This window comes from Lacerta agilis, chromosome 9 (assembly GCF_009819535.1).
Source record: "Lacerta agilis isolate rLacAgi1 chromosome 9, rLacAgi1.pri, whole genome shotgun sequence".
Taxonomy (NCBI): Eukaryota; Metazoa; Chordata; class Lepidosauria; order Squamata; family Lacertidae; genus Lacerta; species Lacerta agilis.
Window position 1 is genome coordinate 12027252 of NC_046320.1, and position 288358 is coordinate 12315609.

The window sequence follows — 288358 nt, forward strand, 5'->3', positions numbered from 1 at the left end:
ACTTACTAACTTACGCAAACTTACTAACTTACGCAAACATACTAACTTACTTACTAACTTACGCTAACTTACTAACTTACGCAAACTTACTAACTTACGCAAACTTACTAACTTACGCAAGCATACTAACTTACGCAAACTTACTAACTTACTCAAACTTACTAACTTACGCAAACTTACTAACTTACGCAAACATACTAACTTACTTACTAACTTACGCTAACTTACTAACTTACTCTAACTTACTAACTTACGCAAACTTACTAACTTACACAAACTTACTAACTTACTCTAACTTACTAACTTACGCAAACTTACTAACTTACGCAAACATACTAACTTACGCAAACTTACTAATTTACGCAAACATACTAACTTACGCAAACTTACTAACTTGCGCAAACTTATTAACTTACGCAAACTTACTAACTTGCGCAAACTTACTAACTTACGCAAACATACTAACTTACTCAAACTTACGCAAACTTACTAACTTACACAAACTTACTAACTTACTCAAACTTACTAACTTACGCAAACTTACTAACTTACTCAAACTTACTAACTTACGCAAACATACTAACTTACGCTAACTTACTAACTTACTCAAACTTACTCAAACTTACTTACGCAAACATACTAACTTACGCAAACTTACTAACTTGCGCAAACTTACTAACTTGTGCAAACTTACTAACTTACTAACTTACGCAAACTTACTAACTTACACAAACATACTAAGTTACGCAAACTTACTAACTTACGCAAACATACTAACTTACGCAAACTTACTAACTTACGCAAACATACTAACTTACGCAAACTTACTAACTTACTCAAACTTACTCAAACTTACTAACTTTCTAAAACTTACCAGTATAAGGGTCTGGTGACTTCTGTTTCTGAGTATCTGAAGAAGTGTGTATGCACACAAAAGCTCATAGCAAGAACAAACTTAGTTGGTCTCTAAGGTGCTACTGGAAGGAATTTTTTATTATTTTTTATTTTGTTTTGACTATGGCAGAGCAACACGGCTACCTAACTGTATCTGCAATCCTATGTGTGGGCTAAGTTCTATTGAATCTAAGTTCTATTGAATCTGTGGTATTTTAATGTATTTTAATATTTGTTGGAAGCTGCCCAACAAATGTATTTTAATATTTGTTGGAGAGTCCCACGGACTGCAAAAAGATCAAACCTATCCATCCTTAATCAGCCCTGAGTGCTCACTGGAAGGGCAGATCCTGAAGTTGAGGCTCCAGTACTTTGGCCACCTCATGAGAAGAGAAGAATCCCTAGAAAAGACCCTGATGTTGGGAAAGATGGAGGGCACAAGGAGAAGGGGACGACAGAGGATGAGATGGTTGGACAGTGTTCTTGAAGCTACTAACATGAGTTTGGCCAAACTGCGAGAGGCAGTGAAGGATAGGCGTGCCTGGCGTGCTCTGGTCCATGGGGTCACGAAGAGTCGGACATGACTGAACGACTGAAAAACAACAACAATGGAAGCCACCCAGAGTGGCTTGGGGGACCAACCAGATGGGCGGGGTACAAATATAACAACAACAACAACAACAACAACAACAACAACAACAACAACAACAACATTAATAATACATAAATATATAAACCGCATGTCTGAAACAGTACAGGGAAAAAGTCCTGAAACCATTTTGTCTCTCCCAAATTGACCTCAAATGTGTCTCTGCAAGGAGAATTGAGGAAAAACCTCCCCATTGTCTCTGCTCACAAATCCTGCCTTAAGGGTACATTTAAGATATGAATAGGGTGAGCCTGTGACCTGGACTCAGGAATTAAGTATTTATAATCACAAAAGAATAGCCAGGCTGCCCAAGTAAGCAATCATTGGCCATTGTCAGGTATCCCTGCAGACAGGATTTCTGCTGTAGACTGTCTCCTTCTGTGATGTATGTATGATGTTTTTGGGGGTGGTCTTGGGCTACAGGCTGGGCAATTCCACAAGTCTATATAAGGGGGTTTGCACACTATTGTTCAGGGTTCCTTCTCCCTCCTGTGTTGGGGGTGGGGGGTTTGAGCACCCTGTTGCAACAATTTAATAAAGATCATGCTTACTAGCTGCTTTGCTTCTCAATATTCTCTGGTTGGCCTCTGTTATTTTCTCCTACCGATAGAGTACCTGCATAAGGACTCTATATGGGTTCTTGGGTAAGGGAAAAGGAGCAGTTTTTCAGTGCTGTCAAGTATCCTGTTTTCCCTGGGATTCTCCCTTATTTTAAGCAGTTTCCCGCTGCTCTCCCTTATTTTTTATTTCCCTTAAATTTCCCGTTTTTAATGGAAGCAGCTCCTCCCCTGCTGGCCAGGGACTGGGTGGGAAGACCTCGCCTACTTGGAGAGAAAAGCCTCAGCCCTCAAAGCAAGTGGGAGCCGTTTCTCGTGCTTACAGGGGGGGTATATTCCTCCCCCTGCAACAGCCCCTATCCGTTGCTGCCGAGCCCCTCAGCTGGACAATAGGGTTAGCTGGCGGTGGAGCCTGGCTGCCTTTGAGCAGCTGCTGCTTCCTGTCCTGTTTTGATGGGATCAGACAAGAAGACGATGGGGCTCCATTGCGCGGAGCACATGGCTGCCCTCCTCTTTGCTGGCTGCCCTCCTCTTTGCTCCGCTCCAAGCCTGAGCCCGCTTGGAGTTTACATTGCTGCTCCGCCCACTTTTGCTTCTGGCTCTGCCCACCACTGACATGTGACTGTCCCGGGATAGGTGAGACTGCTGATCCCTTATTTTCAAATCCGAAACTTGACAGCTATGTTTTTTTTTTCCTTATAACAATATGTAGCCTGCATATACTGAGAGCCAATGCAGTAAGAACTAATTTTATCATTACCAGATCTTGGTCCCCTTCCGTTACAGCGATATGGTGGTATTTTATGGTCCCATGATGTAACATTTGGCAGAAGCTGATACAAGTGCCCTTTATTAACATCCAGCTTCTTAAGCAAGCATGACTTGCCCTCCTTGAGTTAAGAGTTCACTCTGTCCTATAGTGCTATTGTCCAATCATGCCTGTCAGAAATGATTTATCTATGTTACTTACACTTCTTTTTAAATTATAGTCACAGGGCTGGAACAGCTACAAAGGTCAATTTCTGTAGATGATCCTTGACAAAGTTTTTTTAAAAGGGCCTACCAAGAAAATTTATTTATGACATTTACGCGTAGAGTTTTTGACTTACCCGAAGTGCCTCGTGTGAGGGATCCTATTCCCTCCCCTTCAATACTTCCCCAACAGAGACACTCCCTAGGTTTCACTGACAACTAGGATGAATCCTTCATATGGGAGTTGTCTCTGGGGGTACCTCAGGGCTCTACGTTTGAATACCTCTTGCCACCTATGGGATCTCCCTACCAGGGTTCCCAACTACTGCAGTTTGCCTCACCTTTTTGGCAACTGCGTGGCACCTTTGGCTTCACTGTCCAGCCCTCTGAATGACAGGAGAATAAGCAAACAGTTTCCTCTTCCCCAGGAAAGCTTTGTTCTCTCCTCTTAGTCACACCTCTTAAGGTACTGATACACTGCCAGATTCAACAAACGTTTAAGCACATTTAACTTTATTAGGTAACTTGAAAACATGGATGTCTCGGGTTATTACTGGTACAAATCTTCTTCTCATGTAATTCAGCTTTGTTACAATATTTCCTGCATCCCTTTAGCAATGGTAATGACCTTTCCTCCCATTCCCCAAAGCCTAACCTCGCATTTTCTCTCTCTAATCCTCCACCCCCAACTGCCAAACCCCCAACTGCCTTTTAACAGTTGTTCCCCCTCCTTTTAGAAGGCCAACTAGCTTCGCCTCCCAGGGAACACCTACCTAACATGGGAGTGATAGGTTAACCCATGATGAACCTGAATCATCAGCAGGCATTATTCCGCCACACCTCGATGCAACATATAAGAAAGGGTGGTGTTGTTTTTTAAAGCAGTAAACAGCCCACACAAATAAAAACAGCTGAACAGTGAAATATAAGTCACCAGCCCCCAGCAAAAAAAACAAAACATCTTGGAGACAAAATATGTTTTCAGTTGGAAATTTAACAAGACCTATCAGACCTTCCTTGGCAGGAAGTTGCAAAGTGGGGAGCCTATAGCTGAAAAGGGCTCATTGCGCCCCTTTTGAATTCTTATCACCATTAAATAATAAAAAAGGAACACAGACAAAGGTCTCCCCAGCTCAGGGCCGTCTTAAGCCCCCCGTTTCCCTTGACTTTTTTCAAGGGGGTTGACCCCAAAGTTGTTGACCTTTTTTTTAGGAAAGGCCGCTCCTGCCCTCGCTCTGCTGCACCGTGCTACTCGCGCGTGGCCGGACATTGGCTCCCACAGCAGGATAATGGTGTGGGGCTGGGCAGCCAGGCGCCATGGGGGGTGGCACGGGAGGCAGGGACAGGGACAGGCGAAAAGAGCTGGGCCGTCCGCGTTGTCCTTGCTTGGGGAGGAAGGGGGGGGAGAAGAGAGTGTGACTGGGAGGGGATCGGGCAGGGGAAGGAAATGTGGTTCGTGTGAAGGAGTGCAGAGGTGGTGGGGGCAGCGGGAGGAAGCAGGCTCCATGCAAGGCGGTGGAGAAGCAGGGGAAGGAGGGAGGGGCACTGGGAGCAGCGGTTGCAGCGTGTAGCCTCAAGCGCGGGGATCTTTCGAGGTAGAGTGGACGGGGGGAGTTGTGGTAGAGCCATGTTTATTATGCGCAGAGCTTGGGATGCAAGCACACGCCACGCAGCCAAGGAGGTGGTGTGTCGCGGAGCCAGCGGAGAGGGTTCTGGACTGTGGGAAAGCATCCGGAACCTTCCTGCCTCAGATGGGCGCCGGAGGCGCGCAGGCACCAAGCCCCTGCTCCTTCTCTATTACCTCCCTGCTTTCCTCTCCCCGGACTCTCCGCCTGGCGCCCTCCACTGCTTGGCGCCCTGGCTCACCGCGCCACTACGCCCAATGGTAAAGACGTCCCTGCCCCAGCTGATCTAAAGAAATAGATCCCTATGACAGAAGATGCTCTCTAGGCAGGTGTGGCTAAGAAATTTTGTGGGGTGATGTGGGAGAGAGTGCTTGGGTTTTGCTGAAGCCGGAGAAAGATCGTTGAACTGGAGACTTGGATGGGCAATGGATTTTGGGCACAATATTGAGTATGATGCATGGACAAAATTATGGAATGAGAGTTTGAAATTTACTGCATGTGTAACTTTGAAAGAAAATGTTTATAAGATGATGTATAGATGGTACTTGACTCCAGTGAAATTGTCGAAAATGTATAGAATACATGATAAAGTGTGTTGGAAATGCAGACAAGAGGAAGGGGACTTCTATCACATGTGGTGGACTTGCAATAAGGTTAAGGCGTTTTGGGAATCAATTTACAATGAACTTAAGAATATGTTTAAATATACTTTCCCAAAAAAACCTGAAGCCTTTTTGTTGGGGTTGATGGGAGTAGAAATAGCTAAGAAGTACAAAAGATTGTTCATGCATGCGACAACTGCAGCAAGAATACTGCTTGCCCAAAAGTGGAAATTACAGGAATTACCAACGATTGACGAGTGGCAGATGAAGATGGTGGAATATGCAGAACTTGCAAAACTGACCGGCAGGGTCAGAAACCAGGATGACTCGAGGTTTCGAAGAGATTGGAGTAAATTTGTGGAATACTTAAGATTGAACCGTGGAAGTTTAAAAACACTAGTAGGACTGGAATAAACCTTTGACATAGTTTAATATGAAGTGGTAAAAACTGCGTGATGAGAATGGACTAGAAAACCTGCTGATGAGAGGGAGGGGAGTCATACCTCGGCAGAGCAATGGTTAATGTATTTTGTGTTAGATGTTGAATTGGCTGTAATTTGATGTATTTGGAAAAACAATAAAAATTTATTGGAAAAAAAATGAACTGGAGACTTGGAACTGGTCTAAGAGAGATCGTGCTACCACAGATCACATATATGATGAAAAATGGGTCGTATATTCCATTGCCCATTTGGTCTAAATGCAGGTCTCAGTCTGAAAAGAATCGAGGCTGGGTAGTAGCAACACAATCTACTATGTGCCTGGTGCCAAGGCACCAATGAGTTGCAACACAAAGAATGAAACACCTCCTGCTGCATTGATTTATAATCTGTGGTATACGGGGCTTCAACTTCTGCCTGAGTATCCAAGGATGTAAATTTACCCTAATACAAAACTCCAAAGTTGACTGACAGTGGTTATATAGACAAAGTTCTGTGGAGGGGGTGCACTGCACAATATTTTGTACAATAGTATTATTAATATTTTCATTACTGGAAATTACCCTGAATAGGCTGTGCACACACTATTTCTTTAAATCACCTTTCAATTTGCTCCCCTCAAAACACTCGGGACACTGTGGTTTATTAAAGACTGTGGGGAATTATAGTTCTGTGAGGGGTAAACTACGGTGTCCAGAATTCTTTGAGGAGGCCCATATCTTGTTTAATTGCCCTTTATACACTGTTCCCTGATCAAGGATTCTGAGTTCAATCATTCTGGAAATTGTTGCTAAACCACCTGAATTGCATCTAGCTTATCTACTCCAGGATATAGACTCTTATAGAACATTACAGGTTGCCAGATTCCTGATTTCAGTTCTTTCATATAAAAGACTTCATGGAATGCTGCATGACTATTAAAAATCTAGTAAACGCTATGCGCCATCTTTATCCTTAAGGCCATAATACGGTACATCTAGAGATTGTAAGTAATGTGAAGGAGATTATGCGTTGAAATATTTTAGTTGATATTTTACAATGTAAAATGCTGTTTTATTCATTGATTTGTTTTTACCTTGTGGGGTTATAGCCGAATAAAGTATTATCTTCTTCTTTGAGGAGGAAAGTGCTTGAAAATGTATTTTAGGGGCTCATCCAGACTCTCTTTATTTTCCGTATCAGAGCATTTATTTATGTTTTGGTCCCGGCACTTTCCTCCAGAAAACCAGTGTTTTACTGCAGAATCGGAACAAACAGCAATGCAGGGATTGTTCCGATTCAGCGGTAAACCATGGGTTTCCCCAGGGGAAAGCGGCAGGGAAAACAGAGATATGCATGCTACAAACTGCATGTGTCTGTCCGTCACAAGTGCAGAAGAGTTTGGATTTGATATCCCGCTTTTCACTACCCGAAGGAGTCTCAAAGCGGCTAACATTCTCCTTTCCCTTCCTCCCCCACAACAAACACTCTGTGAGGTGAGTGGGGCTGAGAGACTTCAGAGAAGTGTGACTAGCCCAAGGTCACCCAGCAGCTGCATGCGGAGGCGTGGGGAAGCGAACCCGGTTCCCCAGATAACGAGTCTACCGCTCTTAACCACTACACCACACTGGCTCTGTATTTGTGCAGGCGATGTATTTGTAAATGGTATACAAGCACACTTATTTTCCCCCTGTGACTGAAAACCTGGAGATGCATTGACCAAACACATGGCAGAGATGGTGAGAACAGGGGGATAGTGAACAGATATTCAGCCTGGCTGGTTTCCAGGGCCGGATTTAGGTTTGATGAGGCCCTAAGCTACTGAAGGTAATGAGGCCCCTTATATGTCCAGCTGTCCTTTGTCAACAACAAATTGCCACTGTTTTTTGTGTTTAATATATGCTATATGGTAATTTATGGATCTAATAAGTATCTAAAGCCATTTGCACATGTTTGCTGTGCAACCATTCCATGCAGAATGTAGGCACCCTATATATAGAAAGGAGCAAACCAGTGATATTTTAGGGAGCAGGTTAGCAGGTGGGGCCCATTACTGACACTATAGGAGCCTACACAACACAAAACACTGTTGCTGTATGTAGGTTTTATTTTAATTGTTTTTTATCCTATATTTTGGAAATATACATCCAGGTGTTTTTTTCTTTAATTTTTTTGGGGCCCCCCAAGAGAGTGGGGCCCTAAGCTATAGCTTGTTTAGCTCATACGTAAATCCGGCACTGCTTGTTTCCAAGACAGTAAGAGACAACACCATGAATTGGCTCGACCTTGTCAATAACTGGATGTACCCAGTCTCTCTCATTTAAGCTAGGAGGGGGGAAAAACCAGCTTCTGACAGTGTAAAACAAACAAGAACAGTTTGCTAGTTTGCTTCTCCTGTCTGTTTACCAGACATTTTCCACCTTGACAGAAATGTGCAGATATATTTGCAAGGATAGTTAATTGTCTGTGCTTAGTTGCTTTCAAAGTCAACCCTCTCTCATGCGAGAACGTTCCTTTTTCCGTCACATGTTCAGTCTGAAACAAACCCAAAAGGTAAGTTGTGAAATGTATAACAATCATCAACGGGGGGTGGGGGTGGGGGTGGGGCACACATAATGGAGAATTGTGCTGATAAAATTATTGCAAGTAGCAGCAGGAATAAAGCAAAGTTACGGCTCTCTGAGCCATTTCACAATAGTTATTTCAAATAACCGGCGTGAAACAGAATTTCTGTGCTTCTGTAAAGGTTTCCAATGCTTTCTGCAAGCCAATGCCCAGTTATTGTTCTGTTATTTTATTTTGCTTTAGCACTTTGCTTGAGAATTAATATTTCTCCTATTATTAGTCAGGATGTAAATATTTTAAATCAAATAAAACAAATATGCAGGTTGAAATCAGTGGGTATCATTCACTATATGTTGGATTAGCCTGAACATCTGCTGCCATCTTGTGTATACAAATGTGTACTGCAGCTCTGTGGACGGTTTCTTACCTACAGGTGAAACTCGAAAAATTAGAATATCGTGGAAAAGTTCATTTATGTAAGCAATTGTTTTCATTAGCCACTGGAGTTTAATATATGAGAAAGACTCATGGCGTGCAGAGCGAGATATGTCAAGCCTTTGTTTGTTATAATTGTGATGATTATGGCGCACAGCTGATGAAAACCCCAAAGTTGAGATTGTTAATTTGGGGTTCTCATCAGCTGTACGCCACAATCATCACAATTATAACAAATAAAGGCTTGACATATCTCACTTTGCATGTCACGAGTCTATCTCATATATTAGTTTCACCTTTTAAGTTGAATTACTGAAAGAAATGAACCTTTCCACGATGTTCTAATTTTTCGAGTTTCACCTGTATCATCTATCTATCTATCTATCTATCTATCTATCATCTATCTATCTATAACAAATTTTATAAAAAGCTACACCGAGAATCTCTCTTAATCGGTTACTCAATTAATCTATTTATACTAGAAATAGAAAAGACATTTTATTTTTCTTTGGCATTTTTTAAAAAGAAAGAAACATTGCTGATTTAATACCAGAGCTAAAGATATTGGCTCAAGTTCTACACACCTGGGAAATGTCTTGTGCCAAACCTCACTCTGCCTGCTGCTGCCAATAAAGATCTGACCTCAATTTATCCCATTACCCTTATACAGTCTGCTTATTTTGCTGTTCTCCAGACCCTCCATGTGTCCCTATTTTCCAGGACGTCCCTGATTTAGAGCAGCCGTCCTGGTTTCTGAACGTCCTGCTTTTCCTTAGGACATCCCTGTTTTCACTGGAGAAATGTTAGAGGGTATGCAGTTATCTGACTCCCGAACCAACTGAAGGAAATCCTGCATAGGGAAGGGTTTTTTTTTAATGTTTAATGTTTTATTAAGTATTTGTAATACTTATTAAGTATTTGTAAAATCTCTCACAAATGGAGGCAGTGAGAGATTTTACTTTCTTGGGCTCCATGATCACTGCAGATGGTGACAGCAGTCACGAAATTAGAAGACGCCTGCTTCTTGGAAGAAAAGCAATGACAAACCTAGACAGCATCTTAAAAAGCAGAGACATCACCGTGCCGACAAAGGTCCGTATAGTTAAAGCTATGGTTTTCCCAGTAGTAATGTACGGAAGTGAGAGCTGGACCATAAAGAAGGCTGATCGCCGAAGAATTGATGCTTTTGAATTATGGTGCTGGAGGAGACTCTTGAGAGTCCCATGGACTGCAAAAAGATCAAACTTATCCATCCTTAAAGAAATCAGCCCTGAGTGCTCACTGGAAGGACAGATCGTGAAGCTGAGGCTCCAGTACTTTGGCCACCTCATGAGAAGAGAAGACTCCCTAGAAAAGACCCTGATGTTGGGAAAGATGGAGGGCACAAGGAGAAGGGGACAACAGAGGATGAAGTGGTTGGACAGTGTTCTCGAAGCTACTAACATGAGTTTGGCCAAACTGCAGGAGGCAGTGGAGGATAGGGGTGCCTGGCGTGCTCTGGTCCATGGGGTCATGAAGAGTCGGACACGACTGAACAACTGAACAACAACAACAACAAAGTATTTGTATATGTGGAAGCCTCTCAGAGTGGCTGGGGCAACCCAGTAAGATGTGTGGGGTATAAATAGTAATAATAATAATATAATAATAATTTATTATTTATACCCCGCCCATCTGGCTGGGTCTCCCCGGCCACTCTGGGCGGCCTCCAACAAATACTAAAATACAATATAGTAAAATTATCATTATGGAATGGGACGTCCCTATTTTCATTTGAGAAATGTGGGAGGGAATGTGCTCTCCCGGGTCACATAATGCGCCTGCGTGGGCAAAGGATGTTGTGCAATGTCAGCTTGTCAAAGTTGTCTGTGGCGAAGGCAAAAGGGCCCAGCCTCCCACCCTGATTGAGAAATACAATATGTATCAAACAGTAGCCTTTAGCACAGGGGTCACTAACTCTTTCCCCCCACCACATTTGGAAATAGGATAAACTTGTGGGTGCCACCACAAAATAGCTGAGTACAAGGCTGGGGCCATCTTTGAGGCCCTAATACCAAATCATAGGAACAGAGCTAGAAAACCTCGGAAAAAACTGGAAAGGAATTTGCATATATAACCAATACTTAAGGGTGCAACTAAAAACCAACAGTCTAACTTAAACATGCAGTTTACAATAAGCCTAGTTGCAAATGAAACAGCTTTAAATTAAAATATTTTAGGATTTCTTACTTAGCATAAGAATTAAAATTGCCGGAAAAAATATCAACAACCTCAGATATGCTGATGATACTACCTTGATGGCAGAAAGTGAGGAGGAATTAAAAAACCTTTTAATGAGGGTGAAAGAGGAGAGCGCAAAATATGGTCTGAAGCTCAACTTCAAAAAAACTAGGATCATGGCCACTGGTCCCATCACCTCCTGGCAAATAGAAGGGGAATAAATGGAGGCAGTGAGAGATTTCACTTTCTTGGGTTCCATGATCACTGCAGATGGTGACAGCAGTCACGAAATTAGAAGACACCTGCTTCTTGGGAGAAAAGCAATGACAAACCTAGACAGCATTTTAAAAAGCAAAGACATCACCTTGCCGACAAAGGTCTGTATAGTTAAAGCTATGGTTTTCCCAGTAGTAATGTACGGAAGTGAGAGCTGGACCATAAAGAAGGCTGATCGCCGAAGAATTGATGCTTTTGAATTATGGTGCTGGAGGAGACTCTTGAGAGTCCCATGGACTGCAAAAAGATCAAACCTATCCATTCTCAAAGAAATCAGCCCTGAGTGCTCACTAGAAGGACAGATCCTGAAGTTGAGGCTCCAGTACTTTGGCCACCTCATGAGAAGAGAAGACTCCCTGGAAAAGACCCTGATGTTGGGAAAGATGGAGGGCACAAGGAGAAGGGGACGACAGAGGATGAGATGGTTGGACAGTGTTCTCGAAGCTACTAACATGAGTTTGGCCAAACTGCGAGAGGCAGTGGAGGATAGGCGTGCCTGGCGTGCTCTGGTCCATGGGGTCACGAAGAGTCAGACACGACTGAACGACTGAACAACAACAACGACTTAGCATATGTGAAAACTTGACACACTGTTTAAAGGTAAAGGTAAAGGGACCCCTGACCGTTAAGTCCAGTTGCGGACAACTCTGGGGTTGCGCGCTCACCTCGCTCTATAAGTCGAGGGAGCCGGCATTTGTCCAAAGATAGCTTCCGGGTCATGTGGCCAGCATGACTAAGCCACTTCTGGCGAAACCAGAGCAGCGCATGGAAACGCCGTTTACCTTTCCACTGGAGCGGTACCTATTTATCTACTTGCACTTTGACGTGCTTTCGAACTGCTAGGTTGGCAGGAGCAGGGACGGAGCAATGGGAGCTCACCCCGTCACGGGGATTCGAACCACCGACCTTCCGATCGGCAAGAATAGAATAGAATAGAATAGAATAGATCTTCATTGTCATTGTCCCCTTGCGGGAACCAATGAAATTCCTCGGTTGCTAGGCTCTGTGGTTTAGACCGATAAAAAGCAAGATAATATGCCCAAATAAGCATAATTCCTGTTCATTGCAACCATCTGTATGAACCACTCACCCCACTCTGCATAGAAAGATAGAGTTGTAGAGCTAGATTGGAGCACAGGGGTCATCTAGTCCAACCTCCTGCAATGGAGGAAAATTTGGCCCACATGGGGCTCAAACCTGAGATCCAAAGTCTCATGCTCTGCTGACTGAGCTATCCCAGTTGTACGTTCTTCCTTTTTGGTTTTATTTAAAAAAATAAAAAATAAAAGCAACTTACATAACCAACAAGCATTAAACACCCCAGCGAAAGAAGCAGAGAGCCAGCAGAGGATGCAACAAGCCTCACCCACAAGGGCTTCTGGTTTATTTTAATATGCTCATGTCCTAAATGGCATTGAGACCAAACCGGAAGCCAAGGGAGCCTCCCAAAGTAGGGAGCCACGGCTTGGTCAGCTATGCATCTCCAGACCCCTGACATGGGCCGACCTTATTATTTTCTTTATCTCTCCTATATCCACCCAGCAAAGGTGTCTCACTGAACAGGTACTGCAGCCGTCAATGCGCAGCATAAGCCAGCAAATGAAACTTGCACACCAGTCTCCCACAAGGTGGCACTGTGGGCCCAGGCCCTCAGGAAGGCTGCTTGGATACACAGCATAATATATTGTGCCAGGCAGGCAGAGGTGGGCGGTCGGGCGGGCGGTTTCGTGTTCATTCGCTCGTTCACTTTTTTTTATTTTTAAAAAGTATCCTTGTCTAATACAAAGCAGCTTTATCTCATATCGAATTTATGGCGCGCAGAGCTCATGTTCGAAACGTTGCCATTCATTTTATTGATTTAGATGTGTTTTGATTATCGTTGTTGAAATAGCATGGCGATCGAGTGCAGGGTCCATGAGAAAACAGCCATTTGGTTTTCATTTGGAATACAGAATGTTGCCCAAACCTTGGACGTGAGCTCTTGTTTACAGAGACTATGGGTATTTACTGCTGGCATTTATGGCTCCTGTGAGAGTTAGAAAAAGGTCGAGAGGAGAGAGAAAGAGAGGGGGGGGTTGCAAAGCCATAATTTTGACCACTACCACCAACTAAAAGCATATGTTGGAGTCAGGGGTTGCATTCAGACGTACTCATGTGCACAGTAGACCCATTGGAATCACCATTTATTTCATCGAGTCTGCTTTGTGCAGTAAAATATTCAGCCTATAAACAAATAATCTACTGGCTGGAGAACTGGTGTTGATGCACACTTCCTACATTATAAGTTATGTTATAATCCTGGAGATATAAAGAGTACAACCTACAACACTACAAACAGTGTTGAGGCACTTCCTAGCAAAAAAATATACTATTGGAAGCCGAAAGTACACAATAGCATTCAGGGCTAAGGGTCGATGATGCCATCTATCAGATCAGGAACAATTCCAGCAAGGGGTCGTCTCTTTTTTCTGTAAGTTAATTTGAGCGAACGGCTCAAACATCAGTGAGAAAAGCCCAAGATTTGACTGGCCCAGGTCTCAATTTTTACACCGCCCATTCATCAACATGCTTCTCGAAAGCAGGAATTGGGTGGCCATCGGCTTTCATCAACTTGTATTTCCAGATGTAAGAACGTTCCAGACTCCCTTTGCAGTGTTTCAGAAGCTTTCTGTTTTAAAAATTGCATTGGCTTAATCTACATAACAAAGAAGCTCATGGCACACATTTCAGATGCAATAGCTGAAGGGCCAATGCACTATCTGGAGTGTGCAAGTTAGGGTTTGTCGTGTGTACAGGGTATATTAGTCTTCTTACTTTTCATTCTGACACTTTTGGTTTCTCTCAGTTTTTCATTTTCCAATCGGAAGTTCAGTTCTCATCATTTCCACACGAGTTTGTGGTTTGTTTCGTTTTCCAAATCCTCTCGAAAATTCAGCAGCATTTTAATACAAATTCACATTTTTGCAAAGCATTCCCCCCCCCTAACCCTAACATTATAATGCCTTTTTGTATGTTATTTCCTCTAATACACACATTCCTGCACACACGCATTCCTGCACACGCATTCCTGCACCCAGGCATATGCATATATATTTTTGTACACATTACACAGCTGGAGAAATGCATTGCAACATTCAGGGAAGGAAGGCTGGTGTTTTTGTTCATGAATTGCTTCAGAAAGTGTGAATTAGGGAGGCTGAACTGTGAGCTGAATCAAGTCTCTTCCCCCTCCCTGCCTGGGAGGCAGGCGAGTAAGTGTGCAATATTTACTGCTTCAAATTTTACAAACGATGCAGACAGGACACTAGTGTGTGTGATAAAGGAGCCTTAAAAAGGTAAATGGACCCCTGACCATTAGGTCCAGTCGTGTCCGACTCTGGGGTTGCAGCACTCATCTCACGTTACTGGTTGAGGGAGCCGGCGTACAGCTTCCGGGTCATGTGGCCAGCATGACTAAGCCGCTTCTGGCGAACCAGAGCAGCGCACGGAAAAGCCGTTTACTTTCCCGCCGGAGCGGTACCTATTTATCTACTTTTATCTTCTATTTATCATAGAAGAGTTGGAAGAGACCACAAGGGCCATCCAGTCCAACCCCCTGCCAAGCAGGAAACACCATCAAAGCATTCCTGACAGGTGGCTGTCAAGCCTCCGCTTAAAGACCTCCAAAGAAGGAGACTCCACCACACTCCTTGGCAGCAAATTCCACTGTCGGACAGCTCTTACTGTCAGGAAGTTCTTCCTAATGTTTAGGTGGAATCTTCTTTCTTGTAGTTTGAATCCACTGCCCCGTGTCCGTTTCTCTGGAGCAGCAGAAAACAACCTTTCACCCTCCTCTATATGACATCCTTTTATATATTTGAACATGTCTATCATATCACCCCTTAACCTTCTCTTCTCCAGGCTAAACATACCCAGCTCCCTAAGCCGTTCCTCATAAGGCATCGTTTCCAGGCCTTTGACCATTTTGGTTGCCCTCTTCTGGACACGTTCCAGCTTGTCAGTATCCTTCTTGAACTGTGGTGCCCAGAACTGGACACAGTATTCCAGGTGAGGTCTGACCAGAGCGGAATACAGTGGTACTATTACTTCCCTTGATCTAGATGCTATACTCCTATTGATGCAGCCCAGAATTGCATTGGCTTTTTTAGCTGCTGCATCACACTGTTGACTCATGTCAAGTTTATGGTCTACCAAGACTCCTAGATCCTTTTCACATGTACTGCTCTCAATTGCGCCAATAGGTACCAGGGATTCTTTTACCCACTGCGAATGATGACAATGGTGATAATCTGATGCAATAAGCTTTTCAAAGTGAAGAAAACTTTATTCTACTTATCCCACCCACGTATTCTGTCGGATTCGTAATTCTAGAAGAGCCTTTGTACTGCTATTACATTTACAATGTAAACATTTTCTTTTCAAGGTCAACGTTTCAAAGCACTCGACAGCCGGTGAAACTGCAGGGGTGGTACCTAAGCAATTCCTCTGCTTTTCTTCCAAAAAGAGAGAGGAAAAAATGAGTTTTCTCTTAAAACTGCAGGATACATTTGGAAAGAAAGTACCTCCACATCCCCCCCCCTTTTCATTGCCACTTGAATCCTCTTCTGGAAAAAGCTGTTGGTACTGCGAAAAAGAAAGAACGAAAGAAATCTGCTTAGAATCAACGCTCTTGGATTCCTGCGATTTTTCTCAGTTTAACAGTGCTGGTGGTCAGCCATTATTTTCATGAGAGTTGATTCTCAAGTACATTAGCACGCAGTCTGAAAAACCCAAAGGGACAGAATGCTAAAAATAAGCCCACAGCATTGAGAATGCCAACTTGGTTAAATTCTGCCATGCTTCAGGGCTACTATCTCAATGTCATAGTTGAAAGCTGAATTGCTATAATTTTTATGCATGAATTGAATGGACGCAATGTAAACATGGGCCTCAGCTATACAGCTGCAAATATAATGTTTTAAGTGCGTTTTAAGTGCATTATACAAATGTTTCACTAGGTGGTGATGGTGAGTTAATGGCAAAGTCAATAGATATTTAAAAACATTTTTAAGCATTTTCACAGTTTTTATATGTGTGTGTGTGTGTGTGTGTGTGTGTGTGTATGTCTAGATTCAGCCATGTTCTCCCATCATTTATTATAACTTGGGGAGAAGACAAGTATGTCTGAATCTGTTTCAGGAGGGTTTTGTTTGAGGATGGGGGAAGGTCATCCATGCAGATCATTTATTAGTGTTAAAAGTACTTGTTCTTGTATAGAACCCCACTTCTCTACATTATGAGGACTGCCTTCTTATTCCTATTATCTCTTTCTGGTTCTTTAAGCATTTATTAATGCACAAAATGATAAATTTCTAACTGCAACTATGCTGTACAGATTATAATCCCTTAAAGGACTATACAAATTATAGTCCCATAACATTTAGACCATGGGTAGGCAAACTAAGACCCAATTGGCTTCTCAATCCGGCCAGCAGATGGTCCGGGAATCAATGTGTTTTTACATGAGTAGAATGTGCCCTTTTTTTTAAAAAAAAAGTGCATCTCTGGGTTATTTGGGGGGCCTACCTGGTGTTTTTACATGAGTAGAATCTGTGCTTTTATTTAAAATGCATCTCTGGGTTATTTGTGGAGCCTGCCTGGTGTTTTTACATGAGTAGAATCTGTGCTTTTCTTTAAAATGCATCTCTGGGTTATTTGGGGGGCCTACCTGGTGTTTTTACATGAGTAGAATCTGTGCTTTTATTTAAAATGCATCTCTGGGTTATATGTGGGGCATAGGAATCCGTTCATTATTTTTTTTCAAAATATAGTCTGCCCCCCCCCCCACAAGGTCTGAGGGACAGTGGACAGGCCCCCTGCTGAAAAGGTTTGCTGACCCCTGATTTAGACTCAAGACTAGTATGGATGGATGCCTGACCCCCCCCCCCCATATCAACAGCTCCAAATCACATTTGGACAATTTTTTAAAAGTAAAATTTCATATTTGGAACTGCTTTTAGACTCAGGTTTTGAATTCATGTAATAAAATTTGTAAGGGCGCTGTGAGTTATAGGGATTTTTTTTTAAAAAAAAATTAAATAAAAGGCTCAGGATCGTCTAAAAAAATCTCAAATGTTACAATAAAACTATGAAGAGGAAGAAATGCCAAAGAATATATTAGGTGACAGGACTGTCTTATAGGAACTCCAGATAAATTACGCATCAAACCTATAATTCTCTACAATTCAAGATTATTGTTGTACACCCACAATCTTGAAAATGAATCAAAAGTATTTTCTGTGATCCGCCTCCACCGGCCAATGGGGCTTTTGTATGTATATACAGTGGACCCTCGGGTTATGTTACCTTCGGGTAACGTACGTTTCGGGTTGTGAACGTGGCAAACCCGGAAGTGTGTCCTTCCGGGTTCTCCACATGCGCAGAAGCGCTCTATTGCGCCGCGCGTTTGCACAGGAACAGCGCCTCCAGATGCGGACTTTTCGGGGTATGTACGGACCCCCAGAATGAATTAAGTTCGTATCTGGAGGGTCCACTGTATTAGAAAGTTCTACAAGATTTCACACACACACACACACACACACACACACGTTCCCAGTGGTGTCATGTGATTTTAGTAATATATTGATGCCTGTAAAATTTTGAGGCTCATAAAAAGGAATCGTATCCATTGCCTTTGGTTAAAATAAGGCATACTGGTGTTAGCTTGCCTTCAATAGAGACAATTTATGCTACCCGAGTTAGGAAGAGAGCAGAGAGAATTGTAGCAGATCCTTTACATCCCGGTCATCATCTGCTTGATTTACTTCCATCTGGACGTCGCTACAGGACTTCATATACAAAATCAGCCAGGCACAAGAATAGTTTTTTCCCTTGTGCCATTAAATTGTTAAATTCGTAGTTGTATAGCTTAAGGGGAGGTAAAATATGGGTGGGGTTTCTTTGCTTCTTTGTATTGTGAGAGGAACAGTGTCTGTATGTTTACATTGCAATGTAGCTGAAACAAATTCCAAGTATGTTGGAAAATGTACTTGGCCAATAATAAATTATTCCTATTCCTATTCCTATTAGTCCCAGGAGCATTTTGTGGTATCCATGCTCAGTAGGCCATGGAAAACCCAGATGATTTCTCAAAGCATACATGCCAGTAAGAGTCCCTGCAGCATCCCTGGGAGCTCTGTCCATGTGAACGCTTTAATGATTGCAGTGAAACCCATTAAACTCAATAATGCCCCAAGAACATGAAAGAAAAGAGTTCCTACAGGAAGCTAGTAGTAAATCTTTCAACTTAATGGATCAGGTTTCTTAAGCACTGTAAGGAAACTTTATTAAGTACTATATAAACAGAAGAGATCCTTAGAGATCATAAGCAGGGTTGCGAGCAGATGAAGCACATCAAGTTTAGGGTGTTATCAGAAACAACAGGATTGTCTGAGAAAAGCCTGGCTTTGCTTTCCGTTCTCTCCTCCATAACGTGCGATTCCATTTGCCGCCTATTTGCACAGAGCGTTTCTCTGTCTTTGCCCTGCTACATTGGCTTTCCTTGAAACGGTGTGGTCATTTGAACTGTACAAAATGAAGTCATATAAGAGGTAAGCCGGGGAGGGCAAATTGTATGAAAGGCTACTATACGTGGTTGGCAATGTAAAGTTGTCAAAAAGGCCTGGGAAATCTACATATATATAAATGTAAAAGGTGGATGTTTGTGACCAATCACTTTTCTCCGTAACCGCTTGACCGATTCCGTTGAAATTTGGACACAACGTTCCATGGCCACATGGGAGTGTTTGTGCGTACTTACATTGTACAGATAGCACACCTTTCACCGGTAAAAACGTGATTTTATGCAAAACAATATAGCGCCCTCCAGTGGACAACTTCAAAACGTCAACTTCTCTTTCCTTTCTTTTCAATTTCACACACTAAGCCACAGCAACGCTTGGCCAGGTACAGCTAGTGACATATAAAGACTTGAAGACAATGTGGAAAATGATTTTTGTTAACATAGCGGAAGAAGAAGAAGAAGAGTTTGGATTTGATATCCCGCTTTATCACTACCCGAAGGAGTCTCAAAGCGGCTAACAATCTCCTTTCCCTTCCTCCCCCACAACAAACACTCTGTGAGGTGAGTGGGGCTGAGAGGCTTCAAAGAAGTTTGACTAGCCCAAGGTCACCCAGCAGCTGCATGTGGAGGAGCGGAGACTCGAACACGGTTCCCCAGATTACAAGTATCGCTCTTAACCACTACACCACACTGGCTCTCATGATATTGAAGCCATGATATTGAAAGGTACAGGTCTTGCAGAGCGAGAGACTTTGTTCCTGCATCTGAGAGTGGACGCTAGGCCAAGATCAGCCCATCCCTATAGAACGAAGAAAGGTAACGGTAAAGGGACCCCTGGAGTTGCTGCGCTCATCTCGCTTTATTGGCCAAGGGAGCTGGTGTACAGCTTCCGGGTCATGTGGCCAGCATGACAAAGCCGCTTCTGGCGAACCAGAGCAGCGCATGGAAACGCTGTTTACCTTCCCGCCAGAGCGGTACCTATTTATATACTTGCACCCTGACGTGCTTTCAAACTGCTAGGTTGGCAGGAGCAAGGACCGAGCAACGGGAGCTCACCCCTCGTGGGGATTCAAACCGCCGACCTTCTGATCGACAAGCTCTAGGCTCTGTGGTTTAGACCACAGCACCACCTTCACCCCAATAAAAGGAAGAAGCCACCGCCAAAAGAAGAGAAAGAAGATTGGAAAAACAAATTTGTAAACTATGCAGGACATGTTACAGGTAGGTAGCCGTGTTGGTCTGCCATAGTCAAAACAAAATATAAAATCAAAAAAATCAAAAAATCCTTCCAGTAGCACCTTAGAGACCAACTAAGTTTGTTCTTGGTATGAGCTTTCGTGTGCATGCACACTGGCTGATGGTCGCCAGTTCAACATCAAATTAAAAGAAAAAAGTTCTGAAAATGAAGGAAGAAAAATGAGGGCCCACTCTGCAGCTGCCCACCACCACCATTTGAAGCTGGGGAAAGCCCAGAGGGTGCCCTCAAAGCTGGCATACCTACGTTCGATTCCCTTATGCTTTATCCTCCCCAAACTCCTGCAAGTGACTGCAGGTTTAAGATTATTACCAACCTAGAATCTTACGCAGTTCCTTTTCTAAGCAATCCATTTTCTCAGCTCCTTTGCGTTCGACTCTACATGATAATCTCTACCTGGGTTTGTGGAAAGTGAGGCGTGGGCAGATAGGGAGGGAGGGTCAACAGTGAAACTCTGAGTGGCATTTTTAGTGCTAAAACATCTTTTATTTACCTCTCTATGAATCAAGAAAACCTCTTATTCTTACCACTTTTGAAAAATTGCCAAGCTGTCGCTAAATTGTACACTGCCTGTTGCTGACAGCTCATTCTCACCTTTGTGTCAGCCGTGGTAGAACTCATTGCTGTAATCAATGTAAATGCCTTGTTTGCTTACATTTCCTTCCGAGGATTTTCCAGCCCTTCACGTCAAGGTTCCTGTCCTCTGAGATGAAAAGAAAAATAGATAAGGGAGATCAGCTCTTTTCTTCAGTGTTTCAAAAATGGATTGTGGAAGATGTGTGTAATCACCTGAGTGTTATACATGAGGAAAACATCCTCTTGGTTATTTAATTTATTTACAGCTAGACATGGTGTACTTTACCAAAGAGCTATGTAAGAACAGATCTACAGAAGAAAATAATAATAATTTCAGGCCAGGCAGAGAACATCTGAGTAGCGATCCTTTCATACAATGGCCTACGGGACGCTCTCCAGGCATTGCACATCTCCAAATCTTGCCTTATGACTGTTTCATCAGAGGATCGGGGCACACGAGAAGTTGCATGAAAGGGCAGGCCTGGAAATCCCACCCCACTTGCATCTCCAAAGTAGACTGCTGTAATCCTCATTGGCTCAGGCACCAGCGCTGGATTTGGGACGCTGCAGGTGGTTCCCCCGCTCAGGGTGCTGAGCCAAAGGGATGCAAAATTGAGAAGATCAGTAACTGAGAGGATACGTTTGGGCTTGCACAGGGCACCATGTTACTAAAATCTGCCCCTGACTTGCTACGCACTTGCCTCTGTGCTGATCTGATGGGGTGGATGTTGCTCCTCAGACATGGACCACTTATAAACGCCATCTCCAATTCCTCAAAAGATTCCACCAATGGTGTTTCTGAAAATTTTTACACATCACTCGGGAAGACAGGCGAACTAATGCCAGTGTACTGGAAGAAGCAAAGATCACCAGTGTTGAAGCGATGATTCTTCAACATCAACTTTGTTGGACTGGTCATGTTGGGCGGATGACTGAATATCGTCTTCCAAAGCAACTACTCTTTTCTGAACTCTAAAATGGAAAGCGTAATGCTGGTGGTCAACAAAAGAGGTTCAAAGACTCTCAAGGCAAATCTAAAAAATGTAGTATAAACACCGACAGCTGGGAAACACTGGCCTGTGAGCTCTCCAATTGGAGAACAGCCTTTACCAAAGGTGTCGTGGGCTTTGAAGATGCTCAAATTTAGGATGAAAGGGAGAAAGGTGCTAAGAGGAAGGTACGCTTGGCAAACCCTCATTGTGATCAACTCCTGCCCAGAAACCTATGTCCCCACTGTGGAAGGACGCATGGATCCAGAACTGGCCTCCACAGTCACTTATGGACTCACTGTTAAGACTGTGTTCATGGAAGACAATCCATCACATCTAGTTTGACTCTCAGAGTCTCCTCAGAATGAAACCTAACAATCCTATTTATTACAGGCCCAGGTCTATAGAATCTCCACCTGTACCTTAAAAAGCAGCCATTTTGCCATTGCTTGTATGTATGCATGTATTATTTACTTCACTGTGCTTTAAAAAGGGAACTTATTTCAATTAGCCTTCATGTGGACCACAAAAGCACATAGCTAAATATTTTATGTTCTATTCTAGATTAATCACTAAAGCAGAGTGTACAATTTCAGTGAATAATTTATTTGAGGAATATTATTGTCCTCCATTTTCCTGGAAGCATTTCTGAAGTTTCTTCAGTTCCTTTATTTGAAATTATACTCTAATTGATGCTTGTTCTCTAGACGTTTAACACTCCCATGACCTAATACTGTGTGCCTACATATGACAAGATTTAGAGAGACAGACACTTGTCTACAGGTTGAGTCTTATTTCCAAACGGCCAGCTAATATAATATCTGTTTTATCTATCTCATCCTATTTGAGAGGCTCGGGGAAGCTTACAGTCTGAAAACAAAAGCCAGGAGACAGTTACAACACTTCCAGAGGTTTACATTTGTATCAAGGCCAACATTCCTCACAGAACTGTGCAGCTCTAACAGTCATCTTTCCAAAATGAATGTTATTTATCTCAGTTTGATGCCAACAGGCAACACAGAGCTCACCCATACACCCAGTGACGGAGCTTCATGCTCCGGCACCGGGGGGCGGGAAGCAGGCGGGGGCGGGGGCTGGCGCATGTTCTGGGGGCGTGGCACACATTCTGGGGGAGGGATGCGCTGCCCGCAGGGGCGTGGCACATGTTCTGGGGGCATGGCATGCCGCTCGCAGGGGCATAGTGCGCGTTCTGGGGGCGTGGCGTGCTGCCTGCAGGGGCGTGGTGCGTGTTCTGGGGGCGGGGTGCGCTGCCTGCAGGGGCGTGGCACACATTCTGGGGGCGTGGTGCGCATTCTGGGGGTGTGGTGTGACGAGATGGAACCCTATCAGGATCCCGCTGCCCGCCCCTTACGCCACGCCCTTCCTACGCCAGTGCACACACCCAACCGCTTGTCCAATCTTTCTAGCTTCAGTTAAGACTTTCCACACCAACCTTACTTTGGAGAGCATCCTGAGATATGCTTGTTGCAGAGCATCCTGAGATATGCTGCAGGGCACTCTTTTCTTCATGCAGGGTGTTGGCTAAGCCTGCTGTGCCTCACCAGTGTGCCATGGGAACTGAGAGTGCCAGCAGAACACACAAAACTATTATTATTATTATTATTATTATTATTATTATTATTATTATTATTATTATAGCAGCTCTTAATCACAGGGTTGTGTGTTTGAAGTCCATGTTGGGCAAAGGGATTCCTGCATTGGACTAGATGACCCTCGTGGTCCCTTCCAACTCAACAGGTCTGTGATTCCATGATCCTATTTATTAAATGTGAATGCTGCCCATCCGTAGACCTCAGGGCGATTGTGCATTGTGGGGGGAGGTTGGCCGAGGTGAGCCAGAACAAGGGGCACCAGCATCTGTTCAGGGCCAGTGACTTACTGCAACAACTTCTTGGTGAGTTGCAACACCTATTTTTCTTGGGGGGAAAGCACGGCTCACAGCCCCTCTCGTTAGGGGCATGACTTCAGAGTCGTACAACCTGCATGCAGCTCCTTAGCTCTCATTGGAGGCAGACTATAAACTGAAACGAAATGAGCTCCAATGAAACAGTTAACTGAGACTGGATTTTTGAGATTCTTTGCAGAGGAACTGGCTGGCTGGAGGTGGTGTTCTGATCTCTTCAGACATTTAGACATTTAATAGAAGAAGAAGAAGAAGAAGAAGAAGGAGGAGGAGGAGGAGGAGGAGGAGGAGAAGAAGAAGAAGAAGAAGAAGAAGAAGAAGAAGAAGAAGAAGAAGAAGAAGAAGAAGAAGAAGAAGAAAGCAACAAAACTTACCCCTTTCAACTTTGCCTGGAGAGCAACTTTCTCCAGGATTTCTCTTTCACACTCAGTTCCAAAAACAGATGGGGATAAGGGGAAGGAGGATCATTTTCCAGGTTTTCCTGCTGCCCCCTGCAAATCAGCAGCTCGTATTTTATCAAAGTAATTATTGAACTTATCTTATATTTTGGTCTCTAAGGTGCTGCTACTGAACATTTTTATTATATATATATATATATATATATATATATATATATATATATATATATATATATATAGTGTGTGTGTGTGTGTGCCTGGCATGCTCTGGTCCATGGGGTCACGAAGAGTCGGACATGACTGAACGACTGAACAACAAATATATATATATATATATATATATATATATATATATATATATATATAGTCGTCATCATCATCAATACTTGTCTAGATGGACCAATAGTCTGACTCAATATGTCGGTGTACTGCTCCTCTGTTCTTTCTTTTCTTTTCTTTTTTAATTTGCATTATCTGCCACAACCAGGCCAGTTGAATAGTGTGAGAGAGACTTGGGAGACAGAGGGTGTGCTCTCCAGCTGAGGCTACCCAACACCAGTGGCAGGAGCTGGAAACGTCAGTCAGAAATGCATTAAGAATATAGGGCGTGGGTAGGCAACCTAAGGCCCGGGGGCCGGATGAGGCCCAATCGCCTTCTCAATCCGGCCCGCAGACGGTCCAGGAATCAGCGTGTTTTTACATGAGTAGAATGTGTGCTTTTATTTAAAATGCATCTCTGGGTTATTTGTGGGGCATAGGAATTCGTTCATCCCCCCCAAAAAAAATATAGTCCGGCCCCCCACAAGGTCTGAGGGACAGTGGACCGGCCCCCTGCTGAAAAAGTTTGCTGACCCCTGATATAGGGCTTGGCCTGGCCAATCCAGGCAATTCACACTGCCTGCCAATTGCAAGGTTCAGCGTTGAATACCCCGGCCTGCTTCCATTTCTGGGGTTGCTCCAAATCTTGAGCACACCAGTAACTTGCCAGGCTAGGTTCCAGCCTGAGGCTGCCAGTTCCAGATCTGAGGACTGCGTAAGCATAAATATGAACGGCAGTGGACTGTGATTTTTTCTGGGAAAGGTGCTTGGCATTTACACGACGACTTTAGTTTATTGTTTTGCATGTTCCATGGCTGAGACCAGATATTGAAAACAGATTTTGGGGCTCCCAAGTTAACTCGAGGGCTCACTAAAGGTAACTTCTGATTTATGTTGGTATAAATAAGTAAAGTGCTGTGTGAGGGTCTTCACAATCAATTGCAGATGGTGAACAGCTTCCCTTAAGTAGATCCCCTTCCCATTGATTAAATTCAGAGTTATATATGTTGAAGGGGGACAGGATCATAATAATTTAAAATTATACTTTGTTAACCAGCACAGGGGAGAGAGGAACCGAACAGGAGGAGGTCAGTCCAATTCAACACACCTTGTGAGTGATGTCTATGGAAGTTTGGGGGCTAACACAACTTCCAGCATTAAAGCCTAAATCTTTTTTTTTTTTTTTTGGAACCTAGGAAAGTTGGCGCCCTTCCTAGTAACAGGATCATTATATCTTGTACTACAGATTCATGCATCTCAGCGAAAACATTCCCCGGGAGCTCCCTTGATCAGTTAAAGATGTGTTTCCTGAAGCTCCTTCGAATCAAAGTGAGGCTCCAGCATTTCCTGTCTTTTACTGCCTGTGCTTTCCAAACAATTAATGGCAAATATGTGATTACTATTTTTATTTGGTCTGTTACATATATAAAAAATTCCTCCTGATGAAAATAAATGAGAAATCGGTGCCATTTATTCACTTTTCATGAGTTTCAATACAACCCCGTCTGGAAAGTTGTGCACAGGCAATATTGCCAGGAGAACTAGGACTAGAATCAGGGTGCCCCACAATGCTTTGCTGCCCTTTAAGGTTGCTAAATAAGGCTGAAACACTCTGTACATCTCCCAGAATAGCTCCAGCAGTACAGGCAGCAGTCCATTGTGATTCCCTGCTTTGCCTTGCACTGACCTGGCTAGAAGAGCTTCTGCAGAAGGTCTGGATTTGTCGGTGTGCCTAACCATGCAATGCGTTTTGCAGGCTGTGTTGCAGATATTAGTATTGTGCAGTTTGAAGTGACTAGATGCATGCAAACTGACTCCTTTTAGAAACGAAGCATTATCCAGACCCATGAAAATATTGCTCAAATTTTACCAGCGGAACTCTTAAAAATAAAACTGAATACATCAAACGATACATCCAGAATATCAACACAATGGATATCCAGCGCAATGGACTGTCCAGCGCAGTCTCAGCATCTTATAAATAAAAAATAACACCCAAAGTCCAAACTGTGCCTCTCTCCCATTCTAGACTGCTTTAGCTTGCCCCAGGCAACTGAAGCTCTTGGAGAGCCATTTCTGTACATTGTTCTCCCTGTGGTGTTCAGAGAGACTGAAACAGCCAACTCCCTTCAAAATGGAGATTTGCAACTCAATACTTTCATCACATGATCTAAGGTTACAACACTCACCAGAGCAACACCAATCAGTTGATCATTAACTAAGCAAGAGCTCAAAGCGCTTAGAAAAGCAATGTTTGCCTGATGTCATGACTGCCAGCCACTCCACAGCCAGAGAACAGTATGGAAAAGGAACCATGTCGTCCAGTTGTCCATGAGATTTTGGAGATGCATTGTAGCCATTCTTAGTCCAGGATATATAGACCTATCAACACAACACTCTGTTTGTCATAACAATGGACATTTGGCTAACACAATATTCGTGATTACCAGTGCCAATTTTTTCTTTTCTTTTTTCTTTTTCTTTAGAAAAAAAAAGATGCCAGTATTCACCATGAAGTTGTTACAGTAAGTGCCACACTTTTAACATTTGGGGATGGGGGAGGGTGCCAGTACTGCATGTTGTTCAGTCGTTCAGTCGTGTCCGACTCTTCGTGACCCCATGGACCAGAGCACGCCAGGCACCCCTATCCTCCACTGCCTCCCGCAGTTTGGCCAAACTCATGCCAGTCGCCTCGAGAACACTGTCCAACCATCTCATCCTCTGTCATCCCCTTCTCCTTGTGCCCTCCATCTTCCCCAACATCAGGGTCTTTTCCAGGGAGTCTTCTCTTCTCATGAGGTGGCCAAAGTACTGGAGCCTCAGCTTCAGGATCTGCCCTTCCAGTGAGCACTCAGGCTGATTTCTTTAAGGATGGATAAGTTTGATCTTTTTGCAGTCCATGGGACTCCCAAGAGTCTCCTCCAGCACCATAATTCAGTACTGCATACACTTGAGTATTCCCCCAGAAAAAAGCACGGGTGAATACCTTATTGTTATTACCTGCGGCCTCGCAGGACATCTTTGGGAGGAGAAAAGGCTAAGGAGTAGACCATACACAAATCCAGAGTGAAGTCCCTAACATGGTTGAATACAGCCTTGTATGACTGCTTCTGGCAACTCCTGCAGCCAAGCTGGTGCCAAACGTATTGCTCTGCTTTCCTTTGGACCACATCAGCAAGGCCTTGTTGTCTGGGCAGTCTAGGACCTCCAGACACACTGCCGAGGCTGGAGAGGTCACTTTGGTGCTGCTGACACATCAAAAACAATGTGGGAAGCAGCAGCTACAAGTTACCGGTCTCTGCAGCCACTTTGGTTCTCCAGCAGTTTGACGTCACCCCTAGAGGTGCACTCCATTGTTTCTCTGTGGCAACAACAACAATCTTGTTGCATTTCTCTAGCGAAGTTCAACTTGTAACAAGGAAAGGGCAAATAGATAATGCCTTTTCTAGGGGGTTCCCATATAGACCAAAGCTTAGCTGCATACAGAACCATTTCACATGTTGCCATGATACAGCCTGGAAATTGCTATGCTGAAATCTAGTTACTGGCAACAGAGGCAGCCACTCTGCAGTACTAGGCAATGTTTTAAAGAGGAAAATTTTAAGTATGTGAGCCAAGCAAAGCGCCAGGGGAGGTGTAAACAGTCAGAATTTAATTATCCATCTTGGAATTTAGCCTGGACAGCAGAGCAGGGCTCACACACACTTTCTCAAATGCCATCAGAGCTTTAGTATTAAAAGTGGACATGGATTCTGTATCTGTACCAAAACAACAAAACTCTCCCTGCTGGTACAGTATAGCCCATGGGTCGGAAAACTAAGGCCCATGGGCCGGATCAGGCCCAATTGCCTTCTAAATCCGGCCCACAGATTGTTCGGGAGTCGCCGCATGGATCACCAGCGTGTGGATCGCCAGTACACACGTTCTTTCCCTCTCCCTCCTGTCTCCCTCACACGGCACTGGCGCTTCCTCCCTCCCTCCTCCTGGCTTCTCCCCGCCCTGCCTAGAGGAGGAAGGGGGCTGGGCTTTGTTGCTGCCAGCCCCTCTCTGGAGCCCTTTCGCATGCCGCTCAAAGTCCCGCCGCCAGCCCCTGCCACTCACAAGACACAGGAGCCACGGTTGGCTGAGTGCCCCTCTTGAGTGACCGCTATTTAAAGCAGCCCTTTCACGTGCCGCTCATCGTCCCTCCGCCACTGTTCATTCCCCCCCCTTCAAAATATAGCCTGGCCCCTCCAAGGTCTGAGGGACAGTGGACCAGCCCCCTGCTGAAAAAGTTTGAGGACCCCTGGTATAGTCTGTAGAACTGGCAAAAATGGAAATTCTTTCATCGGAGCAAATGGTTGGCTGGCAAAGGGTCTTGACTCCAGCAGCAAAGTGACAAGGCAACTAGCAACTTAGGTACCAGTGTGAGTTATGGAGAAAGGTGAGAAACTGGAAACTGGCCAAGGAGGTGTTTGAATCTTTGACGGACAAAGGAATCAAGTGTGCTATAAAAGGAGAAAAGTCCATTGGAGAAGGTGAATTAACTCTTTGCATCTGTCTTCATATCAGAAGATATAGTGCAGATCCTTGTGCCCAAAGTAAGTGGAGACTATTCTGTGAAGCTGAATGTTAGAAGATTCAAGGCAGACAAAAGACAGGACTTCTTCACTGTGGGCTTCACTCCTAGGAAATGTACTAATGCCCACCAGCTTGAGGGGCTTTAGAAAGTTTTGTGGAGAATGGAGCTCTCAATGGCTACCAGCCATGAGGTTTTCATTGTACCGCCAGCGTTCACCCCTTCCAAAAGCACAGGGTAACCTGGATGTAAAAGTTGGCAGATTAGTTACCTCCCCTACTAGTGGTAGGCAGGTGTGCAAACTCCAGGGGGCTGAGGTGTCTTTGGCCCCCTTGAAATCTCTGGGTAAGGGGCTGGGTCCCCTCAAAGTTGAGGGGGCAGAGGAGGCTCCTGATGGGCCTTCCAACTGTTGAGCTCCTCCAGTTTTTGGTGTGACATTCATCATGACACTCCGCCGAAGATCCAGCACTCTAGCGTGACTCTCGGACAACCCCAGAGAACCGGTGCCCTGTGTGCATGATGGCACGCGTGTGCAACGTCACGCACCCCCCCTCCAACGTTGGGCGCGACTCGGTGTTAGGCTAGTTTCTTTCCACACCATTCTCTGTGTCCCATCCAGACAAGCAAGAGGCACAGCCAGAGTTCAAAGTCACACCCCACCCAGGCCAAAATACTCTGGCTGCAAAGAAGGGCCACTGGGTGGGTGTTGCCTTGGGAGATTTCCAAGGGGCGGCTAGAGAGGCTGAAGTCCCCCACCCCACCTCAGGCCTACAGCCTCTGCTTTTCCGCTTTCGCAAAACGAAACAGCACCCTAAAGTTGCTATTTGGCAAGCACAGAACATCGGCGACCAAAGAAAAATTGTGGATTAGATGCATGCTACTAGCAATTTATTAGGTGATCTTCCAGGCTGGTGAAATATAAGCTAACCGAGGAATGTGGTTGCCTGATTACTCCTTGATGGTGATTACTACTTGATGCATAATCAAGATATTTAATATGGCGACGAGGAGAAATTCAGGACCACTGAGGTGAAGAGAACATCAGAAGAAACCCCCCCACCTATTTGTAATCAAAATGTTTAATGCTAAACTATTATTTAATTATGCGTGTGTTGGAGGGACTTGGTAGATTCTTCCGCTCACTGCTGTCAGCCGGACAGTCTTTGATCGTCGGAGTTGGTTAAATGGCTGCCTTTGATCACCTAGAGAACAGCTCATAAAAGAAACAGTGCTTTTGTTCGGCTTTCCCCTAACTTCATGGGTAAATAAGAAGATGGTTCTGAACAGAGAAGGGAGTGGGCGGTTTTTAATAAACACTTTCTCTCTTTGAAGTAGACATAGTCAAATTAGCATAGAGATGAGGGGAGTTGCTGTGTCAAGGCTTGGAGACAGGGACGAAGGAGGAGAATCTGCCAAAGAACTTAGTTAAGAGTACAGGTGAAACTCGAAAAATTAGAATATCGTGGAAAAGTCCATTTATGTAAGCAATTGTTTTCATTAGCTACTGGAGTTTAATATATGAGATAGACCCATGACATGCAAAGCGAGATATGTCAAGCCTTTGTTTGTTATAATTGTGATGATTATGGCGTACAGCTGATGAAAACCCCAAAGTTGAAATTGTTAATTTGGGGTTCTTATCAGTCCTTTGCAAATCCATTGTGTGGCTTCAATTCATGATCCGGTATTATACTGTAGGTTATGCTACCAGTTTGCATTTCTTTTGATCTGATGTGTAGAGATCTTTCCTATTCTACTTAATTCAAGAGGGTTCTGGAAGCTTCTCTGTGTGGAAGAAACAAGCAGAAGGTTCAGGATGTTTGGGTTATGCCTTCTGGGAAGCCGAGTACAGCTGGCTTAAACTGGTTCGCTTATCTCTTTTGCAAAGGTCTTGCTGACTATAAAAGTAAGGCCAGAAGGAGCCTTCGTTTCACTTTCTCTTTCTCTTCGGGTGTGGTGTTCTGTACGTAGTATGCTTAGTGTTAAGGTTTAGACTTATTATAAGTTATTGTAAGTTTAAGATAAGTCTGCTGCAAATGGATTTCTTATGGACAGTGCCAATCCTTAATATATTGGATTTGTGACCATGATGCTCATTTGCCTTAAGTAGCAGTAAAGCTCTGCTGGATGAAATACAATGGCCTCTGGCCTATTGTTTGGGAATCCTGCAATGTGTTTAAGTTTTTACTCTGCTAACTATACATTGGAATCTGCTCTGGATCAATAATGGGTAGAATTCAAATGACAAATGCACGACGAGTTCTCATCTGAACTCTCCTCTGCAGCATCCTACTTTTGTAATACTGTTATAAATTCCCATTTTAATGGTTGATTCTCTTCCGTAAGTTCATCAAAGTCATTAGAAGAAACATGCGCTATACAAAAACGAAAATAGGTGGCTCAAATATTATATCCTGGTAAATAACGCATGTATATTCTGTTGATAAAGAAGCACACAAAGCGCTTCTGTTAACACAATTTATTGGCACACGTATTGGCAAAGCATACATAAATACAGTTGTATCGTATAACACACTGACTCGCTGTATTTTTTTTTACATGATGAATTGAACATATTAATATGTAAATGAAAAAAAATTAGTTTATTTTATAAAGTTTCACATAAATATACTGGAATCAAAAATTAGTTTGGAGGGCTTTACAAAAGTATTATACAAGAAATATCGCATGAAAGAACAACAGAATAAACTTAAGATATAGTAAAAACCACAAAAAATAGTCTTTGTTGAAACTGCTCACAAAATTAATGGATTACATGGCTTTCAAAATTCAGTTCCACAGCAATTTTTACAAAGCATAAACTCTCATATAGAATGGGTGTCTTTCCTCCACACAATTCCCCCCCCCGCCCGCCCCCGTCTTTGATGAAACAAACTACATTTTTAGCTGTCTTGGTGCTTTTGTAATCAGTTGCAAATGTAAAGCAGTGGGCTTTTAAAATCGCTAGAATAAAAAATGGAGGGCAGCACCAACAAGGGCAAGAAACAAGGGCAGAGAGAGAGCCTCAATTTGTGCCAGGAAACATTTAAGAAGTTAATTCTTCAGGGACCACTAAAGCAGCACAGGCCCCAATCTGGGTAAGAGCAATACTCCATTATATCCCTAGCTGCCTCCACTTCACCATCCAGCAGCCAGATTTTCATGCACGTAGCCCATGACAGAAATCTGAAATCTCACCCGTTACCTTTGTCTAAAGGATGCTGTTTGCCGAACAGCTCCTCCCTGGGATCTCATTTTCTTGGATCAGAACCAATTCTGGATCAGATTTCAATTTTCTTTCGATCAGTCAGCATTGCTGGCCTTGTAATTTTTAATTTCACGAATTGTACTTTGTAGCAAGCAATGTGTGGGCGAATGGATTTGTACACCTGATACTCCAGGAAGCTCATATTTGTACATTTTATGGGACGTAGTTTTAAGAGGCAGAATCACTGGTCTCATGGATGTTATTGCAGCTTCCCCTGACAAAAAGTCTGAAACACAAAACCGATTAGGGCGCAGCTTTTCTTCATAACGAAATTCCATCCTATCTTACTTCCTCTCCTTAGAATGGCTAACCTGGGAGGGAAACACACACACACACACACACACACACACACTCGTACCTTGGTTCTCGAACAGAATGCTTTCCGGGAGTAGGTTCGACTCCCAGAACCATTCGATAACCAAGGCACAGTTTCTGATTGGCTGCAGGAGCGTCCTGCAGCCAATCGGAAGCCGCAGGAACCTGCGCTGGACGTTTGGCTTCCAAAAATCGTTCGAAAACCGGAACACTCACTTCCGGGTTTCGATCGTTTGGGAGCCGATTTGTTCGTGAGCCAAGGCATTTGAGACTGTGTGAGCGCACTCACACACCTCCTCAGGAGCAAGTTGGAAAAGATGTATTTTGTTCACCATGTTTTTAAAACGGCCAATAGATCCTGAGCACTAATGGTCTTCTGTTAGATATGGCCTTTAAAGGATAAAGGGGTTCATAGTAGGGAGGAATCTTCCACTGAAATGTGAGTATTGATCAATGTTCATGAGGTGCTACTTACATATTCAGTTCTTTCCACTGAGGTCAGTGTCAGTATCATGCCATGTGCAAGAGCTTCCGAGATACCTACCTGGAAGCTTATAAATTATTTTCCTAACTTAAAAAAAGAGAGAGCTGTACACATTTAGAAATAGGTTCTATGTCTGTTGAAAACTGGGAGTTATTGTCATCATAAAGGATGCTGCGATATGGTAATTGTGACTTGCTTCAGGCAACTTATTGGGAAGTCTGAGGTGTTGGGTTTTCAGGCTTGGTCTCTTGGTTTGCAGGAGGTTTACTGCTCCAACGGGCTGTTGTTCCCCAACGCAGGCGAATTGTTGAAGTCTTCGTCATCGTCCATAGCCATTTGCTGCATCATACTGCGTGTTCTCTACGCTTGTGATGAGTCGCTCGTCTTCGTCCCCAATTCTCCCCCCATTAGCGTTGGCTCTCCGACTACCATCACATCCTGTGAAAAGCATCCACGACTTGTTATATAAGATGCCTGGGAAAATAGACCACACTTAACATAGTCATTAGTCTACCCGTGACCCATTTCGTAGGAGAAGTATCCCTGAAGGCAAGCCCCATTGATATAGTGCACTGATACGGTGCCCTTCATAATAGCCAGGCTCAAAATGGAACTAAGTGAAATAAAGGATTAAGATCAGAACTGTTGGAATTGGGTTAATCTAGATTATGGAAGCAGAAAGAATTAAGAACTTTGTACCCTGAACCCAGCACACAGGAAGTCACCCAAAATTACTTAATTTGGTTGGGATATTGGCTCTTTCGATTGTATTTTGATTTGGTATTGTGTTAATGTGGCTACTATTGGATTATTGTAATTAAAATGAATGAAATTATTATACAAAAAAATTGGAACAAAGTGTTCTTCCTAAAAAAAAAAAAAATGGAACAAAGTGTTGGCAGGGGTTGGACTGGATGGCCCTTGTGGTCTCCTCCAACTCTATGATTCTATGATTCTATGCATGTAGAACTTGTGCTAGAATTTTACTCTGTTGTTAACGCTCAGATGTCTTGTCTGTTGTCAACTCTCAGGTTCAAAATACAGACAGTAACAGTGGGGAAAACGTGCATTAAAAAAAATCTTCACTGAAAGGATTGAAACAGTTGCTTAAAATGATTTCAGTGACCCTTTTCAGATTCAGTAAATTATTTCTATTTCAGGTGTTGTGGTTTTCAAGCAACAAAGGAGTGAAGTGTCAACGCTTATACCACTGAGGCATGTTCAAATTAAAGGCACACTTTATCTGTAAGTTTCCCCCAAACAAAACACCCTTGAAATGAAGAGGAGCCGCTGCTGTCCTCATGTATAACTCCCATTCATTTCAAGGGGGCTTGTGGAGGAGACTTCCAGGTGGATTACGCAGAGGGTCCTCTGCTTTATTTCTCTAGCCATTGACTACAGCAGTTAAAATGAAGTTCACAGAATGCTACGTTCAATGCAGCAGCCAATTGGAACACAGAACTCAGCACCTCTTATCTCTAACCAACTCACTTTGACATCTCACCACTTAATTATGGTAATTAATTTAGGTAGAGCTTTTAAAAAATATAAAAAATAAAAACAATGTTCACACTGATTTGACATTTGGCATTACTAATTAAGTAATTAGCAGAAAGAAAAAAAAGAAACCTTGATTGCCACAAGCCCTGGATCTGCCATCTGCTATTTTGTGGTGCTTGTCGCCTCTCTGTGTGTAGGCAGTGATGCTGCCAATCTGTGCGGTAAGAGGACCAATCTGTCCAGCTGGTACCACGAAAAGGAAGACAGAACGCTAATTATAATTACAACCGACGATGCTACCAGTGTCAAAAGCTGGAAGGGGCGAGAAGAAAAGGAACTGTCCCCTGCTGCTGTGAGTGCAAAAAGTCCTTTCACAGCACCACAAGTACAACTGCCACGTTGCTGGTTTTCCTGCTGATCCTTGGATAGCACGGAGTACTAAGACAGAGTGCAGACAGGAACCAGAGGGATTTCTGGAGCTCACTGCTTAAAGGAGATCCCCTAACCACGACATTCGTGGAAAGGACTTATCCATGGGGCACATCTTTTGGCGCAATGTCTCTGGCAAGGCTTCTTGTGAAGTTCAGATTTGTACACAGACATTTTAACAAGCCCTGCAAGGGACTGAATGGTGAAAACAATTCAGTTTGTAAATGCTGTGTTAAAAGCAAGGAAAGGTGTATAGAGTCTGGACCTCCCCTCCAATTCTCTCGGCCCCAAGTGCCTCAGAACATCCTAGTATTATAACAACTCTACCTATTGTCCCCGCTTGCCCTTTTATGTCCTGAACTCCCTCTCAGTCAGTACATCTTTGAGGTGCCACCTCTATGCCTAAAACCCCACAGATATCTCCAGCTGAAAACCAGTCTAAGAAAGTTTCTCTCCGCTTGGAGATATTCCTTCTGCTTCCCTCTCCTCTCTTTGCCACCCACCCCTTGACATTTAGACTGTGGGTGTCTTGGACAGAGGCAGAAAGCCCTACCGGAGGTGAGTGGGTATTTTCTTTTGTATGTTATAAAATGTGTTCAAGGTATATAGTATGTGTATGTATGTGTAGTATTTATAATATGTGTGTGTGTGTGTGTGTGTGTGTTATATATATATATATATATATATGCACTACTATTTTCAACAACAAAATCCAAACAACTAATTAACAGGGTGCTGTGGTTAATTAAATGTACAGTCTTTAAGTACACTCTCCAACAGTTTGCAACAGTATGTGGAGAGATTCAATGCAGAGAGAAGAGAAAATTCTGTGCTAGGACCAAACCAGCATCACAAAGGAGTGATTCTGAGTTGCTTTCATGGTCTTCTTTCTCTGGAAACTATGCAAGGTGGCTTGCTTCTAAAATTCAGGATATCTATAATTAATTATAATATTTGTACAAGTGATTTCAAGATTTAAGGTTCTTAAATAGTTTTACAAAATCAAAAACTGAGAGTGGAAACATTTTTTTTGTGGGGTGGGGGTAGGAAATCAGAGGGAAGCACGAAAAACTAAATAACAAACCTAGAAGGACCGATAGATGGAGCAAAAGTTTAAAAACACATGGTTTGTTGCATTAAAATGATGATTTATTTTTTAGCTGGCTCTTCACCAGAAGGACCTGGGGGGGGGATATAGTATATAAAAATACAGTGAAAAGGAATGTGCGGGATGTCAGGGAAAGAGGGACTACTCGGAGGAGCAGGGAGAGAAGAGGGAGCAAGCTAGAGCTGGGAGAGAGATAGCGATTCCTCCAGGGAAGGGGGGGTCGCTGGGTTATAGAGAACAGCCCACCCATAATCTCTACAGATTCATCCTCCTCCTCCAGCCCCCGTCAGGAAATGTCTCCGGACAGGAAGATGAGACTTCATAAGAGCCTTGCTGGAGTCCAGTATCCTGTTTCAAACAGTAGCTGTCCTCTCAAACAAACTTTGAAGGCAATTGCCTTCTCCTGCTTTTGCCCTGGAAACTGGAATTCAGTGGCGCCCTGCCTGAGAACAGAAGAGAGGCTCCATTTTGATCTTGTGGTTCACAGCTCTGTGGCTCCTTCAATTTGCCTAATCCCCACAGTGCCATTCTAAGGTTGGAGCTGAATTATTTAGTGGAGCACTGAATTGGCCTTGTATGCAAGTGTAATAACGCATTGAGGTTTTTCTTATGCCGAGAATTTTTATCGTTTTCTGAAGTTTGCATTGAATGAGGTTCTTATACATATGTTATATACTGTACTGTAATTTAGAATTCCTTTTCGGGCCAACCAGAAGATTCACAAAACAGAGATCGAAATCTGAGTATCTCGTTCTCAGAGTTCTATTGGGATCGCACCAGCACAAGTATCCACATAGAGAGTTGTTCTCATGGACTTATTTCAGGAATATTTTGACTATTTGTCTTTGAGATACTGAGTTGCGCATGTTGTTATTATTTGGCCATTGTCCATATTATTAAGATTTCATGTATTAGAAGGTATTGAAATGCCGTACATTTGCCGTACATAAGACGCACCTAGTTTTTAGTGGAGGAAAGGGGGAAAGCCCTGGTTTTTTGAGGATCAGCTCAAATTTGTGCAGCTTTTTTTTTTTTTTGCAAAGGGGGGAAAACAAAGCCTTTTTGCAAAGGGGGAAAAGCAAAGCTTTTTTGCTAAGGGGGGGGGAGCAAAGCTTTTGCAAAGGGGAAAAACAAGAGGAAAAGCCCCATTTTTATGGGGTTCAACTCACATTTCTGCAGATTCTTAAGGAACCCTTTCTACAGTTTGCAGAAAGATAATCTAATCAGCCAGTTACATGTGGCTGGGGAAACAAACAGCCTCCCTCTGCAGGCACATTCAACAATGGAGGCCTGGGCAAGGGGGCGGGGCCCAGAGGGAGCCAGGGATTCTTACTCTCTCCCAATCTCTTGCTGATCAGCTGCTGAAAGGGGTCCTTTCAACACCCCCTTCTCTCTCTTGCTTTTTAAAAAAGCAGGATCTGCTTTTGGCCCCTGGGCAATTCGGCCCCAGGGACCACAATTCGCTCCATAAGACGCACAGACATTTCCCCTTACTTTTTGGGAGGAAAAAGTGTGTCTTATGGAGCGAAAAATATGGTATCTCTCTGATTCCTTGGGCATGGTATTAATCCTCATTTGAAGGCACCTAGGCCTGTGAGCATCACCACCAATTTAGTCTGTACAGAATACCCAGTGGAAAGAAGGGCACACAACTGCTCACTTATCAAGCAGAAATGGTCGCCACTCAGGGTCTCATTTGTGGGTTTCTGGGGGGGGGTTGTGGGTACTGAGGCTTGGAGAGCAGCTGGAGCTATGTGCATGAGTCAGCCCCTTTCAAGAACTTGTATCCCACAGTGATACATGAAGGCGGTGGTTTCAAACTTTCAAACTCTTCCGGGTATCCCTTCTTGCCTTGACTAGACTGCCAGGAAGTTTTGAAGCACACACAGTTCATGTGCAGCCCTGGCAGTCTAACTAGGCCCCTCGCAAGCAACTGTGAGTGTGCCAGAGAGGGTCACACCAACCCTCCTCCTGTGGTTACACATTGCAGGGGAAGATGGATGGGCAAGCTCTTTCAGAGATGCAACGTCTGTCATTACTGCTCTTCTGGAGAACACAGCTCAAAAACCACAGCGTTTATGCACTGCAAAGGTCCATAATCGAACACAGAGAGCGGGTGGTGCTGTGGTCTAAACCACTAAGCCTCATGGGCTTGCTGATCAGAAGGTCGGCAGTTCGAGTCCACGTGACGGATTGAGCTCCTGTTGCTCTGTCCTAGCTTCTGCCAACCTAGCAGTCCAAAAGCATGCCAGTGCAAGTAGATAAATAGGTACCGCTGTGGTGGGAAGGTAAACAGCGTTTCCGTGCGCCCTGAAACTTGTCACGGTCTCTGTGCACCAGTGGCGGTTTAGTCATGCTGGCTCCATGACCTGGAAAAGCTGTCTGCGGACAAACGCCAGCTCCCTCGACTTGAAGGCAGATATGAGAGCCACATGCCACAATCAAATTCGACTGGACTTAACCATCCAGGGGTCCCTTTACCGTTTACCTTACAATCAAAAGTTTTGAGGAATGCTTGAATGGTAACGTACCACTAAATGAATAGATATTTCATAATGTGTCAACTGCCGGTGATTATCAGAAAGATTTCTTTTAATCATTTGTATTACTAACTTCCACAATCAATGGCAGCAGGTTATTTGCATTAGCTAGAATATATTGTCTACCTTGGAGCTATGGCACAGCTTTATTTGCATTTGGCATCTGATATTAGAAAGATAGCAAAGCTTTCACTATAAGGTGCAAATGCCCTGCATTATTCCATGTACCAATCAAGAGAGAGAAAGAGAAAATCAAACACATGGTGGTCTTGATGCAGAGAAACCAGTTGTGTCAAGTCCTCCTGAAATCAACTGGACGCAGGTTACTTGCAACTAATGTTCCAGTTGATTTCAGTGCAGCTTCGGCTATTTCTTTGGATTAGATGCATTGCTTCTGCCCCACAGTGGGACCCTCTGCTCCTTGGAAAGCAACGCCAAAGACACCCGCCAATTAATTCCACACCAAGTCATCATCTCAACTCCCTAGTGCAATAGCCACCAACCTCTGAAGAGGACTGGAAGTGACTCCTTTTACAGCCCTCAATGCTTCTCCTTAAATTGGCCAGTAGGGGTTACTGTTGTCGAATGACACAAGGCTCCATCCCTCCCAGGGTTAAGGCTCCAGCTCTGGAATGCTCCTAGCTCCTGCTCATGGATTGAGAAGCAGAATCCAAGAATTAAACCCTAGGGCTTTCTTTTGCAGGGGACACACACAGCTAAGGGCTAGTCACAGCAGCTTGCAAGATTCGGCTACATCCGCTCAATTTCATGGTTACAAACAGCAAAAGTCAGTGTACGAACAGGTGGGTCTATGTCTGCAAAATTTGGAGCGCAGCAAGACCCCAACAGCCCACAATAGTTGACTTGAAGGCTGTGCTTGGCTTAGTGTGGCCAAAGGCAGCTGTACTGCTGGAGCTCTCTACGTTACCACACTTGTGGAAAAACTCCTTTCTTTCTACCCTTAAACAACCCCATGGCAGCTTGTTGAGTTATAAAAAAACAGAATGTGCAAATCCATCGTAAATATGGCACACAACCACCTTGTAAGGTGAGTTGATTCTTCATGAATATTATCATGTTTCCATTCTGTTCTACTTTTAAAACTGCTATCTGTGTACGGATGATGAACTTGAAAATGCCCTGTTCCAAGTAACGTTTAGTGTTACCCCCCCCACCCAAAACAAACTGATTCAAAGAGCAGGCCCATAATTCCTGGAGCATGAAAAATATACATATGGGGAAAATAGTTGCCAGCTTTTGATTGCAAAACAGCTGAGGATGTGGAGTTGATTGGAACTGGGGCACCTGCTCAGACCAGTAATGGGGTTTGCCAAAGGGTTTACACCAGGGGATCAAGGAACAAATGAAGGACAAACCAACTAAATGGGACAACAGGCAACAGTTCAAAATAGCATCAGTTTCTAAATGCACTATAATTTTTTTTAAAAGCTTCTTCATAAACAGCAACACATTTCATGGAGTTGATAAACCACTGTGTGATGCGAAACTGACAAGAGTTTCCACAATATACTCATTATAGATGGTAAAATAAACTAAATCTTAGGAGAGGCTTGGATCGTTTCAAAGAACTAAAGCTTCATTTCCGGAAGCTCCTAGATGGGGGTTGGGAAGTCATTTTCTCCCGTGATCAGATTATTTCTAGATGTCTGAAGTGTCCTCTTTGTCCAAGAGGCTCCTCATGGGGATACCTGAAGGAGCTTCTCCACCCCCATCGTTCAGCCCAGACACTGAGGGCCAGCTCTGAGGGCCTTCTGGCGGTTCCCTCACTGCGAGAAGTGAGGTTACAGGGAACCAGGCAGAGGGCCTTCTCGGTAGTGGCACCCGCCCTGTGGAACACCCTCCATCAGATGTCAAGGAAATAAACAACTATCTGAATTTTAGAAGACACCTGAAGGCAGCCCTGCTTAGGGAAGTTTTATGTTTGATGTTTATTGTGTTTTTAATATTCTGGTGGGAGCCACCAGAGTAGCTGGGGAGGTCTGGCCAGATGGGCGGGGTATAAATTAATTAATTAATTAATTAATTAATTATAATAATCATTCCTTCTTGTGTGCTCCATGTGAAAGGCAAATGCTATGAGGCATTGGTAAATGCCTAACCTCACCATTCTCCAGAACTGGATTTGCTCTAAACGCCACAGATGAGATAAGAATATGTTTGTAACAGCTCTACAACAATCACTATTATTATTATTATTATTATTATTATTATTTTGGGAGCTACCCAGAGTGACTGGGGAAAACCCAGCCAGGTGGGCAGGGTATAATTTATTATTATTATTATTATTATTATTATTATTATTATTATTATTATTATTATTATTTACATACCTTTGCAGCTATCACTGGCAAGAAGGAGACTCTCTTCTCATAATTTGTCATGGGGGCATTGACTAATTGGAAGGAGAAGGAGGGCTGATCAGTGATGCCAGGAGTGCAGATGTGTCTCAGTTCCAGGCAAGTGCAGGACATAGCTCTTTCTTGTTTTTAAGTGAATTTTTAGTGATTATGGTTCCAAAGCTATGCTTAAAACAACTTCTGGGTAACGCCTGGGGAAATTTCACAGACACCAGAGGCTGTTGCTGAATGTTCACAGGAACGCCTGCATATGACGCATGCAAGGAACAGAATTCTCACAATACTCAGCACTGTCTAGGGTCAGGAGCCGACTTAGCCACTTTTCTAGCAAAGAGCGGTCACCTGCAGCCTAGGAATTGCCTTTTCATTTATCAGCTTCACTTTCCTCATTTACAGAGAAGTGAATGGAGGCATTTCTGGGCTGAATACAGAAATGCCATTTAGAGAGGGGGACTAAAAAGTCCAGTACACACGCAGAAACCACTTTATGGTTGCCTGGCTCTTTGGCCTATGTGAATTTGTTTTTGTGTGTGTGTGTGTACTTGTGGTTGTCATCTTATATGGAGGCCTAACAGGAAGGTGAGACTTACAGGTACCTGACTTGAAAGACTCAGGTTTGCAGCCGCCGCCGCCTTTTTCTTGCTGTTGGTGGTGTTGGCATTGTTCCCGGCACTGCTATTAGAAGTGCTGCTTGTCGAGTTCTTCCTTTTCCTCCGTTTGGTCGCTGGCTGCCTTGTAGGCTCTGCTACAGTAGACACACAGGAGAGAAAATGAGTGACAGCTCTCAGCGTGTGCAGGGAAATGAGAGTGGCAAGCGACGGTAATCTCCTCCCCTGGTTTAAAATTCCCGCGTGCTTACTGAGCTGAACAAATCTGCTAACACTGGACACGTTAGCCTAGAACTGAAAGCAAATCTAAATTAAAGGGCATGGTACCTATATAGAATTCTAACCATTCATAGATCTCAAACCCAAATAGTTCCCTGAGGTGGTGTGAATAGAGATGTGTAGGCCCGGAAGAAAACGGAAAAATTCGGGGGGGAAACGGTCCCCCCCTGTTTTTCCCCTGAAGCCTTTTTTGTCCCCCCCCAAAAAATTTTGGAAAAATGAAAAAATAAAAAATAGATTATGGAATGTTTTATTTTAACATGATGAATAAAATATTTTAAGATAAGGGGTTCAAATATTTATAAATCATTTCTAAAAAATATGTATGGTATCAGATTATTCTAATTTCTGTGAGGACAAGCAAGTCCTAGGTTACAACTGAACTCTCCAATGAATAATTGTTACTTCTGGATTTTTAAAAATTGTGTTTTGTGTTGTTGTTTTTTTTGTTCCACATAAACTAGTAAACAGTTCAGGAGATTGTTGCTCCATTTGTTACAAATACAAATAAATATCATTTTAAAAGTAAATTATGTTTGTAATAATTGTTTGGATACACTACAGTTTTAATATGCTGGTTGTGATAATTTTATGCCCATGAAAATTGTCCATAGTTATATTTTATGTTTCTAAAGTAACAGAATGACTTTCAATCTGGAAAAGAAAAAAGAAGTGCTAATGTAGCATTTTTTTCCCCAATTTTTCCAAAAATTCCTGTTTTTTTCCCAAGCTTCAAAATTTCCGGGAATTTTACATCTCTAGGTGTGAAGTGGAGTTGTTTAGCTCATAGCTCCTCCTCAGAGCAGATTCTCGTCACAGACACCCATCAGTCACCCTCCATCTTCCACTGGGACGATGGCTGCTGCTGATTCTGCTGCCAAGGGGACCTGATCCTGACACCTTAAGCCAATTAATTACTACATTTCTGTGGCGAGAACTCTCATGGGAAATGTACAGCTGATGGCTCAGTCAGGCCCTGAGGAAAGACTACCTTAGCACCCTTTGAAACGGGATTCATACCTGGAGGTGCCACCATCCTCTGCCATTTCTGAAACAAGCATGTTTTCAGGCAATCTCGAGGACTTAAATTATAGGTTTTATGCCTTGACATCAATTCTTGCATTGGCTCCAATATTACACACAACTGCAAAAAAGAAAGGAGGCAGGAAAGCAAATTTAAAATGAATTGCATTTGCTGGAAAACATACTTCTAGTCTGAATTGAAACGCAGCTTATCGCCCTAGTCTCTGGCTCCTGTGCTTTCTGCTAAACAGAGAGTTATGTGATATGCATTTCAAGCAGCAACACTGTGGAATCTCACATTTCTGGGCTCAGGGATCTAGAATGCAGGTTTGCTGCAAATATGAGGGGGCAGGACAACTCAATTTCTTCTCTGGCTTGAGTTGTATTCTGAGCAGATGAGGTTGGGGTAACCGCCAGCGCTTCTGCTTTCAAAAACAGGCAGTGGTCATTGCTTTTTTGTCCCAGAATTCTAGCTGTGTAACCTGATATATGCAGCACATGGAGACTTCTATAGTCTGCAGTTTTCATCTTGGAACTGAGTCTAAAAACTGACACTATTGCCATAACATTTTTTGTTTTTAACCTCCCCCCCCCCTTCCAGCTTTGTGCAACATCTTAACAGATTAAGAGTTGTTGGAAACTCAAATGTTTGCTCCCTACTTTGTGACATTTGGTAGGTTCTAATCAATTGCACAACTGAGGATTTGGGAGGTGTTTTTTTCCTTATGGACATCCATGGCAAACTTTCCTTTTTGTATCTCCTGGAGAATACTGTAACCTGTGTTAATTTGTTGTACAGGTGTATAAAGAATGGAAGGAAACATACAGAATATAACATTTTCATATCTCAAAGCTAACTTATTTCTCTTTGCCTACGATTTTCATTTTACTTTTTGCTATACACTGGCTTATGCATCTCTCCAGCCGGATGGGCAGGGTACAAATAAATAATAATAATAATAATAATAATAATAATAATAATAATAATTTGCAACCTGTGCTTTCAGAAACCCTGCATTCCTCAGTCTGTCCCCTTAGTCTTAGTCCTCTGTAATCTGCCCATTCATTCTGCTATGCAACTCCCTTCTCTGACCCTGAATAATAATAATAATAATAATAATAATAATAATAATAATAATAACAACAATAATAATAATTTATTTGTACCCTTCCCATCTGGCCGGGTTTCCCCAGCCACTCTGGGTGGCTTCCAACAGAATGTTAAAATACAATAATCTATTAAACATTAAAAGCTTCCCTAAACAGGGCTGCCTTCAAATGTCTCCTAAAAGTCTGGTAGTTGGTTTTCTCTTTGACATCTGGTGGGAGGGTGCCACTACTGAGAAGGCCCTCTGTCTGGTTCCCTGTAACTTGGCTTCTTGCAGCGAGGGAACTGCCAGAAGGCCCTCAGCACTGGACCTCAGTGTCTGGGCAGAACAATGGGGGTGGAGACGCTCCTTCAGGTATACTGGGCCGAGGCCATTTAGAGCTTTAAAGTTCAGCACCAACACTTTGAATTGTGCTCTTCCTTTTCCCATTCCTATCCATTCCTATTTCTATAACTAGCTGCCATCATCTTTTTACACCTTGCCTCTGTCTTCCCAGTTCTCTTTCTTTCCATTTCTCTGATTGTTCCCTTTTTACCGTCCTTCCCACTCTAACTTCACGGATGTCAGAAGGGTGAGCACACCAGAAGTGGGGTGAAGTGAGGAGGTGCTGGCCTGCTCAGGGCTCACACATACAAGGAGCATGGGGGTTCTAGGGAGACAAAATTCGCGACTGGATTCTTGGCTAGGGATGCTGCCCTCGATCAAGAACTATCTAACGCGGCCAGACTCTCCATGTGTTTCCCCCGTGTGAAGGTAGTTAGATCTCTGGCCCACTATTTGAGTGATCTGATCAATCCTACGCTAAGAAGGGCCTTTACACTAGCTCGATTTCATGCCATTCCCACAGCATTCTTACAGGGTGTATTTTCCAATATTCCTCTGGATCTTCAACTCTGCCCATGCAACAAGGGAAAGATAGAGGACTTTATTCACTTCTTCCTCTACTGCCCACTATATGCCTCAATAAGATCTAGGCTTCTCCCTCTAATCCCGCCGACTATCGCCAGGGACGATGACCGCATGAAATACCTACTGGCGGATGCCAACCCCTTGGTTTCACGTGGAGTGGCCATCTACATATTACAGGCCCTGAAACTCAGTACCACCTTTTTGGCCAACTTCCCTTAGCCTTAGTCTTATGTATATTCCTAACATGGACACTGTCGTCACGCCCGCTAGTGCTTTTTATTTTATTTGTTTTATCCAGTACGGTTTTACTTCCAATTGTTTTAACTGTATCTGTTGTATTCTTTGCATAATCGTGTCAGGCTACTGCCTGGTCTTTTACTATGTGCTATGGCCATATGGCTAATGTAATAAATAAATTGATTGATTGAACAATACTTTGGAAGTCCCGAGCCCCGAGGAGATTGGCCTCAACCGGGGCCAGGGCCTTTTCAGCTCTGGCCCCGGCCTGGTGGAATGCTCTGTCACAAGAGAGTAGGGCCCTGTGGGATTTGACATCTTTCCACAGGGCCTGCAAGACGGAGCTGTTCCACCTGGCCTTTGGGCTGGACTCAGTCTAACCCCCCCCATCTCATTTTTTTTAAATGGAACCCCTTATATGGGATTTTGTATATAAATTTTCCCTCGGCTCTTTTTGCTGGCCCATGTAGGACCAGCATGGATAGTTGGCCCCGGAGAATATTTGAGGTTTTCTCCCCTTATGGCTTTGATCTATAGGCTACCACTAAAACGAGGCTGCATTTTAAACTGTATTCTTACTTATATTTTAATCAACTGTTTGTTTGTTTGTTTTTAATGTTTTTACTGTATTTATATTCGGTGTTAGCCGCCCTGAGCCTGGTCTTGGCTGGGGTATAACTAAAATAATAATAATAATAATAATAATAATAATAATAATAATAATAATGCCATTCCAGCTATTCCTCACCAGCCTCAGATTTTAACTCACCCATTATGAGGAGGATTTCAGTCTAATAGAGTATCCCTGGAAGTTCATGAGGGGGCAGGTACTTTGAACCTTTCTGAAACATCTAGAAATTTTCTTTTCTTTACTTAATAACAAAAGGTGGTTTCCCACCTGCAGCCATGGAATGATTGTGCCATCTCCGCTACCACTTCAGGATTTGACACCCTCATTCTACAGCATTTGTTTTGCCCTTAAGTCCTAATGGCTTGGGATTCGAAAGATGGTCTTCTCTGGCAGAAAGCTGCCCATTCAACAGGTGTGAGTGCCTCCATATTCTGAGATGAGGTAGGTGGTGACTACCTTAGGCCTTCTGAACTGAGGAAGCCTATTTCTGGAATGGGCTGCCCAGAAAAATTAATTTAGTAAAGGTAAAGGAACCCCTGACCATTAGATCCAGTCGCGGACGACTCTGGGGTTGTGGCGCTCATCTCGCTTTATTGGCTGAGGGAGCCGGTGTACAGCTTCTGGGTCATGTGGCCAGCATGACAAAGCCACTTCTGGCGAACCAGAGCAGCACACGGAAACGCCATTTACCTTCCCGCCAGAGTGGTACCTATTTATCTACTTGCACTTTTGACGTGCTTTTGAATTGCTAGGTTGGCAGGAGCAGGGACCGAGCAACGGGAGCTCACCCCGTCGCGGGGATTCGAACTGCCGACCTTCTGATCAGCAAGCCCTAGGCTCTGTGTTTTCAGATGGCTAATATACATTCTCCTTTGGAGCATGCACTTGAGAGATGCTGCCTAGTATTTGCTGCAGACTTTTCTCTTTAAATTTAGATTGTATGGTTGTAGTGCTGGATCTGCAGCTTTGTATTTTTATAGCAATTGTGTGTGTTTTTGCCCTGCCTGTTGCCAAACATATTTTTTTTAATGCTACATTTATGATTAGCAAACATATCACACGAGCGAAACTCAGATAATAAGGTTGTCCTAAAATAACCCAGACCTCCAAATTCATGTACTAACTGTTATTTACAGATATATAGAAACATTTTGCCACTATAATAAAAATGTCCAGCTCTGGAGTTATAATTAATAAAAAGATCAATCTTGCAATGTATTACGTCTGCTAGTTTTTCTGTAGTCAGTTGGGATTTCATATAAGAATAGATCAGTTTTTGGAGTACACAACTAATATTTAAATTCAATGTTGGTTATATTCACTCATATTTTGGTTGTCTTCAACCATTCCTATATTACCACCAGACACATTTTTTTAGTAGCAAGACTGCTAAAGAAAGAGCTACTGTAATTCTACCACTTCTGGACACCAGGTGGCAGAACTAACTCAGCTAAGGAACCTAAACCCTCACTTGGGTTGTTATGGTGGAAGAGAAATGCAAATTACTTTCAAGTGAGCTAATTCATTTTGGTTGGGCTTTGCATTTTAAGCAAGGAATACAGTGTGTGTGTGTGTGTGTGTGTGTGTGTGTGTGTGTGTTTAAAGTAATATGCATGCCATATGGCAAGTATATTCAGCGTATTTCTTGAAAGATTTCCCCCCCTTAAAATCCTGAAAGTTGATAAATTGAAAAGCTAGAATGGAAACAGTCCTTAAATCCCAAAAAAGCATCAAAACCAAAAAGACATAATTATGTGTATTGCTTAAACTAGATGCAGTCTACTGGCACTGCATGAGCAGGGTCATACCAACAGAGTGTATGGATTTTGTATCTATGAAGCTTTTCATAATAAGGGATGCAAACTACATTACATCAAGATTGCCCCCAAAGGAGTATTTTTCAGGCAGATATATTTTTTATTGTCTTTGCAGAATCTGGAATAAAGATGGAGATCTTCATATCTGCGTTGGACTGGAATTGGTTCTACGCTGTGGTGTTTACAATTGGTTATATATATAAAAAAATAGTTGTTAAATTGTTTTTATATGTGCAACTGTTTTAACTGTTTTTTACTGTATATATGTAACCGTTTTATAAATGTTTCTTATTGTATTGTAAATCACTCTGGGATGTTTCATGGGAAAATTCATAAATAAAAGAAAAGAAATACATGCGAAACAGATGGTTGAAGCCTCTAAACCAGAGTTCAGAGAAATATGTAAGAGCACCTTCTCAGACAAAACCACTCTTTTTCACCATATGACTGGGAGACAGCCACTGCCATGAAGCATTTGCTCCGGCCAGGTTCAACAAACTGAAACTTAACTGACATATGCAGGCCTCAAGCCATCAAATTAGTGTAGCACACATTATGTGCAACTACCTTGGGAAATTGTTCAGAAACTTCAGTTAGGACAGAATGCAGCAGTGAAAATTCTGACTGAATCGGTTTTCTACATTTTTGTTGCAACAATGCTGGTTTCCAATTCCAGGCCCAATTCAAAGTGTTGGCTACCATCTTTTAATTTGTGTGAGGCTGAGATCTGAATACTTAAGTGCCATCTTCCCTACTACGAACCCAGTCGATCCATCCATATATTTCACCAGCAGAGACCCTTTCTTTGCATTTCGCTGCCTTTTGAGGCTCAGTTTTAATGATAGCACACGAGCACTGGGGGAGGAAGAGGGGGGGCGGGGGGAGCGTACCGACCCAGGCACCACGATCCCGCTGGGGTGCCATTGTGGCTGGCCCACATGCTGGGAGCCACGCCCCCAGGATGCACGCCACACCCCTGTGGGCGGTGTGCCACCCTCCAGATGCACGCCACGCCCCCAGGATGTGCGTCACGCCCCTGCGGGCAGTGCACCACCCTCCAGATGTGTGCCACACCCCCAGGATGCACACCACGCCCCTGCGGGAGGCGTGCCAAGCCCCCAGGATGCATGCCAGCCATGCCCCTGCCTGTTCTCTGCCCCTGGTAACGGAGCATGAAGCTCTGCCACTGCACACGAGGAGGTATTCTCCTTAGCAGAGTCTATAGTTTGAAACTCCTCATCCAGGAGGTTTTTTGGTTCTCATCCTGACCATCACTGAACACCACTTGAAAGCTTTTCAATTTGACAAGACCCAAGGCCTGGTTTGTTTTTATCTTTTCCTTTTTTTCTCTCTCCTTCTCTGTGTGTGCTGAAATGCTTGTTTGGCTATTGGAAAAGCAAATGTGTATGGTGATATTTTAGTATTTTAGTTGTAAGCTGCATTGGATGGCTTGTGGGGGTTGGAAAAGTGAGGTAAGAAAGCCTAAAATATGTAAAATATAAAGAATCAAGACCATAGCCAGCTACCCACTCTTTCATCCCTGTTCTGCATTTGCAGTTTGGGTATATAAATACTGACCTACCTTACACAGTAGTTAATATCACAACCAGATTAGATATGTATAATTGTATTACATGATATTATAGAGTTCTGGATTTTGCTGCATGGAACTAATGATTGGAAATGATTTCTCTCTCTCTCTCTCTCTCTCTCTCACACACACACACACCTGCCTTGAGTGCTTTAAGTAGAAAGATAGGGTATAAATTGAAATAGATTGGGAGACAGATTAGACAGACAGACAGACAGACAGACAGTGTTTTGGAGCATGGGAGTAACGTATCATAAAGTCCTCTTCCCATTATGTACTTTGATGATGTACACATAAGATTTTTAAGTGTACATGTACATGATCTGGAAATTTAAAGTGTGAACATGACACACAAGTGTCCCTTAGGCTGTGCATCACTTACAGCTCAATAGGCCCATGTCTTAGCTCTGCTGCCTGACTGACTTCCTTTTAACTAGAGATATCTGGAGCTGAACCTCAGATCACTTGCATAGACTATAGGGACTCTTCCGTGGAACTAAACCCTAAATCTGAAACCTACTGTTGACTTGGCTGATACAAGCAATGAGAGTCTGACCAGAATGCAAAATTCAGAAACTTATTTATTGTAAGTGGTCCCCAGATAATATTTGCCTTTGGTCCTGTAAATTTGCTACTTCATGTACAACCAGCGCTTTCCTTTCTTATATGAAGCTGGTTTAAAGCAGCAGCATTCAGCGATGGCATCCTGATTACCTTTACAGATTAAAAAGCTTTAGTCTACGCCCTTTTGGAAATGTTTTGTGACCTATCAGAGATTCCCGTGCAAACGGTATCTAAAGGAAACAGCACGGGGAAAAAGGCTGGTCTCCCTGCATGCTGTTTCCTGTCACATGGTGTCCGTGTGTGACATTTCCTTCCTCTCAACTTCCCCAAAAGGCAAACAATCCGCTATTCAGCAGTTCTGACTCAAATCCCAACACCTGATGCTTCTGATATGCAAACTGCCAGCTTTTCCTATTTGTGCAACAATTAGACCTTTATCTGTTTGCAGCTTTCCACTTTGACTATAAAAAAAAACGCTCCCACTGTCACTTTTGACGTTTGTCCTTGGCAGCCTGCTGGAGTGCGGAAGGACTCCAGAAAGCTGCTCGCCTTATTCAGGTCATCGCCAACCCAAAGCAAACGACAGTCATAAAAAAATAAAAATTAAAAAAATTCAAGCACACTTCAAAGCGTCCAGGCAAAGTGAAATTTGGTAAATTTAAAACATTTCAATGAAACACGCTTGCTCTACAGGCACATGAGAGACAGGGGGTGCAACAGGTGTGCCCCAGTTGTGACCTCCCCCTCAAGCCAAATGCAGCCCACAAAGCTGTGGATTTGATCTGAAGGATTATTGGAGGTCCAAATTACTCTCTTCAGGCGAGCATCTGTAGCACGGAGGCAGGACCTGCACACACGGCCATAGTTTATAGGTGGAATGCACTCATTCTGCACTTCTCTTACTACTTAAGACAGGGGTAGGCAAACGAAGGCCCGGGGACCAGATCCGGCCCAATCGCCTTCTAAATCCGGCCTGCGAAAGGTTTGGGAATCAGCGTATTTTTACATGAGTAGAATGTGTCCTTCTATTTAAAATGCATCTCTGGGTTGTTTGTGGGGCCTGCCTGGTGTTTTGACATGAGTAGAATGTGTGCTTTTATTTAAAATGCATCTCTGGGTTATTTGTGGGGGAAAGGAATTAGTTCATCCCACCCCCCCAAAAATATAGTCCCTCCCCCGGTCTGAGGGACAATGGACCGGCCCCCTGCTGAAAATGTTTGCTGACCCCTGACTTAAGACATTCATACTCAATGAATCTTTTGATAGAACTGGTTTGCTGTTCTGATCTATGTATGTTTACATTTTAATACTGCTCAATTCAATCTATGATGTTTATATACTGTATATTCTGGCGTATAAGACTACTTTTTAATCCAGGAAAATCTTCTCAAAAGTCGGGGGTCATCTTATATGCCGGGTGGAGAATCTGCAGTCGAGTATATCTTAAACTCTATATTTTAACTGGAAAAGTTGGGGGTCGTCTTATACGCCCAGTCGTCTTATACGCCGGAAAATATGGTAATAGGATTTTTATTGTATTTTATTGTTTTGTTGCTGACATTTCATTGTTTATTTTTTATTCTTTAATTTTGTTGTAGGACTTATGGAAGCTGCTTTCTGATTTTTTTTTAAAAGAAAAGTGATATATAAATACTTAAATAAGAAAATAAATACATAAATGAAATCATGTAAATATTATACATATGAAATGTAAGGTAACTTTAAAAGAACTACCATCCAGTAGGAATAAGTCACATCTATCTTGAATATTTTCCTTTTCATCTCACATTAACAGTAATGCACCGAAACAAAACAGTCTTTAAACATTTATCATGAATGTGTCCTTAATTGATAGCCCTCTGGTGAAATTATGTGCTCAATGGATGAAACTGGCCTCGTCAGTTAATCAACTGAAGTTGATTCATCCATCAGTTAAACTGATTAAAGCTTGCAACTTAAAGTATAATCTACATGCCTGCAATCATGTAAAAAAAGGAAGAAGTAACCATGTAAGGTGAAGCTCAACAAACTGCTTCTGTAACAAATCTTCTTCTAGGTCCATACGAAATAATCTCATTTCTTCACTTCGGCTCAGGCACAAATGTCATGTAATTCACATAACCGGTTCTATTTTTAGACTGAATTGTAGGAAACCTGCTGCATTAATAAATGGCAGAAAAGCACAGGACTACACTGGCTAGTAATGTGGTAGTGAAATGTATCCCTGGCCTTTAACCAATAAAGTACTGTTTGCTGTCAAAGCCCTGCAAGTAAAAACAGATTTTCTAAAGGAATGATTAATAAGCTGCCAAACCCTTGATAAATGTGGGTGTTTTTGTGTTTGGTTTTTTTTTAGTGATTTGGATTTTTTCAGCTTCACCAAATCTGTTTACAATGTAAACAGGGGTCAGCAAACTTTTTCAGCAGGGGGCCAGTCCACTGTCTCTCAGACCTTGTGGAGGGCCGGACTATATTTTGGAAAAAAAGTATGAACAAATTCCTATGCCTCACAAATAACCCAGAGATGCATTCTAAATAAAAACACGACCTGTCCATTTTATGTAGACCTTAGACAAAAACTGATAGCTCCACTCTTAGGCCACCTTAGCCTGGTAGATGGAGAATGTCAGGTTTCGTTTTTGGTGAATAATTTTACTGGTACCACAACCTTCTTTTTTTGGCCCTTAAACGACATAAGGTTAAAATCGATAGTATCGATATGGGTCTTTATGTATAATCTACTTTTAGTGTATGTTTTAGTGTAAACCCCTCTGAGTTGTCTCAGGTTTTAAAATTTGTATGGATGATTGTGTTCTGCCTGACGGTTGAATAAATTGTTATTGATCGATTGATTGAATAAAAACACACATTCTACTAATATAAAACACACTGATTACCGGACCGTCCGCAGGCAGGATTGAGAAGGCAATTGGGCCGCATCCGGTACCCAGGCCTTAGGTTGCCTACCCATGGTTTACATTAAAGAAGTCCTCACTCAAATAGAAAGCAGCACGAGAATGACATACGTCTCATAAAACAAAATATGTTTTATAATAAAAGAAAGAAAAGAAAGAAAGAAAGACACGAATCTTTAAAACCATGAATGCACCAACACCGAGAGTAACAAAATGGCTAACGCAAGGTGTTCCAAGGACAGGGCTGAGCTTGCCTGGGATCCACTGGATCCCGAGTCAGACTCACTGCCATCACCCAACGGCAAAAGGCCTGGAGGACATGGGTTCAAATCTTATCTCTGCCATGAGCTTTCTCTCTCTCACTTTCCTGGAATTTGGCTTGGCTCTATAGTTATAAGGAAACACAAAAGCTCTTTGGTTTTTGTTTTTTTTAAAAAGGACGCAAGTTCAGAGTTTCTTAATCTCCTCTACTTCATTACAAACCTCTAGATTCATGCCCTGTGGCCAGATGGATGTTTACATAAACACAGTTACACTGCAACAGAAGTCCATTTCGAGGTTACATAAAATAAAAGAGCAATTACTGGAAAATGGAACTTTTTAATTAAATGTATTTGAAAGAAGTGGGGATTAATGATTTTAAAGCAGGAGAGTATTTAATGCTTACAGCCATGAATCACCCCCACCAAAGCTGCAATCCTACTGTTTGTCAGTAGTGCTTTCCATACTGATATTCCTTGTACTGCATGACGCCTTAAACTCCAGGTCATAGTGAAAAACTCCTTTTAGTGGATGGCCACTTCATGGTGGGTAGCAGGTGTGGGATACACCTCAACTACCCCCCCCCATGACCTGTTGGCCTGCCCCATGGCTCAGATGCTTGTCCTATGCAAGAACCATCTTTGCAAGCTGGCAGCCAAGAGGACCCTTCTGGTGGTAACACCATTTGCTGATCCCTATTGTCTAAACCACTGAGCCAAGGGCTTGCCGATCGGAAGGTCAGCAGTTCGAATCCCTGTGATGGGGTGAGCTCCCGTTGCTCGGTCCCAGATCCTGCCCACCTAGCAGTTCGAAAGCACGTCAAAGTGCAAGTAGATAAATAGGTACCGCTCTGGCGGGAAGGTAAACGGTGTTTCCGTTCGCTGCTCTGGTTTCGCCAGAAGTGGCTTAGTCATGCTGGCCACATGACCCAGAAAAACTGTCTGTGGAAAACGTTGGCTCCCTCAGCCAGTAAAGCAAGATGAGTGCCGCAACCCCAGAGTCGTTCACGACTGGACTTCACCATCAGGGGTCCTTTACCTTTACCTTTATCCTATATTATTCCCTTCATGGATCACTGCCTTGTCGTGGCGAAGCGGCTTGAATAACTCCAAGAAGCTGTGAGCTATGCCATGCAGGGCCACTCAAGATGGACAGGTCATAGCCGAGAGTTTAGACTAAATGTGATCCACCTGGAGAAGGAACTGGCAAACCACTCCAGTATTTTGCCAAGAAAACTCCATGGACATGAAAAAGGAGAAGCTTTGAGAAGAAAGTGAGAGTTTCCAAGGCACGCTCTGGTTCATGGGGTCACAGAGAGTCGAACACGACTAAACATCAATGCTTACAGCAATAATATCATCAACACAGTTCTTCAACCCAAAACTAAAAACCTAGTGGAAAAAAATATTATTTGCATGCACATGACAATGAATGCAGTATGTGGGTTTCCCCAAGCATCAGATTTTTTATTTTATATTTCAGACTACTTTTAAGAAATTAATGTGTGATTTGTAGGTGCACACTTCTCTGCAAAAAAAACAAACAAAACTGCCCTATGAAAACTGAGAGCTGTACATCTTAACGACCTGATATGACCTCATAACAAAGCCAGGGGATATTTCATTTTATGCTTGTCTTGCACAATGTCAGTCTAATAGGCCGGGTTCCGCACACTTCTAAAAGACACTCCAATCCAGAAGAAGAAAAAATATTGATTTATAGCCTGGAAGAGGGCATTTTAACATGCAGGCCTTTCCTTAATCCACATTGCAGAAGGAAACTCAGCTACAGACATCCAAACAGAATGGACATTTATTTTTCTGTTTAGAATTTCAGGCAGAGACTGAAGCTGCTATTGAATACTTTATTGGTCCACATATTCCTGTACAGCAGTCTAGATGAACTCTGCACCATCCCGTCATTGCTAAATCCAGGGGGAAGTGGCAGGCAAAAGAATTAGCTGGACAGAAAGCGGAGGATTCCAAGTGACCGTGGCGCTCTCTCTCTCTCTCTCTCTCTCTCTCTCTCTCTCTCTCTCCCTCCTGCTACCTTTCTCTTTCACTGAATCATATCAGATATATGAGTACAGACTGCAGCTTGCCCCCGATACAATACCTGCATATCTCCATGCCTACCCAAAACCTTCCCAAGAAGAAGAAGAACGATTTAGTGCAGGGGATCGGGTGGGAAGCCTAAGTAAAAATGTAGTACAAGGGTTATTTATTAAAGATTTCCTCTGACTCACTTTCGGTTATCGTAACAGGATGAAATTGCACATGTATAATGATACATCTCTCCATAGGTAACAAGGTTAATTTGTAGCTCTGCACTCCTAACAGTTTCTCTGTTACTGGTGCTAACGTGGAGTAATGTCTGATAATGGAACCAGTTGAATGCAGAGCGGTCATCAGCTTCCTGTACTTGAAAGGGCGCACACCACAGGAGACGTTCAATGAGATGAAAGGGGCTTATGGGGAGGATGCCCCATTGTATGACATAGTCAAGCACTGGCATCGTCAGTTCAAATGAAGAAGAAGAAGAAGAAGAAGAAGAGGAGGAGGAGGAGGAGTTTGGATTTGATATCCCGCTTTATTATTACCCAAAGGAGTCTCAAAGCGGCTAACATTCTCCTTTCCCTTCCTCCCCCACAAAAAAACTCTGTGAGGTGAGGGGCTGAGAGAATTCAAAGAAGTGTGACTAGCCCAAGGTCACCCAGCAGCTGCATGTGGAGGAGCGGGGACGTGAACCCAGTTCACCAGATTACGAGCCTACAGCTCTTAACCACTACACCACACTGGCTCTCAGTAGTCAGACTTCGGCGGAACAGCTCACATTCCTGGGAGACCACAGTCTGCCATTGATGAAGAAACTATCCAGCAAGTGGAGACCGCCATTTTGGAGGATCACCGCATAACCGTTCGCCAACTAGCTGCAGATGTTAAGATCAGGGTGGGCTCTGTAGAAAAAAAATCATCCATGACCATTTGCACACGGGAAAGGTGTCCGCACCGTGGGTTCCCCAGCTGCTGACGCCTTTCCAGAAGCAGGAACGAGTCACATGCTCACGGGCTCTTTTGGCCATGTGCCATGAGAACCATGATGACTTCTTCGCCAGACTAATTACTCAGGAGGAAACATGGGTCTATCATTATGACCCAGAGACTAAATCCCAGTCCAAACAATGGAAACACTCTGCCTCACCACCTCCAAAGAAGACACACGTCCAACTGGCAGTGGGCAAGGTCATGCTCAGGATCTTTTGGGACCAGCACGGAGTAGTGATGATGGATTTCCTGGCAAAGGGTAACACAATTACTGGGACATCCTACGCTTCACTGCTGCAGAAATTGCGGAAGACCATCAAAATTGAGAGGCGTGGTATGCTGACCAAAGGTTCCCGCCTCCTGCACTGCCTCCTGCAGGATAATTCCCCGGTTCACAACTCGCATGTTGCTCAGACGAAAGCGCGGACCTGTGGATATGAAATCCTTCCTCGCCCCCCTTATTCTCATGACCATCAGACTTCCACCTCTTTCCAACCATGAAGTTATTTTTGAAGGGCAAGCTTTTCCCAGACGATGAAATGCTGATTTCTGAGGTCAAGTTGTGGCTGCTGACTCAACCTGCCGACTTCTGCAGACGAGGTCTCCACAGCTGCATAAAGCGATGGGAGAAGTGTTTGACTCTTTCTGGTAGCTATGTAGAGAAGGACTAATAACTGTGCCCAGTTTCGTTTTGTCTCAGTCCACGGGAAGTACGTCAGGGGAAATCTTTAATGAACGCCCCTCGTAGTGATGGGTTTGTGCTGTTTGGGAGAGCAAAGCCTGCTGGTTCAACCTTCCCTGGTCAATCTGGAATACAGCCTTGAGGTACTCCTGCATCAGAGGCCCAGGAGCAGGTGAGACTACGGCTCCTTCTCATCTGATTCAGTTTATAACCCTGGTTTATAACTTGGTACAGAGGAGTTTAAACACTCCTTCGGCTTCTGTTGTCTCTGCCTGGCAGCTGTGGCTGCTTAAGTAGGGGCGCTGTACTTTCCAGAGTGCTGTGGTCTAGCATCAGATCTTGCAGTGTATACACCATTACAGCCCCTTCCTTCAATTCCAGTGGATGAATCTGGGTGGCGGTTAGGCATTGGAGTTTTCGGTTGGAGGTGAGGGGAGGTGGCAGCCATCACCTACCTCTCCTATTTCAAGGGTATTCCGTTAAAGGAATCTGGGGGGCATGTCCTCTGTCCGAAGCCCAGACGGGGGCCAGGGCCATAGCATGACCCCTATCGGTGGCCCTGAGGGAATTCCTAGTTGATGTGCATCAACAGGGCTCCCCCTATTGGTGGTTAACCCTTAGTAGACTCCCGGCAGGCGGGCAGGAGTCAGATATAGTCATTAGTTCCAATGCCTAGGCCAATACCACTCACATTCTGTAATCAATAAAGTTGTGGCCTTTTTCAGCCCATTAATCTAAATTCTGGTGTCAAGTGTCTTTATTCTACAATGGGGGAGGGTTCAGGAGCTTGACACGCAAACCACACCCATGCGCATCAAATCACCATCATCACTCACCAGGAAGGCACACATAGTTAACTTCCTTCTCTTTTATGAATCAATAAAAACACGAATGCATTGTTACATGAAGTAGAGGATCAGGTTTGGTTCTTGCAGCATGGAAAAGCAAGACCGTTTCCCCTTAAGTTAGCAGACTGCTTTCCCCCCGTCCAGATATGTTAGTTTGATGAATGCTATGTTCTGACCCTGGGCAGAGAGCTAGCAAAGAGGATGGACAAATTCCCTGAAGTACTTCAAGATTGGTTGTTGAACCAGAAGAACATGCAAAGCCCAAGTCTGCAGGTGTAGCTCAATTTATCTTCTCTGATATCCCCTTATAGTCCGGGGGGAAAGAACTTATCAGTGAAATACAGTGTGCGACAGAAGGAGGTGGGGGGAGAATTCAGCAATAACTGATAGTCAGAAAGTGACAGGAGAGATTTCATTGTAAGTATGTACAAAGTGACGGCCACTGGAACAAAATGTGCATTTCACACATACACTATGATGAGAATCTGAACAAGAGGTAAATAAACAGGAAAGAGATCTTGGGTTCAGGGATATTAAAAAAAAAGAATTTTATAAATTGTGTGTCTTTGCTTCTCAGTTTGCATTTTGCTATATTATTCCCTTTTTATTTTTATTTCTATTCTTTGTATATTGCATTGTTGTTTTATTGCTATGGCCGATGGCTGACACAAATAAAGATTCATTCATTCATTCATTCATTCATTCATTCATTCCCTGTAACTTGCTGTTATTTTTATTGATTGCAGACCAGAAATTATTTATTGCAACTGTTAAGAGTGATTTTTCTGTTTAACTATTATTTGCTGACATTTAATCTTATCGTGTACTATTATATTCTAATGGGTTATTGAATATGACCTTATTTGAAATAAGTTGTTTATTTAAAAGTTATGTTTTTATTATGACATTTTTGCAATGGAACGGGTTGTTATAAGGTGCGTGATCTTTGCTGTTTCTTCAGCTTGTGAACCGCCCTGTGTAAAGTAATATCAAAAGGCGGTATATAAATTAAGGACAATGGTGACTTAAGATGACTGACAAGGGATCATCATGTCTTGCTTTTCTCAAAGCAGCAGATACCAATCAAACAATGGCCAGATTCATACAAGCAGGTGGGCCAAACTATGGTTTACCAGGACTGCAACTCACAGCTGCTTTGTGGTCCTTTCTACTCTTGTGCCATACTGAGCTAAGCTAAGGTTGGGCTTAGTGTGTTGTCCAAACTCAGAATTTGGGTTCAGCTCCCTCACCAACCATGAGCTGCAGCTCCTTTCTGTTGGGGCTATGCTATACGTTTGGGGGGGGGTGTAGGACCACGTGGAGATGGAATGGGATGGAGCATCATGGAATAGTTGAAGGAGCACTCTGTGCTGCAACATTTTGATGCCGGTCACCCTTGCATACCCCAAATAAATAAATGCTTATATGAATAAATAAACTAAAATGATGCCTGGGGTGATTAGAATGATAAGAAGAAGCTGGCTTGACATTTGTGGCTTCTTGGCTCTGAAAAGAGCTGAATTATGTGGGATGTCGTCGGGTGGTATGGATTGTCATGTTAGACATCAGAAATGACACAGAGCCTTACATCAGCCTAGGTTGCCAATCTCTGAGATTTATGGGAGAAGGAAAATGGAGAGAGGGTGTGTCTCCCCTAGCAGACTGGGTGGAAATTAGAGACACTCGGTGGACACAGGGAATGGTACCTGATAGATCAGCAGCAGTGTAGCCTGACTATAACTGGAAGCTGAAGAATGGATGCAGTAGGCATGGGAGAAGGTAAAGGTAAAGGGACCCCTAACCATTAGGTCCAGTCTCGGACAACTCTGGGGTTGTGGTGCTCATCTCACTTTATTGGCCGAGGGAGCCGGCGTACAGCTTCCGGGTCATGTGGCCAGCATGACTAAGCTGCTTCTGGCAAACCAGAGCAGTGCATGGAAATGCCGTTTACCTTCCTGCTGGAGCGCTACCTATTTACCTACTTGCACTTTGACGTGCTTTTGAACTGCTAGATTGGCAGGAGCAGGGACCGAGCAATGGGAGCTCACCCCGTCGCGGGGATTCAAACTGCCGACCTCCTGATCGGCAAGAAGAAGAAGAGTTTTGGATTTGATATCCCGCTTTATCACTACCCAAAGGAGTCTCCAATTGGCTAACATTCTCCTTTGCCTTCCTCCCCCACAACAAACACTCTGTGAGGTGAGTGGGGCTGAGAGACTTCAGAGAAGTGTGACTAGCCCAAGGTCTCCCAGCAGCTGCATGTGGAGGAGTGGAGACGCAAACCTGGTTCACCAGACTACAAGTCCACCGCTCTTAACCACTACACCACACTGGCTCTCACCACAGCGCCACCCGCTAACAGCAAAAACTCTCACCAATCCTGGAGAACTTGCAAAGGTTAAAACCTGGACACATTAGGAGAAGCCCCCAGACCTGGCAGACCTAGGTTTTACATGTCTGCTTGAGTGCTTTATTAAAGAATTTTCCATACAACTACTGATCAGGACTAACCATCCCTTGTTTTTAAGATACAATAAAATCAAAGTCTAAGATGGGATGACTTTAGGAGTTACTTAATGTCCCTCATACATATTTTATGTGAAACAGTCTGATCTGCAACAGAAAAAGAGGCTGTGGACCATTAATTAAAGCAGCACTCCATGCTCTCTTTCTGCTTTTAAATCTGTTTTCTTGGTCTAGATGACTTGCCGTAACAATTCTGTTTTCTTCTTCTCGGATCCTGAAAGCTCCTATTCATTGCTTTGGGCTCACCATAGAGCCAGAATCTATGACTAAATTGAAATAATGTTTACCTTGCTGCAAAAAAATAAAATAAAATGCATAATAAAAACAACTTTTCTTTTGCGTGCATGCGGTATGGCATTTCCACAGTGAGAAAATAGCTCAAGGGACTGGTGAAATTAATTTCAAGAAATTGGATTTTTGTGGGTACAAAAGACTTCAGAGCGAATGACTAACTGTGGGGACGCTGGGATAAGAGGAAATATTCTCATTGACTTCAACAGAAGCCGGACTGAACTCTATTAATAAAATTTAACTTCAAATGTTGCAATACTGAAGCAGTCATAGCCTCAGAAAAAAGGGGAAATTGAAGAATTTCAGATATACAGTGGTACCTTGGTTCTCAAATGCCTTGGTACTCAAACAACTTGGAACCTAAACACTGCAAACCAGGAAGTGAGTGTTCCAGTTTGCAAACTTTTTTCAGAAGCCGAATGTACTCTGTTTTGAGTGTTACACTGATGATTTGAGCGTTACGCTTCCAATTTGAGTGCCACACTTCTGATTTGAGTGCCACACTTCCGTTTTGAGTATTATGCTTAGGTCTGTCGGTTTTTGCTATTTATTGTGTGTTTTTTTGTTTTTGCGGCTTTTTTGTTTTGTTTTTTGTGACTGTGTGGAACCCAGTTCAGCTACTGATTGATTGTGTGACTGCAGTACGTTGCTTATTGCTTTCATTTTGTGGATCAATTGTCTCATTAGATAGTAAAATTCATGTTAAATTGCTGTTTTAGGGGTTGGTTTTTAAATGTCTGGAACGGATTAATCCATTTTGCATTATTTTCTATGGGAAAGCACACCTTGGTTTTGGAACGCTTTGGTTTTGGAACGGACTTCCGGAACAGATTGAATTTGAGAACCAAGGTACACCTATACTTCCAGTGCTTTGCGCCTAATCTTATTTGGAGAACATTCTAGGTTGATCTACTCCACGTGTGAGAGTGCTGGTGTTGCAGAACTGAGGATGCAATAAGTTGCTATGAGTCCTGAGTTGCTAGAACAGTGTCCCACTTTAGACTGTTTGTAAGTGATCATGGATCTATAAGTGGAAAACCAGCAAATCAGGGAGCTTGGGTGGAAGCATTCTTATTCATATGGCAGGGTTTTTTTAAAAAAAAACTGGCAATGAGGTTTGTTTTTTTTAATGTAGAAAAGAAATCAAAAGCAGCGCCCCAACCAGCTGCTTGAAGAGGGGCAGTCTATGCCACTACTTTAGGATTCTAATATAGGATTCGGTCCCATGTTTTTGTCTAGCTTTAGTTTTTTAATCAATATGCTATTCTAGTTAGCACACCAGAAAAAAAACCCCAATTCTTTGGTAAAATATAATTCAATCTTAGATTGTTTCCATATTAAGTTTTGGGTGCAACATTGAGCTATTCAGCACTTTTTACAAAGTTTACATTGGAAATTTAAGCATGCAGTCCTGAAGCGCTACATTCCTCTCTGCCTCCTCCTCAGGATTCTGTGTGTCTCGTCATTTGGCAATACATCCTGCAGACGGAGTCTAGGCCCCTGCCAGTTGGGCCATTGGGGCAGGTAAATGTTTCACTGCTGCAGAAGGTGGAAGCACGGCCTTGAATACCAAACTCCAAAATCAATTTAATTTGCATAAACCGCCAGCGATGTTCGTGTGGGAATTTCTCCAGCTCAGAGTGAGAGCAATCCCTTACATACGGCACAAGGGGACAAAACTGTTCTGGTTGCTTCTTGTGTGCTGACTCTCTCCCTATCTGTACTGCAGGGGGGGGAGGTTGAAACCCCCCCCCCCTTCTACTCCACTATAGTCCTAGCTCAGATAGCCCTTCCACGCCCCATATTTTTTTCAAGAAAAGAGACATGACCAGTTCCAATCATAAGCAAATTATAATCAGCGAAAACACATGAGTTTGAGGCTGAAGTAGGGGACTTCCTGGTTCAAACTTCACCACCCGAACCTTCCTGCTGTACTAAAACAGGCAGGAAAATACACCAGGAAGTCCGAACTTCACCTGATTACCATAAACCTGAAAATAAAACGAGCCATTCTTTCAATCATACTGCCCTGAACCTAGAGAAAAAAATATGGGATTTGTGCCAGTCCTACAGAAATTGAGCCGTACACAAAATATTCTAACAGTGCAATCCTATGAAGAAAGTTCCACTGAGGATTGGAACCTAAAAGTTTGTTGTTCTGATTGATGCTCTTCTCTAAAATAAATTCAGTGCTATCTTAAACATGGACCCATGGTAACAGTAAAGCAGACCTTTCTCACAATTTTGTTGCCTTTGAATTTTTTTTATTAAAAAAAAGGTGTGGGGTGTGTGTGTGGAGAAATTGCACCTTCCTATTCTCTTGGTTGCTTCTACTGAATGCTTCAGAGATTCTTTTCATCTCTAGTTTCAGTGTCATCCTCTTTAATTTTGGCCTCCAGAGTTCACCTATAATCAGCTTGGGTTCTCCTACACAATATACCTTGCCTTGGAGGCCAACTTAAACCAAGACCTCTGCACCCTTCACAATATCCTACCTATCAAAGCCTGCCTCAGAAATGGCAATAGATTTCATTTCTTCTTGTGTTGTGTATCCTTAATGCCCTTAACAAACAGCTTTATTTCTGCTGTAGCAATTCTACCTCTCAGGATTTTATTACTTGCCAGCATAGCTTCCCAACTACACTTGTGTCAAAAAAGCAGGAAAGGTCATTCGTGGAGTCATCATTGTAAAAACCCCAAACCCAAATCCTATCAATTTCCAAAGCCTTTCCATTGATTTGTTCCAAGCTATCTCATTCTCCCTCTAGCTCAGGTTCTTCATTAGAAATATATATGAATTGACTTTCTTAAGTTTTGGGCTCTTCATTTTTTGGGGGTACCATCTACGACCTAGATAACCCATCTTACATGGGTCTGTAGCAACAGACTGTCACAAGCTCTGACTGCACCTAAATAGATCAGACACAGCTGGATGTAAACACAGCTGGGCTGCAAAAGCAGCCTGAAGAGGACAACTCAGCTCCCACCTGCACAGAAGGCAAGAGGTGGGGTGCTGGAGGAGAAGCAAGAAGAAGAATCTGCAAACTCTGGAGCAACAAACAAAGGAGCTTTAGGAATAACATCAACACAACTTCAGAGGCAGCAAAGAACACGAAGAGGCAGATTCAAAGTGAGGAGGGTTAAAATAGAGGACTGGATGGTGATGGACTATGGACTTAAATCCACACAGAGACATTGCTTGCTTTGATCTATCTCGTTTGTTGGAATATGTCAGAGGCTGTGAAAACATTGGAAGGGAATGAAAGCAATAGAAAATAGCTGAGGACACCTCCTGCGTTTGAAGCATGGGAAACCCCCCCCCCCAAAAAAAATTAAATAATAATTTGGCAGAATTGGAATTTTTTAAATTGATAATTGTATAAATAATTTGGAATGTAATTTGGAATGTTTCAATGTGATTTTGATTGGCTGCTGTATTGAAAAGTTTAATAAAAATGATTTGGCAAAAAATAAATAAATAGAGGACTGGAAGTAGAGCAACCACATAGTTCTAGACATTGGAAGTAGAGCAACCACATAGTTCTGGACATTGAAGAAACGCTGAGGAGATGGAACCTTGTCCAGAAAACTTTGGATAGAGATAAAATTTGTACAATTAAGCTTCTCAGGAACCTTACAGTGACAAGAGCCTCAGACCTCCTTAACAAAGAAGAATCTTGAGAAGACCTTGGGGCTACAGACTAAGACCACTGCTTCCCCCTAGGACTGGGCTCAAACGGTCACCCCCCCAATTCACCACTGCTCATTGAGCAAATGGTAAAATGGGGTGGCTGGTTTTTTGTTTATGGGGTGGCGGGTGGTTCTGTTGACACCTGAAATGACTTTCAAAATGGTTTGAGGGGCTTAAAATTTTGGTTCCCCTTTTGGTAAAGAATGCTTCTTCATTTATTTCTGCATCCTATGATTAGGTGAATGGGGCTCCCAGTTAAAAGAATGTGAGCACCTAATATTTTAGAAATTATGCACAACCTCAAATAAAAATTTAAATGCCCCCAAATATAATTGTCTCAAATATAGTGTACACAACTGTATTGTAGATACAGAATGAAGGTTACAGTCTACACTTGCTTAACAGTTCCCTATGGCAACCAAAGTTTATCTCCTATTGCTTTTGCGGTTGGCTGCTTCTGGTTCTGCATAGTTAACTACTTTCGGCTTGGAGAATAAAAATGATTTGTTCTGGCCATCAGTGGAATTTTTCATAAGGATTATGACCAACATTTGCAATATGCAGTGAAAGAAAACTTGATGCCTTTTATTTGCATAAATTTAAAAACCCATTTAAAAGCATATTAAACAATGTTAACAAGTCAAAAATATTTGACTAAAATAATGTGAAGTGTGCTGACTTTAAAAATTGCTTCTGTGCAGTATATAGCTTTGTGTATTCCAGCTGAGGAGAATGTTTGCTTTCAAGTACATAAAATGAAATAGCTGGCTTCCCTGCCCCAATATACAGGTGAAACTCAAAAAATTAGAATATTGTGGAAAAGTCCATTTATGTAAGCAATTGTTTTCATTAGCTACTGGAGTTTAATATATGAGATAGACTCATGACATGCAAAGCGAGATATGTCAAGCCTTTGCTTGCTATAATTGTAATGATTATGGTGCACAACTGATGAAAACCCCAAAGTTGAGATTGCGAATTTGGGGTTCTCATCAGCTGTATGCCACCCTTCTTTAATTCTTGCTTTCCAGTTTTAATAGGGAATATAGAAGGTGACCATTCAAAGCAACTGGAATTGAGTATGTATTGTTAATACTCGTGGAGCTGCACGTGCTGCTGAAATTATGACTTGTCTATTGTACCTTCCTTTTTTTTTTACAATCTATTTGGCATATTTTAAGACTTCAGCTAATCTGCCACTTTGCATTTGCTTCACAGTATTCTGCACCTGCAGACATTTTGCATTTTAAACCTTGCCACACGAACCCAAAATTGACATTTCAGTATGTACATGGCGAGACCAGAGAAGGGAACACCCTTAGCGTGTAAAAGAGCAAACCTCAGGTGCTCTGCAAGGATCAAACTGCAATGGGAGAAAATTCACTCCCCCCCCCCAACATAAGTGCATTACAACCAATGCAGTACTGAACATTGCTATGTGGCAGCACTGGGGAGGGTTTTCTCGGGGCTCATCTACACTAATTTTCCTCAGAGTTTTCTAGGCACAAGTCTGCACTTTCCCAGTCGATGCCTGAAGTTGTGTTTTTTTTCGGGGGGGGGGGGGAGGCAGGGCCGGATTTAGGTTTGATGAGGCCCTAAGCTACTGAAGGTAATGGGCCCCTTTATAAGTCCAGTTGTCTTCTGTCAACAACAAATTGCCGCTGTTTTTCATGTTGAATATATGCTGTATGGTAATTTATGGACCTAATGGGTATCTAAAGCCATTTGCACATAACAAATAGGAGCCTACACAACACTTGTTGCTGTATGAAGGTTTTATTTTATTTGTTTTTTATCTTATATTTTGGAAATGTACATGCAGGATTTGGAAATGTACATCCAGAAATGTACATCCAGGCTCCAGTACTTTGGCCACCTCATGAGAAGAGAAGACTCCCTAGAAAAGACCCTGATGTTGGGAAAGATGGAGGGCACAAGGAGAAGGGGACGACAGAGGACGAGATGGTTGGACAGTGTTCTCGAAGCTACTAACATGAGTTTGGCCAAACTGCGAGAGGCAGTGAAGGATAGGCGTGCCTGGCATGCTCTGGTCCACGGGGTCACGAAGAGTCGGACACGACTGAACGACTGAACAACAACAACATCCAGGATTTTTTCCTTTAAATTTTTTTGGGGGCCCCAAGAGATTGGGGCCCTAAGCTATAGCTTGTTTAGCTTATACATAAATCCAGCATGGGGAGGGGTGCCCCACAGCTTTCCTCACAAAAACCTCTTTTAAATGCATTCCTATGGGGTGGTACCTCGACATATGAATTTAATCTGTTCCGAATGCACATTCGTAGGTCGAAAAATTTGTAAGTTGAAAAAAGCGATTTCCCCATAGGAATGCATTGGAAACGAAAAATTCATAAATCGAGTAAACCGCATCTAAAATTCGTAAGTCGAGTAAGCCCCATCTAAAACCGCCAACGGATGTCCATTTGTAAGTCGAAAAATTCGTATGTCGAGTAATTCATAAGTCAAGGTACCACTGTATTTCTGCATCGCAAGGGGGTGGACTAGAGGACCTTCAGAGTCCCTTCTGTGGTAGCCATTTGTTCCTTATATGATAGGCCACTCACAAGGAAGGCAAGTCCTGGTGAAACGCGCTCTACGATGTACAGAAAACCCAAATTGTTCTGCTTGTTCCAATTCAACATTAAAGAGTGAGTTTTCCTGGGGAAAGCAGTGGGGCAAAAAACCATTACTCAGATATGGACTGTGAAAGTGTGGACCTGTATCTAGAAAGCATGGGGCAGAACATGGATAAAGCCCCTCCCTTCTGAGATATAACTGGCATACTCTCTTATGAATTTTCAGCACCATCTGAAGATTCAGGTCTTAGTATACCTGAAGGAGCGTCTCCACCCCCATCGTTCAGCCCAGACACTGAGATCCAGCGCCGAGGGCCTTCTGGCGGTTCCCTCACTGCGAGAAGCAAAGCTACAGGGAACCAGGCAGAGGGCCTTCTCGGTAGTGGCGCCCGCCCTGTGGAACGCCCTCCCATCAGAGGTCAAAGAGATAAATAACTACCTGACATTTAGAAAATACCTGAAGTCAGCCCTGTTTAGGGAAGTTTTTAATCTGTGACATTTTAATGTATTTTAACATTTGTTGGAAGCTGCCCAGGGTGGCTGGGGAGACCCAGCCAGATGGGCGGGGTACAAATAATAAATTGTTGTTGTTGTTGTTGTTGTTTGTTGTTATTCCTGAGGCTGTTCACAATTGCTCTAACTATTGGTGGTGTGTTTTAATATTTCCTGCCTTGTTTTTAAGCTCTGTTGTTGCTAATTTTAAAGTACTCTGTGCAGAATTGCTTTGGGAATCAAGGGCTGGCTTAAGATACCTTTATTTATTTATTTAAAAAATCAGATGCACACAGTGACATTGCTCGCTGCCATGGGCAGGGGATGTGGTTGACAAATGGTTTGCTGTACCTTGTGGATAACATTGATGGTAGCTAGCTAGCCAGCAGCAGCAGCATACTGTCACAGTGCTAACTGAAGCATCCCCTTCCACCACTGCTGTTTCCTGGTGGATTTCGAGACCCAAGAAATTCCTGGTGCATTTTCTTCCATCCACAACTGCACTGCATTGCTGGCTGACAGCATTCATAGCAAACCGCTTCCCATATGTGGCTGATAAAATAATAGAGGGGCAGGGGGGGGGGTCAAGAGCTGGTGTGTGGGTGGATGTGCTAAATATTGATCTGAAATCATCAGCCAGATGTTTAGCTGCAGGTCTCTCTAGACTTATAGTTCTGAAATACTGTTGTGTTCGCCAAGGAGATGCTTTCTCGGGCAACGTTAACTAGTGTTTTCATTACTCCTGACCTTCAAGGGACTGCCTTCTTTCTGTTCAGTTCTGTTCCATATTTACCTGGCTAGAAATGACCCAAGAAGAGGAGCTGAGCACAACAGATCCCAGGTTCCCCAGAAAACTGGTTTGAAAATGAAGGGAAATTATGGGGCAGGCCATGACAAAACCCACATGGTCTTTAGGCTACAGAAGAGCTTCTGAGGGCTGTGACAGTAACCTTTTCAAACATTGCTCATGGTAAGCTTACCCTGAGGTAGTTGAGGGTGAAGTTAGTGAGACCCATGCGGGTGATGTTTTTGGAAAGCTGCTCCAGCACCTGAGGGTCTTGTGCCTGTAACGGAAAACAAAGAGATGGTCTCTCGTGCTCATTGTGAGAAAGAAATGTTACAGTAAAATTATAAATCAAGGACATGCTTTAAAAATTGCCAATCCTATCTGAAAGCAAGCTGCCAATTTATAAAAAGCACCCAAGATTTTATATTAAACATTAGACACTAATTCACTAAGGGAAGGAGAGTGTAGTGCCCATTTCATTCCAAACACTGGGTTATTAGCAATGGTACGGATAAGCTTTTTGAAAATCATACTTTAGACTAGTCGTTATATCAGGAAACCTTACTACAGGGTAAGGAAGACTAGCATCGTCGTCTCCACACTGAAGTAAAGGGGCTAAAAATGAGAGTAGTGTCTTGTTTAGAGGCCATCTAGTTATTTTATGGTATGGGCAAGGTTTGAACTAGGACTTTCTTGGATCACAGCTTACTTACTCTGCTGCACGAGAGCAAGGATTTGAATTCCACTGGGGGAATAATTCCCATTATCCTCAAGGGTTTCTTACACACATTACCCCACAGCAGCATAGCAACTAAGTGTTAGTGTAATAAATTGGGGGAGGGGGACCCTACTATAAAATCAGTTAAGGAAAAAGTAAAGGGAACCCTGACCATCAGGTCCAGTCGTGTCCAACTCTGGGGTTGCGGCGCTCATATCGCTCTATAGGCCGAGGGAGCCGGCGTTTGTCCGCAGACAGCTTCCGGGTCATGTGGCCAGCGTGACAAAGCCACTTCTGGCGAACCAGAGCAGCGCACGAAAACGCCGTTTACCTTCCCGCTGGAGCGGTTCCTATTTATCTACTTGCACTCTGACGTGCTTTCGAACTGCTAGGTGGGCAGGAGCTGGGACCAAGCAACGGGAGCTCATCCCGTGGCAGGGATTCGAACCGTCGACCTTCTGATCAGCAAGCCCTAGACTCTGTGGTTTAACCCACACCGCCACCTGGATCCCTTATAAAAATAGTTACAGCCTTACAAATTACCAATGGAAAAAATAAACTCCCTAATTAATATGCTCGAGAGCAAAAGCAGACAGCGTCCGGATGCTAGCTATCATCTACTGGTGTAGTATGGTATAACCAACGGAAAGCATGTAAAATGTGCAGGAAGAGAAAGCAGGAACCATTCCCCTCACCTAGAAAGCAGGAAAGCAATCAAGCATACTAAGACGGATCCCTTTTCGTACGGAGGAGTAACCTGGGCCTGGAGCAACAGTTGGGAGAATGCTGGAGATACCCTATATGGGTGCTGCAGAGCTCAGAAGGATGCAGTTAACCAATGCACTTCAAAACTGTTTCTGACATGTGCTGATGTACCCTTGGAGCACAGCTGGGCAAAAGGTAACTCATGCAGAGATTGCCGACATCTGTGTGACAAGCAAATAAGGTCCCATCTGCACAACACATTTATATCGTACCACTTTAAATAGCCGTGGCTTTCCCCGAAGAATTCTGGGGGCTGTAGTCTGTATCTGAAGAAGTGTTCATGCACACGAAAGCTCATACCAAGAACAAACTTAGTTGGTCTCTAAGGTGCTACTGGAAGGAACTTTTTATTTTATTTTATTCTCACAATGCTCAGAGTGGTTTGACAATCAATCCCCCTTCCCAGGGAAATCTGGGGGTTGTAGCTCTCTGGGGCAAACAGTCTCAGCACCCTTAGCAAACTACAGTGCCCACGATTCTTTGAGGGAACTGTTTAAAGTGGTATACTTTAAGGTATGGTGCAGATGGAGCCCCCAAAATGTAAAAAGTAATAATAATCAAAGGTGGCGTATTCTTACTCTTAAACTCTTTAAAAAATAAATTAAAAAATTAAAAAAAATTGTCCAGTAGCACCTTAGAGACCAACTAAGTTTGTTCTGGGTATAAGCTTTTGTGTGCGTGCACAACATGGCTACATACCTGACTCTTTAAAAATAACTTTTATGGATATAAGAATGAAATGTGCCTCCGAATTTAATTCAGAAAGGAAGTGTGCATCAGCTTAAGTAGACGCTGGTCTGTCTACTCATTTACATCCACAAACGCTTGTGACACACCAACATAACATCCTTGTTTACAATGCGCATAACTCTTACGATAAATGGCCGTGACAGCAAATTGTGGGTTTGGATTGTTAGTCAAAATTTAATGGATTTTTTTTTTTAACAGAAAAAGCAATTCTGGCCAATTACTTACATGCATGGCTAAAATACTGCGAGGGACTAACTCTCTGTATTGTCTAATTGTAAAGTGCCAGGTTTTTATTCTCATAAGGTCATCAAATGTAAATTCCAAGATAAGACGTCCTTCTGTGCACACCTAGGAGAAATAAAGAAAAAGGAAGGAAAATAAACAAACACACACACACACTTCTTTGGGAAGCCTCTATAAAACTAAAAGAAACCAAACAAACTACAGTCCTAAGCAGGCTAAATAATTGCCAATATACTTTGTTATTCAGCATTATTGGGGAAATTGTATCCCATCTGGAAAAAAAGAGGAATTAAGAATAAACAATTAAATAAGCAGGCTGTGGATTTTAAAGCTCTGTGCAATCTAAATCCTATTTTTTTTTTTGTTTCCCTCCAAAATGGCTGGTGCTGATTAATGGTATAAAGGGCACAATGATGTTGATGGTGGGTGGTTGTGTAGCCTGATGTTCAGGTTCCTCTCTGCTGGTGGAGAGGAGCATCATGGGATGAGGGGAAGTGGGGATTACACCATGGGAAGCCGCTGCCTGTGGTTCTGCCACTGGTGGCAGCGACTAGCAGACAGCCCCAAATAGGCTGTTTCAGAGAATGGATTCCCCTATGGAGCTGGGTTCTTGGGCCAATCGGCCGCAGCAAACCCATGTATGGAAGCCCCCTGCCCCACCTTCTGCCTTGGTTGACGTGGGTGGCAAGGCTTCAGATGTGGTGGTAGATTTGCACTCCACTGCTCCCAACCAGGGATCTGTCCACCTTTCACTCTGGGTAACAGCTGCAATTGTGCAAATAGAATATCTAGCTGCTGAAACAGAGGATCCTGTATTCTTTATGTAATAGACATTAAGCAATCTTGTGTAATAGGCTGGGCTATAAAAGTTCTACATGTTCCAACTGGTTGTTAGGTTTACTCTGGTATGTGTCACACTCGGTAGTCATTCTTCAGACAGTTATTTTCATCCTTCCCATTATTTATTTTTTGCTTTCTGTTTTATCTTTCAATCCTTTTTGTCCTTTTTTTTTGGGGGGGGGGTTTCCTCCTCATCTCCTCCTGGTGCCCCAGGGCTTGTATAATGGATTGCACACCAATCACTTCTCAATTTTGAAAAAGTTTTAGCCCCAATTTCCTCCACTGATTCCCTTTGTTTAAATATTTCTGTCTGCCTGATTTGTATTCGCAATTGCATTCAAAGCTCTCTAGACTTGGGCTTCCTTTGAGCATCGGGAAACCACAATGCTTAATTCACATAAAAAGGAGTACTGTGGAGCCCCTGAATTCTTCTCCCACGTTACAATCGGACCCAGAGGAGAATTTATAGCATACCCGACAGATAATCCTTTTATAGGTCAGATGCCTCATAGCGAGGGATATTGTAAGATGGGCGAACCATGGAACTAATGAGGGGCATGAGAAGAGTCTGGAGGGACGTGTGGATATAGGAAAGGAATGATGGCACATTTTCTCTCTGTGCCCTGTGCTGGCTTTTCAAAGTGTCTCTAGGGCAGAACCAGCGGCTGATCAGGAACAGGAAGTGGGGAACTTCAGAGGAGGACATAACCAAAGGGAACATTTATTTACTTTGTAGCCCTGACAAATTCTGGAACCTGCTTTGGTAATTTAAGAATAGCATATCTTACAGAAGCACCCCTGTTGTTTATGGCAATATTAAAAAACATAATCTTTAAATTGTTGTAAACCAGGGTTGCACAACTTCCAAGAGACTGAGATCTACTCCCACTATACCGTATATACTCGAGTATAAGTCGACCCAAATATAAGCCGAGGCACCTAATTTCCCTACAAAAATGTGGGAAAGCTTATTGACTCAAGTATAAGCCGGTTCGCCTTTGCCACTGTGGTAGAGGAGGAACGAGCAGCCCAAAGCAGCCCTTTGGGCTGCTCCTTCCTCTTCCTCCTTTGCTGCTGTGGAGCTCACCCCATCGCAGGGTTTCGAACCGCCATTCTTCTGATCAGCAAGCCCTGGGGCTCTGTGGTTTAACTCACAGCGCAATGTTCCCTTGTGTTATACAGAGAAGGCTGGGATCCTGTCCAGTTTAAGCAGGAGCCAGGGGAAGTGAGCACCTGCGGGGTTTTAATACTTCCTTAACTGATAGGCTTTCTGCCTTCTGGGGTCTAAAGTTTGCATTTATGTGAGCAGTTCAGGAATGGAACAAGCTGCCTGGGGAGAGTAAAGAACCACCATTCTTGTACACTTCTTAAGGAATGGTTGACTTGAGTATAAGCCGAGGGCAGCTTTTAAAGCACAAAAAGTGTGCTGAAAAACTAGGCTTATACTCAAGTATATACGGTAATTAAACTGGCAGTGATCCACCCATTGGATTGACCAGAGCTGTTGAGCTTTTTTTTAGGGGGAGAGACCAGGATCGACCAGGGACAGACTGCAATCGACCAGTAGATCGCGATCAACCGCTTGGACAGGCCTGGTGTAAACCAATCTGACCATTACCGGTGGGGGGGGGGGTTGACCATTACCGGTTTTTTTTTGTTTTTGTTTTAATCTGCATTAAAAGCTGTAGTAGTAATTATGTTGTTGAAGTTTCTGGGAGCGACTTGCCCTAATAGCACAAAGCAGTAGGGCAGTCAGAAGGGTTTCTGGTTACTGTTGGCTGAGCTCCACAGCTACTCCAGAAGGTTATGCCGGTCAGCCTAAGGAGGGGGAGAAAAGCAGCCTAGCCCTAGGTGAGGAACCTGGGAAGACAAACAGGCAAGGGAAACTGTTTGACATAGGAAAGGAGAGAGCTAGGGATTGGAAGAGACTGTGGTCCAGAGGGATAAAAGAGTGAGACTAGCGAGAGCAGAGTGAGAGGAGGGAACAAGTGGACACAGAGAGAGCCACACAGGTCCAAGAGCTGCAGAGATGAGGCGGGATGAAATTTCACATACTTATTTGGAAAAAAAATACAAAGCCAGTCCCGCCAAGTCTTTTGACTGCAGGCCTCTAGAACTAGGGCTGACATCTGCTATGGCCTATGCCTCAGGAGGGGATCAATTGACAGTCATTGGGTTTTCCTCCTTGAAGTTACATGCCCTCCTTGAGCAAGAGAACCATGAGAATAACAGTGAGAATGAGCTGCAACCCCAAGAAATTTGAACTGCTTTGTTTCGTTTTGGTGCTTGCTTTTATGTTTTTATTCTGTATTTTTATTCCGTGAACCGCCCTGAGATCCTTGCATGAAGGTCTGTATACATATATAATAAATAAAATAAAACAAAAACAGAAGTGACTTTTATGCATGTTATAACAGGAAGGAATCTGAGCTGCTGCTCATACAGAAATTAGCTCTCCGTGCTGTACCCAAAAGCACAGGTCTGCTTATTATGGCTACCTTGGAAGAATAAAAGCATCCTCTCTGGACAGGAGGCAGCGTTCTCCCACTGACAGATCCTGACAGCAAAACCAGGGCTCGCTTGGCTTCAAGTATTTCCGAGAGCTTTCATTTTGCTTGTTCCCAAAAGCAATTCTCCTCTACTGTTGTATACTAGTGATGTTTTTATTTTAATTATTTAACAAATAAAAACCATCCATCTGCAGAAGAGTCGGGATGCATACAACACCCCAAATTAAGATATGATTAAATACCAGCCTGAGCAGAATGATCTTAAATCCCATGTTCATTCTGTCTCCTGACCACCAGGATCCACTTCCTGACCCAGGAGCAAACACCCCTTAGTTTCCTGCCCCTTGAGTGTCCGGGAGAACTAGCAACTCTATATGATGGATAGTGTGAGCAGATGCTAAGGAGCACAGGGCTCTCATACATTTAAGAGTTGTCAAAGCAAGGAGATTTTGCTAACAGGGCCCAGGGTGGAAAAACGTGCCACAATTGTTTGCAATCTTTCTTGTGTATGTGTGTCTGTTTTTGTTCTGTTCCTGCTATGGACAAGAGGTGGGAGTTTCTTGCCATGGATGCTTGTGGGCAACCATTCAGACCTCTCAGGATGAGGCCTGGATAGGCTGCAGAGTGTGGGTGAAAGTTTTATGTTTCTCAAAAGCCACAGAGGGAGAGTCCGTTGGCTCAGAGTGGGGCCTTCTTTGTGCGAGGGACAGAGGGGCGGGCTACCATACATGAAACATGGAGAGGGAACTGTTGCCAAGACCATAGGTTGTTTTGTTCATCTTGTGCTTGTTTTTTACCTAGGTATTTGCTTTAATTGAAAATTTGATTCTTGTCATCATAGAAGAAGAAGAAGTAGAAGAGTTTGGATTTGATATCCCGCTTTTCACTACCCAAAGGAGTCTCAAAGCGGCTAACATTCTCCTTTCCCTTCCTCCCCCACAACAAACACTCTGTGAGGTGAGTGGGGCTGAGAGACTTCAAAGAAGTGTGACTAGCCCAAGGTCACCCAGCAGCTGCATGTGGGGGAGTGGAGACGCGAACCCGGTTCACCAGATTACGAGTCTACCGCTCTTAACCACTACACCACACTGGCTTGTTTACTCTGTGACAGAATTGCCAATTTGTTATTTATTGGACCTGGTTATATGAGCTGGTAATTGTTGTATTTTGTTATTTTTCTCCGTTTATTTTTTTGTTACTTTGTCCCCTGCCCTGGGACTGGGAATATTCTATCAAGAGCAAGCTATGAATACTGTAAGTGAATAGTAATAAAATACATACGAGCAGAGGGTATTTATAAATGAGTGGTGCACACTGGACAAAAGATCTGAGCTTTGATTAACCTTCACAGCTCAAGAACACACTACGGAATTGATTGGCAGTAGATTCAATAGACAAAATACTTCTGTATATTGTGCATAATTAATTTACAGAATTCACTGCCACAAGATCTGATGACTTTACATCGGAGGAAAGGTCTATCAACAGCTAAATGCCATGACAGCTGAGCAGGATTTCCAGGTTTAGAGGCCTTTGAGTATACATTTCCTGGTGGGCAACCAAGTGGGACAGGGCTGTAGCCTTCATGAACATCATTCATGGGCTTCCCGGCTGGCCATTGGGTGATACTGGACTAGATAAAACTCAGCAGTCCAAATGTACCTTACATAGTTTCACATCAAATATTTAGACGGGAAATTTACTCCCATCGTTTTTGCTCATAATTCTGATAGAACCAGTGTGGTGTAGTGGTTAAGAGCGGTAGACTCGTTATCTGGGGAACCGGGTTTGCGTCTCCGGTCCTCCACATGCAGCTGCTGGGTGACCTTGGGTTAGTCACACTTCTTTGAAGTCTCTCAGCCCCACTCACCCCACAGAGTGTTTGTTGTGGGGGAGGAAGGGAAAGGAGAATGTTAGCCGCTTTGAGACTCCTTCGGGTAGTGAAAAGCGGGATATCAAATCCTAACTACAGGGAACCAGGCAGAGGGCCTTCTCGGTAGTGGCACCCGCCCTGTGGAACGCCCTCCCGTCAGAAGTCAAGGGAATAAACAACTACCTGACATTCAGAAAATTCCTGAAGGCAGCCCTGTTTAGGGAAGTTTTTAAACTGTGATATTTTAAATGTATTTTAATGTTTGGTAGAAGCCGCCCAGAGTGGCTGGGGAGACCCAGCCAGATGGGCGGGGTACAAATAATAAATTATTATTATTATTATTATTATTATTATTATTATTATTATTATTATTATTATTATTATTATAACTCTTCTTAGATGTTAGCTGCTTAACAGTGACAATCATTGGACATGATGTGAATTTTGTTTATATCTACAAATATTATACAGGACATGGCAGGAAATTCATTCCCCCCCTCCCCTGACCCCGGTGCCCCCCTGACAGTTGAGGAGCCTCTGGAATAGCATAGGTCGGATTTTGCACGGAGAGCTGCAATAGGTACTGTAAGGAGAAATTGGCTTGGCCCTGTGTAAGAAGCAGCACTTGCCTTTTGCACAAAACCACTGTTAGCCAGGATCCACAATTTCTCCATGTTTTATTTTTAAATGGTACATTTGTTTAGTGTCTAACGTCTCAGTACAATGGCAGATCTCTCTGTAGTTTGAATACCATTAACATACTGTTTAAAACCTAGAGCTCATGTGTTCAGGGACTTTAGTTTAACGAGACATTATCTAGGAAAGTATAAAAGGCAATTTTCTGAAAACGTTATAAGCGTTTCCCTCTGTAGTTGTCACCTCGTATACCCTACAAGCCCATTCAACGAGTTTCTCTTGTTGTATTTAGTAAGAAAATAAGTTTCAGGCTCAAATAGTCACATGTCATTAACTTGCCAGAATTTATTAAATGTGGTGATGCCTGCTAGTTTAGGTTGGTTTTTGAAAGGACCAGAAATTCATTAAAGATAGGTTCTGGTAAAGGCTGTTAGTCACAATAGTGAACGTGGATATTGGTTTTCTGGCTCTTCCTCTCTGTACCCACCCGGTGATGAGACCTAGTCCTGTCTCCTGTCCCAACAGTTAAACTCACAGATTTAAAAGAAATACAAGCTCTGGGTTGTGGCAAACCTACATTAAAAATCAATGGATCATGCCCATGTGTATGATTTCAAGTACGACCATTTTTAAAGAGATCACATACACTCACAGATCGTAACATCTAACAAGCACACTATGTGACGATATTTAACTTTCTGATTTTCTAATTCTAAACCAAACTATTTCTCTCTAATCAATTAAACCCAAATCTCACTCTCGAAGCTGCCTTCCCTTCCCTGCCCCCAAAGCTGCCTTTCCTATAAAATCCAAAATGAAAAGGTCTCCAATTAAGAAAACATTTTCTGTTGTGCTGCATTCATGTTACCGTGCTGTGAGCTCTGACATTTTGTTTCTGTGGTAACCAAAATCAGCTGATTAGTTGGCATGGCAACAGAAAAGATGTAATCCCGGCAGACACACTCTAATCAATGCCCCCAGCACAGATGGTCTCTGGAGGATCAACAAGAAAGAGGCTGGCAGGCATTCAGGAGATCACGTGGCAACTCCAGACTAGGCTAGGGAAAAAAGGAAAGAAAACTAAAAAAGAACATTTCTCAAACTAACCAGTAGCTTTTTAACCCCTTCTTTGTCTTGCTTAATTGTCAAAGATTCTGCAACTTCCACCACCAGGAAGGAGAACAGCATCACTTTAGCTTTATTATTATTATTATTATTATTATTGCACAAAATGTAAAATTTACAAAGTAATAAATTCTTCCCTGACCTTCAGTTTTTATTGCTTAGGGTTTCTTATATCTGCCCAAAATCCTGACTTGATATATGGTTTGTGTAAATTCAAAAAAGTATTGTGCTCCTTTACTTTTTATAAGGTAAGGGAACATAAATTGATCCTTGGTGTTATGTCCAAGACTGAGACACAGACTGTTGATTCAAATGCGCAGAAGGGGGAAGTGTATTTCAGCTATGCACACGGGCTGTTATTACAATTTTAACAATGCTGATCATTTATGCATTTATGTGGTGCTATAAGGAAGCACTAGCCTGAAATAAAAACCATTTCTACCACGCCATCCAAGTCAGGTAGGACTGGAAAGAGGCAGTTGTTTTAAACATGAAGGCAGGCGTCACACTTCATGCTGTGGAAACTCATCTTACCATTGATTCTAGTAAAAAGGCTATGCAGGGTTAAAAATAATAATAATCAGAAGCCTGTGAACCCTTTTGACCAAAAAATGACAACGAGTCAAAAGAAGTGTTGTATACATGGTGGAAAGCAATTAGAGGTGAATGGGAATGAGGGAATTCATTTTTAAAAAATGTATTCGCATAGGCTTGCCATATTTCAAGAAGTGAAAATCCGGACACAAATGTTGTTGAGCTTTCTTTTTTTGGTGTGTGTGTGTGTGGTAAACGAAGCTATTTTCCCAGAAATTCACAAAAAATTCAATACTTCCGATATGGGCTGCCATACGCCCAGGGTTTCCCCAGACATTTTAACTGTTTCCTGAAAATTCTGCCCGGACGCCGTTTTTGAAGGACGAATCCTGGCTATGTGTGGAAAATTCCACACATATGGCAGCCCTATATTTGCAAGCCTGGACTTTCTCCTTATTTGGTAGATTCCACACACACACACACACACCCCGCTTGGCATGTGGTGCCATGACGCCATCACTAAACCGAAGACCTGGAGGGAAGTGAGATAGTTACTGCTCACAGCGTCTGCCACCAGTTTCTGGATATTTCTCCAGAAGGTGAAAATGACTCCTATACTTGTAGGTGTGTATGGACTCTTTCCACCTTTTAGTCTATCTGTAGTGGTTGGGGGCAGGGGCAGAGAACGGAATCCTGCAGCCCGCCATATATTGAGAGGAGCATGGCAATAAGGTTTACATTATCTATTAGTTGGAATTACATAGCTTTAAAAAAGGCATTAAAAGGGCACCAAAGCAGCACTGTTTGGGGGTTGCAAATCTTACACACACACACACACACACACACACACACACACACACACACACCTGAGAACTTAGGGGCAAGTTGGCTCAGTCAGTAGAGCATGAGACCCTTAATCTTAGGGTCATGGGTTTGAGACTCATATTGGGCAAAAGATTCCTGCACTGCAAGGGGCTGGATTAGATGAACCTCCAACTCTACACTTCTATAATTCTATAACTAGTTTTGTTGCTGTTTGTGCAAACAGTAGGCAGTTTTCACCTTGAAAATGCTGGAACATGAAAATTCAGCACAGTTGCAGAACTAATGCTGCTACTCCAACCCACTTTCATTTGTTTTTTTATACCCGTTTCCTGTCTCCAGAGTAACAGCTAAGAATGCTGGACTTGGTGGTCCCTATTCATTTCAATAATAATAATAATAATAATTTGTTATTTGTACCCCGCCCATCTGGCTGGGTTCTCCCAGCCACTCTGGGCGGCTTCCAACAAAGATTAAAAATACATTAAAATGTCACACATTGAAAACTTCTCTAAACAGGGCTGCCTTCAGATGTCTTCTAAATGTCAGGTAGTTGCTTATCTCTTTGACATCTGATGGGAGGGCGTCACTACCGAGAAGGCCCGGTTCCCTGTAACTTGACTTCTTGCAGCGAGGGAACCGCCAGAAGGCCCTCAGAGGTGTACCTCAGTGTCCAGGCAGAAAGATGAGGGTGGAAACGCTCCTTCAGGTATACTGGGCTGAGGCCGTTTAGGGCTTTAAAGGTCAACAATAATACTTTGAATTGTGCTCAGAAATGTACTGGGAGCCAATGTAGATCTTTCAGATTGGTGTTATATGGTCTCGGCAGTCACTCCCAGTCACCAGTCTAGCTGCCGCATTCTGGATTAGTTGTAGTTTCCGGGTCATTTTCAAAGGTAGTCCCATGTAGAGCGCATTGCAGTAGTCGAAGCGGGAGATAACTAGAGCATGCACCACTCTGGCAAGAGTGCTATTGGAACAGGAGAACTTTCCCATAAATTTGACCTCCGTCTTTCATTACTGGGGCTGCTATAGGCTAAATATGCAATTTTTCAGGTTGAAACGATATTGCTTCCATGAATGCTATGAAATCTAACATGATGCCCTTCTCTATGGGGAAAATTATGCTACATTTCAGGGGCTGAGATAAACCACTGCAATTTTCTAAACGCTTTGTTGTGGAAAGATTCTTTCCCCACCCAACCAAAGTCCAATTTTTGTTTTGCTTCAATCAGTTGGGTAGTTATTTACTAAAGAGAAGACAACATGCTGACCTATGCAGCAGAAGTTAATCATTATTGTTTTATCTTATTTTATCTTATCTTATTTGGTGCTTTTTCACTCCCACAGGGAACACAGAAATTAACATGCAAAACAAGAATGCTAAAAACTGCTGTCTATATAGTAGCTTCATAGGTGCAAATAAGAAAATAATTTAAGAAATTTTGGATGGCTCCATATCAGAAACAAAGAAGAATGTTTAAGAATGTGATAAAATGCTCTAAAGCAGAGGCCCTGCTGAAACTGGTCTCACGTTGGTAAAAGAAGGCCCATAAAACAGGGTGTTATCTCCTGATATGCGGGGACAGGGAAATCTATATGCTCCCAGAGAAACATCAGAGCCTGGCCATTGAAGGATAATATCTATTCAGCTATTCTATTAATCGAGGGTTCAACATTCCAGAGAACCAATTTCCTACGAAATATTGCATTAAGTCAACTGGGCCATAATCTTGAGGCTAGTGCTACTTAGCCTGGAGGCTACACATGGAAGTAACAATGATGATTCAAGAACCATGCCATAGGTCAGAGCTAGATGGAGTGGTTCAATGGCACTCCACTGTATAATGCTAAAACACGATGGTTGCAATGGGAAGACTGTGAGCCCAATGATCTACCAGACGGCAATGTCAGACTGCTAACAGTGAATTACCAGCACTCAAACCAAATTGCAGAGTCCTGAGAAAAGACAACTACAGGTAACTCGCAACTTAAGTGCATTTAACTTGTGTACATTCAGCTTTATGCGCATGACCAAAAATTTAAACATGTAAAAAGGGGGTGGAAAGGGGGAGGTTGTCCTGCCACTGAACCCAATGTGTTTGGATTGTTGTAAGAATTTTAAGGTATTTTATTTATATATAATAATTGTTATTAAGGTACCAAAACAAATAAGGCCACATGTCTGAAAAACAGCACAGGAAGACAGGCCTCACTCCATTTTGACTCCCAACTGACCAAGTATTTCTTTGTCTCAGGAACAAAGGGGGGGGTTTGCCCCTCCAGCTACTCAGCAGCCCTCTGCCTGAGTGATAATCTCTGGCATCCTGATACCTGAGTGTCAGACAAAAAGGTGTGATTAACTTGGCTGGGATATAGGGAAATGTAAATATCTTTTGCTTCACTTGATGGGTTTTTGGTGGAGGGCAAGAGGAGGCAGGGGGCAGGATCCAGGATGCTCAGATCACTGCTAACAGACCCTCCCAATTTGTGATGTATGTATGATGTATGGAGGGGTGGTCTTGAGCTGGAGGGGGGCAATTTCAAAAGTCTATATAGGAGCTTGCGCACCATTGTTTGAGGTCTTTTGCTTGCAAAACACCCTGCTGCAGCAGTTTTCTAATAAAGGGCTATTACCTTGCTTTGAGAGATTCTGTATCGTCTCTATTTGTTCTTAGGTGCTCTTGACAGGAGGGGAGCCCTGCTGAGGCTCTCCCTCGGATTTGTGGACTCCCTTCTGGGGCTGAACCTAATTTTTATTACAGGATTACACATCATTTTGGCTTTGGAACATAACCTCAGAGAAAATTGTATTGGCTGCAACACCTGGAGCTATGGTACATCTTTACTTTGAAAGGAAGTGCAAGGGACATGCGCTGGATAATGCTGGTGGTATATGATGAGAGATGTCATAGCTTCCTGTCTCACACTGCCTGGGGGGGGGAAGCTACCTGCATTACTTTGCTGCTGTAGCAGAGGCCCTCCAAACTTTAAGCCAGCATCCCTGACCATTGGTTATGCTGGCTGGTGCTGATGGGAACTGAAATCCAGCATAAGAACAGCATGGCTGGATCAGGCCAAAGGCCCATTTAGTCCAGTATCCTGTTCTCACACTGGCAAACAACATGCCTGTGAAAAGTCTGCAAGGCAGTAATATGAGCACACACTGTGTGTGGTGGCCCAATTAATGTGACTCTTCCCTCTTTAAAATAAAAAATGATGAAAGTAGATCATGAAAATCTGATGTCTGTATAACCAGGTCTCTGCTCACCTTTTATGTGTGAGTATTGGCTGCTCTTTCACACACAGTTGGAACACCGGCTTTCTTGCTATATATGAGTGAATTATGCCTAAGTTGCAGAGTGTTGTGTTTCTTTTGGAATATAAAAAGTACTTGTGATTTCTCTCAGTTTGTGATTCATGACCAAGGATCTAGTCATGCAGTTAAAAAAAAAATTGTTCAAAGATTGAATTCTACCTGAAGTTAATGACTAAGTACTATTTATTTATAACTGTCTGGATTGATATAAATATGAATTATATAACTGTATTATAGAATTGGTTGAGTTGGACGTTGCGATTTCATTCATTGGCTCGATTGTCAGGTTTTAATTAAGTTGGTTTTTACTGATTTGCACTTAATTAATTTTTTTTCATTTCTTATCTTAATAGCTATAGAATGTCCATCTTTTCTTTATGTACCAATGACCTATGGTTATAAGCAATAAATCGGAAATGAACTGAAGATTGAAGTTTGCGTACAATATCGTGAATTTTCACATAAGTTCTTTTTCTGGTATTATTTGACAGAACTTCCACTTCAATGGTTTTTCAGTTTTAGCAAATTAAAATTCAAGGTATCTGGAATCACTTCTGCCATCCACAGATTAAAAATAAAAAAACCCAACCAAACCACCAGTTATTAATCTCTAATGTAATCTGAAAAGGGACACTGAAAACCCAATAACAATTGCATGTTTCATATTAATCTTTCCTATTACCTTTGTAAACATTGGTTTTCCATGCTGAGTGACCATGGTGCATTGATCACAGTCCACTGTGATGGAGGAGTTGTGGTATGATTCTTTTGAGTGCTTTAGGATGTAATACAGGTCTGTCACACCTCCTTCAAAGACAGTGCTAAAATACCGAGGAATGAGGGTCCTTCCAATTGCTGTTGGGAAAATACAAAGCAAATGAGCAAAGGGCACTAGACAGAACACTTTTAAGTTGTTTGCTGCTGTTCATTTACTAGAACAATGGTAATATCTGATCAAAACTTAATGCAGATTCCAATTAAACCAGTAAGAAATAAGACTACGCTGTTCCTTGTGGCGAGTGAGACCTGCGACAACAAAACTGGAGACCTTCACATATTGACATGTGGTCCAAAAGGGTATTATGATGGAGGTCCAGAAGAATTAGTAGGGTTGGCTCCGCCTGTCATTTTCCCAGAAGCCAGGCTCCTCCCCAGAATCTGCTCAGAGATTATCATCTCCCCACCCCACCCCCCCAAATGCACCCCTATTTGCTGGGTTTTGGCTCTGGATCTGCTAAAAATTGTTCCTACACCTCCATCTTCCCTCCTTCCCACCTAAATGAATAAATAAATAAATCCGTTTCAATAATAGAAACAAGTAAAACCATTCCAAATGGAATCGAACAGTCTAGACTTTCACTGGGCCCCAAACAGGTATATCAGATTTTCAAATATTGGCATACCTAAAAGGCAGTCAGATACCTAGTAATAGCAGTAGCAATAGGTGGAGAAATAAATATAAGCTGTAGAAGGAGGGTTTGTGGCCTTGGGTCAGAGTCAGGCATCTATGTAGGGATCTGTCCGGGTGTCCCAAAATATGTCTTAATATTAAAATTAACTGAGAAACATTAAGTAGTAATATACAACCTGTAGAATTTTATAATTGAATAGTTTTTTAGAATAATTAAGATTTTACTTATTTATATTAAATATTTTGTTTAAAATATTCCTTCGGTCCTTACATATTTTTGAGAGAGAAACTGCAGTTGGCAATGCATTTTAGCATGAAAACAAATAATGTGGCTAAGTAATTTAGGTAAAATTAGAAAATTGTAGAGCTGGATTTTCTGGCCTCCATCGTTCAGTCTATGTAGCAAAGCAGGATTAACCATTCCAGATGTGGTGACTGGTATGCACTGCCTGTCAGAGAAGTTTTTTTCCAGGGCCAGCTCACCATCTGATATGTAATTCTAACACAAATGGGTTTATTCCGTCTTTTAGAGGATCACTTTATTTAGGCAAAAAACCACCAAAGTTTGATACTACCCCAATGAGGATAGTATCGGTGGAGGTTTTGCTATTGACTTAAATCTGCATCTCCATTCTGCTATCCCTTATTGTCCCTTGTAAAATTACTGTCCTTATTGCCATCTGTGGACACTTTTCTGATGGGTTGGGGAATGTTCTGGAGCAGGTGGTGGTGGTGGTGGGAGACAGGGTGGATTTGATTTAAATCAAATCGATTTAAATCACGATTTAAATCACTAGTCAGTAAGACTTGATTTAAATCATTATTATTTTTTACAGAAAGACTCATTCTTGCAGGTATAATCTTAATATTTACAACCAGATGAAGGTTTCATCTTTGGAATAATAAATCTGCAGAGTGGTTTTTACAGTTCTAACAAAAATTACTGATTTGGTTATACGATTAGAAATACAAAGACAGGTAATTATGAAATTATGGTTTATATTTGGACAACTTTTCTGCTGTACTTTATTGGTAGGAGAAAAATAATCATTTCCTTAATAACAATTGAAACAATTTATTTAACTAAAACAATCACATTATAGCATATGTCTCCATGTTTGTTAACTGATGTGGTTAAACGATTAAAAAAAAAAAACCCCAAACAGTTTAGACTGAGTTTTAGCACACATGAAAAACTTAAAACAAATCCTTATTTCCTGATGATTAGCCTTTGGACTAGGGACGCGGGTGGCACTGTGGTCTAAACCATAGAGCATAGGTCTTGCCGATCAGAAGGTCGGCGGTTCAAATCCCTGCGACAGGGCGAGCTCCTGTTGCTCGGTCCCAGCTCCTGCCCATCTAGCAGTTTGAAAGCACGCAGTGCAAGTAGATAAATATGTACCGCTCTGGCGGGAAGGTAAACGGCGTTTCCGTGCACTGCTCTGGTTCACCAGAAGCGGCTTAGTCATGCTGGCCACATGACCCGGAAGCTGTATGCCGGCTCCCTTGGCCAGTAAAGCAAGATGAGCGCGCAACCCCAGAGTCGTCTGCAACTGGACCTAACGGTCAGGGGGTACATTTACCTAGCCTTTGGACTATAATGTAACTTAAATAGAAAACTATCTTTAGAAAGATTTTAAATCCAAAAGCATTTTATTTTAAAAATCTGATTTAAATCAAAAAAATCCAGTTTGATTTTTTTTTTAAAAATTTTTTTTTTTATCCACCTTGGTGGGAGATGAGGAACCAGATGGCCTGCTCTGGAAGCAGATTTCCACTGCACAAGCAGGGGGACATAATCGAACATCATTGCATGCAGGGCTTGATGTAATATTTCATCTGACTGTACTATAGAGACCCAAGTTACTTTAAAGTCCTACAGCTAGAGAGAGTTTATAGATAAAGTCTTCTGTGCATGCCCAATCAGGTGCATGTCTGCTGAAACGGCAAGAGCGGCAGCCCAGGTGAGGAAGTTCCACCTTTGAGGTATTCTGACACCTGGTATTTTAACATCTGCCTCAGTGAGGGTTAAGACATGGAGTGCTGAGGAAATTCAGCAGCAGAACGGCAGCTGGAAAATCTGAGAATGGAAATAGTGGTGGTGGGGAGGTTTGAATACACCAGTGATGCCAAACTTGTCCCTCCAGCTGTTTTGGGACTACAACTCCCATCACCCCAACCTAACAGGACCAGTGATCAGGGATGATGGGAACTGTAGTCCCAAAACAGCTGGAGGGCCAAGTTTGGCCATCACTGGTATACACCTTTTCCCCAACCCCAGTAAACCTTGTATGTGCTGCTGGAAGGCAGGACCTGCAGCAGTCTGTGTAAGGAAGCTTCGCTCAGTGAGAAACCCTGATTGTCCTTTTTTATAGTATTTTAAATATATTGCGATGCACCTTGAGAACTGCAGTTAGTAAGAGGGGTGTAAATATTTCAAAGAAGCAAAAGCAGAAATAAATGTTTGCATACTAGGCAGGCAAACTGAAGAACTTGGATATGGTTCGTTAAGCATTGTACATTTCAAACAAATACAGCTCCTTGCAATCCTCATTAAAACTTCTCTGTGCGCCCTCTATAGTGTGTAATTTAATGAGGGGAAAGAAACTAGAAGTCCAGTGTACATGCATTTGTTTTTCAAAAGTGTTAAAAGATTCCTACATTGCTTTTTTGTGATATACAACAAACATGAAATTAACCCATCAAGTTAATTCCTTGCTCCCCTAAGGCTAATCAGCACAAATTAAATTTCATGCTAATCATCTTGTACAGTTAACATGTGACAGAAAACCTTGAATTTGTTTTGATAGAATTAAATACATTTGTGTGGCTTATAAAAATGTATACAGTTTATGATAGTTGATCTCAGGAGGTGAAAGAATATTGTACCTCTTTCTCCTTACATCCATTAGAAACAATACAGCGTAAGAAATAATACTAGTTCTGTATTGGTGTTATTATATATATATATATATATATATATATATAGCCCTGAAATATTGGCATCCTATTGCTATGGAGTACATTTTGCCTGCAAAGGTATAGAAAAAGAATCAGGTGCCATTTCCCTGAATTCACCTATAACCTGCAGAGACATCATCAAATTGCTTTCCAAATCTCCCTACATATAGGAAAATTATTTTCCACCCTGTCATTTGGTATCATTTGCTGAGGTGTGCAGGAGACCAAATCAAAGAAACACTTTCTTTGTAACAACAGCGTAACACAGGGTACCAGATTTCTCAAGATGAGAGTCTCTGATGAGGTAGTGGAGGAAGACAGGAACGCAAGTGGATTCTTCCCTGGATTGACCAGGTACTATCTTTTGCCATCATTAGGCTCCCTAATCTACCAAACTCCACCCCCTGATCCACCGACCATCACTCTTTAGCTCAGGGGTCCCCAAACTAATGCCCGGGGGCCGGATGCAGCCCAATCGCCTTCTAATTGCGGCCCGCAGACGGTCTGGGAATCAGCGTGTTTTTACATGAGTAGATTGTGTCCTTTTATTTAAAATGCATCTCTGGGTTATTTGTGGGGCATAGGAATTCATTCATATATTTTTTTCAAAATATAGTTTGGCCCCCCACAAGGTCTGAGGGACAGTGGACCGGCCCCCTGCTTAAAAAGTTTGCTGACCCCTGCTTTAGCTCATAGGCTCTGGCCCTGAGTGCCAGGAGACAAGCAACTGAAAATCTCATCTCACCTCTGTAAGTAAAGACCAGGCAAGTTTTGCCATCAATACAACAGTGTCTGCAGGGAATGAATGATGAATCTTCAAGTATTATAGGCTCTAAAGAGCCAAAGTGGTAAAGTGGATAAGGATGGTGGGAATGTATAATATTAAATGGAAAATAAATTGTGTGTGTGTGTGTATGAATCTTCACTTATGGAGGTGAAAGTTTAGGGAGGTTATTAGAGGCTAAACCTGATCCCAGCCCAGAAGACAGAAATAGGATTGGAGAGCTGTACTGTTAGATCACAATAATCTTTATTTGCATCAGCCACTAGCTGTAGCAACAAAATAAAATGTACTGAAGATAGAGGTAAAAACTTAAATATACAAATGCAACGATATAAAACACATACATCTTCTAGCAGATCAAGATGATCAGGGGACAGCAAAAACTGCAAAGTTTTTTAGTGGGGGCAATTAGAATAAGATTTATTATTTGTTTATTGATGTAAACCTCCAATTGCCCCCACTAAAAAACTTTGCAGTTTTCGCTGTCCCCTGATCATCTTGATCTGCTAGAAGAAAGGACGCAGTAGCAACGGTTGAGCAACCTGGCATGGACAATAGTAGAGGGGTAAGAACCTCACTCCTCAAATCTTTATAAAGAGTGCAAGCCAGAAGCACATAAGCCACTGACTCAATATTGCCATCTCCAAATGGACATAACTGTTTCCCCATGGGAATTATTTGAAACCATCCCCTATAAACCTCTCTGGGTACGGGAGGTACTGGTGACCTGCAGTCGCCTCAACAGCTGGCCCCCCGCATGGATCAGCGAGTGGACGGGCAGAAGTGCTGGGCGCTATGAAATTCACCTGATGCGAAACCCCCAAATTGCCATTGGATGCAGACGTTCTCCTAATAATCGAGTTCTAATTGCTATTAAAAATAGGTGTGCACCAGAGGAGATGAACATTAAAACTTCATACCATCAGCTGAATGGAACTGAGGTTTGAAATTGGGAGAAGATTCTATTTTGTGTTGGAGGGGGATGGAGGAGAGGGGGAGATCTCTGCTATATTTCATGGAAGTTTTTACATTTATGATTCGGCAACCCTCTGCTAATGCTGAATTTTAAGATATACAAGGGAGGATGGTTTGATGTACGATGTAACTGAGATTTAAAAGAAGTTGTAAAGTTGTGTGTGGCTTGAAAGGAGTAAAGGGGGAGGAGAGCCTGGTTGCTTTGTTTGGAAAGATGTCACTGGAAAGTTAGAGTCTACCCCCCCCCCCCAAAAAAGGCTGAAAGAGATCATGGAGATGTTGAGATATAACCTACAGAGTTACCTTGGTTTGCAACCGTTTTGGATTACAGCCACGTCAAACCCTGAAGTGTGTGTCCATTTTGGAATACAACCCATTTTTGTTTTGAGGCCCCATTGGCAAAAGTGCACCTTGGGTTACAACCTGTTTTGGTTTACAACCGGACCTCTGGAATGAATTACAGTTGTAAACCAAGGTATCACTGTATTTTCTAAAAATGCAAAATGCTACGATAGCGGTGAAAGGAAAGCATCGGGAGGGCTTTTCGGATGTTGGAAGAGGAATGGCATCGCTTTTCCCCTCCCTTCTCAGCCGGAGGAAGAATAGCGAATCTCTGGAACCTGTTGACTCGGTGCCAGTGGAAGGGAGGGATCTGCTGTTGTCGATTTGGAATGGCTTGAGTATTATGGGAAGAAGAAGAAGAAGAAGAAGAAGAAGAAGAAGAAGAAGAAGAAGAAGAGTTTGGATTTGATATCCCTCTTTATCACTACCCGAAGGAGTCTCAACGCGGCTCACATTCTTCTTTCTCTTCCTCCCCCACAACAAACACTCTGTGAGGTGAGTGAGGCTGAGAGACTTCAAAGAAGTGTGACTAGCCCAAGGTCACCCAGCAGCTGCATGTGGAGGAGCGGAGACGCGAACCCGGTTCCCCAGATTATGAGTCTTAACCACTACACCACACTGGGAAGGAGCTGAGCTAGAGAAAGAAGAGGGTTTAACCTTGAAGTTGCAGCTCCGCCCCAACCAGGCTGAAATACAACAACAGTGGGAATAAGGAGACAGCCCCAAATGCTGCAGGAAAAAGGAAAACCTATTGTTCCTCACTTGGAGCCTTTTTTTGGAAGTTAAATAATATAATAGCACAAATAGAAATCATTAAGAGTGCAGCTGTTAATTATGTGATACTTTTGAAAAATGGAATGTAATAGAAATAAATAAGAATAAAGACCCATCAGGAACGGTGCGCAGGAAGCCTCTTAACACAATTGCATTAATTTGGAATTAATTTGTGTAATTGGGTTTATATTGGAAAATCAATACTAAATAATTGGCCGATTTTATTTAGAAAAATGCATAAACTATACTTAATAAAAAAACTCTAGGTGGTATACATGAAACAATATAAAATAATTCTATCAATAACAGACATAAAAGCATATACTAAACTATAAGTGGTATTCAACTGCAAATTTCATATCAAATTTCATTTGATTCAACTAAGTTTTACTCAGAGTAAATCTATTGACATTAATTGACCTAACATTAATTTCAATGGACTTAGTCTGGGTAAAACTTAGTTCAATACCACCACATATATCTGGATAGGCTTGATTTAAAAAGTTTTTAACAGGTGTCTACAACTGCAACAAGGGTGCCTGCCTAATGTTAATTGACTCCTAACAGAAGTGGAGCAAACTTGATGTGGCACTTGTAAAAGTTTAAAGAGCTTGAGTAAGCACACATGGGACAAGGCAATCCTTCAAATAAACTAGTACGAAGCTGTTTTTAATATGCTAATTGTAAAACCTTGAACTTGGCCAGTAACAAACCAATGCAGTTCTTTGAGCAAAGGTGTAATATGCTGGCAGGATTCCACTTCTATCAGCAATTGAACAGCAGCATTCCTGACTAACTGCACTTTCCAGACAAGCCATGCTGTTGTGCTCCCATCCGAAAGCGTAACAACAGTGGCTGTTACTGGAGAGTAAGGAAGAGGTCATTATTCAGGCTAGTAATGGTACAGGCTCCACAGCAAACGCAAGGTCCAGAACTCATGTCTCCAAGGTGCACGAGCAAAGCAAGACATGCAGAACTGAAGGGAAGCAAGGAAGCTGTCCCAACAGGTGTCCCGCTCCTCCCGCTGAGCTTTCAAAGTTGAAGCAGGGAGAGCTCATCCACAAGAATCTCCTACCTTAAGAGATCGATGCACATGCAAACACATGCTTTATCTGGGCTGTTGCAGAATAACCACTCGGTTTGTGGCAGAAACACTGTGTCCTGTCCCTCTGACTCCAGCTCCGCCACCCCCTCCTCCTGCTCAAACCCTCTCACTAGCTGGTTGAATTACTCCCCCCCATGAGGTGAGGCCAGCAGATCTGCCATCTAGTGTTGCAACAGGAGAGCCACCCTCCATTCCTGACTACCACTCCCCCCTTCAATCTGCCCCCTCCTGCTTCTGTTTCTTCTCTCTCCTGGCCACGAAACCATGCCTGATCCTGACTGAATCAAGCAGCCCATGACAGACATAGCATGCATTAGCAGTAATCCAGCAGTAATCCAGTCAAATCCCCCAGACAAGCGGGGTAGGGATCAAGGGGGTCATGTGGTCAGTCATAGATCTGCAAACACCTTGTCCACATCATCAGTTTGAATGAAATGAATAAAGTGTTCAGCAACACATCGCAGACTGTGATGCTGGGCACTTCAACAGGAACTGCTGCAACTGTAAAATCAAGTTACAGGTGGGTAGCCGTGTTGGTCTGCCATAGTCAAAACAAAATCGAAAATTCTTTCTAGTAGCACCTTAGAGACCAACTGAGTTTGTTTCTGGTATGAGCTTTCGTGTGCATGCACACATGTATCTGAAGAAGTGTGCATGCACACGAAAGCTCATACCAGAAACAAACTCAGTTGGTCTCTAAGGTGCTACTAGAAAGAATTTTCGATTTTGTAAAATCAAGGTTTCTCAGAAGTTGAGCAAGTTTATCCTCAAAATGGATAGCTAGCTGGTTACAGCAAGTCCTTCTCCTACAGAAGTACCTGAAAGAACTCTGCTGGACAGCATTTTACCCATATAATTCTGGTCTACCTTACAGTATTTTTAAATTATATAATGAATGCAACATGCTTTGATCATTCGAAAGCGCTACATGAATGCTAAGCGGCAGCAGTGTTATTGTGGTTAATTAGTATAATAATAATTTTATACCACTTCTGAGCATACAAAGAACTGCAGTTCTTATCTAATTTATTGTGGATGGGATTTTAAATAATGAAAAGGAAAATAGGATGAACATATTTCAATATGAATAAAAGGTATATCATTGGACCATATCATTGTGTCAATGTTTCATTTCACCGATAAGCCAGATTCTAAAATGAAATAGCAAGGTTTTGATATCCCCTGAAGTGTTACTACATTTGTCATCATCTTCCTTTGAGAAATGTGAGAATGAATTTCAAAGCGCTGATGATGTTTCCTATAATGTCCTGTGGTGTGAAGCAAAATGGGTGCAATAATTCATCAGTCGGCAGTTAATTGTTTTCACTGATGTTGCAGAGATGGTTTTGCCTATGATGTGGAAAATCGAAACAGAAGGATTACAAACACAAACACACACACACACACACACACACACACACACACACACACTTTGTTCCCACAGCCAAACACTGCAGTTTGCAAAGATTAACTCAACTTTGATTTCAGCAAACAGTTTCTTACCCCCAGATAATATGCATTTGATTTTAATATGTCCCAATATATCCTTTGTGAACTTTATGCTGAACTGAGAAATGCTTGTTTCAATAAAGCTTTTAGAATATAAATATACATGGTTAGAAAGTGTTAGCAAACTACAGAAGCAAAACTGTAAACAAAAAGGGGCAAGTAATTGATGGCTAAATTTCCCCAAATCAGTTCTCATTCTCCGTTTCCTTTTCATACATCCTACTCAGCCGGTCTTTGAATTTAGTTGAAAGAATTTATCCAATTAATTTCAAAGCTGGCATGTGAGCAATTGGCCACAATTTTCTTGTCTTTCTGCTTACTAACGTGTGCCAGAGCATGAGCACAGTGATTAAATCACAAAATAAAACTTTATTCAAACATATCAAAATTCACTTTTGTATTGTCATTTAATCCATGTTTATATGCACTGGTATGCATCAGTAGCGAGTAAGAGAGAAAGAACGCTTACTCTCAAGTAATGGCTGAAGGATCATAGCCTCAAGTGCAATCAGTCTGATTTCAGTTTGTAATTGGTTTGGAATATCTTCTGATATTCTGGAGGAATAGTTTAATTTCCTGAATCTATTTATCAATTAAACTATGGGGGTCAGGGTAGCCCATCTCTGGCTGCAGGTACCTGAGATAGGGCCAATTCACATTTTACTTGATAGCCATGTTTGCTGAACATACCCAGAGTACATAGGGCATAAGAGAAATGAAGCAGACACATGATTTGCATGTGGGAAATGAGTAAAGAAAACAAAAAAGTATGCCATGTTAATGCTAGGTGCAGTATAAATATCTGAGAAGTTTTTCCAACTGCCAAAAGTAGTTGAACTGTAATGGAAAGAAAAATCAATAAAGTGCACTTAGTGTGGTTTAAACGTCATATTCAAACACTTCCAAGCTTCAGATTATTTCTATTTGAATACTGTTACATATTTAAAGGCTTGACATCTGAATAGCATATATCTTTCTTACAGTTTTGATTTTGGAGGTGGGGGGATGAAGGCACTGAAACCTGTTAACATACCTATTTTTTAGCATTTCTGAAAAGGTGCACACATCCAAAATGAACCTCCTAGAGATAGTCACCTTAAAAAAAAGAGTTAATCACAAGTTTGATTTTAGATCCGCTTAGAATTTTATCCATTCCAGAGGCTCAGTTTAACTTGCATTGTGTTTATTCATTGTGTTACTTATTAATTTTTACCAAAAATAATAATGTATTCCTAAAAGCGGAAAATTTCCCCCAGCGTGATATAGTACGGGTGCTGGGAAGTTTTCTATTGCATGTCAGTATTTTGGACTGGTTTTCAGCTGATTCGGATTATACATTTGGCACAGATTAACTGCTCCAACAGCTAGCACAAAGCTGCTGGGTGTGTAATTTGTAGCTAGGTGGGGGATAGGAGCCAGAATGCACAACCTGGTATGTTTACATGCTCCAGCCACTGTGTTGGTGTAGGTTGCTCTTTAAGCCTGCACCTACTCCATCTCCTATCCCTTTTCAGTAATAATAATAATAATAATAATCTTATTATTTACACCCTGCCCATCTGGTTGGGTTTCCTCAGCCACTCTGGGTGGCTTACAGCACATAAAAAATTGTAAAACATTAGACATTAAAAATTTCCCGATACAGAGTTGCCTTCAGATGTCTTCTAAAAGTCAGATAGTTATTTATTTCCTTGACATCTGATAGGAGTGTGTTCCACAGGGCGGGTGCCACTACCGAGAAGGCCCTGTAACCTCACTTCTCGCAGTGAGGGAGACATGTATGTCAGGGAATCTTTTTAAAACAAAACAAAACAAAACAAAACAAAACACTCCCTCCCCTCGTGGCAGGCTGAAGTGTCCCTGTACAGAAGCAACTAGTGTTCGCAAGCTGGAGACAAGTCAGTGAACATGTAGCAGCCTGGATAGTTCAGCATGGTGCTGATAATGCCAAGGTTGCAGGTTCGATCCCCGTATAGGACAGCTGCATTTTCCTGCATTGCAGAGGGTTGGACTAGATGATCCTCAGAGTCCCTTCCAACTCTACAGTTCTATGATTCTAAGTGACCTGATGTCAGCTGAAAAGGACCTCACCCCATTTCCAATTACTTGCAAAAGAAGGCATGGGATTTTCACAGATACCAAAATAAGCTGCCAATAATTAAAATATATTAGAAACTAACGCCATGCAAACTGTACACACATTCTGTTAAACATCCCACTGTTAAGCCTGTAGACTTCCAGCGGAGATGTTATTAAATATGGTAGATAGATTCTTTCCAGCTGTTCTGTTTACATCTAGGAGAGCCATTAAAAACAGCACCTCTGAGATTTATTCCAAGCTCTTTGGAAACTTGTATTTTGAAATAGCTGCTGGTGAGATAGAACACAGCCCGGTAGTGCATCTTTAATGAATGAGATGTTTCAGCTTGTATTCAACATATTATCCCCCCCCCCCATCTCCCACATTGGAAAAGAAGCTATGTTGAAATCAGTCCACAAAATAATATGTAGCATGGAAAGGGAAACTCATCCCAAAAAATGTTCAAGGAGGCCTGAAAAGTTTTGCTAAAGCTAGTAGAGTTTTTCAAAGAGATTTTACATCACTCAATTTCTGGTCAGATTTCACCTAAAGTGGAATTAATGAGAATTCTTAGAGTGGCTTAATGATTAATCCCTCTTCCTAGGGAAATATGGGAATTGTGAAGCAAATATGAGGTCCCCACACTCTCCTTTTTTTTTTTTTTATAAGAATTTATTGGCATTTTTCTATAACAACATATACCCACACCCACACCTACAATTAAACAAATGCAAAACAAATAAAACAAATACAAACAATGTCAAGTTTTCTTATTGCATCTTTCTAGAAAAAAAAAAATTTCTATTTCCATATCTTGACTATTGACTTCCCCTGCCTTTTCACCTTCGAGTTTATATCCTTAATCTATTTTATAACCATTTCTCCTAAAAAAGAAAAAAGAAATTAAATTCAGTTGTATAATTACAATCAATTATATCTTCAACATTTTACTAAAAATACATCATCATCATAATACCTCGTCATAATTCTTCTTCATTTATTCTTATCGATTTCTTATCTTAATCTACATCTTGATCTCAATCCTCTTAATCCATAAACTTAATCCACTTAAATTCACTTTACTTATACTCCCCCTCACAAATCTTCACAACTCATTCGATCAAATCTATCTCTTCTATCCTTAAGATTGCTGCTAATAACATGATAACTTGAAATATCTCCTTTCATGTTCAAATAAAAAATATAACAGAGAATTGTTGACAGTATTCACCCTCCGATTTCAGTTTACCATATCAGGCTACCTTAAATTTTACTTAATGCTTCACCCCACACCCCCTCTGTCCATTATTCTTCTCCTGGTGGCTTCAGCACTAAACTTCCATGTAGCTTCCCTCTCCAAACGTCCACAGATCCAGGCACAGTCCAAATCTCTCCTTGCCACGAGATCAGAGGTATCCATCTCATCATCTCTCAGCTTCTTCGGTTCTTTGTAACATTTCTTTTCTTCTTGTAAATACCTTAATTCTCTGTCCCTGGCCCCCGAGCTCACACCTCGGGGACTGGATATAAGAAATCTTGACGTCGCCTTGGGGCTGCCACCCCCAGAAAGCGAATTTCTTCTCCGAAGTAGCTCACTCATTTCTCTCCAACTTTGCATCAACCCTCTCAGCTCCTTGGCAAGGCATTCTTCCAAAATGTCAAAAGTTTTAAAAGCCTCCTCTGTGGGCAATTGGTTCCATTTCAGACCCCCACACAAGACTTTGACTTTTCTACAAAGCAGTTCCACCTTCAAGGCAGTGAGTCTCTGTTCATCCGTTAGTCCAGAGTTCAATACCAGTTCAAGGACGAAACCCAACATACTGGCAGAGGAGGAGGAAGTGGGTGTCATATTTCTACTCCCCTCTTTGTTCGTCGCCATTTTCCTGAGCTGGAGCGCAAATACCGCAACTTTAAATGGAGATATTTTCCTCTAGTTAACTTCCCGAAAGAAAAGTTTGCCAGTCTCATGTGTCAATTTTAAATACATTGTAACCAGTTCTGTAGCAGTAATCACTCAAATTGGTTAGATTCTTGAGCTCGAAGGGAGGGAGGCAGGCTGCCCTTCTCCTTCCCCCCGGATCGTCCCAAAAGCACGATTTCTACTCAAATTCTTTACTCACGACCACCGGGTTCCTTTAGCTCCATTCTTCACAGGTAGAACTTAGACGCTCACCGCGGGCTCTGTCGCCGCATTTGCATCCCGGTTGGGGCATGTCCCCGAAGCCCGGCTCCGGTTGTCCCTTCACCCCCACTCCCCCTTTACAGGGGGAGCGAGGGAAGGGTTCGGAGCCTCCGCGGGCGCTGCCGGGGAGCCCAGGGTGCGGGACGCTCTTCCCGCACCCCAACCGGAGCCCCGCTTTGCGGTAGCGGGGCTCCTGACCCCCGGGATGGGCAGGGCGCTTCGGACCCGAAGCAGCCCTCGACCACCCGGCGATTGCGTCGCCGCCGGAAGTCTCGAGGTCCCCACACTCTCCAGGGGTAGGCAACCTAAGGCCTGGGGGCTGGATGTGGCCCAATCGCCTTCTCAATCCAGCCTGCGGACGGTCCGGGAAGCAGCGTGTTTTTACATGAGTAGAATGTGTCCTTTTATTTAAAATGCATCTCTGAGTTATATGTGGGGCCTGCCTTGTGTTTTTACATGAGTAGAATGTGTGCTTTTATTTAAAATGCGTCTCTGGGTTATTTGTGGGGCATAGGAATTCGTTCATTTATATTTTTTTTCCAGAATATAGACCGGCCCACCACATGGTCTGAGGGACGGTGGACCGGCCCATGGCTGAAAAAGGTTGCTGACCCCTGCAACTACCTGAGTGTTAAAGAGGGATGGTACTGTTTTAAGTGCATAATGCAGGTGGGGACCTATGGTGAAAACTCAATAAGCAAATTGTCTGGAAACACCCAAAGTCTGTAAGTCCTCAATATTTTCCTATAGCAGTTGTCCCTTGAAAACCCTTTCACTTGACTAAGTAGGGAGCCACAAAACCATGTACAGGCCAGAGAGATCTAATCATGCTGGACATTGCGGCCAAGAAATATCCAATACTGTCAAGATTAAAGTTACCTCTAAAAGATAACTTTCCATTTGCTCTTTTCATTATGTACCCCAGTTCATTATGTACCCCCCACCAGCCTCGGGGTCCCATTTTAGGTTTTTTTTAATTTAAAAAAGCCTCTGTTTGCTTAGTGTATTGAAAAGAACGCTCAGGAGACGCGATTAGCAGTCGCTTGTTTCAGTAAACATTGAACGTAACATATGCCTCTCAAGTAATGTGTATCCAAACATACAATTTACAAATAATTAACATCATGTTAATTAGTCACATTAATTTATGCCACTTTGTGGAATTATTTCCTCAGAGTCTTTAGGAAGGCTGCCAGCAGTTCGAGCCAAAGAACTGTGAAAATTTGCTTGGAGTAAAGTGTTGGGATTGGCTGCGACACACTGTTTGAGCAGCAGCTCCCAGGGGCCGCAATGACTGATTGAAGATGGCTGAGTCTTGGAGGTGGACTATTAGGGATGCTGCACATGCCGCGTCCCAGTCACAAAACATTGCGCACAAAAAGCTCAACCTCCTTCCGCATCTGGACATACTGGGACAACTGTTTATTACGTTGCCTTATTCAGGGCTGGCTTGCTAACAGAATGGAAAGCAGAAAGAAGGCATCGCAGTAAATCAAGAAAATAAAACAATGAACTTTATCTAACAAGAAGCCACTACTTGTATACAACTCGTATTCCTGTTGATGGTAATATCTGATTTAAGTAGGGTTTAAGAAAGCACCACAACCTGGGCTAAAGAAATCGATGGGTGATGAAAGATGACAATTTTTACCAGCCCCTATATGAAAATTGTCCTTACCATAGAATCATAGAATAGAATCATAGAATCATAGAGTTGGAAGAGACCACAAGGGCCATCCAGTCCAACCCCCTGCCAAGCAGGAAACACCATCAAAGCATTCCTGACAGATGGCTGTCAAGCCTCCGCTTAAAGACCTCCAAAGAAGGAGACTCCACCACACTCTTTGGCAGCAAATTCCACTGCCGAACAGCTCTCACTGTCAGGAAGTTCTTCCTAATGTTTAGGTGGAATCTTCTTTCTTGTAGTTTGGAAGACGATAGACTACAGGCAAAACAAACTCATCTCAATCCTGCAAATGTTTCATTTGTATCAGTTAAGCAATATTTCAGAATCGGTGCTTTTCATGTGGTTATTAGATCTACCTGTCGTATTTTTTATTCCACCCATGCTCCAAGCTGCTCAGAGTAAATTGAGTTTTTCTTATTTTAGCTTCAGAAAAGTTCTGCAGAGTAAGTTAGGGTTGAGACACAGCGGCTACACCCCAACAATGTGCTAAGCCAAACCTTTGTTTAGTGAGATGTTGGAAATGTGAGGGCACCCTGTCCCTTTGGCTGTTGCACTGCACTAAACTACCTATGTCAAGGTTTGCTTTAGTGTTTAGATTTAGTACAGCAGCAAAAGGGACCAGCTTCTCTCTAGGAAACTGCATGTTTGCACTGTCTTATTAAGCCAACTTTTGGCATAACATGCCAGTGACTGATGGAAGATCACCAATGAATTTAGGAGTTAGCGGAGATTGAAGAGATTTGACTGATTCAGGTATAACACTACCCTACACAGGTTCATGACTTTTCATCCTAGACAAATGGAAGTATATTTTGTCTTGATTTTCTGCAGCCAGATAATTATGCTAACTATTAAGCATAATTAGAATTATGGGCTTCTTTTCCACTAAGACTCTGTTAGAAGCTGCCAGAAGCTTGTGCATCTGCTACAGACCCCAGAAGCCAAATACTTCCATATACCCACAGTTGCAACCTCCATAATATTGCACCCAACACAGTATTATATCAACCAGTATACTTAGCATGCCCACACATTTTATCTTCCTTTCCTTCCTCAGCTACCTTTAGCACCTTAGAGACCAGCTAAGTTTGTTCTTGGTATGAGCTTTCGTGTGCGTGCACACTTCTTCAGATACACTGAATTGTCGTGCATGCACACGAAAGCTCATACCAAGAACAAACTTAGTTGGTCTCTAAGGTGCTACTGGAAGGAATTTTTTATTTTATTTTGTTTTGACTATGGCAGACCAACATGGCTACCTACCTATTTCCAACAAAGCTCTGATAAGAATATGAAGTAAAAACATGCTCGTATTTGTACTATTATACCATATTTAGATTGATTTAAGAGCCAAATAAGGTAAACCCTATTTTCTTCCTCTCATCTATATTGTGGAGGGGTTGACTACCCCATATTGTGGTATCATTCTCCTATTCCACACCACAGGAATTAAAGAACCTTTTAATGAGGAGGAATTAAAGAACCTTTTAATGAGGGTGAAAGAGGAGAGTGCAAAATATGGTCTGAAGCTCAACATCAAAAAAACTAAGATCATGGCCACTGCTCCCATCACCTCCTGGCAAATAGAAGGGGAAGAAATGGAGGCAGTGAGAGATTTAACTTTCTTGGGCTCCATGATCACTGCAGATGGTGACAGCAGTCATGAAATTAAAAGACGCGTGCTTCTTGGGAGGAAAGCAATGACAAACCTAGACAGCATCTTAAAAAGCAGAGACATCACCTTGCCGACAAAGGTCCATATAGTTAAAGCTATGGTTTTCCCAGTAGTAATGTACGGAAGAGAGAGCTGGACCATAAAGAAGGCTGATCGCTGAAGAATTGATGCTTTTGAATTATGGTGCTGGAGGAGACTCTTGAGAGTCCCATGGACTGTAAGAAGATCAAACCTATCCATTCTGAAAAAAATCAGCCCTGAGTGCTCACTGGAAGGACAGATCCTGAAGTTGAGGCTCCAATACTTTGGCCACCTCACGAGAAGAGAAGACTCCCTGTAAAAAGACCCTGATGTTGGGAAAGATGGAGGGCACAAGGAGAAGGGGACTACAGAGGATGAGATGGTTGGATAGTGTTCTCAAAGCGACTGGCATGAGTTTGGCCAAACTACGAGAGGCAGTGAAGGATAGGCGTGCCTGGCGTGCTCTGGTCCATGGGGTCACGAAGAGTCGGACACGACTGAACGACTGAACAACAACATTTTCTTCCTCTCATCTATATTGTGGAGGGGTTGACTACCCCATGTTGTGGTATCATTCTCCTATCCCACACCACAAATTCTAAGGATGTGGCAAAGGGGTGGTACAGAAATAATGCAATGTTGCTATAACATAAGGTATACATTATTCTTTATATTACACCAGAGAGGAGGCAATTTGAACAAGGGCTGCCAGATTCATCAGCAGCCCAGTATCCAGTGAAATATGGATGTCCATGGACAAAATGATGTGATCTTAAAAGCACTCTTTATGTTACAGCTTTAGGCAACACTTGATAATCCCAATCAAATAATAAATAATAGATTTATTTGCTCATTCTAAAATATACTGTTTGTAATCACTATTCAGAAAAATTCTACAGAAAAATTAAGTACCCATACTTCAAAAGTAGATACATACAAAAATTATATGTAATTTAGAAGGGAAACATTCCTCAGCTAAAAAAATGGGGTGACGAGGATGGTGTTTAAAAAAATAATAATTTGGACCATTTATATACCGCTTGTAGTTAAGCAAAACTCTTAAGTCATTTACAACAGAGGTTAAAACAACTTAAATAAACAGCAAACACCAAAACAAAAAGGAAAGAATTTCTACATTCTATATAAGGTAACTAAATAGAGCATCCTTATCAGCATCAAGTAAACATTGCCACATAAAAATCAGCTGCATAAAAATGCAAGGAATATCCAAGCAGCAAAATAATTAAAAATGAAATTGAGCTAAAAAGTATAAATTTCACCTTCAAAAACAAACAAACTGATTTGGAATGAAGCAAAATAAAATCAACTCCTTCTTCCCCACCACCATACATGATTCCCAATCCCTCTTCTCGTGACTGCTCAAGGCGGCTAACAATAAAAAATTAAAACAGTATTTAAATAATAATATGAAATATCATATCTGATACATGACAACAGTTTGCTGGGGAGAGTACAGAGTGTTTTGCCACTTCCCTGATGTTTCAAAAGCCTACCATAGGCATAGGCAAACTTGGCCCTCCAGATGTTTTGGGACTACAACTCCCATCATCCCTGGCCACTGGTCCTGTTAGCTAGGGATGATGGGAATTGTAGTCCCAAAACATCTGGAGGGCCGAGTTTGCCTATGCCTGGCCTACCAGAACAAACAAGTTTTAAAGCACTGCCTGAACAACAACATAGGTTCAGTAAAATCAACAGGTTTGCACTTCTCTGTCTAACTTGGAGAAAAGTATTCCACAACCTGGCCAGAAGCCAGACTGAATGGGTTCAAGATATTCAGATTCCTCCAGGAAAGCCTGGATCTGTGCCATCATGACATGCTCAGACACCTTTGAGACCAAACGTTACTTAATTACTTCAGAGCTGGTTTCTGCAGTAATGGACACTTCAGTAATGCCTTCTTCACAACAGTTGGCATGACACTATCTCTCAGTATGGCATTAGTGGCGGTTGCTGTTTAATTAGCAAAACTCAACTATGCTGCCTTAAATAGCCAGGAAGAGCAAGGCTCAAGTGCAAGCCAACTCCCAGGGGCCACGGTCCCTTTGCGCCCCCCTCCATTAAAATATTTGAGGGAGCTGATCCCCCCCTAAGGTTAATGGGCATTGCCATTCCAATGGTGTGTGTGCCCCGCATCATGTGATTGATTCTTCACTGTGGGGCTTATCTGATCCCTCCCCCCCCAATATTTTATTCAGGTTGGCAGGCCTAGCCTGTACAAGAATCCTTCCCACATCCTTGGGTGTAACAAAAATATCCAAAGAAATCCAGTAAGAGGGAATGCACCCAACAGAGATCGGCTGGGCAGCTGGGAAGGATAAACGCCCAATGCCTGACCAAGGTCTCCCTACATCTGAATATTAATAAAGTTGTGGCCGATTTAATCCCATAGAACATTGTCACATGTCATTATTTCCCTCAGGGGCTGCCCGGGGTTTGGGGTGTGGGAATGTTTAGGAATGTGGATGAGGATATATTGTTTAAGGTATCCTATCCCAGCTTGTGTTAACAAGCTCCAAACTTAGCAGAATTTCATTCCCCTTCTAAAGCACAGCAGAAAACGGTTGCACGGGCTTGCTAAAGCCTCTAGAAGAATTTATATTCCTGGTATATTCCCCTTCTTCCCTCTTAAAAGTAAAGACACAACACTTCTCTTTAAAAGTATAAAAAGAGTTTACTTACAGTCATCCTGAGTTACAGTACAGTCTCAGAAGGCAGGCTTTTGTATGTATGTTTGTTTGTTTGTTTGTTTGATGCCAATAAAAGGTTGTTGATGATGATGTAGAAGGCAGGCTAGTTTAGATAAATGTATTTACATGTAGTGAAGCTGGTTCCATAGGGGAACAGGCTTCACCTGTGCTCCTCTCGGCTGCAAGCCAAGAGAGCATCCTGCTCCTTGAAGAAACGAGTCCAAAAGAGAAAAATGGAGACTGGCCCCTGTGCTTTTGTGTAAACCTGCCCAGGTGAAACCACACCCATCTCCAGTTACATAGAGGAAGTTGCCTCAGTCCAGGTAAACAGGAAGTTACGGCTGGAGGACTGAAACACCTTCATGTCCACTCTAGCAATGGTACGTTTTGACTGCTCTGAGTTTATATCCCACATGGGGGACTCTGCCTGGCCACACAAAGAAAGAAGTGTTTTGTTACACAAGCTTCCAGATTGACATCCTGGCTTTGAAACTTTCTGCCCCATTAAGTTCACCTAGAACACCCCCCCCCTTTTATTTTCCTTCGCCTTTCTGGTTTGCGTTTTTTAAACATTGCTTTCATCTGGTGATGTCGCTTTCCTGCTTTGTAACTATGTGTCACTTAGTTCATTTAATCCGATTATGGTTGTTTTCAGTTTGTACTGGGAGCCATGCTGAGAATTTGTATTGAAAAGTGGAAGACTGAAACACAGAAACTAATTATAGACATGCAGTTGGGCCTTAAGCGCATGCATGTGATTGTAGGAGATTTGGGTGGATCATTCCCAGTAGAAAAAAAATTATTCATTATTGTTTTTCACACACCTCATCTGAAGGCAACTGTATCGTTTGCCTACAATCCCATGCATGCCTTTCCTTGATATCTCATTCCTTTTCTTGTTTTAAATGACCAAAAGTGTAATGGCTGCATAGTGTAATGTTAACTACTCAAATGGCTCCTGAAAGAGGTACAAAATACAGTCACGATGCTACGGTTTCAGATCTAATATAAAAAGGATTGTTGCTCTGTTATTATGTTGGTAGCTTATAAATAATTCCAAAACTGTCCACTGATTTTGCACTTCCTCTCTTCCTGTCCTGAAATACCAATACATTCCTATGCGTGTGCATTGTACAGGAGCATAGATGCCGGGAAATACAAAGCGAGCTAAGGCAGAACCATGCTTTTCATCCCATCACAGGGCCCAGGAAAACCTTTGAGCGTGCAGTTTGTCTAGATCCCTAGAAATAATGAGAGTTCTCCCTTGTTTAGTGTCAGTCGGGTTGGCTTCACTGCAGCTGATGGATCTATGGTGACTTAAACGGGCTGAGGATCGAATCCGTTGTCTGCAACCCCATCTACAATGCCGTAGGGAGCGACACATCACCTACCATGGCCTCCCTTTGAAAAAAGTACATCGCTAGCTTGGTCTACCAAGTCTGAACTGGCCACAAGGGACTTATCGCAAGAATGTCTGCTCCACTAAATAAACTACCTTTTGACAAACATACCCACGCAGTACTGTCCTCGGAACTATCAAATTTCCTCTTCTTAAATAGTTGCGAGGAAGGTAGGATTTATTTCCCCATCAGCATTTTGTCTTAAGTGATGCAGTAGCTGAAATTTAACCCTGAGTGGGTGCAGCTTTTCGGAAGAGAAAACAAATCTTTCCCTGCTTATTGCTGCAAGATTGGGGGACCCTTTGGAGGGGTGAAAAGGGGAAAGGATAAGAAGGGAAAGACCCATTGCTCTAGCAAGAGTTAATTATGCTGGCTGTCAGACACTAATGGACATCATCCTCTGAATATTACTGTTATTATCACTAACCACAGGCAAGCAAACAATATTTTTCTTTTTAAAAAATGGTTACCTGAAAGTCCCTTATATCTAAATATAAAAGAAATGCACCCAAGAAAACATATACAGTGGACGCTCAGGTTGCAAACGTGATCTGTGCGGGAGGCATGTTCGCAACCCACAGCATTTGCAACCCGTGCCGCTGTGTCTGCGCATGCACGTGACGCGATTTGGCACTTCTGCGCATGTGCATAGCGTGATTTAGTGCTTCTGCGCATGCGCGAGCACCCAAACCCGGAAGTAAACCTTTCTGGTACTTCCGGGTTCGGTGCATTCATATCCCGCAGCGAGATATGACTGTATTTAAAATACTGATCTTAAAAATCAGAGAGAATAATTAGCTCCTCAGAATAGGGAAGTTATGGTGGAAGGGGGCAATCTCTCTGGATCAAGGAGCAGGCATACAGGTTAAGTGTTTGTTTTCCTTCTTCTTGAGAGTCTCTCTCTCTCTCTCTCTCTCTCTCTCACACACACACACACACACACACACACACACACACACGACAGCTGGCATGACTGCAATAACGGGTTCTGTGTAACGTGGCAAACAAAGCGCCAGAGTTGGACCGGGTTCAAATTTCCACTCAGCTATGTATCTCACATGTTGAACTTGGCCCAGACCTCCTTCCCGCTGAATCTATGTCACAGGTTTGGGGTGATGAAAAAAAATGGCGGAAACCATGCCTGAAGCTTATGCCCTGCAAGTTGCTTGCAAAATCATTTCAGTCTTACTGTCAACTTCTTTATACTCATTTTATTTTAAGCAAGTAATCAACAGACCCACTTTATGCTCATGTTGCCATGTGACAAATAGCTACATGCAAACGTGGGCAGGTCAATAATCTCAAAAAAACCCAACAACCACCTTTTATTTTATTTTTTTGCAAAGTTGAACTGTTTTCTACCCATCTGAAGCCCAGGACACAAAATCTATTCAAAGCTCACATCATGCTGGCTGAAGGAGGCGGAGAGGAAGAGGTGTTTCTGTGTGTGTGTGTGTGTGTGTGTGTGTGTGTGTAGAATAGCTTTGGGCTCTAATGTTAGCAATTAATCTGTTACTGAGGATTAAGGACAATGGATTATTCTGATGCCAGCACAGCAGCAGCCATACTTCCACTTCTGGGAGAGAGGAAATACACAGATTATGGTAGATGTAAGGCACATACAGGCGTCAGTGTGCAACCTTCACAACTCTCAAACTATTCAAACTGCACAGCCGTTTTTACAGGTTCCAGGTGAATAATAAGAGTAGCAGCAGCAAAACGTCCATCTGGCTTATGGAGTCATATTTTCATGAGGAAAGCAGATGGTTGGGCTCTTTGAGCACTGCACAGAAGGCGCTGCAAAGGTTTTGCAGAAGTAGGCCCGTGAAAGGGAACAGCACAACGATGTTTTCAGTGATCACTGAGGAGAGACTATGTGGATACCATGAAACTTCCATGCCATCCTTTCAAGAACAGGTCTATGAAAGACAGCACAAACAGATAGGCCTCCAAAGATCAATATTTTTCTTTCTTTTCTTTCTTTCTTTTTAACAAGGGGTAGTAGAACACCTGATGTTGGGAAAGATGGAGGGCACAAGGAGAAGGGGACGACAGAGGATGAGATGGTTGGACAGTGTTCTCGAAGCTACTAACATGAGTTTGGCCAAACTGTGAGAGGCAGTGGAGGATAGGCGTGCCTGGCGTGCTCTGGTCCATGGGGTCACGAAGAGTCGGACACGACTGAACGACTGAACAACAACAACAAAAGTAGTACACCATTTTTTCTGGCTATTTATTAATATTTTCAAATTAGTTAAAAGGCTATTTATTTATTTATTAATAACCTTTATGTCCTGCCTTTCCTTCAGGGAGCTCAGTGTGCCTGGGGTTCCCATCGCAGCACTGCAACACTAATAATAATAATAATAATAATAATAATAATAATAATAATAATATGCAGCCCATCTGGCTGGGTTGCTTAGGTTCAACAGGTTTCTGGTATCATGACCCTTCAGAACAGGTCATGACTGAAATAATAAATTAGTAGGTTCATCAAGTGCCTGATTTGAGCCTATTCCTTTCAAACTCAGGAGGTGCTGCTGCTGGTGAGAAAGAGAAGCAGTGGATCGTCACCCCTGTTTGTTTGTTCATTTCAATTCTGCCTGGCAAGCAAGCAAGCAGGGTGCTCTGATCCCACAAGGGAGTAAGGCAGCACCACGGAGAGCTCCACAGGAGACGCCAACAAGGGTTGGAAGTGATCTGAGGATTTTTGAACCTGTCTCCCCTCCACCTCTCCAATTTACACATCCCCATGAGGTGTAACCAAGATTTGCTTACCCCTTGTGGTTTGTCTAGGGGAAGCAAACCACGAGCCGAAATGGGGCAGAATGCTACGCAAAAACAAATCTTAGCTTCTGGTCGTGCAGAAGCAGCAGGAGTGCAGAGAGAAGTAAAGTGGCTGTAATTTTTTGCCAGTATGTTGCATATTCATATTTAAGCCTTAGGTGAGCTTAACTGTGACTTAAAGTGACTGCAAGTAAAATGGGAAAACAGAGGCCAATGGATACAGGGACAATATAACATGTGTGACATGTCTGCTTTGTGACCCTTGTGTCATTGGAAGATTACGAAACCTGTTTGGGGGGGGATCCTCACCACACCTCCCCCCCCAAAAAACCCTCTAGCTTTCTCCAAAATTCCTTATTTTGCCTGAACAAGAACATCCCTGAAAAGGTGGCTCAAATTTGATAGTCAAAAGCCCTTTGCTAGTTTTAATGAAGCCCCCTTTTTTAACTTCATAACACAGGCACGTGTGAAACAACAGCCTTGCTTGAGAAATGTTACTAGCTAGCCCAGTCACAAGTTTTTAGTTTTCTATCAAACCTCCTGGGTGTTCTGCCTCAGCAGAAATCTTCAAAATCTTATTTTGACCAAAGGTAGACAAACTGCCCTAGAAGGAGCACAACATGTCCCCCCATCAGAGGTGCCAATCCACCCTAACACCTCTCACCCCCCTAGGATGTCTATATAACACAAATAACTTAGAATAATATGTATGGGCTATTAACTTTTGTAGGCTTACTTGTAAGGTTGCACAGTACATCTCAAAATGGCCCTCTGACAACACATTACAGTGTGGCTAAGGAACTGAACTCGTTTTCAGAAACACCTGAATGCCAGAGGCAACCGTTGCTATCCATGTGACAAGTTCTTGTTTAGTCGTTTAGTCGTGTCCCACTCTTTGTGACCCCATGGACCAAAGCACGCCAGGCACTCCTGTCTTCCACTGCCTCCCGCAGTTTGGTCAAACTCATGTTAGTCGCTTCGAGAACACTGTCCAACCATCTCATCCTCATCTCGTCCCCTTCTCCTTGTGCCCTCCATCTTTCCCAACATCAGGGTCTTTTCCAGGGAGTCTTCTCTTCTCATGAGGTGGCCATAGTATTGGAGCCTCAGCTTCAGGACCTGTCCTTCCAGTGAGCACTCAGGGCTGATTTCTTTAAGGACGGATAAGTTTGATCTTCTTGCAGTCCATGGGACTAGTATCCAAGATCAATAAATATTTGCTGCTTTTTACCAGTGTGATAAGCTACTGTGGGGAAAAAGCTTCATCCCTCATTCATGCAGATATACTGAAGTCCTGTTTGAACATTATTCTGTGGAGAAGTGAGAGGGGGCAGTCTCAGTTCCTGAGCTACATGCATTCATTTCAAAGCCTAGGAAAATGTAAGGTTCCTGAGCGGTGTGTGCATGCGTTTGCACTCATCTCAGATGCTGAAACAAATATGCCCAGATCAAGAGCCCTTCTGCCATTCCCTTCCCTCTCACCTAACTCCCAAACAGGGCTTGAACAGATCCCATCCTTCTGCCATGGCCACCGCATGCTTCCGAAAAGAAAATCCAGTTTAAAATGCAGTAGCTGAAATGTGGCAAGAAATGAAAACCTCTTGACAGCTGCTTCTTGCTTGCTGGAGGCCGGGGGGTGGGGTGGGGAGTGGGGTGGGGGCTGGGGAGGGAGAAGAGAGAAATGTAGCAGAAAGGCTCCCAGCTCAAATGACTGAAAACCAAATTACAAAATTAAAATGGGTGGTGGAGGAGGAAGGCGAGTCAGCAAGGGGTTAAAGGAATTTAATCTGTGCCCTTGTTTGCCGCCCCCGCCCCTTCTCTCTCTTTAATACTACACTACTGGGAAAATGTGCTGCAAGACTTGCTTTCAGCTTATTAAAAAAAAAAGGCAGAAACTGCTTAGGCAGCAGCTGCAGCAGGACTCTGTTGTTAGTAGATAGTAAAGACATATGGAGATGAGTTTCAAACAGTATCAGTGGAGACATTTACAGGGAAGGGAATCATTCTGCAAATGCCACATCTTCAGCTTGTAATTAAGCATTCATCTCTCAGGTCGATTAGGAGCAGGGAGAGCAGAATTAGCAAACAGGGAGGTGTTGGTCTAAGGAGCCACAAAAGGATTTGCTTTTAGGTGGCAATTTAGGGTTTGTTTGTTTTTTTAAATAAAGGATAGCTGGGACATGTAATAAAGATATCTTCACATCAGCTCTGAAAACAGTCTAAAATGTGGAAATCATGGAGGATTTAACTCGGAATTGTTACTTTATTATTTAAGACATTCACTTTTCAGGCAAAACTCACAAAGCAGTTAACGTAAAATTTGTCGCAGTTCTAGTTGTTCAATTTATATGCCCCTCTTCCTTGTACGGAGCCTTGCACAAAATGATAAAAGGCAATGCATCAATAATCAGTTACAACAACCAAATTAGCAACGATAATACAATAAATATATAGTAAAACAACAGAGACAAACTATATGGTCTTGTGGTTTTGTTTTGTTTCTTAAGCTAGATCTCTTCCCCACTAAAAACAAGATGTTTTTTTGAGTAGCCTTGGAGTGGCTACTTAAGGGAAATGCCACCTCAATGTGGAACTGGGTGAGAGGAGACTCACAAGCCATTTTATTTTACTTTATTTTTAGAAATACTTGTATACCACTGTTTCATAAAAACAATCAAAGCTGTTAACAACCATTTTATATACATAACCTTTCAAGATTATAGTGTTCCAGCTAACTACAAAACCTCTCTTTCCACAAGACAAGATGGCTCTGAGGTGGTCTTATGGTGACAGTTGGCGGACAACTTAGTTGGAGCTAAGAGGTCTGAGGTCAATGCCAATGTGGCCCCCTTCTATTCCCCACAAGCCAACCGGACTGCCAAGTGAATCAACAGTGGCAATGGGACAGTAGGCTATCTTCCACCAGTTCTGAAGACAGCCGGCTAGATCAGGAGGCAAAGGAGAGTGCCAGGCTGGGGCTGGCTCAGAAGCAATGGCCCAAAGATCTGGAGCCCCTGCCTCTCTCACATGCCATAATCTGCTGCCAGTAGCGGACTTTGGTAAGACGGTGCCCTGAGCAAGGACAAAATCCCCCCCCCTAAATATTTCTTATTTTCACAATCATTCATTTTTGGTACAGTTGCTTTTTAAATTGATCTTTTCAGTAGGTACCCAAATAAATATAGGCAATGTTGTTGTTGTTTTGCGCCCACACTGCCCAAAATCTGGCGTTGCTGCTGCCTGACAAAGCTACTTCTTAACAGTAGGGGTGATGTAGATGAGAAAACCAATGCTTCCTCAAGAGTTCTCAATAGCTCCATCTCATAATACTTCCATAATCCAATAATCCACTCCTTCCTTCTGGTAAATCAAAGACTCAAATCTTCCTCAGCCTGGGAAGGGGGAACTCAAGCCCATCCACAGACAATCTGCCAGCGCTTTCATTTTGATTCATCACCATCCTCATTACCCCAACGCTGGTTTTGTCCACAGACCCAAATTCCTTTCATCTTTATGACTACGTTTTTGGTCAGTTTCCTTCTTCTTAGATTGTATCTCAACTCCACTCTGTCTCTTTTCTTTTTCTGTTGTTTTTAAGGAAGAAGAAGAAGTAGAAGAAGAAGAAGAAGAAGTAGTGGAGGAGGAGTTTGGATTTGATGTCCCGCTTTATCACTACCCTAAAGAGTCTCAAAGCGGCTAACAATCTCCTTTCCCTTCCTCCCCCACAACAAACACTCTGTGAGTTGAGTGGGGCTGAGAGACTTCAAAGAAGTGTGACTAACCCAAGGTCACCCAGCAGCTGCATGTGGAGGAGCAGGGACGCGAACCCGGTTCACCGGATTATGAGTCTACCACTCTTAACCACTACACTACACTGGCTCTCAGTGGGGGTGGGAGTCATAAAGCTCCCCCCCCCGGTTCCATCGCTTTCAACCACACACACTTTCAGTTATTCTTCTAATGTCAATGTTATCCACGCAACAACCCATCCTCGCTTGTATATCTTTTAGAACACACGTTTGGGGAGGGTTGCTGAATCATAATTATAAAAACTGAGAATCAACAATAGCCATAGGCTTCCCTCTCCGCCAACCACCTCCCACACAGAATGAAATGTTTTCTCCGTTCCAAACCTCAAATCAATGCAGCTGGATGGTTTGCAGTTCTGACGATCACATCTTCTCCAGAGCGTGCCTTACTTTAAGCCAATTAAGAAAGTCCAAATAAGAGGAGAACCCCTGCTTCTGAATGGCGGTCTGAAATCGCTTTTTGCACCAAGCCCCTCCCTGCCCCCCGCATTCCATGCCACAGCGAGAGCCAGGTACTGAGATGATCTGTGGATGAAACCATTTCTTCCCATCCTTGGGAGGAATTTCAGAGAATTATTTAACTCCTATCATTCTCTTTTCCTTCATCCGCGTCTCCCTGTGGTGTTTAGGGGAGCCCCGCCTCCATTCAGGCAGGGAGGAACTGGAAACCTGTAGGGTAATTATTTTGGGCAGAAGCCTTCATAGGCCAAATTGACTTCATTAAATTCATGAAGGGGTCATTTCCATGGACTGTTAGATATTCCCTGAATACAGAGAGAGGAAAATGTGCTCCGCATTATACTATGAGGCCTAACCTCAAAAAACAAAGACTATGCCTAGCCACTCTGGGAGTTTCATGCTGGAGGTGATGATTTTGGGTTATGCCTTGAACGTTTTGCCTCGCTAATGTGGTTGTGAGCTTTAAAATGCTTTAGCAGCCCAGTACAGTGGCACCTTGGTTCTCAAATTTAATCTGTTCCGGAAGTCCGTTCCAAAACCAAAGCGTTCCAAACCCAAGGCGCGCTTTCCCACAGAAAGTAATGCAAAATGGATTAATCCGTTCCAGACTTTTAAAAACAACCCCTAAAACAGCAATTCAGCGTGAATTTTACTATCTAATGAGACCATTGATCCATAAAATGAAAGAAAAAAACAATGTACCGCAGTCACACAATCAATCAATCAGTAGCTGAACTGGTTTCCACACAGTCACAAAACCAAAACAAAAAAGCCGCATAATTAAAAAAAAATTCAAAATAAATAGCAAAAACAGACAGACCTCAGCGTAGCACTCAAAGCGGAAGTGTGGCACTCAAAGCAGAAATGTGGCACTCAAATCGGAAGCGTAACACTCAAAACGCAGCACGTTCGGCTTCCAAAAACAGTTCGCAAACCGGAACACTTACTTCCAGGTTTGCAGTGTTTGGGTTCCAAGTTGTTTGAGAACCAAGGTACCAATGTAGAAGGAAGCGAACCCTTGAACACCGTCCCTCAGACCTTGTGGGGGGCCGGACTATTTTTTTTGGGGGGGGGGGAATGAACAAATTCCTATGCCCCCCAAATAACCCAGAGATGCATTTTAAATAAAAGGACACATTCTACTCATGTAAAAACACCAGGCAGGCCCCACAAATAACCCAGAAATGCATTTTAAATAAAAGGACACATTCTACTCATGTAAAAACAAGCTGATTCCCGGACCATCCGCAGGCAGGATTTAGAAGGCGATTGGGCCGGATCCGGCCCCTGGGGCTTAGTTTGCCTACCTATGTCCTTGAAAGTGTCCTAGTTTTTCTACTGCTACCCATGTAACACAAAACCATCGTCCCCAGGTTGCAGGATTTTGCGGGACTTTAAAAACCTGTCAAACTTATATGCCAGGGATGAAGATGGGATTTAATAAATGAGCGCGTGCACCGCAGGAGAGCAAGCTCCGGGAAAAATTAGGTCAAGCCTAGTACTTGTAGCAAGCCAAACAAAAAAAGAAAGAAAATAAAATCTAGTTCAGAATGGTTTACTAGCTGTAGTTGGCTTGTTTTCACTGCCATGGTCTCCACACGGGGAGTTGGCTAACAGGAAAGAAGAGCAAGAAGTTATTCCAAAATGTAACTTAGTTAGTAATGTAGTTAGAAGTGATATCTCATTATGATTCTAGAAATACTAACATGGGACTAGTGATATGGTAGTCTTTCAACAACATACGAAGCTCAGCTAAGACAAGTAGATTTTTTAAATAAAAAAAAATAACATAACATAGGGCTCTCTAACAGGGGAAGAACAGATAGAGGGAAGCTTAATTAATATTGGTTGAAAGTTGCAAGATCCAGCAGCGAAAGAGGAATATTTAATATAGTGTACTTGTTTCCCCCTCATATGAATGAATGCATTTTTCAAAGAGGATATCCCTTAGTCCCAGCATGTGAATATTTATATATACTTTGTGCCAAAATCCTGAGATGTACAAAAGGGTTAATTTAAAAATACCCTCAGAAACCAGAGAACGACAGGTACTCCTGGTACCCTGGTACATGTAATATTTATGACATTCATACAACTTTAATTTTTTCGTTTTTGCCTTAGAAAGAAATAGTACAGTTTCTCCCCCAAGCACATCACTGCAGAAAGTGAAGCTCTTGTTAGTTTGGAATTTTCCTTTCCTTTCCTTTCCTTATTTCTTATTTCTTTTTCTTTTTTTACCTGAAAAGAGTCAGAGCTAGGAGGGTTTCGACAGTAGAATTTGCAGCCTTCCGCCTTTGACTTGCAAATACTTAGAAGCTGTCCGTATGATTTTCAAGAAGTTAAGACAAACATAATATCCTAAAGTAATCATTAAGTTCTAAATTGTAATTAGTGGTGTTGTCAAACTTTCAAATGGTGATTTGAGTTGATCATTTACAGAATGCTTACAGAATTGGGGTACATTTTGCCTGTTTTATGGCATTTCTACAATGGTTTGTCCACCCTAAATTGCTCTGGAACAAAATCCCCAGATACCTATACGTCTTCACTTGTTGGATTTCTTGCTCCCTTATTTTCCATTTCTCTAATTTCCAGCCGTTGGAGAAGACCAAAATTTTCGTCTTCTCATAATTTATAGAGAGTTTGTTAATTTCACAGTAGAGGGTCAGGGAAATTATAAATCCCAGATTATATATACATACATACATACACACAATCAGCATATGTACCCAACTGTCGTCTTTTTGCATATATCTTAAGGTCTTTGTATGTGACTCTCTTTCTCGTGGTTTTACTTGTAAAATGCCTAATAAAGGTTTGATAAGTGCTTGCAGAATTTATACACATTGCAGTAGCGGCTGCAAAAATTGCAATAGGAAGTGACGTCTATGCCACTGGTTTAAACTGGCTCAATAGTCTCTCCTTGTCCCCATGGAATCCTGGAATTTGTAGTTCTGTGAATGGGGTGTTTGTAATTCGTAACATTCTTACGAATTTTCAGGATTATTGGGGGGGGGGAGCCATGTCAGTTAATCTACTGTATTATAAATGCAGTATTACGGCAATAGTGTAGTATAACAAAATAAGCTTATAATTCTAGCACATTAAAGAGATGGATTTAGTGTAGCCATCTTCCTCCTGTGTTAGTTTTCTATATGGATAAAGTTTTTTTGTTTTTTAGATACATTTCAAAAGCAGGGTTTTTTAAAGCTGAACTCAGTTCTGGCGCCTCTCAGGTGGGCACCATTGCCATTATAAGAGAACGAGGGAGGTTTTAATTGTGGGTTCCGGGACCTCTTTTTCTAGAAAAATAGCGCTGTTCAAAAGTATAGCATACTGTAAGTGCAACAGAAGAACAGAGCATACAACATGAATATAGATGTAATCCACTGCTTAAATAAAAAGGTTTTGTCCTTAATCTTAAAATTTAAGACATTTGCTCAGTCCTTTCAACCCTGTGGAATCCCTCCCATCAAATGTTAAGGAGATGAGTAATTATATAACATTTAGGAAACATCTGGAGGCAGCTCTTTATAGGGAAGGTTTGTAAGGTTTAAAATTTTACAATGCTTTTATATATGCCGGAAGCCGCCCAGAGTGGCTGGGGCACAAATAAATAATAATAATAATAATAATAATAATAATAATAATAATAATAAGCCCTAACTCAACTCACACAGTGTTGTCTTGAGAATAAAACTGGGTTGCAAGATCCCACGTATACCATTGTGATGGCCTGGGAGTCAGACTCTGATGCTGAACCTGAGGGATCCCAGCCTGCACAGGATTCCCCGCCTCCAGAACCAGCTGAGCCGGGGCCAGGGCTTGAGCCTGAAGGATCCCCACCTGTGCAGGATCCCCAGGTGCAGGCATCAGCAGAGTCTGCTCTGGCTCCTGATGGGAGGGAGGACCCATTGCCTGCAGGTGCTCCACTCCCAGCCTCTTCAGAGGAAGCTGAGGCTTCCCCTGGGTCCTGTAACCCACCATCCTCTCCTGAGCTACAGAGGCTCAGGGCAGAGAGGCGAAGGGAGTTAAGTGTCTGCAGGAGGAGTGCTCGCCTCCAGGCCCGGAGGAGAGGCGAGTCTCCAGAGGATCGGGACCGCCCTAAGCATAGGGCCAGATAAAAGCCAGCCAGACCAAGCCCAAGTTGCGTGAGCAACTTAGTTGCAAGCGTGTGCTCAACCTGCAACCTTGTGCCTGAACCTGCCTTGGACCTTGACCTGCTTCCTGCCTCGCTCCCCGCCGGACTGACCTCCTTTGGACCCCTAGACCCAGGACTGGACTTGGACCTCGCTTCATGGACAAGCCCTTGGGGCCAGCACAGTTTGCTCACGCCACACCCGCACTCCCCCTTCGCTGGGGTGCGTTCGGGAGGAACTAGTAGCCATGGCCGACCAGGCGGCTGCGCTGGTGGCATTGGCCCAGGAGAACCAGGCCTTGACCCACATCGTGCAGCAGCTAAGCAATGCGGTTACGGCGCTTCAGCAGCGTTTGGATGCCTTACCGGCTCCTGGGGCCGCCGCCCCAGCTCCTGGCAAGTACCCAGTGGCCCTGCCAGAGAAATTTGATGGGTCCCCAGCCAGCTTTCCCATGTTTCTCGCCCAGGCCAAGCTGTATATTCAGGGGCGAGCTCGGGATTTCCCCGACGACCGCACCAAGGTGCACTTCCTGATCAGCTTGCTGAAGGACCAGGCGGCCAAGTGGGCGTTGCCGCTGCTCCGGCAAGACTCCCCCTTGCTGACAGACTATACGGGGTTTTGCAATCTTCTGGAAACCACGTTCGCCAACCCTCAGAAGGGGAGTCAAGCCAATCGGGCAATTCGGCGGTTGAAACAGGGCAAGTCCACAGTGGCCACCTACGCCACGGAATTTCGGCTGCTGGCGCAGGACTTGACCTGGAACGACTCTGCACTGCGGGACCAGTATCTCGAGGGACTTTCAGACGAGATACTGGATCAGCTGGCCACGTTGGATCGCCCTGCCACACTGGATGCCCTCATCCAATGGAGTCTGCAGATAGACGATCGGTTGGAGGACCGTCGCCAGGCCCGGGGCCGCCGGCACTCCGGGCTCCCGGCGCCGGTGCTTCCCTGCAGTTCCGTGGCCAGAGCTGAGTCATTGGAGGAGCCGATGCAGCTCGGGGCAGCGCGGCCTCGCCTCTCCCCCTCGGAAAAGACTCGGCGTCGAGAGGGGAACCTGTGTCTCTACTGCGGTGGGAGTGGACACTATGCCCGAACCTGCCCTGAGAAACGCCAGCCGCAGGGAAAACGGCCAACCCCAGTAGCCGATGGCCCAGGCTACCTGGGGTCCCAAGCATTGCATGATGGGCCCTCACCAGTGGAATTGCAACACCTCATGATACCGGTGCGTCTATACCCCCCCGGTGGGCCCTGGATTCTCACCCACGCTCTGGTGGATTCGGGGGCAACCCGCTCCTATATGGACTCTGCCTTCGCCACTCAGCATCAGGTGCCGCTTCAGAACAAGCCGGAACCAGTACAGGTGGAAGCAATTGACGGACGGCTCCTACGCTCAGGCGCTGTTACTCGGGAGACCCAGCCCTTGGTCCTGTGCTACCAGCAGCACCGGGAGGTGCGAACCCTGGACATTGCCACCATGCCCCGGTTTCCCCTGGTGCTTGGGATGGACTGGCTGGAGTCGCACAATGTTCAGATCGACTGGGTCAATCGGACTGTACGCTTCCCAGACCCGGGTTCCCATGCTCAGTCCGAGTTAGTAGCTGCTGCCCCCATGGGGCAGGCTGTGTCAACGCTCCCTGCCGTGTACCAGGACTATTTAGACGTGTTCGAGGAACAGGGAGCAGACCAGCTGCCGCCTCATCGGTCCTTCGACTGCGGCATAGACCTACAGCCTGGGGCGCCCCTGCCTGTGAGCCGCCTATATTCTCTTTCGGAGCCAGAGCGTGAAGCCTTGCAGGACTTCCTTCGCAAGAACCTGGAACGCGGGTTCATTAGGCCCTCTACCTCACCCACTGCCGCTCCTGTACTCTTCGTTAAGAAGAAGTGTGGGGAGCTTCGCCTCTGCCATGACTACCGGGCCCTGAATAAGATCACCATCCCAGACCGGTACCCCTTGCCCCTTATTGCAGAATTGCTGGAGCGGGTGCAGGGGGCGCAGATGTTCACCAAACTGGACCTCCGAGGGGCCTACAACTTGATTCGGATCCGTGCCGGGGACGAGTGGAAGACGGCATTCGGGACCCGGTATGGGCAGTTTGAATACCTGGTTATGCCGTTCGGATTATGCAACGCGCCCGCCGTGTTTCAACGGTACATCAACCACGTGTTCCAGGACTTGCTAGACAAATACGTGGTGGTGTACCTAGATGATATTCTGATTTATTCCCGTGACCCAGCCCGTCACGAGAGTCATGTTCGGTCCGTGTTGCAGCGCTTGCGGGAGCACCGCCTGTACGCCAAGCTCAGCAAGTGCGAGTTCCACCGGCGGTCAGTGGACTTCCTTGGACACCGACTCTCCCCTGACGGGGTGCAGATGGACCCTGGGAAGGTGGCTGCGGTTCGAGAGTGGGCAGCGCCCCGGAACCGCAAGGACTTACAGCGGTTCCTAGGGTTCGCCAACTATTACCGGACCTTCATTGCAGATTATGCTCATCGCACCACCCCATTAACCCGACTGCTGCGCCCCAAGACGCCCTTCTCCTGGGATGAGGAGGCTGAAGTGGCATTTCAGGGGTTAAAAGCCTGTTTCCAGAGGGCGCCGATTTTACAGCATCCTGATCCCTCTCGTCCCTTCGTGGTGGAGACTGATGCCTCCAGTACGGCTCTCGGTGCCATCCTGTCTCAGCAACATGGACCTGATGCGCCGCTGTTACCCTGCGCTTACTACTCCCGGCAGCTCCTTCCGGCGGAGCGTAACTATACCGTGTGGGAGCGGGAACTACTGGCCATCAAGGTGGCCTTTGAGGTCTGGCGCCATCATCTTGAGGGGGCACGACACCCGGTGGAAGTGAGAACGGACCACCGGAATCTGGAGTACCTCCAGACCACCCGCAAGTTGAACCAAAGGCAGATCCGGTGGGCGCTGTTTTTCTCCCGGTTCCAGTTCCGGATCCGCTACATCCCTAGCTCCCAAAACCGGAAAGCGGATGCCCTGTCCCGGAAACCCGAGGACGTCGCGGACACTGTACAGCAGGCAGTACCGACGACTATCTTACCACCGGCCACATTCCTGGCCACTCAGGAGGCCAAGCCGCTGCAGGCTCGGGTGCGAGAACAGCAACGGGTCGACGCTTGGGCTCAGGAACGGCTCCGGGAACTGTCTGACGGGTCATGCCCTCGATATCCGGGGCTGGCCCTGCACCAGGGCCTACTGCTGCACCAGGGTCGTCTATACATCCCACCAGGACCATTGCGGGCTGAGGTTCTCCAGTTGTCCCACGATGCCCCAGCAGCAGGGCACTTTGGGCGGTACCGGACCACCCATCTGGTAAGCCGGGAGTTCTGGTGGCCCCGCCTGAAGGCTGATGTGGCACGCTATGTTGCTGGTTGCGATGTCTGCCGGCGGGCCAAGGGTCCTACCGGGCGACCTCCCGGTCTGCTCCAGCCATTACCAGTCCCACCGCGTCCCTGGCACACGGTCTCGCTGGACTTTGTGGTGGACTTGCCCCCATCTCGTCACTGTACCTGCCTCCTGGTTTTCACGGACCATTTCACTAAGATGGTGCACTGTGCCCCCTGCCCGTCCATACCCACAGCTAAGGAAACGGCTCAACTGTACTTGCAGCACATCTTCCGCCTGCATGGCCTTCCTGAGCGTGTGGTTTCTGACCGCAGCGTCCAGTTCACATCCCACTTCTGGCGAGCCCTGCACCAGACCCTTGGGACGGAGGTCTGTCTATCTTCGGCCCACCACCCGCAGACCGATGGCCAGACGGAACGGGCAAATGCGGTGCTGGAGCAGTACCTCCGGTGTTACTGCAGCTTCCAGCAGGATGACTGGGTCGATCACTTGCCATTGGCGGAGTTCGCCTACAACAATGCAGTGAACGCCTCCACCCAGCAGACCCCGTTCCAGGCCTCCTACGGCTACCATCCACGTTTGTTCCCGGACGTGCTGCCAGCTTCCGCGGTCCCCGCAGTGACAGACTGGCTTCAGGAGCTTCAGTCCCAGCAACAATTATTGATGGAGCAACTGCGCCAGGCCAAGGACGCATACAAGGCCCAGGCTGACCGACATCGTCAGGAGGGGCCAGAACTCCATGTTGGCGATCGGGTGTGGCTCTCTACCCGTCACCTGCATCCTTCTCGGCCCTCACGAAAGCTGGATGCACGGTTTGCCGGCCCATTCACCATCACTGCGCAGGTGTCGCCGGTGGCGTTTCGCCTCCAGTTACCTCCAGCGCTCAAGGTTCACCCAGTATTCCACCGGTCCCTACTTAGTCCAGTCGCCCCGCCCGACGAGTTCCACCCAGACAATCCACGACCGCAGCCAGTTTTGGTTGAGGGGGAGCCTGAGTACGAGGTGGAGCGCATTCTCGACTCACGATACCGCAGGGGGAAGCTCCAATACCTCATCGACTGGAAGGGGTATGGGCCTGAGGATCGTTCATGGGAACCAGCGGAAAACGTCCACGCACCTGCCTGCCTCCGTGATTTCCATGCAGCTTACCCCAGCAAGCCTGGTCCGGCCCCTCAGTTGAGGGGGAGGCCTGGGAGGGGGGATGGTGTGATGGCCTGGGAGTCAGACTCTGATGCTGAACCTGAGGGATCCCAGCCTGCACAGGATTCCCCGCCTCCAGAACCAGCTGAGCCGGGGCCAGGGCTTGAGCCTGAAGGATCCCCACCTGTGCAGGATCCCCAGGTGCAGGCATCAGCAGAGTCTGCTCTGGCTCCTGATGGGAGGGAGGACCCATTGCCTGCAGGTGCTCCACTCCCAGCCTCTTCAGAGGAAGCTGAGGCTTCCCCTGGGTCCTGTAACCCACCATCCTCTCCTGAGCTACAGAGGCTCAGGGCAGAGAGGCGAAGGGAGTTAAGTGTCTGCAGGAGGAGTGCTCGCCTCCAGGCCCGGAGGAGAGGCGAGTCTCCAGAGGATCGGGACCGCCCTAAGCATAGGGCCAGATAAAAGCCAGCCAGACCAAGCCCAAGTTGCGTGAGCAACTTAGTTGCAAGCGTGTGCTCAACCTGCAACCTTGTGCCTGAACCTGCCTTGGACCTTGACCTGCTTCCTGCCTCGCTCCCCGCCGGACTGACCTCCTTTGGACCCCTAGACCCAGGACTGGACTTGGACCTCGCTTCATGGACAAGCCCTTGGGGCCAGCACAACCATCCTGAAGGAAGGATATAAATGTTGTGAGTAACATTTTTTTGGCTCACTTTGACAACTAACTATCCCAAGGTTGTGTGTATGTTTGTGTGAGAGAGATGCAATAGCAATTAATTCACTTATGAATTATGATAGGGTTTCTATACAAATAGAAATATTGGTGTGTGTGTCTATATCTATATATATCTATATCCACACACTCAAGTAAATAATATCTTAGATTAAGTATATACATAGACATAATTATATACTTATAATTTCCACTCTAAGCATTTAATCAATACTTTAATCACCAGCAATTAACGGAATTTACGGGCCATATTATTTTCAAGAACAAGATGAACCCACTTTCCTAGCGATAATTTCTAGGGTTAATTGTTGCAGCTTATTCAATGCAATCTTCTCCACCAGCTTTATTTTATCTGCCAGAACCACCAATAGGCTGTGATTAGCATAAATTAAACCAAATTAATTCTGTGGGTTACTATATTATTTCACTCTGATCTCTCTTATTTATTTATTTTAAACATTCTAAGATTAGTGATAGCTGAACAGCTCGGTGGTGAGTTTCCTTAAGCCTGGGGTTTCAGAGCTGCCTCAGCGCCCCTGGGGAGGGGGAAATGGGGTGGCTGAGCTCCTGGAAATGCCTGGAAGATGGGAAAAACAGAAGACAAGGGCTGTGTAAAAAGCTGTATCTCCACTGGTTCTTGTAGGATTGTGCTATGAGGCAAGCAAAACAAAAGCATATCCTCTCTCACCTGCTGTTGATTCCAGGATTTTGCACGCCTCCTGGTAAGGCATCCTCAGTGAGATCCCTCAAATGGGACATGCAACTCCATTTTGTGCAACTCACGTTGCCTCGGCCCAGTATACCTGAAGGAGCGTCTCCACCCCTATCGTTCAGCCGAGACCCTGAGCTCCAGCTCCAAGGGCCTTCTGACAGTTCCCTTACTGGGAGAAGTGAGGTTACAGGGAACCAGGCAGAGGGCCTTCTTGGTAGTGGCGCCCGCCCTTTGGAACGCCCTCCAATCAGATGTCAAGGAAATAAACAACTACCTGACTCTTAGAAAACATCTGAAGGCAGCCCTGTTTAGGGAAGTTTTTAATGTTTGATGTTTATTGTGTTTTTAATATTCTGTTGGGAGCCACCCAGAGTGGCTGGGGAGGCCTGGCCAGATGGGTGGGGGTATAAATTAATTTATTATTATTATTATTATTATTATTATTATTATTATTATTATTATTATTACATCATTCCTTCTTGTGTGCTCCATGTGAAAGGCAAATGCCTAACCTCACCATTCTCCAGAACTCGATTTGCTCTAAACTGCCACAGATGAGATAAGAATATGTTTGTAACAGCTCTACAACAATCACTGTCTATGCACTGTTGAAGGTTCTGTGTACGCTTTATCACGGCTGTTGCTTCATGCCCTTTCCACGTGCTTCTTTTGTTCTCCAAAGCTTACCTAGACATGTGGGAAGGGTAGCTAAGAGGGTTCAAGGTGAGTACCATGCTATGGCTTCTGTTGAGCTGTAAATGTTGCTGCGAGCATGTTCAGTAGAATCCAGGAAAGCCAGGAACATGTAAGTAGTAGTTTCTGTGGCCGCTGATGTCCCTAGATGCACCTATGTACACTTGCAAAAGTGTGCAAGGCTTAAAAAGACGCCCTACTACAGCACTGGCCACAAACCCTCCCACTGCTCAGGCTTGATTTGCACCAGACCCAGTTTGCAGCATGTTATACTTACAAAGAAAATTGTATGAAAATCATACATCATTGGTATTTAGGTAAAGGTAAAGGGATCCCTGACCATTAGGTCCAGTCGTGTCCGACTCTGGGGTTGCGGCACTCATCTTGCGTTAATGGCCGAGGGAGCCGGCGTACAGCTTCCGGGTCATGTGGGCAGCATGACTAAGCCGCTTCTGGCGAACCAGAGCAGCGCACGGAAACGCCGTTTACCTTCCCGCTGGAGCAGTACCTATTTATCTACTTGTACTTTGACGTGCTTTCAAACTGCTAGGTGGGCAGGAGCTGGGACCGAGCAACGGGAGCTCACGCCGTCGCAGGGATTCGAACCGCCAACCTTCTGATCAGCAAGTGGTTTAACCCACAGCACCACCTGCGTCCCTTATCGTTGGTATTTAATCCCTAGCAAACTAGCTAAAATGTATAAAACAAGGTCAAATACATGCTGGAAATGTAAGGAAAAAGAAGGCACTTTTTCATACATGGTGGACATGTAAAGTAGTAAAAGAATTATGGGAGATGATATATAATAAATGAGGGGGGGGGGTTACAATATCTTTCTCTAAAAAACCTAAAGCTTTTCTTTTAGGAATTCTAGGTGCCGAAATTCCAACAGATCAGAAAAGACTATTTATGTACATGACCACTGCTGCTCAGATGTTACTAGCCCAGAGATGAAAAGAAGACAGAGTCCATACCAGAGAAGAATGGCAGTTGAAGTTGATGGACTATGCGGAAATGGCAAAAATGACTGGCAGAATCAGAAATCAGAAAGTCCAAAATTTTAATAGGGAATGGGGAAAATATATAATTCACCTTAAAAAACATTGTAAACAATTAAAATTATTAGTAGGATTGGGATAACACTTGTAGTTTAAAGTAGAATTTTGGTTATAATGGAGATTTAATAGTTTTGGATTAATAGACAAGATGCAGGAGGAATAGGTTAATCTAAGGAACCACAAAGGCGAGGAGGGAAGTCCAGGAGATTCTTTGGGATTCTCTTTCTCTGTTGGTTATCTGATAATTGTTTGTAAACTTCAAAATCTGAAACAACTAAATAATAATAATAATAATAATAATAATAATAATAATAATAATAGCACCGTACCCGGTTCATATTTCATAGGATGTCGCCAAATGCAAGCAGCAGTATTTCGGGTTCTCCCAAACCATTTCTGAAGTGGGTGTGAGGGAAGAGGTATTGGGGGGCTGTTTGAGGGCCTACTGAGATAGCTCATTTGGTAGAGCATGAGACTCTAGGATCTTGGGTTCGAGCCCCACATTGGGGGAAATAGTCCTGCACCCTCATGGTGCCCCCAGACTCTACAATTCTATGATTCTATGAAAAATCACAGAATCCTGTGAGGAAAAACCCACTCAACTAGAATAATGGAATACAGTGGTACCTCAGGTTACTAACACTTCGGGTTACAGACTCCACTAACCCAGAAATAGTACCTCAGGTTAAGAACACTACCTCAGGATGAGAACAGAAATCGTGCGGTGGCAGCGGGAGGCCCCATTAGCTGAAATGGTACCTCAGGTTAAGAACGGTTTCAGGTTAAGAGCGAATTAAGTTCTTAACCAGAGGTACCACTGTAATAGAATTGTAGAGTTGGAAAAGACCCTGAGGAATATGCAGGAATGCAGAAATATGCAGCTCTTCTATACGGGGATCAAACCTGCAACCTTTGTGTTAAGACAGGCATGTCCAAAGTCTGATTCAGGGGCTTAATCCGGCCCTCCGGTCAGTTTAATCCGGCCCCTGTTGCAGTTTATTTCCTGGGGTAAAATCCTAAAAAGACCTCAACAACTTCAATCCTTTAAAAAAAAGGTTAACAACTTTGGTCAGCCCTTTGGTCAGCAGCCCTCACGGCCCCTCACTTCATCAAATCTGGCCCTCTTCGAAAAAAGTTTGGACACCACTGTGTTAAGAGCACCTCAATCTAACCAACTATTCTATTCGGGAGATAAATGGAAGCTGGGCAAATGACTTGAATTATATGGTTTTTGGCCCCTCGGGTCTGGTTAAATTCTGGTTAAACTGTTGCTGACCAAAATATTAGATTTTATTTAAAAGGCAAAAACACTCCTCCCGCCTTCATTCCATACATCGTTCTTCACTGTTTCCCTCCATCTTCTGCACTCACAATAAAAACTTTTTTTTAAAAAAAAAACCTATTGAGTTGACAGTGTTAATAAAAAATAATGTCAAAAACACATCTTCTCACTGTTTTCTAGAGTCTTGTCATCTCAATGATTTCACAAGATAGCTGTCTGAAGTGTTCCAACCAGAAATCAAGTGCATATTGTCACAGCATTGACAGGTTTTTCCTCACAGATGCTCTGAACTGAACTGTGAAACAGTGGATAGAATTAAGAAGGGTATAATGTAAATAAACTGCTCTTTTTTAACCCTCAAATAATATGTGCATAATTAGTTCATATTTGTAGGGGTGGTTTGTTTCTACAATAATTTAGACTGAATTATTTCAGCCTGTGCTACTATGGTAGAGATCATTTGAAAGGATAAATATTGTGTTAAAAGATTTAATAATAGCAAACACTCAGCATGTTAACATTCACTAATAGGGTTGTGCATTAAAAATTAAGTGTCATTATAATTAAAACACACACACACACACACACACACACACACAGAGCATTGTAATTGTTGTAGTTTTTATTTTAATCAAAGAAAGGATGAATAGGATTTTAAAAGCAAGGTAGCAAAGAAAAGAGACAAGGCACATCCATACTACAGATTTATATGCATTCAAATAGCCACTCCTTTTTTATTCGGAAGGCTGGGGGCTGTAGTTCTACTAAGACCACTAGATCCTTTTCACACGTACTACTGACATTCCAGGCACCTTCCATCTTATGTTTGCATACCTGGTTGTTGTTGTTGTTGAGTTGTTTAGTCGTGTCCGACTCTTCGTGACCCCATGGACCAGAGCACGCCAGGCACTCCTGTCTTCCACTTCCTCCCGCAGTCTGGCCAAACTCATGTTAGTCGCTTCGAGAACACTGTCCAACCATCTCATCCTCTGCCGTCCCCTTCTCCTTGTGCCCTCCATCTTTCCCAGCACCAGGGTCTTTTCCAGGGAGTCTTCTCTTCTCGTGAGGTGGCCAAAGTATTGGAGCCTCAACTTCAGGACCTGTCCTTCCAGTGAGCACTCAGGGCTGATTTCTTTAAGAATGGATAGGTTTGATCTTCTTGCAGTCCATGGGACTCTCAAGAGTCTCCTCCAGCACCATAATTCAAAAGCATCAATTCTTCGGCGATCAGCCTTCTTTATGGTCCAGCTCTCACTTCCGTACATTACTACTGGGAAAACCATAGCTTTAACTATACGGACCTTTGTCGGCAAGGTGATGTCTCTGCTTTTTAAGATGCTGTCTAGGTTTGTCATCGCACACACCTGGTTATTCCTCCCTAAGTACAAAACCTTACATTTGTCCCTACTGATTTTCATTTTTGTTAGTTTGGTCCAATTCTTCCAATTTGTTAAAGTCATATTGAATCCCGATTCTGCCTTCTGTGGCATTGGCTACCTCTCCCATTTTGGCGTCATCAGCAAATTTGATGAGCACCCGCTCAATACCTTCACCCAAGTCGTTTATCAAAACGTTGAACAGCAACGGGCCCAGGACACAATCCTGCGGCACCCAACTTGTGTAACTTTTTCTCAGCACGACGAAGAATCATGAGTGAGCACTCTTTGGGTTGGGTCAGTTAACCAGCTACAAATCCACCTAACAGTTACCTCATCTAGCCTGCACTTTACCAGCTTCTTTCAAAGTATATCAGGACCATTCAGGGTTAGGAGAACATGAGTGGGGATTTAGTATACTTTGGGAAATCGGTGTTTTATTTACATGAACCAGTGCTCATCTTCAAGTGGTATAGTAGCTGGCACGCCTTCACATGTCTCCGATCCAGATGATTGATTGTATGATGCATCTACACTATGATAATTCAGATGACATATGAACGGATGCTGTCTGCTGGAAAATTCACAAGGGCTCTTATTTGTTGCCTTTTTTGTATTTTGTGACTTCTTTTGTATTTTGTTACCCGTGATTAGAACTGTGCTTTGATATTTTTATCTCATTTATTTTTGTGAGTCACTTTGGAACCATCTTGATGCAGAAAAGTGGGTTATAGAAACACATAATAGTAGAGTTGGAAGGGACCCCAAGGGTCACCCAGTCTGACCCCCTGAGATGCAGGAATCTCCACTAAAGCATTTGTGACAGGCAGCCTTCCAACCTCTGCTTAAAAACATCCAAGGAAGGCTTTAGAACACAAGAATAGAATAGAATAGAATAGAATAGAATAGAATAGAATAGAATAGAATATGTGATTACACTTCAACTAGAGGGTATGTGGGCAGCTAAAAGGAATTCCGGCAGATGGTTACTTATGTAATTCCTGTACTCTAATCATGTTACACTGGCTTATGTGTAGGTGTTTCATGTCCACATCACCAAAGCATGAAGTTAAAAAGGACACTGATTTGCATATGCTAATTTACATGTCTAGATTGTTCTTGGCATCCGTCATGTTTCAAGAGACAATGGAATGCGCCTCCGGGGGTGAAGTCTTGTCTTTCATCAGATTTGTCTAGATACAAATATTGTTACAACATCTATAATTTAAATAGAAATATACAACATCTCACAATAGTGAGGTCGACTGTGGACAGGTGAGCTGACTGCCGTCCAGGTTCTTGTGTCACAAGTAGCTGCACTTTTAGAAATATTACCCCCATCATCATTATTTTTTTAAAAAAAATTCATGTAAAGCTATTTGATGTTGTCACCACATGGATGAGAGTATAGTGGCTGCATTTATTTGTGGTAAACTTAGCAACTGGCAACCAGAAAGCGTACCATTGTAAGATGGTATCTGTTTAAAGGAAGATGTACGACATTAAGACAACTGGATTAAATGGTCAAGCTTCAGGAAGCGTATTCCAAATAAAAGATTTCTTTAAAGAAATCCGTTACACAATATTTGCAATGGTGTCTGGTACAAAACATGCATTCCACGTCACTTGAGAAAGCACCCAGAGGATCTGCCTTAATCTAGTCAAGTATCAGATGCAAACATATTACCTCTCTTTGACCCTGTTTACAGATTATCTGACCCTTTTTAACACTGTTACACACAATGCAATCTGCCCTAAGTAAAAGTCCATACATACCACCGGTTACCATAGCATCTACCCCGTATTTTAGCCCACATTTGCTGTGTAACAAAATCCACCAAGATGTGGGGAAATTGAAAGACTTTTTACACTAAATTCCAGTGAGGAACTGCTAAAGAATTCTTAAAATGTGGGAGAGGGTGGGAAGAAATGTTTCTTATTTTTAGTTAAGTCACAAGCGTTGCCGATAAATTTTTTTGGAACATTTACACTCCTGCAATCCAGGTGGAGTGCTCATAAGTACAAATGACACTATGGCTTAGGTGGGAGGGAATTGACATTTTACAAATGAGTTACAACAGAGCAGTTGTTGCATTAGAAATTATCTTGAAAGGTGATCGTTGAGACAAGCTAGCAATGAGGTGGTTCTTGCGATGCGGGAGGGCTTTACAACAACGGGACGAGGCTAACTTCAGTTTTAAATTCCCAGACAGAAGACAGATCCCTATTCAGGCTTACACCAGATATTAGTACTTGTCCTCGTTCGCAGCAGGGAACCCCAACCCCCCCACCTCATGCGCTTTTCAGAATGCCACGATTGTTATATTCTGCCGAAGCACAAAGAGTTAAGGAAGGTAGCAGAGGCCTGCTTAATGGTCCTGAAATACTTCTTATTTCAGAAGCTCAAAATTCTTATCTAGAATAGCAACGGAGGGGAGGGGCCGCAATGCAGCGCAGAGTGAAATTTAATGAATCTTTGCAAAAACTAAAGCCGCATAATCTGCTGTATTTCAGTCGGTCTTTATCCTCGAAATCCCAGATCTTTGTTTAAGCTACGAACAGACTATAGAAATCAGCTCACTGGTCTCTCCTTATTATCCCTGCACAAATCAAACGAAGCCTTTCCAATAGAACTGATAAACATGCACACTCCATTCGCGAGTGTGCACACACACGAGGACACGGCTGCCGCGAAAAAGAAGCTAAATGTGTCTAATGCCTTTCTCCGTCTCCGGGGAGCACCGTCTTTTCAAGGAACACACAAAACCTCACAGCTGAGCACACACCCAAACTTACGCTTGTTTGTTTTGGGGATTTCCTAAAATAACAAAGAGCAAAGACCTCTGGCATCAGTTTTGATTTATAGCACCGGCTAGGGAGTTTGTAAGACAGCGAATCACCACGGCAAATATTTGGGTTCATCTCCATCTTGTCAGGAAAACTTGAGAGCGTCCAAGACTGACAGCATTAGAATGTTATCTTCAGTCCTTTTATTAAAGATATCAAACAACCTTTGAGTAAGCTGGGATGGAGACACGAGGCTGGAGTCACATATGAAGAGTCTTTCATGAATCTGTATGGCTACTGAAACTCAACTCATAACGTCCTGCTCCAGAAGTAATACAGGCTTATGACCACTGCTCCTTAGAAGACTACTTTTATTGTTGTGTCGTGCTGAGGAAGATTATTTTGAAACAGTGTGATTATCCGGATCACTGTCCTCACGCTCACCTTGGCACCACTCCACGTGCATCTACGTGCATCCTGAGACTGATCGTTGTATTGCCAGACGTACATTAATCATAGCGGTCGCTTAAAAGACATATTACTTTCAGAGACTTTTATGTTAGGAACCATATTTACTAAAGTATGTGGTCCTGTATTATGGGTTGTTTGTTATGTTTAATGAATTACCGTATTTTCGCTCCATAAGATGCACTTTTTTCCCTTCTGGAAAGTCTTATGGAGCGAATGCATGGTGCCTGGCGCTGAATTGCCCAGGGACCAAAAGAAGATCGAGCCTTTTCTTTTACAAAGAGAGAAGGGGGTGTTGAAAGGCTCCTGCTTTATGGCTGATCAGCAAGAGATCGGGGAGAGAGATAAGGTCGCTGGCTCCCTTTCTGCATAGGAGGTTGTTGGTTTCCCCAGTGACATGTGACTGGCTGATTAGATTATCTGTCTGGAAACTGTAGAAAGGGCTTTGAGCTGCTCCTTTTGCAAATGGGGCTTTTTTTGCTTTGCAAAAGCAGCAGCACAACAACTTTGAGCTGCTCCTTTTGCAAATGGGGCTTTTCTTCTTCCAAAAGAAGATGCACAACTTTGAACTGATCTTCAAAAAGGGGGGCTTTCCCCCTTTCACCCTCAGAAAACTAGGTGCGTCTTATGGAGCGAAAAATACTGTAGTGCCCTGATTGTTTATTGGTCTATGTGTTGCCTTTCACTGTTACAGTCTAGGGGTTTGCAACACAGGGGTTAATTGGTTGTTGACCAGAAGTAATCCAGGCATGAATCTCTCCCACTATCATATGTACAAAAGGGTGTTTATTCATCCTGTCCGATAGCCTCGGATGGAGGAAGCCTAAGCCTTGTGATCAATGAACTCGGCAGCAGGCACCAGGAAACCTCCCTATCCTTTGTTACCCACTGGATGTGGGGCAGGGGGCTTATTCCCACATTCGGTGGGTGACTCCCTTTTTACATAAAAAATAGAAATCAGCAGCCAGCCTCAGAAAATGTACACACTTCCCAACACATGCAGGTACTGATTTTATGGTTAGTTTTTATCTGGTTTTATATTTTGCAAACCTCATTGTTCGCTGCTTAGAAACTACAGTTAAGGGGTGTATAAAGGGTTGAAAGGAATACATATTTCCATCCATGGGGCAGGAAACAGCTTCACGGGTACAATTCAAAGCAACGCCATGTTCATGATTTTCAGGGAACTGTCCCCAGCGCAGCGCAAGGTAGTGGAAGGGATCTTGGGATGCTACAGAGAGAGCCCTGGCCACGCCTGCCCAGCAGCACCTCCTATGGCAGCAGAGGAAGCAGCGAGGCTTCCAGTGGGGAGGGGCATGCATTTCAGGGTATGGAGGGAAGAGGCTCTGAGGATGCTGGAGAGACCCTGCACTCCCCTAGCTCAAGGGGCGGTGAGGGAGACACGCAGCTTCCAGCACCCCAAAGGCGTCGAGGGGTGAAACGAAAGGATGGGAGGTGGGGTTTCCGTATACCGAAACTCTTTTGTTGGGGTCAGAACTGGAAGGTGCCATTCCCGGATTCTGACGACGCTTGATACAGACATGAACTTATTAGCTCTGCACTGTACATAGTTTGCACAATAAAACTATTAAAGGAAACTTGGAGTTTTGCCTGCTTACTCATGAGCAACTAACCGAGGACCTTACAATGATCTTATGCCAGGCATGTCCAAAGTCCGTTTCGGGGGCCTAACCCACCCCACTGGTGGCAGTTTACTTCCTGGAGGGAAATCCTAAAAATAAAATAATAAAAAAACCTCAACAACTTCAACCCTTAACAAAACGGCCCATCACTTCATCAAATCTGGCCCTCTTTGAAAAAAACTTTGGACACCATCCCCTTTGTGCCAGTGGAAAGAGCTTTTATAGCTGTCGAACGAGGGTTTTTTAAATCCCATTCCTGCTAACATCTGATTCTGAAGAAGAGTTTGGATTTGGATTTGATATCCCGCTTTATCACTACCCGAAGGAGTCTCAAAGCAGCTCACATTCTCCTTTCCCTTCCTCCCCCACAACAAACACTCTGTGAGGTGAGTGGGGCTGAGAGACTTCAAAGAAGTGTGACTAGCCCAAGGTCACCCAGCAGCTGCATGTGGAGGAGCAGAGACACGAACCCGATTCACCAGATTACGAGTCTACTGCTCTTAACCACTACACCACACTGGCTCACAGATGGGCCCCACCTTCCACTGCAGCTTGAACTGCTGCTTCTGATTCGACTACAATTGCTTAAGGAGCGAGTTTTGCTACTTGCCACTTATCCTCTTGGCTAGAGGGTTTTTGACTCTGGTTTAGCTAATACCTGGGACTGAGGACTAGCCTCATCTCTCTCCATGGCTCCTCCAAAGGGCTCGATTCACTGTTGTCAACTCCTAGCCAAACGGTTTCCTGCTCTCTTCCAGTTAGTAATGAATACTTAATGAATTGTTTTGATCATTTGATATAATGGTAGTTTTATAGATCTTTAAATAGAGATGCAATCATTGATCTCCCACTGTCTCATCTAGTTTGGCCCTTTTAAATTTGCATTTTTATCACTGTTGCAAAACCATGAGTGCAGCTTTATATTTTAAAGACTCAGTGCAGCTCACTTAAATATCTGTCTGCCTATCCATTCAACTATATACAGTTTTACATCTTCAGTTATTCTAAACCGTTTTTTTTCCCTGCAGGCCATCCAACGTAGATGAAAAAATGTGAAACAAACATTTCACTCCTCCCAAGAAGATTCCACCTCCTGAAAGAGTTCAGAGTTATAATATGGATGCAAACATTTAAATTACAGCAGGTGTGTGTGTGTGTGAAACTTAAACCATGGCAAGATTAAACACACAATTCCAAAATATTATTGTCCACAGATGAATTGGGCCCTCTGTTATTTTTAGGCAGTCACTTCAAATAAATGAATAACCAGGTAAAATAAAAGTGACATCGGCTTAATATGATGTGGTAACAGAGGTGAATTAGATTCAGTTTGTATCAGCCACTGCAAGGAGAAGACTGGAATCTTGGCAAGGTAATTCACACTTGTTAGGTTAATTTCTAATAGACTTCTGTCTTCTAGAACATCTTGCATGACACGAAGAAAAGGATAATGGTACACAAGTCCAATTAGCCTGAATGACAAACTTGTCTTCTGCTTTCCTGGTATGAAGCTATGCTTGACAGGTAGGAATGCTTCTGTCTGAAAAGCATTGGGGGGAAAAACACAGGTCCCATCTATGTACCATTTGAAATTCACATCCCTCTGTATGTTGTTGTTGCTTAGTCATTCAGTCGTGTCCGACTCTTCGTTACCCCATGGACCAGAGCACGCCAGGCACGCCTATCCTCCACTGCCTCCCACAGTTTGGCCAAACTCATGCCAGTCACTTTGAGAACACTGTCCAACCATGTCATCCTCTGTCGTCCCCTTCTCCTTGTGCCCTCCATCTTTCCCAACATCAGGGTCTTTTCCAGGGAGTCTTCTCTTCCCATGAGGTGGCCGAAGTACTGGAGCCTCAATTTCAGGATCTGTCCTTCCAGTGAGCACTCAGGGCTGATTTCTTCAAGGATGGATAAGTTTTAGTCCATGGGACTCTCAAGAGTCTCCTCCAGCACCTCCTCCCTGTATGTTACAGTACCTTAATTACCAGTAGAAAAGTTGATGCGAAGCTATATAAAAACTTAGTGTTCATTAGTTTGTGCCTTATCCTGCCTTTTATCTGTATAAGCCACCCCTGATTTGAAACCCCAATTGCTGGGTCTGGATACCAAAATGGCACCTGGGAGCTGACTTGGGAGTCCCCAATTTAGCACGTCCTGCATGCTGAACCTAGCCCTTTAAAAGGTGTGTAAAAAGGTAAAGGTAAAGGGACCCCTTCTGATCGGCAAGCCCTAGGCTCTGTGGTTTTTAGACCACAGCGCCACCCGCGTCCCATAAAAGGTGTGTATGTAAAAATAAAAATAAAACCAGCATGTGCAAAATAAAATTGTTTTATCATGGTGTGACTTGGTTGCTCCACTGGAAAGATCATGAAAGTGAAACCTATGTGTGGGCCTAAGTCTGAAGCACTCAATAATAATAATGTTTTTTTATTATTATTTGTACCCCACCCATCTGACTGGGTTGCCCCAGCCCCTCAGCTCATATAATGCCTTATATCTGCTCGCTGCTTCCACCACAGAAGTGATTCTCACCCCAGTGTGTGTGTTAAACTGGCTCCTGCTCTATGAAAGGCGACATTATATTGGGCCCCAAAGAGAGGTGTTTTATCTTTGAGGTACAAATAAGCTATAATAATGATCGCTCCCCACATCAAATGGGGGGGCGACGTTTGTGTGGTCGCCCAAAGCCCCTTGAGCTCCTAGGTGACACCTGGTAGTTCGGACTGGCAGCGCCTTCCCCCAGGAGGGATACCTGGGGTCTCCACCTACCCCAGCTAAGTGCCCAATCCCGCCTGGGGGAGGCGTTGCCAGGGGATTGGCCAGGTAAGGGGAGGGACTACCTGGCCCACACAATAGAAGGTAGCTTACCAGGAAGCAGCAGCCGAGCTCCTCCCACCCTCCACTCCCTCAATTAACGATTATTTTTGCAGGTTAACCTCTTCTCCACAGGTACACAGAATCTTCCATTGGGACACAACAACCCTTTAAATGGGGGTATTTATTCCCAAAGAAATCGGTTCTGATTTTGCCCTATTAATCATGAGAGACGACGACAGGAGTCCAAGACTGCATTCCTGTGCACAGTTAGCTGCAGTTGATTTCAGAGGCACCTTCTGGCCAAAAAAGACCGCCCGCCCGCCCGCCCCCGGGTCACTCACAGACGTTTAGTTATTTATTTTTTAACTGGTAAGCTGCTATTCCACATAAATGTGCCCAAAGCGTCTCACAACACGGCAGTAAAAATGAACACGAATGCATCGTTACAACAGTAGTCCAACACTAAAAGGCAAAAGTAAAGGACCCCTGACAGTTAAGTCCAGTCCCGAACGACTCTGGGGTTGCGGCACTCATCTTGCTTTACTGGCCGAGGGAGCTGGCGTTTGTCCACAGAGAGTTTTTCCAGGTCATGTCATGTGGCCAGCATGACTAAGCCACTTCTGGCAAACCAGAGCAGTGCACGGAAACGGCGTTTACCTTCCCGCTGGAGCGGCACCTATTTATCTACTTGCACTTTGACGTACTTTCGAACTGCTAGGTTGGCAGGAGCAGGGACTGAACAACGGGAGCTCACCCTGTCACCAACCTTCTGACTGGCAAGCCCAAGAGGCTCAGTGGTTTAGACCACAGCGCCACCCATGTCCTCAGACCCACACTATTTCACGTCAAAACAAAATGTGGCAAGTCAAATCAATAAATAATTGTGACAATGTGACCATTATAACATTTAATGTAACCCAGATGCAACTTTTGCATACCTTAACAAAAATGTAAGACAGCAATTTCTACATAATATTTCAGATTACAATTATACAGTCATATATCGAACATAGAACATAAAAACAAGATTCCAAGTTCCACAGTTCCATTATGCCTTGGGTTTTACTCTGGTTCTCCCCCCCCCCCAGTGAGAAAAGAGAATTTGGTATTGCAGATAATGGATTTGCACATGTACCCTCACAATTTGCTTGCAGCACATTTTCTCCTTTTGAAGTTTCCTTTAAAAAAAAATTCTACACTACACCTGCAGTCCAGCGTGTGTGTTTTTTTTAAAAAAAAATAAAAATAAAAAATCTTCCCCTTCCCTGATATACTGTGGCAGAGGGGCACTCCACCTCACCCTTTCACTGAATGTGAGGCAACAAACTGTGTAATCCCTTCTTAAAAAATTGGTGCTAGGACAACTGACTCACCTATAGGAGGCAAGAGTGAAATGTATGAGAGATATTATTCCAAAAGCCTCCTTCACTCCATAAAAGCCTTCCTTAATAGTATCTGTCAAAGCAAAAGCAACTATTTGTAAACCAAAGAAAATTTATTTATTGCCAGCCTTCTTCTGAGGACCTCAGGACATTTTCCCCACTTTATCCTCGCAGGCTGAAAGGAAGCAGTTGGACCAAGGACACCCAGAAAGCTTCACTGCTGTGTGCAGGGAATGGAAGATGTAATCCTCAACCAGTCTCAAATCCAGCTCTATGCATTATACCAAACAGGCTCTCTTTTAATATTTTGTTTTCAGGTCAATAGAAAAGCCTTGAGCCTCCCACATTGGTGTGAAGAAGACCAGCAACCACAGACATTTAAACTTCTCTAAAAACTCCAGCACAAAAAAAAACTAATCGAAGCACTTGATGGTACCACCAGGGTTTCATGGATCGTTTCAAAGAGCAATTTGTGGAGGCAGATTGTTTCTTTTTGTTAGTATTGTATACAATTCTAATTCATTCATTTGGTTCTTTGCAAAAAGAACATTTCAGAAGCACTTCTCACAAAACCATCCTGGGTTTTTCCTAGTCTGCAATAACCTCTCTCCTTTATACACACTGCTCTTTCACACTACAGAACATATAAGATATTATTTACCCTAGCATTATTGACTCATCTTGCGCTATTATTAGTTCATAGAGAAGCTGGTTCTTTCTTTCTTTCTTTCTTTCTTTCTTTCTTTCTTTCTTTCTTTCTTTCTTTCTTTCTTTCCTATTCTCAGTTCTGTTATTCTAGCTTTACATATCAAATGGTGTCATTTCCAAAATGCAACAATACAAAACAACCAATGCTGAGAAATTATTTCCCAAATAGGTGGAAATACAAAAGAAAGATATGTACTTTTGCTGAACATGTGATAAAAGGTAATGTTTCTTGCTATACATGTTATATTATGTCCTGTTATTAGTGCACAAAAAACAGCCTTTCAAGAGACACCTTTTCCCACCCCAGGCTTCTAACTCTTTTTCTTGTATAACCTTAGAATGTATTGTTCAAAACTGCATGAAAGGAGAAATTTGACATAATTTGAATTGCTATGCTCTCCAAAACTCAGTAATTCTCATTTACAATTTCATGCCTATACAATGCACTTCTTTATAAAATGCAATCTGGGGATCATGCCATGGTGTGAAGGGGAGGACATCACATTAATACAAGATGATAAATGCTACATAATTACAATAACCTTTATTTTATAGAGAAGGTGGTAAGGGTGAAATATATGAGAGACAGCCAGCTGAGATCCAGAACACACTTAAAGGCAGGCAGTCCTTTGAAGAAGTCAATGTAGCCACAAGCAAGTGTTTCTGTTTAGAACTGTTACTACCAAGGTCAGTGAAATCTTCAACTCAGGATACTGTGATTATAACTAGAGAAAAATACAGTAATGGTATGAACTTCCATCCCTAGTAATATGATTATTTTTGCATAGCTTTGTTTTACTACCAGTTACATCATGTAGTAGAATGTATTTAATGCAATCAATCCATCTCTCCTACATAAACTCCTGCTGTAATAAAGGAAAGGAAATGCATTAAACTCTGTTGACATTCTGCCCTGCCACCATGTTTGGCAACAGATTTATAGTGCAAGAGTACTTGTGTGTGTGTCCCAACCACCGCCATCTACTCGCTTACACATCAATTCTCATCATGCCTTGCTGACTGAAGGTCTAATGTGATTCTACCAGCATAACACTTTCGAGAATATGGCTAATCCTGGTTTTGTTTCACCAGCAAATTTTCCTTCCCTCCTGGTCTTGGTTTCCTTCACTGATGGTGCCATCTAGGACCAAAATGAGACAACTGAGTGATTCTCATATAGATAGATGGATGGATGCATGGACGAATAGACAGATCATTTATCGACACATGAAGCTAACTTTTCCTGAGCCAAACACTTGTTACACCAAGCTCAGTCATTTCTGTTCTGATTAGAAGCAGTTCGCTTGGGTCTCAAGCTGAGAAGGGACTTTCTCAGTTCAGTTATCTGAAATCATTTAAGCTGGAGATAGCCTACTCTGGACTGAACATTGAACTTTATACATACGGTGCTTGTAGTCTTTCATAGAGATATGGCCCCTCTCCCCACACCTGTGGTTTGTATACCTGTCACACATCCCAGGAGTGAAACCGGAAAGGATTTGTGTGAGCTTTGCAGGGTGATCTGAGGAGCCATTAAGAGACTCAAGTCTCTTCACCTATCTCAAAATTATGGCACATCCTATCAATATTACTTTGCTTTTTTGTAAATTGTTTTTCTGGAGTTGAAGGTACTCTTGTGTTTCAGTTGGGTGCCTCGTTCATCTTGTCACAGCCACAAAAGCCCTGAAAAGGTCACCAAAAGGTGGTTTCGTCTTTAGAAACAGAAGATCAGCATTTAATACTATTCTCCCACATAGACTGGTGCCCAATCTATTACATCTGGGACTTCTGCCGAGCTTATGTAGGTGGATATTAGATTTTCTATCAAACCGTTCCCAAGGGGTCAGGGTGGGTTCTCGTGTCTCTGCGGACCTCAGTATGAATGTGGGGATGCTGCAGGGGTGCGTGTTGAGCCCACTTTTATATACGCTCTATAATCTGACTGTGCTCCCAAGTACCCTAGTAATACGATCATTAAGTTTGCAGACGATACAACGGTGGTTGGTCAAATTACGTCTGGAGAGGGGGAAGTGGCCTATAGGAAGGAAGTTGAGCAGTTGGCGGAGTGGTGCAGGGAAAACAATCCATTCCTTAATTTAAAGACAACAAAAGAAATAATTGTGGATTTTAGGAAATGTAAATTGAATATTCAACCACTTAATATCGAGGGGGAGTGTGTGGAACAAGTCTCAGTGTTTCGATTTCTGGGAATGGAGTTGAGACATGATCTAACGTGGGGAGCAAATAGTAAAGAGCACAGCAGAGGTTATACTTTCTGAGAATCCTCCGGAAAAACAATCTATCGAAGGACCTGTTGAGGGCATTTTACCACTGTACAGTAAACCTATGGTCTGTGTGTGTGGTTTGGGAGTTGCACACACAGCTGGGGGAAGAACAGCGCTGTCCAGGGTTGTAAAGACAGCAGAGAGGATAACTGGGTGCACTTTTTCCACTTTGGACCAAATTTATGCCTCCAGGTGCTATAAGAAAGCAACAGACATTGTGCAGGATAGTGTACACCCCGGAAATGATCTTTTTCAGCTTCTGCCTTCTGGAAGGAGGCATAGGGTCATAAAGACCAGGACCAGCCACCTGAGAAATAGCTTCTACCCAAGAGCGATTTCTGTTCTGAATACAACGAAAGGCAGACTGTGAGGGAGGGTCTGTACTCAGGTGTGGGTTATCAGAGTTTTAGGGGTAAATTAGGGGTGGCGCTGTGGTCTAAACCAATGAGCCTCTTAGGCTTGCTGATCAGAAGGTCGGTGGTTCAAATCCCCACGACGGGGTGAGCTCCCGTTGCTCGGTCCCAGCTCCTGCCAACCTAGCACGTCAAAGTGAAAGTAGATAAATAGGTACCGCTCCAGCAGGAAGGTAAACAGTGTTTCCGTGCACTGCTCTGGTTTGCCAGAAGCGGTTTAGTCATGCTGGCCACATGACCCGGAAGCTGTACGCCGGCTCCCTCAGCCTATAGAGCGAAATGAGCGCCGCAACCCCAGAGTCGGACACGACTGGACCTAGTGGTCAGGGGTCCCTTTACCTTTTAGGGGAGGTATCAGAGTTTTTAGGGGGTTATTATGCAGAGGTGGGATGGGTGGGGATAGCAGGTTGATAGCTGTTGTAAGTTTGATGTAGATTTCAATTTCGTTGTTCAGCATTGGACAATGAAAATAAAGATTATCCTATCCTATCCTATCCTATCCTATCCTATCCTATCCTATCCTAGTCATCTACCCTGATGAGCTAAAAGCATGCAAGGTCAGGAATCTGAAACTTCAGAAATTTTCATCTGATCAGGTTCAGCATGACTGTGAAGATGTTTAAACGTGGTACAAATAAATGCAGAAGGGTGGGGGGGGTGTGTGGAATGAGTTTGCACTTCTAACCCTGACATCCATGCAGCTGAAGAACCCTGAATATACAGCTCAAGAGCGCGTACCCAGCAAAACTGACACGTTCAAGTTCAGTGTGCAGGGACTTTGTACACGAGGCTGTACACACAAAGTGTCTTACGCACAGGTTGCGTGGGGTACACTAGCAGGCATAACCTCATTTCCCTTGCATTCCCATTTTCAATGTCTGTCCAGCGCTTCTGTGTCTTTGCAGAATCCACACTGACGATAAGAGCAATTAAGAAAGCCAATGAACAGCATCCCCAACTGCAACCTGTAATGGGATGCATTCCCTTTAAACAGCCACAGCGCCACTTTGATATTCTTCAGAAAACTCCCTCTTTACAACTTTGCTCTGCTGCAATGGCTATAAAAAACACTTCTAATAAGCATCTGGTATATCCAAGTCCACGGCCTATTAAATAACTAGCACTGTTTCACTGTTTGCTTCCTGTCCTCTGATAACTTCACTCTAATCCTCCTGTTGTTCTTGTAATATCTGTTTGTATTTTATCTGGTCTTGGGGACCTATTTTTGTTGTTATTTGTATAGCAGCTACACACGTTGGGTGTGCAGTAAAAATCATAAATGAGCCCAACAAATAGCTGTCGCTCCTTAGGGAGTTTTACCTTTTGATGAGGTAAAAAAAAAATTGTGTGGACACTTTGAAGGAACATAAGAAGCCACACTTGTAAAACTGATGCATTTATTTTGTATTTGAAAGAGAAATGCTTCTGAAAAGAGGTATTTGAAATGTGAAAAAGTCACGCATAGCCAAAATATTGATCTGTTCGTCAACTGCTTTAGATGTAAATAAATGAAACCAAAATGTGTGATGCATTGCAATAAAGCCCCGGGACATCTGGTTGCAAGTGCAAATATAATTTCCTTTAAATGTGTGAGATTAAATAAACAGTTCTTTAGTGTTTCGTTTTTCTTAAAAACATTTATGAGCTACAATAGGCACCCACTATCTGCAGCTTCTTGAAACAGTTGAAGACATTTTTTGTCTTTCCAGGCTTTCACAACTGGATATATATGAGTCTTTACCATGAGTGTCCACTTGTTACAGTTTCAGGATTGTTTTAAATTTATTTGTTGTTTTGGTGTTTTTAAACTGTTTTTAATGACCTTATAACAACAATAATTTATCATTGGTAGTGCAGAGGAGAGCGCAAAATATGGTCTGAAGCTCAACATCAAAAAAACTAAGATCATGGCCACTGGTCCCATCACCTCCTGGCAAATAGAAGGGGAAGAAATGGAGGCAGTGAGAGATTTCACTTTCTTGGGTTCCATGATCACTGCAGATGGTGAGAGCAGTCACGAAATTAGAAGACGCCTGCTTCTTGGGAGAAAAGCAATGACAAACCTTTTGTTGTTCAGTCGTTCAGTCGTGTCCGACTCTTCGTGACCCCATGGACCAGAGCACGCCAGGCACGCCTATCTTTCACTGCCTCCCGCAGTTTGGCCAAACTCATGTTAGTAGCTTCAAGAACACTGTCCAACCATCTCATCCTCTGTCGTCCCCTTCTCTTTGTGCCCTCCATCTTTCCCAAAATCAGGGTCTTTTCCAGGGAGTCTTCTCTTCTCATGAGGTGGCCAAAGTACTGGAGCCTCAACTTCAGGATCTGTCCTTCTAGTGAGCACTCAGGGCCGATTTCCTTGAGAATGGATAGGTTTGATCTTCTTGCAGTCCATGGGACTCTCAAGAGTCTCCTCCAGCACCATAATTCAAAAGCATCAATTCTTCGGCGATCAGCCTTCTTGATGGTCCAGCTCTCACTTCCGTACATTACTTCTGGGAAAACCATAGCTTGAACTATACGGACCTTTGTCGGCAAGGTGATGTTTTTGCTTTTTAAGATGCTGTCTAGGAATGTTCTCTCCCCCCCCCCACTTCAAAATATAGTTTGGCCCTCTCCACAAGGTCTGAGGGACAGTGGACTGGCCCCCTGCTGAAAAGGTTTGCTGACCCCTGACCTAGAGAATGCCTTAAGGGGGAGGCGTTGGGTAGTCACTGTGTACCCATTCAAGGGCAAATGATGGGGTATGCTGCCAGTTAGAAAACACGATACCAGGAGCCAATGTGGGAATTGGAACAGCTAGGCAATCACCCGTAATTCTTTCCTAATGCCCTGGCGCACTTAGATTCTGTTGGTTGGAAGGATATAGCAGTACGTTTCAAACAAATAAACACTATAGATGGATTTGTAATATGATTACTACAAGAGGCAACTGCTAAAACAGCAAGGGGTCAGGAAAACTCAGATTGTCTTTTTTATGGCTTTCAAAGACTCCAGCTTAATGCATGCACCGCGTAACACAGACGGCACAGCAATTATCTCAAAACATGGCAAAAAAAATTGGGGGGTGAGGATAAGTAGGAACACAAAGAAAATAGCCTCAAAAAGTAGAAAAGGAGGAATTATTCTGCCATGTAGTAATTACTGAGTGATGTTTAATTATTGGGACTTTGCTGAAATGAAAAGGAATAGGCTCGAGCCTATTCCTGGAAACAGTAGCAATTTATTACTTCTGGCAAATGCAATTTTTGTCTAGAAAATTACGCAAGGAATGTCAGATAGCAGTTTTGTCATATAACAGGGACAGAAAATGAGTGGCAGAGACTTGCAATGGTTTTGTCCAACAATGGAAGCGGGTACAAAAAGCAAGAAAGATGGCTGTTGGCATGTGATCTTTGGAAATCCCAGAATATGCCTTGCTGGGGGAGTCCCAGTCTTTGCGCTGATGGCAACCATCTGCATTCCCCAGGATCAAGATGCATGCATACATTAAGAAAAATTAGGTTTGGATGTAGAAGAAGACCTGTGAGCGTGCACTTTCAAACAGCAGCAAGGTGCCTGGTTGCAGTTGTGGAAGAGATTTGAGTTTAAGCACCACCATGGGAACAAACATGGGTGATAATTGTATGCAGTACCCCAATTAGAAGACGCCTGCTTCTTGGGAGGAAGCAGTGACAAACCTAGACAGCACAAAGGTCCGTATAGTTCAAGCTATGGTTTTCCCAGTAGTAATGTACAGAAGTGAGAGCTGGACCATAAAGAAGGCTGATCGCCGAAGAATTGATGCTTTTGAACTATGGTGCTGGAGGAGACTCTTGAGAGTCCCATGGACTGCAAGAAGATCAAACCTATCCATTCTGAAGGAAATCAGCCCTGAGTGCTCAATGGAAGGACAGATCCTGAAGCTGAGGCTCCAATACTTTGGCCACCTCATGAGAAGAGAAGACTCCCTAGAAAAGACCCTGATGTTGGGAAAGATGGAGGGCACAAGGAGAAGGGGACGACAGAGGATGAGATGGTTGGACAGTGTTCTCGAAGCTACTAACATGAGTTTGGCCAAACTGCGAGAGGCAGTGAAGGATAGGCGTGACTGGCGTGCTCTGGTCCATGGGGTCACGAAGAGTCGGACACGACTGAACGACTGAACAACAACAACAACCCCAATTAGTAGTTGATTCTTTGGTGCAATAGCTAACCTGTGAGTGACAGTGCCTTAAATGAGAAACCACTCACAATTAAGCTCTTTTCCCCCACAGCTGTTTTTATTTTATGTTTGTTTAGAGGGACGTATGTACAGGGTTTTTTTGAGGGGGGGGATATCAATCAATCACTTTATTTCAGCTTTAAGTTCATATAAAACAAAACTAAGACAAATACACACACAGAGTTAAACTTAAAAATTAATGACAATGAAAGCCTTAATAATGACGTCAGCAAACAACAGTGACTGAGACTTGATCTTTACCTTTAGAAGGAATGTTAACAGGTAGTAAAGATCCATTAATTTATAATACTAAAAAAAATTATCTTAAATTTTAAGCCTAAAAGTAAGTACCAGTTCTATGAATTGGATTGCAATTTTGTTATATAATTCATCCTTCAATGCTATATCCGATTATGGATTGTCATTATCTGCTTTCTGGTCTTTGATTTGAGCCTTAATAAAGATACAAGATTAAATATGGAAATTATAAGGAAATTTCAAGAGGGGATAAAATAAGTGTCTTTCCATGAAATGGGAAGAATGGGCACTAATGATCATTTGAGAACTGGGGGAAACCCCACCCTAATGGAAGTCCAGCATCTGCTTCTTCCTGATGAACAATGCACGGCCGCTTTGTGATGATGCAGCCATTAGTCAAGGAAATAAAAAAAGGGAGGTTTCACACATTCCTATGAAATCAAAAACTAATGAAAGACACAATTTTGAAATGAATGGGAGCAATGCAAGGGCGCAGTTGCTTCCCTCAGGAGATTATATGGGGCTTGTGTAGGGAAACTTCAATATATCCTTCCCTTGGAGATGACCGCACTCTGCACATTCATGGCAGCAGAAAAGAGCAAGCTTGCTGTTTTGGTACTATTGAGAATGTGCTTTGAGACCCAAATACAGGTGAAACTCGAAAAATTAGAACATCGTGGAAAGGTTCATTTTTTCCAACAATTCAACTTAAAAGGTGAAACTAATATATGAGATAGACTCATGACATGCAAAGCGATGTATGTCAAGCCTTTATTTGTTGTAATTGTGATGATTATGGCGTACAGCTGATGAGAACCCCAAATTAACAATTTCAACTTTGGGGTTTTTAAAGAAAATTTAAATTGCCCCAGGAAGTGTTGATCCAATTCTACAGAGGCATCATTGAAACTGTTCTCTGTAATTCTATAACAGCTTGGTACGGTACAGCCTCCAAGAGAGACAAGAAAAGGCTCCAACATGCTGTAAGAATTGCAGAAAGGGTAATTGGTGTTAGCTTGCCTTCAATACAGACAAGTTATGCTACCCGAGTTAGGAAGAGAGCAGAGAGAATTGTAGCAGATCCTTTACATCCCGGTCATCATCTGCTTGATTTACTTCCATCTGGATGTCGCTACTTCATATACAAAATCGGCCAGGCACAAGAATAGTTTTTTCCCTTGTGCCATTAAATTGTTAAATTTGTAGTTGTATAGCTGAAGGGGAGGTAAATTATGGGTGGGGTTTCTTTGCTTCTTTGTATTGTGAGAGGAACAGTGTCTGTATGTTTTACATTGCAAGGTAGCCGAAACAAATTCCAAGTATGTTGGAAAATGTACTTGGCCAATAATAAATTATTCTTATAATCATCACAATTATAACAAACAAAGGCTTGACATATCTCACTTTGCATGTCATGAGTCTATCTCATATATTAAACTCCAGTAGCTAATGAAAACAATTGCTTACATAAATGGACTTTTCCACGATATTCTAATTTTTCGAGTTTCACATGTATATTAAACTGCTCCTGTGTCTTGCCACACACACACACACACACACACACACACACACAAACACAATAATAATACAAGGGATAAGACTGGAAAATATATTTCACTTGAATGCCCTGATCGACTTGTAGCTAAATGATTTGGTATACTATGCAAAGTACACTCCCTCTTATCATGAAATTGACAGCTATCCGCTATAAAACAAAGCATTTGTTTCTGAAAATGTAACTATTTGAAATCTTGGTGAAATTCTTAGGGCATGGGGATTCCCTGAATGGCTTTGTGGGGTGCACTTACCATAGCAGTTGTTTCTTCTGTCTCTTTTTCCCACTTTAAACTGTGAAAAGAAAAGAAAAGTATTTTTACCGCTATTTATTGCGGCTGCCCAGTGGCCCTTTGCCAGACTGCCCCTAGAATAACCCTACATCACATAGTGTCATCCCAGGGGCAAGCTGAGGGCAGAAATAGCAGACGAGAAACACCCGGCTGCTGCCAAAGGCAGAACAGGCAGCGGCAAAAATACTTGATTTTCTTTCTTTTCTTCTAAAAGCAGCTTAAAGTGAAGAAAGAGAGAGGAGACTGCTGCCATGGAAAGCAGCACGTCTCTCTGAAATCATCCTAGGAATTTCAATTCCATCCTGAAAACTGGTAAAATGTAACTTCCAATTAACTACCTGGATAGATTTGGGGGTGTCACTCTACAAATTTTCTAAGTACCAATGAAAATGTGACATGAAAAACATCGAGACTAGCATCTCTGCGCTTTAAGAAACATTACATCCTTAGCGGTCATGTGTGACACGCATCTGTTTAATTCTCACCTTTACAAGGAAATCACATCCAAATTTTGATTCCAATTACTGGCTAGTTTCAATTTCAAGCTTATGTGGCAGAAATCAGAAAACGGATTAATAGCGCAGTCAAAATAATCACCAAAAAAAAATGATGCTACGTTTGCAATGGTGGTATCAAAGCAGCATCCGAAATGTCTGAGCATTTGTTATGGAAATCATTGTTAGCAATTTATTAATCTTGTTTGTGTTTTCGCTGAGAGTGTTACATAACCTAAAGTTCCTACAATAAAATATAAATCAGAAAACACAACTGTGTGGGGAGGGGGGTAAAATCCTTGCAAACTCTCATTCTCGGCACTTGTGGGCATGTGTTCCGTTCCTGCCAACTGGCTCTGAAATTGCTACCTTCCCAGCTCTCCTCCTCTGCAGTGTGCTGCACAAACACTGCAGATTATTCTTACTGAGCATGCTTCATCTTTTCCCGTCTCCACAGTCTGGGGCTGTCAATCACCTGTCAGCCCTCACCACATCAGCAAAATGCACACCAGTACACTGTCAGCTCAGCAGCTGATGAGACTCTGCTCAGGACTGTCAATCAAGCTTGCTTCTTTTATCTGTTCTGGAAATATTTTGTCTCTGAGAAACAAAGGACCTGGTCAACAGTGGATCAGAGTCTAGCACTGTACAATGATTAGGAAACTCTTAACATGTTTTTCTTCCATGAAACGTGATGTTTTATTATTGGGATAACTGCAGATTTCTTCTCTGTACCTTATCATCGGTCCTTTTTTGCATACATAATTATTTCGTTGAACCACCAGAGTGCAACAAAGGAAGTAAAATTGCATTTAGGCAATGATTTTACATTTAAAATCTATTGTTTAGGAAAACATTGCCTAAGCCATGGAATAATTTCTCATTTATCCCCGCAATCCACCGAAATGGATCACTATTATTTCCATTTAACCATGGAGAATCTGGAGTTGTTAAGGGAGTGCTTTGCCGAAAGCTAATATGGGTATCCATTGCTGAGGGGCTTTTGTTTCTAATAATTTTTTGGATAAATCGAGGCATTGAAATAGTCACTTTCCCAGTGGCTTGCAGTAAAAATTAACTCCAAGGGATCCGATGTAGAAGGTGGTAAATTGGAAGATAATTTATTCCTTGCAGACTTCTGCAATGAGATATGAATGAGACGACTTATGGAGGTCCACATGGGAAGGCAAGTCGGTAAAAGAATTAGTGAGATGGGTTTGGGCACAATCCGAACCCTGCATGGAAATGGTGGGAGGGGGAGAGGGGCAACCCATTGTGCCAGACGACAGCTAGTGCAGTGGTCAGCCCCAGTTCTTGACGCCAGCTCAAAAAAGGAGTTAGCTTGCACCTTTAGTCAGCTATCTAAAGGAATATACATGGCAGCGCAAAGTGCAACATTCAAAGCCTAAGATTTGAGTCTCCCAGTCTCAGATTTTCTTGAAGGCAGGCATCAGTTGGGTTGTCGTGGTAATTTTTTTTATGGGGGGGGGGATATAGATTACAGGCACTCCCTTCACCTATGGAGGAGATTTTCTGAAGGTTTTGTTTTGCTCAAGTTGGTGCTGTGTGTGTGTGTGTGTGTGTGTGTGTGTAAGAGAGAGAGGGGGTAATAATAATAATAATAATAATAATAATAATAATAATAATAATAATAATGTTTATACCCCACCCATCTGGTAGGGTTTCCCCAGCTACTCTAGGGTTATAGCACATAAAAAATTGTAAAACATTAGACATTAAAAACTTGCCTAAACAGGGTTGCCTTTAGATGTCTTCTAAAAGTAAGATAGTTGTTTATTTCCTTAGCGGTGGGAGAGCGTTCCACAAGGCAGGTGCCACTACCGAGAAGGCCCTCTGCCTGGTTCCCTGTAACCTCACTTCTCGCAGGGAGGGAACCACCACAAGGCCCTTGGAGCTGGACCTCAGTGTCTGGGCTGAACGATAGGGGTGGAGACGCTCCTTCAGGTATAGTGGGCCTCACCATTTAGGGCTTTAAAGGTCAGCACCAACACTTTGAATTGTGCTCGGAAACGTACTGGGAGCCAATGTAGGTCTTACAGGATTGGTGTTATGTGGTCTCGGTGGCCACTCCCAGTCACCAGTCTAGCTGCCGCATTCTGGATTAGTTGTAGTTTCCGGGTCTCCTTCAAAGGTAGCCCCACATACAGCGCATTGCAGTAGTCCAAGCGGGAAATAACCAGAGCATGCACCAGCCTTGCGAGACAGTCTGCGGGCAAGTAGGGTTTCAGCCTGTGTACCAGACGGAGCTGGTACACAGCTGCCCTGGACACAGAATTGACCTGGACCTCCATGGACAGCTGTGAGTCCAAAATGACTCCCAGGCTGCGCACCTGGTGCTTCAGGGGCCATGAATGGTGTATGTGTTTGTGTAGAAGGCATGTTTGTGTGGTCTGCTTAGAAACGGACAGATCTCTCTCTCCCGAGATCACAAACATGACAACTAAGGCTGCAATCCTACATGCCCCTATTTGGAAGTCCTATATGGAATTTACTGTATAAATAAGCTTATTTTGGCCTTAAGTTATATATAAGTTAATAATTAGATTACTGGAGCACTGGACTAGTAGTTCCTGAGCAAAATTGTGTTTGTGGAGGAGATGGAAAAGAAATGTCTTTACTTTACATTTGCAGAGGCATTTTAAAAAAAATCACAATTTGGGAAAGATATATTTTGTGGAGCTCTGATAGTTGAAGGCCATAACATAACATAACGTACAAGATGTAGGCACTGGTGATATAGAGAATGGAATCTCTTATGTTCTAGTACCCATAGAATCTCCACAATTCTAAATACAATACATGAGTTCTTGTAGCATTTATAATGTTTAACCAAAGAGCATGATATTTTTTCTCCATGGTTCCTTTTGAAACATACTTAAAAAAAACCAACACTGGTCCACTGATAAGATGCAGTCCTAATTCTGTCAAGGCAGTACCAGGACTTAATGGGGTGGTGGGGAAACACCCCCCCCCGCTAATATTCTTTCTGCAACCCATTCATAAGCCCCATGGCAGGAGGGCTCCCTGAAAACCACGTCATTTTGCTACTCCAGTTCCCAGAGTGGCCCAGAAAATAAGCCCAGATTGAGTCCCCACAACTTGTTGGCAGCAGGTCCAGCTTAGGATCCAGTCAGGGGTGGAGGAAGGGGGTGCAGTGGGGGCGGGCGCCCCGGGTGTCACCACTGAGGGGGGTGACAAAATGCCGGGCGACACTCACCGCGGGGCCTGCAGCGCGCCCGAGCCACGCGTATCTCCGGGGCTTGGGCACCCACAGGTTCTGCGCTGCCCCAAACGGTCCGCCCGCCACCTCCCCCTCAGCTGTAGGATGGCTGAGTGGGAAGAGGCAAGCAGACTCCCGCAGAGCGTCCTGCCCCAGCTCGTCCCGCGAGTGGCTGGCCCCGCCCCTGGGTTCAGGGCACGTGTGCAGCCCCAGGGGCGCCCAATCAGCTTGCTCCGCCACTGGGTCCAGTGAAGCTCTCCCTCCTTTCCCCACATGAGAAGAAGAGTTTGGATTTGATATCCCGCTTTATCACTACCCAAAGGAGTCTCAAAGCGGCTCACATTCTCCTTTTCCTTCCTCCCCTACAACAAACACTCTGTGAGGTGAGTGGGGCTGAGAGACTTCAGAGAAGTGTGAGTAGCCCAAGGTCACCCAGCAGCTGCATGTGGAGGAGCGGGGAAGCGAACCCGGTTCCCCAGATTACAAGTCTGCCGCTCTTAACCACTACACCACACTGGCTCTCAAGATTTATGATAGCTACTACAAGTGGTCGCTTGTGCCTGCCTGCATTTAGGGCAGGTGCATTAAGGGGTCGAGTGGTGCCTGGCCCCCAAGTGCTAGCAAAGGCTGCCTGAGCTTGGTGGGAGAACAGCCCCTTCTGTGCAGGAGGTCCGGGCAGCAGTGGCAGGGTCGATCTGTTGGTATGACTGATTCACGTCATGAAACAAGGCAGATTAAAAACTTACAAAGCCGTGCAGCAAATACTTTCCAACACATTCAGTCGGAACAATCCTCGTTTCTTCTCTCTCTCTCTCTCTCTCTTTCTCTCTCCCGCCTGCAACACCTTCATGTTTTGAGTTCAACATCTTGGAAGATTCTTATATTTCTTGTAGTGACTGGCTGTCACTGCATCACCCACACACATTTAATTCATTTTATCAGTTATCTCTGGGTGTTTATTTGACAAGTGCTGCCTCTTTCCGGAGGAGCCAAAGGAAAAGCTACTTTGAACACCATTTAAAGGATTATTGTTGACAGAATTACTATTTCTAGCGTTTCAAAGCAAGTGATAACTGTACAGACCTTCAAATTACAGCCTCCAGCAAAACTGGTAGTGGCTGATCTGTCCCAATTAGGTTGAGTCAACTTGTCAGATATCAAATTTGCTAGTTGTATTATCGGTCTAAGAGGCAAAGATATATCAGTTTTTAAAAAAGCAATTAATGTCCAGTTAGATTGGACAGGGCTGTGCTTCTGCAAAACAGGGCTACTACATACGAAAGAATTTGTCAAAGAGTAAAAAAGATTCCTGTCGCCACAACTAATTTCTAATGACTGTGCTGTCTGCTAAACGTGGAGAGCTCAAAACAGAGCAAGCCTGTAAACCGAAGCCCCGATTGAAAGATGAAATAATTGCAAGACCCCCTTGAGAGTTGGTGATCTAAGAACAAATGGTTGTTGTGATTTGTACAGCTTTTGTTTTCTCCTTAACTGGGGAAGCTCAATTCAGACGAGGACCGACAATGGCAATGGATGTTCCCGTGTTCTTGTTCTTTTGTAATAATATTTCACTTACGTTTGTGTGTGTTATATACAAATGTATAGTTAAGCAAATCATATTTAATATGCCCATAATTATGGCTCTGGTGATTCAAATGCAACAAAAATGTTAACCAATTATTCCTTACAAGAGCTACTAATTGTATCCTTCCCTTCCGTAACTACTTATATCCAGTTACATTTATTTATTTATTTATTTATTTATTTATTTATTTATTTATTTATTATATCCCATAATTCCCTGCTTTGAAGTCAAGTATTCAAGCAACATCTGTTGGTGGTGGGGGGGGGGGCGCCTCTGTTGACCAGAATTTAGAGCAGGGGTAGCCAACAAGGTGATCTTCAAATGCCCTCCAACCCCCATCATCTCCATCTAACACAGTCAGTGGTCAAGGATGATGGGAGTTGTAGTCAAACAACATCCAAGGGGGTCACAGGTTTGCCACCCCCTCACTCAGGGGTTCTACCTTCTTGTACCATCAATAACATATTTGCTTCTTCTCTGCCATTATATTGAGTACTCCCATTTCTTCCATTTGTGTCAGAACTAGAGATGTGAAGGTCTGGAGAAAAACCGGAAAAAAGGGGGGGCGACCGTTTCCCCGTTTTTTCCCTGAAGCCTTTTTTGTTTTTTTCTGAAAAATTGGAAAACTTGAAAAAATAAAAAATAAGATTATGTTATTTTAACATGATGAATAAAATATTTTAAGATAAGGGGTTCAAAGAAATCGGGTCATACAAACATATGTGGTGGACGTCTCCTGTTATATGTAATTATTGGAATGCTATATATGAAGAACATAAAAAATTGTTAAAGTGTACATTCAAAAAAAGACCAGAAATGTTCCTGTTAAGTATTTTGCCGGAAGAGATTAAAAAAGCAGAAAGAGTACTATGCATGTACGGCATAACAGCAGCAAGAATGCTAGTGGCCAGAAACTGGAAAAATAAAGTTGCACCAACTATAATGGATTGGCAAAACCTAATGATAGAATATCTGCAACTAGCTAAAACAACGGGTAAAGTCAGGAAACAGATGAATCAAGAAGTATGGAAAGAGTGGAGGATATTTAAAGAATATTTAAGGAATAGTGGTATAAATGGAATCCTAATCGCAGATGTAGACTGAACCTTTAAAGTATTAAATAGAGATTCAAGGATGAAAAAATATGATTTGTAAATGAAAACTATAATTGTACGCTATACAAATATAATAGTACTAAATGCAATGAGGATAATTGGAGGTACGAGAATTTGTCTGTAAAAAGAAAAAGGATAGTAGTATGTAAATGTATATGTTTATTTTGTGTGTTTGTGTTTGTGTGTTTATGTATTTGTATTTTTAAATAATAAAGAGAGATATTAAAAAAGATAAGGGGTTCAAATATTTTATAAATCATTTCTAAAAAATATGTATGGTATCAGATTATTCTAACTTCTGTGAGGACAAGCAAGTCCTAGGTTACAAACTGAACTCTCCAATGCAAGATCAACATACATTTCTTCCTTTAGGAGGTGCTGTTGTCACCAGACAAGAAAAAGGTTTCAGTTTTGTTTTTGCATGTGTGTGGTATGCATTGGTTCTGTTCCTCTTCACTAGGCCTCAAAGCACTGGAAGAAAATATAGAGCAACAAAAAGGGCCTGAAAGTATACACTTAATTACAGCTCAGAAAATGATTCTGATTAAATTTCATGCCCATTCATGAAACTTAGTCCCACTTCCTTCTTCAGTTCTTTTTATGAGAATGTTTTTTTTAATACTGTGGAGAGGAAATATGAATAATTGTTACTTCTGGATTTTTAAAAATTGTTTTGTGGAGTTGTTTTTTTTGTTCCACATAAACTAGTAAACAGTTCAGGAGATTGTCGCTCCATTTGTTACAAATACAAATAAATATTATTTTAAAAGTAAATTCTGTTTGTAATAATTGTTTGGATACACTATATTTTTAATATGCTAGTTGTGATAATTTTATGCCCATTAAAATTGTCCATAGTTATATTTTATGTTTCTAAAGTAACAGAATGACTTTCAATCTGGAAAAGAAAAAAAGAAGTGCTAATGTAGCATTTTTTTTTCATTTTTTCCGAAAATTTCCGTTGTTGTTGTTTTTTAACCAAAAAAAAAAAACCGGGGAAAAACCGGGTTTTTTTTTTTCAAAGCTTCAAAATTTCCGCAAATTTTACATCCATCTCTAGTCAGAACTAGCAATGAGCCAATTCTTTGTGCATAGCTTGCGGCAAGCTTTAACAAGTCCAAACGTTTATTAGTCAGTCAAGCATTAGCCTAGCAGGATTTGACCCCCAGAGCCCAACAGGCCCAGAGTCCTTTTCCGTTGTCTTCTCCTCCTCACACAACTGCAACTGTGTTGTGTCCGCTGATCCTGCCCCACCATTGGGTGCTCATCCTATGGGTGCCTGCTGTGTGCCCACACAATTCAGAATCCTAGTTGCGCAGGCTTTTAATTTGCACGGGCTGGGAAGGGGGCTGGCAGGAGAGATGGCTTCAGGGTCAGAATCGCATGAGGGGAGAACAACAGGAGGTACCTATGCAAGTTCTAGGTCAGGCATCCCCAAACTCGGCCCTCCAGATGTTTTGGGACTACAACTCCCATCATCCCTAGCTAACAGGACCAGTGGTCAGGGATGATGGGAGTTGTAGTCCCAAAACATCTGGAGGGCCGGGTTTTGGGGTGCCTGCTCTAGGTTCTACAAACCAATACCAGCTCATGTTGGAGGCCTATTCTCCTAACTCAAAATCCCCACCCACTTCCAGAATTCCATACCCTCCAAGCGTCCCAGAATTATAAAAGTCACCCCAGCTTCTGATTCGATCCCGCTCCAGTGCCGCTGCCGAGCTTGGGGAGGAAGATGAGCCACCACTTTTCCTGAGCGGCAAGCAGCAGTGGCAGGCGTGAGGGAGCATTCCCTTGGTCTCTCCATGGCCACCACTGCCATTCTTCTCCCTTGGGCAGATGTTATTGGCTGCTGGAGAGCAGGTGAAGAGAAATCATAGAATAGAATAATAGAGTTGGAAGAGACCACAAGGGCCATCCAGTCCAAACCCCTGCCAAGCAGGAAAAGAGAGGCTGCCACCACCACAATCTGGCCTCGCATGATACGCCAACTCTGAGGTGCAAGCAGAGGGCAGTGGAAAGAGAGGAGGAGCGGAGCGGAGCAAAATGAGTCTTGATTGGGTTTTTTCCCCCCATAAAAAAATGCTTTGTGCATCCCCATCTAATCTTGCCCCTTTCTAAAATTTATCTATTGGTGAATGCTTTTCTTTTTTTGTTAATCTACCAAAGAATAAAACCAAACCAAACTGGGATTAATGAGTTTTCTCAGGATGGTGGTGTGTGTGTGTGCCATATCCCGTTGGTGTGCTGGTGGTGGACTCCCCCTTCTTCTGATAGGAAATGCTGTGCTGGGGGGGGGTGAAATGGGGGATTGAGGAGGGTCAGTTGCAGGAGAGTGAGAAATGTCCCTATTTTCATGGGAGGAATGTTGGAGGGTATGGTATTCTATGCTCAATCATTTATAGGTAACCGTTTAATCAAAAATCTCCCTAGCACAGTGCCCCACCCCCACCCCACCCCAAAAGAAGAGAGAGAGAGAAGAAAGGCTTATTTTAAAATTTTCTATCATACCCATTTCTCTTAAAGAGACTCAAAATGAAATCCAATAGATATTCAAATTAATAAATTGACAATATCCATCTAAGAAAATTCAGCAGCACGAAACTAACAAAGGACTGAGGCAGCAAAATCTTAAAATAACTAAAGATGTAAAAAAAAAAAAAAACCACACACACAAGCAGGTCTTTATGAGCATAGCAATTGGCTGTGGTCAGCAAGGCAATCCAGAAGATTTAGCACAAGCCCCCAGAGCATGAGTATGTATTTCAAAATGCCTATTTTTCTAAGCAAAAAGTTTCCCACCGATCCTCCAAGGAGCTGTTTCATGTTATTCTGAAACCTGTGACACTGGTTAAGAGCAAGTGACAGCTGAGCCAGCATTTGAACCCAGACCTCGTAAAGTTGAAGCCTAACGCTCTCCTCCACGGCAAGCTGTTATTTGCAACTCGGTACGCACTGAAAGAGTGTCATGACAGTGCCATGCTTCAGCTTTCCCCCCCTGAGACTGTATAAATACACAGAAGCAAAAGTGAATATTATAATACATTTGCCTCTTACTGTATCGCTTTGGTCCATCTTCTAAACAAAATGAAAGAGTTAAGGTTGCATCATCTTCAAAAAACTCCGTTGCAAAGGCATCCCACCAGAGGTTGTCGCTGTCCTAAGAGGGAAGAAATCATTCTTTTAACGGAAAGAAATCAGTTGCAATTTGCCTTCTTTTCTTTTTTTTTAAGTGCATTTCTTTTTAAAATATTCTCAGCGCAGAAAAATTATGAAAAACTGTTGTCAGTAATTCAGTACTATGGCTGGGAATTGAAAAGAATAATCTCATTTGCAAATGTATAGAAATAAGCACCTTCCATAAAACAGTGATTCTGCATTAAATCAAAACACAATTTAAGACACAAACTCAACCAATTTTTGGCATCCCTCAACTTCAAGGTTTGGCTTAATTTTTGGCTAAACCTGCTCACATAGTGTTTTGCCCAGGATTGTAAATCTGACAAGTGGTCGGCCTTGGCTGCCATTTCCACAAAAATTACCTCACACCATCAATGCTACCATATCACTTTTTCCACACGATCTGTTCCTGTGGTGCATAAGATAAGGTTGCTAAGTCATTTTTTTATTTAAAAAAAAACTTTTAAAAATAAATAGTATATATATTTTTATATAATGTTTATTTTATATTTATAAATAATCTGCCACCGGATAATGTAAAATCACACTAGAATAAGCACTGCGCTAACACTGTAATAACACTTTAAATGGTGCTATCAGCATTGTAAGTACTGTTATTTATTTTTATTTTTAAAATTTCTATAGTGCCCTTCATCCGAGGGTCACGGGGCGATTATAACACAAAAATACATAACATAGTAACAAACAAAAACAATAACCCCACAGTTATTATTTATCACTACCAGTTTATTATTATTATTATTTATTGCTACCACTACCAACCACATATTTCTGCAATTCTTGCATCCAAGACCTAACCACTCCACTGCCCCTTAAAAACAATGTAAATTATAATGATAATCTCAAGATTAGAATCCCAAATTCAGTGATTTTCCCTAATTGGCCCCCTTGAGAAAAGAATATTAATGACAAACACCCCCTTCAGAATTTTTTTTATTTCCAGACAATTATTTTCCTTTGTGGATTTCACTTCCATCTTAGAAGACAGCCACAGTGAAATAATTCCAGATCAGCTTAGGGCTGTGATACGTCCTGATCTTCCTGGACATTACCGGGATTTCAATTGACGTCCGAGGGGAAAGGCAGCGTTTTGTTTTTTAAAAAACCAAACCAAACAAAAAACTCAGCAATTTCGTGTTGTCCTGGTTTTTACTTTTCAAAATATGGCAACCCTAAATCAGCTCCAAAGCATACACTTTCGAAATCTGGACAGTGCACTTTCAATCCAAATTTTGAGATACCAACACACACACACACACACACACACACACACACAAAGACAGACAGACACTCACTCACTCACTCACTCAACACAAAGTATATGGGTGATATCCAGCACTTTTTTTCTTAAAAAAAAAATGTTTAGGGGTACTCTCATTTTCTTACCCATATTGAAATACTGCCCCTCTATGAAGCCAAACTTCGATTCACAAAATGTTTGGGGGTATGCGTACCCCTGCCCCTCCCCGAAAAAAGCACTAGTGTTATCCAACGTTGCCTGACAGAACAGCCCACCCCGCCAAATCTGCCTCAGACGTTGTTGTTGTTGTTGTTGTTGTTGTTGTTTGTTGTTGTTGTTGTTGTATTTATTTACACCCCTTTTTCTGTGATGGGACTCAAGGTGGCTTACACATAAAAGTGAAAATTAAAAAAATAATTTTATTTTTTGATATAATTTTTATTGGATTTTTCATCTTCAACAAGATTACATCTTCTAGTATAATCACAAAATAAATACCCTGATTTTTTGCCTGATCTTCATAAACTGGCAAAACCAAAGAGATGCTAGTTCCTTGCAGTTCAATTGCTCGGCGCTCCATTTGTAACAAAGTATTCAAAAGGTAATTTCAAATTGTAATTATTGACTGAAGAAAAGGTAGCGTGAAAATACCAAACATTATAATTTTGTGGGCAAACCAACTTATATACCATACATTTTGTGTTCCTAGAGTAACAATGTGGCTATCAGTCATATTTTTGTGTTTTTATATTGTTAAACCACCCTGTGATCCTGGGATGAAGGGCGGCATAGAAATTTGATAAATAAGTAAAATAAGTAAATGATAAAATAAAATGAAGGGTGCTTTTAAAAAAAAAGCAAGTATTGCATATCTTTCCATTAACCACAAATTTCCATTTGCAATATAAACTTGATCCTCTCCCCGCAACTCATGGCTTCAAAACCTCCAGAGAGTTTACATCTCTAGGTGTAAAAACAAAATAAAAAATTCCTTCCAGTAGCACCTTAGAGACCAACTAAGTTTGTTCTTGGTATGAGCTTTCGTGTGCACGCACACTTCTTCAGCTCATGCCAAGAACAAACTTAGTTGGTCTCTAAGGTGCTACTGGAAGGATTTTTCTAAAAAAAAAAAATTGTTTTGTTTTGACTATGGCAGACCAACTTGGCTACCTACCTGTAACTGGATCTCTAGGTGTGGGTCTTTCAGCTAGTCAGAGTCCTGCAGACAACTGGAAGATTCTCAAAGTCAGTCAGTCAGTTTGACTGGGCTTTGAGAACTGTTGGGAATTACAGGTTCCGATATCCCAAAAGACCAGAAAAGACTGTTTATGTATGTGACAACAGCTGCAAGGATGTTACTAGCCCAAAGATGGAAAGAACCAACAGTTCCGACCAAGGAAGATTGGCAAATCAAATTGCTGAACTATGCTGAAATGGCAAAACTGACTGGGAGACTCAGGAATCAAGAAGATAAAGGCTTTAAAAAAGAATGGGGGAAAATTCTAATTTACCTAGGAGACCATTGTAAACAAACAAATGAAAAAAACGTTAGCTGGACTGTAAAAATAACTGGTAAAGAAACGAAAAATATGGACAAATCGGAGAAATGGAAAATGTGGAGAATGTAATGAGATGTACTTTCAGAAGAATTATTTTAAGGGGACAGGGGGGAGTCATGAGATTCAGAGAATCTCATATATGGATACTGTTAAGTATTGAAGTTCTCACCCTAGGCCACTAGGGGGTGTATATAGTTCATTCGGCTGCAGTTCTCACTCAGGTCCGCACATGCAAATGAGGGATTGAAAGTGACGTTCAGGGATTGGGTAACTACAGAAAGTTGTTACTGTTGCTTGTAGCTGAGTTCTATATAAGCAGGCTGCTGAGCCCTTCATTCCACTTCTGTTCCAGCCTGAGAATAAAGAGAGCTGCTATGTCCACCCACTATTTAATAGATACGGTAAAATCTTTTTATTATTTTGGATTTGTTTTTGTCAAAACCAATAAAAGTATTTATTAAAAAATAAAATAAATGAAAAAGAGAACTGCTGGGGAGAGGTTATCAAACTGTGATTGTGGAAGAGTTGAAAGTATTTGGTATTTGGTTGTGGTTTCCACATCCACACACCCTCACAATTAAGATCAAGTTCATTAGGACAAAGATCAAATTTATCAAAAAGGCTAAAAAGGCCCTGACTTACAGCTCAGGATCTCTGTAACATAGGTTTGACTGATGCAAAGGGAAAATCAGTAAGAGGTCTGCTGAACGCCACAGCAGCCTTCAAGCGGTGGTGGGGTAGCAGACTTAGAGAACTTCTTTTTTTTTTTTTTTATAAGAATTTATTGACATTTTTACTTATAACAACATACAACCTTAACCACACCTACATTTATACACATACAAAACAAATACAATTACACATCTATTACAAAAATTGCCATGATTTTTCTTCTTAATTATACATCTCAAAAAAAAAATTTCTTTTTCCAACCTTGACAGTTGACTTCCCCTGCCTTTTCACCTTCGAGTTTATATCCATAATCTACTTTTTAACCTCTTCATTTAAAAAATTAAACTTAATTATATATATAAAGTAAAACATTCATCTTAATCTTCATCTTAATCTTAATCGTCTTAATCTATAAACTTAAACCACTTAAATTGACTTTATTTATACTACATCCTCATCAATCCTCACAAATCGTCCTCATCAAATCTATCTCTTCTATCCTTTGAACTGCTGCTAATAACATAAAAACTTGAAATATCTCTTTTCATGTTCAAACAAATAATAAAACAAACTATTGTTGACAGTGTTCACCCTCCAATTTCAAAATACCATAACAGATTGCTTTAGATTTTACTTAATACTTCACCCCACACCCCCTCTGTCCATTCTTCTTCTCCTGATGGCATCAGCACTGAACTTCCATGCAACTTCCCTCTCCCAACGTCCACAGATCCAGGCACAGTCCAAAGCTCTCCTTGCCACGAGCTCCGAGGTATCCAACTCTCCCTCTCTCAGCTTCTCCGGTTCTTTGTAGCATTCCTTTTCTTCTTGTAAATACCTTAATTCTCTGTCCCTGGCCCCCGAGCTCACACCTCGGGGACTGGATATAGCAAATCTTGACATCGCCTTGGGACTGCCACCCCCAACAAGCGAATTTCTTCTCCGAAGTAGCTCATTCATTTCTTCCCATCTTTCCATCCATCCTCTCAGCTCTTTGACAAGATTTTCTTCCAAAGTGTCAAAAGTTTTGTTAGCCTCCTCTGTGGGCAGTTGGTTCCATTTCAGACCCCCACACAAGACTTTAACTTTTCTGTAAATTAGTTCCACCTTCAAGGCAGTGAGCCTTTGTTCATCTGTTAGTCCAGAGTTCAATACCAGTTCAAGGACGAAACCCAGCATACTGGCAGAGGAGGAGGAAGTGGGTATCATATTTCTTCTCCTGTCTCTTTGTTCGTCGCCATTTTCCTAAGCTGGAGCGCAAACACCGCAACTTTAAATAGAGATATTTTCCGCTAGTTAGCTTCCCAAGAAAAAAGTTTGCCAGTCTCATGTATCGATTTTAGATACTTTATAACCAGTTCTGTGGCAGCAATCCCTCAAATTGGTTAATTTCTTAGGCTCGAAGGGAGGGAGGCAGGCTGCCTTTCTCCTTCCCCCCGGATCGTTCCAAAAACACGATTTCTGCCAAGATTATTTACTCACGACCACCGGGTTCCTTTAGCTCCATTCTTCACAGGTAGAACTTAGACGCTCACCGCGAGCTTTGCCGCCGCATTTGCATCCCGGTTGGGGCATATCCCCGTAAGCCCGGCTCCGTTGTCCCTTCACCCCCACTCCCCTTTTACAGGGGGGCAGGGGAAGGGTTCGGAGCCTCCGCGGGCGCAGCCGGGGAGCCCAGGGTGCGGGACGCTCTTCCCGCACCCCAACCGGAGCCGCGCGCTGCGGTAGCGCGGCTCCTAACCCCCGGGATGGACAAGGCGCTTCAGACCCGAAGCAGCCTTCGACCACCCGGCGATGGCGTCGCCGCCGGAAGTCGACTTAGAGAACTTCTGCCCCAGGGGAAACAAAATTCACGTGGCTTCTGGTCAAGTCATGTATTTCTTGCTTTCACTTTATGTATAAATATAAAAATTCTAGTGGCTGGAAAGTGTAGTAATTCAATTACGGAGTTCTACATGGAAAAAGTATAAACATCCATTTTCTATTGCAATTTAAAAGCCATCCCGGATTTTTAATCAGATGTTTTCTGCATGCTTTAAATCAAGAAGAAGAAAAAGAAGACGAGAAACTGGAGCCAGTTGACTGCAAAAAGTTCGGTAGTGAAAGCCTATTCCCAATTAGAATCATATGTTCTGATATTTGCCAGGATGCCAAATGGCATTCGGAGCCAAATGGTGTAGGAAACCAAATCGGGGTGGGCGGGGAGTATAATTATAAGGAGGAAAGATGGTTTTTAAAATTCCACTTTTCCAACAAAGAGGCAAGGCTGCCCCCCAGGCATTCTCAACTCAGGCACTGACAGGTTACCTGGGATTTTGGCAAAGTAATTATTTTCCATTTCAGCAATAATGAGATATTACCATGGCAACACTCCTTTCACATAGCACACTCCTGCTCTCAAACGTTGAAATAATGGACCAAAAAATTAATACTTTGAAAAGTACTTTTAAAAATGCATTTAAAGCAGAGGACAAAAGGAAGGAGAGAGCAGAAGAAACTAGACAGAAGGGTCAGGAGAGGAGAAGTGACCAGTGACCTTTGACATCTACCACACGCCAGTTTTTCCTCCATAAAAATTGCGCTCCATTTAGTCTATGTTTATTTTTTCCCCTTTTATTTTCCATCGTGAATTTTCTTCAAATAAAAATTATTTAGAGGATTTTTAGAGAAACGCTGGATTTCATTGTTGCCGTATTTCGAAACGTCTGAATGCTGGACGATGCAGGATTACTCTGCACTGCTGATACAAAGTCCGACTGTTAAAACTGTTAAATTACACCCACACTTTTTTTCTTTTGCAGTTTCGGCTTAATGTATAACATTAAGAAGTTGCCTCTTTAAGAGCGCTTTATCGCAATCATGCTCTCATTGCGAGTCATGGGCAACAACTTTAAATGTACTTCAAAAGGCACAGTCAGTCAGCTCTTTAGGGTCTGGGTGACCATTACAATACAGACAGATATGTTTCCAGTGTTCATCTATATGCAGAAGGCTGTTCCCCCTTGTTGAATGAGGCCAAGGCAAAAGGTCTTTAAGACCATGAATGTCATGTCTGGTGATTTCCAGAGTAGACTACTACTGATGCACTATGTGAGGGGCAACCCTTGTTGGCGGTACCTTGGAAGCCGAATGCCTTGGCTCCCGGACAAATCGGTGTGGAGAACTAGCCCAATGCCAGGTAGGGGTTAAATTTTGTGACAGTTAGAACCCTTAGGGGCGGGCTCAGCCTGGGTATAAAACACCCCTCCCTGTGGTCAGTAAATTAGTTAGAAGTGTGGAGAGTTAGAAGGAGAGTTGAGTTAGTTGAGGAGCGTGAGTCAGGAGTGAGAGCTGGGAGTTTAAGAGTCTGAGGTGTAGCATTGGTGGAAGTTAGCAAAGAGGATAAACAGATTGTGAAACATGTTGTTATTGGTATTTAGTTAACTGTTAGAGGTAATAGGCCGGTATCATTTAGAGGTAATAGGCCGGTATAGGACCACCGTTATAAGCTTATTGAACATCCTTTTATTTATAAGCAACCACAAGCTTTTGTACTCAATAAAGAACTTCTTTGTTCACATTATCCTCGTCTGTGGTAAATGAAGCAAGCAGGGTCCAGTTAGCAGTCTGGTGGGTAGCAGCTGGGGACCGTTTGTCGTTGGTGCAGCACTCATAGTCCGTGAAATGTCTGGGGGTGGCTGTACAGGGTGGAAGGGCCCAAGACAATCGGCTCCCAAACAATCGACTCCCGGAAGTGAGTGTTCCGGCTCTCTAACGATTTTCGGAAGCCTAACGTCCGGCACGGCTGCAGCCAATCGGAACCCGTGCTTTGGTTTCCGAATGGTTCCGGGAGTCGAACGGACTCCCGGAACACATTCTGTTCGAGAACCAAGGTACCACTGTATCTGTATGATTTGCCCTACAAATAAATAATAATAATCCTGGGGAGAGAATGGCAATTTTCATCACGAAAATGACATGGGAAAACAATGTTAAGTGGCTCCTGTCCTAGCACTGCGGATGGAAGTGCTCTCCTATTCTGTTTTAAAAGCAGGAGATATGATCATGGGTGTCCTTCATGGGTTGGGCGTCCATCTGTGATGGATGCTTTAGCTGAGATTCTTGCATTGAAAAGAGTTGGACTAGATGATCCTTGGAGGTCCCTTCTAACTCTACAATCCCACGATTCTGTGCTTCTGTTGCACTTAGCTTGGCTCTTGCATTGTCGAAAACGGCCAGACTATTTCAAGAATTATCATTATGTTTTGTTAAGAATAAAAACAAATCATGGATTTTAATAAGCACTGGGTTTGGGGGAGGTATGCATACGAAAACTTTATTTCAGAGCCCGATATATAAGAGGAGCTAATTTTGTGGTAAAATATGCATGCCAAAGGTCTCAGTAACATTACTTTTAAAAAGGGTAACTGACTGACTTGTGTCAAGAGCTACGGTTCATAGAGGTAGAGTGTGTGTGTGTGTGTGTGTGTGTGTGTATCCATATATATGTGTGTGTCTGTGTGTGTGTGTGTGTGTGTGTGTATACATATATATATGTGTGTGTGTGTGTGTGTGTGTGTGTGTGTATGTATATATATATATATATATATATATATATATATATATATATATATAAGCAACTACAACAAATGCTCTTAATGTTTTTTGCTTTAGTTTGGTTTTGGTTTTGCAATTCAATCTTGGGTACATTCAACAGCAAGCCTTTGAAACTTATCCCTTATCACACGTGAACTGAAATCTTTGGGGCCTATCCCAAAATCTGAAGCAGCAGTCTGGATTATATCCCTGCCGATCATTGTTCCACATATCTCTTGATATGGTTTGGCTTGAGCGCCAGTGCTTTTTTCATATCGTTTTGGAGAATGGCTAGATGCCATCTCTGGAACAATGTATGTTTAAACAGGCAGCTTGGCATGAGGAGCAATGTGTTTTCTATTTAACGATACTCACCCAGTTTCTTGCCAGAAAATCTACTTGATACTCAGAGCACAACACCAGTTTTGTAAGTGCCTTATTAATTAACTTACATTTTTGTTTAGGTTCCAACTTGGAATCCATCTGAGCTTTCTGCAAGAAAGATGGTTCCAGGTTTCATTTTTTTTTTAAACAAAATCCTGAATCGGCGCTATATGAGATCTCTCAAAGCACTCTTGAGATATCGCCTGCAATTCTCTGTGCGTGTAATTCTGTGTGCATGCTCACTAGTAAACTAAAACAACAGCTTGGGATCACCCGGTGAAATAGATTGACAATAGGTACAGGCAGAAAAAAAACAGAGTACTTCTTCAACAATGAATACTTAAATTAATTATCGCAAGATACAGTAGTGCCTAATCTATATGATTTTTAAAAAGAGGAACTGTTTCCTTTTGAGGGATTAGGTTTATGAATGGCTATTCACTGTGGTAACAAAACTGAACTTCCATGTTCAGAATAACTGTACATGTGAATACCTGGTATGAAAACAGAGAATGCCTGTCTCTTCATGCCCTATCTGTGTGCTTGCCCCAAAAAGGCAGATCTAGCAAGGCAATCCCAAGGGGGATTTATGTTTCAGGAAATGTCAGTATGATTATACCGACTTTCAGACAAATCAAACCATTAAAGACTTAACCTCCAGTATTGTGTGAACTTTTTTTTATTTTAAAAAAGAATACCACTGAGAGAAACAAGCAAGTGCTTGAAACAAGCTACCCTTTCAGGGAGTAAATAATCTTATTACAGGCAATCTGTCTTGTTGCATCACCATATTCTGGCAAAGGAAACTACCGCAGCAGTACTCTATAATGCAATGGGAAAAAAAATGGATCATATTTCCGGAACAGACACTCTGCACATTTAGAGACAGTGATACTTTTCTGCGACTGATAAACTGGCATGGTGAACATGCCATCACAAAGTATCAACAATGCACAAAATAGCCTTTTCTTGGTTTATTCCCACTTATGTTTGCTAAGTCTATTTCAAACAGGAAATCTTCCAAATGGCAAAATCTAAAATGCAACTGCAGGGAGGATGTAGCCCAGGGGTCAGCAAACTTTTTCAGCAGGGAGCCGGTCCACTGTCCCTCAGACCTTGTGGGGTTGCAGACTGTATTTTGGGGGGGGGGGATGAACGAATTCCTATGCCCCCCAAATAACCCAGAGATGCATTTTAAATAAAAGGACACTCATGCAAAAACACGCTGATTCCTGGACCGTCCGCAGGCTGGATTTAGAAGGCAAATGGGCCGGAACTGCCCCCCCCCCCCGGTCTTTAGTTTGCCTACCCATGATGTAGCTAGATCCACTAAGGTGAAACTGTCTATTGTAAGAACAAAATGGTTATTAAATCAACCTACCTACCCCAAATGGCACCTGTTAAGCTTGCAACAGCTGAGAATTAGGTTTTATCTGTTTTGATTTGTGAGAAACTGAGTCAGAACATGATATGAGTAGGACTACGCAGGAGGAGGGACAGCTCCACAGAAGCCCACTGTTCTTGGCAGCAATGCAGCCTCTCTTATACCACAGAGTTCTGCCTTTATTTATTACGAAGCCATAGATCTAGATAGACATATGATGGGAAACACCCAAGAAAGGTTGGTTTCCAATACACTTTGACTTCTTACAATTCAGGGCAGCAGACAGACAAGAGGAGAATGAATTATCTGCTACTCGGAACCAACAATAACCTGAGTTGCTAAAAGAAATCATATGTCGCAGACCAAGCTGTTTTTGATTTGGTGTGCCTTTTCCCCAGTGGACTGAAGGTGATGTTTTTGTTTTTAAATCACATATGTGTAGAATAGAATAGAACAGGACTAGAAAGGAACTGGGGAAAACTGTAATCAAAAATGACATCTCCGAGATTACAAGACAGCATATAGTGAAGTCACCAGGTTTATAAAGATATTAGCTTATCTTCTACAACATTTACAATGAAATCCCATAGATGCCTACCCAGAAGTAAGTCTCATTGGGGTTTACTCCCAGGTAAGTGGGCACAACACTGCAGTCTTATTCTGGTGCTTTGGAACAGAGCAAGCTTTTGCCTGAAATGCTATGGAGGCTACCCAACTTGGCTCAAGGTCTAAATACAAATTCATGCTTATCCCAGTCACTTTGGGAGAACAAAAATGGCTGTATTTTTCTCCCATCTGACAGAAATGCATGAAATTTGCAGGCATATTAACCCCTCCTAAGTGAATAAGGCAAAGGTAAGGGACCCCAAACTGCGGGAGGCAGTGAAATATAGGCGTGCCTGGCGTGCTCTGGTCCATGGGGTCACAAAGAGTCGGACACGACTGAACGACTGAACGACAACAACAAGGGACCCCTGACCGTTAGGTCCAGTCGCGGATGACTCTGGGGTTGTGGCTCTCATCTCACTCTATAGGCCAAGGGAGCCAGTGTTTGTCTGCAGACAGCTTCCGAGTCATGTGGCCGGCATGACTAAGCCACTTCTGGCGAACCAGAGCAGCGCATGGAAACATTGTTTACCTTCCCACCAGAGCGGTACCTATTCATCTACTTGCACTTTCGAACTGCTTTCAAACTGCTAGGTTGGCAGGAGCTGGGACTGAACAAGGGGAGCTTACCCCATCACGGGGATTTGAACCACTGACATTCTGATCAGCAAGCCCTAGGCTCTGTGGTTTAACCCAGTGTTCACCAACCTTGGGCCTCCAGCTGTTTTTGGACTACAGCTCCCATCATCCCTAGCTAGCAAGGCCAGTGGTCAGGGATGATGGGAGTTGTAGGCCAAAAACAGCTGGAGGCCCAAGATTGGGGAACACTGGGTTAACCCACAGGACCACCCGCGTCCCTCTAAGACTAAGTGAATAGTGTATGCCAAATTACAGACAAACGGTCCAGGGCTTTTGTGCCAGGTTGGTGGGAGTGCATGATTTTATTTATTATTTACTTATTTATACCCTGCCAATTTCCCTGACAAGGACTCAATGCAACTTACAGATAAAATAAGTTACAGGTAGGTAGCTGTGTTGGTCTGCCATAGTCAAAACAAAATAAAAAATAAAAAAATTCCTTCCAGTAGCACCTTAGAGACCAATTAAGTTTGTTCTTGGTATGAGCTTCTGTGTGCACGCACACTTCTTCAGATACACTGAAACAGAAGCCACCAGACCCTTATATATAGTGGGGGAGTGGGGAGGGGTATTACTCAGAAGGGTGGTGGGAATGGGTGATTGGCTGATAGGTGTGGAAAACCTGTTGACGACTGTTAATGACTGCAATTGGTCTTAAAGGAAAAAGCAAGAGGTGAGATGGCTAAAGATAGCTTTGTCATGTATAATGAGATAAGAATCCAATGTCTTTGTTCAGACCAGGTCTCTCCATGGTTTTAAGTTTGGTAATTAGTTGCAATTTAGCAACTTCTCTTTCCAGTCTATTTCTGAAATTCCTTTGTAGTAAGACAGCTACTTTGAGATCTTGTATAGAATGTCCCTCCATGATCACTGCAGATGGTGATAGCAGTCACGAAATTAAAAGACGCCTGCTTCTTGGGAGGAAAGCAATGACAAACCTAGACAGCATCTTAAAAAGCAGAGACATCACCTTGCCGACAAAGGTCTGTATAGTTAAAGCTATGGTTTTCCCAGTAGTAATGTATGGAAGTGAGAGCTGGACCATAAAGAAGACTGATCCCCGAAGAATTGATGCTTTTGAATTATGGTGCTGGAGGAGACTCTTGAGAGTCCCATGGACTGCAAGAAGATCAAACCTATCCATTCTGAAGGAAATCAGCCCTGAGTGCTCACTGGAAGGACAGATCCTGAAGTTGAGGCTCCAGTACTTTGGCCACCTCATGAGAAGAGAAGACTCCCTGGAAAAGACCCTGATGTTGGGAAAGATGGAGGGCACAAGGAGAAGGGGACGACAGAGGATGAGATGGTTGGACAGTGTTCTCGAAGCGACCAGCATGAGTTTGGCTAAACTGTGGGAGGCAGTGGAGGATAGGGGTGCCTGGCGTGCTCTGGTCCATGGGGTCACGAAGAGTCGGACACGACTGAACGACTGAACAACAATAACAACAAATAGAATGTCCTGGGAGACTGAAGTGTTCTCCTACTGGTTTCCTCTGTCTTGTGATTCCTGCTATCAGATTTATGTCCATTTATCCTTTGGCGTAGGGTATGGCCTGTTTGTCCAATATAGAGAGCTGAAGGGCACTGTTGGCATTTGATGGCATACACAATGTTAGAAGATGAGCAATTAAATAGTCCTGAGATGGTATGTTTGATGTTGTTGGGGCCAGTAATGGTGTTGTCTGGGTGTATGTGGCAGCAAAGTTGGCATCTGGGTTTATTGCAGGCTCTGGTACCAGTGTCCATGTTGAGTCCTATTGTTGTATTATTGTGGGTGAGGAGTTGTTTAAGATTGGGTGACTGTCTGTAGGCGATGAAAGGTCTTCCTCCCAGAGCTTGAGAAAGAGAACTGTCATTGTCTAGGAGAGGTTGTAGATCTCTGATGATGCGTTGTACTGTTTTAACTTGGGAGCTGTATGTGATTACTAGTGGTGTTCTGTTATTTTCTTTTTTTGGGTCAAACAGCTAAAAACATAGAGGTGGGAATCATTAAAAATGGATTTGCTCTCCCTCCATCTAGTTTTGCAGGCAGCAATTTTATTATGAAAATGGCACATGTCACAGAGGTGCAACCAGGAAAATAAAACCTGTAAAATATCTGAAGGATGTAGGACTAGGGGCTTGGGGGTTATGATGAATGGGGGGGGGGGGGGAAAGCAGCTTCGGGCTTTTTTTCTTCTCAACTGGCACTAAAAGCCAAATTATATGCAATGTTCATTTGACAGAAGAGAATGTGGGAGCCCATGGCATCAAGGCAGAAGCACAATGTTTGGCATTTATTCCTTTCCAGCAGAAGTAGAAAAGAGAACTGAACAGACACGGTGGAGATGACAAGGTGACTTCAACAAGAACTTTCCTTAATCATTCCCTCTGATTAAACCTAGAGCTGTCAGTTGCAAAAGTTGTCTACATCAGTGGAAGCAGTGGGGATGCCCATGGAATATGGCACAGAGCTTTTCCCTAGACAGCCTGCAGTTCTGTATGTGCCATAGTGGATGCTACTTTATCTTGATTTGGTGTCTATTCACACGAGTTGCTATTTGAGGAAGTCATTGCTAAAGATCACAGCAAAAAAAAAAAAAAGGTTTTGAAGAAAATGCTATGAATTGCAGCCACTCTGCAAAAAAAGGGGGGGGGGCTTGAGAGCAGTACATGTGAAAAGGATCTAGGAGTCTTGGTAGACCACAAACTTGACATGAGTCAACAGTGTGATGCAGCAGCTAAAAAAGCCAATGAAATTCTGGGCTGCATCAATAGGAGTATAGCGTCTAGATCAAGGGAGTTAATAGTACCACTATATTCTGCTCTGGTCAGACCTCACCTGGAATACTGTGTCCAGTTCTGGGTACCACAGTTCAAGAAGGATACTGACAAGCTGGAACGTGTCCAGAAGAGGGCAACCAAAATGGTCAAAGGCCTGGAAACAATGCCTTATGAGGAACGGCTTAGGGAGCTGGGTATGTTTAGCCTGGAGAAGAGAAGGTTAAGGGGTGATAGGATAGCCATGTTCAAATATATAAAAGGATGTCATATAGAAGAGGGTGAAAGGTTGTTTTCTGCTGCTCCAGAGAAGCGGACACGGGGCAATGGATTCAAACTACAAGAAAGAAGATTCCACCTAAACATTAGGAAGAACTTCCTGACAGTAAGAGCTGTTCGGCAATGGAATTTGCTACCAAGGAGTGTGGTGGAGTCTCCTTCTTTGGAGGTCTTTAAGCAGAGGCTTGACAGCCATCTGTCAGGAATGCTTTGATGGTGTTTCCTGCTTGGCAGGGGGTTGGACTGGATGGCCCTAGTGGTCTCTTCCAACTCTATGATTCTATGATTCTAAGTTCTGTTTACAATTCTCCCTCTCGTGTGTGTTTGTGTGTGTGTGTGTGTGTGTGTGTGTGTGTGTGTAGCAAAAAAATAAATAAATCGAACACTGCAAACATTTAGCGCTGTCCTGTTGTCGGGGAAAACTGTTGCATGGTTAGATTATTTGCTTGGAAATATCTCAAAGCACTCAAATGTTAATTCGTATACAGTATTTGTCACACACACAAAATTTCACCATTACACTTTCATAAGTAAATTACTTCCAAAGAACCTCCCAGCACAAGCCACATCTTTCAAGTGTAGCCCATTAAAAAAAAAACTCCTAGCAACAACTTCTCCCTATCCATAATGTGACCCCCCCCCCCCACTGCACGGATCAAATAGGGGAAGAACAACCCAGTATTTGCGGTGAAGTAGTAATTTAGAGTTCAATTTGCACAGGTGTGATTCTGCTTTGTGTATCTATAAGCCAGTGTTATCCACTGAGTTTAGCATGCTGTTCTGAACACTTGCATGCTGAGAAGCATTAACAAACAGTTGTGAACATAAAAAACCTGCCACTTGAACTGACAAATTAACACAATGATAAGAGTTGGCATTTCACAACTTCCCGTGACACACAGCGGGACATCTAAGCTGGGTCTTATCTGATTTTCCATCTTGCCTCAATTTCTGCAGGAAAACTCACAGCCCCGTTTACAGCCTACATACTCCATGAAGTCAGCTCACACTAGACAACCAAATCTTAGGATTCAACATGATTCAAGGAATAAATATTAAATTGCTGTGATGTGAGGCTTAATAACAGATGTGGACCACACATCATTTCCCTAAATTGCTGTAGCCTCCAAATTCGCTTTCCTATTATTGGGTGGCAACTAAAGGCAGCTTCATACACTATAACTAAAGAAGGGTATAGTTTTGGGCGTTGTCAGCGGCTCCTGGTTGGTTGCCCAGGAAAGTATAAAGACAAGGAAAAGTTTCTTACCGTCCTTTTTTATTTCAGTATTTACAGAGAGATGCTATAGAACAGACCTCTTGGATAATGGCGTTGTCCCGAGTGAATCTCCACCCCTCTTCTCTCCTACTTCCTCATTCATCCTTCACACCATCTCCTCTATGGGTGTGGCTACGTGCCCTCTGTCTTTGAGCTCTTCGCTCTCCTACTTTTAAGGCTCGCCAGGTTCTGGGAAATGGAGGGTCTGGGATGCTTTCTAATGGCAATGTGTCAGCCAGGTGTTGCTCTGGCTCTCCCATGATCTTCCAACTTTTCCCCTCATCTGCCTCTGAGCTGCGACCTCCTGCAAACCCCTGTTGTTAATCTATACTGCTTTCCTCTTTGTCCTCCCTGGAAGGGTCAGGATGGGGAGGCGGTCTCCACCAGTCCTCCTCTGCCCAGTCCCTGACAGGTGCAGAATTCAGAGTATAGTTATTTCCTTGCAATGAGCCAAAGCTCAGTGGTAGAGCATCCCAGGTGTTAGGTAGGACCAGGAGAGGTAGGACTTGGTACAGTGGTACCCTGGGTTACTTACGCGATATGTTCTGGGTCGCGGTACGTAACACGGGTGTGCGTATCACGAACGCACGAACAAAAACCCAGAAGCGCGATTTGAGCACTTCTGCGCATGCGCGAAGTGCGCAGAATGCTTCTGTGCATCCGGGGGTCGTGCACGCTCTGGAAACACTTCCAGGTTGTGGGCGTTCGCAACTCGAATGTCCGCAACACGGGGTATGCATAACCCGGGTACCACTGTATAAGGCAGTTTCCTACGTCAATTCCCACCTTACATTGTGTTAAAAATAAATAAATTCTTAGTTTCTAGTCCTTAAAGCTGTGAAAATATGCTCAAGAAGGAGTTAACCAGCATGGCTATGCCGGCTGAAATATCAAAAGCCAGAAAGGTGGCTAAGTAAAATTATGACTAGCTACTGCGGAGCTTTTGTTCCTGAATAGCTTTACACTCTGCTTGATAAGGAAAACCAGAATGAATTATGCAAAGTAAGGCAAATGATTCAACATGCTCGATTTACATAGACCGTGTGGGCTGCAGGATTTTGTCTACTGGTACAGTCATATGTGCAGAGTACAGCCTGTGGGATTCTGCGGTTTCTCTCAGGTGTTACCTGGTGACAGCACCTTGAACTAGCAAGGTTAGAACAAAAGACGGCACAAGGGTTGTTGAAAATCTTGAAGAGGAAAGTGCCAAAATGCTTTCTAAAACCCATGAAGTTCCAGCTTGGCCATGTGTATAACAAAAATCGCTCACCATGAAAAGAAAAACAGGTTAATTAACAAAAAATATACCGGCAGTCGATCCTAGGGAATAATCACACATAGTCTGAAGCCAGGAAAGATGGGGGGCAACAGTCTCCCTGGCCCTCACTAAGTGGGGCATCAGCTCATTATATTCTCAGTTTCACAACATGCATAACCGTAAAGTCAAAGGCATCAGAGAGCCCTCTGTTCACAGAAGCCAATTGTTAAATACTATAACCCATTGCAAACTCCTGAAATTTCTATGAGAGTCCCTGGAGGGCAGACCCATTTAAGAAAACAAATATCAATATGGAGTGTGACACAAATCTGTTTGCTCTCACATTCCATCGGGTAGAGTTTGGCTGCCACTGAAGCAATTAGAGAAAACTATGATTTAATGAATAACTTAAAATTCTAGCTAAACACAGCTGTCTTGTAATAAGTGTCCACTTTAGCAGTTGTCACCATCACTGAAATCCTTCAGCTCTTTCCACTCACACAGCGGCAGCGCAAGCAACTACTTACTAAAAAGCTGAGTTACTCGCTGCTCCAGTGTGAGAAACCATGAAAAATGTCTAGGGCATTTTAACAAATTATACTAGAAGAAGAAGAAGAAGAAGAAGAAGAAGAAGAAGAAGAAGAAGAAGAAGAAGAAGAAGAAGAAGAAGAGTTTGGATTTGATATCCCACTTCATCACTACCCGAAGGAGTCTCAAAGCGGCTAACATTCTCCTTTCCCTTCCTCCCCCACAACAAACACTCTGTGAGGTGAGTGGGGCTGAGAGACTTCAAAGAAGTGTGACTAACCCAAGGTCACCCAGCAGCTGCATGTGGAGGAGCGGAGACGCGAACCCGGTTCACCAGATTATGAGCCTACTGCTCTTAACCACTACACCACACTGGCTCTCATTCATAAATCATTTGCAGGGAAATTCACTCAGAAAGGACATTTTTGCTACCAAATACTTACATAATTAAGATGTAGGATCACAAGAGTTCAGATTTTAGCAGGGTATTTTTAAAATAGTAATTCTTTACATTATGTCTCAAGCTCTAATGGGACTTTACCCCGGGTCCATAAACATGACATGAAATTTTAAATGTCAGTTGACCACAGCAGTAGTCTCCTACTGCCTCAAGGTGTGCCTAGATCTGTTAAAATCAGCAGGAAAGCTCAACTCACGTGAGATTTCTTTACATCTGATGAAATGTGTTTGGCCATTCCTCCTTCATAAGGCTTTCCCTTTTACATTAAAAAAACAAAAACAAACAAAAAACACCGCTGAAGGATGTTAAGTATTAGGGGACAGGAACCCAAACAACAGAACTGCAAAGCATTGCCATTGTTCTTTGAATCATGATCCACTAATGGACATTAAGGGTAAAGGGACCACAGACAGCTTCCGGGTCATGTGGCCAGCATGACAAAGCTGTTTCTGGCAAACCAGAGCAGCGCACGGAAACACTGTTTACCTTTCCGCTGGAGCGGTACCTATTTATCTACTTGGCATTTTTGATGTGCTTTCGAACTGCTAGGTGGGCAGGAGCTGGGACCGAGCAACGGGAGCTCACCCCGTCATGGGGATTCGAACCGCCGACCTTCTCATCGGCCGACCTTTACCTTTACCTTTAGAAGTCTGCCAAGTAGTAAATAAATAAGAGCAGCCTTCCTTCGGTGTTTGGTCCAGCACAGGAATCATGCCAGAAGGTTTTCACAAAAGGAATTTACCATGATTTAAAAACCCCACTTTTTTACTGAAATAAAATAGGATTACAATTTCCATTTCATGACACAGTACAAATAATATGACTGTGTGGGAGCCACTCGGTGCTACTTGACAATCTACAAATTGATTCTCCTCTAAAAGAAACACGTCCCACATTCAGTGAAAATTCAAAAGTATTTTTTCATTTGCTAAGCTTACAAAATAAGTTTTGTTAATTCATCCATAAGCCATAGTACTGGCAACCATTAAGCCCTTTCTGATATTTGACATGTCTTCTTTTCTAGCACCTTGTTTCTTTTCTAGGTGAAATATTAATATCAAAGCCTTATCATTTCCCTCCATTCCAGATATCCCGAGAGTACAACCAGAGACCTTCAGGTATAGGGCAGTATAGAAACAAAACAAAGTGAAGTGAAGTGAAGTGAAGTGAAGTGAAGTGAAGTGAAGTAATTTAGGAAAATATAGCCTGTTGTATCTGTCCCCTTCCCCAACAGTGAATTTTATAGCAAGAGCTCCAACAATGGCAATAACCAATATTTCTTATACCACTTTATCACCATATTATGTTTGCATAGTATCTGTTTCATGGCAAGATACCATCTAACCAGTGCTTGTACACATAGGATTTCATATGAACTGCTACTGCAGCTTGAAGGTTGCCTTTCCACTGAGATACTGTTACTGTATTTGACTAGCAATATTATGAACCCATTGCTGTTTACACATGACTAGCAAATCATTAGGAATCCTTTCTTCTCCCTATCAGCCCAGTAGGTTGGTAATCTTTACAAAGTGTCAAACGGTGTCAAATATCAAATGCATTCTGCTTGTTTATTAAATCCCTTTACAAAATGCACGATTAGCAGTAATTGACAAAACGGTGTTTTGAATCTTTCTTATTACGTTATCTAAATGCCAGGTTGTCTTCTCTAGGCTGCAAAAGATGGATAAAGGGGTAAAGAAGCGCAGGTGAAAAAGCTCAATACCCTCAACCAGGGGCCAGCAAGGTTTATCTTGCCTGGGCCGGATCGGTCCCGTGGAGATCCCTCCGTGGGCTGGATTGCGCGCGCACCCATGATTTTCAGCGTCTGCGCAGACGCGATTTCCCGTGCCGCAGAAGCGAGTCCCCGCGCTGCGCCGTGCCGCTTTAGCGCAGTGCACGAGAGGGAGGCTCAGCTCGGGGGCCAGTCAAATAACCTCCGTGGGCCACTTCCGGCCCATGGGCCTTAGGTTGCTGATCCCTGCCCTCAACCCTTTCCCTACAACCAGCCATCTCCAGAACATCTGGGCCCCTTGCTGAAACTATCCGAGTAGCAGCAGCAAAGTTGAGGTGTGTTGCCTTTAGTTTACCTGGGTTTCTTGCTCCTAGGAAAAAGCCCAGGAGCCACAGGAAATGGCAATCCTCGGATATCTTGGTGCTCAAAATCCTTTTCCAAGCCACTGCTCTTGGCATCTGTCTGTCTCGAGAGACAACGGACTGTGCCTCCAGGGATGAAGTCAAATTTCTGTATTAGCAGAACCAAAATGGCCTCCCAGGGTGCAAGCCTGGGCAGTGTGTGCGGAAGGGCTGCCCAGATGGCAACCTCGTTGATGTGGTCCAAAGGAAAGCAGAGAAATATGTTTGGCAGAAGCCACAGGAGCCAGAGGCTAAAGCCAGTCACCGAATGATGGGTGATGTGAACCGGAGATGTGCTGGGTCTTGCAGCTTCTGCTCTTATTGTTGTTCAGTCGTGTCCGACTCTTCGTGACCCCATGGACCAGAGCACGCCATGCACCCCTATCCTCCACTGCCTCCCCCAGTTTGGCCAAACACATGCTAGTTGCTTCGAGAACACTGTCCAACCATCTCGTCCTCTGTCGTCCCCTTCTCCTTGTGCCCTCCATCTTTCCCAACATCAGAGTCTTTTCCAGGGAGTCTTCTCTTCTCATGCGGTGGCCATGCTCATGAGAAGAGAAGACTCCCTGGAAAAGACCCTGATGTTGGGAAAAATGGAGGGCACAAGGAGAAGGGGATGACAGAGGATGAGATGGTTGGACAGTGCTCTTAGCCACGAACCTATACCAGTTGCTCATGTGATGTTGCTGAACTGCTTGCATTCTGAATTCTGACAACTTAAAATTCTCATTGGTGTTGCTGTTGTTGTTCGCTTGCACCACCCTAGGGCAGTGGTTCTCAAAGGCTGTGGCCGGAGTGGGTGGCAAGTATGGTGGGAAGATTCAAGGACAATCAAAGAAGCATTTAAACATTTCAGTATACTACAGTATAGTATCAAATTATTATTTATTTCTTTGCAGAACACGGGTAGATAAGATAACATTTCAAAATGAGAGCAGCAGCATCAAGTGAGACTGGGGACAATCCTGGTTGCGATCTAGAACCCCTGTTCAAACAGATTGCTGGAATAGGCTTGTTTATCATTACCGTATTTTTCGCTCCATAGGGCGCACCGGACCGTAGGGCGCACCTCGTTTTTAGAGGAGGAAACAAGAAAAAAAAAAATATTTTTCTGGTTTTCCTCCTCTAAAAGCCCTGTTTTTTTGAGGATCAGCTAAAAGTTTTGCAGCTTTTTTTGCAAAGGGAAAAGCCCTGGTTTTTTGAGGATCAGCTAAAAGTTTTGCAATTTTTTTGCAAAGGGGGAAAAGCAAAGAGGAAAAGCTCTGTTTTTATGGGGTTCAACTCACATTTCTGCAGCTTCTAAAGGGAGCCTTTCCTACAGTTTCCAGACAGATAATCTAATCAGCCAGTCACATGTTGCTGGGGAAACAAACAACCTCCCTCTGCAGCACATTCAACAATGGAGGGCGGGGCTGAAAGGGAGCCGGGACTCTTATCTCTCTCCCGATCTCTTGGTGATCAGCTGCTGAGCGGGGTCCTTTCAACATCCCCTTTTCTCTTTGTAAAATAAAAAGCATGATCCTCTTTTGGCCCCTGGGCAATTCAGCTCCAGGGACCACCATTCGCTCCATAAGACGCACAGATATCCCCCCTTACTTTTTAGGAGGAAAAATGTGTGTCTTATGGAGTGAAAAATACGGTATATTTTAGGAATGATTCATGTTCTTATGTAAGCTGGATTGTTTTATCCTGGCTGTCCCATTATATAGTAGGGTGTTTTGTGTTATAAATCAAGCACTGCTAGGAGTTGCTTCATTTTGATTTCCAATGAATTTGTTATCATTTAAAAAAAAAAAAAAGATGATGTGGCACAAGCAAATTTTTATTCTGAAAGGGTGGCCCAAAGAAATAAGTTTGAGAACCACTGTCCTAGGTATTATAATCAAAATTAACACAGCTGCAGACCAGTCTGTAGGACAGGCCAAACAGTTTTCGTTTTAGCTTTAGTACATACATTGTCTGCTTTGTATTTGCAGCTGACTAAAACTTGGGTGCATGCATTATCAAATCATCTTTTTAATTCCTCTTGCTTTGTTACAAGCTATTACATAAACAGGAACAGCTGGTATTGATTTATAAACACCAGAGTCTACTTGAGATTTTAGATATTATTTTCCCAACACCCTGGCCTAATTATTTGCAGGCAGTTACTCAGCATGCTGGACGGCAGTTTGCCTGGTGTTTGAGGGGAAAATGCATCTCCTCAATAGAACAATATTTCTTTAACACCTTCTGCCACACTCTGCAGAAGTGTGGTATGAACTTTTTAAAATGCTTGCTGTCTTTAAGGCAAAACACAGCTTTGGCTCAGTAAGGCAATTAATCACAGGCCCAAAATCTCAAGCACAATCTTGGATCAAATACTGGCTTCACATTTTCACAATCTGTAAAAGCTTACCAAAAAGTTCTATTGACTATAATTTACATTTTTTAAATAAAATAAAATAAACACAGAATCATAGAATTGTAGGGTTTGAAGGAACCTTGAGGGTCTTCTAGCCCAACTCCCTGCCATGCAGGAATCTCAACTAATGCACACATGATAGATGGCCATCCAACCTCTGCTTTAAAATCTCCAAGGAAGTCCACAACTTCCCGAGGGAGTCCGTTTGACTGTCTAACACTGTCAGAAAGTTCTTTCCGATGTTCAGTCAGAATCTCCTTTCTTGTAACTTGAAGTCATTGATTCGGGTCCTTTAGATATTTGAAGATGGCTATTGTATATCCTCTCAGTCCCCTCTTTCCCAGGAAAAACTTAGCCAACTCCCTCAACCGTTCCTCATAAGGCTTGGTTTGCAGACCCTCAAACGTCTTGGCTGCCCTCCTCTGCGCAGATTCCAGTTTGTCAATATTCTTCTCAAACTGTGATGCCCAGAACTACACACAGTATTCTTGTGTGGTCTGACCAAGGCAAAATAGTCCAAGATACTATTACTTCCCTTGACCTGGACACTACACTTCTGTTGATGCAGAATAGAATAGCATCCCCTTCTGGGTCATGTGGCCAGCATGACTAAACCGTTTCTGGTGCAACAGGACACCGTGACTGAAACCAGGAAATGCTGTTTACCTTCCCGCCACAGCAGTACCTATTTATCTACTTGCAGTGGTATGCTTTCGAACTGCTTGGTTGGCAGAAGCTGGGACCGAGCAACGGGAACTCATCCCATCACATGGATTGGAACAACCAACCTTTGGATCATCAAGACCAAGAGGCTCAGTGGTTTAGACCACAGCGCCACCGCATTTAGACCACAGTGACACCGATATATATATATATATATATATATATATATATATATATATATATACATATATACATATATATATATATATATATATATATATATATATATATATATATATATATATACATACATACAGTATATAACCTCATAATAGGTATTAAGGGATAGTAACACCTGTGGACTTATTTGCAAGGTGGATATTCTCTCACCAGTATCAAGTCAGAGAATAAAGATTTAGAAATGTTATTGTGGCATAAACATTAATGGAAGCTTTGATTTTTCACAGTATTTGTCGTAATAAGAGTTGTTGGTCTTTAAAAGAGTGCCACAAGACTCTGGTGTCTTTTCCAGTGTGTTCATGGCAGAGATAATGTTTGAACTATAGACCTCTTGGTTTGAAGGTTAGTTTCTTAGTTGCAAATGCCATACTATCTCTAGAAATCTAGGATGCAAATATTCCACATAAGTAAATAACCACTCAGAGGAAAGTAACAGTTCAGAACACAATTTTCTCATAGCCGCCTTTCTTCCATACCTTGGTTCCTTCAGAGATTTCATCTTCATCTCTTATTTTAATACCACTTTTTCATCCAACTGCCTCAAGAGCAGGACTTGAACACATGAGGCTTACTTTTGAGTAGGCATGCATACGATGGTGCAATTAGTGGTTTAATAGCGGAGCTGCATTTTGAACCCGAGACTCCCTAGAGTTTAATGTGGGGGTGCACTTCATAAGCTGTTGGAGTCCAACTTCTATCAGACTCCCAGCCATCATAGGATCTTAGAGACCAACTGAGTTTGTTCTTGGTATGTGCTTTCGTGTGCATGCACACTTCTTCAGATACACTGAAACAGAAGGCAAAACACAGCCCTCTCACCCCTTGCCTTTCCCTGCAAGACTAATTGCAGCCGTTAAGAGTCGTCAACAGGTTTTCCACACCTAGCAGCTGATCACCCATTCCCACCACCCTTCTGAGTAATACCCCTCCCCACTCCCTCACTATATTTAAGGATCTGGTGACTTCTGTTTCAGTGTATCTGAAGAAGTGTGCATGCACACGAAAGCTCATACCAAGAACAAACTCAGTTGGTCTCTAAAGTGCTACTGGAAAGAATTTTATATTTTGTTTCGACTATGGCAGACCAACACGGCTACCCACCTGTAACCATCATAGGATGACAGGGTTTGTAGATCAACAACATCTGAAGGGCATTGCTTTGGCAAACCCCGCTCTAACACTTTGTAGGGGGTTGGAGAAAGGAAAAGCTATATATTTTCAAGGAAAATGAAATGTACTAAAAGCCACATGTTCGCTATTCCAATGCATGCACCATGCAGATTTTGGTAACGGGGGCAATTAAGTAGCAGTTGAATTCCATGGTACTTTAACAATATATTTTATTTTTATTTTTATTTTGTAACATGTTATTAAAATGAAAAAGTGCTTGCCACCAGAGCTGAAAAGGATAGCTTAATGAGTCCATCCACCTTGCTAATAGCTTCAAGCAAATAATAACCAGTGCCTGGGCATGTTAGATTGTTTCAAAAGTGCATTTCAATAGCAGAAGTTGGCTGCTTGAAGCCTACAACAGCAAGGAATTTCAAAATCAAGTTTGTCCTTCTCTTACCCATTGTGCATAGGTAAATGGAAATTACAGGTTAGGCAAGATCACCTACTGCTCAAGGACTCCTGAGATGAAGTGTATAATTGCAAGAAGAGGAATTAAAGACAGAATTACAAACTTGATCTTTTGAATTTTCTGGCTTTGCAGTTTTAACTAAAGCTTTAATGGGACTTCAGTGCTGGTTTCCCTTTTTTTCCTTCTTTTAAAAAACATTAATTGTATCTTAAAAGCTGGGGATAAAGTTCTGTTCTAGCTGGTAACGATCATGTTGTCAGCTTGCAAAACAGCTACTTGTTGAAAGGTCTAATTTCTGTTGAGCAGTACGTTCTGTTGCCAAGTAAAAGGGATTAGCATGTGTGTTTACTTTCTCTAGAGGGACGAGGGTGGCGCTGTGGGTTAAACCACAGAGCCTAGGGCTTTTGCCGATCAGAAGGTCGGCGGTTCAAATCCCCGCGACGGGGTGAGCTCCCGTTTCTCGGTCCCTGCTCCTGCCAACCTAGCAGTTCAAAAGCACGAAGTGCAAGTGGATAAATAGGGACCGCTCCGGCGGGAAGGTAAACGGCGGTTCCGTGCGCTGCTCTGGTTCGCCAGAAGCGGCTTGGTCATGCTGGCCACATGACCCGGAAGCTGTACACCGGCTCCCTTGGCCAGTAAAGCGAGATGAGGGCCACAACCCCAGAGTCGTCCGCGGCTGGAACTAATGGTCAGGGGTCCCTTTACCCTTTACTTTCTCTACATAGGTAAATAACCAATCTATACTGCAAAAGAACTTTGATTGCATGGTGCCATGTGGACTTTTGTGAGAAACTGCAAAAACCTATCACATGCAATGCTACCAAAGACAATCAACAGCCGCATGTCTACTGGTTTTTCATTAAAATTAATATCTGAATTGCTGCATGCTTACTTTGCCACAGTTTCAATTCAAGTGTCATTTCTCTCTCTCTCTCTCTCTCTCTCTTACAGGTTACTGATCTGCACCACTGCCTGTGTGCGCTGATTATATACTATGCAAAAAGGAACCCTGATGTGATCGCATACTCTCAGCAGGATACTTTTTTTCTGCCTTGATTCAATCAAAGCATAAACGTGCAGGCACATAAGTAACAGAAAGTATGGGAACTGTACACCGTAGCAAACTATGCCTCTACAATGGTCTGAACCGAGTCAACAAATCAGAAACAAAAGAAAGACAGATTGCTGACACACCAGTGCCACCTTGCAAAGGAGATCAGGCAATTCGGAATCAAGGAGGGACTGAGAGTTTTCTAAATCCCTAATTGAAACGCTTAAATTGACTTTCTCTAAAACAAGAGAAATAATTAATAGCATATATGTATTATAACATGCTACTGACATGCGACCACAAGGAGTGCTGATGCAGAGACCCCAACTCTGAGCTTCCATTAAAAAAGAAAAGTGATTCTTTTGCCCTCCTAGAAAGAAAATTTGTACAGGAAAATTTCTAAGTGATTTCTGTGAATGAGCCAGCCTGGCTGCTCCGGCCTTTCTGTGTCTTTTGCCAATGAGTAAAGTCAGAGCTGTGACTGATGCTTAAGTTGGTTTGGACACCAGTTGAGAGGAATTCCTGGGCTCCTTGAGAGCTGATGTTTTCTCCTCCGCTTTAGTGGGCTTTTCTTGCTTCTGTCTCATATTCTAATATTTGATTTAGAGTTGGCATTTGGGGGTTTTGTGCCTTTAACAGCTGCGTGGCAGGCAGACCTTCAACAGGTCAAGCCTTTCGAGTCTGGAAAAGCCTTTGTGAGTAAAGCTTTTCCAATTCCCATTCTTTCTGTCAGACGTTTTTATTACACGTGAGCAACTGATTAATATTTGGTTCCTAAACCTCACCAACAAAAGAGGACCCACATTTGTGTATGACACAAAGCATATGCAAATATATCCTCTTTTGTAAGTGGATCAGAGGGCCCCGTGCACATATAGTGTACTAGCCCAGAAAATCTTGTATACTACTACTATCATCAGTGCCTTAAAAAGGTAAAGGACCACTGACAGTTAATTCCAGCCGCAGACGACTCTGGGGTTGCAGCGCTCATCTCACTTTACAGGCTGAGGGAGCCAGTGTTTGTCCTCAGACAGTTTTTCTGGGGCATGTGTACCTATTAATCTACTTGCACTGGCGTGCTTTCGAACTGCTAGGTGGACAGTAGCTGGGACCGAGCAACGGGAGCTCACCCCGTTGTGGGGATTTGAACCTCTGACCTTCTGATCGGCAAGCCCAAGAGGCTCAGTGGTTTAGACCACAGCACCACCCGCGTGCCTTAACTAACTATAAATGTGCCCAGTTCGGTATTGATGTTTGTATAACCTATAAGCAATCAAACAAAACAAAAAAAATGTAATTTTTCCTCCTCCCAAATTCAGCCGCTTTGAAGACACATTTAATGATTTCTAGTTAATAGGCAATTATTTAAATTACAACCACAGATTCAAAATTAGAATGAGAAAAGTTGCGGTCGGTGGCAACTGGTAACATTCTAACTTGGTAGGGCTGCAAATTTCACCTTGCTGTTTTAATCACGAGAGGATGTAGAGCCATGCTGGCGTGCTATCCACACAGACCCAGAGCCATTTTAGTACCGGTAATTCACTGGCCAGCTCACAAAAAAAGCAAGCAAACATTACTAACAGCAGGAGCAACGACATCCATTGTCACACATTTTAGGCAGGCCAAGAGACTCAAGGAGGGCGCAAAGCACGGCTGGTGAGGGATGTAGCCTGGAAGACGTGGCCTGGAAGACGTGGCGCAGACAAAGAGATTTCTGAGTGCCACATGGCACTGGAGGGGTTGCCTATTCCTGGTACATGCACACTCACCTGGGATTAAGCCCTATTACTCCTGAATAGAGTTCTAAAGGTTTGCATTGCAGGTGTCCATCAGGTCCTAATTCTAATTCTTTAAAAGCATCCATCACACACAGGAGTTAAGTGATCTGACATTGTTACCCTTTCTCTCCCTCCCCCCCCCTTCCTTCCCCCTCCCTGTCTCTTAAGTTCTTTGATGGCATGAGAACAGGCTTTGTTGTCTTAATCTGTTGGAAGGAAGCAATAGCACTGGGTACCTTCTTCGATGTTGGACATTGTTTGGAGAAAGTGAGGCACTGGGAGAGGGTGGCTAATGAACAATCTGCCCATGGTTCCAGTTACAGGTGGGTAGCCGTGTTGGTCTGCCATAGTCGAAAAAAAATAGGAAATTCTTTCCAGTAGCACCTTAGAGACCAACTGAGTTTGTTCTTGGTATGAGCTTTCGTGTGCATGCTGAAGAAGTGTGCATGCACATGAAAGCTCATACCAAGAACAAACTCAGTTTGTTTCCTATTTTGTTTCGAATATGCCCATGGGCAGCCCGGCAAGCCATGCAGGCTAACAGGCTGCTATAAATCGGATGGTTTGGGGCATAGTTTCTGAGAAGTTTGTGCATGGACTGATCCAGCCACGGGGCGGTGCAAACTGAGGCTACCTGGGGAGTTGCTTTGCCACTTCTTGACGGCTTCCAAGTGGCTGATAGAAGTGCTTAATTGCTTGGTATGTACAGGTGAAACTTGAAAAATTAGAATATCATGGAAAAGTCCATTTATGTAAGCAATTGTTTTCATTAGCTACTGGAGTTTAATATATGAGATAGACTCATGACATGCAAAGCGAGATATATCAAGCCTTTGTTTGTTATAATTGTGATGATTATGGCGTACAGCTGATGAAAACCCCAAAGTTGAAATTGTTAATTTGGGGTTCTCATCAGCTGTATGCCATAATCATCACAATTATAACAAATAAAGGCTTGACATATCTCGCTTTGCATGTCACGAGTCTATCTCATATATTAGTTTCACCTTTTAAGTTGAATTACTGAAAGAAATGAACCTTTCCACGATATTCTAATTTTTCGAGTTTCACCTGTATATACAGTGGTACCTCCGGTTGTGAATGGGATCCGTTCCGGAGCTCCAGTCGGATCCCGAGGAATTCGCAACCGGAGGTGCTGATTCTGCGCATGCGTGCAGCATGGTTTAGCACCTCTGCGCATGCGTACACGGCGAAACCCAGGAAAATACTTCTGGGTTTACCGCGTACGTATCCCGAAGGATATGTAACTGGAGGTGAACCTAAGTAGAGGTGCCACTGTATTGCTTGCTGTTTAGAATAATATCTTTAATCTTTTCACCCGCTTGTGTTTTGTATTGATTCTGAATCTCATTTTAAAAGAGCCGCCTTGCATTTGGCAAGATAGTTCTCCTAGCATGGCTAGGGCGGGGCAAACAGCACCTCCCCAGCCCACCAGGGATGCAAACACTCTTTTTCAGGTTTCACAATTACACAGAGGGCTCAAATTCAAGCATGCACAACTTCCCACAGAGCTTCGCTGCTCAACATGCAGAAGGCCGGGGACAGAATGGGCAGGGGGATACTGTGGCAGGACTGGTGTGCATCCTCCTGCACATGTCCACAGATTCTGCAGTCACACATTCAAGGAAATGCTTGAACCAGCCACATCTCTAGACCTCCAGCAGACACAGTGACTGGGCAAATGCACCACACTAGTTTGGATTTGATATCCCACTTTATCACTACCCTAAGGAGTCTCAAAGCGGCTAACATTCTCCTTTCCCTTCCTCCCCCACAACAAACACTCTGTGAGGTGAGTGGGGCTGAGAAACTTCAGAGAAGTGTGACTAGCCCAAGGTCACCCAGCAGCTGCATGCGGGAGCGGAGACGCGAACCCGGTTCACCAGATTACGAGTCTACCGCTCTTAACCACTACACCACACTGTGTTTTAATGGCATTGCCTTGACGACCACATACAAAGCCCTATGGATAACCACTCAACCCACATGCCAATTCATGTTGTGAATTTATGTTGGGATCTACGGGTGAAGGGAGTGTGCACATTTTATAAATAAGAATAAAAAATAATCTACTTGTGTGGCCTGACTCAAAGACAGACACATTGTCATTGCTGCAGCATACCAGTTTGACAAGCATTTGGACCAGTGTAGCTCTGGTTAAAGTAACGAGAAAGGCTGATGGAGGAACCACTAAAGGAGTTTGCCCTTCGGTTAGCAACCCTGTCAGAGACTGTCAAGATCAGAGCCAGGCTGGGTTATCTGTTGCAGAGAGCTACCTTGTTTTTCATTCAGAAATGGCTGTTCCTCACTTGTTTGGGAGGATTTCATTCCGACTGCTTTTCCTTATCTCGCTTCTCAGTTTGCAACCCCAAACACAGACGGAAGAATCTCTTATTGTGTGCCGAGAGACCCATGATAAACTATTGAGATAGAAGAGGGCCATCCCACGGTGTCTGCTGCATAGAAACGGGGAAGGAGGGGGGATTCCAGGAAGGGCTGCTATTTGGAAATGCAGTGTTAGCTGTTGTGAAGTAAATAGCTTAAAAAAAACCCCCCTTCTGTTAATTTAAATGAGGCAAAGCTTTAACCTTAGGAGCTAACATATTATGAAACAGCATCTGCCTTGCGTTCATTAGCACTTTTAACAACTTTTTGTTTATACATGGTTTTTAAAATGCAGATTTCCAAATAGTCCAGAGGAACGGACTGATTAATGTTGTAGTAAAAAAAAAAAAAAACCACGTATACTACCTCGCAGAAATTAATTCATTAGCTATTACACAAATTACACCAGCTCCCCTCCAACATTCCTCTAATGAAAACAGGGACGTCCTGTTCTGTAATAATAATAATAATAATAATAATAATAATAATAATAGTAGTAGTAATAACAACAACAATAATTTTACTATTTCTACCCTGCCCATCTGACTGGGTTGCCAGAGCCACTCTGGGCAGCTTCCAACATATAAAATATTTTTTTTAAAAAAATCCCTATGGCTTGGGGGTCTGATAACTCCATACCCTCTAATATTTCTCTGATGAAAATAGGGATGTCCTGCCAACCTAGCAGTTCAAAAGCATGCAGTGCAAGTAGATAAATAGGTACCGCTCCAGCGGGAAGTTAAATGGTGTTTCCGTGCGCTGCTCTGGTTTGCCAGAAGCGGCTTAGTCATGCTGGCCACATGACCCGGAAGCTGTCTGCGGACAAACGCCGGCTCCCTCGGCCTATAGAGCGAGATGAGGACCTCAACCCCAGAGTCATCCGCAACTGGACCTAATGGTCAGGGGTACCTTTACCCTTTTAAGGAAAAGTGGGACATTCTGGGATCAAATGAGAAACCAGGACAGCTTCTGTAAATCTGGGACTGCCCCTGGAAAATAGGGACAGTTGGATAGTCTGAGAGTGTACTGTACTATACCATCTTGAACTGGAGTGGGGGGTCATGGTTTGGAATGCTCTTGTGTGTAAGAAAGCTACTTGAATGTAGACCTGCAGTCTGACAGGTCACTGAGCAGCAATGAGGTGAGCTGGATGTCCAGTGAAGAGGAAGACTTTTCAGTGGTGGCCAGGGGCGTCGCAGGGGGGGCGGAGGGGACGGGGGCCCCGGGCAGCGCCCCTGCTTGGGGTGACACACCGGGGGGCAGCCCCGCCCACTGGGCTTTTTTTTACATGTTTTTTTTAATTAAATTATTTTTTAGCCTATTTTTGGCACTGCCGGGGTGGAGCCGCAGGGGCGGCCAGCGAGGAGGGGTGTCACCCACCCCTCCAGCGAGGAGGGGTGTCACCCCCTTGCTGGCCGCCCCTGCGGCTCTGCCCCAGCAGCACCGAAAATTGCCCCCCTTCCAGCGGTGCAGCTCGGCATGGAGGCAAGGGGCGGGGCAGCGAGGTGGGGTGCCACCCCCTCCTCGCTGGCCCGTCCCTCTCCCTGCCCCGACTTGCGCTCCACCAAGGGAGCCCGGGTGGCGGCTTCGGGAGTCTCCCGAATCCGCCGCCCGGCACCCCCGGGGGCGGGGTGTCACGTGCGTCATGACATCATGACGCACGCACGCACCGCGATGCCCCGCCCCCAGGGGTGCCTCTTGGCTTCCCGCCCCCGGCAGCCAAGGGGCTAAGAACGCCCCTGGTGGTGGCACCCTGGCTGTAGAATTCCATCTCCAGACAGGCATGCCCGACACCCGAGTTGTCACCTTTGCAGCATGAAGGAAATACCTCCTTATTCTTTCAGGCTTTTTAGAAAGTGTGTTATTGTTCCTTAGCACTTTTAAACTATCCTCTGCTGAATTTTTAGGAACTGTTCTGCTTTATGGTTTCAACCTTTATTGCAAACCACCCAGAGAACTTTGGTTATCAGGCAGTTAAGAAATGAAGTAAATGAACAAACATGTCAGTTCTTAGAACTGGGTTACGGTGTCGTGAGCTTTCAGAGGTAATCAGATGGCCTCAGATTTTGCCATGTATTCTGCTAATTTGCTTAGCGCTGTTATAGGAATTCTAAGGTCTTATATATAAAAATTAAATGTTCATAAATGTACAAGGCAAACACATACATAAGTATATAAACCACGTGTCTGAAGTAGTACAGGAGAGCAATCCTGAAGCCATTTTGACTCTTTCAGTCTTTCAGTGACCTCAAATATTCCTCTGCAGTAAGGAAGGTTCCTTGATTCAGCAGAGGCTTCCATGAAAACAAACAGGGCAAGGAGATGTTTTTCCACAAATTCCCCTTTGCAAATTCACAAATTCCCTGACAGCTTCCCTGACTTCCATTTGCGGAAGTCTCCCCTAAATAAAAGAGCTGTTCATAAATGGGACACTGCTGGATGCAACCCTTTGCAAATACTCCTTTTATTTATTTATTATTTATTTATTGAATTAATATACCGCCCTATACCTGGAGGTCTCAGGGCAGTTCACAGAACAAAATCAAAATATAAAACCACAATCCCATAACACACACTGTCCTTTGCCACCAGTTTGACACTAACAGCAAGAAAATAATACTGTATATAGTCGTGTATAAGCCGACTTTTTCAGCACATTTTTTTATGCTGAAAAAGCCCCCCTCGGCTTATACTCGAATGAGGGTTGCTCCTTCCTCCTCCTCTGCCTTTGCCGCATTTCCACCCTAGGCTTATACTTGAGTCAATAAGTTTTCCGTTTTTGTGGTAAAATTAGGTGCCTCGGCTTATATTCAGGTTTGCTTATACTCGAGTATATACGGTAATGATAATAATACTTAATAATAATAATAATAATAATAATAATTTTATTTGTATCCCGCCCTCCCTGGCCAAAGCCAGGCTCAGAGCAGCTAACAGGTAAAAATAGCACAGTGTACATAAAATCGCACAATTAATTAAAATACATTCTAAAATCAATTCAGAATCAAATTAATGGCAACCATTGGGCTAGAGTTCTATGAGGATTACAGAAGGAGAGAGCAGGTCAGACTGTGCCTTGGACAAAGGCCTGGCGGAACAGTTCCGTCTTGCAGGCCCTGCGGAAAAGATATCAGGTCCCGCAGGGCCTTAGTCTCTTGTGACAGAGCGTTCCACCAGATCGGGGCCACAGCCAAAAAAGCCCTGGCTCTGGTCGAGGCCAGTCTAACCTCCCTGTGGCCCAGGATCTCCAAGATGTTTTTATTTGAAGACCGTAAGGTCCTCCGCGGGGCATACCAGGAGAGGCGGTCCCGTAGGTACGAGGGTCCTAGGGCTTTAAAGTTTAAAACCAGCACCTTAAACCTGATCCTGTACTCCACCGGGAGCCAGTGCAGCTGGTATAGTACCGGGTGAATGTGGCCCCGTAAGGAGTCTCGCCGCGGCATTCTGCACCCGCTGGAGTTTTTGGGTCAGCTTCAAGGGCAGCCCCACATAGAGTGAGTTACAATAATCAAGGCTGGAGGTGACGGTTGCGTGGATCACAGTGGCTAGGTCAGGGCGAGAGAGGTAATAATAATAATAATAATAATAATAATAATAATAATAATAATAATAATAATTTATTATTTGTACCCCGCCCATCTGGCCGGGTCTCCCCAGCCACTCTGGGCGGCTTCCACCAAACATTAAAATACATCTAAAATGTCACAGTTTAAAAACTTCCCTAAACAGGGCTGCCTTCAGGTATTTCCTGAATGTCAGGTAGTTGTTTATTCCCTTGACATCTGGTGGGAGGGTGTTCCACAGGGCGGGTGCCACTACCGAGAAGGCCCTCTGTCTGGTTCCCTGTAGCTTTGCTTCTCGTGGTGAGGGAACCGCCAGAAGGCCCTCAGCGCTGGATCTCAGTGTCCGGGCTGAATGATGGGGGTGGAGACGCTCCTTCAGGTATACAGGACCGAGGCCGTTTAGGGCTTTAAAGGTCAGCACCAACACTTTGAATTGTGCTCGGAAACGTACTGGGAGCCAATGTAGATCTCTCAGGAGCCAACTGCTTAGCTTGGCCTATTGAAAAAGTAACATTCCTCAAATAGAGGTCAGGATCTGGGAGCTCCTGGTCTACTAGAACCACCCTATCAATCGTGCCCAACCATAGATGTGTGGAGGCATGCAGGGTCTCACTTGGCAGGGGAGCTTTAAAGGATTTATGGGAAATCTACAAGCTTTAATACACTCGGCGGTAAATAACTTAACAAGCACAACGCCTATCGATTCTTGTTGTGCGGTCAATGGAATCTTTACTTCACTAATTGTCAGTATCGACAAACAGTTCATGGTCTAAATGAGCAGCTGCTGGGCTCGCTTTCCAAATTAAACTCTTCCAAACAGAGCTTCAACCAATCTCTCTCAGTAGAGAACCGCTGCCACTACTCACCTGCAATCAATTGAAAAGTCTCGTCTGAAGATTAGGAACACTCTGCTAATGCACATGGCTGTATGGCTTCCTAGTTAAATAATTTCCTTGCATGTTTAAGGCCCTAGAAGCCCAAGCCACTTGCCCTTTCTTGCAAAAGGCCAGCTGCAAAACAGCTGACTATCTTATCAAACACAGGAGAACTAGGAGAGCTGACACAGCACAGCCATCTCCAGCCTCCTCCTTCTTTTATACTTATTTTTTACCCTGCCTTTTTCCCTGACAGAGACTCAAGGCAGCTTGCAGATAAAAAAAAAGAACCACTAAAGACATAGCACATACCGCACAATTGCGCTCATTTCACACGCTAGCAAGGTTATGTTTAAAATTCTACAAGGCAGGCTTAAGCAGTACGTGGACCGAGAACTCCCAGAAGTGCAAGCTGGATTTCGAAGGGGCAGAGGAACCAGAGACCAAATTGCGAACATGCGCTGGATATGGAGAAAGCTAGAGAGTTCCAGAAAAACATCTACTTCTACTTCATTGACTACGCACAAGCTTTTGACTGTGTCGACCACAGCAAACTATGGCAAGTTCTTAAAGAAATGGGAGTGCCGGATCATCTCATTTGTCTCCTGAGAAATCTCTATGTGGAACAAGAAGCTACAGTTAGAACTGGATATGGAACAACTGATTGGTTCAAAATGGGGAAAAGAGTACGACAAGGCTGTACTGTATATTGTCTGCCTGGGAGCCAGCATACAGCTTCCGGGTCATGTGACCAGTATGACTAAGCCGCTTCTGGCGAACCAAAGCAGCGCACGGAAACGCTGTTTACCTTCCCGCCGGAGCGGTACCTATTTATCTACTTGCACTTTTGACGTGCTTTCGAACTGCAAGGTGAGCAGGAGCTGGGACTGAGCAACGGGAGCTCACCCCAACACAGGGATTCGAACCGCCGACCTTCTGATCAGCAAGCCCTAGGCTCTGTGGTCTAACCCACAGCGCCATACATAGCTGTTATCTATTAAAGCAATACAAATGCCTAAACTTCCTCCAATCTAAAGTTACAACACAATACAGTGGTACCTCTGGTTACGTACTTAATTCGTTCTGGAGGTCCGTTCTTAACCTGAAACTGTTGTTAACCTGAAGCTCCACCTGCCTTTCCTCACCCTCCAGTCTCGGTTTCTCAATTTGCATTGTATTATTTTATGTACTGTGGCTTGCCGTTGTTTTATTGATTATCGTTCAGAAATTATTTATTGTAACTGTTGAGTGGATTTCTGTTTAACTTTTGTACGTTGATATTATTATTTTACACAATCATAATGATTGTTGAATGTTACTTTTTTGATGTGGGTTTCTTATTTTAAAGTTTTGTTTTATTATCACGTTTTTTTTGTATCACATCAGATTGTTATGAGATGTACATTTTTTTTTGTTTCTTCAGCTTGTAAACCGCCTTGAGTATTGTAAGATAGAAAGACGGCATACAAATTAAAAATGATGATGATTATGGTGATGATGACCTCAAACCAAAGCCGAATAGATACTCATAAATATCTATTTATAAATATCTATTTACGTACATAACTGTGGGCCAATGGGTCTAGGGGAGCAAAGAAGACAAAAGCCGATTAATGGTTTTCAGCAAACTCTTCAGGATCTCCAGAATGCATTTGCTCAAGCTTTATTCCCATTTCCTTCCTGCGATGGCTTAATTGATAACATTATTTATTTATTTATTTAAACAAAAACCTTCCAGTATGATTAGGGTTTGCGGAAACATCTCGGCACCCGCTTCGTCAACATTGCACGGTTTAATTTATACAGAACCCTCCTGCTGAGAGACAGTAGTTACAGTTCCAATTTCATGAAACGTGATCCAGTCGTCAGCTAATTATTAATAACGTACAGTAATATGTTCTCTCTCCTTTTTTAAGGTTACGGGGTTGATTAATTACTCAGAATTTTTAATAGCAAAGCGCAATTAATGAGAAAATAGAATATTTGCACCCTAATCGGCTCTGTTCCATTCAATATTTAGCTTTCAATTTAGCTGCACTTTAATACAGTTTTCTGGTGTTTTGTATTCAGCCTAATAGCACAATTGGAAATTCCACTCATCCCTTTTGTGTTCAGCGTTCTGTGTCCTCGAAGAAATTAAATCAAACAAGCAGCAAAGTAAAACAGAGCTTTAGACCCTGAACTCCGAAACCAGACAAAGTGACACTTCTGTCAGGATGAAAGGACCACGGGATTTTTTTTGGAAATCAAGGAGAAAGACTGGTTTTCTTGTTCAATGGCAGCTCCTCTGGTTCAGTGCGAGTGTAAATGTTATTAAACATTGACAGCAATTCAAAATGTTCACCAGAGACATATAATAGTCAGAGCCAACTTCGAAAATAAATTCATCAGAGTTGCTAGGAATGCAAAAAGGTTGGCTACACTACCAGCCAGGACATAGCAGTTGCACATTGATGGTGAAAAAAAAGGAGGAAAACAAGGACCACCTGTTCTCCAGCCTATCCTCTGGTTCGCCTGGAACTGATTTTTAGTCACCAAAACGTTTTTAGACTTCCAAAACATTCAAAAACTCAAATGCGGCTTCTGGTTGGCTGTAGAAAGCTCCTGCAGCCAATCTGAAGACGCAGAAGCCCCGTCGGACGTTTGGCTTCCAAAAATAGTTTGCAAACCGGAACATTCACTTCAGGGTTTGCGGTGTTTGGGAGCCAAAATGTTTGAGAACTGAGCTGTTCGAAAACTAAGGTACGACTGTATTTTTCTCCTGTGTGTAGGGTTTATTTATTTTTTTATGACATTTCCTCCTAGGAGCTCAAGTTCGCATAAATGGTCCCCACCTCTCCATTTTATGCTCACAACAACCCTGTGAGGTAAGTTAGCCTGAGAGAAAGTGCCTGGCCGCAAGTCACCCAGTGAGCTTCAAGGCTAAGTGGGTATTTGGACCTCGGTTTCCCAGATGCTCCAACCAGTACAACCACATTGGCTTTGCAGGGTTGCTGTGTATGTGTGTGCATTTGAACTCGTAGCAAGAGTTTTGAGACTTCATCGGTCTCCAGCTCTACAGAGACTGCATGAGGGAAGCATTTCAATTAGCCAAGTGAAATTATCGTGATGAGAAAGCATTAAAGCAGGCATGCTCATCGCCACTGGTAGTTTAGTTTCACATTTTGCTGACAAAAGGAGGAAAAAGCTAGGTTTCCAAAACACAAAATGACAGGTTACGATTTGGCACTCAGGTGTTCAAAGTTATATTTGAATGTTTCAATAACCTTTGCAAATCTGGCTTTATTTTATTTTTTTAGGACTAAAACAAAACCTGAAACAGATTTAAGAGAGGGAATTTTAAAATAAAAATCAAGCAGCACATCTAACAGAGAATTGAAGGCAGACTTAACACAATATCAAAACATTTGGAGCAATTAGAAATTAATTTTAGAAATAGAAATTAATTATAGGTAATTTCTGTAAAAGATAGAGGACTAAAAGTATCCACAAGCCAAACAAAAAATATCAAGGTTGTGATCGATGAAAGGCACAAAGGTCCCTGGAACTCCTTGAACAATTAAATTTCACAGAGATCTCCAGCCCCTCTATATTAACAGGTTGATTGACATTAGGAACCAGAGTGGTTTTCCACTGTGATAAGCAGCGTGGAGAGCCAATTAATTGCATTGTTAGTAGAACTTGGGGTGGGATGATGAAAAAGCCGTGGTCCCGCTGCAGTCTCAAGTACAATGCTTTAGGCTGAGTGTATACATGAAGAAGAAGAAGAAGAAGAAGAAGAAGAAGAAGAAGAAGAGGAGGAGGAGGAGGAGGAGGAGGAGGAGGAGGAGGAGGAGGAGGAGGAGTTTGGATTTGATATCCCGCTTTATCACTACCCGAAGGAGTCTCCAAGCGGCTAACATTCTCCTTTCCCTTCCTCCCCCACAACAAACACTCTGTGAGGTGAGTGGGGCTGAAAGACTTCAAAGAAGTGTGACTAGCCCAAGGTCACCCAGCAGCTGCATGTGGAGGAGCGGAGACGCGAACCCGGTTCACCGGATTACGAGCCTACCGCTCTTAACCACTACACCACACTGGCTTAAATGCTAGCGTTCTACTGTGTTAGGGTGTAAATGGGCCACTTCTAGTTGAAGCCTTCTTCACATGGCACAGTAAAGCATAGGTAAGAAAGAATCGTTTCCCCTGAATGTGTCAATCTCAGCCCACTTCGCTCCTCCCCACTCAAGCTGGAAGGGTACACACCAAGATCCCTGGCTCAGAGTTATGTCCAAACTAAGGACAGTGGGTTGTTTAGCCCCCAACAAACCATGGTCTGTAACCAAAGTTTCTTCTTCGTTTCGTGGTATACTGGAGTGAAAAGCCACAGTTTGAGTATAACACTGAGCCAGGGATCATAACCAGGGAGGAGATAAACAATCCAGAAAGGTAGGATTAAAGCAAAGCGTAACTGTGGTTTACTGTGACATGCAAACTGGGCCAGAGTAAGGCAGCTGCCTCAGGCTTGGGGGCACAGACCCTCCAAGTGTCCCTATTTTCCAGGGATTATTACAGTGGTACCTCAGGTTACATACGCTTCAGGTTACAGAATCCGTTAACCCAGAAATAACGCTTCGGGTTAAAAACTTTGCTTCAGGATAAGAACACAAATTGTGCTCTGGCGTCGCAGCGGCAGGCCCCATTAGCTAAAGTGGTGCTTCAGGTTAAGAACGGGCCTCAGGAACGAATTAAGTTCTTAACCCAAGGTACCACTGTATTTATTAAGCTAGACCCGCCCCCAATTTTTGCAAACAACAACACTTTTGAATGCTTCCCTTGTTTTAAAAGAAGCACCCTCCCTGCAAGTAAATACTAGCTGGTTGTGGAGAAAGGCTCTAGTCCAGCCCTCTGCCTGCTTTGTTGACTTTCTACTTGCAGGGAGTTTAAAAGGTAGGAGAATAATAATTCAGCAATCCACATGCTACTACCGGTACCTTATTTTCCCACATATGTAGACCTACAAAACACAACTCTACCACTAAGCTAGAACACAGAACACACCCTTTTGCTAGAAGACAGAAGCTGGCTTTTATATAAATAGGGGGCAAGGAATACAAAGGCTGCAACCCTGTCCACATTTGGTTGGAAGGAAGCTCCAGTGGAACTTAATTCTGAGTAAGCACATGCATGGGATGTGGGTGGCGCTGTGGGTTAAACCACAGAGCCTAGGGCTTGCCAATCAGAAAGTCGGCGGTTTGAATCCCCGTGACGGGGTGAGCTCCCGTTGTTCAGTCCCTGCTCCTGCCAACCTAGCAGTTCGAAAGCACGTCAAAGTGCAAGTAGATAAATAGGTACCGCTCTGGTGGGAAGGTAAACGGCGTTTCCGTGCGCTGCTCTGGTTCGCCAGAAGCGGCTTTGTCATGCTGGCCACATGACCCGGAAACTGTATGCTGGCTCCCTTGGCCTATAGAGCAAGATGAGCGCCACAACCTCAGAGTCGGACACGACTGGACCTAATGGTCAGGGGTACCTTTACCTTTACCTTTAAGCACATGCATTGTTCCCAGTCATTAAGTTCAAAGGAGCAATGCCACAATTTCTTCACAGAAACCACAAGGCTGCTCTAAAGTATGCACAGCATGAATTTGGAAGTTTGTAGCAGTGTTTACTATTTATAGCTGTCACTCAGTGAGGGCAACCCACAATCATCCACACCCATTAATGGACATGTATAAGAACGACTTCACGTGCGTATATTTTTGTGTGTTTCATACACACCAGCCTGGAAACTGCTTGTTATAAAATATCTTGTCTTCTCATTTGCAAAACAAAAAAACCCAAAAAACCAAACAGGGTGACTGTGATCATAACTATAAAAATTCTCAAACTATTCACAGGTTTCCTTGTCCAGTCAAGACATCATGTGCTACAGTCTTTGCGCCAGCGCCAGCCTGCATTCTGCTTCCTTCAGGTTATGTGCTTTCCTTTACTGCTGGATTTCCCCATCCCCTCCACCTCTCAAAGCCAGAGTACAATAATTTCTTCCTAAATGCACAGCAGCTTCCACCTCTTTCCTCCGCTAAAAGAACCTCCCCTGCCAGAGATCCCATCTGCATGTTAGCCTGTCTTGTTCACCTTTTCTGTGGTTATGTAATCGGGCTTACAAATGCAGGGCTTTTGCCAGAAGAGGGGAAGAACTGCATTTGCATGTTTTCTACTTGTAGCTTTCTTCAGTGATGTAATTTAGCTGGCCTCTGCTAAGCCCTTAACTGGGCAACGCCAGGGGGTGGGGTGGGGTGGGGGGTGTGGATCTGTAGATCAGAGAAAGTGGCAGGCAACTGTATACATGCTCAGTAGCCAGACTAGTGCAGCGCAATTCCTTTTTCTCATCTGAGATAAAAGGAAAGAGGTGCGGTGCTTCTGGTAAACATCGTATTGGTTGATCCCTTAATGGCTGAAGTGATGCTAGCAATGAAGAAGAAAACTAGCTGAAAAAAGCCAAGTACCATTCCTTCAATCTTACACACACACACACACACACACACACACACGTGTGTGTGTGTGTGTGTGTGTGTGTGTGTGTGTGTGTGTGTGTGTTTCTAGGAAGGAGTGACGGAACCATGTGCCCTAGAACAGCCTTCATAATGGAATAATGGGTCTCAAAGCATAGGCAGTACTTAAAACTATGTGCATTAGATTAACTAACGTTTTTCAGAACTGAATAATTAGGCATGCTTCCAAAATGCTAGGTGGAGAGCCAAATAGTAGCTTGCTCAGAGGTTTATGGGGAACAGCAAGCCAGGCAGCGAGGATTTATTGCCACTTTTCACTAGCCATCAGCCTGCAACTTAACACAACCCTCATAATTAGGCTGCAGCAACCAGCAGGATTTTTGCTTTGGAGAAGCAATTTATTCAAACAGCAGTAGTACACTTGTGCATTTAGAGATGCAGGAGTTGACGGCACTGCCCAAAAAAAATGCAGACAGCCTTGTTCATCCAAATATGCACAAAGTAGGAACCCTATCAAAGAAAAAAGAAAGAAGTATTATGCCTATGGGTTTTCCTCATCCTATGATTTCCTATATGCTAGTATGTCAGAAACTAGCTCATCATCCCCTTGCAGGAGTTGTTGTTGTTGTTCAGTCATTCAGTCGTGTCCGACTCTTCGTGACCCCATGGACCAGAGCACACCAGGCACGCCTATCCTTCACTGCCTCTCGCAGTTTGGCCAAACTCATGTTAGTAGCTTCGAGAACACTGTCCAACCATCTCATCCTCTGTCGTCCCCTTCTCCTTGTGCCCTCCATTTTCCCAACATCAGGGTCTTTTCTAGGGAGTCTTCTCTTCTCATGAGGTGGCCAAAGTACTGGAGCCTCAACTTCAGGATCTGTCCTTCCAGTGAGCACTCAGGGCTGATTTCTTTAAGGATGGATAGGTTTGATCTTCTTGCAGTCCATGGGACTCTCAAGAGTCTCCTCCAGCACCATAATTCAAAAGCATCAATTCAGGAGTAAGGAGTAAGGAGGAGTAAGGAGATTCTATTGACTACCCTCATACTCCAGCAGATGCCTTTATCGCTCCAGCTCTGGGGAAAGTTATGGCATTCTGCTTCACCTGCACTATGCAAGTAGGTGGGTGCAGATTTGCTGGCCTGCTCTTACACCAACATACACAAATATTCAACATATAGAATCATAGTTGTTACATGTCCACATAACGCTGGAGGCTTTGATCCCTCAGGGATCAGGTGTATAAGCTAGGTGCCAAATGGCTCCTTAAGACAAAGTTACAGATGCCAAAATGGAATGTCTAGTTGCCATTTTTCACCAAAGACAGGTCTAAAGTCTTGTTTTTCAAATGATGGATGGACTGTGATGGATTCTCAGTTAAGCATCTGGCTGGTTCAGAGAACAACCGTGAATTAGGTTCAGAACTTTGAGAGCTTAAAGGAGAAAAGTCACTTGATCCAGGGAGAGTCCACATATATATTGTCCTATTTCTACCTATTTTTCTTAATGGTGACACAGACCATTCATAATGCAAGAATATTCTTCACAACTGTGAGCAGGGCGGTGGGGTGGGGAAAGTGAAGGCAAGCTACGACAAGTAACTATAACATCGTTCACCGCTCCTGGCCCGGCTGCACAGAAAAAGCATTTTGGTTCCTGAAATTCATTCTGATCGCGCAGATAAAATAAAACGGATAGAATTCTACAGGATGTGGTCGCAGTGTGTGAAAACTGTCCAGATCCAATGATCTCCAGGCGTGTGCCTCCAGATGGTAGAGATGTCATCCTGTCGCCCTGGCATCTTCACCTGCTCACAAGTGATTGATAGGTAAAGGTAGAGGGAACCCTGACCGTTAGGTCCAGTCGCAGACAACTCTGGGGTTGTGGCACTCATCTTGCTTTACTGGCCGAGTACAGCTTCCGGGTCATGTAGCCAGCATGACTAAGCCACTTTCTGGCGAATCAGAGCAGCGCACGGAAACACCGTTTACCTTCACACCGGAGCGGTACCTATTTATCTACAGTACTTGCACTTTGACGTGCTTTCGAACTGCTAGGTTGGCAGGAGCAAGACTGAACAACGGGAGCTCACTCTGTCGCATGGATTCGAACCGCCAACCTTCTGATCAGCAAGCCCTAGGCTCTGTGGTTTAACCCACAGCGCCACCTGTGTTGATAGCCAGGTGCAAAATGCTAATTTCGAACATTACCATCACCTTTTGTAGCGGAGAAAAACAAACTTCCAAATTTGGGAGTCAATGCTTACCCCTTATTTCAGGTGAGCATGAGAAATCTGTAATATTCCTTTTTCTGTGCCCAGTTATATGTGTCTTGGTGATATCGTTTATCACTAGGTGGCCTCAGACAAGCTATTCTCTCTCAATCTCCCATCTGCAATATGGGAATAGTACATGGTTGTTGTAATACAAGATAATGTATGTGAAGTACTTGGATCATTGGAAAGTACTGTATAAATGCAAGGTATTGCTGTTGTTATTTTCTATGGCATCTCTTGGGCTGGTCAGTGCCAAGGGATTTAGAGATGGTTCTATTCCTATCCAGCAGGTGTAACTGAAGAACAGGACTGTGATATAGTTCATGATGCTAAGGGGTAATCAGAAAAAAGAGAGAGAGAGACTTATCTACTCTGACAAAACGCTAGAGGGCTTGATGGCATCTCACAATGGAAGAGCCCTACTGTGCATTATGAATATTCAGCAGCAGCAATCGCAGGTAAATTGTTATGCAAGGGGCAATATCAATTGCATGCACTAAAACCCCTCTCTCTTGGTGCACAACATTTTCCTGCATACAGCTTCATACAAATAGATCAGGTTAGATAGATAGATAGATAGATAGATAGATAGATAGATGTTTATTCGGCATTTGCGCCCATCATACAATACAATCATACAATACAAAACAAGCAGTCAATCAAAAATCAGATAAAATCAAATAAAACGACGACCCAATACAGGTTCTGCAAACACAGTTTAAAATTTAATCTCAGCTTTTCGGCAAGCAGTTTTAAGAGGAGGCTTTTATTCTAAGCTATTCGAAATCTAGTTTGCCCGGCTATTTTGTTGCTGCTGTAAACAGTTATAAACAAGCTGGTTTCATTTAAACTTGTGCATTTTCTTTTCTCTCTCCGCCCCCCCCCCCCCTTGACTTCAGAAAAGCAAATTAAGTCACATGGACTGGAGGGAAATGGAATGTTGAGGGAGAAATGCTGACATTTTGTCGCAATTTTGGATTGATTGAATATTGTATTAAACTAGATTTGTGGCTTGTGGCTCAATCCAAACAGTCAGCGAGACACAGGAAGATTTTACAAGTTTGGGGAAAAAAAACCCATAAAAGCAAACGTAGCTGTACTTATCCAACATATATAGGGACAGTCCCGTGCACGAAATGAAATGGCGCAACAAGCAGAGTTTAGCAGTCCAGCAGCCTGGGCTGGCAGACAATGATGGGACCATGGATGCTTTAGTTCAGGCACGTCCAACAGGTAGATCATGATCTACAGGTAGATCACTGGACGTTTCTGGTAGATCACTGATATAGAACACCGGCTCCCTCCAAAGAAGCTCAACAACAACTTTGACCTGAATCGCAAAAAAAACAGGGCTTTCCTTCCTAAAAAACAGCTCAGCAACTTAGACCTGAACCCCCCAAAAGGGGGTAGATCACTGCCAGTTTTTAACTCTATAAGTAGATCGCAGCCACCCCTGCTTTAGTTGAATAGAAATGTAAGTTTGCTACTTTCCCCCCTCTTTTCTTCTTCCCCAACCTTATTCTGTATACAACACTAATGTCTCACATCATATGTAACTGATATATAGAAAAGACTTTACAACCTGAGAAAAGAGACAATGCATGTACTTTTGTAAACCCAACGGCGGAGGAAGCCTTTTGGCTGCCTGGGGCAGAAGTGCAGAGGCACCCCCCTGGGGACGGGGTTGTCATGACGTCACGACGTCGGACGGACTGTGCATGTGCGGAAATGCCGGGCATGAGCAGTAAATTCGGGCCGGCACTGCTGCTCCCGTGGCGACCGGGTGAGCTGCCAAGCGAGCGGTGGGTCGTGGGGCTGCCTCGGCCATCCGTAAAGCAGTACGGATGAGTGCTGGGCGGTGGGGCTCGGTTTGGGGAGGGGCCGCAGTGTCACCCCCCTCCCCTGGAACCCAGGGCGACCCACCCCCTACGCCCCGCTCTTCCTACGCCACTGTGTAAACCAATAAAATCTTTAATGTTGTTTTTTTTAAAGTACAAAGCTGTATTGCAGCATGATAGTTCCCACAGCAGTCACCAGTGAAATAACTCCAAAGGTACATGATGTGACCCAACTGCTGAAGCTAAAGTGGATCACAGGTAGAAGTGGAGGGGGGGTGTTGGGTGGATCTGAGTAATGCTTGGATGAGAGAGTGCCTGGAAGTCATATCTATGTGCAGGGCCATCGTATCCATAGGCGCTAGGGTTGCGGGGCACCCAGGGCTGCGGGGCTCTCAGGGGCATCAGGCCAAGAGTCCGGGGCCCAAGAGTTGAGTCTGGGGAAAAGCCTGACCCTTGGTTGGAGCGCCGCGGTGGGTTCTTCTGCTGAAGGTGGCTCTGTGGCGCGAGTTCGGGAGCGATTGAGCCAGCAAGACGTTGAGGCGGCCGGCTGGCTCCGCCCTCCTGCGTGCCTGGGACTGGGCAACCGGGGGGGGGGGCTGGATCTTTGTACCCCGGCACCGCATATGCTTAAGACAACCCTGTCTATGTGACTCTGAGTGCTAGAAGTACAGTCCCCAAGATTAATTGGGAAGAAAGAATTTGCAAATTTAAGTCCGTAGCATTGGTCTTTAGAGTCATTCTGCATGTTATTTTGAAATTGAGACCTGCAGTTTTAATTGAATTTTAAATTTGTATTTTAATCTGTTATTTTAAATTGATCGTTTTTATGTTTTTTGTTGTGATTTTAATTGATGTTAGCCGCCCTGAGCCCGGTTCTCTGGCTGGGAAGGGCGGGGTATAAATAAAATTATTATTATTATTATTATTATTATTATTATTATTATTATTATTATGTTAAGAAATGGAATGTGGTTCCACTGTCCTGGAATTGTATGGCACTTCAGAGTTCAAGTGGGAAATTCCATGTTTGAATGTTCCCTTGTGTAAAAAGAAAGAACAAAACCCCCTCCTGTAAGGTTCACATACCAGGGATAAAAGCTGGCCTAAGACCCTTCTTGATATGATAGCTTTTTAATACTTAGTGTGTATGTTGGGGTTTTATGTCAGCGTCGTTTGGGCAGATTCTCTTTTTGCTTGTTTATTGTATTTCCTTGGTAGTGAGAGAGGTTGGGTGGGGGAGCCAGGGCAGGCATAGGCAAACTCGGCCCTCCAGATGTTTTGGGACTACATCTCCCATGATCCCTAGCTAGCAGGATCAGTGGTCAGGGATGATGGGAGTTGTAGTCCCAAAACACCTGGAAGGCCGAGTTTGCCTATGCCTGGGCCAGGGCATGATGGGTTGTATTTAGTTGGCTGCAGTGAGATTTGTTTGTGTGTGTTTTGGGGGGAGGGGAATTGTTGGGTCAAGTTAGCCAGATTGATTTGTATGCTGTCGGTGGGTTTTTGTTGCTGTCTTGTTGGGCTGTGTGCTTATGATAAAGGGGAGCCATGCAGTACAGCCTTGTAATGAAATTTTTAGCTAACATTGTCCTCTCCACAAAGCTCACTCCCCATAGTTTTCTATCATGTGGCCAGGATTTGGATTTCAGTAGAGGATTTATTGGCCGTCCAGTTGAGAATTTGTAATTGTGGCCACGCATTTACAGTGCTATTCTTTCCTTTAATACTTTTTATTTAAGCTACTAATATTCGGCAAACTAAACATAACAGCTGAGATTTGGCAGCCCTGTTCTCTTGTAGATGATGTTCGCAGCATTACTTGCTCCTCCTTGGAGAGGGAAGAGGATAAGATAGGTAAGACGACAACATTTACAAGATCATCTTCTGCTGGTAATAAAGTTTAAAGGCTTTAAGCTATGGGGATCTTGGGGAACAAATGCCAAAAACACATACAGTTTAAAGGGATCCAACAGCTCACCTTAGGACTCTAAACACAATGCAAGTTTTATGAGGCAGCATCTCTTAAAACTCAAAAGGCTGAAAACCTAGCTCAGGCACTGGCATCAACCATTTCAGCCTCTGGGCACCCAGGCTCATGGCATCTGCCAAAAAAAATCCAAAGACCTGCTCGTTTATTAAATGGTTATATCATGTGGACATAAAAATGCATAAAACTGGTACATGATCAAGGACTAAACCAGAGTGGTGGGTAGAGTCTAATTTTTGCATTAAAATTGGAGTGCAGGAGATGGAAACTTGAAGCTCTCTTTCTATACCTTCCTTGAAGCTCTGTCACTTCAAACCACTTTGCTGCCCAGTCCAGCTCATTCCCAGGTTCTGGGCCAGGCTGGCAGAGAAAAAAATAATCCTTTTCTGGTCATCTTATCAAAGTGTAATAATAATATAATAATAATTTATTATTTGTACCCCACCCATTTGGCTGGGTCTCCCCAGCCACCCTGGGCTGCTTCCAACAAATATTAAAATACATTAAAATATCACAGATTAAAAACTTCCCTAAACAGGGCTGCCTTCAGGTATTTTCTGAATGTCAGATAGTTATTTATCTCTTTGACATCTGATGGGAGGGCGTTCCACAGGGCGGGCGCCACAACCGAGAAGGCCCTCTGCCTGGTTCCCTGTAGCTTTGCTTCTCGCAGTGAGGGAACCACCAGAAGGCCCTCGGCGCTGGATCTCAGTGTCCGGGCTGAATGATGGGGGGTGGAGACGCTCCTTCAGGTATACAGGACCGAGGCCGTTTAGGGCTTTAAAGGTCAGCACCAACACTTTGAATTGTGCTCAGAAATGTACTGGGAGCCAATGTAGATCTCTCAGGACCGGTGTTATGTGGTCCCGGCGGCAACTCCCAGTCACCAGTCTAGCTGCCGCATTCTGGATTAATTGCAGTTTCCGGGTCACCTTCAAAGGTAGACCCACACAGAGCGCATTGCAGTAGTCAAAGTGTGTATGTTTTTCCCTAGTTAAACACTTCTGATTCGTTTTTTTGAATACAGTGGTACCTCAGGTTAAGAACTTAATTCGTTCCGGAGGTCCGTTCTTAACCTGAAACTGTTATTAACCTGAAGCACCACTTTAGCTAATGGGGCCTTCCGCTGCCGCTGCGCTGCGCTGCCAGAGCATGATTTCTGTTCTTATTCTGAAGCAAAGTTCTTAACCTGAAGGATTATTTCTGGGTTAGTGGAGTTTGTAACCTGAAGCATATGTAACCTGAGGTCCCACTGCAATTAAAAAATAAAATTAGAGAAGTACCGGAGAAACAAGAGAGTGTTATACCTTTAACACACAACCATACTAATTTTAAAAGAGGGAAAAACCATTCTAATCACTGGCATTGTAGCAACGCAGTACATATTTTCCTAGTGAAATACTTTCAGTTTGCCTTTCTGATACGAAACAGGCATATTCATTATTCCCAAACCACTATGTATTTGCCTTCAATTGTGGAAGGCAAAAGCGAGGGAAGACTTCGTTCCCGCATCTCACTGTTTATCCCCAGCAAATGCCTATCAGCAGTATACCAGGGTTGGGAATTCTATGTCTAATATCAGAGATGTGACCCCATTGTGAAGAAGCTGAAGACATCTGCTTAATCCCAATATGGAAGTTGTGAGCAAAGTAACAATGACAGTGTGTGCAAATGTTGGTGCTTTGTTACAAGATAGCTCAAAACAAACAAACAAACAAACAAACAAAACCCCACGGAGGACATAAAATATATGTGAACATATATACAGAGGCAGGGCAAAGTTATGGTCCACCTCTTCGATCAGCTTTTAAAATTAGCAATCCCAAACCACTCGCTTGTACTGATGGTAAGAAATTCATTTGTATAGATGCAAATATTGCGACTAAACCAGGGGTCAGCAAACTTTTTCAGCCATGGGCTGGTCCACTGTCCCTCAGACCTTGTGGGGGCCGGACTATTTTTTTGGGGGGGGAAATGAACGAATTCCTATGCCCCACAAATAACCCAGAGATGCATTTTAAATAAAAGGAAACATCCTATTCATGTAAAAACATGCTGATTCCCGGACCGTCCGCAAGCTGGATTTAGAAGGCGATTGGGCCTGATCCGGCCCCTGGGCCTTAGTTTGCCTACCCATGGACTAAACAATCCAAACCGCAGCTTGGGAGAAAGAAAAGTCTGTGTCATAAAGATGGTATGATTTACACCGACGGTTTTAAAGAACCTTTGATTTGAAAATCTCCTTATAAAAGACACTGACAGTCATCAGGTGGATCTTTGTCCAAGTACATTTTCCAGGTGTCTAAATAAAACAGGTTTACTTTGATGACTTCTATGCTGATAGCTGAAGGCAGGAGGCAGTGCTTGCTTCAACTGGCATCTCTTCACTTCAGTGGCACAGAACATGCACCTGCTTTTCTGATGTTACCCGGCTACAACTCCCATCATCCCTGACCATTGGCCACACTGGCTGAGGCTGATGGGACCATAAAGGGTAAAGGTAAAGGGACCCCTGACCATTAGGTCCAGTCGTGTCCGACTCTAGGGTTGTGGCGCTCATCTCGTGTTACTGGCCAAGGGAGCCGGTGTACAGCTTCCGGGTCATGTGGCAGCATGACTAAGCCGCTTCTGGTGAACCAGAGCAGCGCACGGAAATGCCATTTACCTTCCCGCCGGAGCAGTACCTATTTATCTACTTGCACTTTGTGCTTTCGAACTGCTAGGTGGGCAGAAGCTGGGACTGAGCAACGGGAGCTCACCCCATCGCGTGGATTCGAACCGCCGACCTTCTGATCAGCAAGCCCTAGGCTCTGTGGTTTAACCCACAGCGCCACCCGCATCCATATTGGTAGCCATATCCCTGTGTTCTGCTTTCAGGCATCTGAATAAGCGTAATTGGTTCAGGGCGTAAGACTGCTCACTTTCAGCCCAACTACATCCAAGAGTGGTAAGCACACTGCCTTTTTTTTTGCACAGCAAAGGATGCCTCCCAAAGGGGTGGTTGGGAGTTGAGAGCAGAATTAAGCAACAGAGAGGAAAGGGGCGTTTAACGCTTTCCCTACTCATTGTTGCCCTGCTCAGAGTTGCTCTCCCAAGAGCCTCCCCTCTCCTCACTCTAGCTTCAACTCATGTCTTCAAAGCATCATTTTGGAGCAGGTGCATAGCAGGTGGGCAGAAATCAAGTACTCACCTCTCTTGTCTCCACACTCAACTGCCTCCTCTGGAAGTGTTTCTTCCAGTACAAAAATTGCCACCCAGCTACTACCACGACTCATGTCCTAGTGTAATGTATAGTTTGTATGTAATGCCCACTCACACCATAAATAGCTTATAGCCCACCTACTCTCAGCAGCCAGAAACATCATAGCCGGACACTGGAGAGACCTGTCAGGGGTGAACATGGACCAGTGGTACCAAATCATACTGTATGGGAAACAGCCCTACTAGAAAAGCTAACCAATAAGCTGAAACTGACACGGGGACAAATAGAAGAGGATGCCTTCACCCCAGTATGGCTCCCCTTTATCACATTCACAGCCCAACAAGACAACAAGAAGAACCCACCAACAGCATATGAATCAATCTGGCTTACATGACCCAACAAGCCCCACTCCTATGCTAACAAACCCCATTGCAGCCAACCAGACAACCAATCACACCATGGGCCCCCAACCTCTCTCACTACCAAGGAAACGTAACAAGCAAACAGAAAGAGAACCTATCTAATTGATGCTGACACAAAACCCCACATGTACACTGTAAAAAATATTAATTCCACTACCACCCCTTCTTTCCCTCCCTCTTCTTCCTGACCTTACACTGTACTCAACACTCATATTATGTCTTGTAACAAATGTAGCTCATCTGTAGAAAAGGCTGTACAACTTGAATAAAGAGACAAGGCATGTACTTTTGTAAACCAAGAAAATCTATAATAAAAAAACAACCAGTGGGACATGACTCATGTATTAGTGTAATGTATATTTTGGCTCTTACTATCAAGAAAACCAGTGGGACTCCTCTCACATTATTGTCCCTTATTTATAGAACACTGAGATTAAATTGAGTTTTGGACAAGATAGCAAGCTCCATTCTCTCTGTTACAAGAAAGGGGTCTGCAAATAAAGTTATGTGTGTTTTTTTTAAAAAAAGGAAATCTTGTGACTACTGTATATTTAAAATCACAACTTAGGTCAATATAATTGATAGCCAAAGAAGAATCGTATTTACATTCTGAAATTATACACTTACTAAAAATAATATTGTCTTCCTGCTAGATACTACCAGTGCAACAAGATAATGCTTGAGCAGGTTTTCTGTTTAGAAAGCTTCTAGACACACTAAAGAAAGGTGCCTCTAAACACGCTAACGATTTAATAATTGTTAAGCTGGTCGTTCAGTTCCACTTCCTTCATTTCTCCCAGTCTCTGGACGACTCGGGCTCCTTCAGCCTAACCTAGTCGCCGTGAGTTAAGTCCCACCAATGCCACTCTGTGTTAGAAAACATGTCAGAGCTGGGAGCCAGGACCCGATTCATAGAGTCATGGCAGGGGCATCAAGCCAGAAGCCAGTAGAAAGCCAGACTCCGGACTGCTGTAGCCCAGAGAAAGGCCCAACACAAATGGAGGTCTTCTGTAGTTTTACCTGCCAATAATGGAGCCTTGATTGATGTGACTAGTCCAGAATGTGGGAATAAATGATGGTTCAAGGAGAGTCTCAAAGTAACTCATCACATGGGGCAACCAAACACAAGGCTGTTGTCTCCTAGTTCTAACTTGGTGAGACAGTAGGCCAGGACAGCAAGAGTCTAAATATTCCTTAATGCTTTTGATGGGTGTTTTATTGTAGTTAGGGTACAATGCTATGCCCTCACAGCAAGCAGCGGCAGGCAACATGGGACTTACTTCTCAGTAAACATGCATAAGATCAGGCTGTTAGTTGTTGGGAGAGCTCCTTGCATGCTGGAAAAATAGGGGAAATTCTTCCCTAAAAGTACACACCTATGGCATTCAGGGTTTTAGCTGGAAGACAAAAATATAAAACAAAGGGAGTCGATAAGTTGGCCAACTGTGCTTTTCTTTGCAGGGCAAAGCAGAAAGGGAAGGGTGTTGCCAAAACCCAGTGTTGATCAGATAGAAATGTGATTTTAAAAAAAACAAAACAATTTCCACTTGGCACTCAGTTCAGTTCAGGTCAAAGTATTATCAGTTATTCATATTGCCTGGAAGGAACTCTGGGTAAGTCACAGGAAAAAGGTGGGAGCATTGTTGGTGTTTCCTGATGGTCAGAAGACTAGCTCATTGTTTTCATTTTGCTTTTTTGTTATCTTTTCATGCATTTAAGCGCACTATCACACCGTGTCATAATTATGCTTTTTCCATCAGAGACAGTTACGATAGCAGAGGCTACTTTTTAACTTTATGCTTACTTTATTGCACTTCCATCTCCCTCTCCTTCTCTCCGTCCTTCTGCACCATACATTTAAAAATATAATCCCTCGGGTATTGTTTGAAGTGTTGTTGATTTGATTTACCTTTTGATGCCACCAACAATGGCATCCTTCTGGAACAGCTGTCCATCCCCAAGGCTCTGCTAATAGGTAAAGGACCCCTGGACGGTTAAGTCCAGTCAAAGGCGACTATGGGGTTGCGGCGCTCATCTCGCTTTCAGGCCAAGGGAGCCGGTGTTTGTCCACAGACAGCTTTCTGGGTCATGTGGCCAGCAGGACTAAACCACTTCTGGCACAACAGAACACCGAGACGGAAACCAGAGTGCACGGAAACACCGTTTACCTTCCTGCCACAGCAGTACCTATTTATCTACTTGCACTGGTGTGCTTTCAAACTGCTAGGTTGGCAGGAGCTGGGACAGAGCAACGGGAGCTCACGCAGTCGCGGGGATTTGAACCGCCGACCTTCTGATCAACAAGCCCAAGAGGCTCAGTGGTTTAAACCACAGCGTCACCCGCATCCCTCGCCCCGCTAATGCAGCCTGTGAGGCAGTGTAACATAATGTATACAGTGCATGCATGAGACTAGGGAGATCTGCGTTTAAATAACCATTCTGCTATTAAGTTTGGTAGCACCCATTTTTAGACCTCTGCATCTCTAAGTTTGCTCCACATTACATAATTTTTGTTACTAATTCTTGATTTGAAATCAAGCCACCCAGACAATCTGGAATTGACAACTGAATACCCTCAAGGGTGGTAAAATAAAAACCAGAACCTGCTATTGTGTATTAGCTACATTAGTGTATATATATATATATATATATATATATATATATATATATATATGCAAAGACTGATTCAAACTTTATCATATTTTATCTTGCATGTTTAGCTCTTGGCTTGCCTAATACAATACCAGATGCTAGAAAATGTGAACTCATTATATTAATTCCTACTGAACACATCGGTATTGCTTTCTCATTGGGGGCAGTGATTGAGGTTGGGGAAGAAATTTGATTCAGGTCTCATCTAAAGTGAAACAACATGCAAACAGAAACGCTGCTATCCTTTGAAATTCACACTTCTCCAAATTTTGCTCTGTAATTAGCCAGCCAACCAAAATGTACATGATACAGGAGAGTGTGCATAAGTATGAATATATTGGTCAGAATAACACCCCCCAAAAATCAAGTATATAAGGAGGCACTGCTTGCAAATATGTGCACATTAGTCAAAATGGCATGTTAGTTGTGTTTCTTGGGCAAAATGCACACTACTGATGAATTTTGATAAGGATTTATAAATAAATAAAAACACAATTTATTGCAAATCTGGAAAACGGAATTTAAGACTTGAAAAATGAAAAACTGAGAGAACAGAAATTGAGAGATCCCTCCGCCCCTAGGGGTGATGCAGATCCAAATTAGACTGTTTATTGGTAGCATCCTAACCCCTGTCAGGCAGCAGTAGGAGAGTACCAGAGCCATTGGTGTATCCAGAGCCCGTGCCAGCTAGGGCAGCAATGCCGGATTTACAAATACTGTAAGCAAAACAAGCTGTAGCTTAGGGTCCCACTCTCTTGGGGCCCCAAAAAATTTTTAAAGGGGGAAAATTGTACCTTTAATAAAACAACAACAACATATCAGTTTATTGTGAGGACCATGCCTTTACACAAATATCTACACAACAATATTAAAATTCCTTGCATACTGTCCCAGCAAATCCCTCATCCCACAAAACAGAAAGAAAAGTACAACAAGAACAAGTTAAGAAGACAGTGAAGGGGTCTTTTCTTTGTCATCCAGAAATCTTTCCCTGGCTTCCATGGCTTTCATCACAAAAACCGCTACCACTGTTGCATATAGAAAAATTTCTTTTGCATTTTTTTGGTATGTCTCTGCCTATGATTCCAAGCAGGAAAGCTTCTGGTTTTTTAATGAATGTTAATTTAAAAATCTTTTTCATTTCATCATAGATAAGATTCCAAAACTCGTTGATTTTCCTGCATGTCCACCACATGTGGTACATATTTCCTTCACTTTCCCCACATCACCATCATTTGTTCGAGACATTTTTATACATCTTTGAAAGCTTTGATGGGGTGAGATACCAGAGTTTTTAATGCAGTAGCTTTGCACGGCGAAACAGGCAAGCAGAGGTTCTGTTTTAAAATGAGTTGTCCATTCAGCTACATGAGCACCCACAGCAGAATCTTTGATGATGCTTTGGAACGTACAGTATGTTTTGCTCCATAGGGCGCACCGGACCATACGGCGCACCTTGTTTTTAGAGGAGGAAACAAGAAAAAAAATATTTTTCTGGTTTTCCTCCTCTAAAAGTCCTGTTTTTTTGTTTTTTTTAGGATCAGCTCAAATTTGTGCAGCTCTTTTTGAAAAGGGAAAAGTCCTGTTTTTTTAGGATCAGCTCAAAGTTTTGCAGCTTTTTTGCAAAGGGAAAAGCCCTGCTTTTTTGAGGATCAGCTCAAAGTTTTGCAGCTTTTTTGCAAAGGGAAAAGCCCTGTTTTTTGAGGATCAGCTCAGTTTTGCAGCTTTTTTGCAAAGGGAAGAGCCCTGGTTTTTGAGGATCAGCACATTTTTGCAGCTTTTTTGCAAAGGGAAAAGCCCCCTTTTTTTAGTGCTTCATCGAGTGTTCACAGTCCTTCATATATATTTTTTTCAATAATCTTAACAACTCTGCAACGTCGCTCAGAATTGTTATTCCTGTATTAGAGATTGCTGGGGAGGGATGGAGGAAAAGGAGGGCACTGAAGAGGAGAGGCAGCAAACTCAAGCAAATTGCATATTATATGCATGTTTACCAAATCATGTTCCCGATCCAGCAAGCCTGTCCTTCAGATTTCCTCTTTCCCAAGGAAGTTCAAGAAAATGAAGGGGGAAACAACATACATTCAAACAAGTGGAACAGAACACACATTTATTTATCTATCCACCCTTCCCTTCATTGCCAAACTTAAATAGCTGAAGAGAGCAAATGACGAAAATTCCGAATTTAGTCCCACATGATGTCGTCAAACGGAAAAGGAAAAGATACACAGAGCGGGAAGAGAAGAAGGAAAAGCTCTGTAAGTTCAATGGAGTTCAATGGAGGACTTATCAATCATCTGGCAGTGACTGCAGGCATATCCTGCCTCTGCGGGTATCTGCTTCTGTGAACCAAGGCCATAGACATCTAAACAGGAATTATATACAATGAAGATGCAATATGGGAATTTTTTTCGCACACACAGAACTGCTTAAAGGTGAATAACGGGCATCTAAACCATAAACGAAGCAGGGATAGTTGAGGATTTCTTTAGAAATCTTATCCGAGGACCAAATTCAGGCATTATGTTAAATGCATTAGAGAGCATATCAGGTGGATTATTTAAAGAGGAGGGAGGAGGAGGGGGGGTGTAGTGGTTAAGAGCGGTAGACTCGTAATCTGGTGAACCGGGTTCGCGTCTCCGCTCCTCCACATGCAGCTGCTGGGTGACCTTGGGCTAGTCACGCTTCTCTGAAGTCTCTCAGCCCCACTCACCTCACAGAGTGTTTGTTGTGGGGGAGGAAGGGAAAGGAGAATGTTAGCCGCTTTGAGACTCCTTCGGGTAGTGAAAAGCGGGATATCAAATCCAAACTCTTCTTCTTCTTCTTCTACAAAAAGGTTTAGGGGTACTTTCATTTTTACTCAAGAAAATCATGATTTTATATTTCAAATCGGGGGAAATAAATACAGTAAATGGACAAAAGTACAAAGATTCACAAAATGTTTAGGGAGTACCGCTGCGTACCCCCAGGAAAAAAAAGCACTGAGAAGAAGAGGAGGTGGAGGAGGAGGTGGAGGTTCAGAAAGTGATTTACCGGTACTCTCCATCCTTGGAGGTTTTTAAGCAGAGGCTGGATGGCCATCTGTCATGGATGCTTTAGCTGCATTGCAGGGAACATTTCAACTAGATGACTCTTATGGTCCCTTCCAACTCTACAATTCAATGGTTCTATTCTATGGGTGGCCTCCCTTAAAGGGCAGCTGTGGCAAAGTCAGACTTTACACCCACCTACTAACAAAAGCTGTCAAGGTGGTTTGCAATCAATTTAATGGTAAAGGTAAAGGTACCCCTGATCGTTAGGTCCAGTTGCGAATGACTCTGGGGTTGCGGCGCTCATCTCGTTCTGTAGGCCAAGGGAGCCAGTGTTTGTCCGCAGACAGCTTCCGGGTCATGTGGCCGGCATGACCAAGCCGCTTCTGGCAAACCAGAACAGCGCACGGAAACGCCATTTACCTTCCCGCCGGAGCGGTACCTATTTATCTACTTGCACTTTGTCGTGCTTTCGAACTGCTAGGTGGGCAGGAGCTGGGACCGAGCAACAGGAGCTCACCCCATTGCGGGGATTCGAACCGCCAACCTTCTCATCGGCAAGCCCTAGGCTCAGTGGTTTAGACCACAGCGCCACCCGCGTCCCTACGATCTATTTAGAATGCACAAAAAAGGCCAAGACTTGCTTGGGGGCAAAGGTATCCCCCTTAGTTATCAGGTATTCTAGCTGCCATTCTGATGGCCCTCTCAAACCAGGGCTTCATCCCTGGCCTGCTTCTCCATCTCTCTCAGTTGCTGGCCCTGGTGGCAGATGCAGGAGACACCAGGGTAACAAAGGTGTCCTCACACACAAGCACACTCACACAGCACCCAATGTTTCAGCAGCCACTGAATCATAACCTCATGTGAGGATTTTCACTAGGATTGTGGGTTTAAAGGCTCTTTGGGAGAGAGGCCTATGGCAACGAAGTCCTTAGCACTATTCAGCACCACTCCCTCGCACATCCGTTTCTTCTGAAAGAAAGGAAAAGACTTGGAAATTAACATATTGTGGGTTGTGCAACATCTGGCACAGTTTACCACATGCAGCGAGAAGGCAAGTTCATATTTTGGCTTTGGAATGAAATGCGTTATAAAATTAGCACAAGCACAGGATTAATTGATCCCAACCCCAAGATGGTCCTCCTGGGTACGTTGCCAGGTTGGACTGATTCCATACAGATCTCACTGTATCACATTTTGCTATAGCTTGCATCAAAGTTGTGAATGACATAGCAACACCCAGAGATTCCTGTGCCACAGATCAGCTTTTGTGTAAAGAAGAGAAAGTTTCAAAAACACCGATTCACTGTATTAGCACTAAGAGTGCTTCCAAAAGTATATAACAGCACATGTCAAAATTCTTTCTTTTTTTCCTGGACGTAATCTATATATATAAAATGCAAGTGTCTCTGCGTCCAGTCCGTGTGTCTCTGGGTTTGCGCTACTGCGCATGTGCCCTAGGGACACAGGGATTGGATGGAGAGAGATTGGGCCGCGAGCAGCGTCGGCAGTTGAAGCGGGCGGTTGAATCGGAACTCTGGCTCTCCAGAAGATTGGGGAAGCTGAGGAGGAAGGCCACGCTGCTGCTCCCGCCGCTACATTCTTCCTTGACATCCGCCGGCCTTGGGGAATTCTGACGGGAAGCTGCTGCTTCACTCAGCCTCAGCGTGTGCCCCCTTGCCTTGGGGGGCATCATCCTGCATGCCCGCCGCCCTCTTTCCCCCTTCACACAAAAATGCCTCCCCAGGCAGGCCCCACTTCTCCCAAGTGTGGGGCAGCACCCGCCGCCCGGCCCCTTTCCAGCGCGCGGGGCTTACTCACCGGGACTCAGACACACGAGGAGGAGGACCAGCGCGAGCGCAGCCCACGAGAGCGCCCGCCGCCCGGGCACCATTTTGGCGGGAATCTCCTTCCGGCCGAGTTTTGCCTGGCGCTGCTCTCTCCCTTCGTTTGCAGGCAGAAAACCGAGAGGCGGCTGGTGCTCTGGACGCGGGGAGGAGCCGAGGAGGGTCTTGGGCCGGAGGGGAGGGAAGGAGGGAGTGCGTGAAGCAGCGGGCAGGGCGAGCCAGGGGCTGGCGGAGAGGCTGAGCTGGGGGCGCGGTGGGTGAAGCGACTGCAGCCCACCTGGGTATGCATGGACGTTGCCCAGCATCCGTAGAGGAAGGGGGGGGAGAGAAAGAACCGCTCGGCAGGGTGTTTGTGTGTGTGAGAGAGAAGGGGATTTGTGAAGCAGCAAAGCGGCAGCTGGTGTGCTTCCCACATTCCAGATGCGTTTCGTTTGGTCGCTTCGGAGCCACCTGCTCAATGCTCATTGAGCCTCCGTGGCGTTTGCATAAAGGTTGTGCGACGCCTGCTGCTTATTGAGCATGTATGCTGGGGTTGTTATCATAGGAGCCAACTTCTTGGGGGCCGAGGTCCCTGTCCCCCCCTTGAGATATTTGAGGGTGCTTGCCCCCGACCACAAGATGATGGACACTGCCATTCAAATCATAATAATAAAGGTAAAGGACCCCTGGACGGTTAAGTACAGTCAAAGGCAACTATGGGGTTGCTATGGGGTCTCACTTTCTAAACACCCCCCCCCGACAAAAAAGAAAAAATATTTTTAAAAACTGAGTTTTTTTAAAAAAATTCACCACATATGTTCTAGCGCCCGTTATTTTAACGGGCTGAAACCACTAGTTATATATAACAAGATTCCTTTTTATGGGGTGTTTTACCATGGCAAGGAACTGTACGTGCGCACCAGTACAGGGCTCCAGAAAAAGAATGTGTAATCCCCCTCTTCCTAATTAGCACTGCTTTGAATCCACCATGATATATCCAGAGCCAGACAACTCTATTCTCCAGAATGTGAGGCCACACATACACGTGACTTGCAAGAATGGACAAGAACCTGTCCATATGAACACAAGTCCTTTTGCACTCTCTTATGCAAATTGATGAGAATCTAGACTTGATGAATGCAGCACTAATTTCAAGAGTGGTTCTTCTTTGGCACAGTAGCATTTCCTAGCACAACCAGTGAATCTCATGCAAAAGCTTATACATGAGATGGGCAAAGCCACAGAATCCAGAATCGCTTCAGTGATTCACTCCAAACCATCCTCCTCCTGCTGAATCTCAAAGTGGCAGAGGTAGGGTGTTTGTGCGCACACTTCCTAGCAATTAGCTCGGTGTATTTTCCGCATTTGTGCTAAATGTTTCAGAGATTGGCGGAGGGTTGGGAGGGGGACAGCTATGAGTCACTAGTGAGTAATACAATTTCTGCCATCAGGAATGTGTTTAGCTTTTATCACATTCCCCCCCCCTAAGAATTAAGCAATTCAACAGATCGCTGAATAGCAGTATGCTCACAACCCAAATTTAAAGGTGCTTTAGATAAGAAAGATCTGATGTGTGATTTACTAAACAATGCTTAGCCATAGGCATTATTAGTTTATGCACACTGTCATGGTTAACATTCCATGTGGTTCTCTGCAATGATAGAAAAGGGAAGGGAATTTCAAGGAAGCACGTTGAAAGAAACATAGAAAGGGCTTTTTCCACATTGATATTGTAATGAAGCATGCACATACAGACATAAGAATGTTTAATAATAATAATAATAATAATAATAATAATAATAATAATAATAATAATAATTTATTTATACCTGGCCCATCTGGCTGAGTTTCTCCAGCCACTCTGGGCAGCTCTCAATCGAGTATTAAAAACAATACAGCATTAAATATTAAAAACTTCCCTAAACAGGGCTGCCTTCAGATGTCTTTTAAAAATAGGATAGTGGGCGTTCCACAGGGCAGGCGTCACTACCGAGAAGGCATATGTAGAGGTATGTATGTATGTATGTGTGCATAGAAAAATAACATAGCAAAATTGACTTGTGAGGTGGTGTGTTGTTCGATAAGAGATTGAGTGTGGGGGGGGGCTCGTTTAATTTCATTGTACACAGGTTGTACAATGACAATAAAGTTACAGGTAGGTAGCCGTGTTGGTCTGCCACAGTCAAAACAAAATAAAATAAAAAATTCCTTCCAGTAGCACCTTAGAGACCAACTAAGTTTGTTATTGGTATGACAATAAAGGCATTTTTTTTAAGTAAGGGTTTTTTGTATTAACAAAATCAATATAAGAGATATTGTATTTATCACATCTATATTCCACTAATCTGGGCAGCAAATGCCAGCTTCAAGATTCTGAAGCCTCCAACAAAAGATCATCAGTAAAAAAAATTAACCAGGAATGTACTCTGTCCAGATAACTTGTGCAAGCTGGTCAAGTTATGTGCCAAGTTCAACAATGCAGTCCAAGCATCACACCAAAAACAATACAGTTTTGGATGTTTTGACATCCATTTTCTTCAAGTGTGGTCAGTAACAATCCTAGTTAAGATTAAGGGGAAAGCAAAGCTTTCTTGGTTTATGGTCAAGCTTCTCGGGGCACTTCCGCCTTGCTGATCTCAGGATCCTAACAAGTCTCCCATCCTGTATTCCAGAGCCACCACAGTGCGGGGTTATCCTTTTATCTTAACAACCTTGTGAATTATACTAGCCTGGGAGATCATGAAGGGGCTGGAGTTCCCACCGCAGGGTGTTTCCTAGTCCCATCCCAGCCCTGTTAAGAATAGGAAAGTTAAGCAGTGTTTATTTCATTGATCTATTGCAGCATTGTCTTTGTCCATGGAGTTTTCTTGGCAGGGATACTGCAGTGGCTTGCCAGTTCCTCCTCCAGGTGGATCACGCTTAGTCAAAACTCTCCACTATGACCTGTCCATCTTAGGTGGCTCTGCATGGCATAGCTCATAGCTTCTCTGAGCTATTCAAGTGCCTTCGCCACGACAAGGCAGTGATCCATGAAGGAGACTCTTGAGAGTCCCATGGACTGCAAGAAGATCAAACCTATCCATTCTGAAGGAAATCAGCCCTGAGTGCTCCCTGGAAGGACAGATCCTGAAATTGAGGCTCCAGTACTTTGGCCACCTCATGAGAAGAGAAGACTCCCTGGAAAAGACCCTGATGTTGGGAAAGATGGAGGGCAGAAGGAGAAGGGGACGACAGAGGATGAGATGGTTGGACAGTGTTCTCAAAGCGACTAACATGAGTTTGGCCAAACTGCGGGAGACAGTGGAGGATAGGGGTGCCTGGCATGCTCTGGTCCACGGAGTCACGAAGAGTCACGAAGAGTCGGACATGGCTAAACAACAACAATTGCAACATTTGTACTCTTCCTCTCCGCTTAATGGCAACTAAGTTATATGAAATTAAAAACTAACAGTATCACAACTTTTAAATACAGGTAGGTAGCCGTGTTGGTCTGCCATAGTCGAAACAAAATAGAAAATTCTTTCCAGTAGCACCTTAGAGACCAACTGAGTTTGTCCTTGGTATGAGCTTTCGTGTGCATGCACACTTCTTCAGATGCACACAAAAGCTCATACCAAGAACAAACTCAGTTGGTCTCTAAGGTGCTACTGGAAAGAATTTTCTATTTTGTTACAACTTTTAAAACAAGACATGAGAAAAATTGTAGCAAAAGTTACAATGTTTCAGAAATAGGTTACGAAGAGAGCAAATAAAGGCACAAACATCTCACAAATAAACATGTTTTACATTCATAAAGCATACAGGTCAGGTTGTCATTTATATTACAATTTACAAACACCATTCCACATGCATGTTAATAATAATAATAATTTATTATTTGTACCCCGCCCATCTGGCTGGGTCTCCCCAGCCACTCTCCTCATTCTGTACATGCCTGCACATTCTATTTTGTTGTATTACAAGTGTCTTCCATAACGTACACACTAGCACATGCATTTGCTTGTAGCTTTCTAACCTTGTGCTCTTTCTCCACGGTGTACAATTGTTTAGAAGTGTTTCAATATCCATGAAAACACAGCTTCTGTTCCTCAACAAGTAAGGCCAACAAGTAAGCATGGCTCATTAATGCACATATTCTCCTTTCGCCTATGTCAGTGTCAAGTTTCCTTCGATTACACCGTATTTCTCACCAAGGATTGCTAATCGCCTACAAAACTATGTCATCTTCTTGTTCACATCCTCTCATAAAATAAGCCTTCCTTCCCTGCTGTTTGCACAACATCAGAGCCTATGTGAAATTGCCTTGGCACAGACAATGGACCAGTCCATTTCTGACTTGGTCAGTACTGTAATTTTCAAACAGTGCTCTTAAGAATCCTGGGCTCCTCAGTGAAGGAGGAACTACATTTTGCACATAGACACCTGGAATGCAGCCTCAATGATGTCGTTTTAAATCAGGGGTAGGCAACCTAAGGCCTGTGGGCCAGATGCGGCCCAATCGCCTTCTCAATCCGGCCCGTAGACGGTCTGGGAATCAGTGTGTTTTTACATTAGTAGAATGTGTCCTTTTATTTAAAATGCATTTCTGGGTTATTTGTGGGGCCTGCCTGGTGTTTTTACATGAGTAGAATGTGTGCTTTTATTTAAAGTGCATCTCTGGGTTATTTGTGGGGCATAGGAATTCGTTCATTTTTTTTCTTCAAAATATAATCCGGCCCACCACATGGTCTGAGGGACATGCTGAAAAAGGTTGCTGACCCCTGTTTTAAGTAATTACGATGATTATGACAAAGTAGCCCCAAGGCTTTTTGAACGGTGGCAAACAGATTACTGGTGACCCTTGCACACAATCTGTTTCCCTACTCAAAACCTCCTGAACGACTACCCGACTGCCTGGATTTCAGATGCTTACCGAGGTAAAAACTCATCTGGGACCTTGCAAGAGGAAAGTGGTTTCGGAAATTTTATTTTGAATGGGAAAGCAGCTGGGGGGGAAGGGGGCTGAAGTGAACACCCTCTCCTTTCCATTTGCACCCCTGCTCAGAATAACAACCTCTTGAGGCTGCTTTTCAGCAAAAAATAGTTAATGGGAGTTTTGTGTGATGTATTTATGTGTAACCTTAGATTGTGTGCAACATAAGATTGGTACTTCCCTGTGACACATAGCCATAGCATGTTTAGGACGCTCTCTCTGTTTATGGGGAAAAGCAAGGTCCGGAAAGCTTGGTCAGTGCTTTACGGGAACTGAGATTATACCCTAAAACCGCCAAGAATCCTTTGCAATATGCAGAGATTTTGTGGCTAGGGTACAGCAACTACTTAGCAGGTAAAGGGATGTGAAAAGGGTATAATTAGTGTAAAAACCTCGCAAACCACCAGACTGAATCATGCCTGAAAATGAGAAATGTACCCATTTCTCTTTTATTGGTATGCCATACGTATCCCCTACCCTATTGAGCCCATCCAAGATGCACAAGTATAACTGCCATACATTTTGGAGGCGCAATCATTAAAGGTCCCAATTCAAACTACTTACAGCTGGTTAAATGTCTACTTACTAGTAAGCCACAAACCCCATCAAGCAGTGTGGTCTCCAGGTAGCTGAACCACAGCTGTATGGCAACATTCAGGCTTGGTTACAATGCTGGCAATTCCATCTCAATGAGTATATTATCTTGGCAGAATGATAACTCAGTGCAAAGAAATCCAAATCATACCATTAGCAGAACTGCCACGTGACCATTTCTTTCAAGCTTATAACAGGCAGTGAATAGTTAAGAGTTTTAATACGTTTAAGAGAATTAATGTGAATGAATTAACACTGGCTGTCCTGCATACACATACACCCCTCTGGTAGAAGTAGCAACTCTTACATTTAGCTATGGCGTCCGAATTATGCTACCAATTCACAGGTGCACATCAATTTCTTTAGTTCAGCCCCTTTCTCTCCTATTAAGAGCAATGTGAAACGCACCCATCAATGAACTAGCAATAGATTTGTAAGGTAAAAAAAAGAAAAAAAGATTTGAAGTCAGGGCAATCTTCCAAAGTTTTATTGTAAAATCATCTGTATAAACGTAGAATTTTCCATATATATGAAAAACCAGTGCCCGAATATAAAAACTTGGATCCATTTCTAACATTCTGTATTGGTAAAAAAGGGAAGAAAAATAAAAAGTTGATAAATTCACAGGAAATTTGGTTAAATGATTGGAAAACGCAGTAACGAGTAAATTAAGCAACCCGGGAGGAGGGCAGGCGGAAGCCTAAGTCAAGTTTACAACTAGGTATTATGATTTATGATTAACTTGGATCGGTTATGATTTATTTATTCAAGTAGTGAATATTGATATTTCATGAATAGATAGCATGAATGGATGAATATATATGATTTGTTTTGTTCAATTTTCTTTTTGATGTATTATGGTTATGTGTGTGTGTGATGTTTGTTCTGTTGTGTAATGTTTTTAATGTATGAATGTTATAATTTTCAATAAAGATTTATTTTTAAAATTAAAAAACAAACAAAAAAACGTAGAATTTCCAAAACAATGTTCATTAAAACAGCCCCAAATGTCAAATATGTAAAAGTATGGCATCATTTGATCAGTTGATTAGTTCTGTGATTAAAAGCAATACGACTTTACACTGGGATCATTTGATAGCTCGACAAAAATTATTTTAACCAAGACAGAAAGCTGCTTTCCACGAAACTGTTGTGTATATACTTCTCTTATAAATGGTGTTGCTTCAGTATTTATGTTTTAATTTGATTTAATTATTTGCAAGTCACACTGGGAACTTGTGGAAGGGAGGGGGCACTGGACCTATTAAAGCTTCCCCCCCATCATTTTGGGAGGAGGTTGCCTCCCCCATAATTCTGATAATGTAAAAGTCAACCATAAACTCCTTTTCAAAAAAATACATTCAAAACTGTTGCTGCAACCATCAGCTTGTTTTTGTTTTGTTTTTAGTTTCCCTTTCCTTACGTAAAGTCACACATACTCCTAGGACTCTATTTTCTAAAATCTATTTTTAACTTCGCAGAAAGTGTCTATTGCCTGATATATTGCAGAGACTGTGGGTCTGCCAAGTCACCAGCAACAAGCCGTGGATACTACCAGTCAAAGTCTGAACCCCAGTCTAAGCAGCTAGGCATTTAATTGAATTTTGCCTTTTCCCCCTAACAGCTAAGCACCAGGCTACTCTGGCTGATGCCTTAGAAATAAGCTGAAAAATATCTGAGTGTCTGGGTGCTGTGCTGAGAAAACTGAGGGAGGAAGGCAGCAGAGGGAGGGGGGAATATAAGACTGGCAAAAAATGATAATTTGCCAATGCAAAATCAGCAATGTAGCCTTCCAAATCCCATTTGAACAAGCACACAGGCAGAGCTGGGTGGAAAAATCCAAAGGAGCATTTTTCCAATTCATTGATAGCACTGTTCGTATTTTCATTTGGGCAATCTGAAGGAAAGGGAAGAGCTCCTTGAATTTTTCTTACAATGCTGCATTTAATGCCTGTTAGTTAAAATTAAGTTCTCAGGAAGATGTTGATGAACAGAATTCATTTCCTTTTATGACAGGGATCAACATTATCCAAAAGTTGTTACTAAATTTAAAGAGAGTGTTTATTTTTACTCTCCTCTCCCCTGTTCTTTATCAGGTCTATTACCCTCCCCCCCCCCGTCCCCTCCCAAATATCTATCCAGGCACACACACACACACACCCAGTTAACACAGCCAATTCTATTTATTGCTTTTCCGCTTTACTAATGGCCCATGGCAAGGTACAAAGCACAGGGACACATGCAAATCAAATCAAAACAGCCAAATCTTAAAAACAGAACCAAGGCTCAATTTAAGATGAGCAGCTGCCACAAATTCGAAGTATTTCTAAAGGCGTAGCCAAACAGGCAGATCTTTTTCACCATTTCCCTAAAACAGACATGTCCAACAGGTAGATCGCGATCTACTGATAGATCATGGGGTGTTCCTGGTAGATCCTTGCTGATCTCCGGCCCCTCAGCAATTTCCTTACAGAAAAGCAGACAAGAAAAGAAAAAATCAAATCTCCACAACTTTGGTTGCCAGGTTTTTTTTTACAACAATGAGTAGATTACTGCCAGTTTTTTTACATTATGAGTAGATCACAGTCTATTGGGAGCTGGACGTCCCTGCCCTAAAACTAGAGAAAGGTGGAGCGATGCAAGCATTTACAGGCATTCAAAAGCAGCAGTGCCACAATGAAGAATGCACTAATACAGGCTGGCACTCTGGTGCATGAGAGAGCCAGACTGGATGACTTTGTCAGTTCCATATGTTTAGCCTGGTTCCATGTCTGCAGCTGTCTGCAGCATCCCCCCCAGGAGAATTTTCACCAGGAACCTGATTAGCAGCAGGGACATAGTACAATTCTTACCACGTTGGAAGGTGCTGCAAATGATGGTGTTTCAATGCGGGAAACTTTCATCCACTGCCACGGAATATACAAACATGTAAAACTGTGTAACATGATGGTGGCCTCCAGGTAAGTGCCTAAAATCAGGTAAAGATAAAGAGACCCCTGACAGTTAGGTCCAGTCGCGGACAACTCTGGGGTTGCAGCGCTCATCTCGCTTTACTGGCCGAGGAAGCCAGCATACAGCTTCCGGGTCACGTGGCCAGCATGACTAAGCCACTTCTGGCAAACCAGAGCAGTGCACAGAAACACCGTTTACCTTCCCGCTGGAGCTGTACCTATTTATCTACTTGCACTCTGATGTGCTTTCGAACTGCTAGGTTGTCAGGAGCAGGGACAGAGCAACGGGAGCTCACCCCGTCACAGGGATTCGAACCGCCGACCTTCTGATCGGCAAGCCCTAGGCTCTGTGGTTTAACCCACAGTGCCACCCGGGTCCCAATTAAAATCAGGTGGCAATGACATTTTGCTTTCTTTTACCTTACAGTTCCCATCCCCGTGCTATGCCTCCAGCATAGCACATCCAGATGCAAAGAAAGCCAAGCTCCCTGTACCTTTGCCAGTTGTGGACAAGGAAATGCTGGCTCAGGAGGAGTTTGGCAAGCAGGAGTGAAAAAAGCCACACCTACTGAAATTCTCTACACAACTGTTGTGTCTGCTTCAACGTCTCCAGATCACAATGGGGGGGTGGGCAGCAGTCCCAGCCATTTTCAAGCAGCAATTTCATATAGATAGGAGGGTCATTGCAGCAAGCTCTGGGCACACCAAGAGAAGAAGAAGAATAGTTTCGATTTGATATCCCGCTTTTCACTACCCGAAGGAGTCTCAGAGTGGCTAACATTCTCCTTTCCCTTCCTCCCCCACAACAAACACTCTGTGAGGCGAGTGGGGCTGAGAGACTTCAGAGAAGTGTGACTAGCCCAAGGTCACCCAGCAGCTGCATGTGGAGGAGCGTAGACACGAACCCGGTTCCCCAGATTACGAGTCTGCCGCTCTTAACCACTACACCAAACTGGCACTACACCAAACGATGCACTTAGCTCAGTCGGTAGAACCCGAGACTCTTAATCTAAAGATTGTGGGTTTGAGCTCTACAGTGGGCAAAAGATTCTTGCTTTGCAGGGAGTTGAGCTAGATGACCCACGTAGTCCCTTCCAAATCTACAATTCTATGGTTCTAAGTTCTACTGATATAATAATAATAATAATAATAATAATAATAATAATAATAATAATAATATTTATTATTTGTACCCCGACCATCTGGCTGGATTTCCCCAGCCACTCTGGGTAGCTTCCAACAAAAATCAAATACATTAAAATATCACACATTAAAAGCTTCCCTAAACATATAAGATATGTACAGCCCTATATAGAGAATTTAGTGATCCCACATAGGTTGGGGGTGGCTGCTACCGCAGTCCCACTCTTTATCTCTAGGTTCCTTCCTCCCAACACCACATTTCACTTTGAAAGCTCTGTGCAAAAGGGCAATGGTTCTCAAACGCCCCATCTTCATAGAACGCTTTCTACAACGGACCCCTGAGCAACTGCTACAGAATCCCTGCACATTACAGACAATTGCAAGGCAAATTCGAAAGTGCAAACCCCGTTGAGATGGGGCACCTCTACAGCCTCACTGTCACCTCCCACAAACTGTGTGTACACCTTAGGATGCGCATGTTGCAAGAGGGAATTAACAGGGGGAATTGTGCAAAAATTATATATTTATTTTAGCTATCGAATATTTCAATAGTGCAACCTGTCGGCAAGCAAGTCAATAGTACATGAGGATTTTGCATGCAATTAAATGTTTGCTTTGGTCTGGAAGTAAGTCTAAGGAGCTATTTAGCAATGCAGGTTTGTTGTATAAATTATTTTACCAGTTTCAACCCAACCTAATAATTCTGGGCAGCACAAGAGAGCCTGACCTGCAGTGTTCCTTGTGAGCTCTCACAGCAGGCGTGCTATAAGTCTCTCTCCTCCAGCAGCTGCCCCTTCGAACCTGCAATTTGGGGACAATGAGCTGCGTTTGCCTTGGAATTTCCCTTAGCGGGGGCTTTCCTTTTAAAATGTTCCACACTATGTCCGAGTTAGTTTGCTGCTGCCTTTGGGGGATTGGAGGGAGGGGCCACATTGTTCATCAATATCTTTGGGCAGCACTCTCTTTCAGTCCTGCATTTAAAAATAGCTTCTCAATGTGGAAGGGATGAGGTGGTGCTTTATAACCAGAGAATCTCAAATCTTTCTCTCCCTCTCTCACAAGCTTTTCTCTCCCTCTCTCTCTCTCTCTCTCTCTCTCTCTCTCTCTCTGTGTGTGTGTGTATTGCAGCGTGGACTACTGCAATGCGCTCTACCTTTGAAAGTAGACTTGGAAACTGCAACTAATCCAGAATGTGGCTGCTAGACAGGTGACTGGGAGCAACTGACCAGGACCATATACGGTCCTAAAGGATCTACACTGTCTCCAAGCACAATTCAAAGTGCTGGCACTGACCTATAAAGCCCTAAACCGCCTCGGCCCTATATACCTGAAGGAGCATCTCCACCCCCATCGTTCAGCCCGGACACTGACGTCCAGCACTGAGGGCCTTCTGGCGGCTCCCTCACTGCGAGAAGTGAAGATGCAGGGAACCAGGCAGAGGGCCTTCTCGGTAGTGGCACCCACCTTGTGGAATGCCTTCCCACCAGATGTCAAGGAAATAAACAACTATATAACTTTTAGTAGACATCTGAGGGCAGCCCTGTATCATGAGGTTTTTAAATGTTTGATGTTTTGTTGTGTTTTGTGTCTTGGAAGCCACCCAGAGTGGCTGGGGCAATTCAGCCAGATGTGTGGGGTATTATTATTATTATTATTATTATTATTATTATTATTATTATCATCATCATCCAGTGACTAGAATAGTCACCCTTCTTACCTACCTGGTAGTCTTTTGCTCACTTGGCCAATGAACAGTCCATGCCACTGAATTATTATGGGGCACCTTTCGGGTGTTTTGCCCCCTTAGTGTCTTTCCTTCCGCTAAAGATTTGTGTGTTTGTTGATATTTGTCTGTTGTGTGTGCAGTTTTGGCTCCCAAAGCTCTGCACGCACAGGAAGAATCTCCACTGGGATTAGCATCTATGATCAATAAATTAACCAATTTACTCGACCTAAAAGGGGGAGGGGAGAAAATCTTCTACTCGCTAATCTACTCATTTAATGTCCCCTTGCTATGCTACTTAGCAATTATAAAAAAAATACACTGGGGGGAGGACAAACAAAGGCCCACTTGCTGGCTTGTGAGGTGCCAAGCATATTCAAGCAAAAAGCTAATTCGGAATAATTAGCATACTTGATAGATTTCAATTCTTTCTTCTCACAGAGCAGCCACTGATGGATTCCTCCTGTGACTTTATGAATAATTCCCCTCCCCCACCGCTAGTCCTTGTTTAATCTCTCTGTGTTTTTGCCAGTTGCCTGCTGTAAGAATTCTGATATCTTTTATTAGAAATGCAAGTAATGGTTGGCAGAATGTCAAACTTCAGGCTGAAACTGAAGTTCCTGTATTGTAGCATTCACCAAACTGGTGACCCTTTGGCTGTCTGGGGCTATAATACCCATCAGACTTTTAGTTCAAAACAGCGGGAAAGAAACGGATAGTTAAGGTTGCCATACTGGGTAAACTCACTATGGCAGGGGTCCCCAAACTAATGCCTGGGGGCTGGATGCAGCCCAATCGCCTTCTAAATCCGGCCCACGGACGGTCTGGGAATCAGCGTGTTTTTACATGAATAGAATGTGTCCTTTTATTTAAAATGCATCTGTGGGTTGTTTGTGGGGCATAGGAATTTGTTCATATTTTTTTTTTCAAAATGTACTCCGGCCCCCCACAAAGTCTGAGGGACAGTGGACCGGCCCCCTGCTGAAAAAGCTTGCAGACCCCTGCACTATGTTGTGTTGGGATAAATTCAGAAGACCAGCAACAACCTTGCAGTAGCAGCCATAGAAAACTGAGGGTCAACCTGCAGCAAAGAGAGAATTTCATGATACTATTGAGATTCTTGATTATTGCAAATGGATCTATTATCATTTCCTATGATGTTGCCTGACAGAGATAAGGGATTTCACAGAAGCATGTTGAAAGCCCGAGATTACAGAAAATCTCTCTCCAGTCCTTGGAATCCAATACCTATCAGATTTAGCACAGCTAACTGGAGGTGGCAAAGTTTAGTGCCAGTCTTCCATCGAGTGTGAGTTGGGAGAAGAATCCTTGGGGCGTTGGTGGTCTTGTTAGTAAGGTTAAAGCTTACTAGAAAATTATATACAATTAATTTAAAAAGGTGTTTAAAATAACGTTTGTGAAACAAAACAAAACCCAGCAGCTTTCCTTTTGGTGATTATAGGAATAGAACTACTCAAACTGTATAGAAATTTATTCATGTATGTGACTACAGTGGCAAGAATGCTACTTGCCCAAATATTGGAAAGAATGAGAAGCCTCAGTGAAAGAAGAATGGATACAAAAAGTTATGGAATATGCAGAAATGGTGAAACTTACCAGAAAAAGAAGAAATCAAGATAACAAAGTTTTTAAATAAAAGAATGGAGATGGTTTATTGAATATTTACTGTACAAATAAACTGTAGTTACAGGTGGGTAGCCGTGTTGGTCTGCCATAGTCAAAACAAAATAAAAAATTCTTTCCAGTAGCACCTTAGAGACCAACTAAGTTTGTTCTTGGTATGAGCTTTCGTGTGCATGCACACTTCTTCAGATATCTGAAGGTGCTACTGGAAATAAACTGTAAACGGATAAGAGCATTGGCAGGCTTATTGTAACAACCTGTAACAAAGAGTATATATTTAAAGTAGATGACAAAATGAGTAAATTAAGTTAATTTGGAATATGCAGAAAATATTAAAAAAATAAATTTAAGGAACCGCAGAAAGAGGGGGGAGGAAGTCAAGTTTTGAAATGTTAAAATGTTTGTAAACTTATTGAAATATATAAAACCGAAAATCATAAATAAATTTTTTAAAACTGGATCCTTGGGGAGACTAAAGGAGGATCAGTGTCTGCACAGGCTGCTTAAGGGAGTACACTTGTGCTCTGTTTGTACATCTCTACTGAAAAAGAAAATATTAGAAATAAATTATAAGATCCCAACATGCAATCTTCCAAAGGAAAAAAAACACATATATTACTCCACAATGTGAAATGGGAGGATTTAAAGAAACCTATAGCATTGTTATCAATGAAAGACAAACTCTGTTAAGCAAAAAATAATTCTGCACACCTTTCTTTCTTCCTTCCTTCCTTCCTTCCTTCCTTCCTTCCTTCTTTCCTTTTTATACTGGCCTTCATCCGCAGTTCTCAGGGCAGTTCACAACATAACTCAAATTGAATTGTTCATAACATAACAGTGTCCATTCACTGTGTAGAATCACTACAACTGGGCCAAACATAGGAGGAACAACCACATACCAGTAGTCTCATGTGGCTAGCTTACCACTAGGAAGTACATTTTTTGCTCTAAATAAATAAACTTGGCTTAGATTTTAACACTTGCTGGATCCAGGGATTAGAGAGGTTTGGGTCCCACAAAATCATAACAATATTGTGTTATTGTGTTTTAATGTATTTTTAATCATTGTTAGAAGCCACCCAGAGTGGCAGGGGAAACGCAGCCAGATGGGCGGGGTACAAATAAATTATTATTATTATTATTATTATTATTATTATTATTATTATTATTAATCTGGAGCTGCACTCAGAACTACAGCTCTCCACCTGTAGAGGATCCATTCTCTCCATTCCGTATTAAACTATATATTTTTGCCATATGTATATAGTCAGACTAAACCACTTATTATGTAAACAAGAACAAACAAATAGGTGATTGTGTTACCACATTCCATCCAACAAGCACAGCAGCAATGAATGACCACTCTAGAGAAAATACTGCACTTTTCTATGTAACTATATGCTAACCTTAACCTTGTCATACATGAGGATACATTGGTTTCACAATGACGGAATCAGAACGCAGAATAAATCTGTAGAATAAAAGGCAAACATAAATTTGGGGTACTTTTCATCTTAAAAACTAAGCCGTAGCAGCTGTTTTAAAAAAAATACTACAGTAATACTGCTATCACACTTTAATTGTAATTTTAATTCATTAATTCCTTGCAATTCTGTAACAAGTTCTAGCTGCTAATTTAGCAAATGACGCCATTAAAGTATTGGATGTTCTCACAGCCTGCTGTAACCCATCCTGGGATCTTTGGATGAAAGGTGCATACAAATTTAATTGATTGATTGATTGATTATACTAATAATAATCCCCCGGTTCTGCTCTGTGGTGAAGCTACCTTCTGTGACATTCTGTCTGAGTACTAACAGAGATCAAAGCTCTGCTGTTGCTTCAGCAACAGTCAGACTTAGACCAAGGACTCAAACTACATTGGTAGAGAAAAAGCACTTTATATGCGTTATAACACTGTGACACCAGGTGGCGCTGGAGATGCTCGTCTTTCGCCAACCTGATTTCCCTTAACGAAGTTTAGAACGTGTTTTCCTGAAATGCTTTTTTGATGGGTCTAGATCCAGCCCAATCCAGATATAAGAGCAGCAGTTGTATTTCAACTGCAAACTCTGCCTTCACACCACTCCAGCCATCACTTAATCCTACACTGGCCACGCTAAAGCTTCTGAAATGGGTTCTTCTGAGTCCTAGGGTAGCAGCGCTTACACTATGGAGTGTTCTGACAACAATAAAATTTATTTTTACACAGGCAAGCAGGTTGTGTGCACGAACTGATCACACACATTTGCTTCACAAAACTACCCCCAACTGTGTGGACTAACTTCTAAAGCCTTGGAAGAAAAGATCTGAGAAATCCCATTCCCAGAATCCGACTAGTGTTCGTACAATGAGGGATAAGCCTAGGGCAATTCAAAGATTGTGTGCTTTATCTTGTACAAGGTACTACTGTCAGGAAAGGCAAATTCAGAGGGGAGGCAAGTTCAAAAAGTTGCAGAAATGCAAACATACTGCAATGACACATACTGCAATTGTGGCGTTATTACTGTTAGCTTCTGAATTACTCCAGAAACAAGCATGATTAGAATGTAGAGGTAAAAAAGAAAAGCCAGATTCCACTACCTTTCAGTCTATATAACATACTTATACCGCTACGATTCATTAAATAAATAAATAAATCTCTGAATGTTGTAGGAAAGAATTTACGAACATTTCAAATTGCTCATTTTCAGTTTGGAGAGAAATCTGATTCTAGTTAGAGTGGCCCAACTGAGATCAATAAACTCCCATTGATTAAGCGTATAAAATACGGTAATGTTGAAAATACAAGTACAGAATTGCTAGGGAGGAAAGTCCTGCAATCCTGAGCGAAATAAACAAAACAATGTCACTGCCTTGACCAAATTAAGAATGTGTTGTTCACCACAAGCTTATTACTGCAGGTTAGAGGGTGAAAGAGGAGAACGCAAAATATGGTCTGAAGCTCTACATTAAAAAAAAAACTAAGGTCATGGCCACTGGTCCCATCACCTCCTGGCAAATACAAGGGGAAGAAATGGAGGCAGTGAGAGATTTTACTTTTTTGGGCTCCATGATCCCTGCAGTGGGTGACAGAAGTCATGAAATTAAAAGATGCCTGCTTCTTGGGAGAAAAGCAATGACAAACCTAGTCAGCATCTTAAAAAGCAGAGACATCCCCTTGCTGACAAAGGTCTATATAGTTAAAGCTATGGTTTTCCCAGTAGTGATGTATAGAAGTAAGAGCTGGACTATAAAGAGGACTGATCGCCGAAGAATTGATGCTTTTGAATTATGGTGCTGGGGGAGACTCTTGAGAGTCCCATGGACTGCAAGAAGATCAAACCTATCCATTCTGAAGGAAATCAGCCCTGAGTGCTCACTGGAAGGGCAGATCCTGAAGTTGAGGCTCCAATACTTTGGCTACCTCATGTGAAGAGAAGACTCCCTGGAAAAGACCCTGATGTTGGGAAAGATGGAGGGCACAAGGAGAAGGGGACGACAGAGGACGAGATGGTTGGACAGTGTTCTCGAGGCTACCAACATGAGTCTGACCAAACTGCGGGAGGCAGTGGAAGACAAGAGTGCCTGGCGTGCTCTGGTCCATGGGTTCACGAAGAGTTGGACATGCCTAAACGACTAAACAACAACAATAACAAATCCTATCAGAAAGACAGCTGTAAAAGATGCTGACCAATGAGAAAGAAGAAAATATGGACTGCCAAGATTACACACACACACACACACACACACACCCAACCCAGTCAGATTTTTCATGAGCAACAGCAAACTTGTCATCCCTTCAAATGGGGACAAAGGGCAGGACCAATGGCAAGGCTCAGTATAAGGGAGATTCCTAAATTAAAGCACTTGTGGGGGGTTTTTTTAGTTCAGGGGAAATGTTACTAATGGGTTTATAAAATCTGGAACTGTGGATGGCGAAAGATTTCCCCTCTATCCCAAACTTAACTATAGCAGGAGGAAATGTGTGAGCCTGTCTAGCATTTAGCAGCTCATCTAGTAACTACTGATATGCAAATGAAGAGGAGGAATCCTGTACCTGGTAGGTAGAAGCTTTTCGTTTTTTATCAGTGGCTGCAGCCTGTGTTTCCATGTGACTTCTGGGGAGAGGGGGTTCTCTCTTCCTTCCAGTGTGGAAATGCAAGCTAGTAGGCTTTTAAGCAGCCTAGTAAAACAACTGCAGGCTGGCAGTTCTTGTGAGCTTATTCACAATACAAGAAGAATGAATCCCCCCCCCCCCTGGATTGGAGAATTAACATTCTCATTTGTTGATCTATGTTAAGTCATTAATTTGCTACTCTCCCGTATGGAATAATTCTTGATGTACCGTATTTTTCCATGTATAAGACTAGGTTTCTCCCCTAAAAAATGTCAAAAATTAGGGGGCGTCTTACACATGGGGCCATTTCCCCCCATTTTCTTAAAACTGAGTCCCCCAAAACAGGGGCGTCTTATACATGGGTGCGTCTTATAGACTGAAAAATACGGTGGCTTGAACATAAAAACTAATGGCAACGAAACGATGTGAAAGCAAAATGGTGGATTGAAGCCAGAGGATGCCGCTTTATGCCAGATCAGACCATCTAGGCCAGTATTGTGGCAGCAGATCTCCACTATTTCAGATGGGATTACTCCCAGCCTTACTTTGAGATGCAGGAGACTGAAGCTTGGATTTTTCAAATGCAAAGCATGCGGTCTACCACTGAACCATGCCCTTTCCCCACAAGCTAGTCACATTCAGTGACAAATGAGCAACCCTGTGGAGAGCATTCCACAGATGTGGTGGTATCACATAGAAGATGCTCTCCTGGTCGCCACCCACCTCCCTCCAGACGGCAAGGACGCCCAGAGGAGAGATGCAAAGATTGCATTAGTGCACAAGTGTGCCCATAATTGGTAGCAAGTTCAGCATTTCCTCTATCAAGGTCCAACGTCCTGTTAGCACAAACTGCAAGTCTCCTGTGAAGCCTGCATAGCAGACCTTTGTAAAATTCCTACACAGTGGTACCTCGGAAGTCGAACGGAATCCGTTCCAGAAGTCCATTCAAACTTCCAACACGTTCGTGAACCAAGGCACAGCTTCTGATTGGCTGCAGAAAGCTCTTGCAGCCAATCAGAAGCCACTGAAGCCCCGTTGGAAATTCGGGTTCCAAAGAACGTTTACAAACCGGAATAGTCACTTCCGGATTTGCGGCGTTCGGGAGCCAAAACGTTTGAGTTGCAAGGCGTTCGTCAACCAAGGTACGACTGTATAGATAAAATACTTATTCTTCTTCAATTTATATCAAGTACAGGCAAGACCCAACTCACATGCATTCGAGTCACACACAATTGTGCACTCATGAGCTGTTTTCAGTGCCAAAACGGGGCAGGGGTGCAAAGGGCTGACACACACGCCTGTCGGAAACAGAGTGCCAGCATAAACAGGGATTCCTCTGTACAGTATACCTGCAACTTATGTGCATTTAACTTGCACACATTCAGCTTTACGTGCTTGGTAAAAATATATAAATATTATGGGGGCAGAAACGGGGCTGGTGTCTGGGGAAAAAGAATTTGCCAGTCCTATCCACCACTGCACCCAATGTGTTTTGACTATACATGATTTGATCTTTAGGCATGATTCTCAGAACATAACCCTCATGCTAGTTGTGGGCTTACTGCAATGTCAATGTCCAAATTATTTAGCTAAATGAATCACAAAGATTAAAAACCCAAATACTTCATTTGCTGTATTCTACCCCCAGTCCTGTTGATTCCAACTGATCTTATTTTCAGGTGTTTGGGTCAGGGTCTACAAAACTTTGTAGGACAGGTTCCCAGAATTCTACGCTCACCATTACAAATGGTAGCCTTAGTGCTACAAAACACACTTTGGTGTGGAGGAATCCTTGAAGACAATGAAGAGCAGAGGCACTACTTGTCAGGGGACAAGGCACGAATAAATGGGCCCCAGTGAACTTTCCACGCTTCTGCCACAAGAGCGCCATACTTAGCTAAAACAGATGGCTAAAACTTCATTCTTAATGCAATTCTTTACTTCTATACAGTGTTCAAAGCACTTCACAAATGCCATCTTTTTTTCCTTGTAACAAACCTATACAGCTCAGTTGGTTAGCTCACTTGAGTGTGGTGCTGTGAACGCCAAGGTTGCAGGCTTGATTCCCCTAAGGGACAGCTGCATATTCTTGCATTGCAGGGGGTGGACTAGTTGACCCTCAGGGTCCCTTCCAACTCTATGGTTCTATGATTCTAATGACATCAGTTATTATCCACATGTAGCAGTGGAGCGGGTGGGATGAGAGAATAATGGCCTGCTAAAGATAATCTTGTAAGTACTTAGCAGAACCTGGGGATTCTCCAGTTCCACACCTCAGGCTCTTAGTGTAGGCAGAAAGCTACACCAGCTCTTGACCCAGCAGTTAATATTTTGGAATTGCTAATCACCATGACAATCTGTTGCTGAAGCTCTTCACATTTTTCATTTTTAGGCGTATATGTTTTAAGAGTATATACTCTGTGTGTTTGTGTGTGTGTAAAGGTAAAGGTAAAGGTGCCCCTGACCATTAGGTCCAGTTGCGGACAACTCTGGGGTTGCAGCGCTCATCTCGTTCTATAGGCCGAGGGAGCCTGCGTTTGTCTGCAGACAGCTTCCGGTTCATGTGGCCAGCATGACTAAGCCACTTCTGGCGAACCAGAGCAGCGCATGGAAACGCCGTTTACCTTCCCACTTGAGCAGCACCTATTTATCTACTTGCACTTGACGTGGTTTCAAACTGCTAGGTGGGCAGGAGCTGGGACCGAGCAACGGGAGCTCACCCCTTCGCGGAGATTCGAACCACCAACCTTCTGATTGGTGAGCCCTAGGCTCTGTGGTTTAGACCACAGCACCACCTGTTGTGTGTGTAGATAAATGTAAATGTAAATATAAATATACTGGTAACTACTCTTAGATACACAGTACATCTATATAATATTTCAAACAGAATGTTTTCTTTTCCAGAAGTGAAATTGGCTACAGCTCACTCCTGAGTGACTATTTTGTGGCAAACCTGGGTTTGTTGCCTCCATCAAGAGAACATGTCACGACCTGAATGTACATGGCAGTCCAGAAGTCAGGAACAGGGTATATACCATGGGGGAAGAAGCTTATGACCATTGTTTGGCACATCAGTTATGTGGCAAGCCATGTTGTCACACACTAAAAGGAAAGGTATGAAGTATCATTGGCCAAATTTCGTTCCACTTTATTCGCCAGTAGCGAAACCCAAAGTAAAAAGACACAGGGGTTCATATTTACCTAAAAGCTTTGTTTCCAGTCACAGAAGTATGCATGCTGGCCCTTGCTATTTGATATTTGATAAAGACACTTTATCATTATTTAACATAAAAACCAGCATTAAGAGCATGTTCCAGGGTGGAGGCTGAATTTCAGCCAGGGCTCTGTCAGTTGCTGAAATGACTTGTCTTTCTGAGAAATTCACCAAAGTTAAATCCCAGGAGAGAATTCCCATTATAAAATGAATGTGCAGGTACTCTTTTTTTAGAAGACAAACATTTATCTTGCCATACAAAATACAACGAGTTCTCTAACCAAATTTACTGCTGGCATCAGATCAGATACTGATAAAAACTCCTGTATTTTATTTACAAGGCACTGTATCCTGAATTCTTTAGCATGGAGGAAACAGTTGCTGCGTGTTTCTTAAAGAGTCACTGCTAGATGCAAAATTTAAATGACTCTCCAGAATGTTTTCATTGCATCCACACATTTAAAATGTACTGTATATTCTGGCGTATAAGACTACTTTTTAATCCAGGAAAATCTTCTCAAAAGTCGGGGGTCGTCTTATATGCTGGGTGGAGAATCTGCGGTCGAGTATATCACAAACTCTCTATTTTAAGTGGAAAAGTTGGGGGTTGTCTTATACGCCCAGTCATCTTATACACCAGAAAATACGGTAGCATTGCAATATGAAGTTGCTCCAACAGAACAGACATGAGTCCACTTCCACATGACCTGGGCAGTATCTCCTACGTTCTTCAGTTTAACCAATATGATCTTGAATATACATTTATGGGGGGGGGGGAGAGAATGTCGTGTTGGGTTTTTTCTTTGTTTCTTTATAGTTGCATGCACATGGGAATGGATGTAGTGGTAAACCTCAAATCCCACAAAGAGGAAGGGCAAAGTTTAAGAAGTCTGTGAAAATCAGAATAAACTATTTGTTGTAAATACAAAGTGGCACACCTGTGCACACAGCAAACAAATTAAGCCAGCCACAGTCTTAGTTCGAATCAATTCTCATGAATCAAATTACAGGGAAATGTCTTCCTACAAGTCCTATTAAACAAGAAGAAGGAGAAGAAGATTCACCCAGCATAAGAAAGGGTAGGTCTACTCAAGCAAACTTGCTACGATCATGGAAAACTGCAGCAGCCAAAATTGATTTTAATTCCCCCAAATCACAAACTATAGTTTAAAAACCCAAGAGGTGGAGCAGAGAGTCTGCTATCCTGTGTAGAACACCCCAGAGAAATTCCAAAACTACTTTTGCTCCCCTTGAAATTTGTCAGAGCGACTGCCTCAAAATCACATCAGAATTTAACTTCAGGAGAAAAATTGAGAGGCAATTTCATTAAAAAAAAAAATTCAAGGAACACTGACAAACAGCATCCTAAAGCAAGTCACCTTCTCAAAGCATTCGTTCTTGCAAGCTTCCAGCAATCCAATAACTATTAACTAGACTGCAGGAGCAACAACCAGAGTCAAAACGGAATACACAACCTCAGTTTAAAACATAAAGGGCAGGCATGGGGTGATCCAAACAGTAATGTTATTAGTGCTTGGAACTCTATAGCTGCCTACCAATTCACCAATCATAAAACAGGTCACATCTTGTTAACTGGATCCCATTCATTCAGTCTATAGCTGCAGTGGACAATTAAGGAGCACGCTTCTTTTACAACAACCTTGGGATCCCTTGAAAAGTTATGCTATTATAACCACCAGCCGAACTCACAAAATACGCCAAAATTATTCAGTAACATTGTCGACATTTTCACTTCCAAAAGTCTGAGTTCTCTGAAGTGTTCTGTTCCCCAGCTGAGCCCATTCAAAGAAACCACTTGAGGAAAACAAAAAAGTAACTGTGCGTAGTTCGAGGCACACAGGGAAGAAATGAAGCCCTCCTGCTAGATTTATCACCCCACACATCCTTCACGTAAAAAAACCCCGGAATTATGACTTCTTTGAATCATTTGATTAAGACAAGCAGCTTTAGCTTTAGATGAAAGGCAAACCTACTGTTTCTATTCTTTTCAGTGAAGAGATTTTCGACTCAGCTATGCATCACTCAAGTCAAACACACATACACGCGCACACACACACACACATGCTGTGGTACAAAACCAGCAGATTCTGCATTACAAAGCAAGACAAACATTGGATACAGCTTCTGTTTCCCTTTGTGGGGTTAAATGCTGGACTGTTTATTCCTCCCCTTAACAGAATAATAGAAACCTCATTCATTGATGCATACCCTCCAACATTTCTCCAGTCAAAATAGGGATGTCACATTCCATAATGATAATTTTACTATTTGCACCCCACACTCTGGGGAGCTTCCAACACATATAAATACATAATAAAACATTACACTTTAAAAAAAAAAAATCTTCCCTGTACAGGATTCCTTCAGGTAGCTCCATACCCTCCAACATTTCTCCAATGGAAACAGGGACATCCTAAGGAAAAGCAGGAAGTTCCCTGGATCAAATCAGAAACCAGGATGGCTTCTCTAAATCAGGGACGTCCCTGGAAAATAGGGACACTTGGAAAGGTCTGTTGATATTGCTGCGTGCATTTGTTATAGGCAATAAGTTTGTCCAATTCCAGCCCTCTTTTACTGCCTTCATAGGCTCCGTGCTGATAACCGGAGTGGGAGAAACAAAATAGGAAATTCTTTCCAGTAGCACCTTAGAGACCAACTGAGTTTGTTCTTGGTATGAGCTTTCGTGTGCATGCACACTTCTTCAGATACACTGAAACAGAAGTCACCAGATCCTTAAATATAGTGAGGGAGTGGGGAGGGGTATTACTTGGGAGAAGTACAGGTAACATCCATCGCCGCCGAAACGTGGTTTGTTTGTTTTTAAACACGCGCACGCACACACACACATTCCTCCAATGCACGCAACACCTGGAGAACGCTGCGATTGCAAATGCCAAAAAAAAGAGAGAGAGAAAGAGGTCAGGTACCTGGCCCAAACCTGCGCACGCTTGCACAGAAGGGGCATTTGGAACCGAACCGTCTCATGGGCTGCATTGCATGCATATCTCTCCCCCCCCCCAAAACCCGTGCAGCCTGCGCTTTTTTTACGCGGGCGAAGAGTTGCGCCGCAATGAAGAAGGGCGACGAGTGCCCGGGATGCTCCTCTTCCGTCGGCAGCATCTCGCGAGCGGCCCGGGGGAAACGGGGAGCCCCCCTCGGGCGCGCCGAGTTCCCGAGCCGGAGGAGGAGGAGGAGGACTCACCTCGGTGCGAGTCTGCAGCCTCTTGTTCATCTCATAGATCCGGTACTCGGGCTGCACCATGTACGGCGTGTGCCTCCGGTAGAAGGGGCCGAAGGGCGAAGAATAGAAGGGGTCGTGCGGCGCCGCGCTCGACATCTTGGCGAGGCTCAGGGCGCGCGGGAGGCGGCAGCCGACAGCCGCGCCGAGCACATGGGCTGCGCGGGGCGGGCTGCTGCTGCTGCTGCTGCTGCTGCTCCCCGCGCGGAGTCGTCGGCGGCGGCGGCGGGGAGGGAGCGCGAGCGAGGCCGGCGGGGAGGAGGAGAAGGCGAGGCGGGCGAAGGCGAGGCGGGCAGCCCGGCGAGGGACCGGCGGCGGGGAGCGAGGCTGGCGCGAGGCTGGCGGGGAGCTTGTTTTTCAAGGCGCCGTCGGCGGAGAAGGGGTCATTTCCTGTCCGCCTCCTCCTGCGAAAACAACGCGGGGTTTCCCCCCCCCCCTCCTCCCTCTCTCTTTTTTCTCCTCAGGGTGACACAAAAGGAGGTTTCCTGTGAGGAACTGGGCTGGGTGGGGGGCACCAAGGTCGGCGCTTCCCCGGCTCCCTCACCCAGCCGAGTCGGTAACAACACCACACAAACACACATACACACACAGCACAGTACAATCGCGCCCCAAGCAGAAACGTGCCTCGACGAGAGATTCATCCTGCCCCTTCAAAGTTTGTTGGCTTGTTCCATGATTTGCGCGCCCAGGCGCAGCAGTCCCTCGGGGAGACAGAGCTAAGGAAAACGCAGGACAGCATCTTCTGTGGGGATTAAAAAAATGGACACAACTTTGTTTAAATTTCACACGTAGGAAACCTTGGCATAGGCACTGGGTCAGTCAGGAACTGGACACTGCAAAACGCGCGTTTACGCTGCTGGCTCCCTTGATCCCCCACAGCTGAGGGGAGGACTATGACCCACAACTGTGCGCTTGTGGCCAGAGACTCTCCTCCAGTGACAGGTGGGTAGCCGTGTTGGTCTGCCATAGTCGAAACAAAACAGAAAATTCTTTCCAGTAGCACCTTAGAGACCAACTGAGTTTGTTCTTGGTATGAGCTTTCGTGTGCATGCACATGTGTGCATGCACACGAAAGCTCATACCAAGAACAAACTCAGTTGGTCTCTAAGGTGCTACTTCTTAAGTGTGCATGCACACGAAAGCTCATACCAAGAACAAACCCAGTTGGTCTCTAAGGTGCTACTTCTTAAGTGTGCATGCACACGAAAGCTCATACCAAGAACAAACCCAGTTGGTCTCTAAGGTGCTACTTCTTAAGTGTGCATGCACACGAAAGCTCATACCAAGAACAAACTCAGTTGGTCTCTAAGGTGCTACTGGAAAGAATTTTCTTTTTTCTCCTCCAGTGGCGTAGCAAGGACAGGTGGTACCCGGTGTGGAAAATTTCTTGTCACCCCCCCCCCCACACACACACATTGAAATCTAGTTGGACTCCCAACACACTGCGATCTACTCACAGTATAAAAATACTGGCTGTGATCTGCCCATTGTCATTGCCAGGAGTTGTTGAGCTTTTTTTAAGGGAAGGACTGACCAAAAGTTGTTGAGCTTTTTGGGGTAGGCAGGAGGTGGGCAGACTGCATGCTGAATGTCACCCCCCAGGAGATGACACCTGGGGTGTGCCACACCCACCTTGCTCCACCCCTGCTCCCCTCAAGACCCCTTTGATGGGGAACCCAGATATCGCAGAAGGGACGAGTCGCCACACCAACCCCTCACTGAATATGGGGCTAAAGGATTCCGCCCAAGGCCTAAAACTGCCAAGGTTGTGACAATTGTTACGGGGAGGGCAAAAAATGAGGAGCAGGAGAAATCCCTTCCTGGTTCTGAAAGACAGCAACCATCGCCCATGAGCCTAGAAAGGAAAAGGTGAGCCTAAAAGAAAAGATACAAGTTCAGGGAGGCGATGGGGGGTGATGCTCTGGGGCAGACTGCACAGCTTGATAACAGTGCAAGTCCCCTTTTATTCTTTAGGAGTGGACTGGAGTGAAGACAGCTCACTCACTCCCGGTCCACTCCCTTTGCCCCGCCCCCCAGGCCACCGTGGATAGGCCAGTTTAAAAACGGGTTTTGGCGGGAACCCAGACTGCAAACCCGGTGAGTGGATATGATCTTCTCCAGCCCCCCAGGATTTGTGTGTGTGTGTGTGTGTGTGTGTGTGCACGGGCGTAGCGAGCCGCTTGGCTGCCGGGGGTCACGACGCATGCACACAGAGCGACACCTCCGCCCGGGCCAGCGAGGAGGGGCGTCACACTTGTGGTTGGCTCTCGCGGAGCTCTTTGTGTATAGATGTACACAGATTGCACACTCATTGAATGCAACGTGCAAAATGTATACTGTAATAAAACCAGGACAGTGCAATAATAGCAATTGTTGTTGTTGTTCAGTCGTACAGTTGTGTCCGACTCTTCGTGACCCCATGGAACAGAGCACGTCAGGCACGCCTATCTTTCACTGCCTCCCGCAACTGCCATGGCCAAACTCATGCTAGTCACTGTCCAACCATCTCATCCTCTGTCGCCCCCTTCTCCTTGTGCCTTCCATCTTTCCCAACATCAGGGTCTTTTCCAGGGAGTCTTCTCTTCTCATGAGGTGGCCAAAGTACTGGAGCCTCAACTTCAGGATCTGTCCTTCCAGTGAGCACTCAGGACTGATTTCCTTCAGAATGAATAAGTTTGATCTTCTTGCAGTCCATGGGACTCTCAAGAGTCTCCTCCAGCACCATAATTCAAAAGCATCAATTCTTTGGCAATCAGCCTTCTTTATGGTCCAGCTCTCACTTCCATACATCACTACTGGGAAAACCATAGCTTTATCTATACGGACCTTTGTCAGCAAGGTGATGTCTCTGCTTTTTAAGATGCTGTCTAGGTTTGTCATTGCTTTCCTCCCAAGAAGCAGGCGTCTTTTAATTTCGTGACTGTTGTCACCATTTGCAGTGATCATGGAACCCAAGAAAGTAAAATCTCTCACTGCCTCCATTTCTTCCCCTTCTATTTGCCAGGAGGTGATGGGACCAGTGGCCATGATCTTAGTTTTTTTTATGTTGAGCTTCAGACCATATTTTGCGCCCTCTTTCACCCTCATTAAAAGGTTCTTTAATTCCTCCTCACTTTCAGCCATCAAGGTTGTGTCATCAGCATATCTGAGGTTGTTGATATTTCTTCCGGCAATCTTAATTCCGGCTTGGGATTCATCCAGTGCAGACTTTCGCATGATGAATTTTGCATATACCGGTAAGTTAAATAATTAGGGAGACAATATACAGCCTTGTCATACTCCTTTCCCAATTTTGAACCAATCAGTTGTTCCATATCCAGTTCTAACTGCAGCTTCTTGTCCCACATAGAGATTTCTCAGGAGACAGATGAGGTGATCAGGCACTCCCATTTCTTTAAGAACTTGCCATAGTTTGCTGTGGTCGACACAGTCAAATGCTTTTGCATAGTCAATGAAGCAGAAGTAGATGTTTTTCTGGAACTCTCTAGCTTTCTCCATAATCCAGCGCATGTTTGCAATTTGGTCTCTGGTTCCTCTGCCCCTTTGAAATCCAGCTTGCACTTCTGGGAGTTCTCGGTCCACATACTGCTTAAGCCTGCCTTGTAGAATTTTAAGCATAACCTTGCTAGCGTGTGAAATGAGTGCAATTGTGCGGTAGTTGGAGCATTCTTTGGCACTGCCCTTCTTTGGGATTGGGATGTAGACTGATCTACAGTTACTGCTTTGCAATCTGGGAATTTATAATACAGACAAGGGTCAGCAAACTTTTACAGCAGGGGGCCGGTCCACTGTCCCTCAGACATTGTGGGGGGTCCGGACTATATTTTGGAGGGAAAAAATGAATGAATTCCTATGCCCCACAAATAACCCAGAGATGCATTTTAAATAAAAGCACACATTCTACTCGTGTAAAAATATGCTGATTCCCGGACCGTCCATGGGCCAGATTTAGAACGTGATTGGGCTGGATCCGGCCCCTGGGCCTTAGTTTGCCTACCCATGATATAGAATGATATCCATTCGGGGCTGCCCACCCTCACTGATTCCTGCTGGGGCAATGGGGCTTCTCCTTCCCCTCATCGCCTCAACAGCCCCCCTTCCACATGTCTGCTCAGAAGGAGGGGGCTCTGGGGGAACCTCTGGAGATTATTTGCAGAGGGGACAAGTAGAAGTCCACTTCTGGAATGTTGGATATCACCCATACAGTTTTAAACATGTCTAAACTGAACAATTAAATTGAATGGGAATGAATGTGATTAAGGGTGACAGAAGTCTTGGGAGTTAAGGCTGTGAAAGATTGTAAAGGACTTACATTGCCCTGATTTTTATTTTTATTTTTTTAAAAAATGTAAGTGAATTAGCAAGAAAAATAAGCTCACCAAAATAGGATCGAAAGAGAATTAAAACTGCACTGCTGGATTATAACAATTTATTTAGTAGAAACTGTGCACTTAAAGTTGAAAGGAAAGTGAACTGGAAATAGAGATTGCAAATGTAGTTTGAAAAATAATGGAGTCTGCTGAAGTGAATTCTTAAAAGAAAAAAAGGAGGTACACATGAGGCAAGTCTATTAGATACAGAATTGGACCCTTTTAAAAATGCTAAGGAGAGCAAGACAGAATTTGAGACACGTAATGAATCTGTAAACATTATATAACTACAATACATACCTTCAATTTTGACTTAAATTTGAACAAATGACATTATCTGAAAAAACACAGATTAGTATACTGAACAAGACTGAAAAAGACTCCCCATCTCTGATATAGACACTGAAATGACAATATCATCAGCTTCTAATGACATTTTATTTAATGATATTCCATCCTTTGTGTCATACATTAGGATTTAGTTTTAACTACCAGCTAGGATTAGGGACCCAGGTGGCGCTGTGGGTTAAACCACAGAGTCTAGGGCTTGCTGATCAGAAGGTCGGCGGTTCGAATCCCTGCCACAGGGTGAGCTCCTGTTGCTCGGTCCCAGCTCCTGCCCACCTAGCAGTTCGAAAGCACGTCAAAGTGCAAGTAGATAAATAGGGACCGCTCCAGCGGGAAGGTAAACGGCATTTCCGTGTGCTGCTCTGGCTCACCAGAAGCAGCTTTGTCATGCTGGCCACATGACCCGGAAGCTGTCTGCGGACAAACGCTGGCTCCCTTGGCCTATAGAGCGAGATGAGCGCCGCAACCCCAGAGTCGGACACGACTGGACCTGATGGTCAGGGGTACCTTTACCTTTACCAGCTAGGATTATTGTAATTAATAATAATAATAATAATAATAATAATAATAATAATAATAATGGCACAAGGTGAAGCTTTTGTACCCCTTTCTCATAGATACTCATTTATAAAGAGTCCAGCATGAGGAATATTATATTATGAGCTCTCAATCAACATGGAAACACAGATTTCTTTTTTTAAAAAATGATATTTATTAATTTTTCCACAGACAACGACAAATACATACAAAAAAAACACAAACAAATTAAAACTACAATACAAAACATCTATCAAAAATAAAAACAAAAATAAACTTTCATATTTAAAAACTCCACTTTCTTCACATCTTTACATGGACTTCCTCCTGTTTCCCCTTATTTGCGCCCCTTAAAAAATATTTCACGTAACTTCCCAATTTAAATTTATCACATATTATATGAATACTAGCAAAACCAAAACAGTTTCCAAATCTATTTCTACACTCTATACTCTCCTAAAATTCACATTATTTAATTCACATTATATATTTGACAGCCTATCCTTTTTCTATTCCACTTAGTTAAATGCCTTCTCTGTGTTGATAAATGAATCTGCTTTTCTCTTCCATATTAATGTGGTGAATAATATCAATAGAACTTTATTTAGCACTGCATGCACAAGCAGAAAGGAGCCTCCACAAGCCTCTCCTCTCGTCCTCTGCAAGACCAGGAAAAGGATTTAAGCAGAATTTAGTTACATCTTCCACATAGCTTGTCTTGCCATTTCGTAAGAACTAGCAGCTTTGGTGGTTGAAAATAAATACTGTTCACTTGCTTTATCAACAGGCCCTAGTCCAACACACTCACCACTGTTCCGTGCAGTCAGGAACTCAACACAATCAGATGCCGTGGACTGGTTGGATGCCGCGGAAGGGCGAGTCAAGCTCAGGTGCAGCAATCAAGATTGGAAAGGATAAAAGGGAACAAGGCAGAGACTCTGTGCCTGCTCAGCCTTCTCCATTGATGGACCATGGCTTGGCCTCTTTGGGAGCTCTACTGGACTGTGACTTCAGGACTGACCTAGGTGTTCCAACCCTGGATCCTCTGCAGGGGCAGGAACCTGACTTTGCAGATTGACTTCAGATCATGCTGGTTGCATTGGACTGGACTGGGATTTGACCATTTGTACTGTCTGAAGGCACTCTAGTACTGCCCTTGGGACTGTGTGCACTACCAAGACTTACCTCTGGGTATGCTGGGGTTCAGGGCACTAGGAGAGGGGTGAAAAGGGCGGAGGAAAAATTGGCTGCATGGAGGCATAGTCTCTGATTGCTTGGGAAAAGCCCTGGAGAGGAGGAGGCATAGTCAGCTGTGGGGAAGCAGGGACCTCTAGTCTTGGCAACTGATTCCATGGAGTAAGACCCACCGGGAATGAACTGCTGTGATCATTAGGCCTGACACTCAGCCAAGTCTGTGGAGATCATGTATTTGCTAATAACTCCAACATTGAACTGCGTAATTAATGACTGGCATGGCTCTGTGACATCGGGTGGAGCTCCTAAGTGCAAGCAATTGCTCACACATAAGGATCAACCACACATTTAACCACATTCAATACATAGTTGTGAGATGGAGGACCTAGCACAGCATTGCAGAGTTAAGGCATGATTCATAGCCCTGCTCCAGCTTGAAACTGTGAATGCATTACAGGAGGTTGGACTATATGGCCTTTGGGTTGCTTCCAAATCTACAATTCTATGAGTAACATGTAAATAGGGCTATTTTGCCATCTGAAACTCAACCTTGTGAACAAAAAGTTTTTATTATGCCAGTTAAATGACAGCAACATAGAAATGTTTCTTAAATTGGGCTGTTTATTAATCTGAGTAAGTGTGGCCTCCTCTTACGAAAAGCACCACTTTAAGGTCTCAGTCAGATTTTTCACACTACTTCACTCTAAAATACCTAATTTTTCAAATGGTGGATGCCAGAGAGTGAGTCTCTGATTTTTCAAATAGAAAACATATGCTCTACCACTGAACTATGGTTCTTTCCCCAATATTTTAGTTTTAGCTTTATATTCTCTTGATAATCTCATTCATGTTTTGAGGTTGCAATGCTTAATTAATTTTCAGATTCTAAATACACAGACCAAAAACAGCCCAAAAGCTTTGCTATTTCTTTTTCCGTAAAAGCTAACAAATTTCCCGATCCTTCACTTTCCAGGAATATCCCTGAGAATTAGGCTACCAACAGATTAAGTTGAGGTTTCCAATCTTCATTTTAAATTGTTCAACGATACTTCATATATATTATTCAGCTATGTCAATTCATATTTTTTTATATCTATATTTCTGTTCAAAAGCTTTTTCATTTCCCTGTTTTCCTCTCATTTATACACTGAATTTTGCTTTGGTTTTGCCATTATGATACACACATTTACTTTATTCCACATTATTATATATTCAAAACAATTCAGCAAGTCTAAAAACTGATAAACTAAAATAACATTTCTCAGACCAAAACCTACATTCCTATCTGGGCAACCTTGTCAGGGTAACATTCCAGTAGTGGGCAAGCCAAAGATGAAAGTGAGCAAAGCAATAAATCCATGTTTCCCCTTTGTACAGTAGGCTAATTTTGATACAAACACTTCTGCCAGCGTGGTGTAGTGGTTAAGAGCGGTAGACTCGTAATCTGGTGAACCAGGTTCGCGTCTCCGCTCCTCCACATGCAGCTGCTGGGTGACCTTGGGCTAGTCACACTTCTCTCTGAAGTCTCTCAGCCCCACTCACCTCACAGAGTGTTTGTTGTGGGGGAGGAAGGGAAAGGAGAATGTTAGCCGCTTTGAGACTCCTTTGGGTAGTGATAAAGCGGGATATCAAATCCAAACTCTCCTTCTTCTTCTTCTTCTTCTTCTTCTTCTTCTTCTTCTTCTTCTTCTTCTTCTTCTGTCTATCCCCATCCCTGGTTTACACCACTACAATCTTGTACTGTGCAGTCCTATGCATATTTACTCAAAAGTAAGTCCGACTGAATCCAATTATGCTTAAAAAAAAATTGAGTATGGGATTGCAGTCTTAGGTTGCATTTACAAAAATAAGAAAGGATTTGAATACCTACTTAGAAACACAAAATGAAATATTATCTGTCCTATGCCCTGGAAATAAAAGAAAATTATTTTCTTTTGAAGAGTGATTATTTATATTTATTAGTTTTTTATGCAAAAAAAAAAAAAACTAAACTAAAAGAAGTTCAGGAATAACTAGTATTATTCTGGTTTTTTTTGGGGGGGGAATGAAATGCCAGGAACCACAGGTAAAAGGAACACTGGTAAGTAATATCAGGAAACAACACAAACAAAGCTGGAATGATCAAAAGGCTTAGGAGATGTACACATTGGCATCTTAAGATGCAGCAAGGTCATTTTATATTGCTAAATAAAAAGGCTTAACTAGAAGTAGAAATTGTAGAAAGTTTTTGGGAGATTTTTCTGAGCACTTGGGGTCAGAAGAATGTAATTTCAAACAACTGCTGTTGAGACATTTCATTCCAAATCTGCTAGACAGAGCCAGACAGAGGACAATGGCAGGTGGGTGTCCTGACACACACACACACACACACACACACACACACACCCTGCAACATACCCAGTAGATCCCGGCTATACCCAAGGGCTTGAATTGCACCTAACATCATGTGTACATGGCTTCTAAATTAGCAGTGGGAGCACAATGGATCTGAAGTAAGTGCTAATGTGTGCATACCCGGAGTCATAGCAGCCAACCCCTAGGGCTGAGGTCCCTTCAGCCCCCCAATATAATACAGCGGTACCTTGGTTTAAGAACAGATTAGTTCAGGAACAACTTGGATTAAGAACACTGCAAACCCAGAAGTAGGTGTTTTGGTTTGTGAACTTTGCCTTGGAATAAGAACATGTTTCGCTTCCTGTTGAGTGTGTTCCATTTGTAAACCGAGTCCCCCGCTGCTACGGGAAAGCACGCCTTGGTTTAAGAACGGACTTCCAGAACAGATTAAGTTCATAAACCAAGGTACCACTGTATTTGAGCCCCCCCCCCCAGTTGATGGGCATTGCTATTCCAATGGTGCGCACATGCCATGGTTGCTACCATGCTGCTCTATTGGTCCCCACCTCTCACTCTGCTCCTTGACTGAAGAAGATGTTGACTCCTTGACAGCATCTCTTGATGCCATTGACATTTCCTGCCAAAGGAAAAAGTGAGCCCCTTTGGAAAATCTGTCAGTTTTAGACCACCAATATTCTGGAATATAGTATGGGCTGCGTTCTCAAATCAGATCGTGTGCAAAACTGCACTGCAGATTTAGTCTAATTGTGAAAACATTATTTTAAAAGTATAGACTTATTTGGTAGATATTTTCCTCCAAATACTTGTCATGAAGGACATAGATGGCAGTCAACATAGAGAGTTGATGGGATTTCTCTCTCTCCCTCCCTCCCTCCCTCCCTCCCTCCCTCTGGCTCTCTTCAATAGCAACTACTCACCCACAGTTGCATTACATTAATGCTCAAATAGAAGTTCAGGAGTTGCTAAGGGAAAATAAAATAAAAAACCCAGTGAAATTGCAGGAAATCTGATTCAGCTCTGTTGTGTGGGAAGTAGCAATGTGGTATTCTATAGCTGAATGACATAGGGCTTATTCACTCAAGCTAGATAAAGCAGGCCAATGTGTTTCAAGTCTTAATTTGAACTTAAGCGCAACTCACAAACATATTCAATAGTCCTAGGGTTCCAACTGAAAAGTTTTAATGCCTTTTTGCATTGGTATTGCATCCTAAAGAAAACCGGTTTCCCATAACTCCAGCAGCACATTCCTGTTCTTAAGAAATGTGCTATAATATGAAAAGGACTCTTACCTGCATAACCCAGGGGAATTTTTGTACTGCAGTGCACTAGCAGAACTTGTCATGGGGGTACTTTAAATGGTGGTAGGAAACCAAGCAAGCTCAACATCAAAAAAACTAAGATCATGGCCACTGGTCCCATCACCTCCTGGCAAATAGAAGGGGAAGAAATGGAGGCAGTGAGAGATTTCACTTTCTTGGGTTCCATGATCACTGCAGATGGTGACAGCAGTCACGAAATTAAAAGATGCCTGCTTCTTGGGAGAAAAGCAATGACAAACCTAGACAGCATCTTAAAAAGCAAAGACATCACCCTGCCGACAAAGGTCCGTATAGTTAAAGCTATGGTTTTCCCAGTAGTGATGCATGGAAGTGAGAGCTGGACCATAAAGAAGGCTGATTGCCAAAGAATTGATGCTTTTGAATTATGGTGCTGGAGGAGACTCTTGAGAGTCCTATGGACTGCAAGAAGATCAAACCTATCCATTCTCAAGGAAATCAGCCCTGAGTGCTCACTAGAAGGACAAATCCTGAAGTTGAGGCTCCAGTACTTTGGCCACCTCATGAGAAGGGAAGACTCCCTGGAAAAGACCCTGGTGTTGGGAAAGATGGAGGGCACAAGGAAAAGGGGACGACAGAGGATTAGATGGTTGGACAGTGTTCTCGAAGCTACTAACATGAGTTTGGCCAAACTGCGGGAGGCAGTGAAGGATAGGCGTGCCTGGCGTGCTCTGGTCCATGGGGTCACGAAGAGTCGGACATGACTGAACGACTGAACAACAACAACAACAAAGGAAACCAAGCAAACTGTGAGTGCATGAAACAGAGAGGTCTTAGTGAGCACCAGCAGAGAAGAGAGCAGAGGAAAACCTATGGCAGCAGCCATTTCAAAATCAGTACAGTATTTATGGTAGCATTTGCAGGGCACTGAGCAAAGCTGTTATTTCAAACTTTCAGTCACCTGTAGCATTATTTTATAAGATATTTAAGAAGCAGTTGTTTCTGCTACTGGCTAAATACTGTGCACTGAATTGGCCTAATGTCAGGCACAGCAGGGAGGGACCTGCAAAGCAGGTAGAATGGCCCAGGGATGAAAACAGTTGGCAGATGCACTCCGTGCGTTTAAAGAATAGCCATCAAGCATTTAAAGCCCATGCCTGCAGTTTGTTAAGGAGGCTGGGAATTGTGGTGCTGTGAGGGGAAACTAAATTTCCCAGGATTCTTCCAGGGGAAGTAATGTGCTTTCAATGTGCCTTGAATGCGCTTTAGATTAGCAAGTCTCGCGGAAGCAGGGAAAGGAGTAACGCAATCCTTTTATGTTAGGTGTGTCGGTCACTTTCATAGCTTGGGCGACGGGGACATGACAAGTACATGGCAGAACCAATTGGGGGTGGAGGCTGTCCCAGGAGAGACGGCGAGGCAGGAGCCAGACTGGGGGGAAAGGGGCGGAAACACTAGAAACATGTGTGCATGTGTATCCAGTGCAGTTTAGGAACTGCTGTATAAGCCTGTGCTTTCATCAATAAGGAATTAACTATTGGCCATTTGTTTTAATTCTTTTCTTCTTCTTTTTTTTATTAAAGATTTTCTTGGTTTACGAAGTGTGTGTAATGTCTCTCGTATTTTTCCATAAAACATTTTTACAGATCAATTTTAGTTGTTGAGACATTAGGGAGGGGGGGAGGAAGTGGGTGGGATGGGTGGGAGGGTGGGGTGGGGAGATGATGTTTCTATTTTCCTTAATATATGTACGATTTGGTATCAGTGTCGCTTGTGTTGGTTCTTTGTTGTTTGCTTGTGTTTCTTTGGCAGTGAGAGGTCGTGATTGGCGTAGGGTTTGATTGTTCATTTGTGGTTGGCTGTGGTGATATTTGGTTTCCTGTGTGAGTGGGGTGGGTGGGTGCTTTGGATTAGGTTAGCCATATTGATTTGTATGCTGTCGGTAGATTTTTGTCATTGTCTTGTTGGGCTGTGTGTGCGATGAAGGGGGACCATTGGCCATTTGTCTTTCTTGGCTGGGTGTGAGCAGGACACAGATCAACAAAGGAGGAAACAGCTTCAGCTGTTAATCGTTTTAGGGACCTGCCACTGTTCGGTTCCGGTATATAGTGGTACCTTGGTTTAAGAACAGCTTAGTTTATGAAAAACCTGGATTAAGAATGCTGCAAACCCAGAAGTAGGTGTTTTGGTTTTTTGTGAACTTTGCCTTGGAATAAGAACATGTTCCGCTTCTTGTTGAGTGAAAAGTGAGTCCCATGCTGCTATGGGAAAGCATGCCTTGGTTTAAGAACCCTTTGGTTTAAGAACAGACTTCCGGAAAGGATTAAGTTCGTAAACCAAGGTACCACTGTATTTCAGAAGATAGTGGCAAGTCCTTATTTGCAATAGCTCAAATTTATTTCTTTACTTCTGTCGTCTGGCTGACAAAAGCAGTGTTCCCTGATCATTTGCAGAATCCCTTTCGCTCTGTATGTGATCACAACACATATCCAGGTATCCCTGGAGTCTCTTGCCCCAATAGCCCTCCTGCCATCCTTGTGGGCTTTCCAGAGGTATCTGTTCAGCCAAGGTAGGAAACAGGATGCTGCCCCAGTAAAACTTTTGCTCTTCGTCTTTATGCCTCTTGGCACACAGATTTAAGAACAAGCAGCCACTTTGTTATGTAACTATTGCAACAACTAGGGTAGAATGCAACAGTAGCTAATCCCCATACTGTATTTAGTACAAAAGGTTACAAATGTGTCCATTCTACCAACAGAAATTATCTCTGTAACTCAAAAACACATGGCCCCCCAAAACAAATAGAAAATGATTGGATTAAACCTGACCTATTTTCTATTGTTGTGTGTCTAGGAGTAGCTCCGAATCCTTGTGTTTTCTCTCTCTCTCTGGAATTCACAGGGCTGTAGATGGAGGAGAGGCAAATGATGTACATAGCTCCAGGTAGAAACACAGCAGAAGGTCATTTGACTTTGAGGACAAAGCTGCCCCATCAGATATCTGCATGCGAAATAATGGAATGAATCGAGAACTTCCAGCGCCGAGGGCCTTCTGGCGGTTCCCTCACTGCGAGAAGCAAAGCTACAGGGAACCAGGCAGAGGGCCTTCTCGGTAGTGGCGCCCGCCCTGTGGAACGCCCTCCCAGCAGAGGTCAAAGAGATAAATAACTATCTGACATTCAGAAAATACCTGAAGGCAGCCCTGTTTAGGGAAGTTTTTAATCTGTGACGTTTTAATGTATTTTAACATTTGTTGGCAGCTACCCAGGGTGGCTGGGGAAGCCCAGCCAGATGGGTGGGGTACAAATAAATTATTATTATTATTATTATTAAAACAAGATAAAAAATTCTTTTCAGTAGCACCTTAGAGACCAACTAAGTTTGTTCTTGGTATGAGCTTTCGTCTGCATGCACACTTCTTGAGATACACTGAAATGTTGTTGTTACACATAAAAGTTCTATAGAAATTTTGTATTGTTTGCCTATCTTTCATGGGGCAAACTGACAGTGTGCGCAAGGAACAACATTAAATGTCAGATCGGGGAGCATGGGTCTGCTCTTCTTAACCTTGGATGTTGCTTTTGGAGAGCCCTTTAGAGTCAAGGGGATTCCTAATGGATTGAGGCTTCTCAGGCCTTCTTCGCATGTTGTGCAACTGACTGACAAAGATGGAGCATTCGGGTAGTTTTTCCTCTTGGATTGTCGAGAGGTTTCTGTGATAACCTTATCACCTACCGCCCTGCCCCCCTATTGTTAAGTAATTGCCTGACATAAGGGACAATTATCCACAGGAACAGGTCTGTGATGGCTGCTAATCCTCCAACCCACCCCTGCCTGAAGCAATGTCAAGAAGAGAAACCTGCAAGATCCCCATAATAACAAGACGTCTGTCAAAGGAAACTCTTTGCCTGCAAAACTGTATAATAAGAAGAGTTCTCCAATGAGAAGCTTTGGAAAACTATGCAAGTCTCTACACACATGAATCGTGATATAAATATTATGCCCTGAAGGTTTAAGAGTGCACCTTTAAGTTTTAACAGAAGACCAAAAGAGCTTTCACATTCACCACTGCATGGAAAATCTAAGTAATGGTTGCTGCCTCAATTTACAGGTTGCTTAATTCTATAAAAGTCCAGGTTTATCCACTAGGTGCCACAACTTAGCTTCCATTCGCTTTCCCTCGATCTTGCAACCACAATCCTATATCTAGGCACCAAATTTCTTATTGATTTTATAATGGGACAACACTGGAGAATTTATTTATTTTTATGCCCATATTTAGGAAGTTAAACAAGTAACTGATGTACATTAAATATGTTAGTAGCTTCGAGAACACTGTCCAACCATCTCGCCCTCTGTCGTCCCCTTCTCCTTGTGCCCTCCATCTTTCCCAACATCAGCGTCTTTTCTAGGGAGTCTTCTCTTCTCATGAGGTGGCCAAAGTTGAAAATTTAGTGAAGCCTTAATTTATACTAACTATCCTCTGAAGAAGGTCTACGGACACTTCAGGTTACAGACGCTTCAGGTTATAGACTCTGCTAACCCAGAAATAGCACTCGGGTTAAGAACTTTGCTTCAGGATGAGGACAGAAATCGAGTGGCAGTGGCACAGCGGCAGTGGGAGGCCCCATTAGCTAAAGTGGTACCTCAGGTTAAGAACAGTTTCAGGTTAAGAACGGACCTCCAGAATGAATTAAGTTCTTAAGATGAGGTACCAATTGGCAGTGTGAATCCTCCCTTCACAGTTTGGTTGCTGAGGTCAGGGAAGGTGGAGGCAGCCCGGAAGCTGCATCTTACAGGCCCTGCACCACCATCATATGGGGACTTCTGAGCAGCTCCTGAAGCCAGCCAGAGCCAACTGCTCCGGGCTGCTGAGACTGCCGCTACTGAATCTCCCAGGGACATTAGATGAAATTTGGGGACATTTTGGGGATGAAATTTGTCTGGGGACTTATTCGCAAATCCGGGGACTGTCCCTGGGAAACGGGAACGTCTGGTAACCCTACAGTAAGACAAACTATGGCTTGCTGGGGGGGGGGGGACCATGCAGGTGTGTGGTCTCCTGGAGAGCAGCCACTTTGATTTCCCCCAGTCCTTTTAACAGCCTGTGCACAAAGTCAAGGGCTGGCTTGGTGTGTTATCCAAACTGGTACTTGCATCGTTTGATTGTAAAATCAAAACCAGTACTTTCCTCATCAATCATAATCAGTAGCCAAGGTTTATTTCCAAACTCTGTGGCAAGCACGCTGGGATTTTGGATCCTTCTGCATCACCCTACACTATTCTTCTCTTCCCTTCTTCCTTGTACCACCATCCCTTACACTACTTGCCTTCTTCCTTCAAATAACACATCAGACATTTACTTCGCTTTTGAGTGGGTCACCAGTTCAGGAAGAGATTTTTTTTTTACTTTTGCTTCCTAACAGGTTGTTCTGCTCATTTTCCTGGTTTTCTTTGGCAAACAGAACCACATCTAAAAAATAAAAAAACCCTTCCAGTAGCACCTTAGAGGGACGCGGGTGGCGCTGTGGGTTAAACCACAGAACCCAGGGCTTGCCGATCAGAAGGTCGGCAGTTTGAATCCCCACGATGGGGTGAGTTCCCGTTGCTCGGTCCCAGCTCCTGCCCACCTAGGAGTTTGAAAGCACGTCAAAGTGCAAGTAGATAAATAGGTACCACTCCGGCGGGAAAGTAAACAGCGTTTACGCCCGCTGTTCTGGTTCACCAGAAGCGGCTTAGTCATGCTGGCCACATGACCTGGAAGCTGTACGCCGGCTCCCTCTGCCAGTAACGTGAGATGATCGCCGCAACCCCAGAGTCGGACACAACTGGACCTAATGGTCAGGGGTCCCTTTACCTTTACCTAAAGTTTGTTCTTGGTATGAGCTTTCGTGTGCATGCACACTTCTTCAGATACCTGTATCTGAAGAAGTGTGCATGCACACAAAAGCTCATACCAAGAACAAACTTAGTTGGTCTCTAAGGTGCTACTGGAAGGATTTATTATTATTATTATTATTATTATTATTATTATTATTATTGACTATGGCAGACCAACACAGCTACCTACCTGTAACTAGAACCACATCTGTTAGAGAGAATGCATTTTAGAAGGTTGCATTTTATTTTATCTTTTTTGTTGTTTTTTTTGCAAGAAGGTTGCATTTTTGCCAGGAAAATGGAGAGAGGGATTGATGAGAGAAATAAGTGTAGAGGTTCGGAAGCCTGATCAACAAAAGTAGCCAAGTAAACAGACAACCCTGAAGCTGGGAAAGCCTGTTTAGAGATGTAAATGCATTTTCAAATTTCTTTCCTGCTGCTGAATTTAAATCAACAGAAAGGCTGCTTTGGACTCAGGTGGTAAACCTTGGCTTTCAAGCTATTTTAGCCAACTGCTAATTAACAGCTAGCTAACTGTCTTTATCATAGGTGAGGAGGGAATTGAACATTCCCATCAGAATTAGATGGCCATAAATTCCATGTAAGCGGGCGGGCGGTGTGTATGTGTGTGTGTGTGTGGGGGGGGACTTACAATAATAATCCATCTAAACAATCTTCACACAGTAGATTCTTCCTAAACATTCACTAATGTAAATGGTTATATTAATAGGTGAGATGGAAAGCATTAACATTTCCTTTTATGGGAGAAGCAGAGGCACCAGTAAATTCCTCGCCAATAGCCACTGTTGGCATCTGCAATACGCAGGCCTCCGTGATTTCCATTTTACAGCTCCCTGCTTTTTCCAACCCTCCTGCTTCAGAGAGTAACTCCTCGCAACAGAGTTAAACTAGCCGTTAATGCCCCATCTCTCTTTTCCCAGAGAATGCTGGGAAATACGGCTCTGTGACAGGGAAGATCACGAACACAGCACATAACCAGGTATAATTTCCCCGGAGTCTTTGAGGGAATTCAAGTGCTACAACAGAACCCAATGCTTTCATAAGCCAACGGGGTTGAAAGGAGGGCAAAAATGCTGCTGTGCCTGCTATGACTCTTGAAGGTCCAAAAACTAAGGATGTGTTCACATTATCACCTCAGAGTGCAGGAAAAGTGCCCAGGGTGCATTTCACAGCTCTTCCTCACACCCCTGCAAAACACACACACACACACACACACACACACACACACAGAGCTGTTCACATCAGCACAGCTTCATTGGTGTCAGATTCATTTCTAGTTACAGGTGGGTAGCCGTGTTGGTCTGCCATAGTCGAAACAAAATAGAAAATAGAATTTTCGCATGCACACGAAAGCTCATACCAAGAACAAACTCAGTTGGTCTCTAAGGTGCTACTGGAAAGAATTTTCTATTTAGATTCATTTCTGTTTGGCTACACGGGGAGGGGGCAAATGTTGATGGGGCAGGATGACTTTACTATGCAGAGCTGTTCACACCTTGCCTAGAGAGAAATTAAGAACAGTTTGTGGTGTCCAAACTTTTTTCAAAGAGGGCCAGATTAGATGAAGTGACGGGCCATGAGGACTGACCAGAGGGCAGACCAAAGTTGTTTATTTTTAGGACTGAAGTTGTTGAGGGTTTTATTTTTTTTACCCCAGGAAATAAACTGCCACAGGGGCCGGATTAAACCCACTGGCGGGCCGGATTAGGCCCCCAAACAGACTTTGGACAAGGACTCCAGTCAGCCTGAAGCTGGCTTGAGAAACAGCACATCAAACAGTAGTATATCATATCACAGCAAAGCACAGGATACATACCCATTTTGGATAACATGGTATATTAAAAATATTAAAAGCCCAGCACTAGAAATGCAGGAAGTATACAGTAAATGAGAGTAAGACTATGACCTAAATCTGGCCAGATCTCTTAAATTAAGAAGGTCGGTATGTCCACATTATAGATATTTAGAGGCCTTCTGCAAAACTATCAGCCTTTCTTTGTATGCCCTGTGTTGTACCTGGTGTTGTGTACACTAGCTGTGATGGGCGCCTCACTGATCTCATTGCCTCAAATACCAGACCAGTTTGTTTTATTTATTTCATGAAATTTATACGCTGCTTGAATGTGTATTAAACACACACACACACACACACACACACAAAGCAGTTTACAAAAAGATAAAACTAGGAAATCAAGAAAAACCTGCACTCAGAAGGTTTACAGTGAAGGTGCCTGCTTGATCTCAAGAGGCAGGGAGTTCCAAAGTGTACATCTTATCAACGTAGAACGGGTATTATGTGGCATCTGTAGCAGTGCCAATTCTGCCAATCGAAGCGGTTGAGGTAGCACATGCTTGCAGATCAAGCACAAGGGCAGCCCCCCCCTTCTCTCTCTCTCTCTCTCTCTCTCTCTCTCTCTCTCTCTCTCTCTCTGTGTGTGTGTGTGTTTGTGCGTTTGTGTGTGTGTGTTGGCTGGAGAAAGTTCAGCTTGCTAGTCTGCCTGCCTGCCTGCCTATCATGCAAACTGAGCAGTCAGGCTCACATTGCAGAGGAAGGACCCATTGTGACTGCTGCTATAAAAATCATGCCCATCGCTGTTAGAATCTCAATATAGAAGCTAAGAAGCACATCTATAGGCCTTAAAAAAACACACTGTTTCACACTTTCCAGATTCCAACAGGGAGTCTGAAGCTGTTGCCCAGTACCAGAGAGCGAAACTTGGTTTAGAGACCCTCCCGATGACTCAGAACACTTACAACCCCTTGCCAAGCTGCCTAGTACACAGAACTATTGATTTCTTTCAAGGATACACTTCACCACAATCATCAGTACTGCACAATCATTCATCATTAATGGACTTATCCACTCAGCTCCCCTTCTGAAATATTTTATTTTTATTTTCCTCTGTTGTTGAGACAGGAGAGAAACCTGGCATGAAGCAGAGACATGCCACACACCCTCGAGAGAACATCACACGCCAACACACTGTTGGAACACACCTTGTCTCAAGGTATACCTGGCACGGTCTTTCAGCCTAACACCAGAAAACTGGTGGGTGAAGGAATCTATTAACTATATTCCATCCCCCTACAGACCCACGTGTGTGCTGAGACAAATAGAAAGCGCAGCTGCAAGGCTTTTTCAAAATACAGGGCTTTTGCAGTCTCCCATGGGAGAAAGCCCACTCAGCTGTTTCTTAAGCATTTTAATTGAAAGCATAGGAATTAGCTATGAAACGGGCTACAGACTGAAAAGTAAGTTTAAAACATATAGACTACTCACAGTACTACTCACAGTAATGCATTCATCCTTAGCAGCAAAAGGAGTGCAGGCAAAATACTTGCATTTACAGCAAAAAGAGCTTCAGGCATGTGCCTGATGCTGGGGCAATAGTAGTACCAATAATAATAGTAGTACTAATAATAATAATAATAATAATAATAATAATAATAATAATAATAAATAGTTTATTATTTATACCCCACACATCTGGCTGGGTTTCCCCAGCCACTTCTGGGCAGCTTCCAACAAAATATTAAAAATAAGATAAAACACCAGTCATTAAAAGCTTCCCTAAACAGGGCTGCCTTCAGATGTCTTCTAAAAGTCAGATAGTTGTTTATTTCCTTGACATCTGATGATGGTCACAGGGTGGGTGCCACTACTGAGAAGGCCCTCTGCCTGATTTCCTGTAACTTCGCTTCCTGCAGTGAGAAGGCCCTCGGCGCTGGATCTCAGTGTCCAGGCAGAACGATGGGGGTGGAGACGCTCCTTCAGGTATACAGGACCGAGGCCGTTTAGGGCTTTAAAGGTCAGCACCAACACTTTGAATTGTGCTTGGAAACACTTCCGGGTAGCCGCGAGAAGGCGGATGGACAGGGGTCTGACAGCTCCAGCTGAGAACTATCAGATTCGGTTCTGCAGAGGGTTGGGGGGAAGCGTGAGAGTGACATTCTCCCCCCAAGAAAGCCCCAGGAAGGAGCCTGGGGTCTGGAGGAGTCCTGTAACTGGCAATGGCACTTCGGCAAGCTCTGGTTTCTGCCTCCATGCTGGAAAGCACAGTGGGGGGGGGAGCAAATAAAATAAAATAAATAAACCCGGTCAGTTAGGCGACATTGCAACTCTGTGGAGCAAAGCTTCTGTGCCAGCCTTCTACAGCAGTTACTTCTCCCAAAAAAAGCCAAGCCGACAGCAAGGGTGAGAAGACAAAGAAGATTGGCAAAACAAACTAACTGACTATGCTGGAATGGTCAATGAACTTGACATTTTATTGCATATTTCTCAAAGCATTGTGTACAATATTATACACCAGCAGGTTTTCAAAAAAAAACCACTTGTAATATGATGAACAATGTATAAAATTTGAAATTATTGTGAACTGAAGATATTAAGGGCGTGCATTTACAACTGTAAAATGAAAGGACCAAGAAGGGAAGTGGAGGGAAGTCAGGGGATTTTGGAAATCCCACTGTGGGTAGTTGTGATGTGATATTTTTATTTTCTGTTATTACAAAAATTAATAAAAATAGTATAAAACAAAGGAGGAGGAGGAGGGAACCGGGGGAGGGGGGAGAACTGTGCTCAGAAACATGTTGTTGTTGTTCAGTCGTGTCCGACTCTTCGTGACCCCATGGACCAGAGCACGCCAGGCACCCCTATCCTCCACTGAGCCAATGTAGGTCTTTCAGGTCTCACCAGCCACTCCCAGTCACCAGTCTAGCTGCCACATTCTGGATTAATTGTAGTTTCTGGGTCACCTTCAATGGTAGCCCCACGTAGAGCGCATTGCAGTAGTCCAAGCGGGAGATAACCAGAGCATGCACCACTCTGGCGAGACAGTCTGCAAGTAGACAGACGTCTACTCCCTTGGCTGGTTGAAAAGAGAGACAGAGAGAGAAAAGGAGCAGACATACTTCCTTGCTACTTCCCCTCAGGAGAGAAGAGGAAATGACATCACACAGAGCCATTCTTACAAATTACATTTCTATGGTCTGAGTCCGCCAAGCTGACTCTTAACCCCTTCACACACTAGCTGGCAAGAGTTTGCATTCTTATATCTGAGTGCAAAATTTCCCACAGAAACAAGGACACACAGTGATAGGCAAACTCCCCTCAGCTCTGTTCAGAACCACCTTGGTATTTATGAGTTTTCTTGACGAGGGTTCAGAAAAGCATATTTATTTTATGGGAATATTCCCCACCTCCTAACACTGGCAGTAATACATTAATGTGTTTTATTGTGATGCCCACTCTGAATGCATCTCATAGCACCAACCATGATGGAAACCATCCTGAGAGTTCTGTTGAGGTTCCCACTCTCCCAAATTTAAGGTATCAGAAAAGTTTATTTATGTATGCAACAACTGCTGCCCATGAGCGAGGTCCCAACCAAAGAAGACTCGAAACTTAAGTTGACAGAATATGCACAACTTGCCGACTTAACATATAGAATAAAAGAACAAGAAGAACATACATTTAAATAAGACTGGAAAACGTTGATTGAATATATGGGAAATAATTGTGTACAGCTGAAAACGCTGGCAGCATTAAGATAAATCCAACAGTGTAAATAAGTCTTGATGGATGTAATAATGGAAAATATGCAGGGATATAACATATGCAAAATGAACCATGCCAGGAGAAGAGAAGTCACTGATAATCTTACGTATGTAAAATGTTTGTCTGAAATTGTAAAATAGGAAATTTAATAAAAATAATATTTTTTAAAAAACAATTTCAACCTCCCAGGAGGAGTTGACATGTAGTAAACAACCACACTCAGGAACAATAGAGGTGTACCACAAATTCCTTTATTTCCATTATTGTTACCATTATTAACAGTTTTGATTTGCCAGAATTTCTGCTTCTTCTTTTTAAAGCAGTTTTTATTTGTATTAACCTACCGCTGCTGTTTTTATTAACCTTCACCGAAAAGTCCTAGGGTGGGTGGCAACAATTTGGAATACAATGTTAGAAACAGTTTAAAAGCTTAAAATTACAATCAATCAATCAATCAACCAACCAACCAACCAACCAACCAATCAATAAATAAAAGGCAAACACAGAGAATAGGGTGGGTCTTGAAAATATACAATTCAATAGTAAAGAGGAAGGCAGAGCATAATCCGATATCCTTCTCTCAATAAAAGCCACCCATCAAGGTGACCAAGACCAATTTGGGTCTGAAATTAGTCCTCTAAGGTAATCAGTATCCCCCAAGAATCTCTGCAGTTGTGCCACTACATCCCTCTACATCTTTGCCAGAAGGGAGGCATTTGGGACCAATGGGACCAGTGTGGGCTTCTTTAGGACTGAAGGCAGTAGAGGGCAAATTAAATGTGACATGGGCAATCATCAAACAGGATCACCTTATTTAAATATATATATATATATATATATATATATATATATATATATATATATATATATATATATGTATATATATATATGAAGTGGGAGGGAAATTTTTGATCAGGATCATGGAAGCAGGGCTGCTTCCAGATAGGAGGCTCCTAAAAGGCAAAGGTAAAGGACCCCTGACAGTTAAGTCCAGTTGCAAACGACTCTGGGGCTGCGCACTCATCTCGCTTTACTGGCCGAGGGAGCCGGCGTTTGTCCACAGACAGCTTCCGGGTCATGTGGCCAGCATGACTAAGCTGCTTCTGGCAAACCGGAGCGGCGCACGGAAACGCCGTTTACCTTCCCACCGGAGTGGTACCTATTTATCTACTTGCACTTTGATGTGCTTTCGAACTGCTAAGTTGGAAGGAGCTGAGACCGAACAACAGGAGCTCACCCCATTGCAGGGATTCCAACCGCCGACCTTCTGATTGGCAAGCTCAAGAGGCTCAGTGGTTTAGACCACAGCGCCACCCACGTCCCCAGGAGGCTCCTAGACCTGCCCAATTATTCATCTACCATTGTAAGCTACAAATCAAATTGCAGTTAACTTTCCACACTATTGGGAGTACATGTGTACTGTATATCCTACTGGTTTCATCTGCACAAGGGTGCTTGACACAGCTGCTGTGAGTGAGGCCATCTGCAGCTTGGGGCACATCCTGTGAGTGGGTGACATTTCCTGAGCCCCTTTTTATTTTTTATTTTATGGCTAAAATACTTTCCCAGCTATTAAAACAATACACTTGCCAATATAGTACTGTAAGAGGAAAGATCATGTGTGTGTGTGTGTGTGTGTGTGTGTGTGTGTGTAAACATATTTGGGTGATTCAAGATACACAAAAAGTTCAACTTTTAAAAGTATCTTTGCTTTATTGTAGACATTCTTCTTTTTATTTAGAAATGTGCAAATTCTCCTGAGGTAGTTGAAAGGGTGGAAATCTGTTCTAACAGAATTTCATCTGTTTTGAATTACAGATGTGGTTTCTTTCTTTCTTTCTATTTTCTTTGTAAATAAGGATTAGCTGGCTATTTATTTCAGAGTGCTAATATGAGGTTTAATTGAAACATAATTGATTGTCTTCTTCATTTATATTATTCCATGCAGGTCATTTTAATTAGACGCATCACACATGCATTGCAGTGCAAAAGTGAAATATCGCTGCCTTTGAAAGCCAGGTTTAGTTTCTGAAAGATTGAGAAAAACCGTATACTTCTTGCACTTCTATTTACTGCTCAGCAAATGTATTTAAACCCTATGATGTCCTCTCCTCCCTTTTCAAACATTTGTTGTGTCGAACAGTAGCTAATGGAATCTACTAGTGTGCACATATAGCACTGAAACATTGGTTATGGAGAAGGAAACAGCACTGTGGCTCTCTCAAGAAACTGGCATTTTGGCAAACATACTGGTATTTTTATTTTCAAAATGAGTCTAAAAGCTAGAGACACAAAGGATCTAAGTCACATAAACACTGTAAAGGAAAATAAAAGATGCTGTTCAGCAGTACTTGTGGTGGGGATATACAGTGGTACCTCGGGTTACGTACGCTTCAGGTTACAGACTCCGCTAACTCAGAAATAATGCTTCAAGTTAAGAACTTTGCTTCAGGATAAGAACAGAAATCGTGCTCTGGCGACTCAGCGGCAGCAGGAGGCCCCATTAGCTAAAGTGGTGCTTCAGGTTAAGAACGGTTTCAGGTTAAGAACAGAGCTCCAGAACGAATTAAGTACTTAACCAGAGCTACCACTGTAAATACGTCTAAGGAGTGTTTAAATCCTACATTAGTTACAGCCTGGTTCTATATATGTTTATTCAGAATTAAATCCGAATTGGAGCCTCAGCAGCATTTCTAGGAAACGCCACTAGAATTGGTTTTGCAAGATATTAGAGGCAAATATTCCAGTTGTAAAAGAATGGCTAAATGAAGTATGGGAATATGCCGCAGATAACAAAATTAATTAACAACATGCATATCCAAACCACTCTTTGGAGGCTGCGTTTCGGTTTTCGAACATTTTGGAAGTCGAACAGACTTCCGGAACGGATTCCATTCAACTTCCAAGGCATAGCTGTCAAGTTTCAGATTTGAAAATAAGGGATCAGCAGCCTCACCTATCCCGGGGACAGTCACATGGCAGTGGTGGGCGGAGCCAGAAGCAAAAGTGGGCGGCACTGGTATGAATGCGCGCAGTAGGCTTACTGTATTTTGGAAACGCTGCCCGTGGGCTACGACGCCTGTAAGCGCGGGAAGTGGCTCCCGCTTGCTTTGAGGCTGCAAGGAGGCGAGGTCTTCCCAGTCCCTGGCCAGCAGGAGGAGGGAGAGGAGCTGCTTCCTTCGAAAAAATGGGAAATTAAAGGGATATAAAAAATAAGGGATGGCAGCGGGAAACTGCTTGAAATAAGGGAGATTCCCGGGGAAAACGGGATACTTGACAGCACTGTTCCAAGGTATGACTGAACTGCCTTCCTTGTCTCTGGAAGCTTCAGGAGAAAGGGGTGGCGATCTCCACCATTCGTCATCCACGATCTCGTCCCCTTCAGTCCAGTCCCTGACAGCTGAGCGCTGGGCGCTTTTTGCACCTCAGCTGAGCAGCTTAAAGAAACAACACCACCACCACTGCTACAGCTCACATGAGCCAGAGCGACAGGGAGGCACGTTCAGGCGAGGCACGTTGGGGAGGCTTCTTCCCTGTGCCACAGCTCCGCTGGTCCACAGAGCAGCCCTGCCTCTCTGGCTCCTGCATGCAAACAGGAGGGACAGGACAGCTTGCAGAGCTGATGTGCAGGGAATTTTTGCTGAGGCTGGTCAGGTACTGCCCATCTGAGAGGTGCCAGAGCACAGTTCCAGTGTGCTGAGGCACCCCCCCCCCCAAAAAAAAACCTGGCAAGACTTGCTATATCAATTTGCTATAACTAAATGAATTAAAACTAAAATAAGGAGCTGGGTAACCAATGCGTGCAGCGCTTTCCTCCTGCCGTGTTGCCTAGAACCTGACATTATTAAAATTAGAGCACATTACAAGCACCAGCTACAACACAGTTAAGATTCTATCTGCAAAACTTACGAGGTGGGCTTGCACCAATCTCTCTGAGCCCAACGTACTTCAGAGGGTTCTTTGACGGATAAAAGTACAGCACCACATATACTTTGTTGGGAGGATCAATTTATTAAACGTCTAAAACACATTTAATACTTTAATACTTAAAGGAATTAAGACGTCTGTTCTATACATAACCCGTTGTGAGGCTTTTATGGAGAAAGTTTACCTCATATAATTAGTTCCTTTTTCCATAACTGACAGAAAAGAATTTTTGCCACGCCTCAGATTATTAAGCACTTGCTTGCCCATGAGGTAAAAAATGGAGGGGGTGGGATTTAACTTTTCCTACTAAAAAAAGGTCTTGCAGAAGGAGGAAGAAGAAGAAGAAGAAGAAGAAGAAGAAGAAGAAGAAGATCATGATAACAGCAACAACAACAACAACAACAACAACAACAACAACAACAACAACAACAATTTATTTATACCCCACCCATCTGGCTGGGTTTCCCCAGCCACTGTGGGCGGCTTCCAACAGAATGTTAAAATACAATAATCTATTAAACATTAAAAGCTTCCCTAAACAGGGCAGCTTTCAGGTGTCTTCTAAAAGTCTGGTAGTTGTTTTTCTCTTTGACATCTGGTGGGAGGGTGTTCCACAGGGCGGATGCCACTACCGAGAAGGCCCTGTGCCTGGTTCCCTGTAAATTGGCTTCTTGTAGTGAGGGAACCGCCAGAAGGCCCTCAGTGCTGGACCTCAGTGTCCGGGCAGAACGATGGGGGTGGAGATGCTGGGCCGAGGCCGTTTAGGGCTTTAAAGGTCAGCATCAACACTTTGAATTGTTTTCGGAAACATACTGGGATTGACCTCCCTCAGCTTCCCTGACCATACATAAACATGCCAGTTTCAGTTTATCTCTGTTTCTCATTTTTCCAGTCTGAAGTTTGGTTCTCCACATTTCAGTATGCATTAAAAAAAAAAGCTCTAAGAAAAATCCATCAGCATTTTATTGCTAATTTCTCAAAACCTGTATGCGATTTTGCCTAATATACACATTTTTACAAAGCAATTTCCCCAAATAGAATGCATTTCCACGTTATTTTCATTATACGCATTCATATCCACCTAAGCATGTGCATTTTTGTTGCACATTACTTGGCTGGAGAAGTGCGCCACGAAATTCAGGGGAGTTTGAATTCTGAAGACGGACTGTGTTTCAATTCATGTATTGTTTTGTAAAGTGCCGTTTCAGTAGGCTCACCTTTAAATGTGAACTGGATTTCTCTTCCTCCTCACTGCTTCCTCCTCAGCCCAGGCTCACGCATGGAAGTGAGCTAACAGGGAGGAAATGTCTTTAAACAGCAGAGCATGGCGAGGGAAGGGAGAAGTGTCGTGCCTTTTGGTATAAAGAGAGAGGCCCGCTTGTAGGGAGTAAGTTTGGGAGAACTGCGGCAGATAATTGAAAACTAGAGAAGCAGCCGCTTTGAAATTGTGGCTTCAATTGATAAACCTTTCAGTGATTAATATTGTTGTAAATAATTATCTTCTCTGGAACTCCCAGTGGTTTCCCATCTAGGTTTCTAAGCTGTTTCAGCAATGCTACAGTATCCAGTAGCCCTGGGACCATGTTCCAGGTCTCCTTACTAAGTATGCTGAGATGTTGGATTGGCTGATTCTGAGGTCCAACCATCGATGTTAAATATCTTTCTTTTTCTTGCTGGCTTGAGAATTTCTATACTGGTGGACAGGACTGCTTGGCAAGAAAACTGCTTGGCTTTCATCCAAAGCAATAAAAATGAGATAAGTGAAGCAAGAGGTGTGTTCTGCATTTTTTCTCCCAGAAAGTAAGAGGAGGAAAGGGCTTCTCTCTCTCTCTCTCTCTCTCTCTCTCTCTCTCTCTCTCTCCTTCCCTCCCTCCCTCCCCCCACTCTGTCTCACACACAGAGAGAGTATACACACTCCCAGCTTAAACAGCAGCTACCTTGTTCTTTTTCTCAATTTGGATTGAAGCTGGTTTGGGGGAAAACACATCAAAACGCAATATTTCACAGGGCACAGCCAGATGGATCTGGATTGTGACTAACATTGTATGTGCACTGCTTCCTAAACAAGTCGTGGGAATGAACTAGATGCAGAATAAACAGGAGTGCGTACACACACACACACACACACACACACACAGAGAGAGAGAGAGAGAGAGAGAGAGAGAGAGAGATCCCAGTTCTAAATTATTAGCACAAGGAAGGTTTCTTGCACTAGCCTCTGTACAATAAATATGAGTTTGCACAGCTGCTTCCAAAAGGGTCTTGTGCAGCACAACATCCCAGAAGATTGTTTCCTAAGTTCTTCTGAACAGAAAAAAGCAGTGCTTATTAAATGTCTTCCTAATCCTCCTGACTCTAATTGATATATTTTAAGCATGTGGATATCCCTTACTCTGCTGGTGACATTATTTTCCCCTCCTCAATTTTCCTTGCTGTCAAACTCCATTTGCTAAAAATGTGAGGCTGTGACAGGGTTTGTGTGGGTGGGTGAGCCATGTGGTATTAAGGTTGTGCAGGAACAAAGATTGCTTGAGACATCTGCAGGAGATTCTGAGCATCTCTCTCTCTCTCTCTCTCTCTCTCTCTCTCTCTCTCTCTCTCTCTCTCTCTCTCTCTCTCTCTCTCTCTCCCCTACCAACCTCAACATAAACACACATTACCTACAAGCCAGCAGATTCAGAGACAGCAGTCACTCCTGCTACTCAAATAAACAATGCGATGTCAAAAAAAAGACCTGCGTTAATAATGTATCTTTCCAGTATATCTGTATGTGTGACAATGAACCTTAAGCTGCTGGTTTTCAATTACACATTTAAGAGCGAGGCTGATGCATAAAATTGTTAACGTAATAAATATATAGAATATATAGAATAAAGTTAAGAATATAAAAGGACTGTGGTGCTGGATCAAACCAATTACTGACCTGGCACATAATTCTTTTTTCAAGCGTAGTTACTCTGGTGCCTCTGAAAGCTTAAAAACAAGGCATGGAGGGGGTACAATCCCCTGGTACTTAGTGGTGCATTGTGTGGTGTAGTGGTTAAGAGCGGTAGACTCGTAATCTGGGGAACTGGGTTCGCGTCTCCGCTCCTCCACCTGCAGCTGCTGGGTGACCTTGGGCTAGTCACACTTCTCTGAAGTCTCTCAGCCCCACTCACCTCACAGAGTGTTTGTTGTGAGGGAGGAAGGGAAAGGAGAATGTGAGCCGCTTTGAGACTCCTCCGGGTAGTGAAAAGTGGGATATCAAATCCAAACCCTTCTTCTTCTTCTTCTTCTTCTTCTTCTTCTTCTTCTTCTTCTTCTTCTTCTTCTTCCTGACCATGGAAGTTCCACCTAGCTATCATAGGTCTATCTATGTCATTCATAGGTCTATCTCCCGTGGATTTGTCTAATTTCCTGATAAAGCCATCTACACCACAGGGCATGACTACATCTTGAATTCTGCATGTTAATTGTGTGCTGTAGTCCTGTTGATTCTGCTAGTTCTGGACCTGCTTCCAGTGTGTTTTCATTTTTGTGACCTTTATTCTGAAAGGGTAAAATGCCTCTAGGTCTTCTCTTCACAACATTAATAACTGTAAGCCTCTATCATGCCTTTTCAGGGGCGGTGTGTCCCATTCCACCACCTGCAGGAAATATTTTTAATGGATCTCGCCTAGTGGGTGGTATTTCTCCACTGTAACCAATTACAGCCAGAGAAGGTTCCCTTCCCCAGTCTGAACAATGAAAATAATGTATGTGTAGCACCAGACTAGCAGTGCAGGACTCCAAAAGAAGACTCCTATTAGCTATACAATTTATATTAGCAACCATAACTACTTAAATTAAGTGTGTGCAGGGTGGATTTGATTTAAATGTTTTTGGCCTACAACTCCCATGATCCCTACCTAGCAGGACCAGTGGTCAGGGATGATGGGAATTGTAGTCTCAAAACATCTGGAGGGCCAAGGTTGAGGAAGCCTGCCATAGGGCATGTCCTTCAGGATCTTGCCATCTTTCATTTTGTGGACATGACCAAGTCAGCGTAGCCATTGCTGAGACAGGAATGCAAACGTGCTGGGAATGTGGGCTTGGGAGAACACATCTGTGGCGATCACACAGGGTCCCCAGTCGTTTAACGGACTATTGATCCCTGTGCCACCACGGCGCTTCGCTGCCACCAACCAGGATCCCCTCCCTGGTAATAACTTTCACAGTCAGGGTGCAATTTTAAACAAAATAACAAGTGTTTATTTAAAAACTTCAACAACTTAAGATATTGGTTACAACCCTGTCCTAATCCTACGCTCACCACTCTACCTCACCACCAACCCTCACAATCAACAACCACCCACCAACCAACTCCCTCGATCAACTGCTCTTCCTCAACTGCCTTAACTCTCCGCTCTCTAACTCTAACTGACTCTCTTCAGCTGCCCCTAGCTCCTCCCCCCCTCTGTTTATTGGACAGCCTAGGGTCAGCCACTTAACCCCTTACTCACTCCTGCTCATGTGTATTCCCTAGGAAGGGCAAACGCCACAACATCTTTGTCTGAGACTCTGTCCTGCCATGCGATGCCCAAATTCTTCATGACGCAGCACATGTGGGAGGCATGGAGGCATTGCTCCTGGGGGTTGTAAGTTGCCAACGACTCACATCCATATAGCAGCATGCTCAACCAGCATGTTAGCCTGGTAGACCTTCATCTTGGTGTTGAGCGTTGGCATCGAATTCTCTCATACCCTTATGGAGAGGTGCGCCATTGCCATAGCTGACTTTGCCAATACATTTTCCAGCTCAGCATCGATGGACAGCTTGCTGGTTATGGTGGGACCCAGGTCGACAAAATTGTCTGCCACTTTAAGCGTGTGATGATCACCAATGCTCATGCATGGATTGCTGCCAATGTCCTGACCCAGGACGTTGGTCTTCGTCAAAGTGATGGCAAGACTGAACTCCCTGCAGGCTTGGGCAAAAATATCTGATGAGTCTCTGTAGAGCTGCACTGTCAAGGCTGCATCAACAAATGATATGGTCGTAGCCCTATTACTTTTTATACTTTGTATCAAAACTGTTGTTCTAATATCCTTGAATTTAATGTATATGCTATATATATATTTATATATCTCTGAATCATTGCCAGGCATTGCCGTGCACCCCCTCACTCCTGGTAGCTTCCCCTCGCTTTGGATTCCACTCCATCCTTGATACATTGCTCTATACTTGAGCAGAAGGGAGATAATGAGAAATGACTTCTCATGATAATGCCTGCCCACTTAAAATAGGCAGATATGCAAGGGAGGAGAGTCACTGTAGGGATCGGTGATTGTAGCTTTTGAGCTACAATTCCTGTTGCTACAGGAATGGCTGTTGACTTCAACCCCACATAAACGCCAAAAAGAAAAGAGGAACAGAACTGCTATGGTGTTAATAACATCTGTCATGCTAATGTTGAAATTAAACTGGAAGGCTGCAGCCAAGGCATTACCAGTTAGTTCAAATCAATACGTGAAATCCAGCCTCCGTCGACTGCTTGCTCCATGCCCCAGGTTGTCTTCTTAGGGTCACCAGTGACACTGTTGTTTTGTTTGCTTGTTTCTCAAATGTATAAGCCTCCTCTTGGCACAAGTTCCCTAGGCGTTTAGCAACGCATACGCTTCAGCTGATTCTACTCCCAGGCTCAGTGTCCCTTGGCCATAGCTTGGTAGGTTGGCCACATGCTTCTTGAAGCAGAAAGGCCGACGTTCTAGTCTTGACCTCTCTGCTTTAAAAGGCTCTCACCTGGGGAAACGTTCATCCTAGAAGAATGCTGCTTTCGGTCTGAGCAGACAACTGGGCGAGATGGACCAGTGGTTTGATTTAGTTGAAGGCACGCCTACATGTTCAGATCAGGTGCCTGTCACTCTTTTGTTTCTCTGAGTTGTTCTGAGAGCCTCTTCTCTAAAATGCTTTTAGCGACAGTTGCTAGTATAGACAACTTTCCATGTTACCATAGAATCTCCAGAAGGTCTCTTAGCAGTGATGCAGTAGAGCCCAGGCTTGATCCCCAGAAGTAGAAAGGACCATCAGAGTGGGATAAAGGGCCCCACAGGGATCCATGTTCACGATTGCAAGTTTTGTTCTCTCAGTGATTCCTGGCTTTTGATTTCAGGGAGAAGGAGAATAGTCAACTAACACAGAAAACTTGAAAAAAAAAACTTCAGTATTCAACAACAACAACAACAACAACAACAACAGGCTCCACAGGCTTAGATCAGGCCCCAGGAATTCTATCCATCCATTGCGTGGATTGGGTCAGGCAACCAAAGATGCAGGAGGTCCTGTCTACAGTCTGGGATTCTGGAGAGAAGAAAGTGATTGAGGAGGTGAGCATGACTCAGGAGGGCAAATGCTGCAGAGCCTTCGGACATGCAAATGCAGAAGAGTGAGGTCCAGAGAAGATGGTTTGCAGGTTCATTGACAGATCCCTCAGTGTGAGCAGTTAGCACCAACAGAATTTCATTTCTAGCTCACACTTTAAACCCTTCTAGGCCCTGACCACACCTCCCAGGCCCCATTCTGCCCTGATGGAAGAGAAGAAGAGATCATACAAAGGGACAACCCTCCGGTAGGCCTGGCATGTTTGGATATGGTGTCTTAGGGAAACTGAGCTCTGAAGAAACTGTCTGTCTGAGTATTGCTTCAAGTATTGGGTTCCATACCCTTAGAATCAAACACTGACTCTCACTCTTCTTCTTTTTTCTTTTATTGGGTTTTGTAAACAAGAATTATGCTATACAAATAAGTATACCAAGTTTTCTCATGTCATTTGAATATCACAAAAATAGCATAATAAATGTGGAAAAATATCTACAACATATGTTTCATTGTTAGTGGTCAGTGTATAAGTTCATGGTTCATGAATTGGTTTAAACAATTAGGAAGAAGAAGAATTATAGGGGGAGAGGGGAGGGGAGTGGGGTGGGGTTGGATGGGTATGCTTCTATTCTATTTCTATTATTTTATTATTCTACTTAGTGGGGGGTTATATGGGTTCTTTTACTATTCAGTTGTTTTATTTCCTTGGCGGTGGGAGAGGTTGGGGTGGCTTTGTTGGAGATTCATTCCCCATGTGCAGTTGTGGGATTGTTGTCTATCACATGACGGTGTGTGTGTTTTGATTCCACAGGAATGGGAAGTGATGGAAGACAGGATGTTTGTCTTACTGTGTTCTCTGAAGTGGGACTATTGTCCTTTGTTCTTTCTCTTTGCTGTCTGATGCTAGAGAGAGAGGGAGCCGTGTTACAGAGCTCCATGTGTATTTATATGTAAATAAAGTAGGTTAGCCAACATGCTGAGTTGCTGAGGTCTGTTACGCAACTGTGCACACTCTGCGGATCAGTAAGTGTGCTGATGTTTCTTGGCATCAGTTGCTGTGATTTTAGGGCTGAGGAATGCTTATGAAGCTCCCGAACAATCGCCCAGGAGGAAGGGAACATGCCAGTTGAGCATGTGTCTCTGCCAAGGTCCTACTCGCGTGTAGGACGTACCCTGACACGCTTAGGGTGTGGTTGGTTGTCTTTGGTTAGCTGTAGTGAGAATTGTTTTTGTGTGAGAGCGGGGTATGAGTGTGTATTTTTGAATCAGGTTAGCCAGATTGATTCATATGCTGTTGGGGGATTCTCGTTGTTGTCTTGTTGGGCTGTGTAAGTGATAAAGAGGAACCAAGCCAGGGTGAAGGCGTCTTCTTCTATTTGCCCCCGTGTCAGTTTCAGTTTATTGGTTAGCTTTTCTAATAAGGCCGTTTCCCATACTATTTGGTACCATTGGTCAATGCTTACTCCTGACAGGTCTCTCCAGTGTCTGGCTATGAAGCTTCTGGCTGCTGAGAGTAGGTGGATTATGAGCTCTTTATGGTGTGAGTGGGCATTATTGTCTTGGAAAATGTTTAGTAGGGCCAGTTCTGGGGTGACTTCTCATACTTGTTTAGTTATTTTGCATATTTCTGGCTCTCACTCTTCTGCTGGTGATTTAGGCAAACTAGATTTGACTGGTCCTCCCTTCCTTGACCTGCTTGGGTGGACATCTGTTCTGATTTGTAAGGGATAGTCCTCTATCCAAAGCGGTGTCTGGTCCAAGTGCAGATTAGGGAGAAAAGACCTCTAAGAGCCTTGAATAGGCTTAGCTCAGCGATACAGCATCTGTTCTGTTCCTGGGCTCTCCAGGTATGGCTGGGAATGGCTTGTCTGAAACACTGGAGAGCCAGCCAGTGTAGCCAATACAGGGGTAGATGAGTCAATGGGTAGCTATGAAGTTGCTCATCAAGAATTACCACCGGACAACAGATTGAGCAGGAACTCAAATCGACTGCTCACAGTCTTCCACAGGAAACAGAGATGTAGTTCTCTTCTGATTATTTCTAACTTTTCAGCTATACCTTTGGAAAGCACATAAAAATTTTATGTGGTCATGTGCTCCTCTTTTTCTGGTGATGTGTAAGGGTTTTTTGTATTTATTTTTATTATGTATGTGATTTTATGTTGTAACTACCCTGAGACCTGTAGGTATAGGGCGGTATACAAATTTAATTAATTATTTAATTAACAAGTGGCCACACTAGTTCCATCTGCTGCTTGAGGCTGGAGTCATGGCATCTGGATGCTCCCATCTGGGTGGGGAAAGGTTATGTAGCCCTGCCAGCCTTTCCTGGTGGCTTTACATTTATAAGTACCTGAGCCTACGTTTGGTCTGGGCACCGTGTCTTCTCCTTGGGATCCATGTCAAGCTTAGGAACTTAGGAAGCTGCCCTATACCAAGTCAAACCATTGGTTCATCCAGCTCAGTATTGTCTACACCAGTGTTTCTCAAACTTGGGTCCCCAGCTGTTGTTGGACCACAACTTCCATCACCGTTGACCTTGCTAACTAGGGATGATGGGAGTTGTGGTCCAACACAAGCAGGAGACCCAAGGTTGTAGTAGTAGTAGTAGTAGTAGTAATAATAATAATAATAATAATAATAATAATAATAATAATAATTTATTATATTACATATTGCAATATAATTTTGCAGGACTCCAGCTCTATTAACTAGATTTTCTAGTTAGATGTATTTCTAATGTCTTTTTTTATGGGGGGGGGAGCAAATTTAAGAATTGAAATAAGTGTGTGTTAAACACATATATAATAGCTTATACATTGACATGCAGGTCTTGGTTAACAGGAGGAAATGGTGATATATTGTGCTAAATAATGAAGACAAGATGTTTGAATGATTCTTTCTTAGGGAAAATAACCAAGTCAGAAAATCAAAGGCATGATTAATATACAGACTTCCGGTTAGGTGCCGGGTAATGGCGGACGGGAGCTGAGAAGCTCCGGTTCCCCGGTGGGCTACAGGGGCTTCAGTGCCTGCGCCACGGGCCCCTTAAAACCACAGGAAGAGCGTCCTGTGGACTCCGGACTCGTGGGTCCCAGACGTGCCATCTCCGCTCCCGATCGACCCTCGTAAGGGGGGAGAACGGGTGAACGGAGCGCTGACACGGGACTGAAGAGTCGGCTGCCCCCGAGGAACGAAGCAGCGATTTCGCCTTACCTGAGCATCTGACACTTCCTAACTTGGACTGCAGTAGAGACTCTGTAAGTAAATCTCCTTTTCTTGCTGGAACTAAGACTTTTGACGTGTAAATCTTACAGAGGAACCTGAAAAGGAAGCCCGCTCTCTTTGAACTGCTGATAGAGCGAGGTAGCGGCAAGAGCGCTAAGCCGCATCTAACGGGAAAAAGTTTTGCTAACTCTGCTGAACTTCGTTAAAGTGATTGTAAAGTTGTTTAAACTGTTTACTAAGACTTAAAACTGAGAATGGCAACTGAAGAAGACACTGCTTCACCCTCTGGATAGGATTCCGGGTCAGTAAGCAGGCAGCGTAACTTAGTTGCCATTTTTTCTCCCTTGGATTATTTTTTTGCAACTGTTTCCAGAGAGAGACTGGGTAAATTTTTTTTGTGGCCGTCTGCAGCCCAGGAAACATTGTGGACTTGGTGGATACACTATTTAAAACTTTATTGTTGCCTTGGGCTGTTGGTAACTAACTTCTTCTTGACTTTTGAGAGACTTTAGAACTTTAAACCATAAGGATCTTTGCCTATTTTTGGGGGTTAGAACTGGTTGAAACTGCCTGGATCTGCCTGGGACTTTTGGTTTGCTCTGTTGCCTCTTTGTTATCTGGATAGAATTGCTGGCCACCTGGTGTTGACTTTTGGGACTGTTGGCTTTCTACAGTGAATGTCTGGGACAATTACTAAAACTGGTGTGACCTTGAGACTGCAGCTGCAAAGGGAACAAGATATGCAAGAAAGTACAAGAGCTAAAACACAACAAAGAAAGAGCTCCTTCTCTTTAACTACACAAGAACAAATGGCCCAGGCTATTGAGAAATTAACTTCAAGTATTGCAGAAATTACAGAGGGACTGAAAAAAGTTTCTGAGGATGTGAAACAGACACAATCCTCAGTAAACTCTGTTAACTCAACAGTAAACTCTGCAACGGAGAAACTACAAGCAGAAATAAAAGAATCTTCCCAAAGACTTAAAACATCTATTGGTCAAATTGAGCAAAACGTGAGGAAAAATAGAGAAGAAATCAATAAAGTTGCTCAGGAGGTCACTGTCTTGAAAAAGGAGACAGAGGAAATTAAGGTAAAAAAAGAGAAAATTCGGACAGTGGAACAGAAGCTAGACAATATTGACCTGGAGAATATAGAAAAAATTGGATCCAGGCAGAGAAGTGTGGAAGAATCTCTTGCGTTTCTGCAACTACAACAGAGAGAAGGAAACCTCCGTCTCAGAGGCCTACCAGAACTGGAGGAGGGAAGCCTAAAGGATTTCATCGTAACCCAATTTTCAACATTTTGGCATTTGAAAGAAGACGAAGTCTCAGCACTCATAGTGAAGGCCTTCAGATTTGGTGTTAAAGGAAAGAAAAGCTCCAAGACGGTGAGTGACTGTCTTGTTGTGTTGAACAACAGATACCAAAGAGACTATATCTTGGACCTTCACTACAAGAACAACCTAGTGGTACAGCAAAACAGAGTTGTGCTTTTTAAAGACATCCCCAAATTTTTCCTGGATAAAAGAGCACCATATAACGATTTAACAGCGGAGCTAAGAAGAAGAAATATCTCCTTTAGCTGGGAATTTCCAGAAGGACTGACTTTTTTGTTTAAAGAAAAAAGAATCAGGATAAGATCCCTGGCTGACAAGCAAAAGTTTTTAGACAAACACTTGGAAGACTTCAAGGGTTCTGCTTTAGACCCAGCGTTTATGTACCGACTACCTGGAGTGTTTCCACCCCCAGGAACCCCAGGAGTGCTTCCACCACCAGGGACACCAGGAACAGGAGACCCAAGAGATCCAGAAAAAGACAAGAAAGACCTAGCGACAGGAGGATCAGAATAAAGACTTAAAAAATGGCTCTAAAACTGATGACATGGAATGTTCGGGGATTGAACCAGAGACCAAAGAGACACAGAGTGTTTTACAGTTTGGAAAAGAAGAATCTAGATATAATATGTCTACAGGATACCCATGTGGTTCGACGACACAGAAGAATTCTACAAAACAAAAAATTAGGCCAAGAATTTATAACATCGGATAAAGTCAAGAAGAGAGGGGTGGTAATATATGCGAAAGAGAAATACAGCCCAAGACAGCTATTCAAAGATGAAGAAGGGAGGTATATTGCAATCGAAATCAAAGTACAAGGCGAAAAATTTTTGATTCTGGGACTTTATGCACCTAATGATGGTAAGTCAATTTTTTATAAAAAGATTCATGACATGCTGCTGGAATATCTGGACTATAAAATAATATGCCTAGGAGATTTTAATGGGGCAGTTTCCACACTAATGGACAGATCCCAGAGGGCCAAACTAACAAATGAGGGGAAACTGCCGAAGACTTTTTTTGAAATGGTTGACAATCTAAATTTGGTGGACACTTGGAGGCTAAGAAATCCTATGGAAACAGAGGCAACTTTTTTCAGCGAACCTCAGCAGTCATGGTCGAGAATAGATTATATTTGGATATCGAACGAATTGACACCGAAATTATGCAAAGCAGAAATTGGCCCTAAAACATATTCAGACCATAACCCTGTACAAGCAAATTTAAAACTAATTTCCAAGGACTCCTTTAGATGGAGAATGGATGACACCTTGATGAGAGATACCAAGCTAGTAGAAAGGGCAGTAAAAAAGATGAAGGAGTATTTTCAATTCAATTTAAATTCGGAGGTGGAAAAGAGGACTGTTTGGGATGCAAGCAAAGCAGTAATGAGAGGGTTCCTGATAAGTGAAAAGGCAAAGAAGAAGAGACAACAAAATGCAGAAATGGAAAGACTTTTGAAACTAATTCAGGGGAAAGAGAAAGAACTAAGAGGACACCCTAAGAATCAAAAAATACAAAAAGAAATAAAATACTTGCAATCCCAATATGCTAAAATTATAAATCAGGATATCGAATGGAAGATTAAAATGATGAAACAGAGATCCTTCGAGTCAGCAAATAAATGTGGAAAACTACTAGCTTGGCAACTAAAGAAAAGACAAAAAGCAAATATCATCAATAATTTGGAAGTAAACGGAAAGGTGGTGGAGAATCCAGAGGAAATTAGATGGCATTTCCAAAGGTTTTACAAACAATTGTACAAGGAGGAGAAGATAGATGAAATAGAGATAGACCAATTCCTGGAGAAAAATGGATTGCAAAAAGTCCCAGAAGATAAATTAAGAATACTCAACCACCCTATTTCGACACAAGAGATTGAAGAAGCAATCAACAGTATGCAGATTGGAAAGGCCCCAGGACCTGATGGTTTAACTGCAAAATATTATAAAAGTTTGAAAGATTGGCTATCACAGCCTCTAAAAGAAGTTTGCAATAGCATATTAGAGGGAGATAGGGCACCAGAGACTTGGAAAGAGGCCTATATCACACTGATCCCGAAGCCAGACACAGATAAGACCAATATGAAAAATTATCGTCCAATTTCTTTGTTAAATGTGGACTATAAGATTTTTGCGAATGTCATGGCTACAAGATTAAAAAGAGTGCTCAAGGATTATATACATAAAGATCAAGCAGGTTTTTTACCAGGAAGACAACTAAATAATAACACTAGAATAGTCGTGGACATCTTAGAGAAACTGGAAAAAAACATAAATACGGATGCGGCACTGATGTTTATAGATGCAGAAAAAGCCTTTGATAATATTTCTTGGACATTTATGAAGAAAAATCTGGAAAGAATGGCAGTTGGACAACGATTTTTGAATGGCATCAATGCCATTTATACAGAACAAAAAGCTAAAATTATAATTAACAGTGTGATATCGGAGGAGATTAGAGTGGAAAAAGGAACAAGACAAGGGTGCCCTATCTCTCCTTTATTATTTATTACGGTCCTGGAGGTTCTTCTAAATATGATACGAAAAGAGAACCAGATTAAAGGAATAAGGGTGGGAGAGAAGGAATACAAGGTACGTGCCTTTGCTGATGACTTAATGTTATCCCTACAAGATCCTGAAAGTAGTGTCCCCAAAGCATTGGAATTAATCGAGAAGTATGGGCAGGTAGCCGGCTTCAAACTTAACAAACAGAAGACCAAAGTGTTGACTAAAAATATGAAAACAGAACAATTACAAGTGCTACAAGAATCCACTGGCCTAAACTTTGCCAAGAAAGTAAAATATCTAGGGATCAATCTCACTGCAAAAAACCTGAACTTGTACAAGGACAACTATGAGAAGTTGTGGACCGAGATAAAAAAGGACTTAGAGATATGGACAAGATTGAAACTCTCACTAATGGGCAGAATAGCTGCTGTGAAGATGAATGTCTTGCCAAGGATGCTGTTTTTATTTCAAGCCATTCCAATTTTAGATAAGTTGGATTGTTTTAAAACATGGCAAAAGGACCTATCAAAATTCTTATGGCAGGGGAAAAAGCCCAGAATTAAATTTAAGATTTTAACGGACTCTAAAGAGAGAGGAGGCTTTGCTCTGCCGGACTTAAGGATTTATTTTGAAGCGGCGGCCTTTTGCTGGTTGAAAGATTGGTTTAAATTGGAAAACACTGATGTTTTAGATTTGGAAGGCTTTGACAACATGTTTGGATGGCACGCTTATCTTTGGTACGACAAGGCTAAGGTCCACAAGACTTTTAAAAACCATATTGTTAGAAAAGCCTTGTATCAGGTTTGGGTGAGATACAAAGACTTGTTAGAGAGAAAGACTCCTAGATGGATTTCACCAGTGGAGGCTAAGGCTTATAAGAGACCTAACATGTCTGCAAGATGGTTAAGATATATAGATATATTGCAGCAGGAAGGTGAATCGTTTAAATTGAAAGGTTATGACCAGGTAAAAAGCGAGGTCACCGACTGGCTGCAATATCATCAAATTTATGAGATTTTTAAAGCAGACAAGAAGATCGGCTTTCAAGTTGAAAAATCAAAACTGGAAACAGAGCTAATAGAACCGAATTCAAAAAACCTTTCCAAAATGTACAATTTGTTGCTAGAGTGGCATACGAAAGATGAAATGGTTAAATCAACAATGATAGACTGGGCAAAAGATGTGGGACATAACATTATGTTAGAGGACTGGGAAAGACTGTGGAAGGAAGGTATCAAATTTACAGCTTGTAATAATTTAAGAGAGAACATTATGAAAATGTTATATAGATGGTATTTAACACCAGTTAAGATTGCTAAGATGAATCCGTCAATGACTAACTTGTGTTGGAAATGTAAATCAGTGGAAGGTACCTTTTATCATATGTGGTGGACATGCCCAAGGGTTAAAGCCTTCTGGGATAAGATTTACAATGAACTTAAAAAGGTAATGAAAATTACCTTTAGCAAGAAACCAGAGGCTTTCCTTTTGAGCATGACCAATGAACAGATACCCAGCCAAGACAGAGTATTTTTTATGTATGCCACAACAGCAGCTAGAATTTTATTGGCAAGAAATTGGAAGGGTGAAGAGATTCCAACGGTGGAAGAATGGCAGATGAAGTTAATGGACTTTATGGAGCTTGCTGAACTGACCGCGAGAATCCGAGACCAGAGGGAGGAGAAGGTGTCGAAGGATTGGAAGAAATTTAAGGATTATTTAGTTAATAGTGTAAAATTGAATATCTGAGCAGAATTAGCTGTTGAACAGGCTCTAGCTAGATAAATATAAGTTAAAGTTTTGGTAAGAATTTTACAGTATAAGATACAAATAAGAATGTCTGAAGATTTTGGGAATAGATTAAGAACTATGTTTTTAGTAAATGAACCTAAGGACAAATAAGATGGTTATTAGTTATGAAAGTAGATATATAGCTACCTAAAGTATATTTGGATTAATAATGCAGTGGAGGGTGTGGGGGAAGTCCCCCTATGCTTAGAAGAAAAAATAAGAATGAGATAAAGATTAGTGTTTAGACAGGTTTGTATGTGTTTTTCTTATGTTTATTGTGTTGTTGTTTGAGTTGTTTATTGTGTATTGTATTCCGTATTTTCAATGTATTGGTGTATGTTTTGTTCTTTTTATATATGCATATGGGAAAATAATAAAATCTTTAAAAATATATATATATATATATACAGGGTTATGAATTGCTGATTTAAGTAATGATTAAGATTTATTGTTTAAATTCCAGTGATTTAAATCAACCTATCAGGCTTAATTGGCATCATGATTAGCTTATGGACGACCTGCTTCCTCAGGCTGTTTTTACAAAGATGATAAAATATTAAATACCTGCTGCGGCAGAATTCAACAACAAAAAAAGAGGCATGTAACTTACATTTTGCTTGTTTGGGGGACTATGTTTTGCTCTTCTTTATCTTAATTGTCTACAAAGGGGTACAGGGTGGTTTAGAGCTCCAAAAATGTTTTTACAAGAAGACTATAAGAGAAGTAAGTTAACATTTGTTTATCTGCAAAGCTGAAGCTAAACAAGAGGTTACTATCATGGCTGTTGCCAAAAATAGCAGTTGCGTGATCAGCTTCCAGTCTGTCCAAGTTGTTTGTGTCCTGATATCTCAGTGTTTCTATGCCCCGCTCCCCACTCGACTTCACTCGACTCTTCTTTAACTTGAACATTTCATGGGGATTTTGTTGATTTTGTATTCTGTTTTTGTATGCTAAGGGACGCATAGCTTTTATTGTGAGGTCTGTGGACTGGATCAACACATTGGTTGAGTTAGATATTGCTGCGTGCCGCTGTAATCTCAGAGGAGGGCAAGGTTCCGGGGGTTCTAGGTGCTTTCCCAGGGTTCATGTTTCCTTCTGGAAATGAGGCACAGCAGAGACAGTGGTGTTTTGGGGGAAAGATGGTTTATTTACACATGCAACCTGGTGGTAACAGAATAAACGATGTAAAGAGGGAGCTGCAGCCCAAGATAGGAAAAGAGGTAGTTAGGGAACACCTGGTTTAAATGAATTCAGATTTCCAAGGCCTGATGAGCTGCATCCAAGGATGTATTAAAGGATCTTGCAGATGTAATTTCAGATATTATCTCTGAAAATTCTTGGAGAACAGGTGAGGTCCCTACAGATTGGAGGAGGGCAAATGTTGTCCCCATATTCAAAAAGGAGGAAAAGGAAGACCCAGGTAACTACCGACCGGTGAGCCTGACATTGATACCAGGGAAGGTCCTAGAACAGATAATTCAACAGTCGGTCTGTGAGCATTTAGAAAAGGATGCTGTGATTACTCAGACCCAGCATGGGTTTCTCAGAAATAAGTCGTGCCAGACCAATCTGATTTCTTTCTTTCTTCTTTCTTTCTTTCTTTCTTTCTTCTTTCTTTCTTTCTTTCTTTTCTTTCTTCTTTCTTTTCTTTCTTTTTCTTTTTTGATGGAGTTACAAACTTGGTGGATCAGGGAAATGTGAACATAGTGTATCTTGATTTCAGTAAGGCTTTTGATAAAGCCCCCCATGATATTATTGCAGGGAAGCTGGTAAAATGTGGGTTGAATGAGATAACTGTTAGGTGGATTTGTAGCTGGTTGACTGACCGAACCCGAAGTATTCATTAATGGTTTCTTATAATCCTGGAAAATGTGACAAGTGGGGTGCCACAGGGTTCTGTCCTGGCCCGTTGTTGTTTAACGTCCTTATAAATGACTTGGATGAATGAATTGAGGGATGCTCATCAAATTTGCAGATGACAGCAAACTGGGAGGGGTAGCTAACGCTGCAGAAGACAGAATCAGATACAAAATGACCTTAACAGATTGGAGAACTGGGCCCAAACTAACAAAATGGATTTCAATAGGGACAAATGTAAGGTTCTGCACTTAGGCTGGAGGAAACAGCAAGAGTTGTTTGACAGTGGAACAGACTCCCATGAGAGGTGGTGGACTCGCCTTCCTTGGAAGTTTTTAAACAGAGGTTGGATGGTCAGGGATTCTTCAGCTGGGATTCCTGCATTGCAGGGGGTTGGGCTAGATGGCCCTTGGGGTCCCTTCTAACTCTAGGATTCATTTATACTTTGATATGCAACCTGAGCCTCAAATAATAATCTTTTGGAGGTCCCGAGCAACAAAGATGCTAGGTTGGCCTCAACTAGGGCCAGGGCCTTTTCAGTAGTGGCCCCGACTTGGTGGAACAGTCTATCACAAGAGACCAGGGCCCTGCGGGATTTGGCATCTTTCCGCAGGGCCTGCAAGACGGAGCTGTTCCACCTGGCCTTTGGGTTGGTTTCTGTTTGATATTTATGCTTCATTCTTTTATTGGTGGGTTATTTGAAAATGAGACTGCAGTTTTAATATTAAATTTTTAAATTTGTATTTTAATCTGTTATTTTAAATTGATTGTGTTTATGTTTTTGCTGTGATTTTAATTATTGTTCGCCGCCCTGAGCCCAGTTTTTGGCTGGGAAGGGCGGGGTATAAATAAAAAATTATTATTATTATTATTATTATTATTATTATTATTATTATTATTATTAATGGAGGGGTGTACAGCATCAACAACCCAAAAGGGTCCTGTTTCTCCCATAGCCACAGCCTCGGATCCAAACAGAAATCAAACATCATGCTCTGACTCTGCAGCTTGCAGCTTTACTTCTTACACCCACACACAAACACCACACCCTTCTCTACTCTAAACTCTGGCTTTATCTGTTGAGAGAGCCCCTCCCCCATTTGCCATCTTGCACTGAGCTCCTTAATCCTCATCACCCAGGCTATCGTCTCATGGAAAGCTAGTTGGGCTTGAGAGCAGTACATGTGAAAAGGATCTAGGAGTCTTGGTAGACCATAAACTTGACATGAGTCAACAGTGTGATGCAGCAGCTAAAAAAGCCAATGCAATTCTGGGCTGCATCAATAGGAGTATAGCATCTAGATCAAGGGAAGTAATAGTACCACTGTATTCCGCTCTGGTCAGACCTCACCTGGAATACTGTGTCCAGTTCTGGGCACCACAGTTCAAGAAGGATACTGACAAGCTGGAACGTGTCCAGAGGAGGGCAACCAAAATGATCAAAGGCCTGCAAACGATGCCTTATGAGGAACGGCTTAGGGAGCTGGGTATGTTTAGCCTGGAGAAGAGAAGGTTAAGGGGTGATATGATAGCCATGTTCAAATATATAAAAGGATGTCATATAGAGGAGGGTGAAAGGTTATTTTCTGCTGCTCCAGAGAAGCGGACACGGGGCAATGGATTCAAACTACAAGAAAGACGATTCCACCTAAACATTAGGAAGAACTTCCTGACAGTAAGAGCTGTCCGACAGTGGAATTTGCTGCCAGGCAGTGTGGTGGAGTCTCCTTCTTTGGAGGTCTTTAAGCAGAGGCTTGACATCCATCTGTCAGGAATGCTTTGATGGTGTTTCCTGCTTGGCAGGGGGTTGGACTGGATGACCCTTGTGGTCTCTTCCAACTCTATGATTCTATGAAATTCTAACACTTGCTGGATCCAGGGATTAATTAGAGAGGTCTGGCACCCACAAACTGTAAGGTCATCAGCTACTTTGGGGGCATCTATGAAGTACAACCGTGTAACCACATGCAACTCCTATATATAACATTCGGTTTGTAGAGAGAGAAAGAGAGAGAGAGAAACCAGACAAAAATGTTTGTGTGTGTACGAGAGAGAAACCTAGGAGGATAGACCTCACTGGCTTAAGGATTTTTGCTAATAGTGTCTCTGTATATCTGCATCCATAATGGCCATGCGGGAGCACAGTGTTGCTTGCTTTCTATCAATAACCTACTGCAGAACAACTGCAGCTTCAGGAGTGATTCAAGCATGGGCTGCTAGCTAGCATCTAATCAGTTACCAAACACCGCAGGCAATGCCAGGTTAGCTCAAGAGGAGCAACTTCTATTTCAGTAATCATCTTTAAAATATATTGGTGCTTGAGGTAAAATCGGATGGAGGCTTCTTTACTGCTGTTTTTCTAATTAGCTCCAGTCTCTTCATTTATTTAGAACCATTTCCAAATAATTTTTAAAAAAATTTTTTTTAACCTGAACCATCCCTCAAGGCATGCAGGCAAGGAGAAGCAACACTGAAAAATCATTGACACTGTTAAAAAGACTAATTATTTTTTTAAAAAATGAAATTAGCCACTTAAAAGCGCTCCTTGTAGGCACCAGTGGCTTGCTAAAATAACAGCAATAAAGGCTGGATCTAGACACATCAAAAAAACGTTTCTGGGAAACATAAAGCTCATAAGGGTCGAACTGCACAGCATCATCTGGTGCCCCAGTGTTATAACGCATTTTAAATTATTTGTTTTTTTATAAAAAAACTAATGTAGCTGAGTCCAAAATCTTGCATTTCTTCACCAGCCTTTGTGTTTGGGGCTTTGTCTGACATCCAATAGAAAAGAGGTCTAAAGATTATTATTATTATTATTATTATTATTATTATTATTATTATTATTATCATCATTATTATTTGTACCCCGCCCATCTGGCTGGATTTCCCCAGCCACTCTGGGCGGCTTCCAACAAAAATCAAATACATTAAAATATCACACATTAAAAGCTTGCCTTCAGATGTCCTCTAAATGTCTGGTAGTTGTCTATCTCTTTGACATCTGAAGGGAGGGAGTTCTACAGGGCGGGTGCCACTACCGAGAAGGCCCTCTGCCTGGTTTCCTGTAGCTTTGCTTCTCGCAGTGAGGGAACCGCCAGAAGGCCCTCGGCGCTGGATCTCAGTGTCCGGGCTGAATGATGGGGGTGGAGATGCTCCTTCAGGTATACAGGACCGAAGATTAGGAATAGCTACCATTAAAGTCTCAAGATGGAACACTGTTTGCCTACAGAGAAGCAAACCTGAGAGCAAAGCGATATACAATGAGCGCGAAGGAACTTGTGTACAGATTGCTACTCAGCCATGAAAGAGAGAATGCAAAAAAAGGAAAAAAGATTCAGAGGCACACGTAATCCTGAGCCCACACAACTAAAACCTCAACCATCAGCTGTATGGGAAGAAATAATCCATCCCCACCCCTCTCCTTCTTCTGAGCGCTTGATGGTTGTGTTTGTAACCTTTTCAAAAGGCACTTCTTGCATGCAACTCCTGCTACTGGATCAAAGGAGGAACTACACACAGAAGTCCTATTTGCAAATATACAGATCCACAGCCACCTGGAAGTCTACCTCTGCATGAACAGTGCCCTTAGCTAGAGTGAGGTGAATCTTAAACCATTACTTGATAGAATTTCCAGTACAATACCCACAGTTAATGCCCTGCGCCTTCGAATGCTGTTCAAATGTCACCAGTCTTCGGCGCTAAATTCTAACCTTTCCACATTTTACCTCCTCCTTCCAGGGCATTCATTTGAGACGTCTCTAACCCACCTTTCAATTAAAATGAAAAGCCCAAGGTTTCCTTCATCAACACCATCATTTTCTTCAGTTGAGTTTTGATGGTAGCAAGTTTGAATCTCATCTCATACATACCTAGATGGACACTGCTGTCTGAATCCCTCTGAGGCATTCTCTTTACAGTGACGCTATTCACCACGCCCACTGTAAAGTTGTTAGGGAAATGATACAAACGAAGCACAAAACTACCTGTTTTGCACATGGACAGCACTGGCTGGCATTGGGCAGTTTGCTGCTGTATTTGGGACCGCTTCATATATTAAATAAATAACAATAATGCACATAATAACGCTTTGCCTAAGGAAGTGCACTGGATCTTACTTTTTTCCTGAACCCACTTTAAAATGCCGGTCAGGCTTTTTTTAATGCAGTGGTCAGTTTGATATTAGGGTGTCCCATTGGAGCCTTCCTATGCATCAATAATAGTTGCAGAAGTCATCTTCTCAGCTTGGAACCCACATTCCAAGGTGGGGATGAGGGAGCAGAGTGGCCGTATGTCCTATTTTACAGAGATCCTCTGTTCAGAGGGGTCCTCCGGTTGAAGCCCAGTTTGGAGATAAAGAACCATAAGAGCAGGGGATTCAAAGTTGCCCAAACATCAAGTTTAATAACAAAACAACAATACATAATACAGGGATAGTAATAGGCACACCTGTGGATCCCTAAGTGTGCTGATGCTTCTTGGTATCAGTCGCTGTGATGTTCGGGTTGGAGAAAGCTTTTGAAGCTCCCGAACAGCCAACCAGGAGGGAGAGAACATGCCAGGCGGGCATGTGTAGAGACAGGGTCCTACATCAGAGTAGGACGCTCCTGCTAACAGAGATATGTCTCAGCCAGGCATTCCAAAGGACACCGATGTTGGAGCCAAGCAGGCCTCCCTGGGGAGTGCACTCCATAGACTGGGGAGAGGGCAGTGGTGGAGCTTCATGCTCCGGCACCGGGGGCGGAGAGCAGGCAGGGGCATGGCTGGCGCACGTCCCGGGGGCGTGGCACGCAATCCGTAGTGCGGGGGGGCAGCCGCGATGGCACCCCACCAGGATCATGGTGCCGGGGGCATTACGCTCCCCCTCCACCCTCTTCCTCTGCCAGTGGGAGAGGGGGGGAATAACCAAAAAGGTTTATATCACATTGTTGTTTTATTGCCCTGGCCGATGGCTGATGCAAATAAAGATTCATTCAATCGAAAAAGCTTGCTCCTATGTTGCCACCCTCTGAAACTCAGAAAAGGGCCTCAGGTGCCTGGTGTGTTATGCTCAAGAGATGCGTTAAAACCAGCACTTTGAATAGGCTCAGAAATGGACGGGCAGCCAATGCAGCAATGCCAGAACTGGGGTTATATGCTCAGAATCACATTTAGTGGCAGGACATACAACATACCAGTAAGAAGAGACAGTGGGTAATTGGATTGCATTCCTACCTCCCCCCTTCTTAACACTCCTTCTTAATATTTTCCCCTCCATACCTTAAGATATTAAATCTGTGTTGCTTCAGCTGTTCAATAACATATCTAAGTTGAACATCAAACCATTGCATTACAAACTTTTATAATGGAGAAAATTATGCCTGATATAATCAGTCTGTAGTATTCCCCTACCAATTGTTACCGGACTAAAACACAACAAGCTAAACAGTTTAACTCTCTCTGACCATGATTCTGAAATGTCATTATTCATAAGATCTGCCTTGATGAAGGGAAAGCTGCAGCGCTTTAATTCCACAAGTTCAAGTACTATTCTGCACAGGCAAGCACACCCATTAATACCAAGGACTGCACTTCAAATGGCAGCCCCACGGTAACAGCATATGCTTACAATTAAAACTACCATCAGGGAATTCAACCTTATCGAGGACAGAGAGGAGGCCTTAGCAGGGAAACCTCAAGAATCCTTTAAAAAAAATAAAAAAAATAAAAAAGGGGTTGGGGGGGCGGGATTGGAGATGGATGAGAAAGCTGAAATAGGGAAACCATTCCAGGGTAATGGAAAAAACATGGCTTTATAAAAAATAGACTCTGGCGCCAGTCCAAGCTGCTGCACAAACCTGCAGAACATTTGCTAAACAAAAATACACCGAGAAACAAGTCCCTCTTTCTCTGCTAAGAACAATTATGTGTACTGCTTTTGATTTTAATGTGAGCTTCCTTCCCAGCCCAATTATAACAGGATCTGCCGCCTCAGCAAATTACAACGAAGGAGACTGACCAATCATGCCAGCTTCATGCCCCCCCCCAACACTTGCTCTTGGTGAAGAATATTCTGACAGCTGCTTTAAGCTGGCATGCAGGTGCCAATGTTTAGGTTCAGGAGGCTGTACACAGAATCATAGAACTGTAGAGTTGGAAGGGACCCCAATGGTCATCTAGTCCAACCCCCTGCAATGCAGGAATCTCAGCTAAAGCATCCGTGACAGATTGCACTAATGCAGCTGACTAATTTCAGATTTGCATTGTCTAGACCTGGCCCTACCATTAGAGTGAAGCAGCTGCCTCAGGCAGTGCATCTGAGGGTATAACGAAAGCACAGATAGCAAATGGTTAATTATTTCATTTATCTTTTTTATTTTTATTTTTATCTCAGGCATTTGTATTCTTCTATCACAAAACAACTTGGCTAGCCTTTGGCATTGTGCACCTTGACTAGAGAAAAGCAGACCTGGCGAGTGCTACTTGTGTCTTCCAGCCTTCCCTTTTCTTAAAAAATAAATAAAATTGCTCCCTATGGCCCACCTACATATTTTAAAATTCTCAAAACAAGAGATAACTTAAGAATGATTGTAAGGAGTACCTCAGACCCTCCAACAGTCCCTATTTTCCAGGGACAGTCCCAGAGTTACGGAAGCCATCCTGGTTTCTGATTTGATCCTGAAATGTCCTTCTTTTCTTTAAAGGTAAAGGTAAAGGGACCCCTGACTGTTAGGTCCAGTCGCGGACAACTCTGGGGTTGCGCATTCATCCCGCTCTATAAGACGAAGGAGCCGGCGTTTGTCCGCAGAGTTTTTCCGGGTCATGTGGCCAGCATGACTAAGCTGCTTCTGGTGAAACCAGAGCAGTGCACGGAAATGCCATTTACCTTCCCACTGGAGTGGTACCTATTTATCTACTTGCACATTGACGTGCTTTCGAACTGCTAGGTGGGCAGGAGAAGGAACTGAGCAACGGGAGCTCACTCTGTCGCAGGGATTCGAACCGCTGACCTTCTGATCGGCGAGCCCAAGAGGTTCAGTGGTTTAGACCACAGCACCACCTGCGTCTTATCCTTACGACGTCCCTATTTGCATAGCAGAAATGTTGGAGGGTATGAAGTCATGCGAACCCTGAGCCAAGGAGATAAGTAGCTATACATCCTTCAGAAGACATCTGGAAGCAGCCCTGTATAGGGAAGTTTTTAAAATGTTTAATTGTGTTTTTATATATGTTATAGATACTAGACAGCATCTTAAAAAGCAAAGACATCACCTTGCCGACAAAGGTCCGTTATAGTTAAAGCTATGGTTTTTCCAGTAGTAATGTACGGAAGTGAGAGCTGGACCATCAAGAAGGCTGATTGCCGAAGAATTGATGCTTTTGAATTATGGTGCTGGAGGAGACTGCAAGAAGATCAAACTTATCCATCCTTAAAGAAATCAGCCCTGAGTGCTCACTAGAAGGACAGATCCTGAAGTTGAGGCTCCAGTACTTTGGCCACCTCATGAGAAGAGAAGACTCCCTAGAAAAGACCCTGAGTTGGGAAAGATGGAGGGCACAAGGAGAAGGGGACGACAGAGGATGAGATGGTTGGACAGTGTTCTCGAAGCTACTAACATGAGTTTGGCCAAATTGCGAGAGGCAGTGAAGGATAGGCGTGCCTGGCGTGCTCTGGTCCATGGGGTCACGAAGAGTCGGACACGACTGAACGACTGAACAACAACAAAAATATATGTTAGAAGCTGGCCTGAGTGGCTGGGGCAACCCAAGTCAGATGGACAGGGTGTAAATAATAAAATTATTATTATTATTATTATTATTATATTGGATAGGACACCCCTATTTTCATCAGAGAAATGTTGGAGGGTACGGCACCTTTCTGTATCAGGCTTTCCTTGCAATAATCTCAACAAACAGCAAGCATTAGGTAGCTTACTGCAAAACTTCCCCATGACCCCGGTAATGGGCTAGCCTGTGCCATCTGCTCACCCCCAGTAGCTGTTGCCACAATTAGATGCTTTATGCTGTTGAAAGCGGAGAGCAACACTACTAAAAACTGCCTTGACATTTCCATTCTCAACTTCACAGCTGAAAACTGAAATCAGTAACACAGTCAACAAGATTATAAACCACATACACAAATATCTCATTTTTGCACAATAGTTTGAAAATCCAAAAGGCCCAGTCCAGTCCCCCCCCCCCCTGCAACACGAATCTACAGAAAAGTGATTTTATTATTCTCCTGTTGTGCAAGTATTTGTTGTGCACAGCAAACTATGGCAAGTTCTTAAAGAAATGGGAGTGCTGGATCATCTCATTTGTCTCCTGAGAAATCTCTATGTGGGACAAGAAGCTACAGTTAGAACTGGATATGGAACAACTGATTGGTTCAAAATTGGGAAAGGAGTACGACAAGGCTGTATATTGTCTCCCTGCTTATTTAACTTATATGCAGAATTCATCATGCGAAAGGCTGGGCTGGATGAATCCCAAACCGGAATTAAGATTGCCGGAAAAAAATATCAACAACCTCAGATACGCTGATGATACAACCTTGAGGAGGAATTAAAGAACCTTTTAATGAGGGTGAAAGAGGAGAGCGCAAAATATGGTCTGAAGCTCAACATCAAAAAAACTAAGATCATGGCCACTGGTTCCATTTCCTCCTGGCAAATAGAAGGGGAAGAAATGGAGGCAGTGAGAGATTTCACTTTCTTGGGTTCCACGATCACAGCAGTCACGAAATTAGAAGACGCCTGCTTCTTGGGAGAAAAGCAATGACAAACCTAGACAGCATCTTAAAAAGCAAAGACATCACCTTGCCAACAAAGGTCCGTATAGTTAAAGCTATGGTTTTCCCAGTAGTAATGTACGGAAGGGAGAGCTGGACCATAAAGAAGACTGATCGCCAAAGAATTGATGCTTTTGAATTATGGTGCTGGAGGAGACTCTTGAAAGTCCCATGGACTGCAAGAAGATCAAACCTATCCATTCTTAAAGAAATCAGCCCTGAGTGCTCACTAGAAGGACAGATCCTGAAGTTGAGGCTCCAGTACTTTGGCCACCTCATGAGAAGAGAAGACTCCCTAGAAAAGACCCTGATGTTGGGAAAGATGGAGGGCACAAGGAGAAGGGGACGACAGAGGATGAGATGGTTGGACAGTGTTCTCGAAGCTACTAACATGAGTTTGGCCAAACTGCGGGAGGCAGTGAAGGATAGGCGTGCCTGGCGTGCTTTGGTCCATGGGGTCACGAAGAGTTGGACACGACTGAACGACTGAACAACAACAACAACAACAACAACAAACAGAAATGAGTGGGACTTTTTTCCCAAGTAAACATATTTGTGATCAGGCCACACATGTGAACGATAGACTTACAGTAAGCTTATGAGAGAGGTAGTCTTAAACATGGCATCCTTTGTTAAACTGGGTTTCTATTACAGAATAGCACATTTAGATTACTTTATTAATAAGACATTTCGAAGAAAATATTTCCGTGTGTCATACTACATTTCCCATCTCTTTCATCTGAATGTTATTGTTGCTAGTACGCTAGAATTCTAAGCATACTAAGCATACCTTATGTGAAATTAGACTGTACTGAACACAGAATTCAGATGACGTCAAAAGTAAAGTTGCATCACTGATGCTAACAGGCAGAACGGGGACCTAATGTTCAGAGATGGATCCTGAAGAAATTCAATGGGTTAGGAGTGGTGACAGGATAAACTCTGGTTGATCAGAGGCAGATTAGGGTGGGTTTGTTTGTAGCCCTTGTCAGGATTTGATCATTCATTGGCAGACTGGCAGAAACTGGACCTTTCGAATACCTGAGTACTGGGGGAACAAAAGGTTGATTTGCTTCTAAGTGAAATCACTAGGAGGCTTAAAGGTAAAGGGTAAAGGGACCCCTGACCATTAAGTCCAGTCGTGAATGACTGTGTGATTGCGGCGCTCATCTCGCTCTATAGGCCGAGGGAGCCGGCGTTTGTCCGCAGACAGCTTCTGGGTCATGTGGCCAGCATGACTAAGCCACTTCTGGCGAACCAGAGCAGCACATGGAAATGCCGTTTACCTTCCCGCCGGAGCGGTACCTATTTATCTACTTGTACTTTGATGTGCTTTCGAACTGCTCGGTTGGCAGGAGCAGGAACAGAGCAACAGGAGCTCACCCCATCACAGGGATTTGATCATTCATTGGACCAACTGTGTAAATGTAGAACTACAATGGTATGAACCTACTCAATTCTAGCAAAAGAAAGTATACCATCCAAAAGTCCTCTGGTCCAAAATGCAAGCTTTTTTTATTCTGTCATAACTAAGTGACATAACTAGCAGCTTGCTGGAACGCTGAATTGGAATGCAAAGAGCTTGAACAAAAGTAAGAAATAAAACCTGGTTGTAAAAAACAGTTTGATGTAGGAATGATTAAACGTGTCAGTTAAATCCTCTACCCCACTGCCAATATGGTGCAGAAGTAAATCTGTTGCCTGATGTTTTGCTTTTTAAGTTCAAGAATATCTGAAACCAATCTTTCTGTGGGCACAGCAGGAGCCAAGACTGGCAGACAAGCCTATCCTAACCTTATTCAGCAGCAATGGGTTAGGATTGTTCTCTAAGCTATAAATTAACAAGTCCAATCAACAAGTCCCATAAACTGCAATATGGAGACAGTAAAAACACTGTTGCAAGGATTATATAGCAAGATAATGTATATGAGGTCAGTTTCAGTTCCATCCTCAAATGTACATTGC

General features: G+C 43.2%; 1 protein-coding gene across 1 annotated transcript; it reads right to left on the bottom strand.

The window, feature by feature from the left end:
- Positions 1–32618: 32618 nt before the first annotated feature.
- On the bottom strand, positions 32619–235219 carry LDB2 (LIM domain binding 2). Its single transcript, XM_033160279.1, is given in 11 exon segments — positions 32619–33135; positions 33137–33190; positions 33192–33256; positions 33259–33298; positions 41412–41560; positions 42723–42846; positions 67908–67991; positions 70173–70295; positions 82532–82704; positions 153317–153419; positions 235063–235219. Coding segments are annotated over 11 exon segments (1119 nt in total). The 5' UTR covers positions 235198–235219; the 3' UTR covers positions 32619–33066.
- Positions 235220–288358: the final 53139 nt, after the last annotated feature.